The 276,666-nt window shown below is 28.5% G+C and overlaps 6 protein-coding genes and 1 long non-coding RNA gene across 13 annotated transcripts; 4 read left to right on the forward strand and 3 right to left on the reverse strand.

Moving 5' to 3' along the window:
- Positions 1 to 24,456: 24,456 nt before the first annotated feature.
- On the forward strand, positions 24,457 to 68,062 carry LOC129981708 (sodium/hydrogen exchanger 6-like). 5 transcript variants are annotated; one of them, XM_056092661.1, is made up of 19 exons: positions 24,457 to 24,917; positions 29,860 to 30,101; positions 31,226 to 31,303; positions 36,111 to 36,187; positions 36,510 to 36,607; positions 37,978 to 38,083; positions 39,506 to 39,756; positions 42,235 to 42,323; positions 43,561 to 43,674; positions 45,466 to 45,577; positions 46,870 to 47,023; positions 48,278 to 48,329; positions 48,680 to 48,706; positions 51,541 to 51,653; positions 52,488 to 52,596; positions 55,063 to 55,167; positions 55,863 to 55,906; positions 59,075 to 59,115; positions 62,327 to 62,392. In XM_056092661.1, the coding sequence occupies exons 1-18, from the start codon at positions 24,671 to 24,673 to the stop codon at positions 59,076 to 59,078; spliced, it is 2,022 nt and encodes a 673-aa protein (XP_055948636.1). In that variant the 5' UTR covers positions 24,457 to 24,670; the 3' UTR covers positions 59,079 to 59,115; positions 62,327 to 62,392. The 5 variants fall into 5 exon arrangements, with proteins under 5 accessions (XP_055948636.1, XP_055948634.1, XP_055948635.1 ...); XM_056092659.1 differs by lacking the exon at positions 59,075 to 59,115 and having other exon boundaries at positions 62,327 to 68,062; XM_056092660.1 differs by lacking the exon at positions 55,863 to 55,906 and having other exon boundaries at positions 62,327 to 68,062.
- LOC129981710 (uncharacterized) lies at positions 38,767 to 113,724 on the reverse strand. The gene is made up of 3 exons (XR_008785350.1): positions 113,657 to 113,724; positions 52,818 to 52,916; positions 38,767 to 38,811 (listed from the first exon to the last, which is right to left on the reverse strand). It is a non-coding gene; the product is annotated as an uncharacterized LOC129981710 (long non-coding RNA).
- LOC129981709 (protein Wnt-11-like) lies at positions 108,586 to 137,208 on the forward strand. 2 transcript variants are annotated; one of them, XM_056092662.1, is made up of 5 exons: positions 108,586 to 108,715; positions 115,445 to 115,689; positions 128,015 to 128,292; positions 132,996 to 133,279; positions 136,493 to 137,208. In XM_056092662.1, exons 1-5 carry the CDS (start codon positions 108,633 to 108,635, stop codon positions 136,665 to 136,667), a joined length of 1,065 nt encoding a protein of 354 aa, XP_055948637.1. In that variant the 5' UTR covers positions 108,586 to 108,632; the 3' UTR covers positions 136,668 to 137,208. The 2 variants fall into 2 exon arrangements, with proteins under 2 accessions (XP_055948637.1, XP_055948638.1); XM_056092663.1 differs by lacking the exon at positions 108,586 to 108,715 and adding an exon at positions 108,786 to 108,874.
- A 1,489-nt stretch (positions 137,209 to 138,697) lies between these two features.
- On the reverse strand, positions 138,698 to 165,819 carry LOC129981533 (E3 ubiquitin ligase RNF121-like). 2 transcript variants are annotated; one of them, XM_056092401.1, is made up of 9 exons: positions 165,630 to 165,819; positions 162,026 to 162,069; positions 161,222 to 161,257; positions 157,164 to 157,305; positions 154,135 to 154,289; positions 149,833 to 150,061; positions 147,168 to 147,301; positions 143,954 to 144,055; positions 138,698 to 141,105 (listed from the first exon to the last, which is right to left on the reverse strand). In XM_056092401.1, exons 1-9 carry the CDS (start codon positions 165,633 to 165,635, stop codon positions 140,985 to 140,987), a joined length of 969 nt encoding a protein of 322 aa, XP_055948376.1. In that variant the 5' UTR covers positions 165,636 to 165,819; the 3' UTR covers positions 138,698 to 140,984. The 2 variants fall into 2 exon arrangements, with proteins under 2 accessions (XP_055948376.1, XP_055948377.1); XM_056092402.1 differs by lacking the exon at positions 161,222 to 161,257 and having other exon boundaries at positions 165,630 to 165,817.
- A 216-nt stretch (positions 165,820 to 166,035) lies between these two features.
- Positions 166,036 to 200,582, forward strand: LOC129980863 (ufm1-specific protease 2-like). Its single transcript, XM_056091302.1, has 13 exons — positions 166,036 to 166,152; positions 167,699 to 167,899; positions 169,616 to 169,808; positions 174,893 to 175,101; positions 178,080 to 178,173; positions 184,479 to 184,630; positions 185,232 to 185,334; positions 186,390 to 186,533; positions 188,188 to 188,366; positions 190,315 to 190,413; positions 192,786 to 192,888; positions 197,708 to 197,832; positions 200,344 to 200,582. The coding sequence occupies exons 1-13, from the start codon at positions 166,108 to 166,110 to the stop codon at positions 200,428 to 200,430; spliced, it is 1,734 nt and encodes a 577-aa protein (XP_055947277.1). The 5' UTR covers positions 166,036 to 166,107; the 3' UTR covers positions 200,431 to 200,582.
- Positions 200,583 to 200,596: 14 nt separating this feature from the next.
- Positions 200,597 to 242,630, reverse strand: LOC129980864 (ubiquitin-conjugating enzyme E2 A). Its single transcript, XM_056091304.1, has 5 exons — positions 242,398 to 242,630; positions 235,712 to 235,792; positions 205,885 to 206,000; positions 203,758 to 203,846; positions 200,597 to 202,162 (listed from the first exon to the last, which is right to left on the reverse strand). The coding sequence occupies exons 1-5, from the start codon at positions 242,439 to 242,441 to the stop codon at positions 201,998 to 202,000; spliced, it is 495 nt and encodes a 164-aa protein (XP_055947279.1). The 5' UTR covers positions 242,442 to 242,630; the 3' UTR covers positions 200,597 to 201,997.
- A 19,345-nt stretch (positions 242,631 to 261,975) lies between these two features.
- On the forward strand, positions 261,976 to 263,076 carry LOC129980739 (glutamate receptor ionotropic, delta-1-like). The gene has a single exon (XM_056091119.1). It carries the CDS (start codon positions 261,976 to 261,978, stop codon positions 263,074 to 263,076), a length of 1,101 nt encoding a protein of 366 aa, XP_055947094.1.
- Positions 263,077 to 276,666: the final 13,590 nt, after the last annotated feature.

Genomic DNA, 276,666 nt, shown 5'->3' on the forward strand with positions numbered 1-276,666 from the left:
ATTTTAAATAAAGAAAAAAAATTAATCATTATAAATAAAGAAAAAAAATCATTTAATGATCAGAGTGATAACTTAGAGATAAAAAAAATTATTTTAAAAATGCATAATATTTTCATTCAATAAAAATAATAGCACTAAAGACAAAACAATTTTTTCTGAGCTGAAATATAATTTTATAACGAACCAAACTGTATAATAAATCTTCACTAAAACCTTCCTCATACTTCATAGGTAATTTAGTTAGAATCATGGATTGGACACCATTAAAAAAGTTCAAAGCTATTGAATATTTTAAAAAGTCCCTCCCCCCCCTTTTTTTTATGGCTCACAATCCTCCGAATCTTTTCGGGGGAGGAGGGGGGGAGGCAAAATTCTTGTCGACCTTGTACAAGACTGTAAACAGCAGGATTTACTCTCAATTTTTTATTTTTAGCGTTCCGCTTATGAGCTTTTCGTGCTTCATAGTATAATAAAGAAAAACAAAAATGCATTTTTTTAAAAAAGAATTGAAACCGAATTTTAGCGCAGAACTACAATTTCAGTATCAAAATCACATAAAAAAATTTTGAAGCATTTAAAGAAATCTACAACTTTGGAGTCAAGTACAAACACTAAATTTCATCCTTTTAGCTCAAAGCGTTATTAAGTTATCATGTTCACAGATAAATAGACATGATTCCAAAAATATGTTTTTCGGATTTAGGAAGATCTGAAATATGAAGATTCTTCAAAACTCTCGTGTTTGAATTTTTTGATTACATTACTTTCGCTTTGTATACTTCAAATACGAGAAAATAAAAAAAGCACGTTTTTTTTTTTTTTTTTTTTTTTTGTAAAATATATACCTAAATAAAAAAAATGAGAGTAATCTACTTAAGAGTCATTTTTAAAAACGGAATTCCATTTGTTCAGAATTTACTACATTGTAGTTTGAATTCCATGTAACGGAAAAATCATCCATTGCATGGGCAAGTACAAAGCACAATTTAAAGATATCATTTCGTGCTGCCATCTTCTGAAGAAAGGAAGAACTAAAATCAAATCAAATAAACAAAATATTAACTGAAAGGTTATTCAATGTTTCCGAACTAAGAAGTTGTTGCCCTTTCTTATTAATATCGAATTTACTATTTCAAGCTATATTATAGTTTGCTATATAAAGTTAAATCGAAATCCAATCCGGTGTACAATATATTATTAATATTGCAACAAATAATTTTTGAAAAGTTTAATATTTTTTACAAAATTAAAAAAAAAAAATAATAGAATTTTTATTTAAAATTTTAAAATTCGCTTTTCGATCAGTGAAGTCCAATAACTTTTGCCGTTCACAAAATGACACACAAGTCAATTACCCTGGCAATTTTATATGAGTATTTAAATTGTATTGAAAACTTTTGCAATTTCTCATTGCCATTTTTTAAATTTACCTTTAAATTAAAATTTTAGTAGGTCAAATAATGAGAATGATGCCCGTAAAGGTGACCTGCCATTAATTGTCTCGTTACATCAGTTTTTTACAGTATTTGTTAGTAGAAAAATACTGCCTTTAAATCATTAAAAAAATCAGTTTTTAAATAATTAGAAAGGAAACGGTGATATTTGAAATGTGTGTAGAAATTGACAGACCTTAATTTGGCCCTTCTTATGACTAGCTTATAAATTCTATGCAATTCTATTTGTTGCCACAATAAGCGAATTTTAATGTAAAACAACGTTATATTGGCTGATCTTAATAATAATAATAATAATGCGCATTAGGACAAAAAAAGCAGAATCACTTTTTCCGATTTCTAAAAGTTGATTATCTGTTTGGAAAAGATTATTTTTTGCTTTTTTTCAGTTAATATAATTGATTATATATATTATAATACATCTAATAATTGATTATTAAAATAAATGTTTCAATAAACCAGACTCAAAGTAAATATTTATAGCTAAAATATGACAATTTATAGGGTTAGAATTTTCTCAATTATTATTCTATTACATCATCCAAAATATTTATAGAAGCCCAAGAATTTTTACTGCTCGATATTGAAGAAAAATTTATCGAAAATAGGCTGTTGAATTCAAACATATAACAAGAAATACGGATTATTCTTTTTACTATAAAAATCTTCATCCTACTTAGATACAAAGTAAATTCCAAAATATAGACATCATTGATTGCCTCCTTATAAAATTTTTACTGCTCGATATTGAAGAAAAATTTATCGAAAATAGGCTGTTGAATTCAAACATATAACAAGAAATACGGATTATTCTTTTTACTATAAAAATCTTCATCCTACTTAGATACAAAGTAAATTCCAAAATATAGACATCATTGATTGCCTCCTTATAAAATTTTTACTGCTCGATATTGAAGAAAAATTTATCGAAAATAGGCTGTTGAATTCAAACATATAACAAGAAATACGGATTATTCTTTTTACTATAAAAATCTTTATCATACTTAGATACAAAGTAAATTCCAAAATATAGACATCATTGATTGCCTCCTTATAAAATTTTAAACAAACAAAAGAATGGAAATATCAATGTTTTTAAAAGAATGGTTTTACAAGTCCAGCCGATAAAAAGCCACGGTTTCCCGGACGGAACTCATGACCTGACGTACTCGAGAAGGGAGTACTGATTTTCAACTTCCAAATCTTCACCAAATTTTCAATATCTCCTTGAGATCGATTTATATTTAACCAAAACTTAATATATATGTTACGGCCAAAGCCCGAAATACGGCCAGTTTGCGAATTGGCCGGCCAATTTGCGAACTGGCCAAGAGGTTTGGCCAAAGTCCGAAATACTTGCAATTAATGTTGTATTTTCTACTTTGGCTGGCCATTTTGCGAAGTGGCTGGGAATCCTTGGCCAAAGCCCGATGTGATAATCTATACTTATAAATAAAGCTCAATGTATGTTTGTGTGTGTGCGCGCGCGCGCGTGTTTGTGTGTGTGTGTGTTAGCGCTCTACAGTCCAAACCGTTTGACAAACAGTTATCGAATTTGGCATATATATACCTTGGAGGTCGAAAATGTGCACCGTGGAGCGATTTTTTAAAATTTTTAATTAGAATTTTAATTAAAAATTAAGCGTAATTTCGGCGTTTTGTCGCTATAACCAGAAAATATTATAGCTCAAAATCAATTTTTGCATCAATTAAAGCTTTTTTTAATTAAAGCTTAAAATTTAATTTATAAATTATGCTTAGATTAAACTATGCTAAAATTTAATCTGCACGAGCACGTCAAATTAAAAAAAATAGCTTTTATCAACGCGTTGCCATCACATTGATAGAAGTTTAAATTAAAAAATAAATCAACTATTATTGCAAATTTAATAAACAAAATTGTAATTTTCTGCAGGTGTCTATATAAAATGAAAAAAAAAAATGAAATAAGATATTTTCTGAAAAGTAAAAGGAGAAAAAGTTTTCTATTAGCTTTGACAATACCTATATTATTAATTCAATAAAACAATTTAATTTAAGGTAAACATAGTTTAATATGCTTAGGATAATCATTCTAATCAGCTACCATCAGCTAATTTGGGGCATACATTTGCTAACAAAATGGTCTAAATTAGCTAAATAATTATATTTAATATAACTTTAGTCAATAAATGCTCCGATGAATCAGGAATTTTAAATTTTTACTTAGGTCTTCTACCCTTTGAATCATATTTAACAAAATATTCTTGAGACACCAATATTTTTAATAAAAATTGTTGAACTCCAACCAACTAAATCAATCACTAAAACTGACTGATTTATGAAATTTCAATATCACTCTTCTATAAAAACTGGCGATTTTAGACCACTTCACCGACTGTCTCAATGAAGATACGCTAATCCTCTGCAGGGTTTCTAGACAGTGATTGGCCTGTGAGTATAAAAATGTTGATAGTTCTAAAACTTATGCATAAAAACTTCATAAATCGGTCAGATTTCACTGCTGAACGACTCTGATTTCAATTTTCATATTTAAAAAAAAGACATGGTTAGCTTTAATATAAAAAGCTTTTATATTGATTGCAGTTTAACATTTCCACTTAAGTTTAAAGTAGAAATTTTATGGATACTGAAAGAACATTAGGGAAAGTAGTACAATGAAACAGAACTGTTTAAGGCCTACATAAAAGTACGACTGAATCATATAACTACCAAAATATAAAGCTCAAAAATATTTTGCAGAAAAAGCTACTAAGAGAGCAATTTGCATTAATTGAAAATTTTAGCGATCATTAATACAGGTGAACCGGCTGGTCGCCATAGGCGACTAGTGGTAAATAAATATAATGACATTCATGTATAAAATATAAATAAGGACATGTTGTAGGTGAAATTCGACAGATGGCGCCAACAAAGAAATGTCTTTAAATGATATTAATAACAAAACTATTTGTCCTACATATTTGTTTTAATTAGCCCTTATTTTTGTTATTTGCCTTTGCAAAAAATTTCATATTTTTTGAAGCGATATTTCGGGAAACAATGTGATCTGTGATCTTTAACATTAGGTCCATGGAGCAGAAAAAGACTAAGGATCACCCTTAAAGGTAATTGAAAACTGAATACTAAATTTGCCTTTGTATTCATACACGATACGCAACGCCTTTGCTCAAGATATAATTCTTCCATTTTGAAGGGCACAAATCTAATATTCACGCTATCACGTTGTTAAAGTATATACGTTCACTGAATAATTTCTATTATGGCTTTAATATGAGAACAGAATAACACGAGATCATATTTTTATATATTACAAGCTTATTTTTAACTCAGAGGTGTCACTTATATTTGAACTCGTTTCTGAAACAATTGTACTTAAAAAAAACAGTACACAGAAGTACTCATTTTTAAATGCTTCATTTTTAACAGGGTGTAAAACAATGTGCTCTTGATTCCTTTCTTTCTACTTTGGCCGATCGTCCCCAGCCATTTCGCGAATTGGCCGGCCAAAGCCCGAAATCAAGAAAAGATCGGACATTGGCCGGTAAGTTTACAGCAATGTTGGCCAGATCGCGAATTGGCCGGCCAATTCGCGATCTGGCCGATTTCGGGCTTTGGCCGTAACATATATATATATATATATATATATATATATATATATATATATATATATATATATATATATATTATTTTTGGTTTAAGTAGAGTGCAAGTTCGAAGCAGTGAAGATACTTGGTATTTTTAATTTCGTTTTATTCTCTCTCTTCTCTCCCGGGAGAAAAACAAGATTATTTACAAGAAAGCAAAAAGATTATATCAAATGATCACTCGTCTTATATAAGATAGGATTTCTGGCCACGCGCCAATACACGTGGTGGCCTTTGACACCTTTTCAAGGGCAAAAGTATCACTTTTATTTGACCGTAGTTCTGACGGCGCATTAGTTTTGCAGAGGAATTACTTAAACCGAAAGTGGAATTGGATCACGAAATAAGAGAATATTTTTAGAATGAAGTTACTATGGGCTAAATTAAGATAAAGTTTTCGAAATTAATTTGGATCAAATCAAGAGTTTAAAATATCATTACATATATATATATATATATATATATATTGCACATATATATAGAAGTAGGATCTCATGGTTAAATTATAAACGTTGATTACGATAACATGCATTATTTATATATCACAGTAACTTTTTTAAAACAACATTTTATTTTTTTTCTTACTGACTTCTTCAGAGGGGTTTTATGTATAAGAATATTACAACATATGCGATATACTTAAAGCATTTAAATTAAATAGCTGCAATTAAATAGCCCGTACTTATATACCCAATGATATACGTCCCGTTACAAAAATTCTTTTAAATTATAATAAAACTGGTATTACAAAACAAACATAATCACAAATAAGCAAAAAGTTATGTTTTAATGGAAAATACAATAAAAAAAAGTCATAAGAATAGTAGGCCTAATGGCATTTGAAGCTGATTTGTCATTTCGGATATATTTAATCAAACTTTTCTACAATATCATGCAAATCTAAATTTCTTTACCAGCTACCATGAACAACAAACATCATGAGACTTTGAAATATACTGTGACGCATGGCAGCACAAATATAGTCGTTAGAAATTCGAAATAAACTGAAATTTCTTTTGCATGCACTTGTTGACACTTGTAGGGAGCATCCGATTTTTTTTTCTTTTAATTATTCATTTCGTAAAATACGTTAGCAACTTGAGAAATGTACTGTTGCAGTTGTAATCTTGATTTCGATTTCGATGCATCTTGCTTCTTTCCAAAAACACAACGCATATCCTCCTGTTTGATTTTTACTTTCTCTTACACGAGGTATAGAGTTAAGTATTGCAATCATTACAAAATTGGAACTCGAGATTTTTTATGAATTTCCATGTTTAAGACCCTCCTGATTTCGAAAAACACATTTTTAGAAAATGTTCGTGTATCTATCAGTCCATCTGTCTGCAAATACGATAACTCAGTAGCACTTTGAGTTAGTCGGCTGAAATTTGGTATATGGAATTACAACCAAATTTGTAGATTTCTGTTCAGTTTTTTGCGAAATTTATTCACAGAAAGTCTATTCATCTTCTGTTCGAATGTAAGTGAATCCGATAAAATTACAAAACGCAAAGAGTTAGATAAACAAAATTTGGTAACACAGGTTTTACAAATTTTTGCAAAATTTTTTACACAGGTTTTCTAAAATATAGATACTTAGCAAATTTTGAACCAAATTTTCTCGAACGGTTGACCGTCTGTCGATCTGTACTTTCACAAGCATATAAACGCAATAGCTCATAAGCGCAATGACTTACATCAATGAAATTTGGTATTTCATCTTGAGACTGCAGCTGTAATCACGTGTTAAATTTGGTGTTAACGGTCGGCAAAAAAGCCGTCCAAACACATTTTCTAGCAATATATTCAGTGAAAATGATAGATGCAAGCAAAAGATCTAAATTTCGTAAGTATTGTTCGCTAATGTCTTGCAATGTATTCGCGGCCTTAATCCAAGTTCCACAATTTTATACCAAGAAAGCGGGTTAGGATCTTTATTGAAGAGTATGCGAGAAAGTTTTGGGGAAACCATTCCCGCTGGTTTGAATCTTGTGATTTGTTACAGTAGAGTAGATCAAAAGAGGCCTACTGAAACTGTTTTCAAAAATGTTTATTACTGTGGTGTCAAAGCTTTTATTCCTAATAGTGCGTAGAACTCAGTTATCCATGTCTGTATCGTAAATCTTATAATGTTTCTGATGAAATAAATAAAAAAGTTTCCAATATTTTCTCAAAAAAAAAAAATCCCTAATCACATTTTTAAAAAAAATTCTCAATACGAACGGTCTCGGCTTCTTATTGGTGCTATTCCAAATTTTGAATATAATTTAGTTAGGGTGACCGACTCCTTTCAGAATTTTTTTTTTTTTCTTTTTATTGAATTTTTTTAAAAAAATATTCTTAAAATTTATTTTTAGATGCACTGTCAATTATAAACAAAATGTAGAGAAATGTTTTTATAAATATATTTTTTTAGAAGCGGAAGAATGAATGGTAAATTTTATTGAAATTTGACCAAAACGATTAATTTCCCCAAATTGTAATGCTGCAATGGTAGTTTTCTTTGTACGCAAGTTATAGACAACGATGATCTGTAAAACCCAAAATCTAAGAAAACGTTTTAAATTCAAGGGAGTAAATGTATTTAAATATGCATTTTCCCATTAATTTACAGTTGATTTTTGATATAAACGCAATATATATATATATATATATATATATATATATATATATATATATATATATATATATATATATATATATATATATATATATATATATATAGATGAAAAAAATATTTCAGCAACTGCAAACTTTTTGCCTCATTTCATAACCCACATAATCTAAAAATTTTTACTACAACTTTCATACAATTATTTCTATTAGGTTTTGAGTTAACGGTGAGGTCTTTTTATGAAAAACAAAATCTAGCAAAAATTGAAATTAAAGATTTTCTTCAATTGAAAAACATGCTTCCTAACGTCACAGGAGTTTAAAATTTCTTCAACGATAATTTTTACTTTACTTCTTCTTATTTTACAAACGTTTTTTATTTGGTCGGCCTTTTTTCTTTGTTAAGTATTTGCTTTTGACGGATAATGTCTTTTGGAATGATTAATTAGCTCATTTTCAATTAGCTGCAATCCATTTAGCATGTAATTTGCAATTCTCAACTTTAAACTGTTTAAAACTGCTAATACAACTTCATAACCCTAATTAAAAAGCACAGGTATAAATAATCCTATCTGCATTGATTACAATTACATAATATGCTTTTTCAGTTTTCCTAATATATCATTAAAATAATCATTTGCATTTTGCGTTTTTTCTATGTGGACTAACTTTTTGAAAACAAACCTTATCATGTTTATAATATGTTGTGGGAGTTCTGTCATCTTATCCTTAAATGAATTTACTAAAAGACTTTGCTCCTTTGTACTAGCACAAATTATCAACATCTTTGGGCATTGAAATATAACAATGAAAGAAAATAGCACTTTTCATGTCTTAAAAGTTCCCTTTGTTGTTATAAATTATAATTCCACAGTAATTTTTCAATTTACCAATGTTATTAAAGCTATCTAAGGAAAATCGTCGTTTCCTTTTTGCTTTCTAAAACAAAAAAGAAAAAACAATTTGCCAAAGGAAATACATTTAACCTAATTTATTCCATCTTAGAAACTTTATATATATATATATATATATATATATATATATATATATATATATATATATATATATATATATATATATATATATATAACATTGCCATTCTAAAAATAAATGAATAAAAGGAGTCAATTTTTTTTTTCCACCTAATCTTTTTATAAATCTTTCTTAGTTTCTGAAGGAAAGCTCTAACTTTTTATTACATATGCCAGATGCATTTTTTTTTCCTTCACACAATTCATGCCACAAATGTTCTTTGTCGTGCTATATGCAAAAGCATAGACAAATAGAAAAATATTGCAATTATAAAACCAATTTCTGTTTCAGAATGATACTTCCGGTTTGATTTTACTTCAGGCAAAGTCTATTATAACCATTGAAATTTTTTTTAATACACTTAGGAAAAAAATAGTAAGCGTTTTTGAAAGATAAAATTGTGGCTAACAAAAAAAGTCAAAAAATATGTTATCTTTAAAGTAATTAGAAATCGATGCTTTCTACGTAGTCGGATACTTTAATAGCAGATACTGTAGTTTTTTCTATAAATAAAGAAATTCATTAATAAATTATAATTCCGGCATGACTTTTTGTTGTTTATTTCTTTCATATTAATGTCAATCCTAAATTCATAACTGAGACCACTTATCAACTTTTCAATTTTACAAAAAGATATCTCAACATTAGATTTATCAACAGATGGCGCCACAAACATGAGAACGAATTTGGCAATAAATCATGCTATTAAGAGATAGCGCTATTCGTGATTAGTCATCATTGAAAAGATAATCATCATAAACAAATGCGTTCATGACATTTTTATGGCTAGAGATCAGAAAGTCGATAATCATGCAGGAAATAAGTACAATGGTAGTTATAAAATAAAAAAATTTCAAGGATATTGACAAAATATGTTTACGAAAAATTTGGAAGCATACTTCATATTTATTTTATAAATGCATGTATTTTTGTGTTTTTTAATATATAATTTTATTGTTATTTCATTTTTTTAATATAATATAACTCATTTTTTCCCGTAGAGGAAATAAATATATAATTGCATTTCGATTTAAATTATACGTATTTGCTACATGAACTCTAATTGGAATACATAGCATTATAAATTTGAATACTTTATACTTAGTACAATATAATTTAAAAATGGACGATCTTTTATAATATGTGTTTTAAAAAATACTAGAATAAATTCAATTTCTTATGATTGATTTTTTAAAAAAATAATTTTAATAAATTTATTTACCAAATTACTAATTCAATTAGTTAATCAGTTGAATAAGTAAAAACTGAAAAAGGTACAAGAACAGTAAAGGAGTCTTGTACGTAGTAAAGTAAAGGAAACCAAGTACATATTAGAACACTTTTTTTTTCCTGAGCTATTGAAATAAAAATTTGATAAATAATTAGGATTTTGGTTTAAAAAAACAATAACATATCAGATTTCATTTATCAGCGTCATTTTGTTTTTCAGTAACTGCCTTTCCTTGCACACGAAAACACAGATACAGTCAATCCGTTGAAGGATTTGGTTCAAAATTTGATACATATCTATACTTTAAAAGTTAAATCTATGCACCAAATTTTATTTATTTTACTTACGTTTAGTAGTTGTGTTCATTTATACTTGGAGAAAAAGATATACAAACCTTTTGCAAATGAATATTTTTGTCAAAATTTGGTAGAAGTTTACAAATTTAAAGAATATACCAAATTCCATCTATCTAGCCCAAAAGCATTTTGATTTATAATGTTCACACACAGATAAATAATTCCAAAAACGTTTTATTCGTTCTCAGACAGGTCTGAAACCTAAGTATTATTCAAAATTTCAAGGTCGAATTTTTTTGTGACAAATATAGTATTTTTTCTTCCTATAGAAGACAATAAAAATTGTTTGTTAATCGAACGATTCAGCTAAAACGGGGGAGGGGGAAAGGTAGAGCAATCTCACTGATGAGGGACCTTCTTGATAAGTGTCAAAAATGTCGTGTTCTAAAATTGAAAGAAACTACGAAACTTTGATCCTTCTCATTTTTATATCATATATATGTGTGTGTGTGTGTGTGTGTGTGTGTAATGATATTTTAAACTCTAATTTCAATTTAATTGATTTCTAAGGTTTCATCTTAATTTAGCCCATAGTAACTTCATTCTAAAATATTCTCTTATTTCGTGATTCAATTCCACTTTCTCCATTTAATTCAAGAGAAGCTTTGTAAAATTGCTGAATCGGCTAAAAGCCTAACTTTCCCACACTCCGCGTGAAGGGCTAGAAAAATGTTCAATAAGCACATTCTTTTTTTTAAAGATCCCTGTGTTTTCCCTTGCCACGTCGATGATTGTAGTAAAAATCCCTATCGAAATCTTAATATATTAGCACTGTAAAGAAATATTTTCCCTATCAAAATCTCAGGTTATATAAAATCAGGGATAAAATGCTCAAGTGCTTTTCCCTCACTTCTTTTCTATGTTCTGTGTGTGTGTTGCTCGTCGCTCCTGCTTGTATATATTGCGTGCTTCTCCAATATATATATATACAATAAGCTACTTTTTGAGTTTAGCTTCGCAACATATTGAACAGAATTGGAAAGGGGGGGCAGAGCACTTTACATGTTTTCCTTTGACCGATTCTGTCCACAGTTTGATCGAGAATATGTTATTTTTGTGTAAAGACCACGGGCAAAATTTCATTCGCCGAGCTTCTTGTGTTTCAATTTTCTTGTATACGAAGAGAAAATCCTCTAATCGTCAAAAATTTCGACCTTGAGATTCTGACGAAATCTCCATGTTTCAGAATTCGTAAAATCATCTCTATTACATACCAATCTGATTGAGAATGCAATAACTCAAAAGTTATTAAATTAGAAGCAATGAAATTTGATATGTAGCTTTAACATCAATTTGTAGATTTCTAACAAAATTTGAAATGTATCTGTCAAAGAGAAGTTTCTCTGCCTCTCCCTATACATGTGATGTGATAACACAAAAACGCAAGCAGCTATGTAGATAAAATTTGGATTTATTATCATAATGACAAATCTGTATTAAATTTTGGGTCGAATCGAGGGCAAATGGGCCCCCAAAGGGAGACCACGCGATAACTCTTTGGAAATCAACAAGTAGACAAATAGCTATGTGGATGAAATTTGAATTTATTATCATAGTTGCAGATCTGTATAAAATGTTGGGCCTAATCGAGGGAAAATTGGCCTTCAGAAGGAGAACATTTGTTGGGTTCCATAGTCGCTTGCATGTGAATGCGATAATTCAAAAATGCAGTGACCTAGATAAATAAAATTTTGTGTGCGATCTTATGGCCAAAACTGTAGATGTGCGTCAAATATTTTCTCCAATCGGTAGAAAAAAAATCATACAAAATGCATACTCAATTTCCTTCATTGTATTAAGAAGTACAAAACGCACCATACCTCGTGACTACACACAAAAGTCGGGAAGAAGCACTTCTGCTTATGGAACGCCATTGGCCTTCGAACGTTTGCCACTTCTTTTGTAATACAGTCGGGAGATCCAGAAGAGATAAGAACAGAAAAGAAGGTGCTCGATTATCTAAGTATACGCTAAGTACAAGATATCTTTAAGTCAGTCTTAAGTAGAGGGCAGAATTTACCCGATGGTTTGGATTCAAGCTTTTCTAAGATGTGGAGATTCATTAAAATCGCAATATAGATTTAGACGATCATTTTTTTTTTGAATACTTGATATGTAAAAGAAATAAAAAAATGGAAAAGAAAAAAAAAAAATGGAAAAGAAAGAAAAAGAAATGGAAAAGAAAAAAAAATGGAAAAGAAGAAAAAAATACATTTTGTATTGAATATTAATTTGTCAAAATGAAAGAAAATAAATAAGCGAAAAATGTGTAATTAAATTATTGTAGATTGCTAAGTTTGTAAGACTAAAAATAAACAATTAATCGTAAAGGAAAAATTAATAAATAAATAAAAGTTATTTCTGAAATCATGAAAATTAAAGGTTAAATGATTAATCTAATGAAACAGGTAGAATTTGATTGTTTATTTCCGTATGATATTGCAAGATAAAAAGTAATAGTGACTTTCCCTAAGTTATTAAAAAAGGATATTAATTTTCCCTTTCCACTTATTACGTTTTTCCCTTTTTTCATTGACTAAATAAACTTCCTGAAGGAGTCGACATGGTCATGTTTATTGGCTCAAATATATCAGAAAATTTGCAATATGCATGATAACAAAATCCTTCTAAACTCTCTGAAGAGCAGATTGTGAGGCCTAAGGCTATCAAATTTGGCAATTCATAAATCATAAAAGCTAACTAATTTTTTTTCAAAATTTTAATCAGATCTTTAATTAAAAATTAATCAACATATGATTGATTCACCTTGAAGTCAAATTACTTGTATTCAAATAAATAAATAAAAATAACAAATCGCTCCTAAAATTTAATCAACAATTAATTATAAACTTTAAAAAAATACAAAAAATAGAATTATACCGTAATTTTTCACAATATTATAAAAAAGGATTGAATATTGTTTAATCTATATTTCTTAGCCAAATGAAAAAAAAAAATTAATTAAAAGATGTGGAACAGCAAAAATCAAAACAACTAGATTGTTTATAAGAAATCAATGTAGTTGAAAGAGCATTATGTTAGAATTTATTATTCGTGATTTTTGATAACAAACTTGAAATTCTTTATAAATATTACAAAAGCTTAGAGTAGAATTTTTACTAGAACCGGATTATCAAATAGAAAACTCACTGCGGATCTTGAATTCTTTTGCCATTATTTTCAGGATAATAAAATTGTCTGCTTTCATTCAAATCAAATATTACTTGTATTTTTAATATGACATTAGTTTTAGAATTTATTTATTTATTCATTTCATACTTTTAAAATCGTTTGCAGATCATTGTGATCATTTCTTTTAGTTGACGATTGACTCGCAAGATAATAGTTATAGTAAATCTATCTTAGAATATTTAGACTGCGTTGACAAAGATTAGTAATATATTATTTTGCATAAAATTACTTTTGCAATTAAATTTTTTATAAACAAAATATTGAAACCAATTTTTTTTAGACGAGCTGCTATTATATATTTTATTTCTATTCAGCTCAATATTTAGTACACTTAATACAAGCTTACATAAAATGAAAATCAATAAAAATATCTGGCTTTGGAAGTTGGAGGGGGGGGGGGTCGAAACTTGCTTTGTCTATGGACTTCAACAAGTCTTTAATCTGGCCTTGGATTTTTCTATTGCTCGCTGAATTGTAAATGGAATTATTACAAGCATTGCTCGTCAAACAGCTCCACGAAACCTCAAACGACAAAAATAAGAATTTGAAGAGGCGCCAATAAACCGCTCAAAACGAATGCGGGGCAGGCACGTGTGAAGGTACTACATTTCCTCCCGCCGAAGCAATAAACACGTGGGCATGATTCATACTCGACTGAAAACAAGCTCGCCCGAAACATAAACACATTTTGAAAGAAATAGTATATTATTATGGGAAGACGAAATTCATTTTGTACTTACTCAAATTACTACAAATAAAGAATATAAAGCATTCATATTCAAACATTCTGAAAAAAAAAAAAAAATACTTACTGATCTTCTAATCAGCTGCGATGGAATGCAGAATAATAGATGTTATGACTTACCCTTAACACACGGGATTGAGAATTGGCGGGAAAAGTTAAACCAATTTTTAATCTGGTAGATACTACCAATAAACAATTTTTTTTCTGGTAGATTTTATACAGTAGACTCAACGTACAAGGCAGGTCATGTTATGAGATATTCTTTCAATTATGTATTAAATATTCTGATAAATTTAATCGCGTTCTTCAAGTAGAATAATCCAAATTATCACCAGCAGCACTGCATTAATGAATTCACATCAAATACAAGCATCATCATCAATACATTATTTATTTGGATTAGATTTAGGCATATTCATTTTAGCATTAAAAAAAATCTTTATATCGTTGCGTGTATCCAAAAGTTTGCCTTTTACTCTGAAATTCTTACAGAATGGTAATTATTTGCCTTTAATTAGGATCATATTTACTTAAATAAAAAAGTAGTTTGCACTAGTTACAAATACATGTATATACAAAAAAAGAAATAAATACATTACAATTAACTTATTTAACATGAAAAAAAAATATTATTCCTTACGTTAACTATTTTCAACTAAAAAAAAATACTTTTCATTTTGAGGGCAGTATTATGTCTATAACTTATTTCTGCATCTTATATATATATATATATATATATATATATATATATATATATATATAATTATTTGCAGACAGTTAGCTGTGGGTCACTGCAATCCTTGATTCCAAATGCTCATACTTCCGATCATCACTTTTGCTAGGAAAAAAAGTGACATTACAATCACAGTTACAGTTATCAAATAAATCTGTCAATATCATATATAAAAAATTTCAACGTCTCAGTTTTAGCATAGACATGAGTTAAATAGGACATAAAATTTTTATCCTGAGCTCTACTTATCCTCGCTAGACCATTACTCTACTCCGATGCTTTCTTCGTTCCACTTCATTTTATTTTTGAAGTTTATTGTTTTATGTAACAGAATAAAAAAATATATTTAATACTATCGCACCTTGCGTAAGTATAGATAAATTAAACAATGAAAAATATTTTTGTGAAATATGCTCACCTATCACCGGCCTGATTTCAAAATCTCAAAAGTCCAAATTTTTACGAAAACGCTATTTACTAGAATTCTAATGGAATAAAAATCGCAAAAATATTATTTAAAATTTTTGAAAGCCAGCAAATCGAATTTGTGCTTTTAGAGGACATTTTAAAACCTCTTAAATAGTATACCTCTTGTGGGTTATTAGTGATTCTTGAAAAATTTCTATCTTTCGACTTATATGCGTTTGAAATCCAGCCGACAATAAATATTTTTTAAGCTATTAAATTTAGAGGAAAGGTTGTGCGGAAATAAAACTGACATCAATGAAAAACTTCTTTTAACAATTTCCTTTTTTTAACATAACATTTTCCAAAAGTTTTGATGAAAAACGTTAAATATGGATTAATTTTTAATTAAAAATCTGATAAAAGTTTTGAAAAACATTCTTAGCGAGTTTTTACTAACCAAGAAGAAACTACGAACCAAATTTGCTATGTCAAGATACAACGATCTAGCAGCTTAAGGAGTGTTTTGAAATTTTTTTTCATCATGCATGCCGCATCAGGTTTGTTATATGTAGTTTTCAGATTATATACCAACGTATGAACATTATAATGTAAAAATAAATGAAAAAGGATGTAATCTGAATGCGTTTAATTCATTATGTTGGAGGTTACTGTTCTTTACTTTATTTCTTCAATTATCTAATAGAATTTATGATTTGGTGTGTGGGTTCATTTAAAAATGAAACTTTTTCTAAGTACATGTTCAACAATTAAATTACAGAAAATCAGCGATTTTTGCATTATAGTTAATAAAGTATTCAATCGTGTGAATTTCATTCATTTTTGTAGGCAAAAGAAGAAAAATTATAATTTATGAAGAATAAGGAAATGAAGATAGATGAACCAGACATTTATGTTTTTATTAGCACTATAGTGTCATGGGATTTGACTCCATTATGGAGGCTATTAAAATTGCATGACTTTAATATTTGCTTCAATTCGATGCTTCAAAATTTTTCATGAGTGGATCATGAAATCAAATGAAACAAAATGAATTTAATTGAAAATAAATACCACCAATATCTCGATGAGCTAGCTGGTCGCTGATAGCTAGTAATGTTAAAATATAAGATTTTTATATCTCTGCTCCTTTATCATTCTAATTTTGGGGTTATTTTGAGCAGGTTTTTTTTCTGAAAGAACTAATTTTTGATTATGACCTCAAAGATTATCACGTCACATTTTTGATTTGCTTTAAAAAAAATTCTTAATGGAAAAAAAAAATATATCTGCTGTTTTTTTTTAATGAAAACAGTTCATTTTCCAACAGGTATTAAATTTCATATAAGATGTAATATTTATTTGGCACAAACATTCCTTACTTACAGCTCAAATTTCGACGATTTTCGGTAGCGAGAACGTCTTAGTTTCTTAAACCGTTTAACTCCTGCTATCATTTGCAAGAGATTTAGCAAGTTTGCCTTGCATCCCGCTAAACGTCAGTAAACGTTTCATATATTTGGTAGCCGGCAGTAGATGTACAGATATATCTAACAACAATTTTGCACGCTTATATTTTACTTAACTTTTAAATCGTTTTATGTTTGGCTATGTAGATATGTATAGTTTTACTCGTAGTTAAAGGACTAAACATAAATGCAATTATATATTTCTCAATATTCTCTTTTTGACATTAGTTATGGATGGCTGCGTTTTTCTTTCTTTCTTTCTGCCCCCCCCCCCTCGTAAATAATAAAACTTGCCCAAAATCGGTTTTAATGTCAAGCGTCTCAAGATATGTTCAGTTTTATATAGAAAGGTAATAGCTGATTCACCAATAGTTTTGGCTTGAATAATTTTTAGGAATATAATTTTAATTCATAATGATTCGATTAGAATTCAAAATGCGGCATAAAAGTCAGAAATTATGATTTTTTTTTTTTTGTAATGAATTTAATCTTTTTCTTTCCAATTTCCTTAACTGTAAGAATAACCAAAAATAGAACTGCTGGAATTGAAGTAATCGTTGTAATTTCTATTTATTGTAAATAATTGATGTAAAAAAATCGCTATATATTAAACTATGGCAATTACATTTTTTATCGTTATACGTTCTGTTATAAAATCTGAAAAAAAAAGGGAATTTCGTATAAAAAATTATTTTTGAAGACTTATCACAATAAAAGAATTAACATTTATGATAATTGTTCGTTTTCACCTTAATTCCACTTTCTTGTTTCTCGTCAAAAGTATGCTGTTGGTTCCAGCATTAAAAGGATAAGGAGCATTTCTCCTTCAAAAGCATGTTAATTCCATTAAAATGTGATAATAAATCAACAGGACTGGTCTTCCCAACACTTTCTTGCATTCTCTGTAATTAGGGATTACAATACCGGGATACCGAATACCGGTATTTTGAGCCATTTGTACAATTTTGTAATACCGGTATTCACAAGCTTAAATACCGTTTTTTCGGTATTTACTAGAAATTTTTTAAATTGTCTCCACTATATGTTCAGAGATCAGCAACATAGTTTTTGTTTTAATGTCTCCCTAATGGGGGGGGGGGGGTTGCGCGGTGGCCTGGTGGTAAGATCTCGGCTTCGGAACCAGAGGGTTTCAGGTTTGTGACCCGATTCCACCGAAGAACCGTCGTGTAAGGAGCTCTGTTGCACGTTAAATCCGTCATGACCAAACGTCCTCCCTATGGCGTGGCGTGGACAGGGGGTGGCAGCTCAGATATCGTCCTCGTCATCTGACCGCGGTTCAAAATTACGAGGTCCGTCCCAAAATAGCCCTAGTGTTGCTTTAAACGGGACGTTAATATAACTAAACCAAACCAAACGTCTCCCTAATGGGTGAAATTAATTAGACTGTGAATACAAAGTACAATCAAGAGAAGCGATAAAATATGTGAATCATCCAAGGAGGTGGGTCAAAACTATCCTATTACAGCTCCGAGCGATACTGCATATGCGCAGGATTCGTGTCTGTGAAAACAAGGTTGTAGTTGTAAAAAAAGTGCGTAATATTTCGAAATTTTTTAAATTGGTGATTTTGTTATTCACATTGTATTTGCAAATAATACTTCAGATTGATTTTGATTGGTGCAAATCAACAATTATGCTATGCTCATGGAATTCAATTAGGACTAATAGATGTTTTTACCAAAAAAATAAAATAAAATAAAGAACAGAAGAATCCAAATACTGTGGATATAGAAAACTTCGGATTCCGACTTTGAAGAGAGTGAGAGTGATACTGACAATGAAGATAATGTAATTGTTGAAGACGATATTGCTAATGAGGATGAAATATTAACCCATCAAGAATTGCTTCCTATAATTTATAAAGTTCGAAAAATTGTTAAGATATTTAAACGTTCTTCTACCAAAAATGCCATATTACAAAAATATATTCTAACTGAAAATAAAACAGAATATATGTTAATATTAGATTCTAAAACACGTTGGAACAGTTTACTCCAAATAATGGAACGATTTTTGAAACTGAGAAATCCAATTCAAAAAGCAATAATCGATTTAAACCTGCAAATTAATTTTTCAGATAGTTTAGACTTAATATCCGGAACTGTATCAGTTCTACTTCCAATAAAACTGGCTGTTGCGGCATTCTGTAGGAGATATTCTAATTTAATAACAGCTAATGCAACAATAAATTTAATGTTGCAGTCACTGGAAGAAAAACACACATCACTATCTGAAGAATTATATATTATTCTGAAAAATTGCACAAAATGCATACCGAGGAATTGTCTCTTGAACAAAAATTAGAATTACCGATAAATAAAAAAATGTCAAATTACAATACAGAAATACACAATACAACCAAATTACAATACAGAAATCATCTATATCCCAAAACATCGGACGAAAATAGATTTATTTGAAGATGAGGGATTTAGAGGTAAATACTTGGAAAAAGTATATCACGCATCGCTAACAGTACCACCAATTAGCATAAATGCCGAAAGAGCGTTTTCGGCAGCTGGTCATTTTTGCACAAAATTACGTTACAGGCTTAATGACAGTACAATTGATGCATTATGTTTTTTAAGATCACATTTCAAAAATTTGTAATTAGTACCACAGACTGAATAGTGATATTTACACTTTTTTGTGATTTAAATAAATAAGATGTTCCTTTACTTTTTTGTGATTCTTTATATACTGTTATAATTTATAAGTTACAAATTATTTTTTGTGATATTTACACTCTCTAATAAAACTGGCAAATAAAACAAAGGAACACCCGTGTTTTCTTTCTTTCTTTTTCTAAAATTTCTACTACCGGCATTAAAACCGGTATCATGATCTAAAATATACCGAATACCGGTATTTTGGTCCGATATTGTAATCCCTATCTGTAATATAGGTGTTATCTCAAAGAACGCTTTACATGGCATTAAAGTAAAATAGTTACAAAAATTTTAACCTTTGCCAGCATGAATTTAGCAATTTGACTGAATCTATCGTGCCATCCTTGACAAGTTGTTTTGGCTATTAATCCTTGACATGTGGTTAATAATAATAGAAAATAAAATTTATATTTTAGATACCTTTGTTCCAACCGATTGAAACAAAAATTTGACACATAACTACCTTTGATGTCACAAAATCAATATCAAATTTGATGCACTTAAGTCAATGCATTTTCGAGGTATCGCTTTTGCATGTTTCTAAAAGTACAGACCGAAAGACGTCAACTCTTTGTTGGATTTGACTCAAAATTTGATAAGAGTCTATACTTTGGATGCTAAATCTGTGTACCAAATTTTATCGATCTATCTCTGTTCGTTTTGTAGTTATCGTGTTTACTTATTTTTGAGCATGCAGACAGACAAACAGACATCCTCTGAATAGATTTTTCTCGAAATTTGATAAAAATCTACAAATTTAGTGTAAAGACCATATACCAAATTTCATCCATCTAGTTCAAAGGGTTTTTGTGTTATCTATGCAACAGACAGACGGACAGATAGACGTTTTCCAACAATGCGTTTTTCGAATTCAGGGAGGTTTAAAACATGGAAATTCGGGGAAAAATAAAACATGGAAAAATATTACTTTATATATTATACTAGCCACGTTTGGCCACCAACTAGTTCGCAGGAATTAATAGTTACTAAGAATTTTGCTTAAATATTTTGTGTAATTATATCTTATTGGCAGTTGTTTGGCAAAATGTTTTGTTATTTTGTCTTATTTTGTATGTATAAAATGTTTGTTAAAATGCTTTAAACTTAAAATTTTGAGAGACATAGAATTTATATTATTTTAGAGGCCTAAAATCGTTCTGCTCACGGTGCTGTGCATTCCGTTTTTTTTAAAAATGTATTTAATTATATCGCATAAAAGAGCAGCAGCATTTAAAAATGAGTACAGATTAAACATTTTTTTTTTTATTATTGTTTGATTCTGAAGTTAAATCTTAACAAAATTTTATTAAAAGCTTGCATTGTTTTGAAACATACAAAACATTGTTTAGTTACATTAACGTCTCGTTTTAAAGTAACACTAGTGCCTTCTTGGGATGTACTTCGTAATTTTGAACCTCGGTCAGATGACGGGGATGACACCTGAGCTTGCACCCCCCTCTCTACACCACATCAACGAGAGGATGTTTGGCCCGGACGGTTTAACGTGTACCTGAGGCGCTTACATGACGGTTCCTCGATGGAATCGGATCTTGAACCTGAAACCCTCCGGTTCCGAAGCCAAGATCATACCACAAGGTCACCGCGACCTCCCTACAAAACGTCGGAAAATGAGCTTAAACTTCAATAATGGAAAAAAGCCAAGGTGAAATATCAGTAGCAAAGAAGAAAACGATGCGAGTTTCACTTCAACAATGAAAAAGTATTGTTATAAAATAGACTTAAAACATTTTTTTTAATTATTTAAAAATAGAAGAAAAAATTTTGGAGCAAAAATATGGGTATCACTGAAAAAATATATATTTTTTTAATTTTAGTATGACATAAAAATTTTTCTCGTATGTAATATTTAAGGAAGTTATTGAGGGAAAACGTCAAAATTTTTTAAATATTAAAATTCTAATTAATATTTCAAAAAAAATTGCCCCAACATTTACATTTACCACCATCTAAAATACATATGAGCAGATCAAATGGTCAGGTCTTTAGAGTACCAACTTGAACACATTCACTTTTATTAATAGTAAAATCCATCTAAATATATAAAATTTGTTTACATCAATAATATTTTTCTAATAAATTCAAATAAACACGTTTATATCGATTAGTAATTTTGAAATGGTTAAATAAATCACAAAATATTTACATACATTTTATTACATTAATTTTAATATTAAATTTATTATTGTCTTTTGCATTAAATAAACCTATAAAATAACAAAAGTAAAAATACCTTATTTGCAATGAAACCATTAAAAGGAAGCTTGTCAACAGTCAAGAGTAGTGGAAGCTGATTTGCAAAAACTTACTTTGGAAAGACAACGATTAGAAAATCTGTAAGGGGTTATTCAAAGCACATGCGAGTTGTTTGTCCTAAATAAGTTTCATTTTTTGGTATTTTCGTTGGGCCGCCTCAAATTCATGTTTGAGGAATGGCGACCTTATTAGCTTACAATTCTCATAAATTCTTTTACAATATCTTCGCTATATTGGTGATTATTCGTAATATTCGAACAAAATGTTGGAAATATCAGACAATGTCTTGTGCTGATAGAGAAATCAAATTCTGCTAATTTATTTAGACAATCATGGCAGCAATCATAATTACTAAACTTACAAATTATATTTATTAATATACTTAATATCTCAGAGAACCTTATTTACAGATTTCACAAAAAAATTAAGGAAACAGTAAAAGAAAAGAAAATTCACTGCATCATTACCAAAGAATATTAAACAAAATAAACTGAATTTTTATTTCTTAATTTATAAAGGAAAGGAAAAACGTAATTATATAAACAATCAAAACGGTTTGAATTTCATTGGAAAAATGAAAAGCTTTATTGCAAATTATACATAAAGTATCTTTAAAAATTTGTTAAAATTAGGAAACAAAAGTGGTCGGCAGTCAAACTATTATTATTTAAATATATATTTTTTAATTTTTATAGTAACACAAGATTACTTTAGCAGGATAATATTTTCAGAAGTTACTCGGTTAAAAATAAACAAATCATAATTTTTAAATAAATAAATCTCGGTCGTAAAAAAAAGGAATAGTCGATGAAAACGATGCGCATATTCTCAGTATTTAAAGTATTCTTTTGTCGACTTCATCCGCTGGTCTTTCTTATACAATGTTAACACACGGATACACATTTGCTTTTATCGTAGAAAGGTAGAATTTTTAAATGTTAAAGTATTTTAAGATTAAAATTGTGTGACTTAATTATTTAAAAAATATATTAAAATGATTATAAAATCTCGCTGAAAAGTAGGCCTATACTAGTGTATTCGACGGCTGAAATATGAAGTCATCATATTTAAATCCAAAATTCGACAACACAATGTTCAGAAGCTGTTCCTTGAAATACATTCTAAAGAAGTTTTACGGTGATTGTTACGTCGATAATTTTTAATTGTATCGGTATATTTGTTGACTCATTAATCTTATTTTAGAAGACTCAGAAAATCAATTAATTATCTGTAAATTTATTAATTGATTTTCGCGAAATTTATTAATTTGCAGTCAAATTCTTGGTGATTGCTATCTCCACAAGCCATCGTATAGAAACGTCACAATCAACTCTCTCAAGGAAAACGTAGAAAATCGCGGAAACTCCAGACACCAACTCACACATCATCGGTGGATAAAATTCCCAGAAGACACTCATTTAATCAATTATAGGACTCCAGCAACGAATTTTCCTTATCAAGAGGGTGGGGTTGCAGACACTAAACTTTTAGTGACAGAAAATCATGTATCGTCTACCGCTCTAACTAAACAACATGAGGCACAGTAAACGTTTATTTCATTCAAACTGTACGATATTGGAACAGTTAATATCTGTATTGCTTTCATATACATTTTGATCCAAGATTCGATTGTTTATTGTTTTGCAGTGGTTCTTCGAAAAGTTAGGAAACCGGTTGTTACGAATTTCTAAGAAATTGTTTTTAAATTTAATATTAGATTAAGTGATGTTTAGCCGTTCTCATTTTGCTGAGAAAATGTTCATTTAAATTTCTATAAATTATACTAATGGTAATTATTTTCTTCCTCCATTTACACAACATTGGCAGCTGTTTACATTAAATTGATTCATTTGTTTGTTTAATATATTGCTTAAAAGTTTCCGTATTCTATCTGGATGCATTTTGCTATTTTATATCAACCTTAAAATTTTCATATCAATAGTAGAGTATATAATTCACATTATTGGATTTAAATTCCTGTAGCGTCGGTATCACACAGTGGAAGCAGATATCGTCGAAAGTATAGTAAGACTGGAACATGGAACTTTCTTATCCCAAAGCCGAGACTCTGGCATTGAAACAATTCGATCCTAGAAGTTATTTATATATTTTATCCTGTAAATTAAGTTTTTATAGTTATTTAATTAATTTAAAATCGATTTCTCCCATGACTAGAGAGATAACCTGCACTGTAATGTTTCTGTTATCTTTTTATGACAAGCATATATTCCTGTCGATTTATGCAATTTTTAGTTGCTCTATAACTTTACTGATTCAAGAAATAGAAACTTTATTGAATTTCCCAGAAAAATTAAAAATGCATGAAATAATTGAATTGCAATAAATAAAATCTCGGGGAACTCTTGTTGCATAGAGTCTAGAGTTTTGCTGCGTTTCTAGAGTTGCAACTCTATTTTCAAATGCTGAGATAAGAGGCTCTAAAATTTATTTAGACATGAATAATTTTAATTTCAGATAAAAAAATATCATAATCCAAAAGTGAGGAAATTTTATATTTACTTAAATATTAGCATTTACAGATCAAGACCAATGAGATTCGAAATCTCAATGACAGATCCGTAATTTGGAATATCGAATGGCAACAACTATTCGAACACTGTTTACTTGACAAATCTGTTTCGTAATTTTGTTAGCAGACATCCTCAGATTTATCGGGTCGCTATTGTATTCTCCTTCCATTCGAATCAAAAGTTTTAATTTACATGCCAATGCATATTTTTTGGGAACTGCATATATGATTCTTTTAATATTTCCCATGCTCACAGATTTATTACCGTGCATTGGTTGTAGGCGTTAACTGAAGATATGGGATCTCGACGAAAAATTATTTTGGGACCTCTGATTGTTTTTATTGTGACATTAGTGCAGTCGATAAATGCAAATGTTCCTTATGATATTATCCTTGATGAAAATGCAAAGAGAATACATCAGATTGACTGTTTAAATATCTTGGTGTATGTTATTTTACTCATTCTTACCGTGTGCACAATCTGGTTTTTCAAACGTCGGCGAGTGAGGTTTTTGCATGAAACTGGATTAGCAATCTTTTATGGTAAGAATTATTTATTTGTCAATCATATTTAAAATTACTTTATATGTTTCATTCGCCGTATAGCTGTAAAATGTATTGTTTCTCTCTAAAAATTTTTTTCTCTTAATGCAGTAAAATCTTTGGATAATTTGATGCAGAAGAATATAAATTATATTTTATTGTCAAAGTTTTATTTATAATTAAGTGCTCTGTTTAATATATATGCTTTTTGCATTAAGTAATTTCTAATAATGTGAAATTTTTAATTAAATATTTGAGAAAAATATAAGCAAATTATTAAGCGAATTTTATTTGAAATACTTTCTATGTTGTATCTTTGTAGTTGATGAAATAAATGATATAATACTTGAATAAATTGTATTATGCATTTTCGTTCTTTTTGCTGTTTTTTTACAATCAAAATTAAAGGTAGCTGTTAATAATTAAAGGTGACAGTTTTGCTGTTTCATTCTTATACATAAAATTAAAGCTGCTTTCAGTTAAAATGATTCAGTGCAAGTCTATAATGTGTTGCTTTTTCTAAAGATAAACTATCTAATATATTATAAGTATCATATTTGTTTATAAAAAGCATACTTAATTTTCCTTGCATTGCTTGAATGATAAGTAGTTCATTTCTGTATGTTTGCATATTATGGAAACTATTTTACTGACTTTGGATTTTTTTTCTGATATTTTTGTTTAAAAAAGTTTGCATGAATTTTTATTAAAAATATTTTTTTTGTGTGTTTTTGTTAAAATTTCCATTTTATTGGTAATGTAAAAGTTTTCATCAATAGTCATTTAACTTTAAAATTATGGTTTCTTATAATTTCACAAAAGTTTATATCACAAAGAATGTAAATATATGCTTTAAGATAATTAAGTGCATTTTAGATATGATCTTCTTCAATTAAAGTAAAACAATAGTATCAGTTTATATTTGTTGATAACAATTTGTTAATGTAGCACGTTTTATCTAGAGGATTCTAAACTAGTGACCTTCAGATATAAGTCACTATAATATGATCTAAAAATATATACACTTTCTATCAGCAGACTATTCATTTTGTCTTTTGATTAATTCAAATAAAGAGAGAAATGCACGTTTCTCTAAAGCTGTATTAATACAGATGTATTGTCTAATTTTGGACTTAACTATTTCTATATTTAATAATTAAAATTCTTTCTATGTTATGATATTTGTTTATCTATAGGATATATATAAATTGGCCTTTATGATATATAATAAAATACTTTTTTGTTGTGCTGATAAGTTATGTTTTCTTGTATCTATACATATTAGTGTTATGAAAATTTATTTTCAGTAAATGTGAATTGCTTTCTGCTGTTTAATTTTTTTGCATCCAAGTATTTTCATTTAGTGAAATGCTCTTTGAAATCTTATACAATTCATTATTGATCCAAAAATGTGATTTTAAACAGCTTTTTGTTGAAAAAAAAGTTACTACAATTTTATTTTAAGCATGTGGATATTTGAAGGAATCTAAAAGTAATAAATTTCTCTCTCTCGTTTATTAATTTGCTTTGCTTGAAAAATGCAAAATATGTCTGAAAATAACATCTTATGGTAGACTTTTTCTGTTCATCTCATCTGCAAATTTCAATGTTGAAAATTACATTGTTATAAAAGTGATAAAAGCAGAGGTATAGCAAATCTACTCTTGGCCATGAAACCAAGAAAAACCATGCTTTAGAAAGTAACTTGAAAAAAAAAAAAAATAATAGCTATGGTTTCAGTATAATAGTAATTAAGTCGATTCATGCTCATTTGAAATAATGGCATAACAAGTAAGGAGGTGTATAGATCTAGTGGGGGGCCAATTTTAAACCATCAGTACATACATGGGGTCTTTTTGATCCATTCTTTCTCTTCCTCTCCCTTAGAGGGAAGCTAGTAGAAGAAAAAGAAAAAATGGGTGTATTTGCTGAAGGGTTAAAGGATAGGATACCATGGGGACAAAATATTAGTGTATTTTTATCACTTTTTAAATGAAAATATCCCAAGTGAAGTAATGCTATACTGCAGGTGCTATTTTCATTTTTTAAACCACTAATAACAACAGGAAAGTGATAAAAAAAATTGCATTGAATGCCTGTTATCTTTATTACACCATTGTAATCACCAGTTTAATTTTGTATCCATTCCACTTTTTGGAAGAAGGAAAGTTTAAGATAATGCTAATTAGCATCTGTGACATAATTTGATTTTTTTCTGCCTTTCATTTGCCATTGGTATCTTAGCAAATATGAACAATGTTTGGGTTTTAGTATTATTTGTTGCCCACTTATCAGATTTAGCTTGGAAATAGTATAATTATTCAAATTTTCTATCTCCATGACACTCCCTAAGATTAATACTGGCATGTGTATATCTTCCGTACTCTTTCAGTGGTACGTCCACTTAGTCATAACCAATTAAATATTATATGGTTTATGTTAGTTACTTTTGATTTGTGGATTGGGACATAATCTGATTTGATCTTATTAATTGTAGGATAGGGATGTAGAAAATTAATTTTGTAACAAAATTATATTACAGTTGGTATTTTTTTATTGCTTCAGTAAGTAAATATCAGTCTAAGGAAATGTTTTCAGGGTTGCCGAAGCACAGGAAAAATAAAGGGAATTTAAAAATCATCTAGAAGAAAAAATAAATAAATAAATAAAAAAAAGGGAAATTGGAAAATTTTTATTAAAACTACAAAAATACAGGAATTTTTTGTTTTTTCCCTTCTAAAATATGCTGATCTCTAAACATTGTAAGAATATAGCCATAGCACCAAAAATGGAACAGCTGTGTAATTGTGAGAACTTGCACCTTTTCTACTTGTTCCCTTTTTTTCTGTCTAGATTAGTCAAATTTCAATTTTGGCAACAGCTGTTTTCTTTCTGCGAGATTCACGGATTGCAGCTAATGACGATGTATGAAACTGCTTGAAAGAATTAAAATTAATTTTTTTGGTATGAATAGCAACATTCAATCTGTGGAAGCAGTGCAATAGTGTTGAGTCAACCATAGTTGCATTTATTGAATGGTTTGTTTATTATTTAAGAAATTGTGAGTTTTATTCACAGTATATTAGAGAATTTTTTAAAACAATTGAGCTATTCAAAATCCAAATTTAATACAGATTGGACGGATAAAAATTTGAATCCTGACTTTGCTGAATAGGTTAGAGAAGTTCTGCAAAATCTGTTTGCTTTGTACTGCTTGTTATGTAAGAAGATAAGCTTAAATACTATACAAAAACAGGCACATATTAGTCATGCCAAAAGAGGAAAACATACAAAATTGTGTGCTGGTTTAAAAAATTCATAATTGATATTGGACTTTGTATCTGAAAGGAATACAAGGGAAGACGATAAGCCAAGTCTGAAAATGTCAAACTTGATATCCAAAACTAAGCCTACTTTGAACTTTTTAGTTCAGGAACAATTGTCTAAAGCTGAATTTTTATGGGATTTAAAACTTGTTACTCACATTCGCTCTTTAATGTATTCAATGACAGAAATATTTTCACATATGTTCACTAATAGTGAAACAGCCAAAAAATGTACTTTAGGTTGTACAAAATTGCTGTACATTATTTGTTACAGTTTAGCTCTGTTTTTTCAACCAACTCTTAAAAAAATCTTTTAAAACAGTGGTGACTTTCTTATATGAAAATCGAATAATTTTTGTTAAGCAGTTAATGAAAAACATTGTCAAAAAAAAAAAAAAACATAAATGGAGAAACAAAAACATTACACATTTTTGATAGAGTTTGATATCCTAAAAATCTAAAGCTGAGTAAAAATTCTGATATTGGAATAATGAATACAAGTTGCTTGATTACTAAGTGGAACTACTCAAACTGGGGAAAAAAAAAAAAAAAAAATTATTTTTTAGCATAATGTTTTATATTTGTGAAGAATACTATAAAAAATATATGAATCCATGTCCAAAAAATTTTATTGTTTTAAGAATTGCATCTTGTTTAAATCCATATTTATTGAAGAACCTTACTTTTTTCATTCATTAAAAGTATGGAATATTGTTATTCCATTATAACTAGCATATAAGTGCTGTTCATGTATTTTCTCTATATTGCATATTTGTACCTGGAATTTTTTTGGCCAAATTTGACCGGCAACTCTGGTTTTAGTTTGCTTTACCATACAAAAATTGGATACAAAATATGTTAGTGTGAGCGGTGGGTTACAAAGTTTAAATAATAGAATTCTGCTAATTCTTAATTAATCTTACATCTTCATATCTTTATTGCACTGAATTTAAATAGAGTTTTCAGGTTTATATTTATAAGACAAAGGAGTTTAATTTATACTGAGGAGGACCTTTCATTATAAGAAGAGTTTAGAAATTTTTTTAAAGGGATGGAGGATTTATTTAATACATTAAATTGTAATTATGCAGTTAGAAGTAATAAAGAGAACTAGATTAATGAAATAATTAAAAAAATAATTTACAACAATGCCAAAAGAAAAGTTGAAAAATTTAATGGACAGTTTTGATATTAGTTAAATATTTATTCATATGATGAGGATTACAATGCAGTGATTTATCTCTTAGACTTCTCATAGTATTTATGGTAAGGATTTTATTTATAATTTCTGGGATGGATGCACAGTATATGAAATCTGATCAGAACAATTTTCATGTTCTGTTTTGAGATGAGAGAAAAATATTTGCAGAATGTATCTAGTTTTAATATATAACAATGCATCAGAAGGAAAAAAAAAAAAAAATAAGAAATCTATTTTATTACATTGCATTGATATGTTTAGAATAACCATATAATAATTCACTCAAATTAGAATAATGTACCAGTTGATAACATGATAAATTTATAATTATTAAATTATTAGTTTTTAAATTATATATAAATATTTGTTGTTTTAAAACAAAATCTTAATTAAAGTTTCATCTTTTAATTTCCAGGATTAATAGTAGGAGCTATTATTCGCTATGGTGGTGAAGATTATGAAGTTGAGCATATACGTGTTGTTCCTGCCAGGGGTTATGGAAAAAACTTGAGCTTTCCACCTGATAATTTGTACTTTCAGATGCAAGTTTCTAAACAGTCGACAACAGGTACAGGGACAAAGAAGGAAAATAAAACATATGCTTATGCATTTCGAGGAGAAATTACTGATGTCGATAATAGGAAACTTGATCAGAAAGTGAGTAATGCAATCATGCTGTGGTATGTAAGATTTTAGCACTTTGATATTAAATGCATGTCATTGGTTAAATTTAGATTTAGCCATGAGTCATTGGTAATAATAGCTAATATACTAACAAGACATCTTTGCAGTATTTTGGCAAATTGATTTCTAGTTGAAATGAATTTACATCTTTGATTCGTCACTGACATGCAGTTAATACATAAGTGCCAAGATTTCTTTTAAATTTATATTTCATTTTTAAATTATGTATACATACGTTCCTGATGTAAATCTATAATTTTAATCATATCATGATGAAATTTGGTATATATGCTCCCCAAAGACAGGGGGAAACTATTGTCAACTTTTGTAAGTGCAAAAGTTATATTAAATGAAAAAAAAAAAGTTTTCATTCATCTATGTATTAAGTAGTTAATCTCCAGATGAAAAAAATAAACTACTTTAGGAAGTTATAATTCCATTGGTTGTATTAAGAGCTCAAAGTTGAAGCTGATCTTTTTAATAAAGAAACATTAATTTCTGAAACAGAATTTTAAGTAATAGTTTTTAATGCCTAAAGCTATTTTTTTTTCTGGAATTATTAAAATTCGATTATAATTACTATACGTAATATAAAAATTATATAATTCAATTATTTTATTAGAGGTTTCTTTTTATAAATTTGAAAGGTCAAAAGAAATTCTTTTCATTATAAATCTTTTAGAGTGACATGTAAAGAAAATTAATTATGTAATTGTAGAAATATAAACATAGAAGCTTAGACTGTTACTGAATTGTTTTATTTACTTTGTTGCTCACAAATGAAGTAGAACTTTAAAAAGTTCATTTGTCATGTTGCATATTTTTTTTTTCTTGTGAAATGTTCAGCACTTTCTAAGTATCTAAGTCATCTTTTTTTCTTTATTATAAAAAGAAAAAAATTATTATTTAATGCCTTTCAGATTATAGACATTTGATTGTATATCAAAACATTGAAAAGGGGGTTTATTCATTTGAGAAACTCATTGATTTGAGTTGAAAATTATTGTATCAAAATAACTGGCTTCAATTATTTAAATAATCAGTACATATTATTTGTTTATCTTTTTTTTTGTTAAATAATTGAATTTTGTTTTCAGGCAACATTTGATCCAGAAATATTTTTCAACATCATTTTACCACCAATTATTTTTAATGCTGGATACAGCTTAAAACGTGTAAGTAATTTGTGATTTATTTCTATTGAATGTTGTAGCAGTTGCATTACTGTATCTTCTCTTTTGGATAACAGATGGCAGTGCCTGATTAGATAGGCATCCCATAGTGCATTGTGATTGTAAATAATGAGATGAAATGCTATTCTTTGAATATGCCTGCATTAATGTTTTGTCTTTTGTGTTTGTTTGTGTGAAATATGATCATTAAAGAAATGTTCCCAAAAACATACGCCCTGTTACTTTCACTGCACCGATCATAATAATCTTCATTCTACCACAGTGTCCTTTTTAATCAGCATAACTATATTTTTTAATTTCAACTGTAATTATAAAAATATTATAAAACTAATTAAAGACATTTTTCTGTAAAGATGAATTGGAAATACCTGTTGATAAATTTATATTAAGTTTAAATATTTTATCTATGTATTTTTACTAGCTATCAATAACATAGTATCATGTCTTAACTGACAACAATGTGGAATGAAGCAATGCAAATTATTTGTTAATGTATTGTAATAGGATTGACATTTGATTTCCTAAATTGCGTATAAATCATTAAAATTATATAAATTTTTTCTTATTTATAGTTTTAAGTATGCATTGATTGGAATGTAATGCAAATTTAAGATTTATTTGAACAAAATCAATTATTGTGAAGCAAGATTAAATTTCTTAGGAAATATTGCTGAAGGCTCTTATCTTACAAGACAAATCATCAGTAAATTCAAATTGACATTTTATCAATTTGAATGAATAATCATTCCAGTAGTTTGAGTCATAACGTAACCAACAATATTAAAATTTCTTCTTTGAAATGTGTTTAAATAAGCTCATTTATGCCACTAATTATTATTTTTACTAATTTTTTTTATTTATTCTTTTTGTTCTTTGCCAGATAAATTCTTATGGTTATAAGCATTTTTTTTTTTTAAATTTAAAAATAGATGATTTTTTAAAGAGTATTTTTGTAGTTTTACATAGGGTTCTTGGGGAAAAAAAGAGGAATCAAACAAAGGTCTTGAATTAAAAAAGTTAAAGCACTACTTTCAAAATATATTTAAATTTATGGATTAATAGAAATGTTTTCGTTTTCAATTGGAATCATAATTTAAAGATTATAAAGAAATATTCTTTTTTAGTTCAACAGCAAATTATTTAGCCTGCTTCAGATATTTAAAAAGAAACATTATTAGAGTTTGAACATTTCTAGAATCAAATTCATTAAAGAACAAAAATTATATCTAAGGAAAAGTTGCCAGATTTGGAAATACAAAGCAACTAGAATATTAAGTAACACTTCCATTCTTAAATTAGATGATATTCAAACTTGACAGAAGAAAAAGTACAATCTTAAGGGTGAGATTACTCACCAATCATATAAAAAAAATGCAAATAAATACAAAAAGTAAACAATATTAAATATTAGCAGTATGGAATGTTTTTTGAATTGTAGATGTGAAAAATAATAGCCTTTTTATTGCTATCTTATGAAAAAAATTCAGAGAATTTATGCATCCACAATAATAAACTGCAAGATTTTGGAATTTAGTGCATTAAATTTGAGCGACAGAATCATTTAATAATTTTACTGTAGCAGATTTTATAATTTTTATAATCTTAAGCTCATTTTCTTTTATTTTCACACATTTTTTTTAATGTGTAATTATTATTATTTTGCTAAATGAAAAATTAAATTTTATGATAATCTGCCATCCTGCTGTTCTTTTGGGAAGGCACCTGACATATGGAGATGAGAAATTGCATGAAACAATAAGCAAATTTTCATTTTCCTGGTGGTTGTTGGTGGTGATGGTGGCATTTCTTGGTTTACACCCTTGTGGATGAGGGTACTTTACCTTTATTGGAAAGAATCTGAGCATTGACCTTCTTGTCATGGGGGATGCTTTGCATATATCACAGTAGCAATGTTATGCAGTGACTGATCTCATTTTTTGGATTTCCACTTTTTTTTTGATATAATAAATATCTATCATATCATATCTAAGAAAATATGCCTCATGAGAATGCTAAGAATTATATTGTAATTTATATATAGTGCTATTTACTCATTATATAAAAATTGTGTAGCAATAATTTTGTAAGTTATTTCCAATGAGAGATTTGGGAAAACTGATTTTAACTGAGAGATTTGGGAACTTTTCTGTTGATGACTTTAGGTAAATCATCCACACAAAGTGATGAACAGTGTCATATTATAAAATAATTTGATAGATCTCAGTTGTAACAATTATGTAGGTATATACCAGCAATATTTTTAGCTGATCATTCTTCGACTTAAATGTTAGATTTTGAAATATAATTGATATTTTTGCTGAAATAAACAATTTAAAATAAATGATTGATTTAATTGTTAATTTATAAAAAAATAAAAGTTGTGTCAATGATAAAAATATAAATAAATATTTTTTACTCATTCTGGATTATAGGATTATTTTAAATCCAACACATAGTATTCTTAAGAATGATTAAACATCTAAAAAATGAAGCACTTTTACAATTGGCAATAATAATAAATTCAATTTCCTAAGAAGCCCTGTTTTAAATATTTGTGTAAGGCTCATACAGACTTGTTATATCACTATTGATTATGATAAATTGAAGATACTTATTTAATCAAATCTATATGTCAGTAATTGAGAATTAGTTGAAAAATTTGTTACATACAGTTTGTATGCCAACAGTATATTTGAAATGTGTAGCTAAGGACTGTGCTGGCTTATGGATTTTGAATGAATATGAAAAATATCAGTACTGAATTTCATTGGCTTTTGAAATGAATTAGATTTATTTTTAAGGCATCCTTTATTTTAATGTTATACCAAAACGATAGGACTCAACTCCAAGAAGAAAATTAAACTATGGATATACCAAAGCTAACATTTCATCCATTTTTCACTGTTTATAATAAGAATTAGAAAGAGTAAACTGTTAAATATTGTTAAAAAATATCTAAGGGATTATTTCAGTCATTTGTAGTATTTATTTGATAGTGATATGAACAATGTACAATTTGATACTGATGTATGTTGCATTTGAAATAATTTAAAGGTGGTGTTGGAACAAAAGTAAATATGATGGTATTGGAAAACTGCAATAGAAAATAAAAAATCATTGCTCGGTCTTTCTGATTTGGATTAAGGTGTTGTTACAATTAGCACTTCACATCCATTATCATCATTTTCAGGTTTCAATAATGCTTTAGCCATCAATGGGATGTGGCATTTAAAGTATGTTAAAGCAAATTAGAATTTAATGGAAGCATAAAGTTTTGAAATAAGAAGCCCCCCCCCCCATCATTCAACTCGGATATTGTGACCCTCTTAACTATTACTTCTTCAGATTACAGTATTTGGTGGATGGCAATACCTTCCTTAGGAAATAGGATTGCAAATATCAACCATTGCATATTTTACTTTAAATCTAAAAAGATTCCTTATAAGCAAGAATTGAAAAGCTGCATTGAGGATGGGAAAAAGTACTATAGAAAATTTTGAAGATTATTATTAATATTTTCAATCACTTATATTTTCCCCCGTCATGCACAGTTTTCTTGTCAGTTTGAGAGATTAACAACGAAGCATATTCAGGAATTGAGATTTAAAATCATATCCTTTATCTGATTATGCATAAATCTGTCTAAAAAGGAATTGAAATTTTAAAACAACTATTTGCGAATGTACCTTTTCATGTGACTTATCTTCTAAATATCTTCCTTCTCTACTTATACACTGCTTTCAGTGTGTCATCTATTGTTGAAGATTCTTTTAAGATCTTTTTAATAACCAATATGAATTTCCTTCCTTCTATGCTTTCAAATCTTTGAATTTTTGTAGTAGATTTTAAACTTGGGAATTATAACAATTTTTTTAAAAAAAGGCCGATACAATCAATTGTTGATGTAGTTTAAAACGTGTTTCTGATTTACATTTGAAGATCTAGTTACTTCTAATTAGCTGACAAAATTTAGATTTTATTCACTAGTTGAGAAGCAAGGGGCGAATTTTTCTGCAAAGCAGTTTAGTAGTATATGATTTTCTTATGCCAGTATAGCAATTTGTCAAATATATGCAATACTTCACTTAAAAATTTTTCATTTTTGAAGTGTAAAAAAATTACTAAACATAGAATAGCATTCTATCATTTATAAAAAACTGACAAGATGTGGTATTTTCTTAAAAAAATTGTGGATGAAATTTAAGGTTAATGTTGTGCAGTATCATTACAATGAGTTAATGGGCTGATATGTTAAAGTTAAAAATTCAGTATCTTTTTTGGATAGAGCTTTTTTTTTTTTTTTTTTTTTTAATGTTCCATAATTATTTTATATACTAATAAAGTTAATATTTTTTTAAGTTGGTTACTTTTTAAATATTATGCATACAACTTATAAATCTTATGCAATTGTTTTTATAGTTTGACTTATATTGGGAGCTCCATGTTGATCATATTGTTCAAAATAGTTGCTAACATAAGAAATTCAGTGAAGCAGAATTGAAAACATATACAGGCTTATATTTAATGCAGTAGTTAATATTGTGGTTATGCAATTGTTATTTGGAGATCATTTCAAAATTGCTATGAAAAAAGTCTGATTTATATGTTCATTTTTTTAACATTTAAGTATCAAGTATTTTATAGTATACTTTTAGCAGATAATCTTTTTCAAAAATTTTCATTTTGTATCATGTGTATGATTATAGTACAAATTTCATTTCATTTTTATTATTAGCTTTATGAATAAGTCAACAATACTAATTACTGCTTTACTTTTTTTTTTGTTCAGAAATTCTTCTTTAGAAATCTGGGAACCATTTTTACCTATGCTTTTCTTGGTACTACTATATCTTGTTTTATGGTTGGGTAAGGCATTTCTTTCATTTGACTTCTTTTTTCATATTTGTATTTTTAGCTCAAGATATTTTTATTTATTATTAATGACATAGTATAGTGCTGAGGAGAATTTAATTATAATTTTTGAGAACTTACTTGGACAACCTGATGTTCTATATTTTAAATATTATTAAATGCTTATTATGCATAAAATTAAAAAAAAATTAAATTATATATCATCAGAATTTTTTAAATTTTACTTATTTTATTTTTTTGTTATGATTAATGAATTCTTTTGATGAATTGGATGATTTTTATGTTAGTTTGTAAATATATATGGTTTATTTTTCAGGGGAGTGATGTTTGCATTCTGCCAACTTATGCCAAGTTTAGAATTCACTTTTAACGATTGTTTATATTTTGGTGCCATGATTTCGGCTACTGATCCAGGTATATAGACTTTTTGTTTCATTTTCATTTTTTCTCCTTTATCTTAAATGTAAAGTTTTAAATTATATAAAAAATTTTTAGTAATTTTTTGAATGGGTTTGTATAAATATAGCTTACAAGTTTCTATACTGTTAATTTATAAGAAAGGGGAGTCTCTATAAAAAGCATTTGCTATTTTAAATTAGAATGAAAACAATTTACAAGTAATTTTAGTTGTTCAAAATATTTCTCTGAAATAAGATATTAAAGTTTAACTTCCAAAATTGTACAATAAAAAAAAAAACTACCATAAAGCAATCTCACTCATTTTAAGAAACAAATCATATTTAGTTGGCAATAGAGACTGGTAATCAAATTGCTTGTTCATGTAATGTTATTGTTTGGTCAAAATCTTACTGAATTTAAAATTAATAGTAGAAAATTTTCATATTTTAAGCCTTTAAGATTTTTGTGAATACAACTGAGTGCAGCATTTTTTTTTTCTGTCTATGAAAGAGAAATTCAGGCATTCCAGTATTCTAGAGAATGATAGGGTTAGAATCTTAGTATTGTTATCAATCACTCTTGGAGTCCATTTTAAGTCTTTATGATTAAACTTTTATTTTTGACTAATTTTAAATAAAAAACAATTTAAGTATGTAGATTTCTGTACTGTGTTATATATTTATTAATAATAGGTAGCTCTTGCCTGAGTACTGTGTTTTTTTGTGAGCTTTTGAACATGCATATTTGAGTCCAATATGCATGTTAAAATATATTGAGTTAATTATTATGATTATAATAATTAATTTAATAAATAATTGCTAAATCCAAAGTGTAATAAGCAAATTGCTTATTACACTGGAAAATGATATTTATGTATTTATTTTACCGATTTTATTTATTTTACTGATTTTATTCCTGCTGGTGTGGTGTGGAGTGGAGCTCAGGTGTCATCCTCGTCATCTGACCACTGTTCAAAATTACGAGGTCCGTCCTAAAATAGCCCTAGTGTTGCTTTACAATGGGACATAAATCTAACTAAACTTACTGATTTTATTAGAAGGGAAATTCCATTAGATTTTTAACTGGTGGATTCAAATATTATAAGTAAATTAATATAATTTATTACATTGAAATGACATTGGGAATGCTTAATTTTACAGCATCTACACATAAACTGCCATTGATTTTTAATCATGTAAAGCCATTGAATATAAATATTTGATTGCATTAACTGACTGAATGTTTTTAGTTATATGATTTTTTTGTACATTATTGATGTTTAAAGTTTTTGTATGCATTTTAATATATTATTTATAATTATTTAATAAATGTTTATTTCTTAAGTGACAGATTTTTAATCTATTTTCTTTCTTATCCTTCTGTAGTTACTGTATTAGCAATTTTTCATGATCTGCACGTTGATGTCAATCTGTATGCACTGGTGTTTGGCGAAAGTATTTTGAATGATGCTATTGCCATTGTTTTAGCTGGGTAAGTCATATTTCTCTCATAAGAAAATTATTTTGTAAGTAAAAAAATGATGAAATTTTTGTAAATATTTTGCTCTAGTGCAGAGATAAGCTGTATCTTTTTAATTTATTGAAATAATATGCATAATTTTAACACAAAATAGCTTATCAGCTGTGGCTTTATAACCAGAAACCTTTGGCTGTAAATCCACCGAAATTTCAAATCATTAATTTAACTTCTAATATTAAATGTGTAATGGAACTATAAAAGATCTGAAAAAATTGAATTGGAATGCTGTAAATTTAAGATTTTTGCATATTATTTTTCTGTACATGTAAACTGCTTTATGAAAAAAGTTGTTTTGTGTTTTAAAGTTTTGTAGGTAAATGCTTACTTAACAATTCTACACATCCAAAATGATTAGTTGAAAAGTAATTATTTATTATTTTAATTTGTAACCAAACACCTTGTTTGTCCATAATAAAAATCCAGTTTGAATGATATTTTAGATACAAATCCATCGAATACACTAAAAGAAATTCTGTCAAATTTAGCTTCATAACATTTATTTTAGTGGCACTCAGGTAGAAAGATTTCCAAAATCTGTGTTTTGCTGCTTTTAAAATCTAATTGGTGCACTAGGTTCACAGATATTTCTTGATAGATCATCTTTACATTTTTGTTATTTGTGTGTAATATGTTTTCTCCCGCTTGCATTTCCATAGCAGATTTGATCCCAGCATGTACAGCTAATTATAAAGCATAGTTTTAAGTATATATCATCATTTTTTTCCTCTAAAATTTAAGTATACATATAAAAGAAGACAATGGTAAGAATAGTTATGAAATTTTATCAGTTTTCATTAATCAAACCAAATAGTTGGAAAAAAATAACCTTCTTAACTTTTTGTAATTTAAAAAATTTTCTTTTTTAGCCTACAGTTATTGAGGTTTTCCAAAGCTATCTTAAGTTTAAGTTGAGTTTATTCTTCATTATTATTTCAAACTAGATTTTTTTTAATTCAAAGTAATAATCTGTCTACTAAAAAGGACTGATGTGAAGATATGTATTCGTATTGAAGATTTGTATTGAGGGAAATTTTCTTATCATTGCTGTAGTATGTTAACTACTTAACTGTTGTGTATCTAAATTAGCATAAACATATATATATATATATATATATTATATAAGTATAATAAATAATTAATTATATTTATAATAATTAAACGATTATTATATAAATATAATAATTGTCATTGAATAAACTCATCATAATGCAAAATGTACTTTTTCCATGATGAGCATACTCATCAAAAACGATCAGCTGGTTAAAGAATATTCATTACTTTTTTTTAAGTGTTTGTTTTCTTTGAAAGGTCTGTTATGCTATTAATTAAATGCAGAGTAAATTTATTTTGTGATTTTTTTTAAAAAATTTTCAGATCAATTGGAAATTATGCTGAGATGTATGGTAAGGGAGAAGATGGTTTTCAGTCTACAGCTGCATTTAAATCTGTGGGAAATTTTGTTTACATCTTTGTTTGCTCTTTTCTGATTGGATCTGGAACTGGATGCCTGACGGCTGCTTTAACTAAATTTACTCGATTGTGTGATTTTCCTTTGCTGGAATCTAGTCTTTTTGTTTTGATGTCATACAGTACTTTCCTGATGGCAGAAGCTGCTGATTTAACTGGTATTTATTATTCATTTAAAATTTTATTGAAAATGTTTATTTTCCAGAAATATGTTTCCATATCAAAATACACCATTCAAAATTTAGTTAAAAAACTCATGTCACGGACAAAAAAACTGTAATATTTATGAGAAAGAATTTTAATGTATTTATTACTGACCAAATTCTTTCTGTTGTCTCCAAATTACTCTCTCTCATTCAGGAATGATAGAGATAAGATTATAAAATAAAAGATATCTTCAAGTATGTGTTTAAATTATTTTAATGGGATTTAATTAAAAAATTTGTAAATGAATTTGCTTTCCAATATCTAGTTGCAATACAATGGTAAGATACAATTTCAATTTTTCACTTGTCATCTCTCAGTTTAGTGCTGATAATTAGACATTAATTATCTGTTTGGAACATATGCAGTGATAATGGCATCTTGTTGGTCAAAAAGGGAAGTATTGAATGTGTACTATACCCCTCCATACCGTTCATGTATAGCTCCATGCAAGGCTTTTTGTTTTGTTTTGTCATTTAATATTGAAACTATACACTAGAAAATTGATTCATCAATGAACATTTTAAGAAAAGTAGACACATTTATATAGAATGTTGTAAAAGATGGGTTTGAGTTATATACACCTGCTGCAACATCTAGCAAATATGTGGCCAATGACGTGAAAAAACCCATATTAAATTGATCTCTGCCTAATGTATTTTATGGGTGCTAAATGCATTTTCTTTTTTGATTTGCCCTTGCAGTCTGTATATATGAAACACTAACATATGCAGCACAAAAAAGCTCTTATTACTTATTGTATTTGATTGTCATTGAATGTTTTTACATGTGTGCTATTCAATGTTTTGCTATTTAATAGGGTAGCTGCTGTTAGTTATAGAAATGTTTTAATGAGAGCTGGTACTCCATAAAAACAAAGAAAATAAAATATTAAAGAAACAGGTATCAAGCAGAAAGTTATAAAAAAAAAGCAGAAAAATTAAAATAGGCTTAACTGTTGTCAAGACAATAGTTCACTATGATTTAATTATTCCATATTAATCTTTTAAAAAGTCAATAATCTGGGTGAACAAATTGGTCACCAAAGGTGGCTAGGTATTGTAAAAGCATCTTTGTGAAATTCTGATTATTTTAAATCATTTTGCCCTTTTGAATCCTTTAACAAATAATCTGTGATTTCTCTGCATGTAATAGTGCAAATATAGCTTATAAAATTTATGAGAATATATTTTGAAAGAGTTTTGTAGCATAACAAATAAAAGAAGTAATGAAATATAGAGAAAAAAAATGTAAAATGGTCTTCTTTTATATGTTTTTCATTGTTTGATTGAATAGTTTTTGATGTAGGTGATTTGAAGCCATTGTAAATAGGTAATTTAAATTAATATCAACTGAAAGTATGTATACAAAAATTAACTCAAAAATAGGGAATTTAATGATAAGTTTAATTAAATTAGATCAAGCTGATCATGCAGTTTTCTGTCGTATATAGTATTTATACACTGGCTTTTAAGTTGAGAGTTGCTTCACAGGGCATGTTCAATGAAATAATCATTCAAGATGCCTTACTTGGATTTGCCTAATAAATTTGCCATAGTTATTTCTAGAAATAACTATGGCTCAGGTATTAAGTAATCATTAAGAAAGGAATTTTTAAAAGTTGATTAATTTTTAATTAAAAATTTAACATTCCTTTTAATAATTTTGAAGTATATTATTATTACGTATGAAAACTATTTTTATATGCATTAAAATTTAAACAATTTTTTTTCAGTTTTATATCACTGTTATTTAAATACCATATGTTTCTCTTAATTTTGGAAGAATTTTTACAACAGTACTTTTTATTGGCTTAGTTACTGGATTTATATTCAAGCATGTTGTGAGAATATTAAATACATTTTTTTGTGTGCGTCTCATTGCTGCTATATAATAAATGGTAAATTTTAAAAATAAAATGATCGTTGAATCAATCATAAAATGATATATATATTATGATGTTTCAGATAAAAGATTTGAATCTCTCCTTTAAATCTTATGTTAAGTGTCAAATTCTCACACCAGTATGGTGCAGATATTTGAAGAGAGATGAGTTGAGGGAGGGGATTTAAAATCATATGCTTGTGCTCTGACTGTATTGTGGATTATCATTTACATTTACTGTTACTTTGAAAATGTAAATAGATCCTCAGTTCAGTCAGGATCAGCCACAGTACAGACTGTAAAATAATAAAATAAAAACTACTTTTAGAAATAGATTTATTTAAAGGTAGAATGATTAGTTTTATTAAATGATAATATATCTCATTTAAATGTTTGTTTTATGAAAATCTCATGGAAATTATTATAGAATAAAAGTATTCGTTGATATATTATTGATCCAATGCTTTTAATGAATGCTTGAATATAATAAAAATTAACACCGTGGAATGAATTGTTCTAAAAGGAATTTTTTTAAATCTTTTATTTAGGTATTGTTGCTGTTTTATTTTGTGGAATATGTCAAGCTCATTATACTTACAATAATTTAACAGTTGAATCAAGGGCAAGAACAAAACAGGTTAGAATTTCTTATCTGTTAAAATTATGATTGGCTGAAATGAACTGAATAATGTGTTCTTTGATTTTATTGTCAAGTATTTCTTTTTATGCAAACTGTTTTTACTCTAATATACAGTTTATATGTATAATTTTTGCTTGTGTAAAAATAATCAGCTATAATTAGGCTTGTTGAATTTGATCTACTAAAAATAGTATTTCAATTTATTTGCAGATAGTTCTTAAATGATTAATTCTCGAAAATTTTGAACATTTAATAAAGAAATAACAAATAGATTTGCATTTATTCATATTATGCTTATAAATATGTCAGAATTTTAGAAAAGTTACTTTTATTATGTTGAAAAGTGTTGAACTTAAATAATAATAAATGAAAAAAGTATACAGATTAACAAACCTTGTTCACTCAGAGTTTTAAAGTGCTCTATTTTAATTGTGAATTTTAATTAAATGTTATAATATGTTTCTTATTAGACATATAATATCGATATGTATTTTAATAAAGAAAAATTAAATTGTTAGAAATAGCATGCTGTTTTGATACTGCTTCTGTCAAGTGTTTGTTAATATATATTGTGCTATTATAATTGGATATCTCTGACTAGTTAGAAGATATTGATACTAGAAATCTGATTTTTCAAAAAAAATTCTTCAATGAATATACAGGTAGCTATATCTATATAAAATAGTTAATAAACTTTAAACATCTCTCGTATTGGAGAGATTCTTTTAAAAGTCATGTTCGCTTATTGGAATTCCATTCCGTATTATTGATTATTTGAAAATATATTAAAAAATTAAGAAATAATATGATTAAATGTACAGAAAACCATTTCCAACATTTAGTTTTAATTCTTAATATATTTTAAGAATTTCTGTGGAGCATTAAAATGCAGTTGCATGAATGAATATATAAATATATACAAAAAGTAGAGAATTTTCAAATATGCAAATGATTGATTATAGATTTAGATTTTTATAAATATTGCCAGTAGATGGAACAAATGTGTTTCCTGAATAATTAAAGGTTTATTTTAAATCAAAATATAAGTTCCATTAATGTAATGAATCCAAATATTTAATATGCGGTATATTCAGATATCAAGAAATTAATTTATTAGCTAATCCATTTATATATTTCTTTCATATGTCTCAATATGTTTGCTTATTTAAATCTTACCTTTATCAAATAAATAACCTATTGTCATTTAATGTTAATACATACTTTTATCTTATAGATATTTGAATTGCTGAGTTTTGTAGCAGAAAACTTCATATTTTGCTACATTGGAGTTTCTATGTTCACTTATCAGAAGCATTTTTGGCATGTAGGATTTATAGTAACAGCCTTTGTATCCTTTGAGTTTTCTTTGTTTATTACCTAGATATGGTTTTCATCAAATCTTAATTTGATCTTAAACTTTCAATTATGTATTTAAGAGCTTTTAAAAAGTGTAATTTAATTTTTGTACAAATGAGTTTCACAATTTTAAAATACGAGATTAATAAGCTTTTCTTTAGATCAGATGAAGTCCTTCATTACTCTCGTGTTATCCCACTCACATTTTGAATTGAAAATGATTATTTTTCACTGTGTAGAAGAAACATGCTATGAACGCGAGAAAGAGCTATAATAATGGAACAATCACCTTGAGCTCTATCCATTTTCTCAGAGCCAAGTGTGTCAAGTAAAAAGTACAAGAATGAACTAATCTTCTTAACTGATATTATCTAACTAACATAATTAACAGGGCAAATAAATAAATTATTCAAAAATATGTATCACAGACAAAAACTTGCATTTATATAAGGCTTCTAGTTCATAATTAATTATATCTTCAGTTGATATGCTGGAACAAGATTAGTGGCGAGGAATTCTGTTGAATTTAAAATGATTCTTTTTTATCTCCCCAAGTTGGATTATGTTTGTATATGTATTAAGTGTGAGAAAGCATGTGTATCTATTTGGCGTTTTTATATTACACACCCATTTTTTTCAAATTGCTCACTGTAATCTGTTTTGAAAGACCAATATATATTTTTAATCATAATAATGAATACTGAAAAGAATAAGATTTTAAAAATATATATTTATGATATGGCTGATTACCATATATTTAATTAGATAGGTCAGGTTTCTTCATCTTGAATATAGTTTATTACACTCAGAAAATATTTTGTTTCTGTAAGTGTTAAATAATGGATTTGGAAAGTTTTGATATACCTTATATTTTCATTAAAAAAAGTGCTGTGTTTTTAAATGAATTTGAGATTTCACTATAGTAATTTTTAAAACACAATTTATTTTTAACAAAACTGTTCATATCAATTTTGAATTCATTGTAAAGTTTTTAAAACAAAATAATCAATAAAAAATTATCTGAAAAGCTATCTTATTAAAATATTCAAATACTTTTTAAAAAGCCTACTAAAAATAGACATTGTAGTTTAGAACTTAATAATATAGTTTTTGAGTATCTGCAATATTTTAAAAATTTTTAAATATAAAATTCTCCAATTTCTTGTTGTAGTTTTTGCTACAGTATTCTTGCATTCTTCGAATATCATTATTTTTGATTATTTTTAGTTTTTTTTGTAATATTTTCATACTCTAAATTACATTCATATCCTGATAAATAAAATTTTCAAAATAAGCTATAAAAGTGGTTAAAAACTACAAATAGGATTCTAAGTTTTGCCACATTATAAAAGTAAAAAGGAGTAATGAATTTATTTGAAAGTATCTTGGTGTCTTAAAGATTTTTATGGCATGTTCTTTTTCTACCTGCTTACCTCTATTTTTTTTAATTAAAAAAAGGTTATTTCTATTTTATTGAAAAATTGTGATTTTTTTTTTTAACTTTAATTACAGAATTTTTCTTACAAATTTCTAAAATATTTTAACATTTTTAGAAGCAACTGCTTATTACATGAGCAAGACTATGTTATTTTTGCTATGAATAACATCCTAATTCATTTGTCAGTTGGATGACATTTGAGTGTCTTAAATTTTCTTAAAAAAATGTTTTTTGACATATTTTTTGTTTGTTATTTTTATATGTAAATTGTTCTTTTTTAATCACTATTTTAACTGAAAAGCTTTCCATCATATTTTCTCACTTGAACCTTAACTTACGATTCAGATTGCGATTGCTGTGGGTAGAGCTTTAAATATTTATCCACTTTCTTTACTCCTGAATTTGGGGCGCCATAACAAAATTCCTTTGAGTTTTCAACATGTTCTGTTTTTCTCTGGTAAGTAGGTGATAATTTTTGTTCTGTTATTGTCTATTGACTAAGCAATGTTGCTTAATATGGTATGAATATTGATATGATTCTAAATCCTCTTTGCATCCAATTATTTTTTTCTAATTGAGTTAAATTGTAAAAATAATAAACTGAATTCTTTTATATTTAAGTATTTAAAATCTTAAGAATATTATATCCAGAATTATAAAAAAAAATATGCATATAAATATGAATTATTTGTTTCTTAGCTGAATATGAAAAATGTGAAAACCTGGTTCTGACTCTCACAATTTAAAAAAATGCTAACCATTACACAAATCCTTGCATTATTAGTGAAACTATTGGATATTACCCTGCAGTTAATGTATTTTAAGTGTATGGTTGTTCTGAGGTGATTCTGTGTCTGTTGTAGAAATGTTATATAAGTAACCCCCTTCCTTCCCTCTTCGTGTACCATATTTTGGTTATATTTTTTCCCTTCTATAAATCCCTCACAATCTTCCTGTATTTTTTTTAATATAGATGAGCAAATTTTATGACTTGCTGTAAGTTTAATAAAAATAATATATTCTTGAAAAATATATGAATGAATTAAATTATTGAAAATATTGTTCACAACAAATCAAATGTCACTGCCATAAACAAATTACAAATTGCATGCTTTTAAAAAAATGATTTATCCTCAATTTGTAATGATAAATCGAGTTAACAGTATCAATTTATGAAAAAATCTTGCTTATAAATTTTTATGAAGTTCATTTATTGTAACTGGTTGAGGCCTTGATGAACTCATTGTTTCGAACAAACTGCAACATGTTACTGATTTGCCGAACAGTCACATTTTGCATTCTTTTAAGTCCATTGATATGGATTTTTTTAGAAGTCCCCCAGATTAGGGATACATAGAAGATTAGAAGTCTCGGCATGGTTTTATAAATTAGATGTTTTTTCCATGAGAGTTTAAATTTGTAGATGAGAATTAAGTGAATGAATGGATTAGATGAATTTAGCTTTTGCATTTAAAAAATTATTGCTGATATTTTTGAAATTTTTAAAAATTGTTAAATGCTTATTCAATGTAATGCCAAGGTAGGCAATTCTATCATTCCATGAAATACTCATCTTTTCCTAGTATATGCATTCCACCAACATTCTGTATTCTTTAATATAAGTTGCAATAATATTTTACAACAGTACCCTGTTACATTAATACAATTATACTTTGCAATTTATTAGATTTGCATAGAAATTTATAGTGCTTTCAAATTTTCTGAAGATAATTTCTTTTTTTATTTTAGGTCTGCGAGGAGCAATGGCTTTCGCATTAGCCATTCGCAATACATTATCAGATCAGAGACATCTTATGTTGACTACCACATCAGTGATAGCCATTGTGACTGTCATTGTTTGTGGTGGCTTCTCTACACAATTGCTTGCTTGGCTTGGCATACCGTAAGTTTTAACAAAAATATTTATAATATTGCATAACTAAAACCAAACTTTCTTATTTGTGTATTTTCATATATTTTGCCATTTCTCTCTGAGTATGGTATTTTTATCCAATGAATAATTCTTGGTTGCCTTTTGCTTATTTATTTTTGCAATCTGTTATCACTCACATTTATACAAAACTTGGATGAAAATTACATAATATTTAGGATAAGACATAGCATTTCACATTTAACATTACCGCTAACAAAAAGCAAGCTGTGCCTAGTTGTATTAGTTTATTCTAGAACAGACAAGGAAGTGAGAAACAAAATGTTCCTCATTCTTTTCAAACTATACAGTTTAGGGAATACATGCAGTGCCATCTATTTATAATATTGATTAGCCAATTTAGCATATGAATAATCACACAAAAAATAGTAATTACAAACAACAAAATTACATAAACACCTTTATTTGTGAATTTCAATTTTTATTTTGTAATAAAGCTCTTTTTTATATCATTCTTAAAGCTTGTTATTAAAAAAAAAAGTTGAAAAAAATATATAAATGCATATTGATGTAATATAGTTTAATACAAAGTAAAAAAAATATATATTTATTCAGATTCATTTATTGGCCAAAGCTGTTTATTGATTTAAAATATAGATTATTATATGTTACTGACTTAACATTGTTGAAATGCTTGGTTGTTGTAGGAACTATATTTAACATGTTTTGATGTATCATTTTTTGCTTATAAATAAAATTTTAAGAATTTCTATTTTTAATGAAATTAGGGTGTGTGTTATAATTTTCTTAATTCTTATTGGAATTGGAATTAATGCATTGAGAACTGCAAAGAAATCTGTAAGACATATATATGCCTTGGATCATAAGTTTGTGGGCAAACTTGTGCGTTCTAAAATCATCGTAACATTTTTATTTACAAAGCAGTAACAGACAGGACATGCAATGCGAGAAAACTCGTGAGCGGCCCTTAATGTGTTAATATTCTTAACATTGAATTTTGATGAAAATTGTTTTCTGGATTTGATGTTGAATTATTTCTTCTTTTTTACATCTTGCAAAAGAAAAATTTTTATGCTTTGATTAGTTACTAATGAATAAACTGATGAATGATATAGTTATTAATTATATAGTTATTAATGAATAAACCAAAATGTATATATTTCATGATTTGTATAGTTACATTTCACCCATAAAGATTGTTAATCCACTACATTTATGATAATTAATCTTTTTTATCGTATTTAGAGTTGGAGTTGAAGAGGATCATGAAATGCTTCAGTTTGGAAGTCTTAGAACGGTAAATATGTATTCAAAATATTTTTATTAATGCTTTTAAATCGAGAAAATACGGGAAATAATAGCATAAATCATTATTCAAATTTATGTTGGTTGTGTATCATATTTTGCTCTAAAGTAATTTTTGTCCTTGGTTTTGTTATGATGTCTGTTATTGGTAGAATGTTTTGTCACATTTTAATATGTTAGCCCTTCTAAATTGTTTTTATAAATTAGATAGAAATTAAACATTTATTTTTGTTTTTGTATGTATGTTCTTGTTTTTAATGTATAGTCTTTTTTATCCTTATTTGTTTTGAATGTATTATTTCAATGATCAGCCCAATAATTTTTGTTTTTGCATGTTTTTAGAATTATAAGACTATTGAACCAGTCATGGTAAGAGAGTAATTCTTTTTAGTCTTTTTAATTTCTCTTCCTGGTGAATGCTTGCTTCCTTTGCACTTTTAATTTGAAAAACTAAAAAATTTCATATTTTGCATGTTTGCACCTTCAAAAATTTATTTTTTGACTAAACATTTTGGATTAATATGCTGTTTTCTTTTTATCATACAATGATGTGATAGTTTGGAAATTAAATGTATGAAGGCTGCGCTTTTTTTGTCATTGTTAAAAAGCAAAATCAGTAAATAAATGTTTTATTTTTTAAAATGCAATAAATTATCATATATGTTTGTGTTGTTTTCATCTAATCTTTTGAAATTTTTATCCTTATATACACTGCTAGACAATTTCTAATAAACAAGTGGTTTATGCAAAATTGTGTCTCAGACAACTGACCAATAAAAGTAAATTAAAGTTGAGAGGGCATGGTAGACCGGGACACATCTGTATAAAAGACATAGCATACAGGCTCATGACTCATACAAAAATTCATGCTGTTTGATGTTTGACCCAAAGTAGTGCAGGATGCTATAAAAGTTTTTTCTCTAAAATTCTGTTTTTGGTTCTTGCAATAATTAAGAGCAAAATATCAGCAAGACATCATTTTAGTCCTACGATCGTGGACCAGTAGTTGGACGACTGGAAGCGGGTCAAAGTATCACCACTGTAGTTGCTGCAATGGGTGTATTAAAGTGTCATCTTGCGATTAAAGAAAGCCGCTAAAGGTGGAAATGCTTTGCAAAAGCATGCCGGGTGTCGTGGTAGGAACACCACACCTTTAGAGGATCGCTATGTAGCCCTCGTGGCAAAAAGGAACAGAAATTTATCTCCTGGCCAGATAGCTGCAAACCTTGCAACCGCTACCAGTACACATGTATCTCACGGCAATTAAATCAACCCAGTTCATGGTGTCCCGCTTCAATCACGGCATCATTGTGAGAGATTTACGCTGGTATAAGAAACGTGTTGGTTGGGATATCCAAAATGGGTTTAGAGTGATGTTCTTAGACAAATCTAATTTCAATGCGACAAGTGATTCTGGCCACCAATTACTGTGGAGAGAGCGTGGAACATGTTATGCACAACAGTTTGTCAGTGATCGGTACGGCCTAGGCGTGATGGTGTGGGTAGGCATCATGCACAATAGCAGAACACCGCTTCACATCTTTGAGCGAGGAAGCGTTACATCACAACGGTATTACAGAGAGGTTATTCTGAACCATGTTCATCTTTTTAGGGGTGCGTTAGGTCCAGACCTTTTGTTGATGGACGACAAGCGTGGCCACACAGAAGCGTTGAGGTAGCGGACACACTATAAAGTGAAAATATTGTCCGTATGGATAGTCTGCTTATTCTCCCAACCTAAACCCCATTGAACATGCCTGGGATGCTCTTGGCAGACGTGTTTCACAAAGAACCATCCCTCCTCAAACAGTTCGAAAGCTCAAAATCGCCTTGAGAGAGGAGTGGGACAATATCCCCAAGAACACCTCGATAGTTTAGTGGAGAGCAAGGAGAACAGATGCAAAATGTGCATTAGTGTCCATGGTCATAACACATCTTACTAAGATACTCATGTCTGCATCATTCTGACCTGAAGATCAATTTTTGTGGTGCTGTTTGGAAATCATCCAGGAGCATCTTTTTTAAGTTTTTAATTCTTTGATGTGTTGATATCTGCACTATTTTGCACTATAATAAATGCACATCCTCCCTACTAAATATGTACTTAGTTTCATTTCTTCAATCCATTGTCTATACTTAATTATTTCGAAAAACGTAACTATTCCGTCGCAATTGTCAAGCAGTGTAAATTAAGGGGGGGGGGGAATGCTTTGATTTTTTTTTTCTTGAAGAATTTGCTTCTGCCATTATTAAAAAACATATATAAAGTATGATTTACTTTATATATTACTATTTTGTATCAAGAGGATAATTGTAATGGAAAAATTTAATAGTTAATGGATAATTTCCATGGACTATTTCCCATTTTTTAAATTCATTGAATCTCGAAATTCAGGCAGTGTATGATAAAATAATAACATTAATTTGTTAATTATCCTTTATCAAATGCTAATTTTTTCATTATTTAATTTGAATGTTTTGCTCTCAAAAGATTATAAGCATGTTTTCTTTCAAAAATGTGAAGAAAAAAAAATCTGAAGTCTTGAAACATACAAATATAAATTATTTTAATGTCAAAGGTGAATCATAGGTACTTTAAATAATGTTTTGATTTTCATTTATCTGATAGAACTTAACTGTTAATCTGTTTTTAATCTTAGAATATATATATATATATATATTTAATTTCATCATTCTTATTGGAAAATTTTTGAAGTAGTTTTGGAATTTATTTCATTTTCCTTTGATCATGGAAAATATTATGGATTGATTTAAATTCATATGGCATTTAAATATTCATGAATATATGGATAATTTTTCTTCAGTGATATCGAATTAGAATAAAAAAACAAACGAAAAAACATTATATTTATTATGCTTTAATATTTTTCACACATATCTCAAAATTAACTTAAACCTTTTTTTTATTCCTTTCCTGATGTAATTTGAAATGTTGTGCACTTAAATGTTCTTCACATTATTTAAATATCTTCAGAATTTAATTATTATTTAATTAGTTATTAAGTTAATTTTTGATTACATACTCTTTGTGTTGCCCACTGATGAATTTGGAAGGAGGAGGGAAATTGATGTCATTATAAAAAAAATATAAAAATCATTAAAATTTTTTGCTATTTAGTATGCCAATAAAAAGTTGTTTTTAAAAACTGGTATTAATTAGATTTATTTAACACTCTTTCCAGACTTCAGCAGTGACTACACCTACAGATTTGCGAAGTCCACCTGCTGTGCAAGTCTCGAAAACACCATATGAAAAGGCATGGTTGGTCAAAAAGTGGTACAATTTTGATATGCGGTATCCTTTTTTTTTTTTTGCATTTTATCACCTTAATGATTATATATATATATATAATCATTTATCACCATCTATAATGTTGGATGTAGTTAAAAATATTCTCACCCTTTTGGTCTGAATTATTTTTGAGTGCAAAATCCCAACTTCTGTTTTGTTGTCTACCAACGAAGGCAGGTTTTTTTAAATGTCTAAATTGACTGATAACTTGATATGCAAATAAAACTAAGCATGAAAGAATAATAAGCATCTATGAGCTGAGGTCTATAATTTGTATTTTATTTTCTTCCTTCATGGACCAAATTGGAAGTCACTTCTAATATATGCTGGATTTTTCTTCATTGTATATATAAAAATATGTTAAATTGTATCAGTATTATGAGTAATTGAGAAAGGAACATTTTTTCTAGTTTTTTTACAAGTTGTATTTTTAATTAATAACAAAACGAGTTATATCAGTTTCTTAGGATTCTGAGGGTAGAGGGGGCTATCAATATTGACAAAGTATGATTTTTTAGAGGCTTAATTTTCCTCTGTTGTGGATTTTAAATGTCATTTCTGTTTGTTCTGTATATACTGCTATACCTTATTTTATATAAATTATACTTAATATTATTCATTGAAATTGCAAAGTTAGTGTAATTTGAATTGCTGTGCTAAATTTCTTGATATGCGTTATTAAATTGATTCTAGGATTTTATGATATATAACCTGAGAATGATAACTTTGATTATTTTAGAATTTTACTTGTAAAAAATATATCTTTAAATTACAATGGATGCAATATCTTTTAATTACAATGGACGCTGTGGTTGTTTTTCTTAATTCTTTTATTAGCTATATGAAGCCCCTTTTGACACATAGTCGACCCACTTTATTAGAGACACTGCCATCCTGTTGCCATTCTATAGCAAGAATACTTACTAGCACACAGCAGCTCTCTAGCGTAAGTTTTCTTTCTTTTATTAGTTTTTATTGAAATATATTTTTCAGAGTTATTTTGAATTGTTCTTCTTCTCATTAAGTTAGAAAATCAGTTATAGAAGGCTCAAAATCTCGACTTGGGAGCAGAAATGTGAAAAACTAGACTTTTTAGATAATAGATAAAACAGCCATATAAGTATTTTGGTTGCACATTAAATTCATTGGAATCATATCACTACTTACTTATTTGATGCAGAAATTTGAAGGGGGTACTGGCTATTGTTATCCTTTTCAGTTTTGGATCAAAATTGTGAGGTCCATCAGAAGTTAGCTTTCTTGCTGCTGCATGATGATAATATGATAACTAATTAAATTAGTAAAATAAATATAACTAAACTAAATTATAAGCAAAAAAAAAAAAACCCAGAAAATTATGAATGAAATAAAAAGTAAACCATGTATAATATTGATGAAATTTAATTATGGAATGCATTTAAAACAGTAGATGAAATGGAATTAAAATTTAGTTCTTTTTATATGAGTATTTTTTTGAACAGTTAATTTTTATTTACTATATTTAAATAAATCTACCAATTTTTTTGCCTTTGTTTCTATGTTTTTTTATTAATCTCTGCTGATAATAATGATGAGTGTGTTTATATGCGTTGGCACTCTGTGGAGGGAACCGTCTGACTTACAGTTGCCAAATTTGGCACATATATACCTGGAAGGTTGGAATATGCACTTCGGAGTGACTTACAAATTTTTTAAATCTGAATTTAAATAAATAAATAATCTGAATTTCGGCATTTCTCTGCAATAATTTATAAAAATATTTTTGCACGAAAATGAATTTTACTCTGTTTCTATGTTTAATGAATTGTTTTTTAATGATATCAATTTAATAGCTGTGAGAATTTTTGTTTAGTTTGACAATTTTTCAAAAATATTTTTTATTTTAATTTTTAACAATAGATTACATTGTTTTCCTGAAATTCAAACTCTTTTCACTGTTACATTAAATATTTTGACACATGATTTTCTTCCATTATAGAAAGCTAAAGTAGTAACCTGATTTACAGGGTGAATAACAAAGTGAAATTATAGTATTGCTAAATTTAGTTGCCGATATAACCAGACAAAAAAGTATTATGATGTCATGGAATTGTCATGGTTAATATTTTATAAAATATTTTTGGGACCAAAATAAAAAAAAAAAGTTCTTCTCTTATGTGACAAAATTTTCTGAGTTATGAAAATGTAAAAATCACTGTTTTAATAATGAATTTAGACCACTTCATTGACTGCCTCAAGAAAAATACACTTATCAGCATGTGGAGTTTCTCCAAGACTGATTGGCCTAAAATAATGATATTCAGAGTTTTTATTCTGCCAAAATGAGTTGCAGAACATTAAAACATATTTTGATTTAAATTTAAACTACCAAGAATATTTTACTTAATTTGATTCATAAGATCAAGGACTGTATAAAATTTAGATTTTATAATTTTTCAGTGGTACATTTATTGACTGAAACCAAATATTATTTACATAATTTAAATGCTTTTGAAATGAAAACTAATAAATGAATTTTGTGATAAATTAAGGAACGTTTTAGTGAATAATTCTTTAAGTTGTTGTATAAATTATAAAAGATATTCTTTAAGACTTCAATGCTAAACAATTTTCTTTTCTGTTTTTATATTTTTAAAAAACGTTTTTGTATTTAATTACTTCTGTTTCAAATTGAAGTTAAAATTTTAAAAGAGATGACTGAAAGTTAGGGGAATTTATATGTACAATGAACAGAATGATGTAGCGTTTCTGTAGTAAAATTGGTTACATGTCTATCAAAATTTGAATTATAGAAATATTTTGCTGAGGAAAGTATTAAGATTAAATTACATAAAATATTTTAATGAAAATTTTAGCAACCATTAACACCTACAAACCGTTTAGTTGTTGAAGGCAGTTGGTATTTATTATAATATGTTTGATCCATATGACATCTTACCTAATTAGCTCAATATATAAATACATTGTTATTCATTACTGATGGAGTGATCAATAAGATAGTTTTGATATTAGTGTGACATGTACCATCAGCTTGGCCCTCATTGATTCAGCATACATTATAGAGCCATGGTAAAATTATCTTTCTTATTTGGATTGGGAATTGGCACTTTCTATAACTGCACTTGAAGGCAATATTACAACTTTGTAACAATATATAATTCATTATGATTTAAAAGTTTCAATTGCAAATGTAATTGAATATATAGATATAAAAGTGTTTCTTTCTTTGATTATATTCCATTGATTCTTAATTGGATTATGCATTTACAATTTTTATATATATTTATGTATGTATAAATATTTATGTGTGTACATAAAATTTTAATAAAGATTAAAAAAACTTTTAACATAAATGATTGCATCTTTGTAAAAGTATATGATAGATTTCCTAATAAGATTTGAAATGTTTCAGGACGATAACAACAAAGGAGATGATGAAGACTCGGATGCAGATCTGTGTCTAGATGAGACTGTGCCGTATGGAGACCGTTCAAATGGACATCCAGGCATATCAACGGTAACTTAAGAGAAGTTTTACATATTTTTGATACTTGTCTCGGATATTTTGAAAATTTTATCATCTTTGCTTTTTTTATAATTACTAATATTCTTGGCATTATTTTTATATAGGTTTTTGTATCTTAACTATATTTGTTCTTAAATTATTTGTAGCATACAGGAAATTATATCCTGAAGAAATTTTTTAATTAGTTGCATTGTATCTTTTATTTTATTTGCACATTATGGCAGGTAATTCATTATAGATTTTTATTTTCCTGAAAATAATTATATTGTGCTTCATTTTTTTTCATTTTTTGATAAATTATGAAGTTATTACTTATTTTGAATTATAAAGCTTAAATGATATCTTGCACTTGTACACTCTGCCTTATGAGATTTTTAATTATTTGCACTTGGCAGGTTTCTGTTGTTCATTCTTTTGGGTAGTGCATTATTTTGCCCTTTTTTTTTAAAGTTAAAATTTTTTTTTACAAATTTAGTTAAAAATTTTTAAAAAATTTAGATTTTTTTTTTTTTTTTTTTTTGCAAAAAAATATCTAATTTAAATGCATTTTTTCTCTCAAAACTCTAAATTGAGATTTATATTTAGAATTACTTTTCCGAGTGCAAAGAGTTAAATTGATTTCTTGTGCTTTTAAAAACTGAGCATAGTACATGTGCAAGTTTTTCAGTGACATATTTTGTTTGTAGGTTGAACTGGAATTTCCAATAATGTGCTCATCCAAAGAAATTGGGTAAAAAAATCAAATTATAGAGCCCATGTTATTGCACTGTTAGTTTCACGTTAATCATAGCTTTAACATATTTGGCTAGATCTCTAGTAGATGATACTTTGCCTGTGATTGATTCAAATTTAATTTAATTTCTTTATAATTAAACTGAAAACCTAACCCAGCATTTTGTGCATTTGCAGAGTTTAATATATGGCCTTCAAAATGTTTAAATATAGGTTAATTTGAACTCAACAGGCTAACTTTTAAGGCATAAGAGCCAAACTCGTGACCATTAAAAATATTTTTATGATCTAGTTAATGCATCAGTATTTAAAAATAGTGCATATTTTATAGTTTAGTTGTTAGAATCCCTAATTACATATAACCTTTACTCATGAATAACAGCATTTGTTATTGATTGATTGCTAATCATGTTGCATACTGCATTGAGTTTTCTGCCAATAGTAGCGAATATTTGAGGATCTGACAATATATTAATATTTACGATGCTATTAATTTCAGGAATAAAGTTCATCATTTTCTTTGTTCTTTTATGCTGTGATTCGAAATGCTTCTATATTTCTTTAAAAATTGTAATTCTTGTATTTATTAATGGTTTTGTTTTAATTTAGGTGGTAGTTTTAAGAATGGTTTTTTAAATAGTAATTTAAAACCATATTCACTAGTAACAAAAATACTTGGCGGCATTAATGAAGTGATTGGTGTAGCATTTCAGAGATGCCAAGTATTTCTTGCTAATATGCAGTTCCAACAAATGTTGTGATGAGTTCCGTAACAGAATTCATCAAAATCAGAAAATATATAGCCAAGGATTGCATTGATTCTCCTAAGTTTGTTTTACTGTTGAGAGTTGCCATTTTAAACATACTGTGAAAAAACAGTCTGTAAAGCACAGGTACCCAGTTTTTGGTATCATGCTAGGCTACCCTGCCGCACCTAATTAAAGGCATTCAGGTTAAATTTGAATGACCGGACCACCACAACAGCATTGGTGGTTAAGTAGCATTAAGGTTGAGTGCTAAGGGCCATCACCAGTCACAGTACAACCCATTCTTGTGGGAAGCACGTCCCTTCATCAGAAGTAGGTAGTTGACCACCACCACCGACTCAGGTGGTGAGAACCAACCACCTTGCTTTATCATCCTCATATGATCTGCAACCCCCCTCCCATGGAACTCCTAACTTTTGGTACATATACTTTGGGGATGCATGGTAGATCACGTATCAGTCAAGTGTTGAAAGTAATGACATGGTTGAAAACAGAAAACATAAGGATTCAAATCATAAGAGAAAAAGAAAATTGTAAAATTTTATTTCACGAAGTTTGGATTAAAGTACTAGTCTGAAAACCTACTGAATAGCAGTAAGAGGAGAGTTTCTAGAACTTGATGTTAAAATAATAAAATATTTTGCACTTGTCACTCACGCAAATCCTATTGAAAGAACATGCTGATCTTCTGCATATTTTAATAACAAATGTTATACTGAATGCGGCTCAGAACATGTGATTATATCTAACTTTGCTGGAAACTAATTTCTTTTTAATAAAACAACTGCTCCTTTAAAAAAATTTGACGATTGCATCGAAATTGCCTTCCTATCCTTGAATATATGATTATCACTAAATGTTAGCTCTTGTGTCCATTCAAAATTATTTCAATACTGTTTTCATTCTTTAAATTATGGAATTAATACTTTTAAAAAATTGAATAAAATGTAAAATCAAAAATAACTCATGTGTTATTAATTCAAGCCATATGGTTCTTATACCATCTAATCTCTTTATATAAATAATAAAAACTTCTCTTCATGAAGGGTTGATGGAATAATAGAAATTCAGCAATTAAAATGCCAATCAAGGGGTATGAAAGGAAATAAAGATAGAAATTCTTGTTTTAAAGAAACTATTTGATTACTTTAATGATTATTCTTGCTTATATAATTCTGCATAAAATAATGTTTGCAATAATCTATTCTGAAATATGTCCATTATTTATTATTGGGCTTTTATATAATTATATTCAAATTATTAAATTTGAATCACTGGCAAAGTATCTTTTTGCTTTGGTTTTATTTTTTTCCACAAGTTTTTATAATTGCAAAAGTGTGAATATGTAATGATGTGATTCATGTCTGCTTGTAAAAATGCTTATATACTTTTTTTATTTTTTATTTTCATGCTTACACAGGCAAACCGTTGTAAATTTGTCAGTTTAGTAACTAGTAATTTCAATGAATGGTACTTATTTAATTAATATAGCAGATTTTTTAATGATTTTTTTTACCTTATCCAATTTTGGTATAGCACCTCTTTTATATACAGTTTAAAAAATAAATTTACCAATATGAAAAGTTTTTAAAAATATTTTATGATGTAATTTTTAATTTATTACTGCAATTTATGTATAATTTCTGATTTAAATACTTTTAAACTTGCATTCAAAAATATCAATATGCAGCATTCATATCAGTATATAATTATAATTTTTGCTACTAATCAGAGGTTATATCATTGTAAATCAAATATATTTGTTATATTCAGTTTCTTTTATTGCCATCCAATTTATAAGTCAGATTTCCAAAGTTCACATTTCTACTGATGTTGAACATGTGAAGAAATTTTTAAAATTATCAAAAATATGATAATTTTAATAGTTAATTTGTGTTCAAAAATATTATGGCATTGATAAACATATTCACTGAAAGTTTTTGACTGCGAATAGTCTTTTTCAGTTAAATGACCATTTTAGAAAATAAATAATTTATGCATTTATAAAAATAATCATCCAAAAATATCTTAAATGCTATTTAATGACTTATTTTATTGCAATTCTTTTCAAAGCATCAAAAGATGCAAATTATTCATGCCTATTAATTTGCCTTATCAAAATAAATAAGTTTTAGATTCAAATTTTCAAGAATGTTATGATTTTTTCTAATTTGAGATACATTTCAGAATTTTAAAATTAATCTGATTATTTCAGACATATAATAATATTTTTTTTATTCAAATGTTCATTCAAAATTATTTGTTATTCTAGTTACTAATGACAAATTGTAAGGTTTGACTGTATATTCTGCATTTTCTGTTTCGAGTTTTTCATTGTTCTAGAAGCATGGTTAGTTGTTCTTTTCTTTTAAGCTCAATTTGCTTTCTTTTTTTTCCAGTTGAGCATTGTTACAACACAGGCGAATAAAGATCTAAAAATGTTAGTATTTTTTTATTTTAAATTTTTGCTGTCATTTTCTCTTGCTTTAATTTTCCACTTTCTCTCTCTCTCTCTCTCTCATTATTATTTTTTTTTTTTTTCATTTTTGATTTTGTGCATGCTGCTCTTTCACCTTCACTTTTTATTTTTTTTCCTGCTCTCTATCAAGCTGTACTGTTTTTACTGGCTGAAAATTTAAATGTGCTGTTGTCTATTAAATGTGTATTTGTTAATGCAGAAGAAAATATTTGTAAATTATTTAATTTAAGTGTTTTTTTTCTCTATAAAATCGTATTGAAAGATTATATTCTATATTGTAGAATGTAATATATATGTTTTGATTTTCTATCGAGGAATCAGAATTTTTTTATGCTTTATTGTTTGTTTAGTTTTTCTGAGATATATTTAAATTAAATTTGTATTTAATTAAATTAAATAACCCAATTTAGTATAGTTTTTAAACTCTTAATGGGATTGTGGACTTTTCAGTGGCATAACTATAAAGTAATAAGATTAACATAAGCCCATAGTCTTAGAACACCAGCCCTGGTTATGATAAATTACATATTACAACTCAAACATGCTCCTTATATATTTTTTAATGGGGATAAACTTATTTTTCAAAGCTCCCTTCCTTAAACATTTTCTGGGAGGGGCATACTCTCTAGTAAAGACACTGTTGACAAACATAGATGAGCAATGTTAGTATAGTAACTTTGCCACCATTTTAAACTATTTATCTAAAATGAAATTATTTGTATTCTAAATTCTGTGTAAAAATTACGTAGTGGATTGTCTTTGAAATAAAATGATTATATAATCTCAAAAGTGGGAAGTCCATCCAATTAGATAGCAGTGAAAACGAAATGTTCAATAAATAAAAGTCTGAATTATAAATGCATGAAATTTGTAATCTTTTGTATTTTAACTTGTGGCTTTTTAAAAATAATATTTGAATTTTTAAAATATAAGATTTTTACTATTGTATCCAGTTTTCAAGTAGAATACTTTTGAAAATAATGAAATAATGGAACAGTTAAAATTGTCTGATGTTGAAAAAAGAAGTAGTGTTGTGCATTATGTTCGATTGTGCCTTCAAATCTGGTTGATGATCACAGAAATTCGAACTCCTCCTATTATCTTATTACTAAGCCCTTGCTTGTAACACAGTTTCCGTTTATGAAAAATTGCATGAAAAAGTTAAAATGATTGAGAAAATACTTCTGATTACTAAATTTTCCAAAAGATTCAATCATTTTTGGGCCAAAAATGCATAATCTTTTGTTCTTGCTTTTGATCCAGTTGATTGATTGATTGATGAATGCGAAGTTATTTGGAACTTATGTTTCTGATGATTCTGGAAATATCCTTATTTCCGCATGTATGTAATATTAAATTGCAAATTTTTTAAACTAAAATATTCAGCCTCAAGATTTTGATGGATTTTTACATTTTAAAGGTTCAGAAAGAAAATTTTACCATTATGTTGATCTGTGAACAGAATAATCCAAAAATGTCATGGGTTATTCTATCAAATTTTGGATGAAAGTGGCCAGTATAATCTCAGCCTGTTGATATGCATGACAGCATGGTAATTGTAATGTCAAAAATGTGAAAAGCTACTTAAATGACATTTGATATTAGGTCTTAATAGCAAAAGTATAAATACATGTCAAATTTTGGTTGTAGTCAGTTGAACATTGGAAGCATAAAAAGCATAATCAATTTTCTTCACTATGTTATGTTGCTTAAGGTAAAATATACCATATTATTTAAATTTAAAACAAAGTTGAGGGGGAAATTTTTATACTTGTGCTAATAAATTAATGGTGGAGTTAAATAAATCAAATAATTTTTTTTTTCATTATTCTATGCCACCATCAAACATTTATAAAGATTTCCAGATTTTGAAAATCAAAAACCAATGAATAAGATCCAACATAGTATATACTCATGACATAGAATAATATACATTTATATATATAATGTGATATATATTCATGATAGGATTTCGCAAAGTAACTTATCATGAAAGTTCTGTTATGAAAATTAAGAAATTTTTAATGAGAGTAAAAATGTTAAAATTATCTTTTATAACAAAAATTATTTTTTGGAATTGCTAATGATTTACTAAAATAGAACCCTCTAATTCTTTACAAATCATTTAATAAAGATACTGCACTCAAAGTTGTGGACTTTCCTGTATTCGAAGCAGTACAACTCTAGAATCCTATTTATTGTTTTAAAAGCAATATTTTTGGTGCAGTCTAATGTAAAAGGTTACTCTATACCATAAAATAGTATTATTTATCAAAGTAAGATCAAAATAATAACTAAAATGGAGGAAGAACAAATTTAATTGGAACAATATTTTTCGTTAATGTTTCGTAATGTGCAAAATATTCTAAAACAAATTTAGTAAGGAATTTTCTGTTATTTTTCTGAGCTACAAATTTTGGATCAAAATTGTATTGGTATATACGAAGTAACATGCAATTACCATTAATATTTGTTATAATTTAATATTTTGACTGATATTAGCAAATGACTATGCATTTTGTCAGTTGTTATACCAGTTATGATAATGGGCTTTGAGGTACTGAAGAGGGAGAAATCATAAGACATTAAAATCAGAAAAACTACATGGTTAAACGTCACAAGAATATTTATTGCATTTTCATGCTGTATGTGTGAGCTAAATGCTTTTCATTGCATATTTGGGATTAAGTTTCACTTCATAAATAAAAATATTATTAATAAAAAATTATTTGTGCATTTGTTTATTTTAATGCAGCCGTATTTATTAATTTTTATTAAATTTCTAAATATTGTTTTAATTCTAAAAGAGCAAAAATTACATAAAATTTGCTTATTGCATAATGATGTTAATTCTTTACTGCAGGATTCTTAATAACGATGATAAATGTTCTTTTAACTTAAACAGTGACAATCTTTTTAATTGAAACAAGACAAAAAAAATTTAAAAAATTATTATTTTGAATGGTAAATATAAAAACTAAATTAAGTAATTATTTGATCTATTGATTATTCTATTTTATACAAATTTTATTTATAATTTAATGTTTCAAAAATATAAAGATTTCAGTTGATAATTTAACAGATTTTATTTGTAATGGAACACACTTCATTTAAAAATATTTATTCCACAATTTTCCCTCCTCTAAAAAGCTTCCACAACTTAATATTTCAGGGGGCCTCCACAATAGAAGGTGAATTGGGACTTGCCAGTCGTCTTGCAGAAATTCCGAATTCTAGAGTTCGAATTCCTGGACCTTCAGGAGATTTTGTTTGATTCACCAAACACATTGCATTACTTATATATCCAATGAACCCTCTGTGAAGGATGCATGTTCTTTTGTACTATAGCCAAAGGCAACCAATTTTTTTTTCTTTCTGTCAAATGTGGTTGTGCACAAATATCAGCAATCAAAATGCCAGTATGATTTGTACTTAAAGCACAGTCCCTTTTTTTTCCTCGTCTTTTTTTAAAGCCTTCTTCAAATGCCTTTTTTTTTTTTACAAATGTAAAACATTTTTTCGCTCTCGATATGCAAAGTTAATCTTATACTGCGTGTTTTCTCATTTATATGTATATAGATGTGTGGCTTAGACTTTTCATACTCTGTAATATAATCTGATTTTGTATTCTTGTCTCTTGTATATTATGACACTTGAATAATTGGTGTGTATTTGTCTTTTCTGTGCATATTTTTACAAATAGAATTCCATAAGTTTTACAGACAGTATTATGTTATTCTGACTCCCAATTACATTTCTCCCTTTGACCAACTTTAGTTGTACACTTTACTTCCCTTCTCCCCTCAAAAAATTAGACACCCATTTAAAAAAAAAAAAAAAATTGAAGAATCTATTATTTTGTAGCTATTTAAATTGAAATGCTCTGAGGTTTTTGTCTAAAATAGCAAAATAATCAGCCAGATTAAGAATGAATCTTCTTTCAACTGGGCATTACTATTCAATATAGGAAGATTATTCTCGTAATTTACAAAAGGTGTACTGCAAGAAAATATTTAAAGAAATGTTTACAGCTTGCAGTCTGGAACAACTCTGAGAATGTTACCACTTGCAACTTTCTCATCAGTCATCGATCATTTATTGCATTTAAAAATGTGTCTGCACTCATGCAGCTAAAAATAAATTACTTAACTTGATGTTTGGCATATTCATGCTGCCCTCTGTCTTTTGGAAAATAACTAAATGTGACTAACTGAATTTCTATATTTATTCATTTCTAAAAATATGGAAGTAAACAAAACTTCACTGATATTATTTTATTACATAAATTAAGCCTACTAATTAAATGAATCTGATTGTAGAATGAGTTGTATTTCTTTCCAAGCAGCTCCCTCCCCTTTCCATATGCAATATATATATTTTCTGATTAAATTTTGTCTCTACCTTTCTTATTTAACCAAATATTAATGTTTTAGTTTATTTAAATAATTTTTAATGCTACTTAATTGCTGTAAATAAACTTATTCTAAAAATGAAAAAGTGGAATATAAGATGGTCATCTAACTTGCCAGTTTTAATTAGGAACTTTAGCTGTCAAGCACATATATATTAAAAAAATGTATATAACCTATTATCTAAATCTAATTTACCCAAACTTAACTTCGTTTTTTTCTTACTTTGGAGGAAATTAATTAGACAACTAAAGATGGATAAAGGGAGTGATGCTTTTATCAATTTATACTATTTCTATGACAAAAGGAAGCAGTGTTGTTATTTGAAGTTTAATGTTGGATAGAATATTGTTTTTTAACAAAATTAACTTATAAGAAGCATGTTTTGAATTTATCTTAATGTCAATTAAAAGAAATTTTTCTCAATGTTTCCCCTTTCTTTTATCTAGTTAAAATTTGAGATATGACACTTTTTAAAGATTGAATTTTTCAAGTGCCATTATTAATTTGTTCTTGTATATTTTATTGATTTATTTTTTAAAATTCCACACTACCTTTTCTGTGTGAGTGTTTTAAGGCTTAATGTATTAATGATTGGTGCAATGTAAATTTTTACTAAGCCTGAAGCTGTGCATTGAATTCTATGTGTTAATTATTTATTGTTATAATTTATAAATTTCTATAAAATTGGTTCTTTGTTTTCAGTTTTGATTCATTTATTCAACACTGTGATATGTTTATTACTATTTCTTTATTTATGATTAGATTATTCTAGGTATTTCATTTAGTTCGTAATGAAACTAAATTCTAAAAATAACCTAAATTAACAATGGATGTTGCTATTTATTTTTGAATCAAATTGCTTATTATTAAAAGGCATACTATTTTAAAATTGAAATATATATTTTCAAAAGTCCATGTTATATCAAAATTTTACTATGAATTACGTTTCCAAAAATATGTTTTTCTAAATTATTCAAAAAATTTGCAGTCTTTTTATTACAAATTTTAATTGAATGAATGAAAATATTTACTTACTGGGGCTGAAATTTTGATTTGATTTTTACTTTAAATTAGTAAATTCCTTATTTTATCAACAGTCATATTTATATTTTGAAAGTTACTCCTCAATTTTTGTATATTGTCTAAGAAAAGCTTTTATTAAAATTATGCTTATTTATTTTATAAAAAATTTTTAAAAAAAGTTTGAAATGCTGTAAAATAACAATTCACAGTAAATTATTCGTTATTTTACAATTAGTGAAAAATGTTACTTTACTTTATCATTACTATTTCAATATATTTTCAGGAATTAGTTATTATCCTACTTTTATTTTCATAGTTGTGATCATTTTTACTATATCCACATTTCACTGTATAATATTGCATGTATAAATTGAATTGTATTGTATATATAACAGTTATGACTAATTTCCAGAATTTAAATTAGTTTTTCTTAAAATACACATCTGTAACAAATTTATGATTTTATATGTTATGATATACACCAAAAAAATTTATTTCCTTTTTGGAATTTGCAGTCCATATGAAATTAATAATATTATTTCAAATGTTGGCAAATGCCATTTAGAGAATTTTTTCAGTAAGGATTTTCTAAAAATTTCCATTCTGACTGTGATTAAACAGTAAACAAATAATTTCCCGTGTGTTTTAAATGCTGTGTAAAATATATATCAGCAACTGCATTCAAATTAGATTATTGTAAAAATTAAACTCTTATATATAAGGACTAATGTATTTTATCATTTTTATATTTGCGTGAGTTACGATTGTTGTATGAAATGGACTTATAATCAATGTCTGATAAATATATATCCTATAATCTTGCTAATGTTACAGTACGGAGCAGAAATTGATTTACAATATTCAAAGGGGGAAAAAATGTTTATGAAGATTTGTAATTATTTACTAAATATATGTTTTAATTTGCTTATAGATAAAGACATTTTTTTGTATATTTATTAATTAATTTATATATTTTATCTGGAAAGCTAGCATATGAGACTAGTTTATTATGATTTTTAATTTACGAAATGTTTTAAATTTGAATGCTACTGAATGGTTTAAGGAACTAGTATAATAGAAGCTGGCTTTGTATTCCTTGATTACATATCAGTACTCCTATATTATGTATTGTACATTTTATGTGTTAGATCAGTGGTTTCCAACTTTTTTTTTTATTATGTGATTATGATGCTAATTGTATGCTAGTAACTAATATATCTGTTACTTTTTCATATCTGGAAATGTTAGGCTATAAACAGTCTAAAATAAATTCTCAGCTTTTTTGATGATATTAAAATAGAAATCAGAGGATGCAAAATAATTCTTTCAGCATCAATGTGTTATCAGTATTTTTTTAGAACAATAATTACTATTTTCGTCATTTAACAATTGTAAATTTTGAAATTTTTTTTTCTTGTCAAGAATTAATAATCTAATTTTTATAAAGCTAAAGAATTCTTTCTTTTATTTTGGGATGTGTGGGAATTGTATGACATTAAATTTCTAAATATTATATTGTGTATTTATAATGTAAATTGGAAGTCATCAATAACACCTTTATTACCATCAATAACACCTTCATCTGATACACCCATATTTTAAAAAAAATATCTGCTGTAATATAGATTGATTTTGTCTAACTTTCTAAATCAATTTCTTTTTATCTTTGTTTGTTTCCAGCTTAATTCATCAGAATGCACCTTAATAACTTAATTGAAAGTTATACAGTTAAGATTACAAAAACTTTTATAAAGTCAATAAAATTTGTCCAGAATCCAAGTTAACTTATAAATGTGTTTAAGATGTGTAAATAATGTAAAATGATTTCGTAAATTGATGTTTTCGGTGAACACAATTGAACATAAATGCACTAAAAGAAGACTGATAGTTATCCAAGCTGATTTCTATCATATTCAATTGATTCTTTTATTTTTTTTTATTTCGGGGAAAGATGCACTCAAATTGGAACACGTTGTGAATAATGAATAATATAAGAATTTTTTGATAGTTTTGAACTAAACATTGCAAATTAGTTCTAACAATAATTATAAAATTGGGCAAGAAATGTTATGTTCTGCAAAAAGGGAACAGATGCAATAGTTTTTGTGTCACTTAATTGGAAAAGCAATGTAACTATATTTTATTTAATTTTGAAATTTATGTCTTGTAAGATTTTAGTTTATAATCTTATCTCTTACTACTGTTACTCATCAAACTTTTGCTTATTTTTTTAGCATATCCAGGGGTGTTTGTGCTCCGGGGAAACCCCGGAATTCCGGGGATTTTGAACTTCGATACCCGGAAATTCCGGGGATCGTCGTTCAAAAGGAAGTAGGAATAATAATGAATTATTTATTTTGATCTGGGTAATTTTGTTTGCTTTGAAAGCAGAAAACGCAAGGTCAGTGTGTGTGGTGAAAACTTTTCCTTTCTTTCTCCAAAGGCAGTGATAATACGTGAAAAGGGGGAAAAAACTTCTTTTTTGTTCTTTCCCTATTGCGAGTTGACTCATTCCCCCGGTTCTCGGACATTCTCTTCTGGATTCTTTTCGGCAAGTAGGCGCGGCAGAAAAAAAAAGGGAGAGACTTCGTTCGACCAGATGTGCGATCACGTGACCTGGGTTCAAAGGTCTTAATTTTGCAAAATTAATGGTTATTAATTTTGCAAAAAAAGTAATTCATTGAACTTTTATAATTAGGTCATTCAATACTTCATAATTGTAATTTTTCATTTCTCCCCCCCCCCTCTCGAAACTCCAAAATGTCGGTAGTAAGTCCGTAAAAGTTTCAGGGGATTTTTTGGGGTCCCACAAACACCCCTGCATATCACAGGTTGGGAATCACTGTATTAGAATAATTTTTGTTTATTATGTAATATATGTACTATTTAGTCATTGGAAACTATCAAAAATTGGTACACATTTCAGTATTGTTCCAAATTTATAGATTTTTTTTTTTTTTGAAAGTAACATTTCACTGGTTTTATTTCTATTGAGTGATTTCAGAAGCAGCTTTCAGTGAATTGGCACATATTCAAAGATTGGAGTAATGACATGGATCAATCTTGAAAGAAGATTTTAATGAATTATACGTATTAAATATTTTTCAATTGGACAGCTATTAAATTTTGGTGCAGTTAACTTCCAAGTGAATTGACAAGGAGGGCATTGCAGCAGCTGTATTCTTATCATTTGTAGATATTAACCAATAGGAAATATGAAGCAATCAACAGAAAATGATTTTAAAAAGTAATATTGTTTTATATCAAATGATCCATAGCATTATAAGAAAAATAAATGAAATGAAGATCTGATTTTTTATTTCCAATGAACTAAAACGCAACTTGTTTTGAAATGAGTGGGCTTGCACTCTAGTCAATGTGAACCGCAAGGGTGTTGTTACACTCTACACTTGCAGCCACAAACATGTAACTGCTCATGACTAAAAACATAATAAAGGTTTTGTTTCCAGAAAGTTTTGTTTATTTGAAAACAATTACTATCACCTCTGTTTCCAATTAAGAAACACATGCTTCTTTTTCTCTCATTTTACCAGCTGGAGTGGTCTTCCCAAAAAACTTTTTCGTATACTATCTAATAAAAATTTTTTGTCCCATCCCTGCAGAAAATTATGGACCTTGGGTAAGGCAGGCAGCACCTTACATGACATTGTCGTATAATAGGTATGAAATATTGACCTCTGATGTGAATTTAGCATTTTTATTGAATCTATCGTGCGATCGTTGGTGAATTTTATTGGCGATTAATCCCTGGCATGTATCCGAAATATTGGGCGATTAATCCCAATAACATCCGAAAATCGAATTTGCACTTTAGACACTAATCGGAACAAAAATTTGATAGAGAACTACAATTGTAATGACAAAATTGCATACCATATTTGATATAGTTATGTCATTGCGTTTTTGAGCTATCGCGTTTACATGTTTCTGAAAGTACAGACAGACAGACAGGCGGTCAATTTCTTGGATTTTGCACAAAATTTGATAAGTGTATGATATAGATGCTGAATCTACGTACCACATTTTTTTTCACCTAGCTATCTTCGTTTTGTAATTATCGTGTGTTGATTTCGATTCGGACAGCAGGTCTGAATCAATTTCATTCAAAATATGATAGAAATGTATAAATCTAATGTAAAGATTGTATGCCAAATTTCATCTGCCTAGCTGAAACCGTTTTTGAGCTATATTTGTCACAGAAAGACATAATGCACAAATTGTATTTTTCGAACTCGGAAAGGTCTTCAACGTGGACGCCTCAGGGGCCCACCTTCTTTAAGTGGGTAAGGGTGTTCCAATCCTGAGGTTCCCAGGGATCTTTACTCCCTTTATGTTTCCTCTCCCCTACGCCTTCTGCTGTCCGCTTGATTTTTTCCTTCCCTCGACGGCAAGCGAGAGAGCTCTCCATGAGAAGCCGTCGCCACTCTGCTTCTTGCTTCTCATGGACAGCCAAAACCACCACGTGTTGACCGTGCGTGTCGCCCCATTAGATGGGTGGTACATTTCGGCTCCGGTATATCAATCGGCCGGTATCTCAGACACTTGACTGGGCTGCTCAAGGGGATCAAGCGAAGGGGTCACTCCTTGGGCTTTGCGTTGAGGATGGTCACTGTCCCCCGGGGTGATTCCCATCGTATAGGTACCAGTTAGTATTATGGTAAGTGCTGAGGCTAGGAACATCTAGAGCCAGTTACTGCCATCCCTAGTAGGGCTACGTGGTGGGAGATACCGCTGGGCCTGAGTCTATAAATATCATATGAGCCATAAAAACTGTTTTCCCTTCAGTGAGCATCTCAACGATCAAGTCGAATCTAGTAAATCATTTGATACATTTTTTTTTATTTTATTTTGAAACGTATTTCTTCTACAAATGAGACTTACCATACTGTTTCTCCGTTCTTGGTTGAAAAGGCGATATCCTCTAATCTTCGTAACACTAAGTCTATTCGGGAACTACGCTCAGGAGACCTGCTTATTGAGGTTGCATCTCGTAAGCAAGCAGAACAAATTATTAAATTGAATTCTCTAAGTATGTCTCTTTCTGTTACTCCACACTCATCTCTTAACTCCTCAATGGGTTTGATTTCTTGTGGAGAACTTTTCAATGTTCCGGTGGAGCAAATTTGTAAAGTTTTCTAGGCAATTGGCGTTGAACTAGTTGATACTAAGCATTTAATTCTCAGTTTTCATTCTCCTAAAATACCCGAGTCAGTTAAAGCGGGGTACATGAAATCGGCAGTTAGACCATATTTTCCAAATCCCCTGCGATATTTTAAATGCCAGCGTTTTGGGCATTCACAAGCTTCCTGCCGTGGAACTCTCATTTGTGCCCACTGTGTGGAAGCTGGTCATGACAGCTGTGCATGTACTAAACCAGAAAAATACGTAAATTGCAAAGATTCTCATACTTCCTTTTCCCATTCCTGTTCTGCTTGGAAATTTGAAAGGGAAGTGATTGCTGAGAAAGTAATCACTTCACCTTCACCTTCATCTCGTCACCTTCTTATATCGGAATCGCAAGCACTCAGATCTTATCTGCAGTCCTACCATCGGACTCTGCTCGATTTAAAATATCGTACATACCTTCGGAGACCTGCCCTGGATATGACGAATCTTTTATAGCAGCATTCAATCCCAGTACATGTGGAGGGAAAATCCATCAATCCACTGTCCCAGAATCTAATATAAGTTCACCTGATTGTTTTGATTTTAAAACGGTTAATAACAGGAAAAAGCTCAAAAAAGATTATAGGATTAATAAAGATAATCAAAAACTAAATATTGATAAGGTATCGAAACCTTATAAAACCTCGCAGCTTTCAGAGTCTCACAAGATGAATTTAGATAAAAAAAACAGTGCAAAGTTTCTTAAAACTTCATCTAGAAAGCCTTCCCTTTCCGCTTCCGCAGAGGGCAATTCCGGAACGAATGATGTAACAGGTGCTGCTTTGATTACAATCTCTCCAGCCCTTGTTTGTTCTGCTGATACTGAGACTCAAATATTAACTGTCCTCCCTTCGGGAAAATCCAGCGATCCATTAGCTCAGGAATCGGATACTGACGCAGAAATGTATTCTAGTGAATCGGAAGGTGATACCCTGGAATATAATATGTGCGAAAACTTAGAGGATACATCTGAAGATACTTGTCCTCCAACTCCGCGTCTACCAACTACTACACGCAAACGGGAGAAAAGATACTCCCATATTATTATTCCAAAAAAAATATAAATAAATATCCTTTTTCAACTTTAGATTTTAAAATTATCGATTTCGTAGTTATCTGTTTGTTTTAAAATTCACATTTATTGTATGACATTATATACTCGGTTAATTCCTTTTAATCTTTGTCGTAAATTTATTCAAGTATTTCACATGTATAGTACTTGTTTTCAATGATTTTAGATATTTATATTTATGTACTTAAGGAACATTCATTTTAAAATTTTATATATTATTTTATGATGATTTAACATATGTTTGGCGCAGCATAGCCAAATATGGCTTTTGCGCCTGTAAAACCAACTAACCAACCCACCTTTAACGTGGAAATTTGTCAAAATCTCGAATTCGAATTTTTTTGGCGATTGAAACACTCTCTCTCTATGCTTCGTATACGAGAAAGTAAAAATATCTTTTCATTATTATTGAACCTTTCAATTTTTCAGAAGTTTTTCTTAAATTATTTTCTTAATTGTAAGAATCAAAGCATGCATAGTGAGTATTATTTTTCTTCATATTAATATCTAGAAAACTCCCAAAGGCTTCCTAAATTATTTGTCCCTGAAATATTTAAAGACCCTATATACCTTCACATCGTGCATAACGATATCAAAAGAAAGACTTTGCTTCCCATGGCAATGTTTTGAAAAACTAAGCGTCGAAAAATAAACAAAAGTGAATCTGCTGCCATCTATTGATCTGTATATTTTCAAAAGCGAATTTTAAACACGCTTTGACTTCCCATAATTAAAATCATTATTTTTTAATCAATGCTTAAAAGTTTATATTTTTGCCGATACATCCGAGATGTTTTTTAAAAAAAAAAATCATATTTAAGATTTGCTTTTGCTCATTGTAGGAAATAACATTTCTATTTTAAATAAATTCTAAATGTTAAGTCTTGTGACTAAATTCGAAATCGTCTTTTGACAATATTGTATCAGAACCGACTTAAAGTCAATAAAGATTTGCAACTTCATTGAATAAACCAAAGTTTCAAGAATTGCTATTTTGATCGGAAGACCGGAACACGAAAAACAGGCCCACAATAAGCTAAAAAAAAAAAAAAAAAAAAAAAGATTTGTCGTTTTTTTTTCTCTCTTATGAGCCAAATAGATTTACAAAATTCCAATTTTTTTTTTTTTTTTTTTTTTTTTTTCTGATTTAGGAAAATTTTTGCTTTATATATACGAGAAAACTTTACATGCATTTTTTTGTTTGTTTTTTATTATAATCTGTCACAAAAATTTCCTAGAAAAACACAAGCTATATAGACATGAAATTTATATATTTCATTCTCGAATTCACTTCTGGGTCAACTGTGTTATTTTCACCCTTCAAAATTAACTATCTCTTTAAGATATTTAGCTAAGTACCGAAAATCGAACCAAGCTTTGTCATTTTTGCCTCTTCCAAAATAAAATCAAATGTTATCAATTTATCGAGCAAACAACATATTTTTTAAAATGATAACGTTATATTTGTTGAAAGGTTTTCGTAATTTTTATAAATTTTTCCAACACGCTTTTGTACAGCGCTTTATACTGTTGTAATTAAATTCAGATTAATTTTATTGTTTGACGAAATGCCTCACCCGTGAATTTTTGCATTTATTAAAGTTATGACTAAATTTTTATTTCCTTAGATATTAATTTCAATGCAGAATTTTTATTTCGTCACACGCACGCCAATCTAGCGATATTAGAATAATTGCTATGTAATGTTTTGTATAATTTTCATCAACTTTTGAATGATTCTTATCATTGTGAAAGATCATTCAAGATAATGAGATTCGCTCCTATCGAAGGGAGTGGATCCAGTACGGAAAAGATGGGACACAGTTTTATTTCTCTGGTTCGGCACAGAAACACCGAAAAGATGAGAATGTTATTTTGAATCATGAAATAAAAACCATGATATGATGGAAAGCTATAGCAATGATGGGTAGGATAAATAATCTGAAGGGTTGTATGATACATGCTAAGTGCTTCAAAGTATGGATACAAAAATAAGACAGGATTTGAGTGATTGGTCGAGGGATCAAACAATACGGGAGAGGGCGAACGGAAATCAAAGAAAAACGCTATTTTAAAAATATGTTGAAGTTCAAAATATTTTAATGGTTAGTACATGAAAATATTTTTATCCAGATTTATGTTAGTTACAATAACTAGTAAAATAGAAAAAATCTAATTTTATTTGAGTATGTTACATTTATTTTATGTCGGCAATAATTAGATGACACAGAGAAAAAAAAATTAATTTTTCTGAAATGTAATCTAGCATTTTTAATTAAAAAAAGGAATATACTGTCTAGCAAAATTATTAATGAGAATGAAGGAAAAAAAAAAGACCAAGTAAAAATTAGAAAATAAAAAAAAATTAATGATCATCTGCTATCTATGTGTCAATATTTTTTGAGAGGTTTAAAGCAAGATTGGAAATATATCAACTACTCTAGATGCATTTGTCATATATAACTTAAAGATATGAAACTGCATAAATGCTGACTTAAACTACTATTCGATGCCTGGATATGAGTTTGCAAATGGAAAAAATCGTGTCGGATGTTCATGTTTTAGGGGTCGTAAACAAATTAACAAAGAAAGTAATGATTGAATAAATAAATAATAATTTTATTATTTATTTGTTCAAAGGTATTAAAAATTTGTAAAAATAATAACTTAAAGGAAAGATTACATAAAGGAAAGATTACTTTAATGAAATATTACATAAGATTTTTTACAAGTTCATTGACTGTGCTATTTTTAAGTTATATTCTGTAATTCATGATAAAAATATTTTAAAGTATTTATCAGGAGGTATAGATTTTAAAATCTGTATTTAAAACTAAAGATATGAAGCATATTTAATTTTCTTATGATGCATTCCTGCGTCTCGTCATCTGCACTGAAGCTGTAAACAATTGCATTTTAATTTGTGATTGACCCTTCACCAACTTTGTTTTAACATATCTTCGAGAGTTTTCATGATAAAATTCTGAAATTTTGTACATGACCCTATTAGAGGATGGGGCACATTTTACTCAATGGGAATTTTTTTGTACGGGGTCCGTATAAAAATTTTAATTTTGTATTTTTTGAAGTTTAATCCCCTGAAAATTTTAATCGATTTCATAACATTTTGCACTTTTTTTTGCGCAACTTTTTAATTTACAGTATATGTCTAAGATCAATATATAAGGAATAAAAGCCGCGGTCAAGGTTTTGGAGACACCCTGTATATATAATGGTTTAAATGAATTAGAATACTATAATTTATATTTTGAATTAAAAAAATGATCTAATGTATTACATATTTTATATTTTTATTCAAACCCTCGGTCTTATGAGTCATATTTAATAAAAATAATTCTTAAGACACTGACCTTTCAATGAAGGGAGTTATGAAAATCTGAATATTGCTATCTTATAAAAACGAGCGATTTTAAACCACTCCGTTGACCGTCTCAAAGATACGCCAGTCAGCGCCCGGAGTTTTCTCAAGGTTGATTACCATAAAATTATGAAACTGTTGATCGCCCTAAAATAATGACATTCAAAACTGCAGAACTCCGTCAGAATTGCCAAAGAAGTTAGAAACATTATTTTTTATTTAAAAGTTGGAGTGTCAAGAATATTTCGCTGAATATGATTTCTTAAGCTCAAAGGATTGTGAAAATCACATCATAATTTTTAAATACATTTATTGTCTGAAACAAAATAGAATATTATTATTTTCGTCATTTCAATTCTTTTGAAAATAAAACTAAAAACTGAATTTTATGATGATTCAGAGAAATTTTTATTGAGTATTTCTTTGAGACTGTGCATAAATTATAAAAAAAAAAAAAAAAAAAAAAAAAAAAAAAATTCTGTAGTGCACATAAGACATCATTGCTGATTGATTCCATTTTCTATTCTTATATTTTTTTCTTTAAAAACCCTGTTTAGTTTCAGCTAAAGCATTTTTGTATGAGTTGAATTTTAATCACTTCTATTTCGAATTAAAGTTTTAAACTTAAAATGGGAGAGAAAAAATTCAAGAGCTAAGTAGCGCAATAAACACAACGGTATAAAATTTCTAAAACAGTATGAGTTATATGATTATCAAAATTTGGAGCTTTAAGATATTATGCTGACGAAACTATTAAGAACCCAAGTTATGTAAAATATTTAATTGAAATTTTTAGCGAGCATAATCCCAGTGAACCAGCTGATCGCCAAAGCTGGTTAATATGAAAATATAAACATAATCTTTCTCTCTTGGCTTTTAACAGTATAAGAAAAGTAACAGATTAACTATTTAATGAAACAATGAAAAGAAGTTTAAATTTCATTGCAACAAAAAAAAAAAAAAAATGAGTTTTCCCCAAATTTTACGTAACTTTTTAAAAATTTATTAATCTTAAGCAACAAATAGTGAGAAAATAAATTAATATTACTAAAAATATCACTTTTTGAGTTTTAAAGAGTGCAAAAATTATTTTTGAGCAATAACTAATTTTAGAAGTTATTACGGAAAAACTTGTTTAATTTTTTGTTAAATTCTGAATTAAATCTTCATTTATATTCTTAATTCATGAATTTAGTTTTTAATTTAAACTCTGAAATTTTAATTTAAAAAAATAGCTTCGAAGTGTATAAACTCACATTAAAAGAATCGATGAAAAAACTTTTGGTGGCTTTAAAGTAAATGATCTTGTTGAGCGTTTATATGGAAACACGGATATTCTTTATGACTAGTAAAGAATGCAAGTTTTAAAAAAATATTTTAGGATTAAAACTTTAGATGCTTGAAAGCTTGTATGCAGTGATGAATATCTAACTATCCAGACTTAGCAGCTATACTCTGTTTCACCCTAACTTGGCAGTAGTGTATATTCTAGGCATGCCGAATCGCAGTCACTGTCAGGGGAACTGGGTTACTTTAAAGTACAAAGTTACTAGAAATGCAGATCGCTGGCGAAACTTTATCTCGCAAATTTTTCGCCAAATAGTAAATATTTATTTACTTTATTATATTATCACTATCGCAGAATTAATTGTTTCCTTATTTTCATTATTTTTTCAATATTATCGATACATTATTTTAATAAAACATTAATGTTATTTCATTTCGTTTCATCGTTTCTCAAAAGAAAACCCTAAATCTTTCAATATTCGGTAAAGCATAGTTCGGCTAATGTTTTTCGAAAAGATATCTGTATCATCGTTCACATCTTTTAAAACTTTATCTAATGTTGGGATCTCATTTCTACGAAAATATGCATGGATTTTTCGTCAAATACAGGATAATGTAAAATCATCCTATTTTACAAGACCTGAATGTTTACCTACTGAGCCTGATCATTTCTTTCCAGGGGTACTTAAAGAACTGGATGCCTTTATTTCTTTTTTCAAAAGGAAAACTGTTCATTGCGAAACACCTGTAAGGTGCGAAACTTGTCGACGATTTGATTGATAGAATCTTGAGGGTTTTCTGGGAGTCGAGAATAGACGTTTAATATGTTTCTGCATGCTGCACTTTTTGTTGGTTTCACTCGTCTTGAAGGTGTGCACAGCGTAGTCGGTGATAACACTTTCTCTTTTTCAGACATTTTAGAAGTGAATAAAAATAACGAATCGAATAAATATTCAACAATCAAAACTAATAACTACTAATGTGATTAATAGTATCAAAAATATCAGCTGGTAAAAAAGCGAGAATAAAAAAGTACGAAAGATTATAACGGTTGCGAAGTGAATGAAGCTAAGTTGGCGGAGACGTAAAAGAAAAACGCGCCAAATATTTGACCTTGAAGACCGGTTCTAGCCAAAGTGGAATTCATTATGTCAATCTTTTAGCTTTATTCGTTCGCTTTATTTACAAACTACTTAACAGATAAGCACTTCTAACTTGAGAATAATTTTAAATACATACTGATAAAAAAAGGATTTCTGTAATTTATGATATTATTTGATAAATTTCTGCGCATTTTAACTATTTTAAAGTCGGAATTGATGGGAGACTCTTTCTCAAGTCGGAGCGTCACATTTTCTACCTTTTACAATACTGCCAAGTTAGGGTGAAACAGAGTATAGCTGCCTAGGGTCGCAGTGATGGATTTCTCACTACTCAGATTAGTCAGCTGTCTAGAGTCGCTTAAAACTCAGGCAGTTACGTAGGATCGCAATGAAGGAGTTCTGATTATTAAGACTAGGCGGTTGTCAAGAATCGCAGTGATAGAGTTTTGACTATTCAGATTAGGCAGTTGCCTAGGGTTACAATGACGAATTGCTGATTATTCGGAATAGGTAGCTGCCTAATTTCACAATTCAGGCAGCTGTCTAAAGTCGCAGTGACGGATTTCAGACTATACAATTGCCTAAGGTCGCTCAACTCAAATAGTTGTTTAGGGTCGCATTGACGGATTTCTGACTATTCAGACTAGGCAGCTGCTTAAAGCCGCTCAATTCAGACAGCTGCCTAGGGGCACATTGATGTATTTCTGACTATTCAGATTAAGCAAATGCTTAGGGTCGCTCAACTGGGAGAGCTGCTTAAAGTAGCAATGACGGATTTCTGACTATCCAGACTAAGTTGCTGGCTAAGGTCGCAATGACGGATTTAGCAATTAACTAAGGAATCTCAACTCTATCAACTACCTAGAATTAAAGTAACGAAATTCTGATTATTCAGATTAATTAGCTGCCTAGAGTCTCAGTGATGGATTTCTGATTATTCAGACAAGGCAACTGCCTAGGATTGCTGAATCGGAGGATCGAAAGTAGTCATTTTCTTAGAAATAAATTAATTTGTAAAGAAATCCTAGGAATGAAAAATATTAAATAAATATTAACATTTTGATTACATAAATAACAAAAATTAACATTTATTAATATTAATTAAATATTAACATAAATATTTACCAGTTTCTATGAATTTAATTACATTAATATTTATTATAATGTACGTAACATTATTATATGCTAATATTTATTAATGTTATTGCTGTCTAGATGCCACACATGGATAACAAAAATAACTAAAAATATATGCACTTTTTCAAAGTTACTAATATGGAAAAATAAAATAAATAATTAAAATATTGATTAATTAAGGGGACGTTCTCGACAATGAAAAATTGCCAAAATTTCATTTGTAAATAAAGTGGAATTTTTCGCAAGTAAAGTTGTTTATCCGATAAAAAATTTAGGGGACATGGAATGAATGAATCATTTTAAATATAAAACAGTAGCAATATATATATATATATATATATATATATATATTTTAATGGCAAATCGAATATGTGTTGTGATGCAACAATTTTTCAAGTTTATAACCCCAAATCGGTTCTTCCAAAAAAAAGAATTTTGAATCAAACTACTCCAAAATTTGGACAATATAATGAGAATAGGTTTAATAATTACAGTGAACTTATTTTCATTTAAATATGCTAATAATAAAAATTTCAAAAAAGATCATCAATGTCATGTAACTGGAATATCAAAAAAATATATATATTACACTTAGTCACTTAAATTAAACAGCTCATTATAGGAGGGGTTTCATAATGTGCTAAGGGCGACAAAATTCCTAAATCCGCCACAAATTCTGAGTATAAAATATTCTTTATTTTTTAAAATCTTTCTTTCCTTTAAGCCGTAAATGTGTTTTTGCTTTAATTTACAACGAAATTCTATGAAATGGGATATGAAATGTACGTGGTCTTGATCAGCGAGTTCCTCTCTTAAATTAGAAAGAATATAAATTTCTGCTCGTTTCCTTCTCAAACTACATGTTGCACAGAGTGATGGCGTCTAGTAGCAACCCCTTGATGGATTATCTCGAGATGTTCTTATAATTGGTGTTCATGTCCTCCAAAGGGTCATATTTTAATAGTTCCAGAAGGACGGCATGTTATTCCATACATAGACTATGGGAAAAGACATTAAGTCAGTGCTTGTATATGAATCACTGTGACATTAAGACATTTTAAGGAAATCAGGACCTAGAATCTTGATTATGTCAAATGACCTTGTTCCATAATGTCATGGTGAAGTAAAAGGCCTTAAAAGAAGAAAAAGCCACATACAAAATTTTGTTTTTCAGTATCTTAATTTATTGCTTTCTTTAAAATTTTACAGCAATTTGATATAGAATTATTCTTTTACCATTTTTGAATCAAAATATCTGTTGCAGTATTCATTTTTTTGAGGAGGAGGGAAGGGGGAAATATATGGCCATATTCAATAAGAAAAACAATGAGATGGATGAATGCCCAAATGCCATATTCTTATTCACCATGAATTACAGTAAAAATTCGATTATCCCCGGTCTTCAGTGGCAAAAATGTTGTTAAAAAATTCAATAATAAATAAAACCAACGGTAATGGTCTCTTCGATACTTTCTAGCATGATATGCAATACTGTCCTGATTTCCTTAAAATGTCTTAATGACATAGTGATTCATATACAATTACTGACTTAATGTCTTTTCCCATAGTGTATGAATGGAATAACATACCGTCTTTCTGGAACTATTAAAATATTGTTTTCACTTGTGCTCGGAAAACAAGACACACAAACTCCTCTAAATAAATGTGTTATCACCCTATCCTATCTCCCATAAAATTGTGGAACTTGCATAAGGCGCCACGAGTGCTCAGATTTTTATTTTTAGAGTCCCATAGTACGCGTTTTGTATACTTCATTGTCGGCCAATTGAAATTAAAATTTCACGCAGAACTACAATTATGGCAAAAAGATCACATATTAAATTTCATTTATTTAAGTCATTGCATTTATAGGCTTCTGAAAGTACAGACCGAAAAACGGTCAACCCTTCGATAGATTTAATTTAAAATTTAATACAAATCTACATTTAAGATGATAGTAGATAATATTTATATCATACTGTAAACAAATTATAAAATTTCATTTAGTGGTTTCGCTTCTGATTTATCGTGCTTAAATATATGCAAACGTATAGGACAATCTCTTGACGGATTCAATTAAAAATTTGGTGCAGATTTATACTTTAAATGGTAAATATGTGTTCTAAATTTCATTCATCTTGCTTTTTGAATATTGTAAATATTGTTTTCACTTGTATTCGGATAACCAGACAGACAAACTCCTCTAAATAAATTTTTTTTCTGCAGCAGTTTTGACAAAAAAATTACAAATTTGGCGCTAAAACCAAGTGCCAAATTTCATCTGTCTAGCTTAAAGCGTTTTTGAAATATCATTTTCACAGGCATTCAGTCTCAGTTGCAAAAAATGTTTTTTCGAACTCAAACAAGACTGAACTCAATAAAGTCCCGAATTTGTATTCATTGAAGATTAAAATATTTTATCTTTGTTATGTTTCGCATATGAGAAATTAAAAAGAATGATTTAAACAGCAAGATCAGTAAGGTCCATTTTCTACAATTAATGGCGTTTTCTGTATAAGAATATATTAAATAATGCCTCTCATTTTTAAATATTTAGCGCCAATTCTCTGATCTGATCGACATGTTGATGGTATGGCGAAGTGAATGGTCTTGCAGAATGGGACTCTAAAGATTTTATTCTATTCAAGCACTTTTGTTTTTGATAAGCAGTTGTCTTTATAAGCGTTTTGCAACATCAAATATTTTTGTAGCAAGTATTGCTGTGCGCAAACAAATTTTAATTAATATTTTTTCATTTAATTACATTCGCCGTTTTGGAAAGTTGACCAATTTAAAACTCATATCTTATTAAAAATAAATTTATTTTCAAACGATAAAATTAAATAGATTTATTTAATAATAAATTCATGACTGTTGTTAAATGCTTATAGAAATCTTTAAAATATTTGACAAAAGTTTGTAGATTATATCTACTTTAGATTCATTTAAATGAGGCATTCCGGATACATTTTGATCAGAAAAATATTATAAATTAAACTTTTTATTAAATGTTTTGATGATATTTTGAATTAACTTTGGAATTATTGCATTTTGCTGAAAATTGGTGAAGATTTTCTGAACTATACTAAAATATTCCCTAAATATATTTTTAATATTTCAAAAATAGTTTTTGTATATAAGTGCAAATTGATGCCTTGAAATAAATAAATTTTCCGCATTTACAAGAAAGATATCATCTCCTATCCACTTATAAGATTGGATTTTATCACTTTTCTTTCCTGGAAAAATTTTATTTCTTGGTATGTGAATTCATAAGACATCTGCTACACACACATAAGAGAACGAAATGAAACTCATTTTTATAATTTTGGTACTTTCTTACATCTAAGATCAACATTAAGACTTCGAAACCGAGATATATCAATGAATCTGTTTAAAGACAATAAAGATTTGATGAACAGTTCAACTAAAACAATACAGATTTTAAAAAAAAATTAAAATTAAATCTACGATTGCAAATAATCCTGTGAGAACATTATTATTTTTTAAGTCATTATTTGTCTCAATTAATTTAAGTCATTAACCAGTTTAAACCGGTTTGAAACAATCACGAGACTTCTCTATCGGTCTCTATCCCCGTCTCTCTCTCTATATATATATAAAAGATGATAAAGCGATTAAAAGATGATGGTGAAAATTGTCATTTATGCTTTTTTTATTCCCTACATGATTTCGAGCTTCAAAACCCCATAACTAAAACAACATCATGTTCTCATATGATAATAAAAGACGATGATAAAAATTATCATTATAATAAAACCACAAAAATATTTTTTATTCAAAATAGTTAGTAATTCTTGTATAGATTAAGTAAAAATAAAACAAATACATTTTAAGTTGAAGAAAAATTTTATGAACTGAGTTAAAAATTTTTTTTGAACAAATTTTAATAAACATTTCTGTGAGCTTGTTGGAGCCTATTGATTCTTTCACATTTTTTCAAATTATAGTATTCAACCGGGACTATAAGTCTCTACTGCAATAATTACTAAAGCCGATATTAAGTTATGTGATTATTTTCGGGATTCATTTTTTGAAAAACGTTCGAAAATAGTTATATTTTTGAATATTTGCATAAAAAAAGTATTGGAAAAAATATCTAGGATATCAAAATGTATTTTAAAATGGAAAATGTTATTTTTAAAATGAAAAAAAAAAAGGCTTTTGGCTAAAAAAAATATAAAACAAAAAATCTTTTAGTTTAAAGGTTTATCAAATAATTTGTTTAAAATATTGCAGATTACTCAAGAAATATATTATATAGTTCTTGAAATCAAAAATAAATTGTATTTCTATCCATTCGTTAAACATGGGATTCAACTGAAAAATAAGGCAAAATTTTCAATTTTTTCCAACATTGTTAAGCATTAAAACAACTATAAAATATTTCTAAATGAACAGATTACTTATTCGCTAATTTAGGAGCTGAAGAACACGTTGAGAAATTATTATATCAAATTTGAACCACAAATATGAACTCATAAATAGATTTTAATTTATGAGGTTTTTTTTCGTAAGATGATTATATCAAAGATTAGAATTTGAAAAAAATAGCATCTAAAAATGTAAAATAGCATCAAAACATATGTGAATGTGAAAATCACTGCAATTTCTCAAAAAATACACTTGGAAACAAATTATGACGATGGGAGCACCTAAACCTTTCGAACATTAAGAAAATTAAATTTAAAAAAATCATAACGCAAAAAGTCGATTTTTCAACGTAGTCACATGCACAAGTAGCAAATGGGATTAAAAATTCTCTCAGTTCCATTACTTGGGAATGAATATTCATCTAAGCTTTAACTTTGTTGCTTTTACTCTCAACCAAAGCTCAACTGATTCTAAATCTGCAAAATTTTGTTGTGATGAATTTTTACAAAATAAACCAATCATACTTTTTTTAGTGATATTCAACAAAAATCGCATCCATGAAATATTATTGATTGTAACATTTCGAACATTGTAACATTTTTGTAACATGATTGTTAACATTTCTCAATGTAGAAGGTAATCTATGAAAATAAATTTAAAAAATGTAAACAAATTTATGAACATTGCATAATATCTCTTTTCGGTCCTGTGAGGAAATCGAAGGTTTTGAGGCTGCCACCAGGTATCAAATTTTACTCTGGGAATCAGTGATAAGTGAACTATAGATTTTGAGACAACCATTTTTCTTGAAGTGGTAAAAATTGTTTATATTGCAAAATATTTGTTAATGAAGAGATAATCATGATGTTTTTGAATATGACTTTGTAAACCAGATGATTTATTTCCCTTTCAATCATTTTTATGCATTTACTTAATAGTTTTACAACATTACTTCCTCCGTTTTTTTTCTCTTCAAAATTTGAGGTTTTATTCTTAAAAAGTGATTATCTATTTATGATTCAAAGTACTTTCTGTCGCTATCTAACACTTTTCCTCATCTTTCTGACAGTTGTCGGATATCATCTAGAAAAAACGAGGCGTCTTTTGAAGCGAATTACGAATCGATCCCTTTTTGGACTTCTTTATAAAAGCGGAAATGCTGATCAGCCAGGCCACGTACCATTGATTGAAACAAATGGTGGTAGGAAGAAGCAATGCCTGGAGAGTACAGCAACCTCCTATTTTAGCCTTTCCAAGTATGTTTTGATTGTTCTTGAGACCTGTGATAGGACACTGTCATGCTGGAGGATAACTTGTCATGTTTCTCTTGTTAACGTTGCCATTTCGCAGTCAATGGTCAAACGAAACAGTTGCATTTAAGCAGATGTTTCACTTGGTTTAAACAACTCAACTACTGTGATGGTTTCACTCGGTTTAAACAGCTCATAATATATCACTATGTGCTGGTCCCACTAAATGAAAAGAATGGTTAGCACCGAGAACATTTGGTCTAAAGCACTGAAATCACTCATGACATGTTTCTTTCCTTCCCCTAAGAGCAGACTCACTGTAAGTATTTGACAGTTTTCCACGCTTCTCGTTTCGAGTCACACCAACGTCTATCTCTGTTTATCGACATACATCGGCGATGATTCGAACGTGTAATCATTTAACAAAATATTCATCATATCGTACCATTTCATATCGACATATATGGTATGAATAGACATCCCGGAAAATACTGACATTCCCCAATTTCGATCTTTTGCGGTAACAGATGCTCCACATAAAATGTACATCACAGATTTAATGAAATGCAAATTTGTAACAGTGCAACAATACAATTCCATAAAATACGCCACTTTAAGTCTTATATCGCAAGAAATAAACAGCAGCAGCCGCATACAAAATTATTCCCGTTCTTTCAAACGGCAACCAAGGTCGTTGGACGATCGTTGTCGCAATAGCCTGTAGGCTGGAACTAAGGTCAAGTCCTAATGAGTTATACCTTAATAAGACTATACAAACGCACAATTAATACAAGAGGAATTAGATGTCGCTTTCGAAATGGAGGTAACTCGATCTCACAATCTTAATATTCCCATCAAGGAGAACCTAATTCTATACAAGATATAATAAAAATATCTGTGAAACATCTTGTGGTGCAGGTGCAATAGCAAGTAGGGCACAATGTCAATAACAAACGAATGACATAAAGTATTCAATGGATTTGCCGTCCGAAATTATATAAGGTTCGAATGTTGTTGAGCATGCTACTGCAGTGAAAATTTGTCAATTTTTAATACATTGAAGTTTGTTTCTTTTTTTTTTCTACTTAGTATATTAACTTACCTGCGCGTATGAGGAAATAAAAAAAAATGATGATTTTATTACAAGGATCTTTTTATGTGTTGTAATGAAAGAGAAGTGACTTGCCAACAGCATGTAAAACCAATGGGAGTGATTTCCCCAAAACTTTCTTGCAATAAAAATGTTACCCTAGGTAACGTAAGGTCTCGGCTTCGGAATCGGAGGGTTTCAGGTTCGTGACCCGATTCCACCGAAGAACCGTCGTGTAAGGGGGTCAGTTGCACGTTAAATCCGTCATGACCAACCGTCCTCCCGCTGGTATGGTGTGGTGTGGAGAGGGGAGTGCCAGCTCAGGTGTCGTCCTCGTCATCTGACCGCGGTTCAAAATGACGAGGTCCGTCCCAAAATAGCCTTAGCGTTGCTTCAAACAGGACGTTAATATAGCCAAACCAAACCGAGAATGCCGTGCCTAGCATTGATGTACAATAGTTATAGAATATTAACCTGTGGTGGTAGCTTCATAAGCCAGATAACAACCTCCGGAAAGGATGTACACTTTTGTCTATGTGTACACTTAGGGCTATGAACCCTAACGTTGCGAGGTCGAACCTCAAACTCGCACAAATCTTTATCATGATTTTATCACTTTTACTGAATTTATCGCTTGATCCATGATGATTAATCCCTGGCGTGCTGTTAATAGTATCCGAATATCGAATTTGTGTTTTAAATCCGTTTTTCATAACCAATTGGAAAAAAAAAATGATACAAAACTGCTCTTGTAGTTATAAAATCCCTTTCCAAATTTCATATATTTAAATAATCCCGTCTTTGAGTTATCGTGTTTACATGTTTCCAAAAGTACAGACCGACAGAAAATCAACCCCTTGTTGGATTTGACTCAAAATTCGATAGGTGTCTAGATTATAGACGTTCGTTCGGCGTAATGAATTTTATCTATCTAGATCTCTCCGTTTTGTAGTTATATACGTTGAGCCGGATAGACAGACTTCCTCTGGATCGAATTATCCTCGAAAGTTGACAGAAATCTACAAATTAGGTATAAAGATCGTATACTAAATTTCATCCGTCTAGCTCAAAGCGTTTTTGAGTTATCTTTGTCACAGACAGACAAACTGACATTTTCCAAAAATGTGTTTTTCGAACTCAGGGAGATCTAAAACGTGGCGATTCATCAAACTTTCGAGTTAGACGATTTCTATACTCTCTCTATACTACGATACGAGAAAATAAAAAATAATACTTCTATAAATAAATGTTAGAATAACGAGGTTCATAAATTGTGTATATAAAACTGAATGTCTGTTAGCTTGTTTGGAACCTTATTCAATTCCACATCCCTTGAAGGAAAATAAAATTTAGATTTAATTTTTTTTATGAAATTTAGAGCACATATTTATTAGCATCTTGAAGAAATAAAAAGTTGCTACGTTTTTGTTAAGGAAGGTAAAGTGGTAGGTTTAAAATAATTTTACATCTTTCCATCGTAATTTTGGAACATGCCATTTCAAAAAAGACTAGTTTTAGATTATATTAAAATCTAAAATTGAAAAAAAAAAAATTAATTTTTCAGTGAAATTAGTTTTATTTTCATACCTTTATTTTTCTAATTTTAATCTTTTCTCTAACTTGATTTCAACACAAATTGTAACAATTTCTTTTTTTTTAAATTACCCTATTTTAGTATTTAATCATATCTATCATACTTTTGCCAATTATAAACTTGTTTTATTAGATCATTTTATAGTATAAGCACATTTTAATAAGCGAGCATGGTAATTTACCTTTAAATATTATCTTAAAAAATTTTGCAACTTCTTTTACTATTTGGTTTACTTTTATCTCACAGTTCAGAATTTTCAAATTTTAATGCGCTCAGTTGACATATCATATGTTTTTTTAAAGGATTGCTTTTAGCTTGGGTTCCTTGGATAAGGTTTTATTTCCTTGATAAGTTTGTCAGATTTTATTGATTTATTATATACTTTATCGCATCGGCTGCAAAATTGCATTTTTTTTAAACACGTCAACGAATACTTTCAGTTTTACATATTCTAACTACAGATTCTTGGCCTATTTTTAACTTTGCGGTATCTAAAATTCAAGCATATTTCTTTCCTGCTACCATTACTATTACATCAACTGAGATCTAAACCAAAATATTGGATTTTGAATATTTAATTAAAGATTTAAGAAAATTTGAATATCATGGCTCTTAAAATAATATAGTATGGATGGGCATAAAAAATTCTACACGAAGACAAAAATATTTCAATTGTAAATAAATTTAAAACTCGCGGAATCGGTCTCCCGAAACTTTCTCTCGTACTCTATAATAAAAGCGTTATCGTACATAATATCTTGCATCGCATTGGCGTTACGAAATGTTACTCTTTGGAGTAAATTTAGTACTTTTAGTGAATCTATCTAGCAAACATTGGCGAGGTTCAGTAAATCTATCTAGAAAACATTTTTTTTGTTTTTTTTTGTCAATAGATTCCTGACATGCGGTTTATAGTATCCGAAATTCGAATTTATGTTCAGGTGCATTTTTCCCAACCGAAAGAAAACAAAAGAAAATTGACATAGAACTACACTTGTAGTCACAAAATCACGTACTAAATTTGGTACACTTAAGTCATTGCGTTTAGATGTTTCTGAAATTACAGACCGATAGACTTTCAATCCTTTGTTGCATCTGGCTCAAAATTTGAGATATATCAACACTGTAGATAATAAATCTGTGTGCCGAATTTTACCTATCTAGCAATCCTCGTTTTGAAGTTATTGTGTTAACTGTGGCGGCGCTGCTATATGAATCTTTAGTCTAAGAAGTGAACTGAAATGAACTAAACTTTACTTTTTTACTCACTTATAACAACAGCTGGTAATGTTTTAGTAATAAAGATTTTGTTTTTTTTGTAAGCGGTGTTTATTCTTGCTATTACTACTACTATTCAAACTACGAGTTAAGTAATGGATAAAACCACACTGGTGACCCGGACGTGATTATTACGGACGTTGCTATTACTACTACTATTCAAACTACGAGTTAAGTAATGGATAAAACCACACTGGTGACCCGGACGTGATTATTACGGACGTTGCTATTACTACTACTATTCAAACTACGAGTTAAGTAATGGATAAAACCACACTGGTGACCCGGACGTGATTATTACGGACGTTGCTATTACTACTACTATTCAAACTACGAGTTAAGTAATGGATAAAACCACACTGGTGACCCGGACGTGATTATTACGGACGTTGCTATTACTACTACTATTCAAACTACGAGTTAAGTAATGGATAAAACCACACTGGTGACCCGGACGTGATTATTACGGACGTTGCTATTACTACTACTATTCAAACTACGAGTTAAGTAATGGATAAAACCACACTGGTGACCCGGACGTGATTATTACGGACGTTGCTATTACTACTACTATTCAAACTACGAGTTAAGTAATGGATAAAACCACACTGGTGACCCGGACGTGATTATTACGGACGTTGCTATTACTACTACTATTCAAACTACGAGTTAAGTAATGGATAAAACCACACTGGTGACCCGGACGTGATTATTACGGACGTTGCTATTACTACTACTATTCAAACTACGAGTTAAGTAATGGATAAAACCACACTGGTGACCCGGACGTGATTATTACGGACGTTGCTATTACTACTACTATTCAAACTACGAGTTAAGTAATGGATAAAACCACACTGGTGACCCGGACGTGATTATTACGGACGTTGCTATTACTACTACTATTCAAACTACGAGTTAAGTAATGGATAAAACCACACTGGTGACCCGGACGTGATTATTACGGACGTTGCTATTACTACTACTATTCAAACTACGAGTTAAGTAATGGATAAAACCACACTGGTGACCCGGACGTGATTATTACGGACGTTGCTATTACTACTACTATTCAAACTACGAGTTAAGTAATGGATAAAACCACACTGGTGACCCGGACGTGATTATTACGGACGTTGCTATTACTACTACTATTCAAACTACGAGTTAAGTAATGGATAAAACCACACTGGTGACCCGGACGTGATTATTACGGACGTTGCTATTACTACTACTATTCAAACTACGAGTTAAGTAATGGATAAAACCACACTGGTGACCCGGACGTGATTATTACGGACGTTGCTATTACTACTACTATTCAAACTACGAGTTAAGTAATGGATAAAACCACACTGGTGACCCGGACGTGATTATTACGGACGTTGCTATTACTACTACTATTCAAACTACGAGTTAAGTAATGGATAAAACCACACTGGTGACCCGGACGTGATTATTACGGACGTTGCTATTACTACTACTATTCAAACTACGAGTTAAGTAATGGATAAAACCACACTGGTGACCCGGACGTGATTATTACGGACGTTGCTATTACTACTACTATTCAAACTACGAGTTAAGTAATGGATAAAACCACACTGGTGACCCGGACGTGATTATTACGGACGTTGCTATTACTACTACTATTCAAACTACGAGTTAAGTAATGGATAAAACCACACTGGTGACCCGGACGTGATTATTACGGACGTTGCTATTACTACTACTATTCAAACTACGAGTTAAGTAATGGATAAAACCACACTGGTGACCCGGACGTGATTATTACGGACGTTGCTATTACTACTACTATTCAAACTACGAGTTAAGTAATGGATAAAACCACACTGGTGACCCGGACGTGATTATTACGGACGTTGCTATTACTACTACTATTCAAACTACGAGTTAAGTAATGGATAAAACCACACTGGTGACCCGGACGTGATTATTACGGACGTTGCTATTACTACTACTATTCAAACTACGAGTTAAGTAATGGATAAAACCACACTGGTGACCCGGACGTGATTATTACGGACGTTGCTATTACTACTACTATTCAAACTACGAGTTAAGTAATGGATAAAACCACACTGGTGACCCGGACGTGATTATTACGGACGTTGCTATTACTACTACTATTCAAACTACGAGTTAAGTAATGGATAAAACCACACTGGTGACCCGGACGTGATTATTACGGACGTTGCTATTACTACTACTATTCAAACTACGAGTTAAGTAATGGATAAAACCACACTGGTGACCCGGACGTGATTATTACGGACGTTGCTATTACTACTACTATTCAAACTACGAGTTAAGTAATGGATAAAACCACACTGGTGACCCGGACGTGATTATTACGGACGTTGCTATTACTACTACTATTCAAACTACGAGTTAAGTAATGGATAAAACCACACTGGTGACCCGGACGTGATTATTACGGACGTTGCTATTACTACTACTATTCAAACTACGAGTTAAGTAATGGATAAAACCACACTGGTGACCCGGACGTGATTATTACGGACGTTGCTATTACTACTACTATTCAAACTACGAGTTAAGTAATGGATAAAACCACACTGGTGACCCGGACGTGATTATTACGGACGTTGCTATTACTACTACTATTCAAACTACGAGTTAAGTAATGGATAAAACCACACTGGTGACCCGGACGTGATTATTACGGACGTTGCTATTACTACTACTATTCAAACTACGAGTTAAGTAATGGATAAAACCACACTGGTGACCCGGACGTGATTATTACGGACGTTGCTATTACTACTACTATTCAAACTACGAGTTAAGTAATGGATAAAACCACACTGGTGACCCGGACGTGATTATTACGGACGTTGCTATTACTACTACTATTCAAACTACGAGTTAAGTAATGGATAAAACCACACTGGTGACCCGGACGTGATTATTACGGACGTTGCTATTACTACTACTATTCAAACTACGAGTTAAGTAATGGATAAAACCACACTGGTGACCCGGACGTGATTATTACGGACGTTGCTATTACTACTACTATTCAAACTACGAGTTAAGTAATGGATAAAACCACACTGGTGACCCGGACGTGATTATTACGGACGTTGCTATTACTACTACTATTCAAACTACGAGTTAAGTAATGGATAAAACCACACTGGTGACCCGGACGTGATTATTACGGACGTTGCTATTACTACTACTATTCAAACTACGAGTTAAGTAATGGATAAAACCACACTGGTGACCCGGACGTGATTATTACGGACGTTGCTATTACTACTACTATTCAAACTACGAGTTAAGTAATGGATAAAACCACACTGGTGACCCGGACGTGATTATTACGGACGTTGCTATTACTACTACTATTCAAACTACGAGTTAAGTAATGGATAAAACCACACTGGTGACCCGGACGTGATTATTACGGACGTTGCTATTACTACTACTATTCAAACTACGAGTTAAGTAATGGATAAAACCACACTGGTGACCCGGACGTGATTATTACGGACGTTGCTATTACTACTACTATTCAAACTACGAGTTAAGTAATGGATAAAACCACACTGGTGACCCGGACGTGATTATTACGGACGTTGCTATTACTACTACTATTCAAACTACGAGTTAAGTAATGGATAAAACCACACTGGTGACCCGGACGTGATTATTACGGACGTTGCTATTACTACTACTATTCAAACTACGAGTTAAGTAATGGATAAAACCACACTGGTGACCCGGACGTGATTATTACGGACGTTGCTATTACTACTACTATTCAAACTACGAGTTAAGTAATGGATAAAACCACACTGGTGACCCGGACGTGATTATTACGGACGTTGCTATTACTACTACTATTCAAACTACGAGTTAAGTAATGGATAAAAACACATTAACTTATATACAAACAGCCGAACAGACCTCTGAGAGGATGTTGCTCAAAATTTAATGGAAGTCTATAGAATTGTCTTTATAAATGTTCATTACCTAATAAAATTCTAGTAGGATGGTTATAAAGCATTCCGTACTGTTGTTATGATAGCTTACATGCGATAATAAACAAACAGGCTGCAGTGAAGAATCATTGATGCTACTGTATAGGAATACGTGACAACAGATGGAAAGTTGTTTAATAACAAAGATTGTTCTTACAAGAGGAATAAACGCAGGCGAAGCCACGGATGACAGCGGCCAGTCCTTGCTAAAAGCATTTGACTGTCAAAAATAACTCTCAAATGCTTTTACTAACTTATTAGATTCAGAAAATTTAAAATAATACAAAATTTTAAAAGACTTTTCAATAAACTGCAAACTAATAATCACTTTTCTTAAATACACATGAAGAAATCTGTTCTGCATTCGATCTTGATAAAATTTCTGAGTGATAATGGTGGTTCTATCTCCATATCTAACCAAGTCCGTAAGTCAAGGTCTCGTGAATAAAGAGAAGTGTGGTGTCTTCTGTTGACCTTGGAGCACTTTCCATTTTCAGGTACTGAAATCCAACTGGTTGTTGTGCATGTGCCAGACAACTTTGATTTCACCAAATAGGAGCTGATATGAAAGATGGGGGGAAGTAAATATCTGCGCGTCTAACAAGGAACTCCCAATGATCGTTCCTCTTACTAACTTTGTATTAATCCTATTCAGAGAAAAACCGGCAAAAAGTGTTAGTGTCAGTTTCTGAAGCGAACAATACTTACGTTTAATCTGAAACAGTAACCTGACCGAACTTAAGTTTTTAATTCTTTCTCTTCCAGAAAGTCATTACGTCAAATTATGGGTGTCAACAACCCATTTAATGATTCCTGAATACCGTTTCAGGAGGATACGTTGTCTTCTAGGAGAACTTCTATGAGAATTGGTCCATATCATCATTCCATTCGTAGGTAAACAGGGAAAATCCTTCAGCAGCCAGCCTGATAGCAGCGAAAACTTCGTTTCTTAATGCGCATTCCATGGGCGTAATCGTCACCACATATCAATTTTTTAACAGTGGTGGTTAAGAGACCATTAGCTTTTTCCTTCAATTCATGTCATACCATAATCCATTATGTAACTCCAGGGCAATTTTCACATTCTGTACTTATTTGAGTTCGATAAAAAATATTTTCATTTTTTAAAAATAAAAACTGGAAGGTGTGGAGACGGGGGGAGGGGGATAATAACTATTCGTTCATTCATGAATTTTTAAAAAAACAAGAATGCTTATTTTGATCCATACTGTTGAAGGTGCCGAAATGAAGCTATTGATTATTCTTTTATTGATAATCGAAGAAAATAATTATTTTTTCGTTTGATAAATGAATGGAGTAAACGGTTGTGAATCGGATACGACAAGTGAGAGGAGCATTAGTAAAGCTAAACCGAAATTTACTATTGTCCAAATAAAAAATAAAAATTAAAAAAAAATCAATTTTGGGTGGTGATTGACCTATTTACAATTTTCGAGAGTGAGAGAAAACTTCCCAGATTCCGTCTTTAAAGTATAGGGTGTTCATTAATTATTGTCAGGGTTTTCATACTTCATAACTTTCGAATAAAAAATATTACGCAAAAACCGATTACTTATTCGTAAATTACAACTCAAAGAATTTTATTAATGATATTAAAGTGTAAAGCCTGCACAATTTGCACTTTTTAGGCATTCAGCTGAAGGCGATTATGTATTCGTAAATTCGCTTAACAAATTTTGACTCGAATTGAGGATGATGAAAATTACCTTCGGAAATGGTTCTTCAGTGACGAATCCACTTTTCATGTGTCAGAGAAAGTGAATAAACATAACTGTAGAATATGGGGCTCGGAGAACCCGCACGATTATCAAAAGTCAAAATTTGTTCAGCGAATTTACGAATACATAATCGCCTTCAGCTGAATGCCTACAAAGTGCAAATTGTGCAAGCTTTACACTTTAATATCATTAATAAAATTCTTTGAGTTGTAATTTACGAATACGTAATCGGTTTTTGCGTAATATTTTTTATTCGAAAGTTATGAGGTACGGAAACCCCGACAATAATTAATGAACACCCTATATATATCATAAGGAGAGATAGGATTATTTTCAAATAATGTAAATATAAAGGAAGGAGTTGAATAGTATATTAAACATTCAAATTGAAGTGCACATTTTAATTTGTACTATTAAAATGAATTACTGATTTTTAAATTTTAAGTAATTTATATATATACAATATACAATACTTTCTCATCATTTTAAATTCTCTTCAACTCTAGTGTAGTCAGCAGCCGAAAGACATGTTCCCAATTACCCTCATCGTTTCTGAGATTATTGAGGGCATACCACGGTAATTGCGAACGTCCCTATAAGTAAAGTTAGTTTGTTAATAAAATTATTTTAGTAAAAAAGGCATGGGTTTTCAGATTCAATTTATCTTTATTGGAAGGTTTGGATATATATATATATAATATGCATCAACGATGGGAAAGTAAGAAAAAGAGTATATAAATATTTGAATAAATCAAGTGGACCAAGAAAACATTTTACATTTCCCACTTAACATTTAAAATAAAAAAACGAAAGAGTGCTCTCAAAGTTAATTGCTGTGCGATAAAAAAAAATTACGAGTGTTCTTGATATCTGTTACTTATTTGAAAACAAACAGGAAAAGAAAATGTTTCAGTGACCTTGATACGGTGAAAATGATTAAACTGTTGATATGGGTAACCGCTGCTTTTCGTGCGTAATCATCAACAATTTGTGTAACTGTATATTTATTTTGATCAAAGGACATTCATTATTACATATATCGAGATGATTTTGAATACTCGCAAACAGCTTTTTCAGTTATGGCTTATAACATTGAATTCTTAAATGTTTTAAAGTGTATACCATATAAATGTTATAAAATGAAATCTTGCTTAACGTGCATAATTCGTTCCTTATTCCTACTCGTAATGGAAAGTACTCATTAAGTCAAAAAAAAAAAAAATTGCCCTATAGGAATTAATATAATATAGGATACTGAGTTCCTATATAAATTTATATTGATGCAATTTATTACTTATATTGCATATTTTATTTATGCAAGAAAATTAAGCATATTTGTCTTTGGCTATGCTTCAAAACTTGAGAAAAATAAGACACAGCATTATCGTTAAATAAATTTACGATATACCAGTTTTCCTTGCTTTCAGCACCTGCCATATTTCACTGACAGGTTGTTACTCTACTGAGGCTATTACTTCTTTCTCACTTAACAAAATATTCTCCGCAGCTTTTTGCCGTGACATAGAATACAGCTCCATATGCTCTTCTAGTTATGTTTCACCACCTGCTCATAGATGTCACTGCTGTCCACTTCTAGCCATACAACCTTGACCAGAAACACAATTTCTTTGATTGAGACTCCAAAGGCACTTCTTCCAACCGCTCGGAGTCGCGTTCGACAACGATATCCGGGCAAATCATCTCCCTAGCTATAAGGGTTCTCTTCAAACAAGCTTTCAACACAGGCTCATATAAGCCAACTCTGCATGTGATGTCAGGACGCCTCTTGGCCATCCGTTCTGCGAAACATCGCTTGTTAAAACAGCCATTTTATTACATTTTGTTTCGCTGTATAAAGGGAAAGGAAATATTTATCTTCTATTTTCTTTACTTTCGGCCGTTATGGATTTTAAAAGAATTACGTTTCGATGAACAAAGGAATTCAAAATATTAATATAAATAAAAGTCATTGTGGTTATGTATGTAAGTATGTTCTATATTTTATCTTAAAAGACCACGCCGATTTCAATCCAATTTCGCACGCTTTTTCTTTAAGTCCAGAGAAAGAATTGCGACCAAGTTTTCAAGGAGATCAACAAATTAAATATTCAATTGATTGGAAATTAACTTTCTTTTGCAGTAACTTCAGAACAATTAATATTGCAAGAATATTTTAATACCATTTAAAATATCAAAATTTGCTAACTTCATTTCTGCGCAATATTTTTTCGATTGCTATTAATTTTTTTTGAAAACAATTTAAACTAATTAAAATTAATATTTAGTTTAAATTAATCTACCACTATTTTTTAAGTTTTGTTTTATTTTAATACTATCTTTTTTTGAAGAGCTTCCATTTGTTTCGACAGATTGATTCAACAATACCTAAAAGAAGTACAAGTCTATTACTGAAATGAAGCCAGAAATGTATAGACTTTACGAGCAAATGAAACAGATGTACGCCGATAGCAGCCATTTCAGGTTTTACGAACTTAACGAAAAGTTTCTTCCACAAAAAATTCGAAGGAAATTAATACAAAAAAAAAAAAAATAAAAATACATATAATAAAAAATTTATTTTAAAGATTCAAAAAGGAAATTTTTCATAATTTTTTTTGGGGGAAAATTTAACGCATATGATTTTGAAATAAGGAATTTTGTAAGTAGGTACTCTTTGCAGAGCAGCATTAAGACCTTGAACTAAAGCAGTGCCATTTTTCTATTAAATATTTAAACATTTCTCTTTTTCTTCAATACATAGCCTTAACTAGTCGGACTGGTCTCCCAAAAACTTTCTCATACTCTGTAATAAAGATGTTATCCCAGATAATGCCTTGCATTGCATTGGCATACAATAGTTACGAAATATTAACCTGTTTTATGAATTTGGCATTTTTTAAAATCGATCGTGTGATCCTTGCGAGTTTTTCGACGATTTATCCCTTGTATGAGGTCATAGTATGCGAAAATCGAATTTTGTGTTCTAGATGTGTTTTTTCCAGCTAATTGAAGTCAAAATTGTTTCCAACCAATTGAAATCACAAAATTAAATACAAATTTGATCTGTTGAATTCATTGTGTTTTTGAGTTATCGCTTTTACATGTTTTTGAAAGTACAGACCGACAGACAGTCAATCTCCCGTTGGATGTGGCTCAAAATTTGATAATGTCTACAATATAGATGATAAATAAGTGTACTAAATTGTATCCATCTAGCCTTCTTCTTTCTTTGTTATCGTGTTCATTTATATTCCAACAGATGGACAGACAGACTTTTTATGGATGAATTTTGCTCAAAATTTGATAGAAATCTACAAATTTAAACAGTATACCAAATTTCATCCCTCTAGCTAAAAGCAGTTTTCAGTCCTCTTTATCATAGACAGACAGAATTTTTTTTCATAAAGTGGTTTCGAAAAATGTTACACTCAAGGAGAATGTCAAAATGTTACACTCAGATTTACACTCAAGGAGGTCTAAAACGTGAAGATTTATCAAAATTTCTAGTTAGAATTTTCTGATTTTTACAATATTTTCTCTATATTTCGTATACGAGAAATCAAAAAGGGATTTGCGCATTATAAGGTTTTAAACAAATGGAATTTCTAAGTTAAAACATTGTGTATAAAAGGATTTTAATCCTTAGCAACTCTGGATACTTAATAAAATATTATCCCGAGCAGCTCAGTTGGTATTTAATAAATTATTAATATTATCCTAAAATTTTATCAATCTAAGAATTTGTATTCTTTACAAAATAATTTATTTGATAGCTAGGACAATAAAGTTTTTAATTGACATATTTGGGGATATAGGCGATCCTAGTAACCCTAGGCTGCCTACCTAATCTGCCTAGTTAAAATTCCGCCACTGAGAGTTCTCCAAAATTTTCTTGTGTATTTTTACAACAAAAAGATCCTTTAAAAATACAAAAATAATCTTTTTTCCGATGATTTAGCTTTATTGTTATATCATTTTGTAATGTTGTTTTTCGGTCTTAACTTAATCGAAAGCATTTCGAAAAGCAATTTGTTACATTATTATTCACTTAATACAAAGATTTTCTTATAGTTCCAAAGACCCTCATATACCCTCGGGGGGGGGGCACCTCGAAATGAGGATGAGATGCTTCCGGCATGGTGGTTGGATCTCGCCACCCTGGAGGGTACACTAATAGGTGAGGGATCTGGCTCCCCCCATCGATGACGGGACGTACTTCCTTCGGGGAGGGTTGTACCGTGGCCGGTGACGGCCCTTAGGACTCAACCACAGTTCCCGCCAATTGCTGTTGCGGCGGTCCGGTCATTCAGTTTTATGGTTTAAATCCGTGTGCCTTAGGGCGGGTCGGAGAGTTAGAAGGTTGACTTATAGTTCCAAAGAATAAATATATTTATAATTGTTTTAAGTCGAATCTTCCCTAAAAGTTAATCTACATCTTATTATTCAGTAAATATTTTTAACAAGCAAAATTAATAAATAAATAAACAAGTTATTGAAATGTTGCACCGTCTTGAACCGTACCTGAGAGGTGGCATCCGAGTACAATGGCGTGATAATATAGGAGAGATGCAATCGAATATGTGTGTATTGACTCTTGGAAATAAAATTCGACATATATAAATCTCGAATAAAAGAAATATGAATTGTATTTTTTATAATTTTTCTCTCTATTTTCTTTTCTTTTGGATGACATGTCGTTTTCTGAATTTATCAAACCATCCATGATTTCAAAATTCGAAATTCTCATATTTGTAGCTAATTTAGTCTGCCCAACCACAGGCATGTTCTTGTCTCTTATATCTTTACTTATCTCTATACCACTTCATTAAATTTGTCGAATATTAAAGATTTAAATGGTTTTCCTTCTTTTGCAACCGTTTCAAAATTTTATAATTGAATCGTGTTTTTCAAAAATTGTTAAGCACGTGTCAAAATTTCGTATTTTTTGCTGCGTCTTAATTAATTTTTTCTACGTCTTTTTAGTAATCTGAACTCTTTCTCCCTTGGAGATATCCATTCAGTGCTATTTTTACTATAAGAAATCTAAAGCTTATATAAAGAAAAATATCATTCTAAGTTTACAAAGGGATTCATAGAATAAAATCTTAGAATAACATATTACTCATTGTCAAAAAATTCGAGATTTTCACGAAGCTCCATGTTTCAGACCTCCTGAGTCCTAAAAGTACATTTTTTGAATTATGTCTGTCTGTCAGTCAGTCTGTCTTTGAACACAATAACTCAAAAACGCTTTGAACTAGACGGCTGAAATTTGGAATACGAAATATCGACAAAATTTGTAGATTTCCGTCAATTCTTGAGCGAGATTTATAAACAGGAAGTCTGTCTGTCTATCTGGCCGAGTACAAGTGAACTCGATAAATATGAAACTTAGAGAGCCAGGTAGATAAAATTTGGTGCAAAAATTAAGTATTTAAAATATAGATATTTATCAAATTTTGAGCCAAATCTATTAAAGCGGTTGACCGTCTGTCTACTGGTACTTCGCATGCATGTAAAAGATATAACTCACGAACGCGTTGTCTTAAACCACTAAAATTCGGTATGTTATCTTATGACTACAACCATAGTTTTGGATGGAATTTTGGTTTAAGTCAGCCTACGAAAAGACGCCCAAAATACATATTATCGCTATAAATTAAGTAAAAATTCACATCAGAGATCTATTCACCAAAGGCCATGCAAGTTATTAGCCGCTTTACCAAGGTCCACAATTTTATGTAGAGAAAAATGAAAAGGCTTTTATTGGAGAGTATGCTAGAATGTTTTGGGGAGACCATTACCATTAGTTCTTGTACGAGTTTCGGTTCTTTGTGAATCTTTATAGTAGTATAAATAAGTAAAATAGTATTTTCCTCTCTTATTTTAAACATCTTTCTTTAGAACGAAATGCATTGGTCATTTTTTAATTGCATTTGACAGACGAAATTATTTTATTCTAACATTTTTCAACTACATATAAAAATGTTATTCGACCCAAAGAAAGCTACTTTTCTTTAAAACCAAATAGAACGGTTAGCCCAAAATTTTCTCGCATTTTCTCTAATAAAGATGTTATCTATGAGAGCTCCTTGCTTGGAATTGGCGTATAATAGTTACTTAATATTAATCTTTTGCGTGTAATCCTTGGTGAGTTATTTGGCGATTAATCCCTAGTATATGGTTAATAGTATCCGAAAATAGAGTTTATATTTTAGACGCGTTCTTCCCAACCGATTGAAACAAAAATTTGACTAAGAATTACAATTGAAGTCACAAAACCAAATTTGATATATTTAAGTCGATGCGTCTTTGAATATTGTGTTTACAAGTTTCTGAAAGTACAGACCGACAAAAGGTCCATCCCCTGGTGAATTTGGCTCAAAATTTGAAGATGTCTAGACTATAGATGTTAATTCTGTGTATCCAATTTTATCTATTTAGCTCTCATCGGTTTGTAAATATGGTGTTAATTATATTCGAATAGCAGGACAGACAGATTTCCTCCAAAATCTACAAATTTGGTATAAAAATCGTATACCTTATTTCAACTTTCTGGATAAAAGTGTTTTTGAATTATCTTTGTAACAGTCGGATAGACGGATAGACATTTTTCAAAAATGTGTTTTTCAAACTTAATAAGGTCTTAAACATGGAGATTCGTCAAAAACACGAGTACGAATTTTTTGACTATCACTATATTTTCTCTATTATAGATATTTCCCCCTATTATTATATTTCCTTTATATGGAAAAGTAAAAATGATGATTCTTGGAAAAGTTGTAAAATAAAGATTTTTGACAAATGGAAGTTTGATATAGGAGGATTCAAATGTATTTATGCCATTGTAAATATAAAAAAAATGTATAAAACATTACAATATGAAAATATTCTAGGCTTGCCTTGCTTGTCTTATCTTCTGACTTGACTAAATCAACCACTGCATTTTATGCATAGCGATTTTTATATCTCTCAATTTACAGAAAGAATGGCAACATAAAGACATTATTAAATTAAAAAAAAGTATTATTTATTTTATCGTTTGCCATTTTACAATATTAATTCACCCTGGCTTCAAAATCAACTTTCTGTAATCGTAAAATCATATTAAATTAATGTGAGATGTTTTTTTGGCTTTCCAACAGAAATACACAAATAAGTTTCTAGAATTAAATATTTTTGAAATGAAAATTTATATATTCTTTGAATGAAAGGGTATGCTGTGAAATCCTATGCCACAATTAAACAAATGTCTGATTATTTTATCTGCGAATGAATAATTGAAATCTATTATAGCTACCGTTATGTACAAAATGTTTTAAAAGTTATTGTAATTAAACAAAATATTAACTAAAATAAAGCTAATATCTCAGAAAAACTGATTTTTTTGTGAGATAATTAATCAATGAAAAGTTAATTTAAGTAGTGTAAAAATAACTTTCGTGCAATCATGGGCTTCTAAGTTTTTGAGGAGAAAAGTCAATCTTACGATTAACGTTAAATTTATTAAAAATATAAGTGTAAATTTGAAGAAACATCTTTTTAGAGAATATTTACAACCCAAGGAATAACAACTTACCAAATTTAGTAGCTTTAGGTCAAACTTCCTAATCTATAAAACATTTGAGCGATTTATGTATTGTGCGTGAAAACACAAGACAGCATGGCGATCTGAAAACATTATCATATGAAAATATAAATGGTTTCAATGTTAAAGATTTAATTTTCTGATTATATTAGATACAGGCAATGATATCTTGCTTAAGGTTATACTCACGATAACGTGAACACGAATAAATAAGTTTAATATTTTCATTGGATGTAATGGCAACGCATTTGATTATAAATAAGATTATTAAGCAATGAGAATGGTTCCTTCAAAATTTTCTTGCACACTCTCCAATAAAGGACTTATCTCCCCCCTCCCAGCATAAAATCGTGGACATTGGGCAAAGCCGTGAACCCTGCAAATGCTTAGATTTTCATTTTTAAAGCCCACTCATGAGTGATGTATGCTCTGTAATGTAGTAAAGAAAATAGGTACCTGTAGACTACTTGCTTGGCATTAGGGAAAAATAGCTACAAAATGCTATATACAATATCGATGTTAGGTGTAAATCTAGCTTTCTTGCTGATCTTTGGCAATTTTTTCGGCCATTATTCGCCGGTATGAGATTTAATATTCAAGTACCAAAATCCCGGATGTATATTTTTTCCTCAATCGATTGAAACCAAAATTTGACATAAAAACTAATTGTGTTCATAAGATAACATAGCGGATTTCATTTATTAAAATCACATCCTTTTTGCTTTCTTGTATACGAAATATAGAGAAAGTACAGAAATTGTCAAAAAATTCGAACTCCAGATTTTGACAAATTTCCACTTTTTAGACCTCTCTGAGTTCGAAAAACATATTTTTGGAAAATTCCCATCAGTCTGTCTGTAAAACGATAACCCCCCCCCCCAAAAAAAAAAACTTTAAGCTAGACGGATGAAATTTAGTATATAGTATTTACACCACATTTGCGGATTTGTATCAAATATTGAGTACAATCTGGTCAGAGGAAGTCTGTCCGTCCGCTGTTCGAATATAAGTTAACACAATAATTGCAAAACGAAGAGAACTAGATAGTTAAAATGCTGTGCACAGATTTAATATCTGCAGTGCGGTAATCTTTTAAATTTTGAGCCAAATCCATCAAGGCATTGACTATTTATCGGTCCGTACTTTCAGAAACTTATTAACGCGATAATTTATAAAACGTACTGACATAAGCATATCAAATTTGATATGGTATTTGTGGTTGCAAGCGCAGTTTTGTGTCAAATTTTTGCTTAATCGGTTGAGAAAAACGTGTCTGAAACCCAAATTCGATTTTCGGATACTATCAACAAATGCCAACGATTAATCGCCAAACAATTCGCCAAGGATAACAACATAAATCTAGCAAAACTGCTAAATTCACACCAAAGGTTAAGATTTCATAACTATTGCACGCCAATGTCATGTAAGACGTTCTCTTGCATGACACGTTTATTAGAGAGTATGCGAGAAAGTTTTGGGGAGACTAATGCAGCTCGTTTATTTCTTGTATCTACATGTATATGAGAGTACTGATCAACAGACAGACAACTCCTTTATAGATTTTGTTCCAAATTGAATGCAGATCTATATTTTAGATTTTTAAATCTGTGCTCCAAATTTTATTCATCTGGCGCTTTAAGTTTTGTAAATATCGAGTTTATTACACTCCAACAAAGAGGCTTCTAGCATCTTAAAAATGAATCCTTTTCAAAATTTGATTTTAAAAAACCTATAAATTTGTTATCTAATCCATAAACAAAATTCTACTTTTTTTTTAGCTCAAAGAATTTTTCAGTTACTAGGTTCACGGACATGCTCGAGTTCGAATTTTTTTATGATTGTAATTCGTTTTCTTTGTATATTTCGTCTTCACAAAAGTAAAAACATAAATTTTTGTTAAAAGAAAAAAAAAATCAGAGGAAAATAAAACAATTAAAATACGCATACTGAAAATTTAGACGTGTTTGAAAGATGCGCGTTGAAATGTTGTAAACATGATACATTTTGTGATTCATTTACGTGGTTATCATATAATGAAGAAAATCAAGGAAACAACTTGGAAAATTACCTTTTCTCTCTGATGCAGGATTATAATTTTTTCGTTAATAATATAAATCAAAGTATAAATGTCCAGCTGATTTCGTTTTGAGTTACCATATTAAACAAACAAACACCATTTAAAAATATTGTTGCGAAAAATATCCGAAACTCGTCCATAAATTGTACGGTAATACAAAATAAAAAAAAGTTCAATAACGAATAAAGAGACTTTATTCTGTACGAAAACTACACAGTAGCAGAAACAGTTGGAAGCAAACGCAAAAACAAAACTTGCAGAAAGCAACAGAAGCAGCAAACCGCTATTAAACAAAAGCAACAGAAGCAGCAAACCGCTATTAAATAAAAGCAACAGCACGAAGCGCTCAATAGTTACTCTCTCTCTTTCGAATATCTCGTCCTTCCTGTTTCAGACTTTTGTAGTGTCAGGACAAAGAAGCGTTTAGGACAGACGGCGAAACGCGAGTCCTAATGGAGCTTTCGTCAAGATTCTCGATTATTTTTTTCTACATCATTTTTGTTGCCAAAGTATACAAGTCGCCAAGTGATCGCTAAGACTGGGGGTCAATGGCATGGGATCCATTCAGCAGCCATTACTATAACTGTAAAACTATTTTCCTTACCAGAAGACTTATTGAGCAGCGAAGCAATATTGCAAATTCGTAACAGTTTCAACGGGAGTGATTTAAAGAGCAGAGATTCATCGGATTAAATTTTTCGATGGTTCTTTCTCTTTTTATTCGGTATTTCTTTTTTTCTCCTTTATTTATTTTATTCATTTTTGTATTAGAAGTCTGGAAGGAAAAATGATAGGCATTAAAAACCTGAACCTAAAGATTTCCTTTTATCTTCAGGTTTTAAATCTCCTTGAATTCCAAAGAACACATTTACAAAATTCCGTCTGTCTGAAAACGAAAATAGAAAGTTATAACATTCTGGAACAATAAAGCTTCGTATGTATTGTTTAAAGAAAAAATGACAGATTCTTCACAACTTTTGAATTTTACCCATCAACAATAAGAAACGTGATGTCTGACCACATAACAGTGAACACGATAATTAAAAAAGCATAATGGATGGACTAGATGGATGAAATATAGCATATAATTTATAATGGAGTTGAATATTTGTATGTATTTTATTTACATTCATGTGAGTACGATATTTCAAAAACGCAATCGTGTAGAGTGAAGAAATTTAGCAAGAGTCTATATATGATATTTTAGGTCTGTATCAGAAAGTGAGCCTAACCCAACAAAGGGAAAGGAAAATTTCCAAAAAGTATAGACTCGATTCTCGTTAATAAACTACGGAGTCTTTAACGTCCTCCGCAATTTACATGCATATTGTGCAAACATTTGATGGGTGAATACTCTCAGTTGTTATTATTTACATAATTTATTTCTCTTGTTCTGAATGGCATGCACATGATTTGCAGTTCTCATGAACACTGTTATTTTCTTAAACATCCTCTAACTGAAAATACTTTAATTCTAACAACCCTTATTATTTTTTTTGGGGAGGGGAGGTGCATTTAAAACAAAATGTTTCGGTAGAAAACATTTTTCAATATGCAATGCTATAAAGATAGCTTTTTTTAAAGGAACATAATTTTTTTTTTTTTTTTTTTTTTTTTTTTGTATTCCAAAACGATACAATTTTTTTAGAAATACACTTTAAAATAAAAAAAAATAGTTTATTAAAATTGTGTGAACCAATATTTGATGTCTTTAATGCCCCTTCATTAATTTATTTTTTCCTTTTCTTTGCTTTGAATTTTTCCACTTTCAATTTATGAGTATTTTAGTGATCATAATTGCTTTTTCTGTTCTTTCTCTAGATCTTGATAATAGTTGTACTGATTTGGCATTTAAGGCAATTGTTTCTGGTCTAATTTGTGCAACTTTTGGACAAAAAAAAAAGCAACAATAGCAACGAAAAATTTTCTTCCTGTCTTCAAAATTTTAGAGCAAAACTAATAAAACATGTTTCCTCTTTAAGGATATAATAAATTTTGTTACTTATTTTAAAACAGTATAAAGAAATAAACTGTATAAAATATTTAATTTCATGCATGGTTGTGAATACTCATCGTTTAACTGCAAATATATGGAGTTTTCTATTAAAAAATGAAACGAAACTTATTTCCATTATTTCAACTTAAATACTTTATTTTACTGCGCAAATATTTGACAGAATTGAGATTATGATACTGGTCTATTTGAAGCTATGGGCCTAATTCGGTTTCACCAAGTAATTTTGCAAAGGTTCTAATTTGGCAAATAATTATAATCTAAAAAATATTCTATCCTATATATTCTATTTTATTGTATATAAATATTCTAATCCCACAAATATTCTAAATAAATGATTGGCATTATACGTAAGCCAAGCAGAGAAGGAAATTTTAATTTGGCATGGTTGGACAAAAATTATATCCGTGTATGATTCTGTTATGTTTCCTACTTTTCTCAAAATGCATTTTCATACTAGCAAGAATTCTGAAAATGAATGGTACATCCATACAGTTGAACTCTTTCTATAATAAAGGAGAATATGTGTGTGTTGACTTCTACCGAATAGACCATCTGGCCAAGAGCTACTAAATTTAGCACATACATATTTTGGAAAGTAAGGAATGTGCACTTCAGAGAGATTAAAAATTATTTTAATTAAGAATTAAAGATTTTGGTATTTTCCCACGATAACTCCAGGAAATATTATTATGCAAATTTGATTTTTTAACTCTAATTTAAAATATAAAAAAAATGCTTTTTATTAATGCGAATTTAGTGGCCCTACAATTTTTTCCTCAATTTTGCCATATTTTTAAAAAATAGTAATGGTTTAATTTTCAACAGCAGGTTTTATTTTGCAATGAGATTTAAATCGTTTTCATTCTGTTACCAAGTATTAAATTATATGTTTTCGTCCATTGTTGAAAGCTAAGAAAAACAGATTCTGCTAATTATTTACATATTTTACATGAGGAGTACAAAAGTGAAGTTACATAAGTACAAAAGACAATCTGCAGTTTGAAACAGGTCGCTAAGACATTTCAGTATTATAATGGCAATACAATGTCACGAAATCGAAAACAAAAAGATGTAAAACTATTAAAATAATAAGGCTTAAATTTCTGTAAGAATTCTGTGTTAAAAATTACTTTGCAGAAACATCACTTAAAAAATTATGTATAAGAAATTTAATCGAAATTAAAAACAAGCTATATTTTCGGCGAAACAGCGGGTTACCAAAGGCGACTAGTTATAAATATATTGAATAAATTAGATACAAATATCAGATACAAAATATCTGATTTATTTACGCAATATGGCGAATTTTGTATTTATATTCGTCATAAAGTGGAAAGTATCGAATACACATTTTAAACTTTTTCTCTTTGAGTGAAAGACTATTCATGTAAACCTTTAGCACAGTCTTTCATAAAGAAGTTATTTCACTCTACAATTTTGTCGTCGGATTAATCTGAATAGCCGGCCGCCACGAACAATAATATAAGTACTGAGTTACAAAATAGCATTATTAGTCCATGCGTTAATACCTCCCATAAGGGGTAACCTGTCATTGGCGATCATAGCATCACTAATTTTGTATTTTCCAAGGAAGCGAGAAACGGCTTACTTATCATCTTTATATTTAAGATGCTCTTCAGTTTGGGAGAATATTAGCATAAGAAAATGAATTTCGGGAAAAGGAGATATATTTCATTAAAATTACTTTGTTTAGAAATTTTAGTAATCGTATAAAATTACAAAAAAGTGATATTGTATGAAAAAATACTAATATTATATAAAATAAAATGATTATTTAATAATCTAAAAGAGTAAATAAAATATTGTGCTGAAGTAAACATTAAAATTTTATTGGAAACCATTATTTATTCAAGACAGCTTGAAAAAGATTTACAACACACAACAGAATTAAAAGAAATACCAAAATAACCTTTGTTTTTCAGTTTTCATGAAATATAATCAAAAGCATTCAGATGTTCCAAGATTAATTGATTAAATAATAATAAAAATTGACAATTAGAATAAAGTATATTTATTATACTAAAATATTGGTAATGTTCGAATAATGAATATTTCTTTAAATTAATCTTTTTATAAGGATATCCATAAATAAAAGGGAAAATTTATAATCAGTTCGCAAGCTATGGAAATCCAAACTATTGAATACAGTTTATTTTCTACAAATTTTGATTAAAATTACTCTGAAACTGAAGGCATATTTTAGAGGAGGTTTCGCAGTATTGAATTAATCTTTTATTAATTAAAAACTATGTTACCATGTATAGAAAGAATAATTTTATCTTTGTATTTAATTCTACTGCATTAAAATGTTATAGGTATTTTAAATAATTTATTTGCTTCGAAATTACTGCTCTCAATTATGAATTAAATTTTGAATCATTCTTTAAAAATTAGAAATGAAATATGAGAGAAAACACAGCTTTCGATGATTTTCGAAAATTATTTGACAACATTTGTAAATTTCTGAAAAACTGTGAGATTTGAAAATTTTTGTTATAATTGATATCCTTGTTTAAATTGCAAATAAAGTCGCCGATGATAAGAGGATTTTGTGTATTTAATATTTTATAAAAAAAGTATTTTTCGTATTAAAATATAAATATAATATTTAAATATTCAGTAATTTATTATTTCTTTCTAAGAGGATTTTGTGTATTTAATATTTTATAAAAAAGTATTTTTCGCATTAAAATATAAATATAATATTTAAATATTCGGTAATTTATTATCTCTTCCTATTTGTAAATATGTTTACGACACAAAAATGAGGCACAAAAGTATTTTCATTCAATCAACACGTTGTGGTTAAACTATAATTTTAAAGCTAATTAAATTCTTAAAAGTAGCGATTCATGCACCGATTCATTTCTTTAAAAATTAGAATCCTGGGTACCAAGAAAGTTTGCAACAAATGATAATAAAATATGCAAAAAGAAGATTCCCGTAAGAGAAAACACGTGCAGTGGTTAATAAGTCTAGAAAATGCTATTTAAAAAACAAACAAACATGTTTCGGCATTACATGAAAATTTCCGTTAAAACATTGCACTGGCGCGTAATAGAAATGATGTTAGGAAAAATGAATTAAATAAAATATTATTTATATTATATATATTTTTATAAAGAAAAACAAACAATAGACAATGGATACTAATTTAAAAATTCTTTAAATAAAATTTAGGAACCACATGAAAAGTTCCTCTAAAAGATTGCACCGGCGAGCAGCACTAATGATGCTAAGAATCAAAAAGTAAACAAAATATTTTTTTTATGTTATAGATTCTCTTATAAAGAAAAACACGAACAGTAGACAATATATTTCAAGAATGTTGATTAAAAAATTAAACAGAATTTCGGAACCACACGAAAATTTCCGTTAAAAGATTGCACCGGCGCGCATTGGTAATGAAGCTAGGGGGAAAAAAAATAAACAAAATATTATTTACCCTACTGTGTTAGTTCAGCCATTAGCTCCTCCTTTATAAAATCGTTTGTTGTCACCACATCAATTTTCTCTCTTCTAAAAAACCGAACTTTTTTTTTCTTTCTTTTTTTCTTTTCTCGCGTTCGAAAAGAACGGAGTTGTGGAACGATCCGTAGCAGCGCGCGCGCGTCAGTTGGGGGGACTGACGAAATATTACACGCAGCAGGTGTTTAAAGCGGCCTACGGATCAGCGGTCACGTAAGCCAAACGATTTTGCTATATAGCAGAAAGTTCGCGCTCATCTTTGACTTTTTCGAAAAGATCACTTCCGATCGACACCTGAATTCCCTCCCCCACCGGAAGTGACGATAAATCATGATCAGAAATTTGTCGCTCCTGTTTCTCATCGCGTCTACGGCGATTGCGGCCCCCTCGTCCCCGTCCCCCCTCCGCTGGTTGTAAGTATTATATCGCTTTCGTCTAGATTATTTCAGAATCGTAATCTGTATCTTAAGTGTTCCGGAGAGCGGGAATTCCAGTTTCTAGAGAGAAATTCTCTCAATAGTATTTCATCGTGTAAAGTTAAAAAAAAAAGCCGGTTCAGTGTTTTTTATAGGGTAAAGTAATTTTTTTTTCATAAATTTATCTAAAAAATTAAATAAAAAATTTAAATTATAGATAAAATAGGAATAAAATATAGGAATATAGGAATAAAAAATTTAAATTATAGATAAAAAATTATTATTTTAGCAGCAATATTAAAATAAAAAATTTAAAATTTAATTATTTAATTTCTATTTTAGAAAAATCAAAGAAATAATTATATGTAGAAAGAATGATATGAAGAAATAAAATGAAATGAAGAAATAAAAAAGTATTAGTTAATGCTTAGCAGTTTCTAAAAATGTTGATGTTTAGTATACTCACTATAAAAATCATCAAATAATAAATATTTAGAAAAAAGAATTTTTTTTAATATAATTTTAAAAATGAATCGAATGATAATATAACATTACTAGATGTTTGTTGATTTTGTAGTTATTCATCATAATTACTTTGTAATATTTTTATGTATTTATTTATTTTGTACCGACATATAAAAAATTTACTTGTGAAAAAATAATTTTTAAAAAGGCCTTCACATTTATTTTGAAATTTAAGATTATATTTAAACTTTTTTATCTTATTCATTTTTGCTTGATGAAAATTGAATTGTATTTCTTAGCAAATGTTCTTAATTTATTATGTTCTATAATTTATTTTGATTCAAATGAAATAATTTTCCTTTGTCTTTTATTTTCTATATATCTACTATTTATACATGTATAATATATACTTTTAGTGACTATACATTATTTTTAAATTGTGTTTTTATTGCATTCTGATTAATTTCTTCGCAAACTGAAAAAATAAATTATAAATAAAAAAATAATTTAAAAATTTAATAAATTTTTTTTAAGGAAATTGTCTGATTTATATAAATCATTAAAGAAGTCTTAAAGATATACAGGTAAAATAAAGAACGAACTATTTAAATAAAGCAATCGTTATTTGAAAGGATAATTTTTTAAATTATTGGCAGAACTCTTATTTTTTAATTGCAAGCAACTTACTCTCAAAACCTATAGAAGGATTCATTAATTTTTTACTTTAACAGCACTGTTTAAATTTGTCAATTTTTTTTAAAATAAAAGGGTTTTTTTTCCCGCAGCATAAATATTTTTCGATCCTTCTTTTCTATCTTTCTTTCTTTTTTTATAGAAGTTCATTTATACGTGTAAATAATTTTATTTCTTGATATTCCATATAAAATATAAACTTTAAAAATGATTAAAATTAGTGCTTTTAACTTTTATTATAAATTTTTTTGGTCACTGAATGAATAATATAAAATATCGTCTAATTTAATTCATAAAAACCCTTTATCTTATGTTAAATTGTAAGATACCGTACTCAGAATTCTAATTCAGCCTGTTTCAAAACGAAGAATAGCTACTTAGAAATAAATTCTAAGCTGCTATTTCTGATTTTCGAGCTATTTCTAACATAATTTTTACAAAGATTGGCATCGTTTATTTGTACAAAAATAATAAATTTCAACGAAATAATGTTCATTGGCTGGCACATTCTCCGTAAAAATCTCTCATGCAATAAGTTGATGAAAACAAAAACGCTAAAAATAGTCAAGTCAGACTTTTAGTTCTACGGTTGTAAAATGTTGTTTTAAGTTAATTCTTGGGTAGTAGGTGCTTAAAAAATGTTTTCCAAAATGTTTATACAATTTTTAATCTAAGTTTAAGATTTTCCCTCATTAACATAAGAATATATCATTACAAACGAAAGAAACCACTGTAAAATAAAAAATAAAAACTTTTCAGTGATATAAATTCAATTTCCGTGCAATTTTTCTTTAATTTTTGTAAATTTATAAAAAAAAATATTTCAAACATTGAGAAATCATTCAAAGTGGCCATGTCAAACTTTTAACTTGTTTAAAGTTACTTCTTGGGCAATAGGCGCTTAGTAAAAAACATATTTTCCAAAAATTTTACATTCAATTTGTAATCAAAAAATTATCAAAATTTTGATTGACTTCCCCTCATTGACTTCAGAGTATATCATTACACGCACACACACACACACACAAATCACTTTAAAATTTAAAAAACAAACAAACACAACCTCAGTGATATTAATTCTAATTCCGTGTCATTTTTTTTCTGTAGTTTTAATAAATTTATAAATAAAAATTTTTAAGTATAATTTGAAATATTCTTTATTGTACTCGAGTACATTGCAACAATATTAAACTATAATTAAGAGCAAATATTAAAAATAAAATAAAGACAGACGTAACAAATCTAAAATATTATCACGATACGACGTTCCGGATTAAAAATTCGAATCTCCTTTAAATTTTTATTTTATATATTTCTCATGAGTTATCTGTGAGATGCTTAGATTCATACCAGGGAAAAAAAGTATCTTCAAATATTTCAACTTTTCCAACCCAAACCCCGTGTTCATTAAGTAGAGAATCCTTAACTGTGAAAAAAAGAGCTTTTTGTATATCCGTTGCAGAAATACTCTTGAATTTATCGCTGTAGGTGAGGGAGAAACAAATTCTCAACATTTGGTTCTCATAAATAACTTCAGGATAAAATAAAAATAACTCGGCGTCTTTTTTCCCCTCACATTTAGAAACTTTGCGAGTATAAAGGTAAATAAATTTAGTAGAAAGTAGTGAATTCTCAATTAAATATTTATTTCAATTTTCCAACTACATTATTGAACCAAAATTGAATTATATGCTTTATTGTTTAATTTCTGTAAAGTTTAAATTCCTGTAGAGAGCCAGGAATTGCAAATATGCTGAAATAAGTATTGAAAACTTCTTTCAAAATTCACTATTTGAAAAAAAAATGTGAAAAATCTTTCCTCATTAATCTATTGAAATTTTTATTCCATTTTGGTCATGATTTTGAATAATTTTTTTTTACCCAAAGTAACCACAAATATATATTATGTAATAAAGAATTCATTCATTCAACTCATCGTTTTTTGTAATTTTGAAATATACATATGAATTTTTCTAATGCGTGAATTATGCAACAAAGATTAAAAAAGTATTCATAAAAATTGCATGATGAGAGAAGTTATTAATAAATTCTGGTAATTTGCAGTTTTAAATAATTTATAAGTAATTGTCTATAAACCTTCATAACTGTAACTAACATTAGATGACGAAAACGTTGGCTAAATGAAAATCTCTTTTTCCAGGATTTCATATCAAAATATCCTGAAGAAATTTGATTTAAAAGACTTTTGGTATGTTCCTAACCCTTCCTTTGGTTCAATCGTTTTTACAGGTAGCGAACTTCTAACCTCAAACCTAGACTTGCTCGGTACCCAGTACATGTATGTACAGAGCCTTTGTGAGGCATGGCACCTTCTATTTGACATTTATTTTCCTGTGAATTTCGAAATTTTTGATTTCTAGACAAATATACAAATTTAAAGTGGATGCATGGAGTCGTGCTCTAACTGTCCATAAGTTTTAGTTCAGTTTTGAAACCTTATGAATCAAAAGGATTTTACATTTCAGACAAATGGAAGTCGTGGAATTTGGGTTTTATCATCCTAAAGGTCATCCAACAAAATTTTTTAGTAATACAGTAGTTAAAATAAAATAATAACACTTCCATAATGAAGAAATCAAATAGGTATTTGGGTTTGATAACTGATTCATGAGCGTTCCTTTCATATTGCAAAAGATAAACTAAATTGTATCAGAAAAATTGGTATTTGATAATATTATTCATGATATCTGAATTTTGAACAATAAAAATTTATCCATCCATAAAATATTCCAACACTTTCAAAATGAAATAATCTTGAGTAGGAATTAAACTGACTTTATATTTCCAATGAAGAGTCACGGGCATGAAGTTTCCGTTCCATTATTAAATGTAAAAAAGATTTGAACATTTTGTCAAAGACATTAAAATTTAGTATCTTTTAGATTTGATATTATTTTTAAAAATTTATTCGTTATTATTATAGCGATAACTCGCAAATATACACATAAAACATATATTTAATATAATCACAAAGTACAGGGGTGCAAAAGCAGCAACTAAAGCAATGAGAAATATTGATGTGAATTATATTTAAAAATATTTTTAAAAAGTTATTAAAATTAGAAAAAAGAATAATTTTGTCATAATTTTTTTTAAATTTTGACTCATTTTTTAATCTACTAATTTTTTTTTAAATTTTATAGTGGTTTAAAGAATTGTTCGGTATTATATTATGATTTTTGTAGAAAAATTATTTTATTATTTGTCAGTTAAAGATCTAATTAAAATTCTGTAAAATCCTTTCTTAATGAGTATTTACTATCCAGAAAGTAATAGCGCGCCAAATTAAATAAAAGGAAGATTACATTCTATGTGACTACTTCCGAATCACTCAGTTTATACGTAGTAAAGCAGCCCATAATTATAATCACATTAAAACAAATAAAATTCTATTCCAAATTATATTTCTATAGTTCTTTAAAGAAATGGAAACCAACTGCGACAGTTACCTTTAAAAGAACCTTTTTGTGGAATCAAATCAAATTTCAAAACTAGTCTTCCTCTAACGGTGAGATGAAGACATTTCCATGAGGCTCTTGCCGATTTTTAAAATTTTTTAATCATACAAAGAATTTTCAAACTCGAGTGAAATAATTCTTGTTGCTGCTATATAATCTCACTTTCAATAACCCTGACCCAAAACGTTACTCATACAAAACACCAGTCAACAAGCAAGCGAGAGAGAGAGATAGAAAAAAAAAATAACAACAACAGTGAGAAAGAACTAATCGAAAAGAAATCAGAAACTTTTCCACCAACCTCAGAAATTACAAAGTCCTCTGAGGACACCGCTGAATTATCTGCGAAAAATAACGGTTCCTTTATCGCCCTCTCATCATATCCGAAACGCCAATCAGGAGCAGCCTGATTATGTGATTAATCAGGCGTTCACTACCTCGCTGACAGGAGCATACGTGGCCGAAGTCAACGTCCTGCCAGCGCGAATGACGCCGTGTCAACGGGGAGGAGGAGATGCTCCGCACGTCGGGGATGAGGAAGGTGCCGACAGTTGCTCTCCCCGCATCTCTCGGAGCATCGCAGCGCATCTCTGGGGGAATGTGCACAAATTGAGCGGGGTTTGGCGAACTCAAAAGTCAGAATGAAACAAAAGAACACGAAGAAACAAACAAGAGTGGTGTCCAAAAAACTTTCTAGCAAACTCTCAAATAAAGATGTTCTCCCCTTTTTTCCTCGTAAAATCAGGGTCTTTGGGTAAGATTGTGAATGCCTTACGTGACACTGGTGAACAACAGTTATCAAATATGGATCTATGGTGGCTCAGTAAAATTTAGCATTTTCTGAATCCATCGTTTGATCCTTTGCGATTTTTTGGCGATTAATCATTGGCATACAGTTAAAAGTATCCAAAAATCCAAATTTGTGTCTTAGAAGTATTTTTTTTTTTCAAGCGATCGAAACTAAAATTTGCTACAAAGCTACAATTGTAGCTACAAATTCACGTAACAAATTTCATTTAATTAAGTCACTCCATTTACATATTTAAAAAAGTAGAACCCAACAGAAGATCAGTATCTTGATGGATTTGGCTCCAAATTTGATAGGTATTTTCATTTTAGACATTAAATCCTTGTGCGAAATTTTATCCATCAATCTTTCTTTGTTTTACAGTTATCGTTTAATTCCTATTCAAACAATCGGACAAGCATACTTCCTCTGAATGCACTTAGCTAGAAACTTGAAAGAAACCTATAAATTTGTTGTAAACACCGTATACAGAATTTCATCCGTCCAGTTCAAACAATTTTTGAATTATCTTTGCCACAGACATTTCTGTCTGTGGCAAAGATAATTCAAAAATATTCAGAATAAGATAATTCAAAAGATATTCAGATCTATAATGACAAATATGGGTTTTTCAAACTCAGGGAAATCTAACATGTGGGGATTCATCAAAATTTCGAGTTGGAATTTTTTGGCGAGATAAAAATGCAATGATTTAAATGTATCAAATTTGGTACTTGGTGTGACTACAAGTGTAGTTTTGTGTCAAATTTTTGTTTCAATCGATTGGGAAAAAAACACAAGGTATTAGCGCATAAAACACAAGGTAGATTTTCGGATACAATTAACATCAATCCAGGGATTAATCGGTAAAAACATTTGCCAAGAATACCACGATAGATTCAATAAAAACAAATTCACACCAAAGGGTAATATTTGGTGATTATTGAAAGCTAATGTTATGTAATGTAAGGCTATTCCCTGGGACCACACCTTCATAAAAGAGTATGCGAGAAAGCTTTGGGGATATCATTTTCGCTTGTTTTAAATGTCAATGAGTCAAAATATTTTATTTAATATGAGCTGCATAAAAATTTGTTTCATAATACTTTCAGTAGCATATTTATTCACACAAATAATGTAAAAACAATGCTCTATTTCATTTAATTTTACCGACTGGAAATATATGCCTATATCTAACAGTTTAGAAATCAGCAATTCGGTCATGGTTAGAGAAAACCTTTTGAATATTTGATATGATTACATGGCACTGACAAACACTAATGAAGTCTTTTCTTTCACTAGAGGTTTTCACAAGAGCAAGAGCCCTTTTTCCTGGGAAATGCCTTCAACGTGTGTGAAAGCATACAAGCAAAGTTTGCTTGCGCCTGTGCAGAAAGCGGCGTGCAAAAGGAACTTGGCCCTCATGCCCGTGCTGGTCTCCGCCTCCAGGAAAGTATCGGAAGTCTGCCAGGAGACTTTCAAGAGGAATAGGTGGAACTGTTCCTCTATAGATTTAGCCCCCAGATTCGGCCAGGACATCCTCAGAGGTGAGAATTTCTTATCTATATCACCTAATTTAGAGATCATTATAGGATAATTCATTAAATCTTGTTTAAAATAAATTGATAAATATCTCATCTAAATCTAAATGTCAAGATGAAATTACAAATTATTTCGCAAAATAAGTGAAATCCCATGTGTGGATTCTCATACATTAATTGAATATCGCCATTCACATTACAAAAGATCGCATTTAATTGAAATTCATTAGTCAATCCTTTCATATTAACACCGGATGCCAAATCGCGAATGCAACTCTGCTTTTTGGCGCGTTTAATGCATTGCATTATAGTGAAGAAAAGAGAATATGGATTTTGGCGAATATGGTCTTCTGCCTATTGGGGCCAACTATTGTCCCAAAAGTACAACTTTGGTGACAACACTATATGCAAATTTCATTAATTTAAACTTTTGCATAATCGCATACTGACAGACAAATTGGCAGACATCAATTAGTAGAGCTTTTTTTAATGTTAGTTAATGACCGATAAACCAATTTCCAAATTGATAGACCAAAAGCCTTTAATTCTTTGGTCGATTTAGTCCAAAATTTGATTCAGATCTATAATTATGATGATAAATTAACTTGCCAAATTTCATTTAATAAGCTTGTTATGTTTCTGAGATATCGTGCTCACATGGAAACGGACATCCGGACAGAGGGATTTCCCATAAATAGATTTAATTAAAATTTGACAGAAATTTACATTTTTGTTGTAAATGTCATGCATCAAATTTTATCCAGCTTGGTGGTTTGCTTCTTAATTATTATCCTGATAGACAGACAGACGAACAAAATTCCAAAAATGATTCTTTTTCGAACTCATTGAGGGCTGAAATGAGGACATTTGCCATATCTCGAGATATAATTGTTCGACAATAACAATACTTTCTCATTGCACTTCCAATACAAGAAAGTGAATAAACAACCTAAATTCTGTAATGCCCTGAACATGAATTTTATTTGATATTCATCATGATTTAAGGAAAAACAACAATACAATATATTATCCGATTGTGTCACTAAAACTAATGATTTTTCTACCACAAGTGTCGTTTCTTTTAATATCTTTCTTGCTATAAAACGATATCCTCTCTGAGACTTAAAACTCAAGTTCTTTTAGAGAAAATCATGCCAAATTACAGTTACCTTTAGCATTTCGAGAGAAAATTTAAAGCGTATTTTCGATGCCAACTCAGAATTTGGCAAGTGTTTGTTATATTTGGCAAAAGAGTTTGTAAAGAATTCATTTACTCTCTAAAAAAACATTAAGATTTTTTTTTCCATTTAAATTATAAATACGGCGAACTTTTCGGAGGGCCTAAGACTATAAATTATTTTCCTAATGGGTTTAAAATAAGAAAATTTTAAATATATAGCTATCTAAAATAACCAACAAGTTCTTCTTTGATTATTTCCACAATTTCCCAGTCCATTTTTCTCTCATAAAAAGATAATTTATCTAAGAAAAACATATTATCTTTGATGTATATTTTAAATTTTATTTAAGAGAAATATGCTGATATGACTTGTCTTTTGCGGTTAAAAATATTAGGATCTGACTTATATAAAATGAATGATAAAATAAATTTATTTAATACACTATAAGAAACTATTGTTATATTAATTACATCTATTTTAAAATGCCACTATACAAAAATATAAAACAGATACTGTAGAAGGGATTTTATTGTATATGATATAGACGGTCCTAAATTTTGCCATGTTGTTTTAGTTTAAAAATTCTTACTATAACTTCTGATAAACGGTTAAAATACGTTTAAAATATTTATTCTATATGCCTATTTCAGTTTCTATTTCTTTTTATTGTAAATATGTGGTCAATGTGGTTTGTGAAAAGTTCAATTCTGCACTGAAATTCTAATTTTTTTTTCGAAAAAGTATTTCTGCCATTCCCCTTTTTTAAATAACTAAAATGATTTTTTTAAATTAAAATATAGCTATGAAAATTTTTCAATGAATGCATCTGTAAAAAATAAAAATAAAAATGCCTTGAGTTTTATCGAATCAAAATTGGAGTCTTTATTTATTTATTTTTGGAAAGCTTTGCTTTCATTTCATTCATCTAAATTCTTTATCCCCACCATTAATTGGCGAAATTGGTCATGTTTGAAATTAATCAACAATGATTACATAATCTAAAACTTGATGCTAACAGATATCGGAAAACGGAAAGAGAACATTCATTAAAAAAATGAAATTTTATGACTTAAACTCAAATTTGACAGAAACTGAACTGTCAACTGAAATTACATTTCACTAGCAATCATGTGTGACGTGTAAGTGAAAACGTTTCATCTGTCAACCAATTGTCCTTCATTCTCAAATTTTCTTTAATTTATTTACTTTCTGTCATACAAACCGAGTTAAAAACAAGACCCGCGATTGAGCGCGTCGAAATCTTTCCCAACGCATTTCACTTAAAACCATTATCTGTTCTTTGAAAGTAACACTTTGTTTCTTGGTAAAACTTCAAGGATATGAGATCCCCATAAAGCAACTTCTTACTCATCCATTTTAATTGCTAGAAAAAGACAGCAGTACTTCATAAATGTCGTTTAACGCTTAAGATATCAGTGTAGCTGTCGCACATAAATCTGTTTTCCGCCACTTTTTGCCAAAGGGAAAAAGCCTAAACCAACATTGTCGTCACTTTATCTTAACGCAAGAGCGGAAACCCTAACGCCAGCAGAATGAAACCCAAGGAGGTAAGACATTGCATCTCAGTTCTTATGCTCTTTAGAAAAGTTTGAATCCATCCTTCTTGTGTAAAACAGATTTGTAATGTAAATAACTTTTGAAAAGTTTAAATCAGTGGCGTAACTTGATAGAGAAGGGCCTTTAGAAAATTAAATTCATCATTAGAACTTAATTAAAACTGCCGTAAAGTAGAGTTTATACAGCTTTCAAAGGCTTGGTGCAAATAGGCATATAAATAAAAAGGCATATAATCGAAATTTTAATAAACAAATTTGATTTTTGCAAATTTAATGACACTAATGCGAATATAATTATTAAATAAAAGTAATAATTTTAAGGTTTTGTAAGGTAGTAGCCGTATATTACTATAAATATCGAAAAAATCATCAAATTTTAAAATTAAAAATTTATTTTAAAAATATCTTTAAAAACTCATGCCTTTATAGGATACCTTGAGTAATAATCACACATTTCTTGTTTTATACCTTTTATGTGCATGCATGTAGGCTTTTAATTGCCATTGCTTCCTAATTGTTGTACATATTAAATACATCATTATGAATCGAATTAAATTTATTAAAAGTTTCCTCGCCTGTGTTTTGGCTGTTGCATCAGCATTTAGACAAATTACTATAAATAAAACTTCTCTAATTACTAAAATGCTGGAACATTAGATCCTTTTCATCCTTAAAATTGATGTGGAATTAGGCAAATTTACTTGTGTGACAAAATAACGCTCACAGTTATAAGAAAAGAATTTTTAATAAAACTAATATTTAAAAACAGTTCGGAAAGAATTTCCTTAAATTATCGTTTGCGTTTTTCTAGAAACTGTTAAGTTGAGTTGTTTAAATTAAATCACGTACATGACATTGGAAAATAAAACAAGTTTTAGTTTGTTTTTTTAAATTGAGTCCATTACATCTTTAAAGAAAGACGGAATAACTTCTTCGTATCTTTTTTATCATTGCTTAAATTAGTACCTGGTAATTTGCTTTCATCAATTGTGCGTGATTCTGAAATCCTAATCTTAATTTATATACTTGAAGAAAGTCATATCTATTCTCAGGAAATTCGTCTTTTTATATTTCGAAAACACAGTATGACTAAAGCTTTAAGTCATAGTATAAATGAAGCATTTTATAAATGCATGAAGTAATTAAGACAGTTGAAACGACGTATAAATGCAAACGATATATAAATGAGAATCGTATAAATAATGTTTTACTTTATTTTCGAGGCTCTATTTGATTTAATATGTTAGTGGATCTTATAATTTAGATATAATAAAAAAAGTAATTTAGTATATATATATTGGCAGATTTTTACTTTTTGTGAATTATCATATTTTTTTATTTAAAAACTGTTTATTTTAAAAGCTTATTGTAGCAAAAATAGTATATATTTCTTTTTCAAAATACAAATTTCATCCAAAGGTTGTTTTATTCTGAATATTGCTAAATCTCTTTCTTGCCCCGTGGAAAAAAGAAAGCTCGGCACTATACATAGTGAAGGAATGGTTAAAAATAACATTAAAGTAATGCAGATCTCAAAAATGTACAAGATGAATTTATTTTTCAGTCCTAGAAAGTAGAATATTGGTTATGTTTATTAAATAATTTCAACAACTCTAATATTGGCCTTAACGGATCGAAATTTTCTTTCATTTTGCGAATCTTGCCGCTTTAAAATTTCGACACGTTTCAATAAGTTAAATGTGATTAGAATTAAAATAAAAATGTTTGCTGCACAGTCTACGTTTTCACTTTTGGAAATAGTATCAAAGTTGATAGTATTTTTGGGTAAAATAGCATCTGTTTTTCAATTTCATCAAAAAAAAAAAAAAAAAAAAGAATAAAAGAAGATTTGTGTAAAGAGTTCTGGTCTTTATTGCTTAATTGTTGACTGGAAAATTGACGATTTGTAAAATCAGAAAACAATTTGCATCTTTCGAAAAGTGAAATACATAGGAATTCAGTTATTAAGTTCATTTTTTTTTTCTTAATTTTGTGTTGATTGGAGCACATATACGGAAATAACAAAGACATTCGATTGTATGAGCTAACATTAATTAAAAAAACTTTTAGGTTCATTAATTTTTAAAAATATATAAAATTCATAGCATGTGAGATTTTTAACACATTTTATTACGAAATATCTAGTTTTTGAACTATCGCGTCTACTTCTAAAAAGTGCATAGCATATATTCAAAGAAATGAATACTGTCTCCCAATTTGCATTCGTCGAATACAAGTTGGGAGACAATATTGGCTGGTGTCCTCATACCATAATCGTACAATAATGAAGATAGAATGATAGCGAAGAGTTGTGGTTGTTTGTCTTTTTCGTAATTTTTGTCATAAAATACAGTTTAATGGGATGTTAAAATCTCATATTATAATCGAATTCTTCTCTAATTTTCAAAACCTGCATTGCAAACTTAATTCCACTAGAATATAAAAGAAATTAAAATTTTGTATTCGCCGGTAATTCGAATTTTTTTTCTTATACTTCGAATTTTCTTTTATTAATATTATATTACTATACTGTATATAATTTGAAATTATTTTAAGTAATTAGAATTAAAAATTAAAAAATTGTAAAAAAATGCCCTTTTCTGATAATTTTCATTAGTGTTTTAAGAATCTTTTTTAAAAGCGTATTCTTCATACTGTTTTTAATATTTTAAGAGATTTTAAACATATCAGATGCTATTTATACATTTATTACAAAGTTTTATTGCATAATTGCCATATTCAAAATGATATTATTGGTTGAAATTATTTATTTATTAAAACTATTTTTATTACTACGATTATTTATTAAAACGATAATTATAATAATTTTATTTATTAAAATTACTTTATTTGCTTATTAATTATGAATTTATTAAAACTATTAAGTATTAAAAAGTAAATCCTACTTGTTATTTGCATTTAATATATTTTGATTTGTTTTTGCTGTACATATTTTTTTTATATCTAATCTTTTTTATTCAAATCTTTGAATACATAGAACTTTAACCACTATTTTTTATATAAATGGAAATTCAAGGAACCGGATAACAAATTTAAATTAAAAATGTTCAAGTTAACCAAGCTCTACAATAGGTTCCAAAAGAAATTCTGGCGCAGAACGAAGTTTAAGACTTGACCTTGTTTTTGAAACGCTTTGAGAATAACCGCCGGCTTTATAGTAAACGTGTATGAGAAGATGTGTTTCAAAATTATTGAGTCAGAATTCAAAGAGTACTGATTAGATCCAAGTTGATAAAATTTATTTTCGGGAAGCCGCGAAACTTCAAATAAATCATTCTTCGTAAACTATAGAAAGTTCAGAAAACAATAATTTACCATAAACATGAAAGAAGTAGTTTCTGATAAAAACGTAGACAAAAATAGATTAAACAATGTTCTGTTATCCGATTTTTTTTTCTTCCTTTTTTTTATTTTATTCTTTTTTTTGTATTCGTACTAAGATCTTTTTTTTTAAATCTGTTTATATAAATATTCAATTAAAGTATGATTTTTATTTTAGTTAATATTTGAAAATAATCATAAATCCATTTAAGGGCATATTAAAAGGTCACAGAAAATCAATTTATTTTTTGAGAATCTAAACTATTAGTTTATTTTGTAAAATTTCAAAAAATAGATAATATTCAGAAGAGATTCACCAAAGATTTTTTTAATGGTTCTTCAAAAAGAAATTTATGGGATCTTTAAAAAATAATCTCAATCAAATGAATTCGAAATGGAATTGATTAATAAATACTAATTAAAAATTCAAACATTTTGTATAAAATAAATGAGGTAAAACAGTTCTCCTTTATGTATTAAATCAAGAAATTTAAGTAGTTTTTACAAATAACAATTAATTTTCTTTTCTTTTAAAAAATTTTGTCTTAAATTAATTCTTTATTACTGTATATCAAACAATATAAGTTTAAATAAATGAATGAAATATATAATTTCTGTATAATGTAATTAAAATATAGATATGAAGTTATTAAAGAAATTGTTTTCATTAAGAAAACGTTTTTTTATCTTTGGTTTTTGAAAGTCACGAAATGCAGATTAAAATAATAATAATAAATGCTTTGTTGAGTGTCATTTTCGAATATGAAATAAAATTGAACATATACTCTAAATTACATTAAAAATACCACAATTATTTTTGAACAGATCATTAAGTTTTGATAAATAAAGGTTCTAACTGAATTTTTTACATTTGAACATTACATTTTAGATTTAATTTTCTTATTTGAAATAGTTAAATTCTTTTTTTCTTTTCTTTTTTCTTTCTTTCTTTTTTCTTTTTTTTTTTTTTTTGATTTCGACTTGTTACAATTTCTTAATATAGTAGAATTTGGTTAATTCGAATGTTCGTGTTCGTAATTTCTTCTGTAAATTGAAATTTTTCCATGACACCATGTATTTTCTATTAACATAATATTAGAGTAGTAAATAATTCTTCTTTATTTCCTCTTGGGGTTTGAAGTTTGATAATATATTCAATACAAAAAAATGGCAATAAAATATTTCAGCCCATTTCATGTTAATTGTATTGGATTTTTGTATCGCACAGCTTAATTTTACTGTACAAATGATGCTGGTAACTTTATTAAAATTATTTATTTAATAAAACTATTTCTTCCAAATTAACACAAATTTTTTAACACAATTATTTTTATTTTATTTATTAAAATTACTTATTATTTTTTTATTAATTATATATCATTTATTAAAACTATTAAATATTAAAATAAAATTTTTCAGCTATTTTCAGTTCTCTACAGTCTTTAAGCTTCTTTTTTCTATTCCAACTTTTCAATAAATAAATATTGGTTAAAATATTAATATTAATCAAAATTCAATAAATAAAAGTTACTGCTTATATTAAATATTAATATAAATAATAAATAAATGTGAAGTAAATCAAATATTTATTGTGGATTTATTTGCTTAGAATTATCCAAGTTTTGCTATATTAAAAATAAAATTTAATTTTCTTTACTGTAACCAAAGATAAAGTTGTGGTAATATATACTATTGAAATGTTTTGATAAAGACTTCTAGTTTTGGAATTTCAAATTTACTTGAAAATAAATATGTTATTATTCGATTTATTCACAACAACTCTAAAAGAAATGATTCGTTTCCAAGCTTCCTCTGTATTCTATAAGATTAAACAATAAAAATGGGACTTCTTCAAAGTAATATGTCTTTATAATCGAGTTGTAACCTTAAAATGGAATATTAACTTTTATGTAAAACTTTGCGTGTGAATACACAAAAATAGTCTTTAAATATTTATCTTTCTCGCAAATTTAAAACACTTTTAGATGCTTTGCATCAGATTCAAATATCCAGCAGTCCTCCAATTGGTTTGAATTTCAACATTTTGGTCGTAGCCGACAGACAAAAGCAGTTAAATAAACATGATTTAAATACTAATTAAGCTGCTCCCAGTCTGCGTAAAACACTTGCCCGTTTTGCAAATAAAAGGAGTTATTGGAATTGGGGAAATTAAGCAATTGGTTGAAAGTGAATGCACTGTGAATGATGAAGAATACTTTGGGATTGCATCATCAAGTCGTGAATAATTGGCTAGAATAGTATTTTGTATAAAATAAGACAAAACTATGTCCCGTGAGATTTCTTGCCCTTTTGTGTCATTGATATAATAAAATAATTTTAATTTTTGTGAATATATATTTTATGTTGATTCCGAATTAATCTTTTAATTTTATTAAAATATATTGATTTAATGCAGTAATGTTTTCCTCTGGGGGGGGGTGTATTTGTGTAAAATTGATAGGAAGCTAATGGGACATCTTGAATTTTTAAAACTTTAGTGTATCAGTTTATGTAATGAGCATTTTTTGTTGTTGTTAATTCATTGTTTTTGTTGCGAGTATCTGAGCCTTAATATGGCAATTGCTCATTGTTCTTTGCAAATCAAATGAAAGAATAAAAGTTATATTACCCGAAAATACAGGGAAAATATTTAGAAACTCAGGAGAATCTGAAAGTGTTGGTCACCTCAAGCTATTGCTTAAAAAATGACCTTGTTGATTGTATGTTGCCTATCTGTTTGCATGTATTGCATTAACTCAAACATGCAATTATTTATATAAATGAAGTTTGGTAAGTGGTTTTATCACTAAAGATGTTAATCTGCACCAAATTCTGAACCAAATTAGCCAAAGGAAAACTCCTAAATAACGTGCTTCCGTGTTTACTTTCTCGTCTACGTAGCATAGAGAAAGCAGAGAAATCGTCACAAAATTCGAACTGAAGATTTTGACGAATCTCCACTTTTAGAGCTCCCTGAGCTAGAAAAACATGTTTTTGGAAAATTTCTGTTTGTCTGTCTGTCTGTCTGTGATAAAGATAACTCAAAAACGCTTTGAGCTGGATGGATGAAATTTGGTATATGTTGCTTATATCTTCCTCTCTGTTCGGATATAATTTAGCACGATAACTATAAAACAAAGAGAGCTATATAGATAAAATTCGATACATATAATTAACATCTACAGTCTAGACATATATCATATTTTGAGCCAAATCCAATGAGGGATTGACCGTATGTCATCCTGCACTTTTAGAAATATGTAAAAACGATAGCTCAAAGACACAATGAATTATCACTTAAATATATTACTTTTGACATGAGAATTTGTGACTGCAAGTGTAGTTTCATGTCAAACTTTTATTTATTGGGTTGGAAAAAACGTGTTTAAAACAAAAATTCGATATTCGGATATTATTAACTGGATGCCAGGGATTAATCGCCAAATAACTCGCCAAGGATGACACAATAGATTCAATAAAAATGCTAGATTCACGTCAAAGGTTAATATTTCGTATCTATTGTACGCTAATACTATGCAAGCGTTCTTCAGGATAATATCTTTATTAGAGAGTATGCCAGAAAATTCTATTGAAAGCACTCATCCTGTTGTTGTTTTTTTAAAAATCTTGTTGAGTTAAAATTTGATCGCTGCAAATAGTCACCAAATGAACAATAAGAATTAATTTTTTAACAAACACTTAAGAGGAATAATCAAGCGGAAAAAATAATGAAATATACAATGATTTACTATTTTACGAAACACGTTCTGGAATATTCCGAGATGATTTACGAAAAAACAGCATATTAATTTACGTCTTGAAGTGACGTCTTTGACAGCAAGATGCTTTCACTTCTATTGACCGATCGTGATCTGTTCGTTCATAAAACTTCTTAATTCGTGATGTCATAGAGCAAACTACGTAAATTCTCAATGTTTGACCAACAGCAGTGAAGCCTGCGGACAATTTCATTTATGTTTTATATTTGTCAATATAGTTGATAGTTCACGGCTTTCAGCGTCACCGCATGCATAATTTACAAGAATGATGACATTTTTATGATGATACTCGCGAGTAGCATTTAATTTTCTGAAAGCTCTCATACCATTTCAAAGAAGTATTACATCAGTTATAAAAAAAAAATTGAGAAAATATGTGGAGGTTGTTGAATTTAGACCACCTAAACATTGAAAAAATGTACAGGAATAGAGAAATAATTTATTTTTTGTGGTTTATTTACCTTCAAAACAATTCAATTAATATTCCAAGAAATACATTACAAAGTAGGAAAGAAGCATAAAATTTGTGCCATCGGTTTGATTAAGAAATCAGTTAACCAAATTGGACAACTAATTGAATTTAATTATTTCTTTAAGCACAATTAAAGCAAAAACATTTTGTCTTCTAAAATTTAAATCAGCACCCAATATAAGAATCCAAGTATAACATCTTATGCACTATATTCCCCCTTCTTTTTCATCCTCAGATATAACACAAAACCAGGCAGCTTTAGTTTTGTTCTTGCATCTGTTTGATGTCTTGCTTCTTTAATGTCTTTTTATTGTTTTTTTCTTTTCTTTTTTTTTTATTTGTTGTTGATCTACTTTTAATTTATGAGGTTTAGTTTAGTTTAGTTATATTAACGTACCGTTTAAAGCAACACTAGGGCTATTTTGGAACGGACCTCGTAATTTTGAACCTCTGTCAGATGACAAGGACGACACCTGAGCTGGCACCCCCCTCTCCACACCAGTGGGAGGACGTTTGGTCATGACGAATTTAACGTGTAACAGACCCTTTTACACAACGGTTCTTCGGTGGAATCGGGACACGAACCTGAAACCCGCCGATTCTGAAGCCGAGACCTTACCACCAGGCCACCGCGGGCCCAATTTATGAGGACAGTTAGTGATTATAACCGCTTTCTGACCATTTTCCTAGTTCAAGCTAATAATACCTTTGGTTTAAATAGTTGAATCAAGGGAAATTGATTATTTAATTAAGGACTTGATTAACAATAATTAAGATTGTTTAATCTGAGCCACTTTTGAATGCTAATTCAATTTACAGCAAAACTGTTAACCAAAAAGCATTATCTTCTTAAAAGAACAATTTGTTTGTCTAATTGAAAAAATGCTTCGCTCATAAAATGTCGGCTTGATTTTTAAGCCTATGTTCGAATCTTATATTATTTTTGAAATTTCATTCTTAATTATAACAACGATAACGTGCGAATTTTTCGTTGTAACGTTTATACAGGTACAAAAAAAAAAAAAAAAAAAACATTTAATATCGTCACACAAGCATGCATATATAAATGCAGAAACAGAAGCATTCAAAAATATTGTTGTAAAATAAATTTATTTTTATGGATTTATTAAAGTTAAAGAAAAAAAGAAAGGAACTGAAATTGGCTATGTTAAAAACCTAATTTTATTTAATTTTAAATTGGCGTAAAAATGGCTTTTTTTAGCCATAATATGTACCCAAGTTATTGAGGGAAATGTTATAACTTTTTACCCTTTAACATGCGAATTTATTTAACTTCTTAATTAGACGACACATCCTATTTCGGATATTTAGTGTTATTTTGATTCTTATAGTAATCCAAGAAGAATCTGAGTTATTAAAACTTTTCTAAGTGGTTTTTTGCATTTTTAAATACTTAATTCTGTCGCTTAATTGCAGATTGAAAAATTCAGTAATTCGATGCGCGTGTCAGTCACTTTACTGTGTGCAAAAGGGCTAATTAAAATATTATGAAAATCTAGGAAAAAACTCTTTCTTAGAGAGCTTCTACCACCCGAGAATTATTCAGTTAAGAAATTTGATAATTTTACTTCCACCGATGAAGTCTGTGAAGCAATTTATTTGAACGATTTTTGCATTATCTATGCAGCCCGGCGTAATTTATAGCCTATCCAATTAATAAGCACTATAAAATTTATCCAGCTTATAAACATTATACATTATCATGTCAAAAACCATTCTCTTCACAGGTTATCCAGTCAATAAGCACGATTAAATTTATCCAGCTTATAAACATTCTCATGTTAAAAACCATTCTCTTTACAGGCTATCCAATCAATAAGGTCTATCAAATTTATCCAGCTTATAAAAATTCTCATATTAAAACCATTCTCTTTACAGGCTATCCAATCAATAAGCACTATCAAATTTATCCAGCTTATAAAAATTATCCTATTAACACCGCCGACCCTTTTTTTGCAGGTACAAGTGAACAGGCGTTCGTGAGCAGCTTGGCATCAGCGGGTTTGGCGATTGCTGTGGGCCGGGCTTGTGCCGAGGGGCGCATCAAGACGTGCAGCTGCGGTAAAGAATCGAGGGAGCCGCCCCCATCGGATTTCAAATGGGGCGGTTGTGCCGATAACATCGGATACGGCGTGAAGGCGGCGAAAGCCTTCTCTTCGGAACCCTTCGACAGACGGAAATTCCGGGCGAACGTCGACGTCAGATTGCACAGACACAACAGCAGGGTAGGATGGAGAGTGAGTGTTGTAGCATTCTATAAGATTTTATACTTCAAATAATGCTAGATTTTTAGTTGATTATGTTTGAAGAATAAGGCTCAGATGGGCCTTGACCTTCCCCAGAATTCCATTTCCTGCTGTCTTGCTCTTGGCTAAGGTTTCTCAATATGCCTCTTAGCCCTTTCTAAAGCCGTGAGAAGTATGCTTCCCACCAAATTTATCAATCTTTGTATGAATTTATGTAAGTTGGTATAAGTTCTGACAAATTTTTTTAGAAAGACAGAAACTTAGATACTTTAGTTCTTTATTTCACACAAAATGATGTGTCTTGATTTGTTACTTAATTATTAATTAACCAAATTAATTAATTAATCAAATTAAATTTATCTAATAAGCTAAATGAATCACTTTTCTTATTCTAATTTCAAGCCTAAAAATATTTTTACATAATATGACTAGAAAAAAATGGCCCTTTAAAGGGTTAACTTATTAGCTGGCGCAGTCCCCATTTGGGGATTTTAGAATTTTATGTACTTACTCAAGACCAAAAATATATTTGGTACGCTTGTCTGTTTAGCTTCAATCTCTCTCTCTCTCTTTATATATATATATATATATATATATATATATATATATATATATATATATATATATATATATATCACTGTGCAGCAGAAAGTGTGTATTCTGTGTTTCGTTTCTTTAAAACAAGCGAATAAATTTGAAACTCGTCTGTAAGTTGAACGGAATAGAATTGTCATATTTGAAGCACTCTATTTTTAGTTTTTATATTACAATGAAATACCATACATAAATATGTAATTTAGAGGTTATAGTAACAATCTGTTACTCAATCTTTTGTTTTTAATTGAAATTATTTCGTTGATCATTTTATAACGATATCCTTTTTCAAAAATATCAAATATTTCCAAAAACGAAACATAATTTTTATATTATTATATTGCTACACACATTTTTGTTCATATATATAATTTAATCGAGTAAAAATTTCAAAAAAATAAATAAATAAATAAATAAAAATTGCGGTAATGGATTAATAATTTTGAAATCTTTTTCCAGGCAGTCAATCCATTTAAGTTTTAGTTCCCTGTTTCTTTGGTACTAAATGGTTTAGTCAAAAAGACCTTTTTAGTGATTCGATTGTCATCCAATTATATCATGTGTATAATTGTATTGCAATAAATGTAACTATATATGGTACTTTATATAGTGTGTAAATTTCCGAGCTGGTTCTTCAACGATCATCACATTTAACTCCACCAAATATTCTATTTTAGCATTTCTCTTCTCAAATATCACAAAAATCTCTTTCTTTTTCTCCTTCATTACCCATATTTCAGTACTGTTTGTGAGAAAAAGCCTAATCAAAATTTTGTAAATGAGTCATTTCGTTTTTCTTTGATTTTACATATCATTCGATTTTTCTAATAATATTAATTCCATATCCTAACAAATAAAAGTAGCATTAAATAAACTCGCATCAACTTATGATGACAACCAACAATTGTTTATTAAGTTTAACAGTCATTTAAATCGAAAACACCTTCAATGAAATCCTTACAGTTGTTGTGTTTTATAAAATTAGTTTGGAATGAATTTAAATAAATCTTACGATGCATTCAGCTTATTCTGAGATTTGTTGTTAAAATGAGCAGAAAGTAAGTGCGTTCTTTCTAAAACCTTTTTGCACCTGAAAGATATTAAATATTTTAGTGTTTTAACATCAGCTTCTTGATATACTTCTTCAGCTGCTGCCCTGTAGGTTTCTGGGCTTGCAAAGCTTTAACTTTCCACTCGAATTGGAGTAAACAAACTTTTAACTTTTGAAAAAAGTCTTTATAAACAGTGTTTCCAGCCGTTACCAGCATTACTTCCGCATATCCCAGGGGTACGTTTACTACAATCGGGAACCTTTGCTTAAGATTGTTGTGTTTTTGGATTATCATTTTCTTAATTGATTTTTTGAATTACGAAATAATTTCTCAAAATATTTTTTTGGACAAGGATACCTATAGTATTAGCGCAAAATATTGCACGATGTATCCACAATGTTGTCGATATTCTGATTGCTGTATAATACTATAAAAAATGATAACAATGATGGGGTATTTTATGCTATTAAGCTAAAAAGTGATGATTCATCAAATCCCGAGGTCAAATTTTCAACGATTTTGTATAAATTGTATATATTTAGTTTGTATACATTGTATACATACATTTATTTTGTATACATTGTGTACAAAAATATGTAAGAAGGATCTCAGTTTTTTTTTTCTTTCGAAAAGATACATTTCCGCTTTGAACACGCTCTTATGCTCTGATTGTTCCCAAGCGCGATGTTTGGACTGTAATCTGGCCCCCAAATCAGCCGCTTCCTTTTATCAGAAAAGGGCGTCGACAGGCCATCTTTCCACACCGCAGTGTCGAACCTCGCTCTCCTTCCTAATCGTTGCGTCTCTGTCATCAGCACGCCACTTATCGCCTTGCAAAACAACAAAAGATTAATCCCGCCACTAGAGGTGTGGTACACACCATATGTATGTTTGATCTGGCCTGTTGACAACTGCCCAGTGGTATCGGCTGCAATAAGGACATCGGTTCTCTTTTTTTCTTCTTTTCCCTTGATATGTGCGGATGAATCGTTGAGAAATTAAGATTTAATTATCCGCATTTGACAGCTCAGATTATTTTCCCACAGGATCGATTTCGCAATACAAAGGGACGTTCTAGAGAGATTTTGCGTCTCGAAACAAGGCTGACTGACAGCTTTAAGTGTAGCACGATTAAATATTTATATGTTTTATGAATTTCTTTTCTTAAAGTATATGGTGTTTCGAAATATCTTAAATTGGCTCAAAAACCAGCATGCGATCTCGATCTTGCAATATAATTTTAGTATTACTATTATTATTTCCTTAATTTTGTTACAACAATTAGACTGTATGTCTGTTTATGTAAAATAGCATAGATTTTCAATTTCCCATTCACAGTTTGCTTACAAAGTCACTGCAATTTCACATTTGAATCTCAACTACTAGCTCAGTGCTCTCGGCTTTGTTTAATTAATGTTAAAACCCCACCACCAAATTTTAGTCAATAAATGTCAGACGTCGGGCAATTTGGGCGACAGTCACAGCGATGGATAGTACAAGTACGTCTTCCGATGTCTTTCCCACTTTATGCCCATTACACTGTTTAAATAACCAGTTGGTTATAGTTCCAGGGGCTTGAAAGGATGTTATATGTTATATAACATGATATTAGCAGCATTTAGCAGGATAAGATTCGTTGTTGTTATCATTTCTTTTAGCATAACGTTATAATGCCATGCATTAAAAATTTGTTTCGTACCACTAGCTCAATAAAATACATTACTGGACTAGAAAATAAGCAGTTACATACATACTCATTAATTAATAACAATGAAATTATTTATATTTTCTAAAACAAGGCCTTATTAGATTATCAAAAGTTGAATTCTGCTTATTCATTCCACGAAATTCCCTTTAAAATTATGCAAAAAAACAAAAACAAAAAAACATTTGCAGTTGGCTGAATGCAATTTTCTATAATAGAGCCAATAAGCAAAAAGGAATATCAAAAAAATATGAAATAAGTAAATTTAATCATTATCGATTTTATACCCCTCCCCAACCTATTTTGTAATTGCCATTCCAAAGTAGAAACGGACCGTGGTAGCCTGGTGGTAAGGTCTCGAGTTCGGGAGTGAAGGATTTCAGTTTCGAGACCAATTCCACCAAAATCCGCTAAATCCATCAAGGTCAAATGTCCTGTCACTGGTGTGGTGCCGAAGTTTAGAGAAGGGGTTCAGCTCTGGTATAGCCTTCATCATACGATAGCGGTTCAAATTACAAGGTCCATCCCGAAATAGTCCCAGTGTTGCTGTAAAAACGGGGCCTTAATGTAACTAAATCCAAAGTAGAAATTTAGTTCATCATTTTGATGTTCTTCTATGGCATTAAAAAATTCTATAAGAATGTATTCTTAAAGGCGAAATCTATGCAGTGAAGGACCAAAAATGTTTTCTCAAAAGCATTTACACACTGTTTGAATTTAGACTTTATTTTGAATTGATAAAAAAAAAAAAAAAAAAAAAACATACTATCCCAAAATGAGCAATAACATTGTTACGATATCTTCACGATATTACCCAGTATTCAGAATATCGCACAGAATCGTGGAGATATCATAGAATATTTTGCGGAAATACGGAAATGATTAATAGCTAAATAAGACACTGATTTACTTTTGTATTAAAATGATGAATACTACCATAAAAACTTTGTTAATGCTACAACTGTGCGAGCAGTATACTTTTTGCTTTATGCATTTACCATAACATGCTTCTTAAAACAAATTTTAATGCTAGATTTCGTACTTGACACTGTTTGAATGAAAGGCCAATATGGCAATGGCGGCTGATACTCGGAACGGAACCTCTATATTTCTGCAATGTAATCAGTGAAGGAGGCGAAAATTCAGAATTCTCTTGGATTTGCAATGGAATCTCTTATTCAGTGTGAGATAACAAAATAACAAACAATTATAATTTTGGCGACCGAACTTAGGTCCACTAAACGCTCGAACCTAAGATATAACAATAATCCTTTTAAAAATACCTTTATAATTTTTATTATTTCTATGCTGTATACTCAAATACTGTTTTTCTTTATTTGCAGGCCGTGCGTTCGTCTTGGCGCCTCCAGTGCAAGTGCCACGGAGTGTCTGGGTCCTGTGAAGCCAAAACGTGCTGGAAGGCTCTCCCATCCCTCCTGGATGTAGGTGCGAAGCTGAAACTGAAACATCGGGACGCGGAGGAAGCGAAGCCAGTGCCAGTGGGCAGGAAGACAAAGCTTCTGCCCAGCACCGCTCGCTTCAATAAAGATGACCTCGTGTACACGGTCAAGTCTCCCGATTACTGCGTTTTCGATCCGAGCTCGGGATCTGCTGGCACAAAAGGAAGGTGAGTGGTCTCGGTCATCTTATTAACACTTTAATGGCCGTTCACACCACATGTGAGTGGCTATCTCACACACATGTGTGATAACCGGAACAATTGCTAATGATTACACACAAAATATATGATTTTTTTTTTGTTACTTTCTTGCATACAGAGTATAGAGAAAGTATTTTAATCGTCAGAAATCTACATGAACCTCCACGATTTAGACATCCCTATATTAGAAAAACACATTTTTGGGAAATGTCCGTATGTTTGTCTATGATAAAGATAAACGCTTTGAGCCAGATGGATAAAATTTGGTACATGGTATTTACACCAAATTTGTAAATTTCTATCAAATTTGTAGCAAACTTTATTCAGAGGAAGTCTACTTGACTAAATATAACTTAATCCGATAACAACAAAACGAAAAAAGCTAAGTGGATAAAATTCACTGGACAGATTTAATGTCTAATTCAATACAAGGTTGAACATCTGTCAATCTTTACTTTCAGAAGCATCAAATACATAACTCAAAAACGCAGTAACTTAAATATATCAAATTTGGTATATGATTTTGTGACTGCGATGTAATATTGTGTTAAATTTTTTTAAATCGGTTGGGGAAAACGAGGCTAAAACACAAATTTCCCTTTACTAGAGAACATAAATTATTTCATGAATTTATCTAAAGTTTCTTTTAAATTAATTCTTCCAAAATATTGCCAGCCGCAGGCAATGTTTGTCTGAATAGACGTGTGACCCTTAAAGAGTGAAGTTTATTACAATAAATAAATAAATAAATAAAATAAAATAGATAGATAAAAAATGTTAGCACTTTCATAAAATGGCAAAATAAATTATTGAAAACAATAAAAAAAAACATTAATTCATCATAAAAACAGAGGTTTACGGACGTATGTTTAGTAGATGTTTGTCGTACCTACATTTCTTCAGGCTGTTAATATACAGGATGATTCAAACTCATTGAAAAAAAACTGTAAAGAATGGTAGAGACAAAATAAAACCTTTTTTTATGCCTCAATATGCTGATATAAGTAAACATGAAAGGCAAATACGGAAATAGAAAGGAAAGGAAACATAAATTGTTCACTGACAGTATCGTTGGCAAATATTTTTTAAAAATAGCTTTTAAAATAAAATCTTATACATGTATCCAGCAAAAAAACTCTCATTCTTAAAATCACTTTAGTTTAGGTACCTCACAATACTGGTAAGCCCGCATTTCTCTCAAAAAGATAAAAAATTCCCCACCCCCACTCAAAAACTATAATGACAATTAGTGTTCTTAAAGGATTGTTATACAAATCAGATTTCTGCTTAGCTTAATCAAATGTATGCTCGGATATCCTTTGCATGTTCTTAGAAAACATCTATGTCTCCGAAATTCATCTAGGCGAGCGCCTCTAAGAAACAAAGCACTCACCACGGGTAATCAATCAATCACGCTTAACGAAGAGGGGATAAATTTGGCATTGATATCCGGGTGATCATTGAACGGGCATTTGCATATTTATAGAATAAATACATGTTTAGCAGCATCAGGTGTGTCTTAACATATTTTAATGCCCTGGATTAGAGTGATACGACACTTCATCAGAACTAGAACTAGGCATTTGAAAGCTTATGATCCTAGAGAAATATCTATTTAATAAAATAACTGAGGAGCAGAAAAAGCAGGATGACAACCCCACAATTTTCCAAACTGAGCCTTCAAAAACAGAATACTACAATCCAGTTTCTGCCACCTCTATCGCAGGTATAAAAAGATTAATTTTAACGATTACATTATAACTATAAAAATAATCAGCTATGTATGGATATTCTTTGCACTGATATGCATGCTTAAGTAACATTAAACATCAGTGGTTGTTTAGTTAAAAGACTGAAACGTATTTTATTATTAATATATGTAAAATCACAAGTAAGCACGTTTATAATTCAAAATTAAGATAAAATTTGTATGGTATGTTTAGGCGCTTTTCGATCGGTGGTACTCCTAGTTTACAATCCAATGGATAAGGTGATTCCTGAGAGCGTTAATGGTGATTGGCTAGCCCCTATTAACATAAAATGTCCAACAATATTGTTACATCTTCACTATATTATCCGGCATTCAGAATATCGTGGAAATATCATACAATATCATCCGTTTTAGGAGCAGTTTCAAAGATGTCTGGAATTTTTTGCAAATGTGTAGCCGCAACAAATATTTTCGTGAAGAGATTTTCAATAGAACAACAAGCCATCAATATTTTTAAGTTTTGTATTGCAGTTTGCACAACTGTGAGTAATAATTGTGACACAAAAATAATAAAAAAATTGTAAAAGTGTGATTTTGTGAAGAAACATTTATCAAACGATGCTGTCAGAAAAAATACGTTTCTTCAGTCTATTTCTCATGTTTGTAGCGTAATAAATGGCTTGCATCCTTGCAATGCAGTATAAAAAAATATTTGTAATAGTGTATTCTACCCTTTAAGTTGTGTGCATTAATTCATTTTAATTCTAAATATTACATTTTATATTTATATAAACAATTATCTGAACGGAGTGATATTGACGTTGGCAAGAACAATAGTCATGCATAAAAATACTTTTCATGAATTTCAAGAAAAAAATCAAATATCCAGATTGGGATTGAGACTTCTTTTTTCATTTTATAAGTAGTATGTTATAATCTATGCATAAGAGCATTTCTTAACATCAAATAATTTGTTGATTTGAGAGATGTGAAAAGGAGTTCTTGAAATCGAAGTTCTTACCTTTCGGACAGAACAAATAATAAAAGGATTGAGATGACATTGGAATTACTTAGCAAGTGGTTGTATATTAAGAAAGTGATTAGCAATTACAATGAGCAATAATAAATAATGTCAAGTGGTAGTCTAAATTAATAAGCAGAGTAAAAGATTTTAACTAAACGACTTCATTTTTTTTTTTTTTGAAGTTTTGCGAAAAAATATTGCTTAACATTTAAATGTATGTATAATTCTTGTTTACTTCTCAATAATTATTTCAAGAATGACATTTTTCAGCAATACCGTACTAGGAAAAATTTGCTTAAAAAAGTAGAAGAATTATAAAAAAGAGAAAGCGTTTTGATTTATACATGAATGCATTTAGAATACCCATGCAGATGCGCAACTTTTTTTTTTTTTTGAAATATTCTTTTAGAGAATTGCAATATTAAAGAATGATTTTTTTTTCCAGACAGTGTAACAGTACTACCACGGATTCTTTCGGATGTGAAGCAATGTGTTGCTCCCGAGGTTACTTGACAACATGGACTGAAAGAGAAGAGAGATGCGGTTGCAAATTCCAGAGGTGTTGCTACGTGACTTGCAACACCTGCAAGATCAGGACAAATCTAAACTTGTGCTTGTGACTTGAATGGCTTAGCATATGCGTGATTGCAAACGATAAGTCCACTCTATTCTAGGGTGAACCACGAGATAGCGCCAAGCACAGATTCCGAGATGAATCAGAAGTTCAAATGGAATTCGAAAATACTTCTCAAGTCAAGTTGGGAAGGAGTTCCATTTCTGTTCTGAAAATTTGATTTTTGGATGATTGCTCTACCGACTCCAAGATATAAAAGAATGGAACGAAAAAAAAAAAAAAAAAAAGTACATCAAAGAAACGCTGTGATATTTTGTTTCTTTAAACCTCTGCTTTTGAATTTTATTAGCAAAACTGTGTAAGATGAGAATTCTGTTGAATTATTAACATCAACAGTGTTTTCGCTGTGCAGTACAAACCTAAGATTCTGATGAAAGGTGTTCACTTAGTCATTTATTTATTTTTTTATAATTCATTATTTAAAGTCATGTTTCGACGCAATTTTTAAGAATGAGTTTTATGTTTTACTGCATAACATCACTAATGTATTTTATTTATTGATCACATGAATTCTGAACAGTAAGTTATTGTTCCTACGTATTTATTTGTAATGTATTTCTATGCATGTATTTGTAATGTATTTCTATGCATGTTTCTATGCATTTCTGGTATTAAATATCATTCTTTCAAAGCTGAATCTGTGTGTTACGTTTATTTCATAAAGACAGCAATTTAGAAAATTTTGATTCATGCAAGGAAGTAAAAATTTGGAATAGTGTAACAGATTTCTTGGGGGAATGCTGTATAATTCATTTAACTTTTATAGAGTGCCAGAGCTAGAACAGAGGGAAATTTAACATTGCAAATAATTGCATAATATTTTTAAAGTTTGAAATGGTGAAACATTTTTCGTTTTTGACTCGGCTTTCATAGACAACCTGGAAGAAAGTACATATAAATGAAAGGAAGTTAATTAAAAGCTACAGAATATATGCTATGTTTTATAGCTAAATCTAGCAGGATATAAAATGGATATCAAATATAATATGATGCTGAAAATTAAAATAATGAAGTAATAACTTATTGACCAAAAGTTTAATTTTAAGAATTAATTTTAGTTAATTTGTATATCACTGTATTCAAGCCAATCATTGCCATTTTCAGAAATTATTCTAGCATTTACTTGCAATCAGCAATTTTTAGTTACTTTCAAAATGAGAAGTAGGAACTCAACAATGTGCAGTTTCATGCGATGGACGAAAGTTTAATTGTTGTGGCAACGCTAAGCACCCCTGTGCTGTAATCCCAACAATTCCACTTTTTTAAAAACTCATATAATTGAAATATTGATATTCAATGAAATTTTGAGGTTATTTTCCCCCTCATAATAGCAAACTCTCTATATTTGGGATATAAGAGAGTAAAAATATCCAACAAATGATAAAATGATATCAAAATGATGTGTCAGCAAATTAAATATTTTCCTCCAAATAAGAGAAACCTAATTCATTTATTAAGAAAGTAGCTTTACTAAAATTAAAATATTAAAAAATAAATTTAATTCTTTCATGCACTGCATATGCTGTAATGGATGAAAAATTAATGTTCATTTTTAAGAGGAAAATTAGCAATAAAATACAAAATATCTTTAATTTATTATTTATGAAAATTCATGCATGAGAAAATTAACATTATTAATCCATGAGAGTTATGTAATGACACAAGAAATAATTCATCACAATGGCTTTTCTTTATTGAGAAATAAATAATAGAATTTCCAAATGAAAAAATCTCAAATAAATTGGTAAAAATAAATTTAATGGAATTCATCCAAAAAATAAAAAGTAAAACTGTACACAATCTCTATAACTTATAAAGGAAAAAGAAAAATGACAAGACAGTTGAAAAACTTTGGTGCTAAAATGACTATTAGAAAATAATCATTGAAGACACAAAAGAGAAAAGATGAAAATTAATGTTGAAACAGTATATTTTACATTAGAATTGATTATAAGCAACAATTATGAATATAAATTGAATTTTTCATGAAAAATGCAATAATTTTTAAATTTGGAGAGACAGATTTTTTAAAAGCAGTAACATAAGTTAAAAACACTAAGCATAAATTTTCTTACTAATTAAAAAAGTTTACAACAAAAAGAATAAAAATGGAACATTAGTGAAATAGTGATTTACATCTGAATTAATTTATCAATAAAATTAAGAACAGAAAAATTTCATAAATCGGTAGTTTGAACAGGAAAAAAATCCTAGATACTGATGAGAATTCATCAATAAAAAACAAAATAGTTTTTTGAATTTTTTTTTACGTTATAATTTCTAAACTAAAACAATTTTTTTTTCAAAATATCCAATACATTTCATTATATTTAATATTTCAATATAAAGTATTTATAATAAAAATCTTTAATATGATCATATGCTGTTTCACATTAGCTTTCTTTTTTCACTATTTATACACAATTGGATTCCGGAACTATCTGGATGCACTTCAATTTCATTACTTTTGTAAATGCAACATGCTTGATAAAAATATTAAGAGCATAAGTACAATATTATATAGTAATAAATATTTCTTTCCCGTTAGCAGGGCAATAATTACCATGAAACTTGAATGCTGGGGGGTTATTCCGTCAGTGCCAAATTTATAAATATGAGAAATAAAGGTAGCTGGTGAGTTATCACTAACATTTACAGGCATTTGCAAGCAGCCCTCCTGACTCAAAAGTACCAATTAATAAAAACTGAAGTCTTATGCAATAGCAGATAATCAGATATTCAAAAAATGTTGTCCAATCAATGAGAGATATAAAATATATAATTCCCAAATATATAAATTTAATTTATATGCTGAAAAAAAAATCAAATACTTGCATGACTGAAGTAAACATTTTTAAATTTTTAACAGTAACTTTAAATGGGATAAAATAATGATCCAATATTTGACACATAAGCTAGCAACATATGCCAAGAAAATTGAATAAAAATGTAACAAATAAAAGGAATATCTAAAGATAACAGTAAACAATCAAGTGATATTTCTTTTTCTTGATTTGAAATTTCTTATTTACAAGGAAAAACACATTAAGTAACAAGTGGGACAATATCAAGAAATACTCACTTACAAAGATCATCACAATCATAATAGTATTTTATAAGACAATCAGATGGAAACAGGTAAGTTTTGAAACCGATCAGATCTCAAAATAACACTCCTTACAACTTCACTCTAAAATTCTTCTTCATTAGTAGGCACAACTGTTTAGTAAAATTTTATTGCTGGAATGATTGGAGCTCATAAAAATTAGAAATTCATGAAGAAGGTAGTGCATATTCATGCATGTATTAACATTCATCAAAATTCAACCATGATTATATTTTTCATGCAAGAAATTAAATAAGGTTGAGCTGTACCAAATAATCAGCTCTATATACCTTATAAAAAACAGCAAACTTAACTAAATTCCATTTTCAACACATTAAATACTACATATAGCAAAAAAGTTTACGTCTTAACAAAGTGATTGTAATTCACATGACTTGCAATGATAAATTCTCAAAAAATTATTTTTAAATTTTATATTATGTTTGTATTTCACTAATATTCAATTTAAAATAAAATATTTTATTCAGTCTTATATACCCAATTCGTAATTAATAGTCAATAAGTTTATATAGAGATATAAAGCTATAACAGTATTTTCACTCATGAACTATACTTTATTAACAATAAAAACTGGAACATATTTGGTTGTGTACTCACTGTCATGAATGCACAAACTCAATTTATTTGTTATGAAACACATTTAAGAATTCTGAAAAATGAAGACTAACAAGTTGTTATTTAAAAAAAGAATACCAGCAGATATGAGTAATGAATGAATTCAAAATTTTGGAAGATATCAGGATATAATCAAATGTTGAAACAGCATGTTGCATCAATCTATATATATTGCAAGCATAAAAATAGATAGTAAAATAAGAATACAATTAAATTCATACTTTAGTTACTTTATAACAAATTTACAAATGAAATTCAATAAACACTCTGTGAAAAAAACACTAAATAAATATTTTTTTAAATTAAAAAAGAAATTTCAAGGTTTTAATATAATATTTTAATTCAACAAAATTTAACTTTTAAACACCAGTATTTTTTAAAAGAATTCATTATTCTGGCAATATTAAAAAATGGTACAAATTTGAGAAAAAAATACATTCATCTTAAAAACATACATAATGATTGGATGACATGAACTCATGCAAAATCAATGAGTTATGTATACAAAAACAATGGAAGTCTATTTATTGATTCAACATTTAAATAATACTATTTGTACAGTTATTCCAACCCTAGTATATAATTGAAAAATTGAACACCTGAAAAGATGACTGGTTGCCAAGCGACAAGGTATCGAACAAAATCTAAAAAACTACCATAGAACACATGAGGCTTCTCCCAGCTACAAAAATATTAAGGAAAATTGGAGAAACAAATATATCATGCTAATTAAATATTTTAAAAAAACTGAAATATTCTAGAAATTTTAAAAAAAATCTGAAAAAGATTTTTTTTCTCATTCACTTCTTTATATGCTATAGTTTTGAAATCTTGTAAATCTATGTATTTGCGATGACAATACAATGTTTATTTTCAAAACTAAATAGCAATCAACACATTTAATTAAATTTTGATTCCACATGTATAGCACTGTCTAGTTGTGAATTTGGGGAAAAGTAAACAAGCCCAGATTTGAAGACTGAAATTGACCAGATTGAAAGATTACATATCACTTATAATTATGAATTATAAATTTAAAAAAAAAAACCCACAGTGATAATAATTTTTTTAAAAAAAATATTATAACATAAAACAATAATCAAATCTATCAAAAATATTTAAGATGCAGATAGTTACAAAAATGCTGTGGATCTTTTAATTGGGATAGACTTCAAAATTAACTTGGAAAAAAAGCAAAGAAAGAAAAAAAAGCATATACATATTATATATATATATATATATATATATATATATATATATTGGGTTGGCAACTAAGTAGTTGCGGATTTTTTTCAGAAAATCAAAGACAATTTTTTCATGGAACTAAATAACTTTATTCTGTAATGTATTGCCCATTTTGATCAATGACCTTTTGTCATCTTTCAGGCAGCATCATAATCCCACGTTCATAAAACTTCTAGTTTTTATTAGCAAAAAACTGAATCAGGTACGATTTGACATCATCACCATTATTGAAATTTTTACCATTCAAGGAGTTTTGTAAAGATCGAAACAAAAAGTAATCAGATGTTGCAAGGTCAGGACTATATGGTGGATGTGGCAAAACATCCCAACGAAGCTCCAATAATTTTTGCCGAATGACCAAAGATGAGTGTGGCCTTGCATTGTCATGATGGAATACAACATCTTTTCGATTTGTCAATTCGGGCCGCTTTTCTTCAACTGCATTGTTTAATTTCGTTAGTTGTTCAATGTAGACATCAGAATTGATCGTTCGGTTGGGTGGTAAGAGTTCAAAGAAGACAATTCCTTTGTAATCCCACCAAACTGATAACAAAACCTTCTTTTGATGAATATCAGCTTTTGATGTTGTTTGAGTTGGTTCACCTGCCTGCTCCACGATCTTTTCCGCTTGAAATTGTTGTAAACAACCCATTTTTCATCGCCAATTATCAGTCGTTTTAAAAATGGATCATTTTCATTACGTTTCTTTAGCAAATCGCAGCTGTTAATGCGTTGCGCTTCTTTCAGTAATTGAGGAACCCATGTATCGAGTTTTTGAACATAGCCAAGTTGTTTTAAGTGATTTTCAATGCATGTATGTGATACATGAAGCTTCTCTGCAATCTCACGTGTTGTACTGTGATGACCCGAATCGATTATTGCTTTGATTAGGCCGTCATCAACTTCAACTGGACGATTAGAGCGTTTTTCATCTTTGAATGAAAAATCACCAGAACGAAATTTGGCAAACCAATTTTGACACTGCCGTTCTTTTAAGGCTTCGTCACCATAAACAGCACATAACATTTTATGAGCGTGCGATGCGCTTTTCCCTTTGCGGAAATAAAAAAGCAAAATATGACGAAAATGTTCCTTTTGATTTCCCATTTTTCAACGAACGCCAAACGAAAACTACGCAACCGATCAAAAAACTTTTTTTACTGATTGACAGCTGAATTGCCAACTATCAAATAACAAAATGTGTTTTACATTTGTACTACGTATGCAAACCTAAAAATTCAACTGAAGCCATCTATGAGTGAAAACCGCAATTACTTAGTTGCCAACCCAATACATGCACACATGAAAATTGGATAATATCTGGATTTTTTTTCTTCTCCTTTTCATGCTAGCTAGCATAAAAATTTCACTACAAACACTGAAAATTAAAGTAATTAGATTTAGAGAATTCGAATATTGAAGTTTAGGGGATTCCCTACGTAAAGAAGTTTTTTACACTTAAAATAAGAATGAATTTATTTTATAGCTTAAATAGTGGACAAATTATACATTAATATTAAAATGAAAAGAATATTACGATCAATCCCATTTTGATAAATGCAATAGCTTTTACACTTAATCACATTTAATCCTTAAAATAAATCCTTAATACCTTCTATCATGCAATGAATTTCTGAATAGTATAAAACCAGAATATATTATAGCTAATAGATATTAGCTATAATATATAATAATATACGCTAATAGATATTATAGACAAAATGCTATTATGAAGAATATGATTGTAGGAAGAAAACTGTTCATGCAATACAGAAAATTTTTGAAAAATATAGAGCTATTCAAAAAATTAGCTCCAAATCTTTACAAATAGGAACTTGAGAGTGATTTTAATTTCAACAACTCAACATAGATTTTATAAGAATATATAATATTCTGCACTCCGAGTAGCAATTAGGCACATAATGATCTCCGAGATTTAATATTTTGTCATTTAAAATTACTCATAAAATTGATCTCTGAAATTTCATACATATTCTATTGAAAAAAATGAGACAAATAAGACAAATCAACATTTCAAAAAGAAATTTCATATTTGAGAAAATTTTTTGGAATTTCTATCATATGATAGACATAAAATATTAGTTAACATTATGAAAATGGATAAAAATTCTATATCTTATTTAAGTGAGCTGAACTTTAATTAGATTTATAAAGAATCTCACAATTATGATTTGTTGCATTTTTTAAACATTATATATATATATAGTTAAATATAAGTATTAGCATACATAAAAATATGAACATATATTTCCAAAAAAGGATACGGATTCCGGCACATTCTTTTAAGGTCAACTTTTTCTTTACAGTAAGGACAGGTTTGCTTTTTTCCAACAATACACCAGCCTCGTATACAAAATTCATGAAATCTTAGGTGGATTAAGAAAAACATTATAAAAAAATACATAAATTCATAAAATTAACTGAAATATGTATATTAAAGACATTATTAAAAGTCATAAGAAAATAAATTGGCCATTAAAGGTATTGAAAAAATTTATACACTAAATATAATAAACTGAATAAACCAATAATACATTTGTAAAATTAATAATAAGATAAGTTCATGGTTACTGTACACTATACATTTATTTTGAAGATTTATAATTTATGTTAAGATGATATTAAAACAAATATTATAATAAAATTCAGCAAGGCCGAAGGCAAAACATACACACAGTTTAAATTTCTATTAAAATGGTATAAGAATTATAAATCAAATATCCAGGCAAATATAAGATAATCTAAAATAAAACTTTGCTATACTCTCTCACACACACAAAAGATATTAATACAAATAATGGCTTTTTGAAAGAAAATAGTCATAAATCATGATTACATCTCCGTAATAGTAATACAAATAAAGAAAATAAATACTTTTTTATATTTATATCATGAAGCTTATCCAGAGGGAAGCAAATATGCATTTTGTTCATAAATGATAATAAAAATTGATATAATCATTATGGAAAAACATTGCATTTTATCTACAAAAAATTTAATACACATCTGTTGCAAAGACAGATTTCTAACTAGGCAGCTGCTTAGGGTCACTAGGCTGAGAGGGGCTGCAAGCAAGTCAATTAAAATGTTACTTTTTTGTTGCCAAATAAATAAGTTTATTATAAATAGAAATTTTAAGATCGATTATTTTTCAGGATATTAATACTTTATTACCTATATTCTTATGTGTTTCATAAGTTCACTTATTTAATTTATGATATTTATAAAACTGAACATCAGATTCAATAATACTGAGTGCAAACTTGGATGTTAATAGATAAATAAAATAGATAGGGTCTAAACAGATAATTGAAAAGTAAATACATATCCATATTGTTAATAAAATGAGAAATATTATCTAAAATAAATCATTAATAAGTTAAAAGTATGCTGAAATATGAAACTAAATTGACCTTTCTGTTAAAAAAAAGGTCTCACAATGTTCACTTGAATAGGACTGTAAAATATCTATATCTGTCATTGGTTTGTTGTTATTCTACAGGTCGAACTATTTGAATATCATACACAATAGTTTATAAAAGTATATTTTTGAACGTGGTAATGTGTATTTTTAAAAGATTTCAATTAACTAAAAATGTTAAGGTAGCTATTTATTTTATAGATTTTAATTAAGAATTAAGCAGAATTTGGGCATTTATGAAATTCTGAAATTGTGTACATTGTATGTACATAATTTTTACAAAATTATATAATTAAACAAATTGTAAAATTGTACTAAAATATAAAAATTAATTAATTTTTTTTCCAGTTTCCATTGTTGCAACAAAATTCAAAATATTTTCATTGCTTTAACAAATATTTAATCACTTATTTTCATCCATAATTTAATTTTTAGTGATTTTTACTTATGTTGTAAAAAAAAAACAACAACCTGTTTATTGCAAGTATAATTTCTATGAGGAATAAGAAAATGAAATTACAGTACCACTATGCATTTTGGAAATAAATTATCTGTGTAATTACATTTTTAATACACAATAATATCATGAAACTTGGCTCCATTCATAAAGGTTTACATTCACAATAAACTAAACAGGTAAATGGTTGTAAAATAAAATGGCATTAAATTCCATACAACTTAAAAATAACTCACTAAAGAAATTATGGGCATAAAATTTTCCATAAGAAAATTAAATGAAATTAAATATAACCACTATTCTCAGCAAACAAGTTGGTAATCAAAAGATGCTTGTGAAAAATACAATTAGAATTAAATTTCATTTCTTTTAATTTAACAGTATATGAAAATATAAAAAAAAATTAATTCAAAAATAATATTAAATATTACAAATAATTTGAGAATAAAAAAAACTGGCAAAACAAAAAAAGTGCCCAATTTTAATGAAAATGGGTAATTTCTAGTTCAAGCCATTCAGTAAAAGAAAAGCTGGATCTAAATGTTTAACACTATTAAAAGACATTTTCGTCAACAAATGTAAAGTGAACTTTTCTTAAAGAGGATTGTCAACAGAAAACAATATTTGCATGACATTTCTTTTAGGTAAAAAATTTTAATTCCTGAGAAAATTATGAAGTTTAAAAATCTTTAACTAGATAGTTCATGAGAATAGCTTAGAAAATATAAACTAAATTTTGCGAACATGAATTCCATTTACAGTTTGGGTAATAATTATAAAAACTGATTATATAAATTTGAATTAAAGTTAGACTATAAATTAAATTAGTATTTTATAATTTTTTTTGCAATTGTTATTTAAAAATTTAAACATTAACAATCCATTTTTTCATGTATAGATAATTTAATTCTTCTGCAACTGATTACAAGTTAGAATAAAAAAAATAACACAAGTTAAATATTCTGTTTCTAATAATAATAATAATATTATATATATATATATATATATATATATATATATATATATATATATATATATATATATATATATATATATATATATATATTATTTTGACCTTGTTCTAAAATGCAAAGATAAATTTAAAAATATAATTCTACTCAGAAAATTAAGAAATTAAAATTGCTACAGTTCTTACATTTTGCTAATATTTTATTGAGATATACCTATATAAAAGACAAAATTGCTTCCATTTCAACACATTGTCATAATTTAATGCCCTATAATTACTCTAAATCATACATGATAATAGTTTTAACTGCATCAAAATAAATTCAAATTAAAAACACAGCTTACATTAATTTTCTTGTTATTAAATAATGACTGATAATAATTAAAGCTTATTGGAAATTTACAGCTTTAGCTTAAATATTCTACATATAAGTTCCTTTCAGAGCTTCATGAAATAATAATCATCACTTTAAAAATTGTTATACAGTCTGAAATGAAAGGAAATATGCTGAAAGAACACAGTAAGTGAATATTAAAGCTAATTAAAGAGGGATAAATTAACAATTCTTTCCTATTCATATTTGATAAAAAATTTCAACTTAATTATATAAATGTAAATGTGAAAGGATACGTATGACCACAAGATAAATTAAAAGTTTTTTCTACAATGGCATTTGAATTATCTTGGACTAGAATAGGATTACCACAGACACAGCAAATATTGGATTCTAACTGTCTAACAGGAATTCCAGATTCTGTGTAATACTAAAAAAAAAAAAAAAAAAAAAAATCATGATCCACACAAATACAATATAAGATACAGTAAAAAAGTAATCATAAAAAATAAACCTTTCTTAAGAAATATTATATCCCAAGTTCATATTGTACGCTTATGTCGAAAGAAGAAACATGCCAGTTGTAAGAATCATTTAAGTAAAGAAACATGTTACATGTATTGTGATTAATCTCATTAGTTGACATACCATAACTACTTACTTCTATGTTTATTTAGAAATTATATTTACAATCTCACTTTCGGACCAGAAATAATAATATCCTGGAAGTGAAGAATGCAAGTTCAAAAGTATTGTCGAACCACTGAATACTAATAGGAATACGGAATATTGTTACTGTTATACATTTCCAGGAACTGTGAAAAAGAGGTAAGATGACAGTTTCAGTTTGAGATTAAAATAACCGGAGATTACACTCTAATTTAAGTTCCAGTATATAAGAGGTTGGGTGTATTTCTGGAGGATTTTCAAGAGAGGGCTAGCCCATGTTTGTGTTTCACTGGTAGGAAGACCTTAAAAAGCCAGCCTGGTTGCAGTGAGAAATAAATTGCTAAAGCACATATTAGCACACTAGTTTTTTTTCTTTAGTAATACTGATTAAGAATATAAGCAGAGGGCAGAACTTGCAGCCTTTTGACTGTAGTTTTCTGGCCTTGCAATATTTCAATCCATTAGAAAACTGGCACAACTACAAAAAGGAACATTCAGAATAATATCCTTAAGAATTTCTTACTAACTCGCATTAAAATCTTAAGCAATTAATGCTTTAAATATTATACTTTTAAAAGAAAATCTCTTTCCTTTTAACAGAAAGCTTTCATAACTAGTTTTTCAACCACAGAAATTCCAAATTTTTGCTATAGGCTATGAAAATTATTAAATTTCCCCATATTATTAAAAAAAAATACTATACAGGGATAATATATTACTAAATATTTATAATATTTAATTACAATTAAAGGAAGAACTTTAATTTCTTATGAGATATAAATGATGAGAGTAATCACTAAATAAAAGAATGTCAATGTTATAAGATATTGAAGCTAAATCTGAGCCTCAACATAAAATTAAGGGGTTTTTTTATAAATCAAATGATACATTTTATTTAATTAAACCATATATGAAGAAATTATCATGCTCCATAAATGAAAGGGAAATGTTTCGAGATTATTCAAAAGCCTATTTTATTTATTTATTTTGAAATTTTATTTAGCATTACACAATTGCTAAAATATAACATTAATTATATAAAGTGTATAAATGCATGCCCTTTAGGATTAATGCATATAATTATTACAATGAAACATTATATCACTATATAAAAACAATACTAAATAAAGATATTGCAACTCAAGACTCATTTTATAGGATCATTAATAGGCCATTTATATTAGGTTATTAATAAATAGTTAAAGTAATAAGCATGGAGTGTGAATAATACATAAAACAAAAGTGTTAATAACTTTCTTTAGATTTGAATTTGTTATATCTAAGGGTATAATGTGAATAAAGTTTCTATTTTAAACACACTTCTAAACAGAAAGAAATCAAACTTGGTATAATATAAGTATAAAAATTTACTACATAATATTAGTATTCATTAAAAAAATTGGCAAATTAAAATACATATTTAAATTTATATTATACATAAAATTGCAAGAATATATATATTTTTAAAATACCAAAATGTATAATTTTTCATTCAAAGCAATTGCATCGATTATATATAGTTACAACTTCTTAATAAACTACAAAGGAAGAAAAAAAAATTGCTGGGAGACAACAGCAGCTTTTTATCCACTTAGCCACATGAATAATAATGAATGTCTATCATCTGTGATTAATAACAGTAATGCTTTTCCTTCTTCCCCCTTTTTGCAGATGAAAAATATATCCAGATGAGATCTGTTTTAATCAGAATGAATTTGTGTTCCTTTACATATTAGTCTTCCAAATGCTTTTACATTTGAGTCTAGTAAATGATTGATAAGAAAACTTAAATACAAAAAGATGCATAAAGTTTTGTCTGTACATGTAATAATTGTTATTGCAACTATTCTTTGCCACATAGTGTGCAGTTTATTTGATAAAATATATTTTAGATACATATCTACAATTTATTAACTGTTACATGGAAAGAAAGTATTAAAAAAGATTGCAACATATCCAGTGAAATGAAGACATATGAAATAATTCCAGGAGGTTTAGATAATCACATGCAGAACATATATCTGGTTATAAAATGTACATCAATAACTGCATGCATGTTTCACAGAAAATGACACAAAGAACACATAGGCCAAATATTACACACACAAATAAAATTGCAAAATTCTTTCTGTACTGTAATAGAATGCTTTCTTCCTATCTTTGTTTACAGTAAAATTGTATGTCTTTGTTTTGTATTATCCTTATATCAAATGGGATTAAAAAATTTGTGCAATGAAATAAACAAGTAAATTACAATAGAATAGAAACAGTTCCAAAATCAGAAATGCATACCCCAATTTTTGCTGCCATTTTGTCTGTAATGATCTCTGCAACATCTCTCCCTAAGACACCGTAGTAAAGTCCATAAAAAAGACACATTATGCCACAATCCATCCAGGGCTGTGGCAAACTTTGGAACAAAAGGTTAACTCCAAGAAGTGTTAAAAAAACAAATAGATAACCTATAACACCAAGGGCATAACTTATCATATAGATAAGATAAAACCACTTGTAAACTAACCTAAAAGTGAAAAAAGAAACAAAATATATTTGCAAAACATTTTAGTTAAAAACATTATACAACTCCTACTAATAATCAATAAACTTCCCAACAATTATATCATAACTTTTATTCTGTCCCCCACAACTTTTTCTTTTTATATACAAGTACTGTAACAAAAACCGGATGTCTAAAATTGTCCAATCCGAAATTTACATGTCAATATGACCATCATTTCAGGAACGCAAGATTATTACTTTTGAACAGTTTTGCATTACAAAGGGATGATGGGCTGTAACTAATATGAATGCACTTTCAGAGCTTTTTTTGTTAGAATTTGAACTTCAACCTTAAGATCTGATTCTTCCGGTTCTTTTCTTACTGTCAATCATTTAGATCAGTATAATTTATATTTTGAAATGTGTATTTATCATTCATATGGTTAGTTGTTTTATGAAATACCTATGATGGCCATAACTTATCTGAAAATAAAATTCACTAGTAGCTCTTTCATAAGACACTTTTCCCATGTGAGATTTCAGAGATTGACAATTACAAGAAGATGACATGCTTATATTTTATTTTTATGCACATCTCTACTGGTAAGAAACTGTTAATTTAAAAGTTAGTAAATTTTGGAAATATGCATTTCATACCAATAAAGCATGACAAAAGGAAGTTTTCTGCAAATTTTGATTCATAATTCCATTGATATTATACTTTTCATAGTAATAATAAGACAAAATTTTAACTTGACATTTGATATAATTTACTTCAATATACTTGACATAATTCTGATTTTCAAATTTCTTTTCTGTCAAATAAGTTTTTAAAACAATATTTAATAGAAATATTTTTACTCATGCTCAAAGTAAAAAAAAAACATCTTGTTTCATGATGTCTTCTTTGGTTTAAGGAAAATGTTAAGTTTTAATTAACTTTCCAGGAAACACAAGCCCAGATACACTAAAAAAATTATTATATATCTTTTTTTATATCACAGGGTACTATGAAAATATGACTGCTATTCTTACAACTGTTTTTTTGGACTGCTGTTAACTATCGGACAGCACTTGGAATTTAGGGTATTAGAACTTTGCTATTTGTATTTTAGAGCTGCATGTGATTGAGGCAAATTTCTTCTGTATTTTCTTTTCTTTATTGTTCTTTTAAATTAATTGGTTTAAAAAGTGTAACTGCAGTCAACAGCTACATTATTCATTTGACAAAAATAATAAAGAAAAGCTACTAAGAAGGAAATATCTATCAAAACAAACACTCAAATTAAAGAATACATTGAGCAAACAGAATCAACCTCTTTACAAAGCAAGCTAAAATTTAAAGTGCTGAAAAGAAAAGAAGAACTAAATTTTGAAAAGTGAACTATGTGTCATTACATGAAAAAGATGCTAACTTGTTAAAATAACAAACACACAGAACTGCAAAGTTTAGAAACGAGATTTGCCAGAAATTTATATGTTTGGAGCATTCTAAGCATATTTACAAGGACTGCAACAATGTAGTGAAGGAATATGAACTGACTTCTTGCATTTAAATTTTCTTTCATCTTCACATTTCTTCTACATTTTAGAATTACAAATGTAAATATTTCAATTGAAATATTGACAATTATATTTTCACACCATTCAGCTAATTCTTAGATAATTTTATACTGTTTTTGTTAATTAGGATTATATTGTTTCAATTCCTCTTTAAATAAATATTGCTTAAAACAATTGTAATTATAAACCTTTACCGAATTACAACCCAATTTTAATAATTAACCTTAATAATTTGTATTTTATAGCAGTGCATCTAGAAAATATGCACAACTTTTCAAGTTGGCATAGAGTATGTGCCAGCAAGAAGGTTTAAAAAAAATACTAAAGGTAATTCCTTCTATTTCAATTATACATTATATATATATATATATATATATATATATATATATATATATATATATCACAAACCTTTAAATACACATTAATACCAAAAAACAGTATGGAAAAACAATAGAAAAATTCTATATTTTGAGAATGGCATTTTTAATTTCTTTGTTGTTGGGGGAAAAAAAACCAAAAAGCAAAAATAGACCTACAAACACCTTCTTAATAACTTATTTCTTATTTTGATATTATGCATGGATCAACAATAATTGCTAAAAACTTCTGCAAATATACAGTGACTGAATTTTTCAAATTTAAGAAATATAATTATTCCTATCAAATACTTCAGTAATACAAAATTAGCCCATAAATATGTAAAATTCAACTAAATAGCAATCCAAACTTTGAAAAACTACCTTTCTAACAAAGTAAGAACATTAATTTGTATAGTCAGATTTATTCAAAGATCTATAAAAATAAAGTTTAAATCAAATCCTGGTGATTCAACTTTTAGTAAAAAGAAAAGAGTGAAAAGAAGAACAATCATTTAAAATTAAAAACATTTACAGCAGCTCTTGTAATATTAACTATAACTGACAATGATGACACCAGAGACAGCGCCCTTTGATGTCTTGTGATGCTATGACTTAGTTCAGGTCAGGCGATAGCATGTGCTGCATGCTCTGATTCATGCTCTTATATATATATATACTATATATCTTCAATTTATTATGCAAATTGTCTGTGTGTAACGTAATCTGTAAATAAATAACTTATACTAAATCGGGCCTTCTACCAAGCTCTTAAAAGACCCCACAAACTGCTACCCACATACAGAACAAACAAGGGTCTGTTGCTATTAGCGATAGGCGAGGATCAAACTCGCAACCTTTGGGTTGGTAGCTGCATAACATGACCACAAGACAAAAGAAATTTCTCATGTCTCGTAGCTGTTATCTGGCTTATAAAGCGTCACCACAGGTCTATTTATATTTTTTAAAAAAACTCTTTAGAAATTTTTCTTTGTAATGATTTAGAGGTAATGAAATAAAATTTAAAATAATCACACAAACTGTTTAAATGTATGGTAGAAAAAAATTACTTTCCCCTTCTGAAAGCTATCAGCCAGTTATAAAAAATGCAATACTTAAAATAGTAAATTTTGTACAATATATGAATTTTGTATACTATGCATTTTATGTCCTATTAACACATGATTCTTTCCATACACATAAAAATTAAGCTCTTGTATTATCAGAGAAATTTAATAGATTTGCCACTTTATACAAATAATTCTAATAATAAAGTTGTAGCTATTTAAAGTTTGTGTACTTTATTTATATTGTTTACCATTAACCCCTTGCCTGCTGCGGGCGTATATATACGTCTCCCTAAGTCAATGTTTTAACTGCCCCTGGTGTATATATACGTGGCACTGGGGATCGAATGTCGCAAGTTATCCTCGGCAGGTAAGGGGTTAATGAATATAAACTTAAGAATAATCCAGCATATTTCAAATACAAGAAGCAGAAACTTCAATTACAAAAAGTTTATGGCATGAAAAACTTTAGAAGAAATTGAATGAAAATAAAAATTTACAAAATATACAAAGGCAAAAATAAAGATAGAATAATAATAATAATAATTAACTAGCAACAGAAATATTTAAATATTGCCCTAAAGCCAATAATGAGGATTATAATCTTTAAGAAATCCCTTCAGACCCCAAAAAATATAAATACGTTGCTTGATTTTAGAAGGGGTATCATTACAACAGCTGCAATAACTGTAAACTAAAAATTATTATCAGAGAAACTGAACATATTTGAGACTTCATACATATAATTCTAATAATAAGAGCAGAAAATTTTTTATATCCACTGTTTAGATTGCCAATCTAGTTTGGCTACCATTTAAAATACAAATCTTCACATTTGATTAATAAATGAGCATATCATATGCAATTCCATTTTTTAAATCTAGCTGCTGCTGATAAATTATAAGATAATGTTGCTTCAGATAATTACAAATATTGAAACAACTTCTTGTTTCAGAGAGAAAAAAAGCAAAAAGCAATGAGAATTGTGTATTGGAAAGTAAAATAAAGAGCTGTATAATTTTCGTCTGCATAAGTAAAAAATTATTGTATAAAATTTCAGTATGTAAAATAGATTTAAAATAAATTATTTTAAAAAACTGTATTTTTACCTTGGAGTTCTGCCAGACATAGGTGTTTTTAATGCTTGGCTAACTACTAAAGCAGTTAGAATTGTAAAGATAATCCAAAAAATTATGAAACGTGTCCAAGAATGATTGATAGAAATTATGAGAGGAATAATCCACATTGCAAATAAAGATACTCTCTGAAAAAACAAATGCACTTTTTTATCATTGCTTTCAAATAAACATCTAAAATAGTAAGTTATAATGAAATCTTAATAAACTTTCCACATTTGTCACAAATAATTTTTAATGAGCAATGTTATGAAATATTTTTTATTCTATTATTCATTTAAATAAATTAACACAATGAAAGAATCAAATATTTGAAAATATACATAAATTGTTGCTTGCATATATACAATGACTAAAAAAACAACCTTAAATTGCATATTCATGTATATTTTGACGTATGAAAAAAATTCATACAAATAGCTAAAATGTATACATATTAACTTAAAGATTATTCTATTATTGATAATAAAACAATCTTTTTAATGTCTTATTAAGTACCATAATATTATACTTTTATGCCTTTTTTTAATATAATAATGTAAATAACAAACCATACAAAATCAAAATAAACTTCAATAATAAATTTTATTATCATATGAGAACATGATGATGTTTTGCTTTACGGTTTTTGAAGCCTCAAAATGCATCGGCAGAAAATAAAATGAAGGCTGTAAGAAATTAGCACCCGAAGAAGCACAAACAAGAAAATGGGAATCAAGAAATATATCAAATTTTTAATTTTTCAAGCAGGCAAAATAAGTTTTGGAGCTCGCAGGATTTTGTGCTGAGGGTAAGAGAAAAAATCACTTTTTTAAAAGTCAATGATTACACAATACAATAGTCACATGATCATTCCAAACCAGTTTAAACCAGATTTCTTTGGGGGGGGGGGAATTCTGGCCTCAAGAAAAAGTTTTGGAGCTCCAACGATTTTGAGATGAAAAAAAAGCAAAAAAACATAACATTCTAAATAACGACGCATGCATAATCTGAAAGTCGTATGATTGTTTAAAAATGGATTAAACTGGTTTAATTTTCTTTTTTTTTATCTCAAGAAAAAAATTTTTGAACACAACTGATTTTGAGATGGTCAAAATTTTCAAATATTAAAGCAATGTTATTATAATTGGTTTATTTAACTTTGGTTTAATTTTGCATCATTGTAACTTTACTTTCATATCTATCATGTAAAATAATCAGATGAAAAAAAAAAAATACTCTTCTAGCTTTCAACAATGGAAGAAAATCATTTGATTACATATTTCTTAAAAAAACATGAAAATGGATTGAACTCCAGGATAACAATGTAATCTATCATTGAAAATCAAAATGTTTTAAAAACAACAAAATTCAGAAAAAGTAACATGACTATTAAATTGATATCATTAAAAAGACAATATTTTAAATTTTGAAATGATAAAAGAAATAATTTTTGCACAATAGTATTTTCTGCAGTTAACATGGAAAAATACAAAAATTCAGTTTATTTTTTTAATTTAAACTCTAATTAAAATTTCAGAAGAAAAAAAAAAAAACACTGAGGTGCATATATCTATGCTCCAATGTACATGTGTCAAATTTAGCAGCTGTAGGTCAAATGATCCGGCCAACACACAAACACAATTATCCTTATTATTAGCAGAGATAAAGTTTAAGATTAAATAAGAACTGTTAATGATTACATAACAAATTTAGTAGTTAATAATACAGATGTATATCAAGATATACACTAAATATACTTGTATACACTAAATCCTGTTTTTAAAATATTTGTAATGATTTTGCAATAAATACATATTAAATGGGAAATCAATATATTGTATATTATTGTGTAAAAATAGTATAACAAAAAAAAATTGTTTACCTTTTTTAATTAAAAAAAACAAGCAGAAAAAATATTTGGCAAAGAAATAATTCACAAATAAAACAGTGGGTTTAATATAAAGAATATTAAGACAATACCTAATTTCTCATGCATTAAATGAATGCAAGTTAACATTGCTAAGTTTTTAGGAAGTTTGAAGACTAAAGGCATAATATTTATAAATATATTCTTCAGAATTTTATTACACTAAGTTTGATAATATAACAATATGGAATATTTTGTTTTATATAAATTTTGATATATTAAAATGTTGGCATAAAGGATAAGCTAGCATCAAAATGACACAATTTAATGAGAATTTTAGAGTCAATAAAGTAAAAAAAAAAAAATGCCTATAGTTTAAAATTGGTTACAGTGTTTAGACAATTTTAGGATCCTGAATTTGGCAGCTATCACAGAACTGGCAAAGTGTTGATTTAGTGTAAGCTAGCAGATATCATAGAGATCGAGGGAAACGTTCACTAACATATGAAGGAAAATGAATAAAGACTAGATTTGCATCAAAAGAGGTAAAAAGAAATTACTAAAAATACAGATGATTTTGTAAATTGTATTTCACTCAATAAAAATTTTGTAAGAATTCTCAGACTCTGTGTAATGATATTGGATGATTATTTTCTAGTGGAGCGAAACAGCGAACCCTCCCCCAATTATTATAATTGAAAATACTTACATATAGAAAAAGTTTACACATACATAAATATTACATATATAATATTAGAAAAATAAACCAAAATAAGCAATTTTATGTGTTAATTCTTATTCTTTCATATGTATTTGCAATTTTATATCATTGTTCTTTGAAAATTTTGGTTATAATCTAAAATAAAATTATAACAAAACAGCCATTCATTTCAAAGTAAAAAAAAATCATCTAAATCTTTTGTATTCTTATTATCTCCTGTTTTTACAAACAGTAAAATATTATTCTTAGATAAAGATATTTTTTAAAACAAAATGTTTGAGATAGATGCCAATAAAAAAGAAATCACTAAAAATAAGATTAAAAAATTTTACTTCAGGGAATGAATAAATAATAATAATTAAATAGACATTTTGAAAAATTTAAGCCAATTACTCAAACTGCAAGAAAATCAAGTTTAAAAAATAAGCAAACCTGGTATGAAACTGGGTATCTTTTCTTCCACTCAACTAACAATATTTGAGAGACTATAATTGTAACAAGTAAAATGAGAATCATCCAGGCATGCATTGACTCGTGACCTTTATGCTTCTCATGCATCTGCTGGTGCAAATACCTTTAAAAATAATATAATACATTAGTAAAGCAAAGTAACCAATATTTTTTATAATACAATATTGACTTGCATATTCTAGAGATAACAATTTAATAAGCGGTTCTAACTTATGAAAAGTAATATGAGAAATGAATTCATAAAATAAATTTGGATTTATGTATAGTATAATTTAATATATTAAAAGATCAATAGACTTTAAGAGAAAAATTTGACTCTTTACATCAAATGGAATTCTGATTGTTTTACAGATTTAAAAATATCTCCAAAGCAAATAACTTAACAATTCTTTTAAACAGCCAGAACATATTCATAAGAATAATTTTCATGCAAATGAAATTTCAATCCATTGTTTTACAAATGGCAACTGTTCAGGTCAACTGCCAGGGCACTCACAGAAGTGGAAAATTTTAATTATATACATGTCAAACCATTTTTAATGGTGTGTAAAATTTTCCTAATTACGTCAAGATTAGATAAAAATTTAAAATTTAAAAATTTTAAAAGATGTTAAAAAAAGTTTCACTTCGTAGATAAGTAAAGATACTAAAGCAATTATCAATGTATATACTCAAATAAGAAAATACTGGTGATGCACATGCAAATTCACAGCTACTTAAATTATTTTAATTGTATATGTAAGAAATTGATAGATATAAATTCAGAAATATAATAAATGATCAATCCTATTCCAAAGGAAATAATAAGTTTAACAATCCTTAAAAATCAGCTGTAAAAATGAAGATTTATTTGAAAGTACACATAAACTCAGAACATGACTCTTATTGCTAAAACATTTTTGATAAAGGTTTATCCATAAAATATTAAACAGGTAGACTATTAAAATATTATAAGAAATCTTTTACAGAGAACATCCAATTGCATTAATAAAAGCATAAATATCTGTCAATTGTACACCTACAATAGTTAAGCTTTTAAAAATTTGCATTATTTTCTTTAAATCTATTTATGCATTTTATATGTTTCAGTGTATAAGCAGATAAATTTTAGAAATTTTTATAAAGTTAAATTATGGGGATCAGCTTATATTTGGATCCACTAGTCTAGCAAAAAATGTAGAAACGTTTGTACAAGATAGGCAGCAGCGATAAATTTCTAAATATCACCAAATATGCAACTTTTTATTTCTATAATTTATAATTCTTCAGCTTATGAAAAAATTAATCTTAAATGAGTTATTCATTCTGTGAAACTGTTTTATTTTATAAAGTGTTTACTACTGCCGATTTGTTGCATCAAATGGAGGATTTCGAAAGAAATGCCAAGTAATCAAGCAGTTGTTAGAATTTTCTCTGAATACAATCACCTGTAGTTTGAAATTTGTTATATAAGAATTTAACAGTTATTTATCTTCCAACAAAATATAAAATTGGCACAGAGAATATGAGAAGTACATGTAGTATATAAGAGAGCAAATGAATAATAATAATAATAAATGTTAACTCCAGAAAAAATAATCAGAGTTTAATATCCTCATTGGTGTCTGGAAAATTTACTTTATAGTGACTTAACTGAAAAGCTGTTTCATTACTCGGCAATATTTTCCTCTCATGGTAATATGCTGGAAAATCATAAGATTTTTTAAAAAAATTTATATTTTTTTTGGATTTTATGTAAATTTTTGAAGAAAAAATGCATAATTGATTTATATTTGAAAATTTACAGCAAATATGTGCTGTCTTGTATATTATCTATTAAACTGAGATAATTCTGACAAAACCAAAACTATATTTTGGACACAAATGCTCAGTTTTCATTGATATGTCAGATTCATGCTTTATTTTAAAAATACAAACTGTGACTTGAGATGGATGTTGCAATAATAAAAAAACAAGTTAATTGTAACAGTGATGAAAATAATATTTGATCTGCAATTCTCTTCAGTATTAACTTTTACATTTTGCTTTGAAATAGAATAAATATGTACAATCAACAAGTGATTATCTAAAGTAGAACACGACTTTATTTTAAAATAATGAAAAGGGGAAATTTTAATTAAAAAAAAAAAAGAGATATAAGCAAAATTTGAACGTTATAAACATTATATTCTCAGGTATTTGTCGGTTTTAATGGCGACCAAAAAGTGCCAAGAAATTTTTTTGTCAGATTATAAAAATTTATTCAAGTGCATAAATATATACATATAATAAATATGCGCATAAATATAGATAAAATGCCACATGCTATATGGTTTTGACGATTTTTGCTAGTGCTTTTTGGTTGACGTTACAACTGACAAGCACCTATTCACATTCAGTACATGAAATTCATGTAAAATGAATTGGTTAAATTACTATTTTAGAAGTTCTTATAACTACACATAAAATTTCAGACTCTTGGAACAAATATTGCAAAATAAGAAAATATAAATTATCATTAAAAGCTTGCTTTTAATTTAAGAAACGAAACATTGGAAAGCTTTTCTATGAACACAATAAAAGTACAAGTACTGGCATTATTGTCATTGTTACCACGGGTTACCATGGAAACAAATATTTTCAAGAATCTAAAGATGGCTAATATGCCTATGTCTACAAGATTGTAGACAGGATTACAAATGAAGTTAAAAAAAAATATCATGAGCATTTAACCAGAAAAGTGCAGATTCGAGAACCTTCCAGAAATCATATGAATCTTCTGCAAAAAAACATTAATTCATGACTTGAATAAAGAAGAGTGGACATTTACGCAACATGAGAATGGTATATACCATGGAGGAACTTCTGAGGAGAGTTGGAAATTACAAAGAAAGGTAGCATACATAAATTTCTTTAGTTATCAATATTCTCCACAGAGTAGTAAATAAACTACAACTTTCAAGCATGCACAGAGGGCATCCAACTTTAACATCTGTAGATATTCAGCCACAAATTCAATTTGCAACAGTCTCTTCAGTTGACTGCAACTAATACATTTTTACTTAGTTAAAGATTATCAAACTCCATATAGGCAAATACAGATAACCATATCTATATTGGAACATTCCCAGAAATAGTTGGAATGGTATTAAAGATAATTTATTGGTTCACATTTTTTTTTCAAAGTATTTGGACAGAATAGTCATCAAATATCTAAACCAAGGTCATTTGAAGAGCTTCAACAATAATGGATTTTATGAATCCCAATAAGAATACTTTAGTCACAATGGGGATGTCACAGTTATCACATGAGAAATGTGATAGCTGTGACTTATAACACACTTATTTTCCAATCCATGTAAAATTATAATTTTCTATAATCAATATGAAAATGATGTAAAGTGACGGTTTGAATAGCCTAGTTTTTTCTAAACCCACTGGATTTTTGTTTCTTTTATTCCTTTTCTGTTAAATCATTTTCAGATATAATAACCATTGTTCTTGACATTGTCCATTTAAGTTATGACCATTCATTATAATGTAATTAGTATTTCTTCTATCATGTCTTCAAACCATTAATAGTTTTGAAACCCTTTAAGACATGATAAATAGATCTAAACATATAAAAAAAACTCAACAAATTAATCAAATATCTATATGACTGTCTTTAATGTATGCTATTTTATAATTAAGCAAATTTTTGTCTTTAAATTAGACTGTTCTGCTTTCATTTCATAGAGAGCTTTTCACAATTCAATCAAATGTATAAAAATTTGACAGCCAATATTTATAAACTGCTGGAAATTAATAGAAAAAATAAACATACACTAAGAAAAAAAAACATACATTAAAAAAAAACACATGCTACTTTAAATACAAACTGTTGACTTTTCTTATCAAAGGTAATGTTTTCACAAAACATTCTTTATATCTGCGATACCATAAAACTGAGAGTGAAGAAAAAAATTAACTGTTTTTTTCTTTAGTGTATTTCATTTCTCAGAAAATATAAAAATCAGACTTTTGTTTAAAGAAATTACCTCCATTCATCTTCAATAGAAAGTTCAGTTTGTAGACTGTAAGAGAGAAATGGTCTTTAAATAATAAAAACAGGCACTTTCCATTAGCATTTTAATATTACAATATTTTAAATAAATTCCTCACAATATGAAATATAAAGTGTACATAAATTTTTTAAACAAATCTAGATTCACTTTTTTCATGAATAAGTAATTTTCTTCGTAGATAAGTCCTATACAAATATTCTGAACTGCTAGAAATAATTTAATAAATCAAACTTTTTTAAAACCAAATATTAAATGCAAAAGAAGTATGAAAAAATTGCTGAATCTTTGCATAAGATAAATTTTGCTGTATCACAAGATAAACTGTAATGGCATTTCATATAGTGGATAGATTTTTTTTTTTTTTGTGTGTGTGTGTGTGTGTGTGTGTGTATGTGTTTTCTCATTACCTTAATGCAGCTAGCTACACTGTATATCAAATGTATAAAACAGAAAATTGGCATTGCAAAAAACGCAATTCTTTTATAACCTTGGTGTATATGTTTTGAAGATTATCTTAAAAGAAACATGTCTTTTGCGCATTCATGTTTGTTAAGACCATTGTTTATCTGATAATGAAAACTACCATTAGGATTTTTATTTTTTTAAGGGGCTCCAATAATGAAAAAGTATTAAGAAATTTTCAGTATTAGAAACAGCTTAGAAAACAGTCCATAGTTATAATTTTGTCCATAGTTATATTTCAAGGGCTTAAAACATTTTATTGCATTACTGATTTTAAACCTTAAGGATTTTAATCAATGAAAAGAGAAAACTTACCGAGCCTTTTCTTCAGGTGACATGCTATCCAAATTTACAGCAGTCTAAAATAAAATTCAGATTTAATGAAAGGGCATAACAAAACGTTGCGAGATTTAAAATTTTCATTGATATACTAAATAAAGGAATGTATATAATTAAAATCAGCAAATTTAGTTAGCAATTTATACATAAAAGTATTATGCACAGTTCTTTCCCATTGAGAAGTATCGTTGATATGGAGATGAGAAATTTCTATATAAGTAATCAGGTTCTCAATTCCTTAATCAGTATAATCACGGTGGTGGTGTTCTCTGGGCCCACTGCCAAATGTAGATTATATCTCCATTTAAGGAACTGATATATATACTGCTTGTAGCGGGGACTATAATGTAGTTGACCACAGAATTTATTATTTGCAGTGATTTATATACATATTATAATTCTTTTCTTCTACTATAAGAATAGCATGCATGATCGATTGAAGAAGATACACTAATGATCAAGAATTACAAATGGCGTGCGTTAAAATATGTTATAATGATAAGTTGTTATGTAGACCATATGAAGATGAGGTACTTGTGTAATAATTGTATGCAAATGGTCAATCCAGTCTATTATTAATCACAAAAGATGTGTTATCTTGCAATTTTTGAAAATTTATTACTAGCATGCAGATGGTTGCCATAAATCAGGAAATCTCAACGATTTTGGAGAAATTAATTGCTAGCATGCAATTAATACTTAAGTACTGATAATATAGCAAAAGCCATTTGCCATGTGTGGCTACCTTTTCAATCATAAAATAAATGTCTAAGCCAAGAGTTTAGAACAGAAAAGATTTAAACGTCCATGCATTCACAACTCCTGACATTTTTTAAAAAAAATATTAAAAACTAAAATATGCTTCCTGAATCAAGAATTAAATGAAATGGTTATACAGCAAGTCAACCATCTAACTCTCCGACCCGCCGCGAAGGTACATGGATTTAAACTATAAAACTGAATGACCGGACTGCAGCAACAGCAACATTGGCGGGAACTGTCGTTGAGTCCTAAGGGCTGTCAAAGGTCACGGTACAACCCTCCCCAAAGGAAGTACGTCCCGTCATCGATGGGAGGAGTCAGATCCCCCACCTATTAGTGTACCCTCTAGGGTGGCAAGATCCAACCATCATGCCGGAAGCATCTCATCCTCATTTGGAGGTGCCCCCTCCCCCCCGAGGGTTTGGTTATGCAGCAAAATGGAACATAAACTACTTCATAGTGCATCTAACTCTATGTCAGGTATACAGGGTTCAGATATACTTCAACGGCGTCTAGAACACACAATTCATTTAGTAGACATATTAATAAATTGTTTGCACTGAAGATTCTATCAAGAGAAAATAGGCATTGCATTTCATCAACATACTAATTTCTGGCATTATATTACAATGAAGTTAAAATTATTTAAAAAGTGAAATAATATATTAAAAACAAGGATAGAGAATTATTCTAAGCATTCAATTTCTTTCACATAAAAGAAATAAGTAACAATTTAGTTTATATGAATGATAAAAATTATATACATTTCTGTTAACTGGAGAGTACTGCACACCAGATAGAAATATTAGCACTAAGTGGGCAAGCATAACAACTTTACACAGGAAAATAATATTTCTTTCGTAGTTGTTAATTTTGTAGTATAAGTAGATGTCTCTCACACATTTATTTAACTGATCTAACGAAAAAAAATCTTAAAAAATGAAGAAATTTAAAATTTAATAAAAATGACATAAAATTTTTTCTTGCCATTTTTTTTTAAACATGTATTACAAGGTTTAGAAGAAACAAAGCCTAACAAAAATCATATGCAATTCCATTCAGGGAGGTTAAGAATTATCAAGTTGAATCGCTTATCCACACTCTTGCACATTATTTAGTAATAAAAATTCAACAATAAGAAATAAAAGCTTGCTATAAGAAAAGATTTTCCTTCAGATAATCAAAATGATTGATAAAACTAACTTATTATAAGCATCGATTAATAATAAAATTAGTTGAGAATTCAAAAGAGTTAATTTTTTAGAAATAATAGAAATAAATTGCACTTTTCCCATTATCATGGATTAGGTAAATCTGTTAGGTGTCTGTTAAATCTTTGTAAAATTCTGAATGGAAACTAATGATGATAGTTAAACTAACAGAAGGCTTGGCTAATTCAAACCATTCAATAAATTTATCCAGTTTAAGGGGGGGGGGGATGTCCAAAAAATATACAGCCATAAAAAAAAAAGAATGAGTAGGCTACTGGACTGTTTGATTTTGTAAAAATATAAATGATAACAGCATTGTTACTTGCGATTCTAAATAATAGAAGTATAAATCTCATTACATATTTTTAACATAAATATATGATACTCTTCAGTTCTCAAATGGTTCATTTCGAAAGTTTGAGATTATCATATCTTAGAACTATCTATATAAATAATAGAAATTTCTTAGAGATGATTTCTTTAAATAACAAATATCATCAGATGTTGAAAAAATCTCTTGCCACATGGAAATTTTAAACATGACAGTTTACTATATATATATTAATTAGAAGCATATTGAATGAGAATTATTAAATTATGAATAATAATCTGACAACTACACTGTTAGATAAAAAAAAATATATTTGAAATGTCTCATCTAAAAAAATGATTTCCAGTTTCAAAGTAACTTCTGTTATGAAATATTACTGGAAATGTTTTTATTTCTTTTTCAAATTATAAGAGCTTCATAAAAGATTTCCTTTCACTTTTAATTACCACACTATTCATAAAAACAATGAAGGAGAATTAAAAAAAATTATTAAATTTCTGTAACATTACTGTTTTCTCTGATTAACATAGTTATCACTCGATCACCTAAATACACACACATATACTATAGACACATAAGCTTCTAAATCAGATTTCTTAGGAAATACTATAATTTAAATACTGCTGCTTGTGTAACACAGATACAAACACACACTTATACCAATATACACCAAGAGTAAATAGGTATATCCCACATTTATAGCACTAAATAGCAAATATAATGTGGTTTTTAATCCTTTTAAACATATGTTTAAAACATTGGCATTGAATATTAATCCACATTAGCAATAAAAAGAATGGCAGTTTAAAAATTCAACTAAGCACTATACATATTTTTTAAGAGATGTTATTGTAAATTAATTTAATGTTCTAATACAGTCTATAATCCAAAATATCAATAAAATTATTGAGAAAATGAGGCTCTAAAGGAATGAATAGATTCCCAAGCAATATAAATACGTGTTTGTTTATTGACAATTCGATTAAGTCATCAGAACAAATTTAATCGAACCTAACAAACTGAGATTAGAAAATTAGATGAAGACAATTCAATACAATCTAGAAGCGCATATCAGCAAAATCAAAAGGAAAAGACATTCACTGACAAATACTTAGTAGTATTAAACAAAGTAAAAAAATTTCACAAATTCTGATTGCACGCAAAGTAATCATGCATAAAAGAAGTTATTAAGAAAAACGTAAATAAATTATTCAGTAAAATGTAAATTTTTGAAAAATACAGACATTAAAATACAATAAGACATCACAAAATTTACCGTCATTTCTGTTTTAGCTGGGGAAACTATGGACTACAATAAATCTGATAGAAATCAATTATCAAAAATTACTACGCGGAAATTTCACTTCACCGTACTTTATTTGCGAGCAGTGCAAAAGCATGTTCATTTGCCATAATTCGGAGATATTCAGAAATTGGCAGTCGGGAACTTGCTCTTCTTCTTCCCGAATGCTACGTCACCTTGAAAACGAAACCGAAAATATATGACTTGATGGCAGTTCAAATTCTTGATATCAATTTTATATTCATGATGAGATATTTTTTAAATAATAAATGATTAAAATTTACATTTATTACTTTACATAAAACATAATACTATCAAAGAGCGTTAATTGTCAAATTTGTTCCATGTCATTGAAACAGATATTAATTTTTTGGCAATGATTTTAGTTGCATGTGGCAATATCGATTTTGTTTAAAAAGCTGTTTACGTCGTGATCAATTTCTGCTCGCACATGGAGTGCCAGAGGAAAATACTTTTATCATATAAAATAAAAAAGGTAAGGGGAAAATATTTCGAAAGTAGCAAAGCGCTTTTATATTAATTATTCATTACATTAATCTAAGCAGAAGATTTCGATAGATTTATACTATTTGGATACTTTCGGTGTTGATGATCATACCGAAACTATGATTATAGAAGCTATTTGCTCTTAGTTCTTTATTACTTTGTGTTTAATGACTTAATACTTCAAATTAAATAATGTAAAGTGATCGAATAATGATACTAATAATTTGGTATTATTTTTTTTATTTAAGTTATTTTTTTTTAGACTGACAAATTGAAATCAAATTTTTTTCTTTTCAAATCTTTAAAATGACATATTGTCATATAAAGTATTGTTTCAAAATTTTATTCTATATTTTTCATTTTTCAACTGAAGGAAACGGATTGCATATAATACCAAAACAAAAAAACAACAACCCAACAGATTATTCATTTACGGATGCTGAAATTTATTTTAAATGTAGTAATGAAAATTTAAAAGTCATTTCACTTCAACAGACATTTTTTTTTTTTATATCCAAAGTTTCTTGATTTTAAAAAACTGAATCCAATAAATATTTGCAATTAAGAATTTTATGTTAAGATTATAGAAGTAATTTAATTTCAATATTGCTTAATTAAATAAGACGACTTTGTATGCTTTTAATGTCTTTTTAAATATGCATATTTATATGATATGTACATAGTATGAATGAGTTTAATGTATTCATTTGGTTTTCTTTTATTAAGTTTAATAAGTTAATGTTACTGTTTTTTTAAAATTTCCATATTAAGGTCTAACATTTGAAATTATTCTTTGTAATTCAGAAATGAATTTATTATAATTATTCAAATACAGCAGCTTATTTTCATTTTTTTTCGTTTCTTAAGGCAAATAATTTCTTATTTAGAACTATTCTTATAATTGTTAGAAATCAGTTTTTACCAATAACACAGTTAAAAATTTAGATTGGGTGAAAATGAAGTAAAATTTAATTTTTGTTTATTTTTATAATTGGCAATATTTTCTGGTAATTTTTAATTACAGGACTATGAGGAGAGAGTTCCTTTGATTATATATTGATTTTCTTGAATATTATACTATATTTGTTTTATGATATATTTTTAATATAAATATGAATTTTTTTTGACTTAATGTAGTTATAAAATTTTTAGGACCTATGCTTTGATATTAAAAAAAAATATTTATTACAATTGTTTTGTATAAATGTTAATTTGTTACTATCTTTATAAGTTGAATAATTTTATCTTGAGAAAAGTAACTTTCTCAACTGTAATACACTCTTTATATTTAAAAGAAAAGATACATTTTTCATGAAGATTTAATATAATTTTGGAAATTCTATGACTGTGTTTCATTTAGAAAGTTTTAATCTAACAATATATGAACGGGGAATTATATTTTGCATTTTTGTGTATAAAGACTTTTAAAGGATGTAGTTGGGGCTATTCATTAGTATTCAATTTTATTGTTGTGTACAGAAACACATTCCATGTATATTGAACTTGCATGATTGATGTACTTTTCATGTTATCAGAACCTTCCATTTGCAAATGAATCTCTTGGATATGTTGTGGGCTGGGAAACAGAAGAAGAGACTTTTTGCATGGGTATTACTGCATCCATCGAGCATGTATTGCTTGGTCTGGAGGTAATAGGCTTTTTTTGTCAAGTGCAAGAAAGATTAGGTCAAAATGAACTTCTGGCCATTTGTGAGCAGAAATATGGTTCTCTTAAAGTGAGTAAATATTTATGAAAATTTGAAGCTTTATGTCACATACTGCTTGATTCCTGTTTTGAATTAAAATGCTCATTTATTAGTTAAACTTTAAATATTGTGATCCTTTTTATAATTATGTAGATGCCTACACTGTATAGAAATGCACTTCTCCCTTTACAAAAACTAATTTTCAATAATTAAATAGTCTTCTGTCCAATTTTAATTGTTTAATTCTTGCTCCAAATTTAAAATCTGAATTTTTAAAAAAATCGGAGAATTTATTATTTTTTTAAAATATGAAAAAAAAAAATTTTTTTGAAGTACATCCTAAATGGCATCGTATTACATTTTAAATTTAATAATAAACATTCTAATCATATGTTGCACCTTTGAATTGATCCTATTCATAAAATATTGAAGAATGAAGTTAACTGATTATTTCCATATTAGCTTTTACAGTGCAGGTCAAGCCATAATGAACATTTCTATAACTTTTAATTGCATCATTTTTTTCTATAATTTTCTTTGTTTGCACAAATAGCATGGAAAAAAGATCTCATATTTGTTATTAAACTTGTGGATTGGATTGGTTCATATACTTGAGAAATAAGAATACAAATAAAAATATGATAACCTAATTTACCCATTTTAATTAAGAATTAAAATTACTGTATATATTTTTCTAAAATGCGATGCAGGTTTCCCTAAATTTAACTTTATACCTTTTCTTAATTTGGCGGAAAATACCAAAAGGAGTAAATAAAAATAAACAGATTGAGTAATTATCATTTTTTTTTATTATGCAGAAAGTAAGTTTTTAAATAACATTGAATAATTTTAGTTTTTTTTAACAAAATATTTTTAAATAGTTGTTTAAGCTAAATTTTTTTTTTTTTTAAATTATATATTTCTATTTTTTTTTTTTTTTTACACATTTATATCAAACTATTTTCTTCTGCTTTACAAAAATGTACTTTAAATATTTGTTTTTGTGAAATTTTTAAACATTGCATGAAAAAATATTTTAATTAAAAATAATTATACATTTTCAATCAACTGCATGGCATATTAATTCTACTCAAATACTAATATTAAATATGACTTATTTTCATTTTTAAATACTTTGTGGAAGGTGGTTTTTACCTTACTGTGGATGGTTGTCAAGGGGTTATCACCAAATAGTAAACAAAACATTGCTCTTATGATTTGATTAAATAATGTATCTAATTATAAAATATGAGGAAAGATGGAATATTTTAAAAAAATTTCCAGTAGTTGTAAAACAACTATTTACGAAACTTGTCTTTTTGTAACAGATCTTGATAAAAATGAAAAGATAAATAAAAAAACTTTTTTTAAATGAGCTTATCTGCTAAGCTTTTATAAAAATTCATTTACTACCCTTTTTTTGCTTGAAATATTTTCATTTATGACTAAATTTTTCAGACTGCATTTGATCAATCATATATACTTAATATAAATTAGATTTTTTTGTGTATTTGGAAATTGTTTTTTTTTTTAAATTTATATTTGAGATCTATAAATTTTTTAAAGCAACAAATAGCTTTATTTGTATAAGCATATTGAGTGTTCAGCTGTTAAATTTTTATTTGTGCTCTATTATAATTGTATATTTTCACTATTCATTTAGTATAAATATTATAGTTCTAAGATAGAATGAATTTTCTAACATTTTTAGATAAGAATGTTCTTAAATTAGTCTGTTGTTTACAGCTGGATCTTGAGAATCCAGTGGTGCTTTTTCTATGGAAGGAAGATGGAGATGTAAACATTATTGCCAAATCTTATTCTTCTTACTATGGTACTCTTACTGATCTTGATTTATCAGATATTGATACTAATCCTACTGTGTTAGTAAGAGCTCGAGGGCATGTTCCTTTGATATTAGAAATAGCCTCAGACCCAGGTAAACTGAAAATTTCTGTTGCATTTCTATATAATTATTTAGAAGTGTTAAACTAGCTTGCAATTTCTTTCAGTTTTTAAAAGTTTTTAGTAAAAATCATTTTATATTTCATCCCTATAAACATAAAAATGCTCAAAAACATTGTTACAATATCCTCACGATATTGGCCAGTATTTAGAATATCGTAAAATATCTGGCGCTAATAGGGCTAAGCAGTTTTATTTAGTTATATTCCTTATAAGACGAATATCTGTAGCAATGATTCTCATTGCCTCATTTTTTTTTTTAAATCTAAGCAGTTTTTCTGCACATTTTCTTACCAAAGATATTTTTTATTTAAATGTTATACATATAATTAAAGCACCATTTGTACAGGACTAATATAAAATGATGATGGGGGATACTGATAAATAAGGAACCAATATAAAATAATGTGTAAATGAAGTATGTATACTTGAAATTTTTCTATACAACTTTGATTATTTCAAATTGAATTCCATTTTTCCATTTCCAAGTTCGTTTAAAAGTAATTTTAAAATTATTTATCTTTTTGTGCATGTAGTTTCTGTTAAGTCAAATTTCAGTTATTGTTCTCTGTTTCCTCATTTTTATTTTTCAATCATAGACAATTGTTTTCAGTATAGAAACTGGAGCGGAGCATCAATGTTTTTGACAATTTTACTTATGTTAGACCTGGGATTTCTTTATATTTTCTGATATTTTAGGTTTTTGAAACAACTAGAAATAAAAATACAGAAAAAACACATGTATTTGAAAATATTGGAATTCAATAGTAACATGCTTATCTGACAAACCAGTCTGTTGAAGTAACTCTGAATTGATAATATTCGTCCTCCAATTATAGAATGTTCCCAGATGTTTTACTCTTTCTGTATCATTTATTTAGAAAGGGAAGCTATTTTATCCCTGTTTTCTAGAAAAGATTTCTTTTTTAATGCAATAATAAAAAAATAATTGTAAATTTTTTGGCATGGGGAAAAACCGTATATAAACAAAAGTTTGCAATCTTTGCATTGCATAAACAAAGTGCTTTATTATTGCAAATGAATTGGGATTTTGATAAATCAACAAATAAATATAAATGAGAAATATATAAACTTAGCTATAATATATATATATATAATATATAATATAATTACTTAAAATTAGAATTCTATATGAAAAATAGATAAATTATCAATTTAAGCAATTCAGAAACTTCATGACTTCATCAAAGAGAAAATTCATAAATAAATTTTCTAATTTGTTTGTTTGTGTGTGTGTGTGTTTATTTGTTTGTTTAAAATGTTCTGCCCATATTATGCCTAAAGTAAGAGATGAAGAGATTAATATGAAAATGAATGTGGTGATGTGCCAATAAGAGGGATATGGTGTAGGGAAAATGAAAGTGTTTGCTAAATTTGTAGCTGGGCCATTTAGCACAAAAGGGATAAAATTACTGAGTGATAAAATTATTTCTTTCTCTTTAGTTCTTGCAGTGAGAAAATTAATTCAAATTACAAAAATTTTGCCTCATCATAATGAAGAATGTTGTTCTAAATTTTTTTTTTTTTTTTGATATTTGCAATCTGTTGGAAGTTAAAAAGGGATTTTTCAACCCCTAGGATCAATCAGTGTAACATTAGAGATAAGTATGTGAAAAAAGAGAAATTTTTGTATCTTTGGACAAATTAAATGTCATTTTGCCTAACTGTTTATAGGCATTTTTTTTTCTGTTTATTTATTTAGTTATCGTTGAAAAACTTTCTTATAAAATCAAGATTAACAAAATTAACAATTTAGTTTATGATGTTTGATTTATATTTTTTCAAATTGCAAATTCCTTTTATAATGTGCCATATTTTGTAATAATTTATTTTTTTGTTTTCATACAGAATTTATAAACTTTATGTATATTTGTACAGTCATGTGAAATTATAGAAGTTTATCCCATTCATATGAAAGTGAATGTAAGGCTAAGAATACTTTCTGTATTACAAATTATTATTCTGTGTAGAAGTAACTTTTTTCATTGTTGTATATTTAAATGGAAATGCAAGAATCCGTATATTTCTTACAGATTTTAGTGAATTAAATCTTGTGGCTCTGTGTTTACTTTAGAAATGTCTGTTAAGATTTTTGTAGGTGTAAATGTAAATGTAAGGCTTAGATGAATCATTATATACCCTATAGATTAAAAGGAATTCAATTTCATATTTCTGTATTTACTTTGGAAACACCTGTAGTGAATTATTCTATAGGATTAAGAGTAGTTACTTCAGAATGTCTGTCCAGTTAATCCTACAGTTGATTAAATACAATTATAACTCATGCTCTGCAATAAAGTGGATGAAGATGAAAATAAAATGCAAGATATGCGAACCTAGATATCACACAGTCAGTATAAAACATATATGCATTTCAAATTGATAAGGCAACTGAAGTGTTGAAAGATACTTAATATTATGTAGTAGATGCTAAATTTATATTAAAACTTTTTAGACATTTTGAATAAAATTATTAAGTTATATACCAATTATATCAGATTATTTTTATGTAAATATTAAAATCCATCTTAATAAATTTTTCTCAGTTTTGTAATAGTATATATTTAATAATATTTATAATATATAATATTCATAGAATTTTAAATTAATCTAATTCAAAAATTTGTTTGCATTCTTATTCCTGTTTTTCTTCTCCCACTTTTAACACTCTGAGTACCATTCATTAAGTAATTCATAGTTCATGAACTTGTCGAAGATGTTGGCTACATATTGTCCTACCTACACACATGTTGTTAATTTCAGTCAACTTCCTTGTTCACAATTCCCACAAAAAAGTACTTTTAAAATCAAATTATTATAGATATTTGAGCTTTTTAATTTTAATAGTTATATACTTGCCCTGCTTATTATACACATGAAACTTCTTATTAGAATCAAATCCTATAATATCATTAAGCTATCTAGGCAATCCATCATTTAATTGCACCTGATCTTTACCAGCTTCATTGTCTGTAACTTCATTTTCTTAGTCTCCATGTAAACTGGTCAAATGGTAAATAGAATCTTTCTTTCTTAACTTTTAAGAATGAAAGATAATAAATCATTTGAATATTTAGAGAAATAGTGATAGTGGTTTGAAATACCTTGTAAGAATGAAATATGTTCTTAAAAATTCTGTAAAAAAAAAAAAAATACCGTAGAGCCATGCATAATGAGTATAATTGATTCCTGAATCTTACTTATAATAGGAAACACTTGTGAAGTAAAGCAATTTTTCCCATAGGAATTCATGGACAATAGGGCAGTGTGTACCATTTAAAAAAAAATACTAATGATTACAATTTGTAATGTATGCTTTTTTTTTATCAGAAAAAATATCAAAAAACATTTGTCTTTAACTATTTTTAAAGATTGGACATAGCACTATCATTAAATAATAATTAATGATAATGCTATGGACATATCATAGCATTATCATTAAATTAATTTTTACTGTGCGTAGCTATTGCCTTATTGGTGTGATGCTTTTCAACATAGGATACAATAATTTCTCATGCTTTTAGCATCTCCCTTATTTCATTGGAAAGTTGTTTTTCTTTGAATCTATTATCTCCTCCTGTTCTGATTAAATTTCCTCTGCAGCTTTTTGCTGTGACAAAATGAAGCTCCAAAAGCTGCTAAGTAGTTTTGGCTATTTTCTTCCACCATGTCATTGTTATCCACCTTTAACCCTACAATCTTGACTGAGAAATAATCTCATTTGATTAAAAAGTTTCACAGGCGCTTACTCAAAGTCTCATTCTATAGTGTTATCCAGCCAAAACTTCTACCATCTAGAGTTCTCTTCAAACAAGTACTCAACATCTAGCTGATAAAAACTAATCTAGCATATGTTATCAAGGTGTCCCCATGGGTATTTATTATGAGATTTTGCCTATATTTTAAAAATATTTCAAAATTGGGAGAAAAATCATGCAACAGATAAATTGTTATAGTTAAAAATATAATTTTTTTAAATTTGAAAACTGTGTTCAACTCATTTTAATGCAGTAACATTTTTGAAAATTATCATATAAAAATAGAAAAAATGTTATTTTATTCTTAATTAAAATTCCAATTTCAATTTTGAAACAGTGGCCTGAGATGCAAAATTGTTCCGAGTTATCTTTCTCCAAAATTTAAATTTGATAATTCAAAATTAAATTATCTGGCCAGTAGAACATCATTATACATTCATTCTCTTTTATTATTAGAAAAGATATGTATAGTAAAAATGTGCAAGGTTTGCTATTTGTGATGCAATACATGCTTGTATAAAAGTGAAATTCTTATTTTATATAATATTTTTATTGTTATATCAAGAAGTTGCATTACAAATTGGTATATTTTTATTTTGTTTGTATATTATGACAGTTTTTTTTAAAGGAAATGCTACTATTTATATTTTTGTATGAAGTTCTAAGACAATATTGGTAAACTATTAAAGATTTGTAAATGTTTATGATTCAAAATTGATTTTTGAATTATGAAATATAATGAAAGGAAAAATAACAGATGGAAGTATTTTTTTTCCTTGAATATTTTTTTATGAGGAGATTTTCGATGATTCCAGGAAAAAAAAATGAATTTAAGTCTTCCATTTTCTATCCAAGTGAAAAAATTAATTTTTGTTGACAATATTATCAAATATTTTTTAACAATTCTTTGCTACGCTGAAAGTTTGTGGAGGTTAGGATCTAATCATAAGGAAAGAAAATTGTTAAGAAATTAAATGCATGCTTTGGAGCAAAGGTGATGGTAAAAAAACATGAAATTAAAATGTATTTCTTAAACACTTTTAAGTTGATTCATATTTTCGTACTAATGATTATTATCTGCTGATTTTGGATTGAAAATTACCACCTACATTATGTTACATACTGTGATGTACATTACATTATGGCATCTTAATGTGGTTTTTGTCTATTTTTTTATGTTTTTATTGCTTTTGAACTCTTTTGTATGGCGAAAAATATTTTGTGAAAATTGCATTTGCAAGAGCCATGTTTTTGAAATCAGTATAATTTAATTTTTCAGATACTTTGAAAGAAAATGTGGAGCTTGCACTAGAGAAACTAAGAACTGTTTTTCAAAGTCAGATGGTTGCTTTCATTTTGCATGGTTGTAATTATATTGTGCACTCTTCACAAGATGGATCAACCATGAAGATGAAGGAATTGATAAAATTAGTTAATGAGAATGAATCAAGTGAAAATTTGAAAATTAAGAAGAATTTGAAGAAAAAGGTATATAACTTTTTATTCTATGTATATAAATATAAAATAATGTAATAACATTGCATTAATTAATTTTGTAATAATTTAATACACAGTAAGTTATTTTTAAGATAGGCAATTTTTGAATTCTTATTCTGGATTAATTTATAAGTTGATGTGTTTATTTTTTTCTGTAATGTATCTGGTTCTTGAAATCACATTTTTAATAATATCTTCACCTTTTCTGGAAAGTTAAAATTTCTCATATGTGTAGCATTTGTCTTATTGTATTCTATAAAACCTTTTTTTTGTATGTACTGTTCATAGAAAAAATGTCATTTTAAGATACCTAAAAAATAATTCTGCAATGATGTTACTTTTAGATTGGTTTGTTAATTATTATTTTGCATGCATGTAAAATAATGATTTTTTTCCCTAAATTCTCATTAAATGCTACTATAATGTGCTGATAATATATTCAGATGATTTATTTATTTCCTACCTATAGCCTTTCTAATTGTTTAAGGTCTGTTGCTAATTAATAGTGTATTATCTTTATTGTGTATCAGTAATGAAGATAATGTACTGACTAATAATTATACATATAAATATTAACTGTAAAACACTAATCTGACTACTTTTTGCTGAACAAGTCACACAGTTTATTTTTTCCCTCTGTTAATTGAAGTACAAGAATTCATTTAATTTATCAATTTAAACAAAAAATTTTAAGTTTTTCTTTTGTTGTTCATAAATGAGTTTGATATTTTGGCAAAAGGAAACTTTTTGATAACTAACTACTGTTTTGCTTCATTACTTCAATAAATAAAATTGAACCAAATGTGAAACTATTATAATATGCAGTTTGTCTGTAATCAAGTTTTAGTGACTTTTCCATTTTACTGCTTCAGGCACTTTTTTTTTTTTTTTTTTAATCAGTTGTGCTGTGCAGCTGCCCAAATGTTCTAGATTTAACTTAAAAACTTAATTCTATTTTTATTTTAGCAAAATAAAAAAAATTAGTATCTACCTATAATGTCTGGATAATGAAATTATTTTAATTATATGCAGTGATCTCATTATAATCTGGCACTTCATTAATTTGTCCCTCTAGAGTCCTGCATTTTCAATGAGCATTTGGAAAATTTGAAAATGAAAATGAGTCATTTTATCTTGAAGTCAATGACCTTGGTGTGGTATTAACTATAGGCTACTCAGATTTTGTGATATTTATTAAATAAAATATAATTTATAATATTTTGTTCAATGAACATAGGTATTAAGATACAATTTTTGAATGAATATGAACTAATTTAACAATCCTTTAGTTAAGTATTTAATGTATTACTGTGGGATTGTAACTGAATTTTAGGAAGCGGATAAAAATGATTGAAAAATAACAATAATGTATGGAAATAAAAGTCTGAATTTTATTTGTTTTCAAGCATTTTAATCTTATATCTATAATTAATATACATTAAAAATAATATAACTTTTTTCCAAGTTTGTTACATTGCATTAGATCTATATAAATATATAAATCATATTTGGTGTTATTTTTTAATTGATTTATTTTTATGCCCATCCACTTGAAATATTAATAGTATCATGCATAATTATATGCATGATGCTATTGGAACATGCAGAATATAGATATCAGTTTATATTTTGTGAAATGATCATATTCATTAATTTGATAATTCACTCTAGAAACTTGCAAGACTTAGAATAACAATATGAATATTTTCATTTTAGAAATTTCAAAGTATTGTATATCTTTAATTAAAAATTATCTAATTTTTATTAATCAGTTTATTGATTTCAAATAGGAACGTTTCTTTTAATTTATACTTGTATGACAAGAATTTTTAAAAAGATTAACTCAAATAAATGGGCAATTAAAAATGATTTTTTAAAATTTTGAATTAATATGGGTTATAATTTTAGCTATTTAATCAATTCTTTTTTGCATCGTATTTTTCCAGTTTCTTTTAACCAAGTTATTTTTTTATTAAACTTTATTTAAAATTTTATTTACTTTAAAAAATATTCTTTATTGTTTATTACCTTTTTTCCATTAGTTTCATCAAAGGCTCGAGAGAGAAATTTTATTATTGTTACAAAATGAATAATTTATTGCTTTCTAATCTTACAGTTAAATAGAAATTTTATCAAAGCATTTTCTAAATTTCACTTCATTTATTTATTTATTTTGTATGCTTTTGTAAAAATTCTAAAAAACAGCTTTTGCCAAAGTTTGAAATTAGTATTTAAATTATAATAGATTCAAAATTTCTAATCTTTCTAATTGATATGACAGATGATTAGTAATTAAAACAATTCTTTTTCTTAAACATTTTTTAAACTTTATTTATTTATTATTATTATTTTTATTTTTTGTAATTTTAAATCATTTTGTATTGAGTAGTGTGTATAGTGAATTATGTATGTACTATTACTTTTTTATTTGTGTAATGACAATTATCAAATCTTATCTGATAAATTTTATATTTGAAACATTTGTATTTGCTATTCCTTAAATTTTTGAGATTTTTCTTGAATTTCTTTCAAACTGTGACTTCTTCCATTATCAGAAAAATACAGTAACTTTTTCAGTACTGTCAATTATAATTTATAAAAGAGTAATTTTTATTAATTTTAAAAACAAGCAATATTTCTTCACAATGTACCTTTTATGCATTTAAAATTTTCCCTCTATTTGCCATTAAAATTGTTCTATTTACATACTACCATTATCATTTGATTGTATTAATTTCTAAATTACAGGGAAGTGGAGTATTATTTTCTGTATTGTATTTTATTAATTCTCTAATCATTAAATATAATTTGTTTTTTTATGGATGTTTTTCTTGTTAGAGAATGTACTGTTATATTTATAGAGTTATTAAATTTTTAATAATTGTTATATATAATTTGGAAGTATCGATTATATTAAATAACAATGTTCCAGCTATAGTTTTAGTAATATAGAGTTAAATATTTTGTAGTGTCCTTTGGATTTTGATATTTTACTGCAAACAAGTGGTAATGCTGCTCTTGAAAACAATTTCAATCATTCAATAGTTATCCACTGCCAGAGGCGTAAGTTCACAAAATTTATTGATCATCACATTTGTTTAAACATAGATTTGAATATATGCTGTTTTTTAATAGGAAATTAATTCCAAAATATCTATTTTAAAACGTAGATATTTTTCACAAAAAAAAAAAAAAAAAAAAAGAGCACTTTATTTTCTCCAAATTAATCATTGCATTTTAAATATATTTGTATCTAATGAGGTTAGTTTAATTTTGCTTAACAAACTACATATTTAGTCACAATTTACTGTATTCAAATTACTAATATCCAAAAGTTGATTACTTATTCCATTTTAAAATAAAGTTTTCACTAGATTTTACTTATTTGAATAACTATATTTTTGTTTACTATTTTTTTTCAAAAAATTTTGTAGAAAAGTTATAAGTCAAAATTAAAAATAAGATACAAATTTGGAGAAGTAGAAGGAAGAAATATGAGTAGTGAGTGCATATAAATTTGAATAGTAATGACTGTTTAAAGAAATCATATCTCTCTCAAAAGTATTCAAACAGAGCTTGTTACTCATGAATTTATTATATGTTGAAATTAAATATTTCTGTTGCCATGAAAAGGTCATCTCTATATTTGTATGTACTTTTTATTTAAGCAAAAGGTCACCTTCAGTATCATTAAACAAAATGAAAATATTTCAGAATGGGTTATGTGTGATTATATATTTTCTGTAGAAGTCTCATGTGCTATTAGGGATGAAATCTACACCTTTTTGTATTCAACCAAAAAAATTAATTTTCAATTTTTGCCCGAAATGCTATTTATTTTTAAATTAATTTTCAAGATATTAGTACAAATTACTGAGTTTATAATATTCTAATTACTTGTGTTCTTTTCTAGTTACATATATTTGATTGTATATGACTTTTAAAATCTATTTGCAAAGGCTTTGTTCATCATCTTATTTCCTCCATGATCTTAGAATTGAAGTTTTTGTATTTAGATACTTGTATATTAAAGAAAATTTTTAATTTGAAAATTTAGCTGAAATTTTAAAAAGTAACAAAAGATTTAACAACAATATAAATAAACAGAGCTGGCCTGAAGAGTATACAAATACTATGCTATGTCACAGACTGATTTTGCTAAAGGAAAATGCTTTTCTTTTCTTTTTTTTTAAAACTTAGTATACATATATTTGAATATTTGTTGAAGTATATATATATAATATAATATATATACATACATACATACATACATCTTAATATATATAAATTACGTGTCACGTTGTTTGTCCGCAATGGACTCCTAAACTACTTAACCAATTTTAATCAAATTTGCACACCGTGTGCAGTTTGATCTAACTTAAAAGATAGGATAACCCTTTTTTTGAATTTTTAATTAGAATTTTAATTATTAATTAAAAACTAACTTTCCCGCCAAAAAAATCTTTTCATTTTTTCCCATCGCCAAATGAGTACGGCTTCAGTTTTTTTCCCCAACAGTCATGAGGCTAGGCTTAAGATTTTTCGGCTGATTATTTGAAACGATTCTGTTTATTTTCTTAATGTTTGATGCATTTAAAATTAAACATTGTTAATGAATCGATCTTTCAGATTCATTCTGAAGTACTTTTGAATTAAAATAAAACCGAATGAAGGAAATTAAAAATTTCTAATCTGCATAGTGTTACCCCAACTGGCGTAGAAAAACTCGCGCATTTGCGTTACGTTTCGAATCCGAATGTTCGAATTATTTATGATCTTATCCGAAAACGTTTCTCAGGAATAAGATATCATTTTCCACAATTATTTTTTAATGCATACAATAAATTTGATACTTTGCAAAGGATAAAGTATCACGATCTTATGTTTGAATTTTGTATTGTGCAGGGTGGCAATTCTCAGAAATAAGATATTTTATTTGAAAATGATTAATTACAAACGTTTTAACGGATCACTGATTAATATAACATACTAAAATTCTGCTTTTTTTAATTATAAAGAAGTTTGGAAAAATACTTGGAGGTGCACACAGATAATTATTCCTTTTCGTTTTGAATGAATTCCGATTCTTTATCTGACTGTTTACTAAGAAAAATGTTGCATGGTAATAACATTTGTTACCTTCATTGAATTTTCAATTAAATGATTTTATTTCTTTTGTTAAGGATATCGTAAAAAAGGTAAGTGAACGAGCCAATAATAAGTTTCTCTAATCGGATAATAAAAAAATATTAACTCATTTGTATGCTAAATGAAATTTAATCTTTTTTTATATAAATTATTGAAGATAAGATAATAAAAAATGGATACAAGAATCGTTTCAGTTTTTCATTTCTTTACTAATAAACTGCATGTACGTATCAAGTTATGTCAGCTATCATCAACTCAGCTATCATTCACTTCAGCTACAATGCTTATCATTATTTAATAAATGTTTCTGAAACTGATTTCATTCTGTAAATGAATTTTGAATTATTGCAACAGACAAATGTATCAATGACGGAATAAATCTCATGGCAACTTCATGTGTGGAATATAGAACTTTTTTTTTAAAAAAAAATCTTTCCTTGAAGCTGAGGAAGCCAGAATCTGTATCACTGAAGTTAGAGGATTTATTATACATCATAAAGGGTTTATACTAAGAAGGAAGGTATTAAGAAGGAACAAATTATTTGTTCATTATTTGACAGTCACAATTATCTGTTAGCTCCAAGCGATTCTAACAGATGGCGATATCTGTTGACTGGATTGAGTAAGTATTCTAACAAATGGCGCTGTGTTAAAAGTACCAATGTTTCACATAAGCTACAATTTAATGGCATAAACACCATGTGTTGCTGAGGCTAAAGTATAAGTTAAATTTATTTCGTAGTAAACGCAATACAATGAAATTCAATTGTTCTTACTTTTTCAATTTTTGGTATTAGCATAGCCGACCACATGTTATTTAGACTGAAGTATAAATTGAATTCATATTATAGTAAAAGTAATACAGTGGAATTCTTCTTGCTTTTTAATTATTAGTGCTTCATTGTTCAACAATCTTTAATTAAAATGCATGTTTAAAACAATCATTCTTATGGCGAAGTGTTGAAACACTTCGATTGGCCATAAACATGCGCGTGCAATTGCAAAATGATCCATCAGCACAAATATTTTCTGAACAATTACTAGATATTGGGAACGGTAAAATAGAACTGCAACCAAATACGCAATGCATTAAACTGCCAGACAATTTCTGCACTTTTCTTCAGGGAAAAAATTAATTGATTCAGAGTATTTTTCCGGATATACAGAGTAATTACTTGAATCATAACTGGCTCAGTGATCGGGCTATTTTGGCAGCCAAAAATGTTGATGTTGACGAAATTAACTTCCAAATACAACAGTTGTTACCAGGCGATCTGATGTCTTTTAAATCAATAGATACTGTTGTTGATGAAAATGATAGTGTAAATTTTCCAATTGAATTTTTAAATTCACTAGATATACCTGGAATGCCACCACATAATCTTCGATTAAAGATTGGTTCACCTATTATTCTCCTGCGTAATTGGAATCCACCACGATTATGCAACGGTACGCAGTTGATCATCAAAAAGATCACCGGAAATATACTTGAACCTACCATTTTAAAGGAGAAGTCGTCCTGTTGCCACGTATTCCGATGATACCATCAGAATCTACGATACCCTTCAAAAGGTTATTGTTTCCAATTCGTTTAGCTTTTGCCATGTCTATAAATAAGTCTCAAGGCCAAACAATGTCCATTTGTGATTTAGATTTGGAAAATTCATGTTTTTCTCATGGGCAACTATATGTTGCATGTTCACATGTAGGAAAACCGTCAAATCTATTTGTGTTAGCTAAAGACAGGTTAACCAAAAATATTGTGCACCGATTAGTGCTAAATTAAATTGAAATTAAAAGTATTTATAATTCAAAATAATAAACATTATTGTCAAAGATTTAAAACTATCTGCCCTACCTACCTCATTTATAAGTTTGAGTGTTACATGTTTTTTACTAACAACTTTGTAATGTACTCATTTGTCACAAACTTGAATACAAAAAACAAAGAAATTTAATTTTTTTTTTTTTTTGTATTGATTTTTGCTCAATATCAACAGTCGTAGAAAATCAATCATGGAGGTCCCCATGTTTTTTTACAAATGGCATCTGTGTAAAAAAGGATCGTGGTCCCCATGACCGTGTTCTCCTACTGTTTCCCTTGAATAGTTTGCTACTATGTAATATAACAAAAATCTTAGCCACAGCAACGAGTAGCCGGGTCTGCTAGTTAGAATATAAGAATTAATTCTTATCCACCATTCAAAGCAAGGTTGTAAGATTTTAGTCTCATTACATTCACAGCTGGCTTATTTTGATTGCATAGTTCTTATCTTTATTGGATGTACCATTATATACCTCATACCTTGTCAGAAAAGAATTGAATTTTTTCCTTATGAACATCAGACACTTTATGTGGTTTTTATAGTCTAAGACAGTTATTGCAAAGACTGAAATGCAGCTTTGAACGGCGTAATGGAAGCAAAATTTTTTTGGAAGCAAAACTTTACCTTCCAAAACTTCAGTAACATAAATATAACTGAAATTCGGTAATATATACATTTTTGAAAAATAATTTATTTGAATTTTATCTAAATTGTATTTTTGTTCTAAAAATTGTATTGGCGAAAAAAATTTCTCAAAATTTAAAGCAGCAATAATTTTATTAGTTTTTTATATCTAATATTAATTAAAAACAACATAAGAATATAAAGCAAAAATCACTTGTTGTAATCTTGTTTTAGAAATTTACATCACAAATGATATTTGAGGTTTATAAAGCAGTTATTTTTGTTGTTTGATTATGTATATAATAAATTGGTCACTTCATAAAAATAACTATATTATATTATGATCATGTTTTCCTTAAATCCTTTGTAATCCAATCTTCTGCTGTGTAATAAATATCAAATGTAGTATATTATTAAATTGTGGCATGGCCCTTTAAGTAACCTATCTTTTTTTTAGAAAATATATATTTTACCTTAAAAAGAAAGTAAATCCCAAAAATGTCTTAAATATTATGTGAATATTGATCTTTACTGTTCAGAAAACAAGAATAAAAAAACATTAACTTAAAGAATTCCAGTCTGTTTGCCCTTTTGAGATGGTGAGAATAAAGACAAGCTGAAAATTTTATTTTTGATTATAGTTTTGAATGTTGTGCATTCTCTTTTATTAAAATTTATATTCATGCAAGCTATTTAGTTACAGTTTTCTTACTTAAACTTTTCAGAATGAATGTTTATTATTGTCAAAAACTTAGTATCTATTAAGCATTTTTTTTGGCCATATTGTTTTAATGTAAAAATTGAAATCTTCTTAAAAAAATTTTAACTTAATATTCTATGTTTTTAACAAAAGGAGGGAGAGAATTAAGTACCTTATACTTTTCTTACAGCAGTTATCTACTATATTTTTTGTATTTTGTGAAGCCTTTTTTAAATTTCATTAAATTTTTCTTGAGAAAATTCTTTAGCTGTTTGCATGCATGTTTCATAATATAATTTTATTTTCGTTGTATAAAAGAGAAATTATTGTAATTGTTAGGAAATTGTATCTTCAGATTTTTTTATGCTGAGAGCAGTTCCTTGAATGTCCTACCCCCCCCCCCTCACCATGTATTGAATTATTCCTGCTAGTCAGCCCATTTTTAATGTTTAATGATTGTATTCATTTCCATGTAGTACATTACATTTTGTCCTATTGAAATTATTAAATGCATCTATTGCTATACAAGCTATTATGGTTGTAATTAAAAATATTTTTCAAAATTTGTGAAAATTTATTGAAAAAAGAATTTGGTAGTCGAACTGACTTACAATTGAATTGATTTATCATATTTTAAGATAATGACAGAATTTTTTTTCTGTATTAAAATTTACAAAGTCTGCAAAAAATTTTAAAAGATGAAACAAACTGAGGAGGTTCAATTGTGGATTCATTAGAAATATATATATATTTTTTTCCATTTGAAAATGTTTTGTTGCAATATAACTGTAGTCATTAATTTTAAGTATAGATAAAATTGAAGAAGAAACACAATTAAGGCAAGAGAGAGAGAGAGATAGAGAGAGAGAAAACTTAAATTACAAGTTATAAAAATGTATATTTGTTTATATTCAGTCAGGTGGATATTTTTATTAGAAAATCCAATTTTTAATTATAGTTTTACAAGCAGAATTATAATGAACTTTAATATTATATTTCCTTTAAAAAAAATTTTTTTTTCATTTCATTTGAAGACAAAAATTGATGTATTGAATTTTATTTCATTTCAGGTGAATTTCGTTGTATTTCTTTAAGTGTTCCACTTGATGTGATTGTTGTTGGTTTTGAATCAACATGTACTGATACTATTTATAATCTTTTACAAAGTGCAGTTGATCGTCAGTTATCTCAAATTAGTCAGTGTTTGCTTACACATGTAAAGGTAAGAGCTAATAAATATAAATTTGTTTTAAAATGTATTTAAGTTTTTAAAGCATTCAACAGTAATTTGTATTTTACAAATTTTAAGACGGAATAATAAAATTTATACAGAAAACTAATTTAAAATACATTTTCTTAGTAAGATTAAAATATCTAACAGTAACCATAAAAGCATTCGAGTTTTGAATTTCTGCCTGTGTCAAATGCCATTAAGCTTCATAATCTCTTTACTTAATGTCAAGCTTATGGCAGAATGATTTTATTCTAATTACTTTATTCAGTGAATTGAAATCATTTGAATGATAAGGCTCTGTTGTAATTGAAAATAATTTAGATAATGTATTACTTTAAAAAAATTACAATTATGATATAAAATGCATAAATAGAAACTGGCATTTAAAGCTATATCTTTCTTTTTTTTTTGTATCCATTTAAAAATACTAAGTAATTAATGATATACTTTTATTTCTTCATTTCATATACTGAATTGGAGGCATTGTATCTAATTTAATTTGAAAACTATTTATATTTTAATATTTTATTTATCAGAATAGATACTTGTTTGCAATTTTTTTAAAAATAACATAATATTTTATATACAGTCTTTAGAAACTTTGTTGCCTGTGCCTCATCACTTTTATCCTGATATGTGGGAATTTCCAGTAACCTTAATTTATCCATCGAATAAAACAGATAAAGAGCTTGGTAAGTTAAGATTCTTCAGACAAATGAACTAAAGAAAAAATTTTCATTTATTACTCATTTATAAATGTTAAGAAAACTCCATTAAAATTACAGAGCAATATATTAACACTCCGTATAACAGCTTAATATAAAATTCTAATAAATACAATTCAATTTCATTGAAATATTTGAATAATTTTAAATATTTGAGATTGTGATTTAGAATTATTTGACTGGACATAATAGTACTCTTGCTGTAATGCCAGCCTTTCACATTTTTTATTATGAATAGCATTCATGATTTACATTAAAAAAAAATTGTTATAATCTGATGAAAAAGTTAAATGATATATAATGATGAAAAAGAAATTTTAATTATAATAGTTATATTTCCAATTAGCTGCATTAAAAAAATTTGTTTCATTAAAAGTGCGTATTTATTCATATATTATGTGTCCTTTTACTCTTCATTTTATAAATTATCAACCTTTATGCATTTTAAAGGTTTTTTAAATATTCTTAAACAGAAAATTCACATAGAACTTTTATGAATAATTCTAGTTTCAACAGACTTTACTATTATTAATTTGATATTCATTTATCAGCATACATGTGTTAATTGCATGTCAGTGATTAATCACAGAAAAAAAAGCACTAAATATGTCATGTTAGTTAAATTTAATTATGTTTGCTCGTGATATGCAGTTAAGCTTAAAACTTGATAATAACTTTTCATGCTAAAAGTTTTCCAATGGAATGTTGTTAATACACAAGTATCTATTTATTTGTTGTATGATTAATTATTGCTGATCAAAATTTGCATTGCAATATTGCATTCTTTAAAAAAATTAATAGACTCTTTTAAAAATAATATGTAATATAGTTTTAAAAATATATAAAACTATTGAAATGGAAATTTAATAATAATGCTTTCAGAAACTTCTAATATTACATTTGTTTCATTCAGCTATAAATATACTTTGTAGTTTGCTATGATTTGTGTGGAATTTATTTTAATAATTATTCAACCAAACTTATAATTCCGATACTTTACTTCTGGTTTGTATTGTTTGTAGAAAACTACCGAAAAGAACTGCACAAGAAACTACTATTACCTCTTGATCGCCCTTTTCTGAGAAAGTTGAATGCGTGTGATTTTTCAATAGTTTCACCTTCTGGCCACTTGATCAATCCTCATGAAGGTCTGAATTCCTCTGGAGGTAAACTATTCTTTTTATTTTTAAAACTTTGGTGTTATATTTGCTTTCAATTGTGATTGACTTATTCTATTCTAACTAGTACACTGTATTGGTGAATTCTGTTGATATTCTGTTAGAAAATTCTGTTTTTATCACAAAATTCTAACAGTGATGAGCTGTGTCATTTAGCTCAGTTAAGTTTAGTTCCCCCCCCCCTTTTTTTTTAAAAAAAAAAGGGTATTTTTTCTTTTTTTAAAGCTTTTGGGTGTTAATTGAGAATTGTTTTTATAAATTTAAATTCTGCTCAGAGAATTAAGATATCATCTGAACAGGCACTACACATTTTAAATTTAACACCAGCAGAAGACATTTGACCTTGGTTAATTTAATGTTTATGAATACGCAATAAGTCCAGTAGATTCTTATCTCTACGGCAAAGTGAAGCTAATCAGCCAGATCTTATTTTGTTAAATTATTAAGCTTAAGGTATATGATTACTATTCTGACAATGTGCTTAGACTTAAAAAAAAAAAAAACGTTTAACAATATTTAATTGCTTTCTTTTTGAAATTTATTGACATGAAATATATCTTATGAAATTTTATGAGATGTTAGAAAATCAAAATTTGAGTATTATTAAAAGGCTTAGATTAAAACTGAAATCCAAACTATAAATGCTTGAGAATTCTAATATAATATTTTTGTAGTAAAAAAGACAATTTTTAATACATTTAAATTACTTTTTTTTCCCATGATAGTTAATTGACTACTAGCTTTTTTCTTTTCTTTTATGTACAGACTGCTTTCTTCCATCATGTGAGAATATTTGCTAGACACAGAGTAATAAAATATCAGTGCAGTTGCATTATTAGTTTTCAATAATTCATTCATCATATTGTTTTTTACAAATGATAATAGAAAAGTATTTTTTAAAATAGTTCTAATTTTATATAAAAAAATGTTTGTGCATTATTTGTTAACATAAAGTACAGCTAATGCATCATATGTATCTAATTAGTATGCAAATTAAAGTATGAATTATTTTTATTCTGTTACTTTGTAGAATATCATCTATTGGTCATAAATTTTGCATTCAGTGGTGTAATGATTGAGGAGTTTAAGGGGGTATACATGCACTGAGTGCATGTCTTAGAGGGTGCAATGGAGGCAAAAGTTTTGTATGCTTATGCCAGTTTTTAAAGTTAAATACAATAAAGTGCAAAAAAAAAAAAAAAAAAAAAAAAAAAACTATGCCCTATGGGCATTATATATAGGGTGATAGGACAATGGTGATAGCTGGGGGTGAAAAAAAATTATATCAATCCTCATGTGCCATGTACCTTTGTGATGCCACTGTTCCCACTATGAGATGTAATGGAAATAAAGAGTGGGTATGCTATGATTGTAACTGACATTTTGAAAGAAAACACAATTTTCTTTGGAATAAAATGTGTATTTTTTTTTTAATTTCTTCCTATTTTTTTGCAGTATGAGTTGATTTGAAGTCGTTTGGTTTATGATACCAGTTTCAGAGAATGTGTATTGAAATTATGTACTTCAAAAAAAAAAAAAAAATCAGAAAAAATCTTTATAAATTTGATTGATTAGTATTCACATATATTTCTTATTATGTAATTACTTCTTTGTTTTAATTATGATAATTCTTTCTTTTCAGTGGTTGGTGGTAAATGTGCCATTGTTTATGGGAAATATAATTACCATCATTACATGCAAGATCATGTTAATGATAATGGTTGGGGATGTGCCTATCGGTCCTTGCAGACAATCATTTCATGGTTTAAATACCAAGGGTATACCGACCGAAGTGTGCCAACTCATACGGAAATTCAAGAAGTAATTCAGATAAAATATTTTAATTTTTAAAAATTATTCAGTATTATTTTTTAGACCATCAATTATGAAATCTGAAGACGACTTTATTTTTTAAAATGTTTAAAATTTAATTTTTTAAAATTCTTTTTATTAATTATTTAGAAACTTATTCATTTCATTCTTCTTTATATCCATAAGATTAATACATTTACTGATGTTATGCATTTTTTAATATTTGTTTTATTCAAAATAATGTTTATTGAAATCTTCTTTAAAAAGTGGCGAGGTCTTCACCAACTTCATAAAATTAAAACAAGAAATTGCATTTGATGCATTTATTAACAATAATAATAGCCATGTTAAAGTTTCTGTTTGTTAAAATCTATCGAAAGAAACTTTGAGTATTATAGTTACCATATGAAAAATGACTAAAGGGTGTTTAAAGGGTGGTCAAGTTAGCAATGTATATAAGTTTAACCTTATATCAATTGTAAGATAAATTTACTTATATCCACTTAATATAACTGGGCATTAATAATAAATTGATATTAATAATATGTGTATTATAATTCAGATTTAAAGAATTTACTTGTTTATCAATTAAGTTAATTAATCAATCATTATTTAAAAGTACTGTTAAGTAAGAAGTGACAGTTGTGACAGTTTGAAAAGTAACAGTCCTCAACACTCGGAACACATATATCAATAAAACAATAATGCAATTTTGTCACCTTTTATGAAGCATGTCACTTTGGTTTCAGGCCTGAAGATGTTATTAAGTATTATAGTTACCATGTGAAAAATGATGAGGAGAGTATTTAAAGGGTGGTCAAGTTAGCAATGTAGATAGGTTGAATCTTATATCAATTGTAAAATAAATTTACTTATATCCACTTAATATAAATGAGCATTAATGATAAGTTGATACTAATAATATGGGTATTATAATTCAGATTTAAAGAATTTACTAGATAAACAATTAAATTAATTAAACTATCATTATTTAGAAGCACTGTTAAGTTAGAAGTGACAATCCTCAACACTCGGGACACATTTATTAATAAAACAATAATGTGATTTTGTTACCTTTTATGAAGCATGTCACTTTTATTTCAGGTCTAGAAAATGTTATTATTTAGAGAAAGAATCTACTTGTCGTGGATAATTTTATCCCAATTCTAATGATAAGTGCCATTTTGCTGAAATGGTTTCTGGGTTTAGAAAAAGGAACAAACCAAAGACAATCAATACCAGAAAATTTTAAAAAGTTCCAAAAGATATTTTCGATAAAATGTGACAGTCATGATATTAAATATACTGTAATACCTTAGATTAATGGATATTAGTGGTGAACTTGATAAAAGATGACATCTTCTGACAATTGACCAAGTGAAAAATCATTATTAATTGAAAGATGATTTTAGAACTGTATGTTATGTTAAGCCGGAAAAAATGGTAAAATATAGAAATTACTCCCAGTCAGTTCACTTTGCAATATTTTGGCCTTTTATTTATTAATAACACTCATGATTGAGAAAGTGGAATGGCATGGAAGTTATCATCATACATTTATAAAAATAGAACAGTGTTATACAAATTTAGTTCTTCCTGTATCAAATGACAATCTGTGAAGAAATCAGCATTTTTCATGCAAGTAATAAATTTTTTAACTATATGTTGATAGTACTTTCCTAGATGAAAGGTATATTTTAAAATTTACTGTTTAAGATATATTTTAAAATTTGTTTTTATAAATATTTAATGTTCTCATTGACTGCATCAGATCAGTTGGTTTTTGCAATATTAGTGTCAAATTTAAAGTTTCTGTAGGTTGATATTCAGATTTGCAAAATTCCTTTCTTTCTTTCTTTTCATAAATTATTCATTACTCAGAATTATATAAAAGTTAAAATTCAAGTTTATGATGAACTTATTTGTTAAATAAATGTTTAATTCAAATATTTTATAGGCTTTGGTAGAAATTGGGGATAAACCACAAACATTTGTTGGCTCCAAGAAGTGGATTGGTTCTCAAGAAGTGAGCTTCTGCTTAGATCACATAATTCAGGTACAGCTTTTTTTTAAAAAATTCCTTTAATTGGTTTGATCATAGTCAAAATAAAACATTTTGCTACTTGATTTTTTTTGTTAGTTTTATTTTTGCTTTTGTTTGCTTTATTGTTAATATTTACTGTGATTTTAGGCGATATTGTTTACTTATTACTTTTCAATACAATAAGTATGAAAAGATGAAAATGTGTAATTGTCAAAAAATTTGATCTCGTATTTTTCATGAATCTATACTTCAAGAACTCCCTAAGTTTGAAAATAGACTTTTTGGAAATTTAGGTTTGTCTGCTACAGGATTTCTCAAAATTGTAACAAATTGATAAAATTTGGTCTATGATCTTTACATCAAAGTTATAGATTTTTATGTAATTTGGAAGTCTATTTGTCTTTCCTTACATCTTTAATATAATTAAATGCAAAAACTTAGAAGGCTGAAATTTAGAATATGTTTTATATCAAGAATTATAGATATGTATTAAATTTTTGTTTTCATTCTCTGCTGTTTGTATGTATGTGTACAGTACTGCAAATATAGCTGCATTGGTATGTAGTCTTGCCATTAAAATTGTAGAATGACCCAGTTTTGGTTTAAAACCAAAATTAATTCAGTTAGAAGAACAGGTAGATGTCTAAAATGTGTATTCATTTTTTTTCTCACAAAGCTCAATTGTATCATATTGTGAAAAACGCCCCTTATTGCAATAGTATGTGAAAAAGTCGAAGATGGGTACTCTTGAACATAAAAAAGAATTTTAAACCTATATGTTTATAAGTTTTTATAAGTTTGATTGAAATGGTGCAGCTAGAATCGTAATCAATTTGAAATGCTCCTCTGTTATTTCTGTTCAATGTTATACCATTACTTTTACATAATAACTACACATTGTCTTGAAAGATCATGAAAAACTATTGTTTTTGAAATTATTGCATATTTTGTAAAATTTTATATATAAATTAATAAAATGAAGTTATTATCACTTCAATTATAAAATAATAATGAAAAAGATAGTTAAACTATACAATTCTGCAGATTTCGGATCTATTACATATAATTCTATAGAATTGTGCAATTCTATTGGAACCATGCAATTTTTTTAGAATTATATATTCTATAATGGTGCTGAAATATGGAATTATCTGGACTATCTAAAAATGTGAATTTTCATTTGGCATTCTTGCAGTAGCTAAATAATTAATCAATTCCTAGTTGATGGAAGTCTTGTTTTTATATTTACAAATATATTTGTAATATTCCTGTAGAAATTTGAGTGCTTGAACATTCAACTCATATTCTAGTAACATCAAAGCAAATGACTTTAAGTATGATCGATAAATTAATGAAGGCCTCTTTAGATATTTTAAACTTATTAAAATTTAAATTCATTTTTTTATGAATATTGAATAAAATTGTTTTTTGGTGAAAAAATAATTTTGGAGAATCTTATCAATTTCAGTCTTAATGATTTAAAAAGTACAATTTCTTTTTAAGATTATCACAAAATGAATTTGAGATGGGAGATGAGTTTAAAAAAATCTTATTGACTTAGTAGTTACTTCTTCTCAACTAGGTTGTATTGGTAAATAGTTGGTTTGATAGGATGTTAGTTGTGCTTAATTTTATTCAGTTTTCATAACTTGATATCAGGATTTCAATTATTTCAACAAATTATATTTAAGCTTCAAATTATTATACACACTAAAACCATGTTATTTTAATAATTTGTTATTGTGTAAATTAACCTTTATGAATGAGTTTAAGTATTATAATATCAATATTCCCTTAAAAATGTAAATGGCCAAGAAATTCATTTTTTTAATTGGACATTTTGCCTTTTGTGGTATTGTAATATCTTTAATTCTCTTCCTCATTGAAATATGCATAATAAGCAGAAAGTTTTCTTCGGTTTTAACAATGAAATAATTTTATTTTATAAAACAATGAAAACAGTTTTAATTTTATTACAACAATGACAAATACTCTTGCAAACATTGCATAAAAATATTTTTAATGAATTATCTGATTTCAGAAAAAAAAAAAATTGGTATGGCACTTAAATTGATATAATTAATCAGACTAATTTTTGAACTTTAAAAGGGTATAAACATTAGTTTTCCCTCCCCCTTAAAAATTGTTTTTGACAAAATTCTTTATTATTTTTTATTAATTAAAAACTTAAAGAAATGCTCCTTGGTGCACATTTCCCTCCATCAACTTCAAAATATATTTATGTCCAGTTTGGTAGCTGAAGGCCAAATGGTGTGCTTTGTAGTACTTGAATGGACAGGCAAATTTACTTTTTTATTTGTAGAAAAGGTTAGTTGATTACTTATTACTTATTGTAATATTTGCTTTTTTCAATGAATATCCAGGTTCAATCAAAAATCATGTTCGTTAGCTCAGGAGCAGAAATGGCAAATAAAGGTCGTGAATTATACTATCACTTTAGAGATCAAGGAACACCTGTTATGATTGGTAAGATTTAATTTTCTCTTAACTAGTGAATAATAAATTCCATTTGTTATTGCAGTTTTTCTGTAAAAGATGTCTTTTGTTCAATAATATTTCTCATTTGCTATAGAATCACATTTTTATGGCAGAATAAGAAGAAATTTGGATGAAGAGGGAATAAAATTTGCATATATTAGATAAATTTCATTTTAATATCACTAACTATAAATGAAATATGTCATGCATTTTTTAGAAAATAATTGTATTTCTTAAATAAAATGCAGTGGCTACTCCTAATACGTTTCTTATTAATACAAATAAAAAACTCTGAGAATATTTTTTATAATGTAGAATTTTAATATTCAGTAAGAATAATTTTTCACAAAAATAAAGACTTCAAGCATTCATTTTTTGCATATTTCTGAATTTGGAGTAAAATACCTTAGGTATTGCAGTTTAAATTTATTATTTAATTTCTGTTTAAATTTATTATATAATTTCAAATGATTCAAAATTTAGTCCTATAGTTATTATAGAACCTAAGTGATTTATTTCAAATATTTATCAAATATTCTGCAAAATGTTTTAAGGTACAGTAATTTAATCTGAGAAGAATTAATAGAATTTCTTGTTTGAAAATCTTTTACTTATATTCAGTGAGTTTTATAATGTGATTTGCAAAAGTATGAAATGATCTCTAGAAATATGTATGGGCATATAAAAAACAGGCAACATACAAAGTGATTATAAAGTAATCATCAAGCATCTATTTACTATATTTTAAAAAGTAATATTGTCTTGAAAATACTGAGTACCCATTAAAATGGAAACATTTTAAATTTTATTCAAATAGTTAAAATACTTATGGCTACCTTACAATATGCAACACTTATTTCTATGGGTTTATAATTTTATCTATGGACATCGGTTGATGTCATTGTCAACATTCGTTAAAGTATTAGTAATACAATTCTAACAGCATATATGCAGTGTTTTAATGCAATCTCAAAAGAAGTAGACTCAAACTGCAAAATCTGAAAACTTTATGGGCCAGTTTGTCTGTTCTACATTGTCCAGTCTAGTGTTTCTTAATGCAATTAGTCTCTTTTTCATTTTATTGCATTATTGAGAATGTGTTCAAACTGCATCTGGTATCACATGTAAAAAAAATGGAAATAAAAATAATTTCCTTCTTATTTGCAGTTTATTTTAAAAAGTGTAGTAAGTGTTTTAAAGTTACATAATTTTAAACCTGATAATTATTTAGTTATTATTATTTGTTTGACAAATTTAAATAAAAATAAATCCTTTATATTTTCCCTCGTAGTTTTTAAATCCAGGGGTACCTGCTATTTTTAGACAATAGGCATGCTGTAACATATAAAAGTTTAAGGCTCTATAAAAATCATATATTTTGTTACAAAGCTTTACTATTTTGTAAGTTGCAATATGATAGAAATCTGTTTTAAATGGAATGCAATATGAACTGTTTAGCCTTACAATAACTACTTGCTTCTACATCTTGCACATGTGCTGCTGGTATTTGCTTGCTTTGCCCATTTAATGTATAAACATCGATTCCATGGCTCATTATTTAGCACTTCTTGATTTAATTAAATTAGTTTATTACAAAATCAAAAAGTAAGATTACAAACCAAACTGTATTTTTCATGATTGTAATGATCTGGACAATACCGTTACATTCATTTGTCATGCATATGACCTCAGATTTGCTTATCTTTTGTATGCATGGATCATATACCTAATTATCATCCTGCCATAAAGAAAATATGTGAATGCTAATAATTATGTAACTAATAATGGGTAACAATATTTCTTAAAATCAATTCATTTGAGCTTATAGTGCAAGGGAATGCTATTAGCTGTCAGGGGGGTCACAAATATGATATGGTTTATTTGAGAAAAATGTGTCTTTTTTGTGCATGTCCCGAAAGTATGTGTTCAATTTTTTTTTTTTTTTCGATTGTTACCTTCACTAAACCAACCTTTTAAAGAAGTAATGTATCAAAATGAGAGAACAGATAGCTATGTGAGTAGACTATTGCTTTGTAACTAAGACAAAAGTCATTAAGATCATTAGCCTGCTGAATATTTTAATGAACATTATTGATATGTGAACAGTTTATCCAAATAATGTTTGATAACTTGAAAAAATATATTAGTCTTTTAAAATAACATAGATAACATTTTTAAAAAAAGCATAAAAAATTAAATATGTGACATTTTTTTTCAATTTTGTATATTGTGTTATTTTTCTAATTAAAATGAATGAATGAATGATATAAAGGATGATATGTGGTTTTTTTTTTTTTTAATTCTGTTCTGATTTCCTTGTACAGTAGACTCCCGATTAACCGCGGGCGGGTTATCCGCGCCTGTCGCACTGTTTTTTTTTTTTTTTTTTTGCTTCCAAGCAAAGAGAAAATGCTTCCAAAGCAAGAAGCAAACACAAATGACTGATTTCTTCAAAAAGTTGTTGTTTTATAGTTATGCTTTTGTAATTACATAATACATTACAGTATTAAAACAGTACATATGTATTAATTTTTCTGTGTATCCTTGACGCCTCTCGTAAGTACAAAGCACTTTTCTGTTTTCATTAACAAAATGCATTTTAGGTTAGTTTTGAGTGATATACTAAAATATTAAGCGTTAGTTAAACATTTCCTGCTGTTTATTTTACGTTTTATTGCATATAAAACGATTTTTCAAAGTTGGAATGACTGTTTTCTCTTTTGCTATAACCGTTTTTAGCTTTTTTCGGATTATCCGCGATTTTTGTTATCCGCGGCGGCCGCGCCACCCAATTCCGCGGATAATCGGGAGTGTACTGTACTTCTACAAAATTGAAGTATTTTTTAGATATTTCAGTTGGATGTGGATCACTTTGGCTTGGACTACAAGCAACATCAACTATGTAAATCATTTGCGATTTGCTATCGCTGTGTCTGTAATTTGCTTGATGGCAGAATTTATTTTTAATTACCAAATTCTTGTCATCTTCTGAAATAAGTTAGAAAGATCTCAACATATATAGCTCCCCCCCCCCTTAAATGTTCAGTATTTGATTTGAGTTTGTTTTTGAAGAAACATATTTCTTAGGATGATACGAGAAATGCAATTACTGAATTAAAGTATTAACAGAAATTCTATATATTTGAAATAATTTTTCTTATTATTCATTTGTATATTTCATTATTTTTTCCATAACTCTATTTTTTAATTATCTATTTGCAATCATTAAATGTATAGGAGAAAATATTTACAATCATGCATAAGAAAGTATTAAACAGGGTAGGGAGAAATCTCTATTTTATGGGCATTTATTCTTCTAGTGGATAAATGCATTTATATTTTTATCATGTCTACTAGTTATTAATAACACTGGGAAAAGATTGAAGTTTTTTTTTTTATTCTTTTTGCATTTTGTTTCATGGTGGTGGTGTTTATTGCCGCAAAAGTCATATATGGTCATGTTGCGCCTGCCCATTCTTTCATACATGCTTTCCCTTTTTTATTTTCTCATATAAAAGTTTACTAAGAGAATTGTCTCAAAAACTCAACCTCAAGATTTGAATGAAACTGCATGTTTCACAACTCTTTGAATCTGTAAAAAAAAATTTATGAAGTTGTGTCTAAGAATATGATTACTCAAACACTATGTGAGCCGGATGAATGAAATTTAGTATATGGTCTTTACACTCATATTGTTAATTTTGGTCAAAATTTAAACTAAGTCTTTTTACTATAAGTTTGTTCATCTCTCTGAATGCAAGTAAACACAGTAACTACAAAACTAAATGGATAAGTTTTGGTGCACAGATTTAACATCTAAAATGCAGATCTGTATCAAATTTTAAACCAAATTCGTTAAAAATTAGACAAATTAAATTTCTAGACTTTGATTCAGATTTATACAGCAGTAGTTCTTTTAGATTGCAGAATTGTCTTGAGACCTGCACTTTTATGCTTTTTTTTTTCTGATAATCCTTAAAGATTTTTATTTAAGTTCACATGTAGTATGGTGTGGTCTGGTAACAGGATTGATAAGTTCGATAAAGGATTTCACAGGATAGTTTTTCTATTTAATTAGAAATAAATTTCTGAATAGATAAATAATTTCTTGACTTGAACAGTAAAAATGTATAATAATTAGCAAAGATATCATTTTCAGTTTTTACTTTCTCTTTCAGAAATAACACGAAAATGCTTTGTGCTGGATGGGCGAAATTTGGTATATAAGTTTTCTATCAAATTACCTATTTAACATGTAATATATAGATAGACGATTTCGTTTCCAAATATAATAGGTATTTCTGTACTTTCAGAAGCATAGAAACACGATAACTTAAAAAAAGCAGCAACTGAAATTTGATGTACGATTTTGTGCATGCAGATGTAATTCTGTGTCAAATTTTCATTTCAGTCGGTTGGAAACAGTGCCTCTAAAGCACAAATTTGACTTTCGGGTAATGTTAAAGGTGTACTAGAAATTAATCGCAAAAAAAAAAAAAAAAAACCCACCAAGGATTACACGATAGATTTAACAAAATGCTAAATTCCTGCCAAAGGTAAATATTTCCTAACTATTGTATGCCGATGCCATGCACGGCTTTCTCTGGGATAACATCTTGTGAGAAAGTTTTTGGGGGACCATTCCCACTAGTTATATCATGTGGTTTTTCTTGCAAAGAAAGCTTGCTAAAGGATAAATTAATGTTTATTTTTGTATACAGTATTAATTTCATTTAAGTATATTTTCACGATAAGCAACAAAGTTCAATAATAATGGATAAATTCATAATTCTGATTTAATTTTTAGGTGGTGGAGTTCTAGCACATACAATAATAGGAGTAGATTTTAATGAAGATACTGGAGATCTTAAGTTCCTTATTTTGGATCCACATTACACTGGTAGTGAAGATCTGCATACTGTTTTAAATAAGGCAAGTTTCTCTTTTTATTCTGGATGAAAATCAGTGGCAAGATATAAATAATAAATCTATGAAAAGCAAATACATTTAAGTAGACTGATATGGAGATAATGATGGATTATGCAAGTTCCTAATAATGCATCTATTTTTGGAAACTTAGAATTTAATGCTTTAAAAGTAATTTTCAAAAATATATTTGAGAAAACAAAGTTGTAAAAGTTGCAGATGCTGATGGAAATACTCTTAAGTAAAAAAAAATTTAAAATGACATTTATATTTTATTGAATATTTATTATGGCTTAATTTCTTTATAGTATTGTTTTCTACGGCAGATATTTTTTAGTTTTGTTCCGACATCCATATTTTTCACAAAATTAATTTTTGCTTAATTGCAGACTGGTTAAAATTACTCACAAATGTGTTTTTCTCTCCCCAAATTCGTTACGAGATAGTTTTGATTCAATATGAAAAGCAATAAATAAAATAATTAATTGATAATTCTAAAAACATTAAAACATTTTATGATTTGGAGCACATAACTATTTAAAATTTCAGAACTCTAGAACATTATGAAGTGATTTAAAAATTTCATTTTAATGCAAATATAAAATTTGGCAAGCTTAATAAAAGCACATAATGAAACAAAGTAGAAATTTTGTTTATAGGATGCTTAGAAACTTATTAGAAGTGAACATTTTAATTTCATTTAGTTTTTTTTTCACTTCAAAACCCAGTTTTTTAATTAAACTGTTGAAAATTATTGATATACTTTTTTTAGTCTTTCAGAAATTATTAAGATAGCAAAATGATTCATTTAACTTCAGAGTCATGGAAATTTTATTTTTTTTTCCACAGCAGTTCATGTTGTAAAATATTGACAAAAGAAATTTAATCAACTAATTACTTATAAATTGAACCATTCTGATTGAAATTAATATCTGAACTTGGTACTTAAAGATAATTTTTTTTGTATGTCAGGGAATTTGTAGATGGTGTAAATTTTTTGGAAATTGAAAATTTGCATTCTGATGTAACTGAAGCATTTCCATTTCATAAAGACAAATTAATTTACATGGTTCTCGGAACCAATATATTTTTGATTATGTATCCCATATAAATGACAAATTATTGATTTGATGTATTCTATTCAGTATGGCAACTGTAATTTATATTTTCCTAACATAGAAGATATTAGAGTACTTCATTACCCATTTTAACTTTAAAAAAAATAATTATTAGATTTTCATGTACCACAGATAGATAAATGCTATGGACTCGGGGTCATATGGAAAAACTATGTAATGGTGGATATTGATAGATTGAACGTTAAAGATAAAGAGTTGTTATAATTTGGATAGGAAAAGCCAGTTATTACATTTCAGTATGAAAAAATTCACCGTCATTTTGCAATTCAGATTGCAAATGATGAATTCTGCTAAACAGTCTGAAGATTTCCATTAAATCTTATATAGATCTTAGTTAAATGTATTATAGTATTATTGTACTTGCATATATATATGTTAATTATACTTAATGAGGTCCCTCACACGCATTGTTAATCTGAAGATCGTTGCTTTCTCCAATTCTGTCCAGCAGAACTTTGACACATGTATGTACTGTGTTACTATCACAGTTTTATGGTAGTAAAAGTTTGGTTGCTATAGGTTCCATGTAACAAATAATTTACTTGCCCATAATTCTTAGATTTGTCTGTTTATTAAATTAGCCATATTTAAGCCCAGAGAATATATGATTAGCCCCAGAGAATGCATGATTTTATTGTTCTCTCTTTATCATTATTTTTGAAAGTGTTCATTTATTTTGTATACAACAATTCACTTACTTAACAAATCCTTTCAATGTATCTGTAATAATAAATTAATAGTACAAAAATCATTTTATAAATTCTACATATTTAATATGCAAGATTATATTTCCTAATTATTTGGTAGGGGACAGTCATATGAAATTCTGTATTCTTGTTTTCTGCTTAAAATTTAACACTTGTGTGTGAATGGATGGATAGCAATGAATCTAAATTCAAGTACTTTTCCAAGAATAGACTTAATTAAATATAAATTAACTGTATGCTTTTTAAAAAATTAAAATTATACTATTAATCACAATGGTAATGTAACCAAAATCTTGAGCAATATGACTAGAACTTTAGAATTTAACAACTGCTGTTAGACTGTAATGTTCTATTTAATTTGATTCAAGATTTTATTAACAATTAAAGGAATGCGAGAAAAAATCCACCTTTATCAACCTTCTTTTTCCTATTTCAGTATAAGACATTGCATAATGTATCTGGGAAGTCAAGTTACAAATTTTTGATATACCTCCTATTCAGATCTAATAATTATGTTGCACTCATAAATTTCTATACACTGTTAATCATGTTCCCGTTATGAAACTTTAATGAAAAAGGACCTGTATCTAAGGGATGTAAAATTTAAAATATTGTGCAGATTCATGTATTTTCATACTTATTTAAATATATATATTTTTAAAAAAATACAGGGCTGGTGTGGATGGAAAGGCATTCAATTTTGGGATCAGACTGCTTTCTACAATCTCTGCCTGCCACAGCGACCACTTGGAATATAAAGTATAGACATGAATTTTTAAAGAAATGTAAATATTGCCAGATCCAGAAGTTGTCTAAAATACTTACATTTATTGCTAGAATGTTTATTTAAAGGATGTACAGTTTATTTTGCACTGGAAGTTGTTCAACAATAAAGTATTTTTTATACATATTTTAGTCTTGGTGTTATTTTGCAGAAAGAGATTTTATTAATTCAATTACATAAAAACAAAAGAATTAAAAATCAAAATGTGAACCACACAAATAGTAGTGCTTTAAATCAAACTGCACAAAACAATCTCCAGGTGTACTCACGATATTGAACATGACTTGCCCAACTAACCTAAAATGATTACAAAATGCTAAAGAGAATAAACAACCAGTCAGGAACCAACTGTATTGTCTGGAATTTGAACATCTTTAGAAAAAAGTGTCCACATTTCGAGCTTGAATGAATTAAGATTTGATAACAAGCAAACAGCTTTATTTACTTTTTCCCACATTCACCTCTAAATTTACAATTGGATACCCATGATTTTCTGTACAAGCATTTATCTGCATTAGCTTCTATACAGCAAATGATACTGTCATTTAACAAATTCTGTTGCCTTGAGTGTATTAATACTGGAAAATGTTTTCATACTGTACACACTTCATGAAAAAGAATATATATGATGAGAATTTGTCTACATGTTACCAATATACATTTAGAAATTTGAGAACAATTAATACATGCTTGAAGAGAAAAATAAATTTAGATCCAATTTTGTTGTGGGAAATTGATACTAATTTAAATCCAGGCTAAGGTGTCATAAAAGAGTGCCATTTTCAAAAACTGATCATGCATTGTTGCTGGAGTACACGAAAAGAGTATTTCAAGAGTAAAAGTCTTTGTTGAAAGCACAGGTATATAGGTACTCGATTGCACGGTGTTACTCTACAATATGCACAACAGTTAACAGCCATTTCTGACTGCATTTCCAGCGTATTTGTCCACGAAACTCAGAACTCTAATTTCTATAACACTAGGTCTAACTTTAAAAAAGTTAGAAACAAAAGATGCTAGTCTAGAACGAGTAAACCTGGAGCAGTACTTTTTTTAAAAAGACAAATTAATTTACTACAAATTTTTTTTCCTATAATGTAAAAGTATGAATGACAAAAGGAACCAAAAATGTTCAAGAAATAAAATATACAATGATTGGTGTGTACAGGATTCCTTTCTCTTTAAATAAAAAAAATTTAGATAACAATTTCCACTAATATTGAACAATACAACACAATATACAAATTGATGAGTATCCTAAAATGTTTGGGAGAAATATAGGGTACTTTAACATACCTTATTATATATAAAAAGTATAAGCTGGGTTTTTAGGTAATTTTTTTTTTCACATTGCAAACAAAATACATATACATAACACAATTCACGACCTTGCAGTCACCTGCAACGTGGTCACGTACGGCATAAAAGTTTTGACGTGTTCATTGCAAAGCACACAAGGCCACACCCATACAAACGAGCACTAAGTGCGGACACCACTGGAAATCTTTCCTCCACTGGCGAAGGGCTAAAAAGGGTTATTTCTAAGAATCTTTCTTTGGTTCCTTTTCTTCGTCATCATTAAAATTTAACCAGCTCTGTTCCACAATGGTTGCAACCCTCTTTTCATATTCTCGGCGATTTTCTTGATAAAGCTGAGCAGCTAGACTATTTGCAGGGCTATTAGGATTTGGCTCATCCAATAGAGACTGTGAAAAGAAAGAATTGCATTAGTCCATCATGATGATAATTATCATAATTCACAATGATACACAAGGTGAAATATATTTTATGCATTGCAATATAAATTCAAATACTTTCACACTACATAACACAACTGCAATTTTTCTCTCAAAAATATTTTCCTTAAGCATTACATGTGCATTAAGATTTTTCAACAAATACTGAAGATAAACTGAATATCTTTTGCTTTGAATAAGGACAAATTTTATATATTTACTAAATATTTAGTTTTATTATTTCAATATCTGAGTTGACTTTCTTCTAATTGAATGGAAGAATTTTTTTGTTCTATCATTTTATTACATATTTTAAAATAATTCTACTTTACTTCTGCCCCTGAATAGCTTAATATAATAACTGTGAAAGCACTCTGTAACCTCTGGTAACTCAATTTCAAAAAATGATAGCATCTTTTGATTAAAAAAATCACAGATTAATCCTATGAGCCCTGACCACCCAATATCGTCCCATTCGACAGAGGTCTGACTCGGGCGCTTTGGGGCAGTTAAATGAGTTTAAGGGGTGAAAGGCATTTCTTGATGAGCAATGTTGGCCCCTCTCAAATGGGGCGATATCGAGTAGTCAGGGCTTATAGGCTTAAAATCAATCATTATTTTAGGGTATTAAGTTTTTTTAATCTTTTCTTTTTCAATTTAACAAAATCCATGATACCCAAATTATTTATACACATTACTTTTTTCTAATTATATTTTTATTTTAAGACAAAAAGTTACTCAAACTCTTCAGAAACTGTATCCCCCCCCCTCTCTCTCCTAATTTACTAATGAATCTATAGAATCAAAGTGAAACCTCTAAATTTATGACAGTGAAATATTTCCTGTTATAATTTTACATAAACTACAGGAATTGGCTTTCAGGAACACACTACAAGAATATTACTCCTCAGAAATATTCTTGCAGTTCATGTTTCAGTTCTTCCATAAATTTTTCTCAAAATTCATTTGTAATTTTTTTAATTTAATTCCTCCTCTTGTCAATATTTCTACTTCCAATTTCAATAAGATTTGTTAATTGACAGGTTATTAGTAATTCTTCAATTAACTTTTTAAAAAATTAAGTTTTGTAAGTACAGAGTGTGAATATAACCTTTTTCTCAAGCAGATTTCACAACACTCAATTTTATCACATTTTTCTAAATTTTTAAAATTTCATTATTGATTTATCAAGCTTTACAAGAAATCAAAATCCAGGTATCAGTGTAGTTGGAAAATTTTAAAAAGCTACTATCAGGGCGAACATAATTTAAAGTGATTTTTTTTTGCTACACTAAATAAAATATAAGCACAAGCTTTTCAATATACATTTTTGATAAAATCAGAGATAAATCACATTTTTTAGTTACCACAATAATTTGCAGGCTACAAGGAAATGATTACATAAAATTTACAGAAGTGGAAATATTTAACAGCAGCAAATAAAAAGAATGTAAATTTCAATAGGGAGATAGTGTTATAAATGAAAAATGAAGCAGCAGAAAATGTATTTAATACAGGATTTAGCCAAGGTATTTTATAATTATTAAAAATTAATATTGAGTTACCTGTATAGATGTCAAAATAGCAGATACATCATATGTAGGACTCCACCGGTTTTGAAGAATGTCCAAACAAATACTACCATCTGCATATACTAAAAAAACAATGCAAATATGACATTAGAATAACAGTATATAATATTACTTAAGAGCATTTAGATTGTAGACACATATATCATATTTATGTAGACTTTAAACAATTCACAAAATAAAAAAGTCCAAATGATTTGAAATTTCAAGAAAGTATATGAATTTGCTAAATGAATTAGTCTTTTAAATTAATTCAAGTACATTTGATTGACAGACGCATTCATCATCTGCCATATAGAGAGTAAAAGAAAGCACAAGCAATTAGACCAATGATAAAACAAACTTTTATCCAAACTAATTAATGCAAAGATAAGTTTTAACACTAAAACTACAAGCATTTCACCAGTACATTGGAACTGTCATTAGAAAATGGTCATTTGACCATTCGTTGTAGGAATAGTATTAATTATTCTAGCCATGAAAAAGAATTTTGTTTTCAGCATAAATGTTTGGAAAAGCAACAAAGTAATGCAATATATAAAAAAATTACATATATTAGAATACAATATTTTGACTAAAATGTTTTAAAACAACTTTAACATCCTACATATAGTATGAAACCAGCAATAGAATATGTCAAATATTTAATTAATAATTCAATCTTATTCTAATTTAAAATGTATTTACTCATTCAACCAAAGAAAGTAAGCATTCCAGTAGAATATAAAGAAGAACTATATTTATAAAACTTATCAAATAGATTTTCTCTGTGGAAATGCTTGGAAATAAAATGAAACAATTATAGGACTATATATTTAGTCTAATTTTTTTATAGACATAATTACTCACATTTAGAAATGTGAATTTTGAAAACTGATTATCCATACATATTTATATGTCTTGGGATTGGAAAGAAACAGTATGCAAACAAATATATATAAAAAAGAAAATCATAAATCTGTGCTTTGAATTCAAAATTAATTTTATAACTAATAATTTAATTGATAACTATTTTTTTAAAACAAGAGCTGGAGTGGAAAAAACCTACCACAGATGTTTGGTTTGTTAAATAATGACTTTATAAGCCATATATATTGTAACTTAATTGCCCATTTAGAAAAAGGATTTGCATTTTTACAAATTTTACAATAAGAAAAAATCCACTTATTTTTACAATAATTTCAAAAAAAAAAAAAAAAAACATAAATCAGAATTTTTTTTAAACATTAAATGAGATAACATATAGAACACAAATGATTGGACAATTATTTATAGTCCTACAAGATATACAGGAAAAATATTACCAAGTGGAGATAATCTGTTTTCAAAATGAGTATAGATCTATGATGACCTTGCGATAATGAAGAGTTGGTGGAAAATCACCACCTTAACTTTCAAAGAACATGAAAAATTTTATTATATCCATGATTAAAAAAAGGCTATTATAAAACCTTACTAGATTTGTATATATCAAGCAAGTTAAAAGAGTGAAAAGGTTAGTTGTTCAGGTGGTTCATTCGTAGAAACCACTCATTCGTTATTTCAATTGTAAAAGTCTTTGTAATTGACCTTGCCTTCCTGATCCTTGTATTTTCAATGACACTTCATTGTCATAATTTGAGCCTGAGATTCAGCCTATCTATCTAATCAGATTACTTTTTTAAAACCATCTCGTAACAGTAAAAAGAAAGTTTAATCTAACTAGAAAATAAGTGTGAATTGCAGACAAATCCTGTGATAGCCAGTATGTTAATAATAATAATTCCTGGGTATGCAGAATTCCTTTCTGGAATTGGGATAATCTACAAGGAGCTACTTTGTTCTCCCCCACTCATTGATGAAAACTGCTCCTCTAAGATGATGCCAGGCCAAAAATATTCAGCTTTAATCACAAGTCTTTCCAAGATCAAAATCAATTACCACAGAAGCTTCTGAAAAATTATGTTCACACTTAGTGAATAAAACAGTAGCAGGATGCCTGTCATAAATGTCATTTCTTAAGCACTCTTAAGAAAATTCAGGATTCAAACTAAACTTCTATTTCTTAAATATTTTTTTACATAAAAAATATTAAAAGAATAAGAAGTTGCACAATTTACTCACCATTTGGATGAAACATTTTAGATACAAATCGCACTGTAGGAGGTTTATTAGGGTACTCTTCAGTAAATTCTAGCGTTAGCTTAAAGGTACCATCTTCAAACGGAGTATCATGAGGTCTATAAAAAAAAAAGCATTGAATTTAATATACCTTTATATATTTTTTAAACACATAAACATAAATAACTGATTTTATATAACAACTGCCCATGAAACTTAAATGCTTAACTAATAAATATCCATTCTGATATTGAAGAAGAATTCAAATTTGACAATAACGCTACACAAGAAGAGGATAATAAAAACTAACATTTACCAGCCATGAGCACATTACCATTACACATTTGCATATAATGATTACTAAAGGAAGCTTATCTGCATTTTTAATTTGGTGAATTTTCTTTTTTAATCCTATGAATCTTGCTTGTAAAAACCATCTGAATATTAATTAATAAAAGAGACTGTTATAAAAATAAAGTGCTTCACGAGAGTTACTCTCATTTGCTTTAGATACAGGTAATTGATAAGTTTTCAGATAACATCTCTCCCAAGAAAAATATGTATATTTTTAGTGAAATGAAAGTAAATAAACATAGTTTATATAAAATATATTATCAAATTTGTAATAACTGTGTTAAACTTTTGCAAACAATGTGTCTTGATTATATTGTAAGATAACCAATAGAATTAATAAATTTACACTACAGAACTCAATAGTAATTAATAAGAGCATAACATTTCTTTTTGGAAATAGTAAAATTCCATGTTTTTTTTTTTTTTAATTTTATGGAGAGGATTGGAAACACTAATATTTTTGTTGCAACAATTAAAAGAAAAATTTGTAATTTTAATAGTTGCCAGAAGGTCATACAAAAGGGATGCTCCAAATTAAAATAATGTATGCTTTTTGTCGTTTATTTTTAGAATTTTTAGACACAGATTAATAAAGTTACACATATACATAAACAATATAATTTTTTTTAAAAAAAATTGCCAAATTTATGGTACAAGCGCATAATTGAGTATTGACTTGTGAATACACAAAGACTAAAATAGATGTTAAAATATTCAACACTTCACATACGAAAAATTAATCAAATTAATATGCATCTAACAATTAAGTATTTTTTTAACAGGGGGGGGGGAGGAGGAGGAAACCTAAATGACGTCTAGAAATAGTGCTGGATAGTAAACATTTGAACGCAAAGGGATAAAAAAAAAAAAAAAAAAAAAAAAATGGGGGGGGGGGGAATATAATCATCAATTTTCTAGGGAATTCAATTTTAATTCTTCTTTCTTATCCCAGAACCTAAAAACAACTTGTTAGAGGATCTGCATGTTAAACTATTCGGCCCATAAATTCTCATTTTCAGTATAATTTCCTAAAAAGAAAATTGCACCATATTGTAACTTTTGTTTTAGAATTTTTTCATACTTATAAGTCATACACATAACCATGCAAATGCATCATAACTGAATCAGCAAATTTAAAGAAGGGTTTTAATCCAAATACTTTTTTTTAGTTGGTTACAAAAGGATCTGAGATTTCTTTTTGATTTAGAAATTTTTTTAATGAGATTAACTAAAAGGCTTTTTTTCCCCACTAATGATGATACCAATCTTACCGGGAAGAGGAGGAGGGTCGATTTCCACTAAATTGTTGTTTTTGTAAGGTGATGGATTGATCTCTGTATGATAATTTTTATATTGTATCAATCTATGTACATATTTGATTTTATTGAAACCAATTCAGTAGCTCAAGTGATAATCAACAAAAGCGAAAATTCTTTTAATTTCAAATATTATTGGGAAGAACACCAAACATAAAACAAAACAGAAAATATTAAAAATTATTATTTAGTATGATTTAACTCTTTCATTCAAATCATACTAAATGGTATACTCTCAACAAAGACGCTTAAAAAAATGCCAAATTCGACCACAAATGAAAAACTAAAGTGAGGAAATTTAATATGACATCTTTAAATAAAATTAATCGAACTGCATTTCAACCGACTGGCATTTTAGAGACGGCGTTAGATGACCGAAGCTATAATTTGCGCAACTTCCGGCATTTCTTCATTTTTATTGTGCGTTATTATACAAAAATTCCAACCTATGTGGGATATAAGCTTTCTTAGAAAAAAGATTTTTTTAAAAAAAGACGGCACAGGGCCAAGTTGATGTTGGATCTGGCAGCCTAAACACAGAAGTAAATCGCATGCACCTCTCTGAAGTCTGAAAACTATTACGCAAGCTGGTAGCAACAAACAGCGCCATGACTCAAGGACAGGTGCGTAACAAGTTCCTTCCCCTCTTCTTACCGATACTTCCGAGTGGAGTCGCGTCTGTTCCGATGCCCACGAATGAATCGCAAGCAGCCGTAAGCAAATCAAACCAACTTCAAGAGTCGCAATCGTCAAGAAAGTTATTAACTTTAATACGAAACGAGTCAAATCAGTGAAACACACATTTTTCACATTACATCTGCCTGTCAATGACAAAGATAACTTCAAAATGCTTTGATAGAGAGACAGAGTAAAATAGATAGATCTTCAAACCAAATTCGTAGATTTCTATCAAATTTAGTGCAAAATCCGTTCGGAGGGTCTGTCTGTCCGGTTGTTAGAATATAATTTAACAACTACAAAACTATAAGAGCTAGATGAATAAGATTTGGTAGAGATGTAGCATCTATAGTGCAGATATCTAACAAAGTTTGAGCCAAATTCAACAAGACCGTCTGTCGGTCTGTGCTTTCAGAAACACCTAAACGCGATAACTCAAAAACGCAGTGACTTATGACGAGATACATATATCAAAGTTGGTATACGATTTTGCGAGTGTACTTGTAGTTTCGTGTCAAATTTTGGTTCCAAACGGTTGGGAATTGATTCTAAAATACACCTTTATTACGAGAGTGCGCGAAAAAGTACTCGGCAGACCAGTCCCGAAGTAGTAAAAAATTAAAAAATAGACGAAAATAATAATCAGACGACAAAATGTTGGTATTCTAATAATGTTGGAAGTTATCGCGGGAAAAAGCCAAAATTTTGTTTCATTTTCCATTCAATTTTAAATAAAATTTCAAAAAAATTGTCCCGAGATGCACACATCTCATATAAGAATACGCCAATCTTAAATTCAGTAATCTGTTTTTCCCATATTGAAAATTGAATCTCCGCTAGAAACTCAACCATTCAAATCATTGCATTACTGATGGGAAAAAATATAAATGTTTAGTTACCGATACAAATTTTTAGTTGCTGAATGCTTACCATTTTCTCTCCTGTTTTTACGGAGAAAATATTAAAGAAATGAATAACCTTGGGTTATGATTCCTACCTAACGAAATGTACTTTTCAATTCCTACTATTAGTTCACACTCTCCCTATATTATTATATATCTTGTTCAAATTTTCAATCGTTAATAAAATACTTTTTATTCATCCACTCAAGTTCAAATTCATTTTTTTAAACTTGTAGTGGATGACACTTGATGTTAATACAGCTTTTTTCAAATATTAATTAAATTTGTCCAGTGATTTCTATTTGGTTGCCAAAGTCGTCAAATCCGTCGCCAAGCTTTAAGATTACTGAGGCGACACCCGATTATAAAGAAAATAAGTAGGAATTGACTTAAAATTTTATGTTATATATTATTTGTTTTAAGAATCTTCTCAAATAAATTTGAAAAAAAAAATTAATTCAGATTTTACAACTTTTTTTCTCGGCAATATTTAAAAAAAAAAAAAAATCGATGCAATCTGCTAACAGTAAATCACTTAAGTTCAATAAAAATTTCTTACAATTCAATTGCAATTAAAAGAAAAAATGTAAATTATTTTTAAAGATGTTGCTGCTATGTATAAAACCTCTTTACAAAAAGGACATTACAAGTTGAGTAAAAATTTTTCTCTTCTCTTAAAATTGAAAAAATGAAACGGAAACATGTTTTATAAATGTAAGTATTAAAATGATTAAATTTGAATAAGTCCTACCCCTCAAAATATAATTGAATAAAAATATTTCAACATCACAGCGCCGAAATGAAAACGAATAGCAAATTTTCCGGATTACGAAAAACTGGTTCACATTTCAGAAGGAAGAAAAAGTAATCCAGTTTCATTATGTGATTTATGTAATAGTAGATAGACTTCAATCCACAGTAACACGAAGTGCAGGATTAAAGAACGCAACCCGAGTGGGAAAACACTTCACTGATGTCACGCACCTTGACAACGAAGGTCGCATGCGTTGCGCAAGTCGGAGAAGGGCGTCAACACACAACGCTCAAAAGTACTCAAAATAAACCAAGGAAGAGGACGTCAAGGGTTGAAATCAAAGCGTTTCAGAATACCGAGGCAGCTCTGCAGCTCGTCCTATAACACGAATGTGTATGGCTACAAAAACATTGTTCTAGGTCATCCAGTTTAATATGCAGATTTAGGTTTGAGTAATAACAGAGGCAGCCTGAATGAAGCTTTTGAAACTGCACAAGGTAGAGGAATTTTTATTAAAAAAATAAAATTATTTGGAACAGCACCAAATTTAAAAAAGGAAAAAGATTCTGAGACCTATTCACACGACGAAGCAAGAACCAAGAAGAAATTGTTCTAAGAACAGCCGAACCTTTTATAAAATGAACTGTTCGGTTTACGTATATTATTTAAACCACTTCAGAATAAATATGTGACGAAAACAGTTATAGTTAAAATAAGTCTATCAAAATGCTGCAATGATATTCATAATAAAGTTCACATTCTGAACAAGTCAAATAAATCACTCTTGAAAAGATTTTTCTTTACATTTTATTCATAAATTCCATGGAAGTAAAATACGATAAAAACTTCATAACAATCAATTTAATAATTACATTTGTAATAATAAAAACTCAGATTCCATATTTTTAATACTGCGTTTCGGATTGAATAAAAATATAGAATTTTAAATCATTTTATTTTTCTTTTAATTGACAACCGCAATGTTTAATAAAATTTTGTATCGTTTATCAAAAAGCATTCATAAATTTACTAGAGGAGGGGGTTAAAAAAATCGAAAAATCAATTGGAATAGTTCATTTTTCGACACACCATGAAATTTAAAGCTTGTTTTAGAACAATTGATATTATTTTTAACAAGAAGTAGAACCTAACTTTTAAGAGATAAATATAAAAATATATTGCTTTATTGTTAATGTATTACCAAGCTAAAATAAGATACATAAAATATTTTCATTCTAAATAACACTCAATATATTAGGTAGTTATTAATAAAAATAATTCAATTTTCATCTTTCAATTATATATATGTCTCAAAATAACAAATTATTTGGACATTTTTGGACTCAAAATATCTATTATCCTTAGTCCAGCGCCCTCCCAAGGAAAAAAAAACATATTTGCCCATTTCGGAAATTCTTAAAAGCTATTACTGTAGAAGTATCAGAAGGAAAAGAATTCAAGACGTCTTTTCCCTTCAAGATGCGAAAATAAATCGGTCATCCATCCAGCTTTTCTTTTTTACGACAGAAGATAAAGCGACATCAGTTGATGTATAGGAAGTTAAGTCATGGCTGCAGCCTTACAAATGCCATACTTGGCTTTCAGAAAATCAGCGTTTTCAAACTAGATACATACGAAAGAGTTTAGTGAGATTTGGGGTTCATTTATCTAAAGACAGTTCACTTAGAAATAAAATAATTTTCACCAGGTTTCATTCTTACGAAAATTTATTATATCTAGGATTTATATTATAAAGATATCATTATTAAAATAAGCTACGGTTATAAAATCAATGCAAAGGATTTGAAAAATATGAAAGAAAAAAGCAATGTTTTACAGCTAAATCACAATTTAAAAAATGTTACACTAGTTTAGGAAAAATAATTTCATTAAATTTTCATTCCGAACATATCAAAATTTTAGATTTTTCAGAAATTAAAAAAAAAAAAATTACAAATGCAAAAACAATGCACCTCAACCCGTACACGTGCTCTACAATAACACTGTACAAGAATGCTCCTTCTAATATAAATTGAAAGTCTTATATAAAACATCACTGAGTAATTTAAAACGAAAGATTTCAATAAAGTTTGTTATTTTATAAAAAGCGATTTTATTTTTCTGCTCTAGATTAGAGATCAGAATTGGAAGGCGAATTTATTCTATAAAAAAAATCGAGCCATTTGATGATTACCAGTTAATGAAAGACATATCTGCAGTTAACTGTTTTTGCAAATCGGACTTTTAATCTCTCCAAACTGTTTCTTCTTTCTATACAAGACTTGCTGTGTTGCGGATATCGCAATCGTTTGTGTGAACTCGATTAGAGTTTTTTTTTTGGGGGGGGGGGGCGGTATTCAGTAAATTTAACACCAAAACTCTGAAATTTAAGTTAGCAATTTTTTTTATTACGCTTCTCGCAAAATCGTGCAATGAATTAAAGTTGTCAAATAAGCAAAACGACCAAAAGTGTTTTCAGAATTATAACTAGCTATTAATTGAGCATAATTCGAAATTTCTCATTTTATTTTGAATTTATTTGCAACAATATGAGAGAGAAAAAAGCCTGAAAAAATATTTTTAAAAAGTGCGCAGCAAAATATTTTAAACAGTAAGAATGCGATTGTATTTATTATCAAGGCAAATGCACTTTTATCAGTATTTTAAGTTCAAAGAAAACTTCAACATTTGAATTTTTTTTCCCCTAAGTCAAAGTCCATGAATACAACGAACATCCATTCGATCGTGATCCAGAATAATTTCCATGCTATCACTGACTAGAAATTTATCGTAAAATGCTGTTACAAAAAATATTTAGAAGAAATTACGCACACACACATAAAATATGGTTAAGGTAAAAACTTATCTAAGTAAAATGGTAGGGGAAAAAAAAAAAAAAAAAAAAAAAAAATCAGGAAGCGTTTTACTAGAATTGTGTACAGAAAAGCAACTTCAATTTTATAGACAACAGAAAAATCAGCACGTGTCGTTTTGCGTGCACTATTTTTGACAGCAAAATAAAAATCGGATAATGAAGTGAAAAAGCAGAGAGAAAAAAATTTGGTTTATTATAAGACAACACTTTTGATGAACACACTTGGATCATACAATTACTATGCTCACACCACTGATTATTTTTAAAACATTCCCTCAGTTTCAATTTGATCGGAAATTTAGTATAACAAACTATCCAGTCAAAATTTTTCACTAGAAGTTTTTCTGGAGAAGGAGGGGGGGGGGGGGAAATGAAAACTGCAATCGCAAATTTCAAGTTACCATGCGAGAACATTTTTTTTTTCAATCACCTGGTATCAATCCGATAGAAAAACAACATCATGTTCTCATACGACTTGTATTTCGCAATCACCAACCAACATTTGGAAAAGCGATGGTTTTTGACCGTCTCAAAATCAATCGAGTTCTAATTTTTTTTTTTTTTTTAAATTTTAAACAATCACACGACTATTAGATTACGTATGCGTCGATATTTAGAAAGAAATGGTTTCCTCCCCCAACCAAACTTTTTTTTTTTGTCAGTAAGGGAATATATATATATATAACTCTCGATGCCTCTTCTCGCTGTTTAGCGTTCATTCCAATTTTCTTCTATGTGCTTCTTATGACCTTGTCCTTTATTGGTCAAACAGGAGAATCGATACATGGTGGATATTCGCGCCAAAATGCAACCTTTTGTTGGCAATAAGTCGCCAAATGCTACAACTTTTTATTTATCATTTTCTAATAACCCTAAGAGCGAAAAATGGATGCCTCAAACCAAAACATGTTTTTACGTAATACTGTCTAATGTCTATTATCATTCTCCCAAATGAATCATGCCTCTGTTAAAAAAGTATCACATTAATGAACCGATTCGGCAAACATACTCCCCAAGGTAAAAATTTCCATGATAAAGCTTCCAATGCATTTATTAATAACTGTGTTTCAGAACATCAGATTAAATTTATTTTAAATACAAGTAGTAAGAGTAAGCTTCCAAAAACAAGAGACATTAAAAGTTAAAGTCATATTTAAGAATTTCTAATGTGAAAGCTCATAAAATAACACTTAAAATTAAAACGATAAAATAAGCGCAGCTGCTAGTTAAAAATATGCAGAAGATTTCATTTAATATTTTTAAGAAATAAGTGATGATGAATTCTTTTTATTTTAATCCTGTAATACGAATAAAAAAAATGAGATTTTTCGAAGCACATTTATATATACTAAGATTAGCATGAATGATGATGCGAATATAATGGCTGTTACATCAAATTTTCCAAAATGCATTATTGATGCAAAACACTTGAATAGATTAGCTACATCCGCTCTCTATTTTATGTGATTTTTAATTGTTATATGTTTCACAAAATATAACATGTCGCTAGTGGTACCAGTGTTATATCAAAATTTCGAATGTTCCGTCTTCAACCATTTTCTTTTCCGTAGATTGGTGATTTCATTCTAAAAATAAATTGATTTAATATGATTTTAAAAGAAAAGAATCCCCAAACTTTGTTGTTCTTTTCGAGCAAAATCTAGTTCATATAGTTAGTAACATTTTTGGACAAGTCTGCTCGGTTTTTAAGAAACTTAAAATAAGTATACAACGACTAAACAAAATGACCAATAAGCATTTCATGTACTTCTTTATGTTGTTATTGCCAAGTTCATAACCAAAGATATCCTGAGTGATTTAAACTCGTTAATTCCACGCTAAGAGAACGAGCGAATTTCGAGTTCTTTTAAGAGCTAAAAATACAAGCTTAATTTTACTAAGAATAAATAATTTTGAAAACCGTTGTTTTCTCTCTTTCTTGCTCAAAATGAGAACAAGTTTACAAGTGATTGTGGAAAAATAACAATCCGATCTGATCTGGTTGAATTCAAGAGATTATTCTCTTAAGATAGCGTTAAAGAAAATCGCCTCTATTTTGTTTCACACACAGGAAAAATTAAGCAGATAATATTTTGGAAAAAATGACCAAGAAAACAAAATTTAATATTTGGACTAAACCAGACTTAGATGTTCACTAACACTTTCAAGAAGATGTTTGAATTAGCGTTCAATGACGTAGAGATATCACAGACCGAATTTCTAGAGATGCATAATTTTAACAAATGTCAATACTTAGAAAATATTCATCATTCCATCATTAATATATAACCATTCTTATTCGTTATCACCATCATTAATATATAACCATTCTTATTCGTTATCACCATCATTAATATATAACCATTCTTATTCATTATCCCCATCATTAATATATAACCATTCTTATTCATTATCACCATTATTATTATAATGATGGAAAGAACGTTGTGGATTATAAAACATATAAAAATAAATTTATTTTTACATAAAATATAAGCCTACTGTTCTTGCACATTGTGGTATTAAAAGTATTTCAAACAAAAAAGGGAGAGCCAACACAAATTTTCAAAATATGTCATGACTTCTTAGCACCATTTTTGCAGTCGTCCTACATGTTGTTGCTTTAATTATTTTTGATATCGCATTTTGCAAAATCTTCGCAGAGTTCTAACCTTTCGCGGCATTTCTTTTAATTCGTGTTGTATCTTGCTGGCAAACTCACACGTGGACAAATCCCAATTTCTTTACCATAGTGTTCTGTTAACATGTTCAGTGCTGCGAGAATCATCAGTGGTCGGCACTGGACTTCGCTACAGCGCCGTGTGAAGGGGGGGGGGGTCATCGGAGACCTCCCCCCTCTTCCCGAATTTAATAAAAATTTTATACGCCTTAATATATATGTTGTAAATAATTCATTATACAAAACCTCATAGTCTAATCATATTCAGGAAAACTCGCATGGCATTCGGCATGTTAACATGATAATGTTGGTCAGTTGGATACTATCTGCAAATTGTAATACTTATGATATAAAATTACTCAATGCGCAAACTACTGGACTCGGAACTATTGAATTCAACACACAGTTCCTCTTGGTAGTGACAATTCACAAACAATGTTGTTCTTCAAAACTGTTATTTGATTTTTTAATTAAAAATTCATCTGCAATTTTAATAACTTCGGAATATATTATCACACAAAAGCCATTTTTACATCATTTGAAAAATTTAAAACCTTCAAGTTAAACTTATTTCCGTAAAATGTCTCATATTTTTTAAAATAAAATTGTATCTTACAATTATACCTTTTATCGTTTAATATATTGCATTTAGACACATGCACATTGCGGCGATAATATATACACTTTTGAGTGCAAGCTATCATTGTTATAATTCATATATACATTTATAAATGCTAAAGTATGCGACACAGAAATCGCTCTTATTACAAACCGTCGAAAGGCAACAGTCAAACGTCAACAAATAAATTCACTTACAGGACGTTTCAAGTTGCTTCATTGAACGTTTTTACAACTGTACTCAATTCCGACGCTTCGCTAATTAATGCAGCTGCAAAATATCATTAGAGATGCTCTGGATAGGGTTCATCGAAAATTATTCCACCAGAAAGACAAAAAAAAAAAAAAAAAAAAAAAAGGCGCTAAAGTTTAATTGAGTGCGAAAATTCGCTTAACCATTCACAGATGGTAATTGCCATGATTAACTAATGGAAATCAATGGCCATATTTTCCAAAACTATTATCTAACAAAAATACTTTGTGCAATATCTTCAAAAAAAAATTAATGACACCAATTTCATCAAAGTATGATTTTATTTTTAATACATTTTTTTAAATGTAATACCGAACGTGTAATAGCATTTAATGGTATGATGAAATTCAAACTCATCCAACAAAATATTCAATAATGTGATTCTTCATGTTAAAAATACGATTTTTGAAATAATGCTTTCTTTAGACATTAATTCTGAACTAGGATTTCCACTTTTGTTTTAATTCCGTATTAGTATATGCACTTTTTAAATTGGTCGTGTTATAACTTGTTTAATTTATTCAGTTAAATTCATATTTTTCGGTCTTAACAATTAACAAGGCGAAAATTTTTTAAAAATATGAATTTCACATTAACACCTTAAAAAGTTATTATGAACGAACATGCTAGTCGCCAAAGACAGCTAGTTTTTTTTTTTTTTTAAGATAATATAAATCCAGACGATTGAAACATAAAACAATATCATAATGCAATGTTTCAGAGAAAAATGCGAATTTCGTATAAAAAAGTTATTTTAAACAACATTCGATAGTTTACATCTACAAAAGTCTATATTTAAAGAAAACAGCAAACGAAAATGCCGGCAGAATAAAAAGATCAAACAACATTTATTATAGTCACGGCACGCGAAAAAATATCACGTTTCACAAATCGATCTTATCTCTACACATCTATCATAAAACAGAATTTTATAGCACACTTCGAAAATAATGATCTCACAATCCACTCACAATACCGAATTGAATTAGTTCTAGATGCCTGTGAGCCAATATTCGGCTTCTAACACACTCAAGACATTCGCCAGCTGCTATTAGATAAATGCTGATCGATGTTACACGAAACATCTGTTTGTATAAATTCACGTGCGAATACTAGTATCGGGTCACCAGTGTGCTCAAATAAATTCAGCACACTTTTGTTGTGTTCCGTCTAGGAGGCTAGTAAAACCACTGAGGCACACAGCTGGAAGCACTGGCGCAACCAAGGCATGCGAGGGAGGGGCAATAGATGTCGCAGTTGCATTTTAAAGGGATGTAAAATTATCCAACTCAGTAAGACTTTTGGTAATGGACGTTCGTCAGATCGTGGAATGCAACTTACTTCACTACTTTCTAGTATGTTGACAAAAAGTATTGCAATTTTCAAGGAATTCGACATCGACGTTTTATGCATTTTCACGGTTTAGACTTTTCTGAGTTCGAAAAACACCTTTTCGGAAAATGTCTGTCTGTAACAAAGGTCACCAACTCCGAAATGCTTTTAGATAGACGAATGAAAGTTGGTATATGGTTTCTTTCCAAGTTTGTAGATTTTTATCAAATTTTACACAAAATCCATTCAGATCAAGTCTGTCTGTCCCAGCATAAATAAACTCAACTGCAAAACAAAGGAGCTAGATGGATAAAATTCAGTACACAGAGCAAACTTCCATAGTACAGACATCTAAGAAATCTTGAGACATATTCAACTTGAGGCTGATCATACGTCGGTCTGTATTTCCAGAAACACGTAAATGCGCGAATTTAAAAATGCAGTGACTTAAATATATCAAATTTGGTATGTACAACTGTAGATTTGCATCAAATTTTTGTTCCAATCGTTTGGGAAAAACTTCTAAAGCACAAACTCGGTTTTCAGATACTATGAACCGCATGCCAGAGATCAACCGCCAAATAATTCAAGGATTACACAATAAAAATAAAAGTAAATCACGCTAATAAGAATTCGATAATAGAAGATTTTTTTAACTGTGAGTTGCGTTTTCTATTAGAGACACAAAAACTCACCCCCATTATATCTGTGAGCAATTTTTCACCAAGCTATTACATTTTCGGCACTTCGTATTGCAAATATAGCACACAAACTCAAACGTAAAGTTCATTCAAAGTGTAACTCATTTAAATGCTACCATAGGCGGAAGCAGTTGACCACAGGGTTATTTTGTGACCGTCTCCAACTCTTCAGTAAGTCCTTGGACCAAAATTATATTTTTAATTCCAAAGAAAATTATTTTTAAAACGTTTAATAAAGCAAAACTGTATATGGCTGAATCATATATGAATAATTTCGAATCTGGCTTATCTGCGTTTTTGGAATTCACAATGTGGAGAAATCAAGGGGGAAAAATATCCTATCTAAAAACTTTACAATTTGCTTCAATTCGACAACCATTTTATATAATATCTACATAGCTTATTGACAAATACATAGAGGATAAAATTAACACTGTTCATATTTCGTAATTCATCACCGGCGTCGGAACTTCTACAACTGACGGATTCAAGAGAGCAAAGTGAAATAGTTCAATTTCGTATGCCTATCCTTAAAGAATACATAAAACGCTGCTTAAATTCTGTTCCGCTAGCACCAATGCACGAGGAAGATAAGGTTGAGGAATGTAAAGGAATCATAACACCTTAGTCTATGAAGAGGGGAAAACAGTATTTTAAGAACAAGAGGTATGTTTGTTATTACTGAAGAGAGAGGTATGGTAATGTATAGAGAGGTATGAAGAGAGAGGTAGAGGTATGTTTGTTATTACTGAAAAACAATCGCTGAACCAAGAACTACTAAATTTAGACAAAAACATTCTGGTTGGTCAGTAGAGTATTATATTATCGTTAGACGGAGGCATGTACAATTTTGGAAAATTAGAATAAAATGGAAAGTTAAAGATATAAATTTAAAAGACAATATTTAAAATATTATATAAGCAATATAAAAAACATTAAAATAGATAATTTACGATTATTACTAATGGCTTAGGGTAAGGTACCACTTCAAGGTAATTTTTACTACAGGGTCCAATATAAAATAAAAACACCCACCTCATGCATTTTAACAAATACCACAACATTGCTCTTTAAATTTAAAAACAATTAAAAAATTTTAAGAAATAAATCTAGCAAAAAAAAAAGCAGTTTTTATCCCTCTGATGCAGAAAGCTACAAAAAGATGGCACACGTGTTGTATAATGCATTAAGGGTAACTTCAGATACCGATAGAAGCCTTGTCGATTAGATAGTTTAAAAATATGGAAACTTGCTGCCAGAGATCTGAATGTTAATCAGATATCGAAGATGATATTTTAACTGTCAATACCAGCTCACCATAGGTTCATAAAACCATTAAGATCATAAAATTTTAAACAATACATTTAGCCTACATCAGATCCGAAGTTACACATGGCTCACAGAGTCGATTACAGTAAGATCCATGTCACGATTCCTTGGCCCGAAGTCGAGAATCTGGAATTGGATAGCCATTTCGTCGGAGCCATTTATTATGGATGACTCTTATTTTACAACACGATTAAATGTTAAAAGTACGACACTTGAGTTGAATATTTGTGTGGCGAAGAATTGAAGACAATTTACCATCAGATTAGGAAAAGATTTCGTGGGATCAGACTCGAACCCGAGATCAGTCAAATCACAAAATAGCCAGACTACGTTTTATAATCATCAATATAACTAAACGTTCAATAAACGTGATGATTATACGGCGTTTTGTCACTAAACTATTGAGGATATTATCAATAGTAATTATTTCGAAACATTTTCCTGCTATAGTTTAGAGCAATTGAAATTTTTAAATACCCGGAAATTAAATAAGCATTGATAATTCTTCAGCCTACAAGTATTTACTAATGACTAAACGATCTGTAATGTTTACACGTTCTACCAACCAACGGAAAAAAGTGAAGGCATTTAGCATGACTAAAGCTCTAAAAAATTCATTCAAGCTAGCGTTTCTAACAGTGCATCTTTGGAGCGAGCGAGAAGTCCGACAAATCAAAACAATCGCACAATGGCAAAGTAGGTCGCAGAAAAGGACCTTGAGTTTTTGAAGGTCTCCCTAAAAGCGAGTACAGGGGGAGAGGAAAGAAAAGGTTCTACGTTGCTATGCCAATCTTCTTGGAGACAAAGAGCTATACCTATGCATTAGGGGCAATTTGTGACAATATAAACAATAGAACAAGTCCCTAAAAAAGCCAATTTATTAATTAAACGATTTAGTAAAGAATGTTATGCTTCTTTTTATCGAATCTACCATGAACATCCCCTTTAAGTTAAATTATTTGGAACAATATTTCAGTTTACGACACAACGTGGATTCTATATAAGCAATCATAATTAATTCATCTCTTAAAGTATCCCCCGACTAGGTTAAGATGCTTTTTGCCAGAAAAATTTGATTTTTTTTTTTTTTTTTTTTTTTTTTTTTTTATATAATCTGAAAATAAAGACCGAATTTCGTAGATTCTAAAACAGACTTTAATATATGTAAAATAGAACTATAGATACAGTAGTTTCAATAATATGTAACAAAAATGAAATCGTAAACAGTGGTATTTTTAACTGAAAATGAGGTTTTTATTTTACTTTTACATAAAATTCTCCAAAATAATATTTGATATGTTTATATTAACTATGTACCTACACAGGGTTATGTGCCTAGTTTTCGCATTTCTGTTAAAAAAAAAAAAAAAAAAAGCATGAAAATTACATTTATTTCCAGCGCATTTGGATGAACTAATTTACAAGTACAATACCTAAACGCATTTTCTGAATTAATATTTGAATGTGATTGAGTCACGGAAAACTAGTCTCAAAATCAATTCAATAAAATTTCATAAAATTGATATGTATGGATCCAAAACTTTGAGGGTATGATAGACGCGGATTTTAAGGTAGCTTCATTTAGACAAGTTCCAAACATCGACAAATTTTGACAAAAAAATCATTAACGGCAACTTCAAATGCTCATAAAATTTTCATTTATTAAAATATTTTTTTATTTGTGGTCTGTTACATTTTATACAGTTTAAACTATATATAAGTGAAATAAAAATGAAATATTTCTATTTTTTTTTTTTTTTTTAACTTGCATTGCTTTTCCGAACATCATAAATTTTGCTAAATTTTCATTAAATAAGCAGTTTTTTTTTTCTTCTAAAAACTAAAGATAATGAGCGTATTTTTTTTCTTCCAATAGTGACCTTTCAAGTCTGTTTTAGCTATTTGGTACAATAAAAAATTATATTATATATTATATATATATATATATATTCATCTCCGAACCTAGTCGGATACTTTAAAGCATAAAATTTAACCTCTTTCAGTATAAAGTAATTTTGTTCAACAATTACTTATTAATATAAATTTTTTTATATATTTTCCGTCCCAAAATCAGTGCGCAAAATATTAAGAAAATCAGCGATCACTTCTTCATTTGAGGAACAATTGTTCTAATGTATAATTTTTTTTAACCCATTCACCGCCAGAGAAATTTACAGACGTTTAATTTTACAGCAGTTTCTTACGAGATATCTCGTAACTGCCAGTGAATGGGTTACGTTACAAACTAAATTTAACAAACTTTAAAAATGCTAGCACTATTAGATTAATGGGTACAAAATAGTCTAAATGCACTCTAATTTTATACATAAAAATCCTTAGACACGGCACATAAACGAAAAATAGAAAGTTAAAAAAAATTGCAGAGCAGAAAATGGGAGGTAGCATCTACAACGTTAGAGAAGGAGGAAATAATTATTTTGTTTGGCAAAAATTAAAAGCAACTCCAGCAATTTATTTCGATTACAATGGTTTTAGTATAAGATAGGATCTATGTATTATTCAGGCACAAGATCCTTTTGTAGGATAAACTGCGCCGAAGCTTAAGGCTCAGAACATAATTATGGTTTTAACATAAGAGTAAAAGAGATTTCTGTTCTTTCTTATTTAAACAATTTGCTTTCACTTTTTGACAAGAAAATGCTTATAAAGCTGGATATTATAAGTAAATTGCGATAGAGATTATAAAATAAACATGACGCAAAATCGCGCACAACGCTCAACAAGACAGGCACGTGGGACCAAAAGCTACCATATTTTTAGGGTAATTACTTCTTGGCCATAGAAGGTACTCACAATGAAGTTTCTTTTTAAAATTTTAATTAAAATTTAACTGACATTTTAACGTTTTTTCTCTATAAATTTGATGCATATTATAGAATAAAAAATCATTTTTACTAAATTTTTTAAATTTAAGATTAGTTTTTCAGATGGTATCAATTATTAATACTTTTTTTCCTCTGATTGAAATAATTTTTTAAAAAAATATTATAAGTATTTTACAGAATACTTTTTATTATTTCAATTACTGCTTTTATATACAAACATGCTACAATGCTATTAAATAAATTTTGAGTGCAAGTTATTGTTGTTATAATTAAAATTTTTTAAACATAATGCCAGACGTATCGAGAATAAACCTTTTCATGCAAAGATATTTCGGAATAACAGTTCAAATATCATAAATTTTACCACTGCACTATACATTCAGTTAAAAAATAAAATGCTTCTGTAGAATTTTGCAATCCCGTTTTTACTATAAACAGAATATTGGTCATTTCATTTCCGTGAACGATAATTAACCAGTATCGCCATTTCTTTGAATATTATTTCTGACCTGGTACCGCTTTACCATCAGAATCAATAGTAAATAGTCAATTATTTTTGCTTAACCAGCTAACCCTGGTTTAACTTCTTTAAAATTAAATTTTAAAAATTATACTATGGACTGATGGCATGGCGAAGTGACACCCGGATATAATGATTTCGCCCCCCCCCCCTCCTCAGTCATGACCAGTGATTTGGCAGATTTAAATAGCGCTTTGAATATTGCCTTATTTTCTCACTATCTTATCCCTACTGGTGCCAAAATTGTATAAACACATTAATGTCTTGTCTCAATTACAGCTGGAGAAACCATGTCCATTTTTTCACCCCTAGGTCACTACGCCCTCGCAATGATGCAACTATGTCTCGTCAGGCTGGGAAAGGATTGAAATTCGAAAAATCGGTCATTTTTATTACAAAATGATAACATACGAGGCACAAAAAGCGCTCTAACTATATACTGTCAAATGGCAGCAGTTAAGTGTGATAAAATCACTATACGAATGTTTCAGATTGCTTCATTAAACTAACAGCTGCACTAAAAACTGTAAAATATAATTAGAACAGGACGGGGCTCCTCAAAAACTAGAAAGCAAATGTAGAAGAAATAAACCTCAAACAAAGTCTAATATAATACGAAAATAGACTTAACTATTGTCATATGCTACAATTTTCCTATGGAAATTCATGTATAATATCTTTCAAAACCACTTCATAAAAATTATTTTTGTATTACTTTAAATCTTAAGAAAATAACCTTTTTAATGACAACAATTTCATTGCGTTTTCCTTACTCATATATTTTTAAATGTAATACGTAATTTGCAAAGATTAGTTTTTAATATTAAGAAATTCAAACTAATCCATCAAAACATTCAAAGGAGTGCTTTGTTAAAATTCACAAAACGTTTTCTTGGACATTAATTCCGGAATAAGAATTTCACTTGCACTTTTATTATGTAATACATACTCTTTTTACTAAATTCATGTTTTTCGGCCTTTTCAAATAACTAGGTGAAATTTTTTAAAAAATGTATAATCCACATTTATATTTAACAGCCAATTAAATCAACAATTGGGTAAACAAGCTAGTCGCCAAAGACAGCTATTTTAAATTCGAAGGAAATATTCATCTCAATAAAAGCTAAGAAAAATATTAAATTTGATATTAATTTGATGGAAAAGGGGTAGCTGTTTTTTGTTTGTTCATTCGCTACTTCGGAGATATATTTGTTTACTGTTATTTATTTTTTTAACACTTTCAAAATCATCTGTTGCTCTTGGATGTTTTCGTGCTGCCCTATTTAAATTTGCGTCAACAATCATTGCGGAGAAAATACTTTCCTGTTTCCTAAATAATCTACTCTTTTGGACCACTCGTCAATCGAAATGCTTTGGATATTCTAGACCTGGTTTTTGAAGAGCGCAAAACATTCATTGTTTACCCGTCAAACAACAACATTAAATTTAAAATTACTTATAACTATCAAACTTTAAATCATATTCATCCTTTGAATATCTTTTTTAAAAAGTAAAAATTCTTGTATAAAAATTGTTTCGTAAAATCTATATAACGCTAACGTACGTGGCACAGAAATTGAGCTTATAACCAATTATCGAATGGCAACAGTCAAATAGAAACAAAACAACATACGGATTTCAGACTGCTTCATTCATTGAACATTTTTACAGCTGTACAAAATCAAACGCTTCGCTTGGCTAATTAATGGAGCTGCAAAATGTCATTATGCGTTCTGGAGATAGTTTGCAGCTATCACCAAAGAGGGCCTTCAATCAGAGGAAAGAAGTTTTGAAAGAAATCAAGAAAGAGACTCCAAAATAAATTTAACTGAGCGCAAAAATTGGTTTAACCGTTGCCATATAAGTAATTTTTATGATCTGTCTACAGATGTTTATATCTCAAAACAATTATCGTACATCTTAAGAGTCAAAAAATTACTATTGCAATGACATCAGTAACATTTCCGTACAGTTTGTTTCCCTTCATTTTCATAGTATTTTTAAAAGCTATGATGGAATTCTAATTCATCCATACAATATTCAATCGGAGTGTTTTAACTAAACATTAACTCCGCAATAGTATCTATCGTCGTTTCTGCTTTTATTCCGTAACATACATTTTTTTAATTTGCCATAAACTGATTTAAATGAATTCATGTTTTATAATCGCATTAAATAACAAGGATAAATAGTTTTAAAAAATACATTCCATGTTAATCATTTAATAACATAAAAAAAAATCAACAATCTGGGCAAACAAAATGATCGCAAAAGGCGGCTGATTTCGATGAAAATTTTTAATGGGCAGAAATCCGACAAAGTCATCGATTACAAACCGCTTCGATAATCCACGGTAACAAATAGAGTTCGGTTGAAGTATAGGTGTAAAAATGGAACGCGCTCCAGAATAATAAATTTAGGATTACAGCAAACCTATAAACCGAGGAATGAAAACGTACAAGTACCATCGCAGTAAGAATGAGGATTTTCTTTATTCGAGTGCCAGACAAGTAACAAATGCAATAAAAGTTTCTTGACTTCGTAAATCGGGGAAACAGTTTTAACCAACAGAATAAAGCTTCATTTTTAATACCACTAAAAAAAATCATCTAACAGGAATTTTAAAATTTGTATTGCAGAATGTTCATCTTTATACTTATTAATGATTTTTACTAACAACTATCCAAACATACACTCCGATATAAAAAGAAGTCTGACGATCGATGTTAAAGCTAGTGGGTTTCAATTAATAATAGAAAAACTGACAAATATTTTCTGAAACAAATCCAAAAAAATTTTTAAAAATCCTACAAATTGTTTCATACTATTTAATGAATAAACAAACGATCACTATTTTTCTTATCCTAAAATGATAAAATACACTGCAAAAGCCAATTCTATAAAACTTAAATTTTTATATTTGATTTTCGAAAATAATGATAGCTACTCCAAATGAATTTTTACTTGACATAGTTTTAATAATAGAATTTACTTTTAAAATTTTTATTAAATTGTACAAATAAGAATCCACACAGTTCTGTAGATATTCCGTCCTTCCAAGGGGGGGGGGAGGATTCCAAGTCTTTTTATGTTAATAAATAAAAATCAGTAATTTTGTATCTTCTTTTCTTATTAGAGGCTGCATACAGCTCAAAAAGAAAAGGAAATACAGAATTATTTTCTCTTAAAAAATAATCAAAGAAAAAAAATCGACAATAAACAAAACTATTAAAATAATTCAAATCATTAATTAAAATAATCGAAATCATTAAAAAAAATCTGTTAGGAAAAACGTTGCATTTAGAGCGCACTAATGCTGCAACATCTAAAAAACAAACAATTACATACAACTTATTCTTAGAAGAAAACAGCTTAAGATTACAGTGTATAAAAACTATAAATAAATAAATAGAAATAATGAAAATATGAATCCGTCCCAAAGACTTTATCAAGGATCACATTCGGGCAGGGATTCAAACCAAGGTTTTTTTTTCTCTCACCCACTGTGAGAGATCTGATAGCTGTCCAAAAAATTAAACTCTCGAGACCGAAAAAAAATAAAAAAAAATACTCATAACGAAAAAACTGAAAAAGCAATTAAAAAAAATCCAAATTGAAAATCTAGGAACAGCTAAACAAAAAAAAAAAAAAAGTTATATATCAGAATTTAAAATACCCAATAAGGAAATTAGATAAACATTCTTAACTAAGAGAATTCATTAGATAGTTTAACAATAAATATCAAGCAAAAAACCTCAAAATAATTACAAAAGCAGGGAGGAAAATAAGACTACTATCAAAGGTTTTTTTTTCCTCCATCCCCTTCTCTCTTTTACTACTAAGTTATTTCATTATTTTCTTCTCAAATTCATATCTAAGGTAGCTGTTCAATTAATTTGAATTATTTTAATTTTTTTACAACGGGACCATTATTTATATTAAAGAGATAAACTGATTGTCAATGGCTTTTATTTTTTTTTTCTCGCATCCATCCACTTCCCCATTCCTTATCGGACTAATTTTCAATAGTCACTCAGTATTTAATCATCCAGTTTTTAAGTTTGAAACTGACCATTAGAGATGTAAAGATGCAATATTTTGACCTTATTGATTTAAACTTATTGCCGTTACCAATCCACGCATCCCATATTAAATCGTTTTGCTAAGCTATGTATGTACACAAAGCCAATTACAAATTTCCAAACAATCACAAACACAATAGAAAAAGGAAAAAGATCTTTTGCAATGGACTCATCATGGAAAAATTTTAAAACCTGACGTCAGAATCGGAAGTATGACGCACATACGCATACAAGATTCCTAAGCGTAAGGGCTTCACTCGGAAACTAATAATAAATGCAAGGTGACTTAAACCTATTCAAAAGAAAATTCGAGACATTCATGGTCACAATATAAGAGCATCGTAGTATAAGTGTATAATATTATTAAGAGGACAGGGACACTCTTTACAATAAAAATTGTCAAAATGTCAATTGTAAATAGGGGGAATTTTTTTCACAAGTAAAATTTAATATCTGATAGAAAATTTATATAGTATTATAAACAGAGCATATAGAAAGAAATTATTTTAATTATAAAACATTAGAAAAATATTTGTTCTTGAAGCAATCCGATAGTTTTCAAATTCATAATCCCAAATCAGTACGCTCAAAAATCTGGGTAAAATTACAGCAAAATTAGTATAATATATATTACATAATAGAATGCAGGTTTAATAATTACAATGGAGTTATTTTCCTTTAAATACTCTAATAATAAAAATTTCAAAAAATATTTTAAAATATCATGCAACTTGAAAATCTATAAATTTTATGAAATCTATGATATTTAACATGATAAATATCCTCTAAATAGTAATATTATTGCGCAGAAAAAATAAAAATGTTCAAAAGATGGATGAAGTGTGTTAACAATGCTGTATAAAATTTCGTATGATTATAAAGAACAGAATGTAAAGGAAAAAAAGTGTTATTACTATAGAAGTTTCCGTTAGATTCAGCGTTAAAGAAAAATGTACAAACTTCCGACTTTTCAAACATCTACAACTTATACATTTCTGTAATCCGCGAAATGGCCCTTATTTTGTGAGACTAAAATTGAAAAATCGATTTTTTGATGATACAAATGTTTTCAGTTCCCTTAAATGCCAAGATACTTGAAAAAATAAGTATATAATTTACAAATGAAGTATGATTTTTTTTTTTGTACCATTGCTTTTCCCCTCATTTACAACATGCAAGTTACTTTACCACCATTTAGAAATAAGATAAAATTTTTTACACTTTTAGGGTTAAACATTAGAGAGTGAATTGCTATGCAAAATTATCAATGTTATGAGGATTTTAACTTGCAGTTTAAATTTTTAAATCACCCCTTCTAAATAATATTACGGAAACTTTAGTAACCGTCCTCTTAACCGTAAGGCTTAAGAAGTCACGATTGAATTAGCATCTTGAAATCAATTACTGAATTCATGGTGTTTTCTATTGTCGAAGATTGCAAATCGTCGCTTGGTAAACTAGGTCACATATTTCCAATTTTCAAAATGTCATAAGAGGAAGAAAAAAACTAAGTTTTTCTCAATTAATAACGAATTTTTTTCCCATGCCAGAAATAAGTGATCGCATATTCAAACCAGATTGCAATAAAAAGAAATACTCGATATTTTTCGCAACCAATATGTTCTTTCAGATGTAGTTATTTTTTTTTTCGGTGATTATATATCGAAAAATCGACAATCTATGGAAAGGAATAGGCAAAAATTCATTCATTTTACAAAATAAGCCTAACATTATCCTCGATAATTCATAAAAAATTAACATACGCTCTCAAATAGGTAAATAAACTACTAATAGGTGACATTTAACTTTTTCTTATCCCAAAATCACATTTTAAAATTAAACATAATAAATCGAACCTCTCCGCAGGAATGTTGCAAGTCAAATATCTTAAAAAAGAATTTGTGACGAACGTTCTTAGAAGACGTTTAACATTGACAAACAGGTTACGAAATATTTTCCCACAGATGAGAGATATTTTTAACTGCAATACGCGTCTACCACCCAGGGATATTACAAGCCGTTGAAGCTGGAGTTAGTTGCATTGACCTCAATGAGTAACGGTAATTTCAAAAGTCGGAAATGTAGAAACGGAATTATCCTCCGATGTTCGCAAACTTAAATAGTTTGAAAGCAGAACAACAAAAATTAGCGATCAAATAGGTTGCAATAAATATCTGTCAAACAGTTAAACTTGGTTCCATAAGAATGGATGTAAGCTCTTAAAAAATCTATTGCATCATATTTTCTTTACTTTCAAAATATATAATAATTTTAATTACATTTACAAAAATATTCTGCACTTTATTTATATTCTTAAAACGTCTGTTTGAACTGCTCATACTCCAATCGTTATAAAAATGCTTTGAACAAATAGTAATATGATAATTTTTATTATTTTATTTCAAAAATTAACATAAAAAGATTCATGATAAACGGTCCATGATTTTTCATCACAAATTTTAATGATAAACAGAATACTTTAGTACAAAATTAAAATTAGATTGTTTTTTTAATTACTTGGGTAGTTGTTCTTTAACCCTTACGTTCATTTTGTATAGTATACCATACATAACAACTTTATAAAAATATACTACCATTATAAAATAATTTTTAACTTTTTAATTCATTTAAATTAGTTTAATTTAAATGTATATTTATAAAATATACATTTGTTCTTACACATTTTTATATATACATACCTATATACATTTTTTCCCCCTTCAAAAAAAGCAATCTTGCCACAATAAGGGTTAATTATCTCAATAATTCCACTTTTTGCAGATGTATTCCTAAGTAACCTTGGGACGAAGAGGGGGGTGCCCATGAATGTGCATGAAATTTAATCTTCTGATTACTAATACTATAGACAATACTTATAAGGTCAAATTTTTGATTTATCATTTGCAGAGAGGGGATAAAAGTCAATGGTGCAAATTTTTTAAAAAAATTGAAATTTATTATAATTTATTTAAGTCCATTTCTATTATTCCAGTTATGTTTCAATTGGAAATTTCTTTAAAAATAAATATCACCAAAAAAAAAATAGCTTTAAATCATGTATTTTATTTGCAGGCATGGCATATAAATAGCAATTTTACAGTAGTACTACAAATGAAACTACTACTTTTAGTGAATTCAAAATACCACCACCCCCCATTTCCCCATTTACTAAACAAATTTAAGTTTCAATAATATTGGGAAATAATGGCAAAGCATAATATTTCTTATTCAATAAGCTAGGTTTTACAACATTGATTGCCCCTTTATCAAATTTTTTCTTACATAGTTTTTAATTTTACATTTAAAATTCAAAATTAAACTTTTACATTAATCCACAATTAAAATCTCATATACTAACAAGTATTTTGTACTTTTTAAAAACTCAAAAAATCTACTATCGTGAAGATAAAAGCGATGCAAAAATTATGATGCAATTGTTCAAGCTACTTTTTAATTAAAAATGTTAAACAATATACAAAGAAAAAATTTTAAAAAAATTAACTCAAAAAAGATTTTAAAAAATTAAATGAAAAAAATTAATCTAGATCAAAAAAGAAAATATTACAAATAATTTTTTAAAGTTTCTTTTTTTTTTAAATCATTAAAAGTTTCAATGGCTTTTGCTGTCTATTCTTTAAATAAGGCAATTTAAATAAAATTTTAAAATTTATGTTGGTTATTTCTATTGTACATTAGTTATAAGGGATACAAAAAATAAAGAGATCAATAATATCTTGTATTTCATACTAGAGAAATTCAAAATACACTTTAATTTTTTTTTTTTTTTTAATTTATGCTTAAGGAATAGAGCAAATTTAAATTTAGATAAACAAGTTTTTCAAGTACATATTTTTTTTAATGAGCTAGAAAAAAGGTGCATTTATCTAAATTCTGTTTTTGGAAATGTAAAACTAATTTTAAATATTTTTTTTTTCTATAAATATCCTGATAATATGCTTAATTTTTTTTTTTTTTTTGTCCTCCTCTGTTAAATAAATATAATTCTAAGAAAGAAAAATTTAAGTACTTTTTTTTAAATGACTTTCAGTATTCCTTAATCTGAAAATCCCACCTCAAATTTGAAAGAAAGCTTAGAATACTTTATTATATTCATGTTTTTGTTTCTTTTTTAAATCAGAAATAAAATTTAGATTTAACAGAATGGATAATTATATATTTTTATAGATTTGGAATTTTTTTTTTTAATAGAACCTTTTTAGGATAAACTTTGTGAAATAAGGCTTAACTAAAATCATTTTACAAAAGCAAACAAACAAAAAAAGTATAAAGAAACACAGAAGATATTATTCAACAAAAACAAAACTGAAGTTGAAAATAGACCAATTCATACAAAGTGAATGCAAACAGAAAGGCATCTGTTCAAACAAAACAAACAAATACACAAAGGTCAACACACATTTTCTTCAATCCAGTAGTTTAAAAATATGTTGCAACTAGTGCATATTATATATATTTATATATAAAATCACATGTATGAATTCAGCAGATAGTTTAAGCAAAATTCTTTCAAGTTCAAAGGAAGAGAAAAAACCCAGTAAAATCAGCCATTTTAATCAAACATATAGTTTAAATTAATAGGATAAAATACAGTCAGATTAATTATCTTATCTCTCAATTTTCAACATCCTCTTTTATTCTCATTATTCATTCTCAAGCAAAGAAAAAAAAATCATTTATTAGTAAACATTCCAAAAAAAAAAAATATTTTTCAGAACAAAATCATGTAAAAGACAAAAATTTAATGTTGGCAAGCATCTTATCAAAATAAAATAAGGAATTAAACCAGGTATGCTTAAAAAGATTAATACAAAATCATGCCGTATCATTTTAAAAAATAAAATTTTTATATCTTCCCCACAGTATTTAGATGATTTAAACAAATGTACTAACCCACTAACTCACAAACTTTTTGATTCTACATGCCTTTGCTGAATTCAAATTTCCCCTAGATCTCTATGTAATACTTCAAGTAAATGCTTTTTGTAAAGCAGTCAATTAAAATCAAATAAACCATCTTAAGAGTTAATTCATAAATTAAGGCATTGATACTTGGATTTCCTTTTCCACAACATTCCAATTTTATGACAGCAATTGCTAAAAACTCAGTTTTGCAAACATAATCAGCAGCAAAGGAGTGAAGAAATTCTTAATTTTAGCTCTTTATATAAATCAAAAGATGCCAATGCATACACTACGGGAATCACTGCACTAATCTAACTTGACTGGAACATAACAAAAAAGGGAGCAATAAAATTTGACTCATTAGAACAAATTCATACTCACAAAATAGAGTACGCTGTATTAATTCATATTTGAAACTAATATGCTTTCTACACTAGCTACTTTAAAAAAGATTCTTTCACTGCTTGAAAGAATTTTATTATCTCTAGTTATCCAATTTTAGTTCTTACATACAATCATAAGATTTTTGCTTCCCCCTCCCTTTAATTTTATTAACTCTTGAAGTTAGTCTATTTTATATAATTTTCTACTCATAGTGGAATTATTTTTTTATTAGGATTGAGTAAATTACTTTAAAAATATTGATACTTCATGCAAATATAATTTTATAGTATAATGTAAAACGTTAATGACAAATATTACACCAAATCATACAAAAATAACATTTAGTTACAGGTTTAAAAGATATACAGAGAACTCTAATAACAATTCAAATGAGTCTATTGCATAATAGACATTCAATCCCTATCAAGGATATATTTTCCCCCACTCATACCCCCCCCCCCCTCCCACAAAAAAAACAAACTTTCCAATTTAATCTAAAAAATCATTGAGGAACTGGTAATTGTTCAATTTTAATCACCAACAAGATTTTATAATCATAACATACAATCTTAAAATTTCCAATTTTGATGCAACTGTTATGAATATAAATGCCTATCAAATTCATAAGGACAAATCAAAGACAAAATTATCTCTATTAAAGTTTGATACTTCAAAATAGATCTATCTTTTCATTCATAACATTACAAACGGAGCTGACAGATAAAATCTTTAAAGTCTGAATAATAACAAAACGTGGAAGTTTATGGAATTTCCTTTTAAGAAAGAAACAAGTTAAGCAACAACAGCTTCTAATCAAAATGCTTCATTTAACTTTTACTCTTATTTCTTGGATATTAAAATCCCTTCTGAAAGAAGAGGAAAAAAAAAAAAAAAAAAAAAAAAAAAAACTACACAAAAATATCAAACAACCATTACTCTGTCACGATTTGGTTTCAAATCAGACATGCTAATCATTACAAAAGAATTTTGCAAATTCAAATATTTTTACTTCAAATAGTTTTCTCTTTCCTTTGATTTGTTTACATATATAACATTTAATCAGAACAGTGACATAATGTATTCATTTAAAATAATTAGGAAAACTAAAAAAATTAAACTTTCGGTCTCAATCACTTTGCTGTTTTCACCAATTTTTAGTTTATATGAAGCATCATGACTTCCAGATATGCCATCAATGGTCATCAATTGACCATTCACCCCATGTTTTGAGAGAAATCTCAAAAGCTCTACTCCACTGAGCATTCTTTTAAAAGAAAAACCACAACTGACCCTTCCAGTACAAATCATTGTACCAATTTCCTCTTTATTTCATTTGAAGGTTCATGACATTTAAATATGTCATCAATGGTCATTTGTCCTTCTCCACTATCCATTTTTGAGAAATGTTTCTAAATTCAACAAAACTCCCAATTTCAACAATTGGATTGATTCTATAGCCTTGTGTATATAGCTACACAAACAATTTTATCTATATTTACTGAATAAGTAGTACTTGTAATATAAATAGTACTTTTTATAGTAATTTAAAATAATACTTTTTATCTGGTTTAACTCGAGTTTGGCACAGCTTGGCCAGTATTGGCCCTTGTGCCATAAAAAAACAATCAAATCAAATTGTATCTGGTTCATCCAAGTTAGTTGATATAATGCTATTAATATGGTAAATCAGGAGCATTTTGTTGAAAGCAACTGGTTTAAATTTACTTCTTTTGATTACTTTCCAATCAAAATTAAAAATTGTAAAAAATTATCTTCATTACTGAATTGCTTTTACTCAGTGCACTGCATCTTATTCCTAAAGTGTAAAATAAACTGAGTAAACTAAATACCTTGCTCCAATACAAGACATTTAATCAAAAGAATGATACAAAATTACATTTACTTATAAATTCTGAAGTTGTTAAGTCTAAACTGCAGTTTTTCAAAAGTATTTTTAAATTGGATAAAAATTAGTTATGATAATTTTTTTTAATTACAGTTTATCATTTTTTTACAGCTTTAAAAAATTAATCCATACTGTATTCTTCAATTTTTTTACATAAATTATTTCTAATTATCAATCAGTATCAAATTGATCATGTTTCACAGTATATTCAGACTTTGGAAACTAATAAATTTTAACCTGCATGCCAGAGAACAATTATTGAAAACCTAAATTAATCTATTTATTTACCATTTGACAGCAAATAAAAAACAAAAATCTTGTATATGCTTAGGAGATACACCATACATAATTAAAGTACAATCAAGAAGACTTATCCTTTTAAAGTATTAATAAATAGAACTAATGATATTAAGAGTTGTCTTTAAACCATAAAGGAGAAGTTAAATCCTAACTTTATGAAATGAAAATGGTATTAAAACTTAAAGTTTATATGCTTAAAGAATATCTTAAAACAGTAAAAAAAAATTAACAAGGAATTTCAATAACAAAATGATATATTCAATCAAGTTCTTCTCTACCAATAATGGCACTAAAAACATCTTATCAAATAGTCTCTACTTATAATAAAGATGAAGATGCATGTGTATTGGGCCTGTACAGATCAGACTTGACCTAGAACATCCAAATTTGGTCCAAATATACTTCAGAAGGTAGGAATGTGTATTCCAAAATGTTTTTTTTTTTTTTCAAAAATTCTGATTAGAATTTTTTAAGAATTAAAAAACAATTAACTAGATGTAGATTTATTTTTTTGCACTAATTTCTGAAAATTTTCCTGCAAAATAATAATAATAATTTTTACACCAACTTTAAAAAAAAAAAAAAAAATTGCTGTAAAATTCTCTAGTCTGGATTTAACTAACTTTTAAACACATTTTTAAATATATTTCACAACAATATCTCATTGTTATGAATGAAACCAAAATTGCTTTTGTTTCATTAAACATTTGAACACATGATTTTTTTCCATTCCTGAAAGCTAAAGAAGAATCTTGTTTAATATCTATGTAGTTTACGGAACAAATAAAAACATGAAGCTTCAATGTTGCTAAATTTAAAGATGGATAGACATAACAGCACTATGATGTTGTAGAACTGGTTTCCATGAGAATAGTTTGTATGTACAATGAACCGAACATATCCAAGACATTCTATTAATATAATACAGTTTTAATGACAATTTGATGAAGTGATGGGCATGAAGTTTTATCTAAACAATTTAACTGATACTAAATATAATCATATAAAGTGAACCAGCCAGTGGACAATGGTAACTAGTTATATAAAATAAACTAAAGCTTTAGAAAAAATTCTTACCCAAATATAACAGCATTCCATATCATAATATTATTATCAGTTGGAGCACCACTTACACCAGCTGGAGGATCTTCTTGAAGCCTAGAAGAAGTAAAAAGCCAAACTATAATATACAATCCATAAAATAACTTTGAATAAGAATTAAATGCACATTTCAATAAATCTAATACAACAAAAATAATTCTCATTTGCAAACATTTGATTAAGTTAAAATTTTTTTGCCCTTTAAACTTTTATTGAATTTTATTATATGTAATACAGTGAAATAGGAAGTTTTAGTAAAGTATGTTTTTAAAGGGTATCTCAGTTTTTGCATAATAATTGCCTTTCCCTTCCCAAATTATCACAGATGTCAAGATAGCCTATTGATTATATTGACCCAATAATATGCAATTATTCTTTAAGTTTATCAATGGCATGCGATTAATACATAAGTACCAAAGCTTTTATAACCCAATTGCAGAAAATAAGCTGTATTCCAGATGCCAATATGTATAGAAATGAGTCAGATTCGTGTATAATATAATTAAGTTAATAAAAATTAATTTAGTCATATCAATCAACTTTGATGAAATATATATTATAACAAAAGTGCAGTTGCATTAATATGTTAAAAATATACAATAATGATAGAGTATTCTGAAAAGCTATTATACTTCAAATCAATACAATTATCAAGTTGACAACAAAAATTGTGAATCTTATAAAAGCTTATTGTGCAATATCTGTCAAAACGTAGAGGAAAAGTGTAAATGACCACAGATTATGTATGAAGGTATTAAGAGAATTCATACGAAAAATATTTCAAAATCAAGAGGGATTTGACTATAGAGGTTTATTGTGAAAAAAAAAAAAAAAAAAAACATACACGAAAGTAATTGAGGAAGGGAAAGTAAAGTAGGAGACTACCCTTGATGACATATCTAGAAATCATGAAATTTCATTTCAAACCAAAATTATTGAAATCAGTTCAATGGTTTTGTTAGCTGATACTTGTCACAAAATTTTACCACAGAGAATACATTATGAAGTTTAGTTTGTTCTATTTCTCTCAAAAATAGTGGAGGAAAAAGATAAGCTTTCATGACCTATCTAGGAACCATGAGTTTTCCCATAAAATCAAATATTGGTTCAATGTTTTTAATTGGCAAATTCTATTGTAAGATTTCCATGTAAGAATGCATTGAAAAATTTTATTTATTTCAAATTTGGAGGGCAATGCGCTATTAATGACATATATAGAAGCAATGAGCACTTATATGAAACAAAAACTAACAAAATTGCACTAGGGGTTGGAGTCTAGTTCATCGTTTTTACTAATTATATGTTAAGTATATAATATATGTATTAATACATTAATAATAATATAAGAGAGAAATAAGAAAATTTTACCCTAGTTTTAATATAAGCTGTCACAACAAATTTTAATTTATCTACTATGATAATGATCTATATTTAATATACTAAAATTTTTATTTTATTTTTAAGAACGGACTAGAAACAAAACATACAAACCAACCCAGATTTCACAAAAGTTATATATTATATATTGATTTTATAAACAATTTCTAATCTATTCATAAGGTAGGTGCTAGTGTAGGACAAAATAACCCCCAGCCATAAGGCTGATAGATAAATCTACAGAATAATACCGATCAAAAATGTTTTTAAAACAATAACTTAAATCAAAATATTGTACAGTAAAATCAAATATAATTTGTAAATAACTAATAAAGAAATACTAACTATAAACACTAATAAAGAAATGACAAACAAGGACTTTTTTTCAATTACACAGAGGATTTTGAAAACTAATAGATTTTCATAAAAAAAAGAGAGAAAGAAATTGAGAAAAGAGGTTATTTAATAAAATACTAATAAAAATAAGTTAAGGTTATTGTTATATTTTTGGCTTCTAATTATTCAAAATTTCTCTAATATACCAATTAAATTTTGCATTCATTTACACAACAACAACAAATTTAAATGATCAAAAAAAAATGTTTTTTAACATGATCAGCTATTTAAACTAGGGCAAACTTAAAAAGAATGGCAAAATACTATATTCAACATTTTACAAGTCACTTTAGAAACAAGATGAAAAAATCCTATAAATATCAATTTATTAAAGGGATTTATAAAACAAAATATGTATGTATCTTGCAAGATTATAAATAATTATTATTCTTTTAATATTTAAGAAATACAATGTTTTTCATTTTCTACTTCAAAACCAGTATTTATATATTTCTAAAAATAGCTTTTTGTTTCCAAATCAAAATTTGCAAGCCTTGTTACATGATATTTTGTCTCTTTATTTAGACAAAATTCATTATATATAAATATATACATACATACAAATTAGATCACATAAACAAATTTAAAAACTAAATGTTTTTATACCTTATCGGCATATTCTTGCTTGAATACGACACTAATAATTATTACATTATATTATTATTCTATTATATAATGTATTATTCTATTAAAACATAAAAATCTAATATTTTTCAAGAAGTATAATAATTACATACATATATTATATAAATTGGAAGAATGAAGTATGCAGTAAAAATATCTTTGCAAAAAAAAATTTATTTAGAATTCAACAAAATTATATTATATTATATATATATATATATATATATATATATATATATATATATATATATAGGTGAACTACCTTTCCCTAAGGATATATCAAAATTTGATAGATTAGTAAATTTAAAGATTACACCTGAATTGCATCTTTCAAGCTAATTGCATTTTTAAATTATGGTATTCCAAGAAACTCCTGATTAAGTGACAATGTTATAAATGTATGTTTTCAAACTTTTGTTTTGCATTAAAGGTTTGAAAATTTTTTTTAACTAATAATATTTTTCTTTCCCAATATATATATATATATATATATATATATATATATATAGCATATACAAGAAAATAATCAATAGAAAACAGAATAGAAAAACAGGCAAGCAGATAACTCCATAAATTTTAACTTGTGTCTCATTGCTTGAAATATAATGCCATCAGATACATTTTCTAATAAAAATAGTGATAGTAAATTCAATAAAGGAAAAGAATATTTAGATGCCAGATGACGCTTTGAACAAAAGATGTTATATTAACTAGAAAAATTTACTTGTAAACATATCATAATGAATTCAGCAGAATAAAGAAAAGATAAAAGATAGCCTAAACATTCTTTTCATTCCAATAACAAATGCATATTTATGTATTTTGGCAGATCAAAAAATAATATGATGGTTGAACAGAGAATAGTCATAGGTTAATTAGCATTTTTAATTATCAGTATTAATTAGTAATATTAGTATAAGTTACTAATTTTTTCCCCCAAAATAAAATATTATGCTTTGAGAAATCAAACTTTCTACCTGCTTTAGGTCTTAAGTATTCTTAGCATCAGTTTATGAAAAAGATACAAGATAGATAATGATTATATATTTCAATTGTTTTGGTATTTCATATACGTTTTTTTTTTTTTAATTATTCAATATGTTTGATAAAATTATCAATTGTTATGTAAAATACTCTTCATAATACATGAAAAAGAAAAACTTTAATACAAACCGACTAGTATACGTGATATGTTTCAGTACATATCAATAAGAAACTGCTTATTTTTATGTGTTCATTAAAAATAGCCACCAATGGCCAATTGTTATATTACAGTGATAGATACACAATTCTAACATATTTACTACGTGGATTCCACAGTTATTAACTGAATGAATTGGACACAATAAAAGCAATAATATTTTACTAAATATCAAAATTGAGAAAAAAATTTATAACAAGAATTATATTAATAAATTCAAACTACATAATAGATTACTGCATACAACTTGAACAATTATTACTGAAGATGTTATATAACCAATAACTATCAGCTACTGATAATTTATTGAATAGTAATAAGATATAGTTTACAGTAACATGAAAAGCAATATTTCTCAACCTGTATAATGCTTAATGTAGAAATGCCATTGTTGAAATAGTCTATTTAATAAATAATGTTAAATATAAAGAGAGGTTAAATGTCAAAAATGTAAGAAATTTAAAAAGGCACACTTATTTATTAATAAAATAGTTATTCAGCCACTTTTGAGTTTAGATTGAGAAATCAAGGCGAAATTTTAAAATATATATATATATATATATTTGCTGAAAAATACAAAACACTCAAACTGAAAGATATACCAGCAATCAGTAACAGGAAATGGATTTTTCTAGAATTGAAGAAACAATTTTCAAAGTAATACACTGAGGTAAAGTATCTAAGTTCCAACATAAAGATAACAAATGATTACTTGTAAGACGGGGGAGCGAGTGAGAGAAAGAAGAATATTAGCAAACAAATATGAACATTTTATAATCCAAATATTCATTATTGGGTATTTTTCTTCCATTTATTCCAGTAAAAGTGACACGATATGAAGAAAAGAAGGATTTTTATTTATTCCTTTTATAATTTAAACAGCAGATTTGCATTTCCTTATCATACATTTCTCTGCTTAACCCATTAAATGATTTTAATATAAATCTGTAAATTTTATTGTTACATTTTTTTTTTCTTTCCCCATCTACACAAAAAGTTGCAGAGTAGATCATTTAGATCACAGGGAAAATGTATACATGCAAATTTTAATAATTATAGACTAACCAATTTAATATGTGTACATTATAGAAAAAAGTGACCCAGCTGTTCGTATCTTATTATTTCTGTGATCACCAATTTTGAATTTAAAATCCCAAAACTATTCAAAATGTTCAGTTTTGCATAGTTGTTTTGAAATTAATGTAAAAATACAAAATGTAACATAAGAAGGCAAGAAATATAAGACAATTTAAAACTAATTTGAAATTTAACTAAAAATTCTAAACTACATTAATAAACGTAAATTTTTTTATATTTCAGTAAAATTTAATATTAAATAAAGAAAAAAGTTTCATAAAGGAAATAATGAAATTCTATTACTTGGACAAAAAGACTGGATCATAATGAAATAACAGGAGAGTTTTCTTTCCTAGCTTGTTAATATAGAACAAAATATATATAAAAACTGCTTTATAAACAATTTTGATATGCTTACAAGTGTTTTTACTTACACCATCAGTTGTCGTTGTTTTGATAAATTAAGAGTTTGCTGTGAAATATCAGTATATATGTCTGAAACATATTTTATAAATATGAATGTACTGAGAATATTTTTACAGCTGAAATAAATTTAAAGCAAAAAAAAAAAAAAAGAAAAAAAAGAAAAAAAAGATACACTAATATTAAATTGCTGAATAAATTAAGAAATCTCTCAAAGCTTAAAAATGAATTGAGATTTTTAGTTATTATTAAGAGTAACTATTGAAAGAAAAACAAATCAATAACGAATGTTTGGAAAAGCTTAATATGATAAAATTACAAAATCTTATATAAAACTGTTTTATTCTGAAAAGCAGAAATCATTTCATTCAGAATGATCCAAAGTTCTAACTGAAAGCATTTAAAAAACATCAAAGAAACATTTTTAAATGAATTTGTAAAATAGCTTTCAATAGAAGAAAAGTACATTATATATATTATTTGGGAATATTGCAAAATGAAATATCAAAAAACTGAAACAGATCATTAGATTGAGCAGTTTCTTAATGCAAGTTCAAATGACAACTTATTAAGTAAAATTTTGTTTTGCTTAATATTGCAGCATACCCTCCATATTCTCATAATTTAACCCAATTTCAGACACATGAAAAGAAACAGATGATGTAAAACAGCACTATGCAATAAACATACAAAGATTTCTCTATTCCATTTTCAGAAACAAATCATTTTAAATATTCAGTTGATAAATTAAGCATAATGAAAATTAGAATGACTTTTAAATCATATGAAATCTTTATGAAGTGTGAATGTACTTCTACAACTTTTATCTATACAATTATCAATATGTTCTTGTTATGGTAATTAATAAATTACATTAACTCTTCTTTACATAAAATAAATTTTTATTTAAATTCTTAGTGGAATTTTTTTTTATATGCTGTTCTCTTAAAAAAATTTATTGTCTTTAAAAAAATAGTTTCAAGCTATTTTTCAAAATGATATATACTTGAGTCTACCATTGTACGCATCAATAACATGGGAACTAAGCAAAGCAAACCAATTTACTTAATGCAAAATTACAATTATGCACCTAATAGTAGCATTAATATTTTTTTTAAAACTGCAAATGTAGGCACAAATATTATTAACGTCTTATTATGTAACTCTACTACGAACATATTTATTAATTACAAGTACTACCAAACCATGATTAATGGCATGAGTCAATTTGATGAAGCACCTACACAGCATAAAATGATGGTAATATTTACCCTTAAAAATAATTAGACAATACGAAACAGTTTTAGTTTGAAGCTGTATCAAACATTTGATTGCAAATTAATTGCATTATCAATCTAGGACATCGCATCTAAATGTAAATAATGTGAAGGAAGAACAAAGTAGCTACAGAAAAGTTAGCCATCCAATGAAGTATTTAAAAAGAAAATCATATAAAAAATACCATTATTACATCATATTTCATCTTAAGAGATAATAATTTCAAATTTATAAAGTCAATTTGGGTTTAAAGGGAAAAAGAGCATGTTTAAGGTTTAACACTTACCTTTTAAAATCACGCATTAGTCGTCTCCGAGCAGGAGTAGACATTATTTTAATCTTTCAAAATATACTCACAGAATTTAATTTAGGAAGTGATCACTATGCAACTGGAGTTAAAAACCAAAAATCTATTATAAAAAATTGAATACAATACAAATACAGTTTGTTAATAACCCTGTCACCTTTCTAGTTTCAACTCGATAGTTCGACTTGATGTGACGTCATAATCCGGGAATCGAAATACGTCAACATAAAATGAATGACTCAAATAAATCTAAAAAAAAATGTTAAAAAAATTTAAACATACGTTAAAAAAAAAGATTCACTACAAAGTTTATGTTTGTTGGAGGTTATCCCTGTTTTATTTTAGCAATAATCTTCAAGAGCATAAAAAAATTTAATAATTTATAGTTAAACTTATGTAAGTTTTCGTAAAGGAAAATTGAAACTAACTAAAGACGCTTTTCTTCAAATCTTGAAATCAATCTTGAATTTTTAACTCATCGTGCATTAATCTTTCACTTAGAAAAATAAAATTTAGAGTTAAAATGGTGTGAAAATTACTTAATTTTTTTTTTTTTTTTACTGATAATAGTAGTGTTTCAGAGGCTAAAAAATTCTCTCACACACCTTTTATTATAAAACGTATTACAAATGTGCGTTTTTTGGATATATTTTCTCACAATTTTAAGCTTTATTTAGTTAAGATAAAAAATTCTTCAACCAAAAAATATTTATGTGTATTTTTCAATATTTTAATTTAAAAAAATTATGGGCTTTCCCTGCTATAAAAGTTAAAAGCCCTGAGTAACTTTGAAATAATTAACAAACGCTTTCAAATGTTCAAAATTTTATAGAAATATTTGAATTAAAATTCCAAGGTACATTTATTAACATTTTAATAAAATAATAGCGATTTCAAAATAATCTTTATTCTAATAAGCTGCGATGTTCTCGAGTCCTTTCTTTTAAAAGTAAACTAGTAGTTCACAATACATTTTCAATGAAATTTCAGGTAAAATTATCTAATTTTTTAATGTATAGAAAGATTTACGTTTATCCTTATTTATGTTATTTTTCTATTTTTTAAATTTTTTGAGCTGAATTCGCAAAAATAATAAGAAAGAAAAGTGCTGTAAAACATTACGCCTGCGAAAAGCAACAACAAAAGATTTATATTACTTTGCTGGCAGGATGTAAATATCAGGATAACTTCCTTATTTCCTTAACATTTGTTTTATTACGAAGAATTAACCAAATTCTTCCTGATATGATGCAAAAACGGATATGATTCAATATTAGCTTACGATCTGACACCCAATAACACAGTGAGATTAAAGTTTTTGGCTATTGGTTCATCTTTATCTTTTGGATTCTATTACAAATAATAAGCACATGTTATTTAATTTGTCAGGCTATGAATTGCAAATAAAATTTGCTTAGGTATTACTTAATTCCAACCCCCACAATTTTTTTCAAAGTATAAATACAAAGATAAATTTATTTAATTTTTCACACGATTTTTATATCTATTAACAATTATTTTAGTTTCCAGTATTCAAGGGAAACTCAGTTAATTCGCGAAAAGTTCAAAAAGAACAATTTTTCACCTATGCTCATGAGCAATAACACATTTTATGGAGAGAGAAATGTATTGTTCCGCATACAGCACTCGCTCAAGCTACTAATAGATTCCTCTATATTTTACAAATGATGTTAAATTTAACTTCATAAGTACACAACTGTGACAATTTGTTAAATTGTTTCCATTTTTAACAATACTGTTTCTTTCTTATAATTAAACTGAATGTGTAAAAGCCTATTACAGTTTATAATATTGCATTAAATTTTTTGTTGTATGAGAGGTATTCTTTGAATAATTCTGGAAAATTTTACATAAATTAAGAAACCTATTCTGTGGTATACGCAAAGCTTTAGTGTTCTTCACTCTATCTTTAGATTTCTAAATAGTCGCCAGGAATACTTATATTTGATTTTAAATAAACTTCATGCCCATTATGCCACCAAATTGTCAGATATTAAAGACTTGTTATTTTAATAGTCTTATTTAAATTCTGTTTATTGTACCATGAACTTTTCTAATGGAAGCAGTCTCTTAAAATCATAGTGCAATTAAAAAAGTAAATATCTTGCTCGTCTATCTTCTAAATTTCACGATAAAATTTCATGATTTACGACAAGATTACTATTTGTCTTATAAATTAAGAAATATTGAACAGAATACTTCTTTTTTAGCTTTCAACATTAGAAAAAAAATTAAAATAACAAAATATTTGATAGAACGATGAATAGGTTTTGAATTTTCCATCAACAACATAATCTATTTCTGGATATTAATCAAAATAAATAAATAAATAAAAGAAAAGAAAAGAAAAAATTGAAATCAGCTATCGTAAATTTCAAGTTATCATGCGAGAACATTATTCTTTTAAGACACGTGATATCAATCCGACAGAAAAACTTCCTTTTTTCCCGTGTCTCATTTTTCGCAATCACCAACATTTAGAAAAGCGTTGGTTTTTTTAACCATCTGAGAATCAATCGAATTTTAACATTTTTTTTTTCTCTTGAAAAACCCGTTTAAACTGGTTTGAAAAAATTACGTGACTATTTTATTACGCATGCGTCGATATTTAGAAAAGCTATCATTTTTTTAAACTCAAAATCATTCAAGCTCCAAGTGTCAGCTTTTCTCTTTCTTTTTTTGCGAATATCCAATTCAAACTGGTTTGGAATGATAACGTGACTATTTTATTGCGCAATCGTCAACTTTTAGAAACGCGATGGCTTTTTTCATTTCAAAATCATTATATATATATATATATATATATATATATATATATATATATATATATATATATATATATATATATATATATATATATATATATATATATATATATATATATATATATTCCTTTTGATACCTCCCCTCGCTTTTTCACGTTGATTTTTGTTTTCTTCTTTGTGCTTCTTCAGGCGATAACTTCTTACTGCCCTGCTCTTTATTGACCAGACAGGAAAATCGGGTACATGGTGGACATTCGTGCCAAGTTGTAACTTTTAGGTAGTGATAAGTCGCCAAATGTGACGTTATCGTTCTTTAATAAACCTAAAAGCGAAAAATTATTCCTCAAAAGAGATAAATCGCTAATTTCTTGCTTGTGCATTTTGTGGCTTGAAACACCTCAAACTAAAAAACACCATATTCTCACATGATAATAAAATAATAATAATAGTTTTTAAAAATGTCAAAATTGCTGAAAAATTCTCATGGCTATTCAATTGGTAACATCAAAACATTTTTGTGTAATATTATTTTTGAAAGTTTTCGCCTAGAATATTAAAATTCAATTTAAGCTGTAATTAATTAAAATTCTAATAATAATCGAAAAGAAATAACTCCAAATTGAGTATTCTCAGACTCCCAAGTATGTATGTGTCAAGTTTCGTAGCTGTAGGCCAAATGGTCTGGCCTGTAGAGAGCTAATACACATATACATATACAGATACTAATATACGCCTACATTCCTTTTTATTATTAGTAGATATGAACGGGTTTTGTTTCAGAAGGAAAGCTGATGTATTAGTTGAAGATTAGTTAATACTTCAATTCTGTTTCAAATAAAAATTAAAATTTTAGATCTGGGTTTTAAAAATTTGAGTAAAGCTTTTAAAAGAATACGATATGTAAAAACTGAAGGGAAAAAGATACTTTATATACATAGCCATTAAGTTACATAAAATATTTCCTTCAAATGTTCACTAACTTTCAATCTCAACGAATCAGCTGATAATCAAAAGCTGTTAGTATTAAATAAATTTTTAAAAAAGAATCCAAATGAAAGATTTTTTTGGGGAGGGGAAAAAATGTGAAAATATTCTGTTTTATTTTTTTAAACAGATATTAGAAAAATGAAAAGATTACAGCTCAATGGAGGGTGTGTGACACTAGTATACGTAACATGTAACTTCTCATATACTGTAGACGTAAGTATGCTGATTTTGCATTTTTTTTTTTTTGTAGATAATTTAGAAAAATCTCATTATTAGCAAAACAAATAGCAATATTTTTGTTTTCATCTATACAAGTTTTAATAAAGAAATGATCCATTCTTATTCAGTTATTTTTTTGTTAGCATTTTCGATTATTGTTCTTATATTCCTTACTTTCGCTTATGTTCAATGGGGTTGAATAATGAAAAGGAGTAATGGTTGAATTATAAAGTTTAAGAACATGTAGGAACTTTTTGTACTTATTTTTAAAAATTTATTCTTACATTATATTAGAATTTATTTTTACTAATAAATAATTATAGTTCATTTTTTACTTGCATCCAGATTTCAGTCTCGAGAAAAAATTTGCGGTAACAAAAATATTTAAAGAATCTAATTCGTTCTCGAATATTACTAGTAATGCGAAACATCGTTTAAGTGCAACAAATTTTTTGTTTTGTTTCCATAGGATTTATATAAAAGAGAATAAGGCGTTCCATTGCTAATGATGATGATGATAATGGTGATGTTGTCGTTGATATAATTTATTATATATAATATATATTTCATATAAGAAAGTTATTTTTATCTATGTTTCAAAATATGCAGAAAGTAACAAAGCATTATCGTTAAATAAATTTGTAAAACGCAAAGTACTGTCTTTTTTAGAGTGATTTTCCTCAACATACGATGCCGCAGTTTTCCTACGCTTTTAGCATCTGCTTTATTTTAGTGAAAGCTTGTTGCCCTACTTCGGCAATTTTTTCATCCTCTCTTGACGAGATCTACAAATTCTTATTGTGATACGGAATGCAATCTTTGGCTGTGCTGGAATTTGCATTGACGTGCTATTGAAATATTTCTCCCTCATATCATAATGCAAAGCCTTGACGTTTACCAAAGTACCTCTCATTTTTTTCCCTTCATTTTTGTTTAAATTAAATATATATTTAATAGTTTCGCTTTTATTACTTTCTCGTATACGTAATCGTAAAAAAATTCAAATTCGAAATTTTGACGAATCTCTACGTTTTAGATCTCCCTGTGTTCGAAAAACCAGCATTTGGAAAATGTCCATCTGTCTGTCTGCCTGTGACAAAGATAAATCGAAAACGCTTTGAGCTAGACGGTTGAAACATGATATATGGTCTTTGTAACATATTTTCAGATTTCTATCAAATTTTGAATAAAATCTGTTCAGAAGAAGTCCGTCCGTCCGTCTTTTCAATTATAAGTTAGCACGGCAACTACAAAACAAAGAGAGCGAAATATATAAAAATAGGCACGCAAATTTAGCACTTATAGTGTAGACATCTGTCAAAATTTGAGATAAAACCGTGCTTGACATGATAGATAGTCAATGGGGCGACTGTCTGTCTCTCTGTACATACAGAAATATGTTAACGGGATAATGATACAACTGCACTTGTATTTTACAACTACAAGTGTAGTTTTGTGTCTAATCTTTGTTTTAGTCGGTTGAGAAAAAAAGGGTCTAAAGCACAAATTCAATTTTCGACTACTATTATCTGTATGCTAGAGATTAATCGTCAAAAAACTCGCCAAGGATCCCATGATAGATTCAGTTAAAAATGCCACATTCATGCCAAAAAACATTTCGTAAATACTGTACACCAATGTCATGCAAGGCGTTCTCAAACATGGCAAGTTTATTAGAGAGTATGAGAGAGAGATTTATGCTGAGCATGACCACTGGTTAAAAAACAACAACAAACAGCATTAAATCAACAAATCAACAGACAACGTTCATAATAGAAATCCATTGTTGCGAGAGGGGCTCGTTAAGTGATCCTTGGAAGAACAAAATAATAAAATTTCAAATAACAAAATATACAACACAATTTCATTGTAAGCATGCCTTAAGTAGAAATCTATTGAATATGAAAAAATAAGCCGAATCTTCCTAACATATGTCGTGTGACGTAATTTATAAATGAATTTCAGACTAGAAATATTATTCTATTTAAATGTAATTTCCTTTCCCAAATTAAGAAATCTATTCTTATGATCAAATTTCGTCGATTCATTATCAGAATAACGTTCTTTCCAACGCGTTTCAAATATCCGCGTCATCGAAAACGTCACTGATTATCATGATAAACTGAGAGTACTTTCACAAATGACGGATTCGTATGTAATGATTTCTTCTCCTTGCATTATGAATTTCTTTATTTGCTAACAACGTCATCAAAACACACGGTTTCACAGATCTTTATTCAAAAATATAACCAATTTTTATCATAAATGATTTTATTACGTTCGCTTAACGTTGACCGATAACAATTAAGTCTCATTGTTATTGAAGCCGTGGTGTTAGATAGTAATTTTTTTACATGCAGGTATATACATATATGCATGATAAAAATGGATTACTTCTTACAATGAAATGATTGCTCTAAGATTAATGAAAATTGAAATGAAAAAATTTAAAATCGTATTAGAAAGATATTTAATAAATTGTTAATATCAGATATTGAATGTTTAAAAGCAGATTTTTTAATCATTGTTACTTTTTTAGTCTTTAAATTTTTAATTTGTTATCAAAAATGTTATGGAATCATGAAATATATTTTTTTCACAAATTCACCTTTCGTATTCGTTACTCATGTGGAACGTGTTTATAATTAACCTCTGAAAAATCAAAATAGAATATTGTAATAGAGAACTCATACATGTTCCAGCAAATAGAGAAGAGAATGAATAATCTATTGCAAAATTTTATCTTTCAGAAGATGAAATAGATGAATGTAGACAAAAATGCATAAAGAAATACGAAAGGATAGAAAACCTGATATAATTATCGATATGAACAGGGAAATTTTCAGAAAAGTACGATCACTGATTTGCGAATTTATGTTTTGAGTGCTCAACAAGTTGATCTTTATCAACAAATAGAAATTTAAATGGTTATTAAGCAAATAGGAAACTCATTCTTAATATTATTTCAAACTTGATACCAATTTATGAATAAAACAGGTTGTAGTAATGTTTTTCCTTGTTTTCTGCAAAAAATACAATACGTGCCTTATAAGTGTTTTAAAAAAATGTGCATAACACTAACGATGACAAGAGAAATATAAAATAATTTCAGAAAGAAATATTTATAAGTTAAACTACTATATTTATTTTATTCATTATTCACTCACATAAAATAACCAAAACCGATAGAGGAAAGTAATATTTATTAAATAATATACCAGGAAACTGCAATTATAATTTAGGATAATACTAAGTGTTTTATTATTCAGTAATAATACATAAGGACTTGAATATTCCAAAACAGTTACAATAAAAAAAAAAATAAAAAAAAAACTTTTTATAACTGCTTAAAGAAGTAGGTTATATATTGTAAAATTTATAAATAGTATGAATTATGTAATTCATATGGATTCTAAATTATGGTTTTAGAGTTTTTGAAAAACTTTTTCATATATAAAGTGTTGCGGGAATAATGCAATGGTCAAAAAATTTGATCTCAAGAGTTTGACGGATCTCTATGTTTCAGATCTGTATCAACACGGTAATTCAAAAACACTTCGAGTTAGACGGATGAAATTTAGTATACGGACCATACACGAAATTTGTAGATTTCTATCAAATTGTGCACAAAATCTATTCAGAGGAAGTCAGTCTGTCTGACTGTTAGATAACAAGATATCTCTATAATTCCAAAATGTGAAGAGCTAGGTACATAAAATTTGGTTCACAGGTTTACTATTTAAAATATAAATTCTTATCAAGTTTTGAACTACATCTCTCAAAGATTTCATCTTCAGTTGGTCTATGTGGAATGACTTAAATCAATGAAATTATGTATATTATCTTGTGATTACAATTGTAGTTTCGCGTCAAATTCTAGTTTCATTCAATCCGGAAAAGAAAAAAAAAGTCATTTATAAACACATATTTGCACGATAGAATGCTTAAAAATATTATATCGGCATCAAAGACCTATATTTCACAGCTACTTGCTAATGCCATAGAAGACACTTACGGCCTTACATAAGATACATAATTTTATGCAGGAAGAGGGAGATGAGACCTTAATTGGAGAGCTTGCGAGAAAATTTTGAAGAGATCATTTCTGCTGCATAACATTGCGCTTTTTAGAAACCGAATCTATGGCAATATATTATATTTTAAGTGGAAATTAAAAATTTCTAGATGAACAGCACATGGAACTTTTGTGAAGAAAAAATTTTTTTTATTAATCATATTATATTACGAAAAATATTTCTAATGTCAGGTATGATAAAGTTGTTAAGCTCATATAAAATTTTTGAAAATTGTGGAAAGAGTACGTCACACCCATCAAAGATTGACTTAAAATACACAATTTGGGAATCACTGTTCTAAAGTATATTTTTACGATGTAATTTTGTTTCCCAGTACAGTTATTTCCATCAAAAGAAGGACCGTCTTACGGTCAGCTCTATTGGGTGTTGATCGGATGTTGGATGAATGACTTCCGAGCTTGGCGACCATTTGCGGCTTTGGCGGTAAAATGGATGATACCAGAATCTTCTGGAATTTTGGCGATAGGGTCATTAAGAGGCGAGTTATGCTTGATTGTTCGAGAACTTTCTCTGTCCTGCTCCGGAAGCTATAAAAGGTCAGTTGTCTAAGCCGAGAAGCTTCCGGCATGGAGGTTAGTTCTCGCCATCCGGCTGGGTACAGAAAGAGTGTGGGATCGACTTTCCCCTATCCACTGGAAAGATTGTACCGTTGCCGGTGATGGCAAGACTCTGCCTTGATTTCTGCTAGTACTGTCTAGCGGGTTTGGTCATGTGGATTTTATCATAGCCTCAGAGTGGTCGGAGTAGTCAATGTAAGATTATCAGAAGAAGGTTTTATCTGATTTTTTATGAGATATCTTTGTAATTTGTTATTTCATTCTCATATTTAATATTAGTGTAGGCTTGAGTTACTGAAAACTGCTTTTAATAGTATCGAACTGTGGTTTGTAAACTATTCTCATTTACGGCATTCTCCATTTTATATTAAATTTCTTCGCGATCCTTGGAAACAGTAGTTTATAAAATTTTTAACATAGTTAAGTGAATTTCTTTATGTGATTAGTGTTACGTAAGCATGTTGCCCCGCCTCTCACTTGTAACGCCCTCTAGCGGTATATGTAAAAAACCATCAGTCTTTGTAACATCATCGACGTAGCAGCAACGCCGAAAGGCAAGGCTCAATCCAACTCCCGAAAGCGGAGAAACAATAAAATCTTTAAAATACAAAAAAGATCCGTCATCATTATCAAACCTCTCCAATTAGTTAGACCGAAAAAGAAATTCACTTTTTTTTATCTATTGAGTTCTGAATAAAACATATAATTTTATGAAAAAATGGTTTTATGTATATGGATATAAATATTTTTAATAAAAACATTTTTAAAACTTTACATCATAAGTACTCAATGTGAGTAATCGTTTCTACGTTCAGATGTGTATTGGAAATAGTAATCCGTCATTCATTCTCTAATTCTAACTAAGACCCATATTTTGTTATAATAGCAAATTATTTTGAAAATCTGGCTTCATATAGATAGGCCGATGAAAACAAAATGAAAATTTTAATTGCCTCTTTTTCAAATCGGTGTATTTTTTTCTTATAGATAATCACATTTTTTTTGGCTAGTCAGAGACTTAATATATAATATTTCATTGCTTTAAATAGCAATAGCTATTCTTTTCCATTTAAAGGGATTACGAATTTAAAAATATCTAACGACAATGGATCACGAATACAGCTTAATTCCTTATCTAGAAGTTTTTAGAATATTTTCAAATGTTTCCTCCAAATTTTATCATATGACAAGGAAATGTTGTTTTTAAATAACAAAAGATTTGTATTACTTTTTTTTATGGGAAATTCTGGAAAGCACGGGGACATTTTGTTTTGTTGATTTTTTGCCAAAATGGACGTTTATTTTTAAATTCTTCAGTTTTACTGCTTTATATTAAAATGTTTGTACTTTATAAACGTAAATTCATCCTTAATTCAAATCATTAGTTTAGATTTTATTATGGAGAAAGTATAGTAATCGTCAAAAAACTTGAGCACGAGATTTTGACGAATCCCCACGTTTTAAATCGCCCTGAGTTCGCAAAATACATTTTTGGAAAATATATATCTGTCTGTCTATGACAAAGATAATTAAAAATTGTTTTGAGCTAGGTGGATGAAATTTGGTATACAGTTTTTATACCAAATTTGCAGATTTATATCAAATTTTGAGTAAAATCTGTTCAGAGGAAGTTCATTTGTCTAGTTGTTGGAATATTAGTCAACATAATATCTACAAAATGAAGAGAGCTAGGTAGATAAGATTTGGTACACATATTTAAAATCTCTAGTGTAAACACTTGTCAAAATTTGGGACAAAACCATGAGGGTTTTAATATATGTCGGTCTGTGCTTTCAGAAACAAGTAAACGCGGTAATTCAAATACTCAATGACTTAAATATATCATATTGCATATGTGATTTTGAGACTATAAGTGTAGTTCTATGTCAAATTTTTGTTTCAATAGATTGAGAAAAACGTGTCTAAAGTACGAATTCGATTTTCGGCTATTGATAACTGCATACCGGAGATTAATCACTTAGGAACACACGATAGATTCAGAAAAAAGGCTAAATTCACTCCGAAAGTCAATATTTCGTATCTATAGTACGCCAATATCATACAAAGTGTTCTCTGGGGTAACATCTTTATTAGAGAGTATGCGAGAAAGTTTTGAGGAGACTATTTCCGCTTTTTTTTTAATATCAATAACGTAACTGAATTTTTCAAGAAAATCTTCATCTTCCTAACTTGACATTATGTGCGTTTTTTCTATAAAAAAAGGGTAAATTTTCATTTCGTACTTCGAAAATGCGTTATATTCGATATGTAGTAATTATCTTTCGTACACAGAACCCATTCCATTATAGAGGATTGAAAAGAAACGAATATTTAGGCTGATGGTTTAATTTAGTTAATTACAATAACATCCTGTACTTTGCGCAGCTCTTCATCAATGATTCTGTCAACAAGAGTTTGTCTATGCATCATTCAGTGATGGAATAATATATGAGAAATAATTTTGTTTATTTATCCATTTATTCCCCCGGGGGGGGCACCTCGAAATGAGGATGAGATGCTTCCGGCATGGTGGTTGGATCTCGCCACCCTGGAGGATACACTAATAGGTGGGGGATCTGACTCCTCCCATCGATGACGGGACGTACTTCCTTCGGGGAGGGTTGTACCGTGGCCAGTGACGGCCCTTAGGACTCAACCACAGTTCCCGCCAATGTTGCTGTTGCGGCGGTCCGGTCATTCAGTTTTATGGTTTAAATCCGTGTGCCTTCGGGCGGGTCGGATTGTTAGATGGTTGACTTATTTATCCATTCAGTTCTTTATTATTACTCGTTAAGTTGCAGCATCCTTATTTCAAACTTGGTATGTCAGCATAGGTAAAATATTTCTTAATAATTTCAAATATTTTCTCCACCATTCATATTCTTTTCCAATTTTTTTGACATAAAGCTTTTGCTGATATGTCTTTTTCATAAACTTATCTCCCATAAATAATTAATTGAGACGCTGTAATAATGGCAAAAATTTCCTTAAATTGTAGAACAAATTCTGAAGAGTATTACAATCGATTTAATAAAACTGATTCTATATTACGTAATATGCAATAATTTGGCGATAAACAGCGATAAACGTAAGGTTTCTAAATCATTATCGTATTTTCCTTCATGCATTATTGGTTCTATTTTAATCGATGAAGGAAAAATGAGTGATTCCCCAATTGTGTGTTGTTTCAAATTTCTCCTTACTAAATATGGATCTTTTAAGGATGCCTGTCAAATCAATTGAGGAATTGTTGTGCAATTTAAAACAAAATAGAGTTTGATTGTACATGTTTTTATATGCTAAAAGTATATAAAATCAATCTTATTTTGATTTTACGTACTTTCATCAGCTCTTTTATAATAAAAAATATTTCAGACTAATTTGTAAATTCATTGGGTTTGGTTTCAGAATGAATTTTTTTGCTAAATTTAACAGGTTTCACACTTTTTTTTATTAACCCTTCAATGGGGACGTCTGTGAGACCGCTATCGATGTATTTTCGGTCACCCCTATTCTATTTTTTAGCTCAATTGAATGGATTGGCCCTGTAGCTTCCTGTTTTGTGATCTTCAATACACGTGCACTTCTTCAACCGATTTCAGCCGATGCCTTTTAAAACAATTCAGTTATTTCTTTAAGCGCGGTCTCTAAGACCGCATCTCCCTGTTAGTGTCCCAGTGATAAACTAGGCTTAGCAGATGGCGCTAAAACTTGGGCCCCGAAATATCATCCAATTTACTGATCCTATTATGAAGCAGTGTTCCAGACACTTTTAAATGAAGCAGAAAGTGATTTTAGTGATAAGGATAATTGTACAGAAGAGGTTTTCGATGAAAGTTAGCATTCAACTGATTTTGATATGTATGTTCAAACATAATTAATTTTTCTAGTGAAAATGTATTTTGATAAATTTATAAAATATATTTATATACCAAGATATATATATATATATATATATATATATATATATATATATATATATATATATATATATATATATATATATATATATATATATATATAATTTGTAGGTTGATTTTTATACTAGTTCTTAACCTGTATATTTAAAATGCCCAAGAAAACCGTGCTAAGAAAGTCACACATGCTGATAAAAAAGGGTCAATTTTACTCATTGTCATTTTTTTTATTTTTCATATAATTGTTGAATTTTACATTATATTGTCTTCTATATACCTTCATATACTGTAGAAATAAATATGATTTAAAAAGTAAAAAGTAATATGATTTTTCAAGAATATTATTTATTGTAACATGTAATTTCAGAAGAAAACGTTTCTTCCAACGCATTTACTTTTTTCAATGATAATATATTTTGAAAATTTCTAAAACATATCTACATATCAAGAAAAATATCTGCAAAATATATTGGCAGTTTTTCATGCTAATACATTCATTAGAACATTTAATTTGAGTGTAAATGAAATGCGGTCTCGTAGAACGCACCTCCCCAGTTAAGTCCTAAAATTTCACCTCCCTAGTTAAGGGTTAATTTATCTCTGCAGATAACGGATGCATATTATCATTAATCACACAATATAGAAATAATTATATTTAATAAACTCTTCTGGATCTTTTTCCCATTTTTCATTAGATAATATATTTCATCCGATATGTTTTGAAATAGAAAAAGCACCATTGAATTCATTCACAGTTTTTTAAGCTCATTGAATGTCGGTAAATCATTCTCATTTGCATTGCTTTTCTTTTGATTTCTCTGGACGTTGGATTACTATTTTTAATATTTCTCCCATTATGTGGATATTAAAACTAAAACAAATCTATAAATATGCAATATTTCTTTGCGCATGTTCAATCTCGTACGACTGCCACTGGTACAGAATGACTCATCATGCTTATTTGCAGTTTATTCAAATGATCATTGTCCTTCGAGCAAGCTATTGACTATACATAAAGAATATATTTTGAACACTTGATTGCAAACTTTGCTTAGAAGGAACAAAAATGATGTATATACAGAATTACAGAATGCATTTGAATATATTCTCATAGAGATTCATGAATGAAATAAAATTTGAATATAATTGAGAAATTTGAATATAAAAGAACTGCATGGTTCTTGCTGTGATCGCAGAAAATGACTAAATAACGTAAAGGAAGGGGTACAACTAGTTTAAAAATGCTGTAGCTAAGATGGCCATTATTAAACGCCAGACCCTTTCAAACTACATATTGTTACAAACCTGTAATTTTTGTTTCCCAGCACTAATAGTGTCATCGTAAGAACGACCGTTTTACGATCAGTCCTGTGGGTGCTGATCCGCGTCAGTAATCTTAGAGCTTGGCGACCATTTGGCGACTTGTCGGCGAATTTGGCAATTTTGCCCACAAAATAGAGAATACTGGAAACTTCGAGAACTTTATCGATCCATTCAATAGGAACTGAGATACGCACTTATTGGTCCGAGAACGTTCTAGGCCCGCTTCCTGAGAGCTATAAAAGGCCGGCAGTCTCAAGCTACAGTCAACCAGATCGAAATCGGAGTTGGAATCGCAACAAGTAACGAGTGGTCGAGAGGATAGCGAAGCAACGGCAGTATAGTTTGGCGAAGTGCGAGCGTTGTGTGGAGCTCAAGCGAACTGAGATGTGTGCTGCGTCCTTGTGTTTATTGCTGAAGTAGCATCGAGTCCTCTGAGGAGTACCCAGTCATGTAGTAGTTTGTCATCAGCTGGATACAGCTAAAGCGACTAGACAGTGGAGAATTTCAGCCGTTTGGAGAGACCTACGTGGGCGTAGAGTGAATCTAAGATGATTCCCTCTCCTGCTGAATTCCGTCTGGCTGCTTCGTGTGCTGTGGCTGTTATTATTACCGTTTACGATTTGTAAACTACTGTTTGCTCTAGTGTGCTGTCCTGTGTTCTTCTCGGCCGTATATATTTGTCATCTGTGTATTCGTTGTCTCTGTGTCAGTGTCTTCGTGTTAAATATACGCCGTCTTTGTTTTCTATTAAAGAACTGTTTCTTTCTGCATCGATCATCAAATCTTAAATTACCCCAACGGAAGTAGTAAGCCCGTAACAATATTAATCCCAATACGAAACAAGTAAAGGGCATCTCATTTCACAATTATCCTTTCCCATTATGTCAGTTCACCTCTACGTTGGTATTAGCCTAGCATATCGAATAAAATGAATAGTTGTTGCTAGTTAGGTAATTTGTTGTAATTTCAGTCTGGTGTAGTACAATTCCAATGTATTCACATATTCACTGTACAAACTTATTCTCAAATGTGATGGGACTTAGGGTTTTGACAAGTCGCCTGAGATTTATACTCGTCATAGTTCGACCAGAATCATAATTGTCCAGAATTACTCATTATGATAAATCACGCTTTTTTTCAGCTTATTAAGACGATTATTGTCCTCCGAGCAAGCCATTGAACTGTCCTGTATTTAAAGAATATATTTTGTACAAACCTAGCAAAAAAGTTTGCTTAGAATGAACAAAAACGATGTATAAAAAGAATAACAGAATGCACTTGAATGAACTTAAGACGTAACAAAACCGAACAACTAAAGCATTTTCAAAAGGAGCTGTATAATTCTCGCTGTGATCTCTGAAAATGACTAAATAACAGAAGGAAGAGGGGACAGTTTGCTTGAAAATGCTGCAGCAAAAATGGCCAATATTACACGTCAGACCTTTTGAAGTTGCATATGAATCATACCACGGAGCAAATAAAGGACATCTCATTTGGCAATAGTCCTTTCACATTATGTCAGTTTACCTGCCATTTGGTGTTAGCTAAGCATATCGAATAAAATGAATAGTTGTCGCTAGTTAGGTAATTTGTTGTAATGTCGGTGTAATACAATTCCAATATATTGTTAAACTGACAAACTTATAATTATATGTAATACGATTTTGGGTTTTGACAAGTCATCGGCGATTTATAAGTTTCTAAATGTTATTATTATTTTGCCTTTTATACTTTCTCGTATACGTAGTATAGAGAAAGTATAGTAATAATCAAAGAATTCGAACTCGAAATTTTCACGAATCTCCTTGTTTTACACCTTCCAGAGTTCGAAAAACACATTTTTGGAAAATGTCCGTCTGTCTGCCGGTTTGTGGCAAAGATAACTCAAAAACGCTTTGAGATAGATGGTGAAATTTGGTATACGGTCTTTACACCAAATTTACAGATTTCTATCAAATTTTGTGGAAAATTCGTCTGTCCGGCTGTTCGTTTAAAAGTTAAAGCGATAATTACAACACGAAGAGATCTAGACAGATAAAATTCAGTAGAAAAAATCTAAAGTGAGGACACCTGTCAAATTTTGAGCCAAAACCAACCAGGGGTTGACTGTCTGACTGTCTTTACTTTCAGAAACATATCAACGCGATAGTTCAAAAACGCAATGACTTAAATATATCAAATTTGGTATGGTATTACAGATTTGGCGCAATTTTGTGACAGATTTTGCTTTCAATTGGTTGAGAAAAATGTGTCTAAATCACAAATTCGATTTTCGGATAATATGAACAGCATGCCAAGGATTGCTCGCTAAATAACTCGCCATGAATCACATGATACATTCAGTAAAACTGCTAAATTCAAAATCAAAAGTTAATATTTCGTAATTATTGTACGCCATTGACATGAAAGGTATTGTTTGGCATTTATTAGAGAGTCTGAAAGGAAGTTTTAGAGAGACAACTCCCCTGGTTTTGAAAATGCTCAAACATTTCAGAAGTTGTAATAAAACGAGAAAAGCATTGATGTGTAAATCAAACACATTAGTAGAAGAATGGAAGGCTGGAGAATAAATTATCCGAAATTAATTATTTTATAGTTTCGAAAGAGGTAATAAACGATAATCATCGAGTTTTCTATATGCACCTGTTAAAATCCTATCATAAGAGAGCAGAATAAAATTGATTTGATTATGAATAGCCCGGATGTCTAAGGTATGAATCAAAATTTATCATAAGTGGGTCGTCATTGTTTGATTTTGACGAAATTAAAGAAACCAGTTCCATAAAAGATAAATTAAATGAACAGCAAATTGCAAAATTACATAACATGCTATTTAAACTTTTAATATCTATTTTTAATAAATCAGAAAAAAAAGCACTATTTAATTAAGCATGGTATTCAGTAACATTAAATACTCCAACACAATGTAGGTTTCGTAGATTTACACCAAAATAAACCAAAATATTAAAAATAAAAACTCATAAAATGTTTAAACAAAATACAATTTAGTAGATTCAGATTATATATCTCCCATAATTTTAATTGAAATAGTAAAAAGAGATTCTAGACCTTTCATTGATCACAGAAAATTAAATAATTTCATGAAAACGCAATTATTCCCTGTAATAAATGTATGAAAAAATATGTGTAGTGAGTTAGTGAGTTACCTGTAGGTTGAGAGGGAAAAGTGAAAGTCCAATAAGATGAAAGCTTAACAATAAAGACTTCATTTTAAAAACTTGCAGTATTAATAATACATTTTTAAAAAAATAATAGGGAAATAAACTGAAAATGTTTACGCTCGACAAATTTATCTTTAAAAAAAAAATGAGTGGAAAATTTTGTTCCATAAAATAGATATTTCTGCACGCTCTACACAGATTCATAATAATAAAATCTCAAAACATTTCAAATTATAATAACACAATTTCAAAATTCGAGTGCTTTCAACCTTTTAAAAATATTACTCGTCCTTTTTAAAAGATCTGTTTTGAAAATCAACAGAAAATGTTTCTTTATGCTTTTCTTTTATATTTCTTACAAAAAAAAAAAAAAATAACTTTTATCGTTCAAGAGCAAATTACAATAAAATAATTTTTCTCTGTTTTACTTATTATTTATCAGAATTTTCTAAATTTTATTGTATATTTTAGGGTAAAATGTTATAGAATTTAAAAAATATTTATTCTTCCAAGTTTCTTGAGTAACTGCATTGCCACTGTTTTTCTATTAATAGTAAGAACTAGAAGTTTCCTTTAAAAAATATAATAATGAATTTTCTTAAACATAGGTAATTAAATATCAGAATGAAAGTAACTTGATAGTAATGTTTCGTTTCTACGAGTGTCTTACTCGAAAGCCGATTCCGCTAAGCATTCAATCGCACGTGTTTGCCTGGCATATGTTGAAGTCGCTCGTATTAAACTTCTTATACGATAGTGTTGGCTTAGATATTGTCCTTGTCCAGTCACGGTAAAAATTATGAGTTCTGCCTCACAATAACTTTTTATATTATATAAAATATTGATATAAACTAAACGATTTTGAGGTATTAAAATTCAAAATTTCTACCGAGAATAGAATTTTATAGAGGAAATTCTATATAGAAATTTAAAGAACTGGCATATTTATTTAAAAAAAATAACGCGTAGATGCCAGTAATTTTGTATTACTTTAAAATTAAAAAAATATTTCAATGATAAGTATTTAACTGTCGACCGATCTTTTTTTTTCCTAATTTAAACAAATTTTTAAACATATTTTTATGCATAATTTACAACAACACTTTTTATTTTTTCCAATGAAATTCTCACCATTTTCATTGTGTATCTAATTACATATTTCCTTTCCTTGATTGAAAACCAAGAAAGAAGAATTCTATTTTTTTTATAATAAAAAAATGCTAAAATCATAACTTAATACTAAAATTCTTTAGTAATGATATATTGGATTTTATTTTATTTTTTCTATTTCATTAATTTTTTGTGGAATCGGCAAATAAGGCTCTCTGAGGTATTAAGTATATCAATAAATATATTTTGAAAATTCAGTAATTATATCATAGTTGTCTTAACAAATTAGAGAAATATAGCTTCTCTATTAACGCAAGATATTGTCTGATATTTCCACGATTTTTTTCGAATATTTCGGATATTTGCCTTGCAATATCGTGAAGATATTGTAAAAAGATTGATGAATATTTCATGCTAATAGAGTCACCATTAGAACCATAAGCACAAATTGTTCACTTTTTTTGCAATCAAATTTAAAATGTTATTATCTTAATTTAAACAGGTTTTAAAAAGCTAATGGAACAACTTATTGTAATTGAAAAACGTTTAGTAGAATTCCTGTTTCGTACAATATTTTGTAGCGCTTACAGCACATCTCTGTTCCAATCAATAATATTTAAACGCATGATTCGACTAAATGTTCAGTCGTGTGCAAGAAAAATGACAACAATTCGGTTTTTTAGCGGCATGTTTTATAATTACGAAACAAGGTGATTACAATTCAGTTACAGTGAAGAATATGACGGTGAGAAATATCATTACAAATTTTATCGGAATATTGAACTTTCATATCAATAATAATTCAGTGGAATGCTAGAGCATCAAATTCATCATGTCGTGCCTTCTTCCATTAAGTAGATCGAAGACACTTGTTACAGGCATTTTTTTAAACTAACACTCTTAAATATTTATAGCGCCACTAGTAGTTAAAAAGTTGTATGGAAGTTCGAAATGAAGTAAGTGTTAAGTTACAACAAAAAGATAAAAAAACCGACAATGTATTTTTATAAATACATTAGTATGACTCAAAATCAGAAAAATGCTTCTTCGTGTTCGAGAATTCAAGCAGTTCCTATATGATTCAGAATGATAACAACTGCTGATTTCTTTCAAATTTTTCTGGTTTTATTCCGAGTCAGAACAATTTTTCTTTTCATATAAAAGTTGCTACAGTTCTAGACTGATTTAGAATCAAATCAAAGCTTCTCTAATCCAAATAATTCTGGTGTTATTTCAAAACAAAGAAACGCTTGGAAAAAATGATTTGTCCAGCAGTAACAAAAGTTGCCACAATTATTACAAGAGATTTGAAAATTAAAAAGAATGAAGATGGCAGCATAATTCTTTCTGGAATTATTGGCAGATATCTAAATGTCATCATGCAAGCTATGGATGTGCCATATGAAGTAGTTCTTCCTGAGGACCAAGAATGGGGCCGTTTGTCGTCAAACGGTAGCTGGACTGGTATGATAGGTATGATAGAGAAAGGCGAGGCTGATTTGGGAATTCATTTTATGACTGTAACGGAACAAAGGTCTCAAGTCGTTGATTTTAGTCCTGTTTACAAGACAGAAGATGTAACATTCGCTATTAAGAAACCCGGCAGAATTCCGACTTCTTCGGCTTTTATACATCCATTTCAATTCAGCATCTGGATCGTGATTCTTGTTTTGATAGTTTTAATGCCTCTGGCTTTCCGGATTTTAATACGAACAAAGTATACTTATTCCAGAATTTTGTTTGTGTTTTTAGGAGTGCTTCTAAAACAATCTATTACGATGAATCTTTATTCTTTCAGCAGCAGGATATTTTTCTCTTCGTGGCTCATCTTCACAGTAGTTGCTTCTTACAGCTACTCAGCAGTACTTCTGTCTCTTCTAACAGTCCCTCCAGAAATGCCCGTGGTTCAGAATTTCAAAGAACTCTCTCAAGCAGTGGCAATAAGTAATTACAAATGCTTCGTTCCCAAAGGCTCAATAGTGGTCGACGCACTCATCAATAATGAAAAGGAATATTTGAACTTTTTGGCTGAAGCTGTCCTTCGCCATGACTGGTATTTAGGAAGTTATGATTTAACAGTAAGTCCACAGATTGATTCACATTCAGCAATCCTGACCATCAGGTCTTTGCTGGAAACAATTGCTGGCCCAGAAGAATGGAAGGAACATTTTCTGTCTGAAGATTCTCTCGTTACTTTCCAGTTTGCTATACCAATGAGCAAAAGATTTTGCCATAAAATGAGACTGAATAAATTAATATCTCGATTGAATAACGCTGGCATATACATGCAGATTGTCAAAGAGGAGGCTTTCAAATCGCGATTGGCTGTCCAAGAAAGGAAGATTCAAAATGCTAGCCTGGAGAAAAGACCGTTATCATTCAGAGACCTTTTTGGAATGTTCATATTGCTTTTGGTTGGCTTAAAACTTGGCTTTTTAGCTCTTTTATGTGAAATAACATGGGCTCGGATAAGAAGATAATGATACATTTTTTATTCAGTGCTTTTTTAAATAAAATAATTAATTAAAAACAGAACAATTGTTTTATGATGGTATTCTGGATGTCCCAAATGTAAGTATGTATTTTTGTAAAATCGGACATTTAAGTGGATTTCTTATAGTAATAATAAGTGGATTCCTTATGGCTATTCTACATATTGTAATAATTCCCATGATATGTTTGGAGAATTTTGTGAAGATTTTCATTGATTATGATACAAGATTATTCGAGTAATTTATTTCGTATATGAACTTGTAAGAAATATTAAAATCTATGTCGTGTCTGTGAAAAGGAGTGGAAAAAGTGGGTTCTGAATTTTTTATTTTCTCTCCTTAACGCCTAACTGAATGAAAGGAATAAAATATAAATAATGAATGAGGGTTTGTACATACTCAACACATTTTAAACGTGAAATAGGTGTGAGTTTTTTTGTTACAATTCCACAAAAATAGATACTTTTGGATCATTCAGTGTTTTTCATATTTTCGATTTGTGAATTTTGGAGCATATGAAGATTATTTCAAAAGCTGATAAGCTTATCAAGATATTTATACCAGATTTTCACTTGACTGAGATTAAAGCTGCACTTTTGACTTTAATTCTTATTAAAACACTTGTGGAAATAAATGTTGAAACCTGGTTTTTGTTCATTTGTTATAATACTTTTTCTCAATACAATTTAAAATATTAACATAATCAGTTGGAAAATGTTATGCACAAGCAAATATAAATGTTATCAAAATCAAATATAAAAATTTTTATCAGAAAAGAAATGCGCTTCAAACTAAAGACTATTCGTTTTTAAGTTTTAATAGTTTTTACGTTTGGTTCAGTTAAACATTTTAAAGTTTAATCATGAATTTTTAATGTTTTTTTAAATTAAATATTTTTAAGCTTTAAAGTAAAATTTATCCTTAGATTATTAAACTGAATTTTCATTAACGATATTAAATAGTAATTACAATATAAGGGAGAGTTTTAAATTTTTATTTTCAGATTTCAGGAATTTATTTCATTCAGCTTCACAGAAGATATTTTTTTGAAATTTAAATGGGGCCGCGGTGGCCTGGTGGTAAGGTCTCGGCTTCGTAACCGGAGGGTTTCAGGTTCGTGACCCGATTTCACCGAAGAACCGCCGTGTAAGGGGGTCTGTTGCACGTTAAATCCGTCATGACCAAACGTCCTCCCGCTGGTGTGGTGTGGTGTGGTGTGGTGGGGAGAGGGGGATGCCAGCTCAGGTGTCGTCCTCGTCATCTGACCGCGGTTCAAAATTACGAGGTCCATCCCAAAATAGCCTTAGTGTTGCTTCAAACGGGACGTTAACAGAACCAAACCAAACCAATTGAAATTTAAATATATCTGACTGACTGAAGAAACATTTTTGAGTAGCGTCGAATCTGTCCTTTTTTTTTAAAGTGAATTTTTCCATTTTCATTTCTTAAATAATTTATTAAGTTTATATAAAGTGTCTATTTAATGTTATTTAATTAAAGTAATAGAATTTCCAAATAAATGTGTTTGCCATTTTTCTACAAATCACTAAGATCTTTTGTGGTTTATTCTAATGTACTAAGCGATGAAATGAAGATTTAGAGATTAAATTTTTAATAATTCTATTTAAAATACACACAGATTTAAGAAGAATTAAGTAGTATTATATATAAATTTATTTATTTATTACAGTTCGTTAAATAATGAATAATTTTTTATGCTTTTGAATACTTTTAGTGGCAATTGAATCTAAATTGTTTTAAAATATTTTTACCTTCTTGTATGAGTAGTATAGAGAATGTATAGGAATCGATAAAAAAAATCCGAATTCGAGGTTTTGACGAATCACCACATTTTAGACCTCACTGAGTTCGAAAACCCCCACTTCTGAAAAATGTTTGTCTGTCTGTTTGTGACAAAGATAACTCAAAAACGCCTAGTTCTGCATGGATGAAATTTGGTATTTGATCGTTGTACGAAATCTGTAGATTTCTATCAAACTTTGAGCAAAGAGGAAGTCTGCCTGTCTGGCTGTTCGAATATAATTTAACACGATAACTACAAAACGAAGAGAGTCAGGAAAATAAAATTCGATACACATAATTAACATCTAGTCGAAACTTTTTTTGTCTAGAAATCTTTCAAATTTTGAATTAAATCGAACGAGGAGTTGACAGTTTATAGGTCCGTACTTTCAGAAATATGTAAATACGATAAATCAAAGTACGCAATAACTTAAACATATAAAATTCGAATGTGATTTTGTGACAATAAGAGTAGTTTTGAGTAAAATTTATGTTTCAATCGTTTGAGATAAACACATTTAAAGCGCAAATTAGATTTTCGGATACTATTACCCCCCTCCCCCCCCCCAAAAAAAAACAACCCTCCCCAAGAATCACATGAAAGACAGCAAAAATGTTAAATTTAAGCCAAAGGTTAATATTTCGTAACTATCATACACCTATACCATGTAAGGCCTTCTCTAGGATAACACTTTTATTAAAGAGGTATGAGAGAAAGTTTTGGGGCGACTGCATTCGCTGTTTTTTTTAAGCCGTTGCCTGGCCATTTTCTTTTGGGAAGCACGAAAATTATACATTATAACATAAGAAAGAATATACATAAAGAAAGAAAATTATGCACTGTATAAGAAATGTAAGAAAGTTATTGATTATAATAATAAATCATGTCGATGGATCGTTTGTTTTCGAAAGATTTGAGTTACTATTGAAAGTAGCAAGTTGCTTTCGGTTTCCAATTCGTAACATGAGGCGAGAATTCAAAAATAGAAAATGCAATAACTCGATCTCTAAGCGGTTACTTTCAAAGCCTATAATAGTCGATTATCTCTATGGGTTGAATATAATAATTTTATAACCAAAAGTTCATTTTGAGGGAAGGTTCCTTGTTATGCAAGTAAACAGATGTTCCATCATTAAATTTCCGTCCACACGAAAAAAAGATATTTTTTATATGATTATGATCAAAAATGACGTTATTTCTGAGAATTTTTATTGTAAAAAATAGTTACACATAGAAGATAGGAATTGCTCTAAAGGCAGACGAATGGATTTAGAGATATCAAATTTAGCACAAATATATTTTGGAGGATGGCGACATGTATTTAAGTGGATATATCTTATTTAAATGTTAAATAGAAATTTAATTAAATAAAAAGGAAATAAGATTTTGAAGTTTCTCTGGAGGAACTCCTGAAAATATGATTGCACAAAATTGATTTTTGTACGATCTTAAATTTATCTTTTCAATGTTGCTAAATAAGTTACCACGCATTTTTTTCTTTAATAAATTAAAACTATTTTTTGTATATTTTGAAACATTTGTTTTCTAATGACGTGAAATATATATGGTTTGTACAAACAAGCCATATGTGAAGACAAGACATATAAGTAAAATTGCGATGCTTCAAACTGAAGGTCTGAATTACTGCAATTTTCCTCATTATCTGTAGACTAAGTTTTCTAACAAAGTAGGCTTTCTTTTTTATCACTAGATATGCTCTGTGATTGTTTGAGAAATTCAATTTTGCAGAGCATTTCTCTTTTCTCAAATAATTTTGAAAAAATATCACTGGCAGTAAAGATTTGGGGGAAAAAAAACCCTCTTAAATTACTTTTTCTAAAAATGAAAAATATTAAAATTTTGAAAATTTCATTAATAAAGGCAATTTTTTAATTTTAAAATCATTTTTAAGATTTTGAATGATTTCAGTATTTTATTGATATCTTATGTCTGAGACAGAGAGCATTTATTTTAATCATATCATTCTCAGCAAATAAAAATATTCTGCATTAGCAAATTCAATTTATATAATAAGCTCTGCGTATAATATTAAAAAAAAAATTGTTGTAAAGGCGTGCAACAAAATTAATACGATTTATGAAGCAATGCATATGCTAAAAAACACACACAAAGAATATTCCGAGATTCTGGCTGAAATAATGAACAATAAGGATATTTTGCTTATAACACTAGCCGCCTTTGGCGATCATCTGTCTTATCTAGAATTTTAATCAATTGTTAACACAATCATTGGAATAGTGTTTAATTAAATTTCTTATTCAAAACTTAATATCCATAATTTCTTGAAGAAAATATTTTTAAGCATCAAATTGTAACAGAAATTGAAATCGTATTAATTTAATAAACTAACACATTTTCCATTTTGTGTACATGCACCATTCTAATAGAGTCAAGTCCCATGATAACAGAGTGGTATCTTGACGTAACTCTCTCAATAATCTATATTTTAACTTTCGCCATAGCATAATTTCACTTAACTATTCATCATGTAAACTGCATAAATATTAAACAGATTCTTGCTTCTTTAGCTTTTGACAATCGAAGAAAATCATGTGATTAAATATTTGGCAGATCAATGAAAATAGTTTGAATTTCAGTTCAACAATGAAATTTATTGTTAAAAATTACATAAAAGATATTTAAAAAAAATGCGAAAATACTAAGAAAATTTGTGCAATTATTCAAATGATATTGTTAAACAGATTACTGCTTACATTTTAAGATGGTGGAAAAAACAGTATTCTGTAAAAATAGTTATCGCAGAGGAACATTAAAATTTTGCCTAATTTTTAATTAATTAAAATTTTAAAAAGAATCGCACTGAGGTGCATCACATTTGCATATATCAAAGTATATGTGCGCTTACTTATCTTACTATCATTCAGGGTTTAGTATCAACACGTCAACATTTATCTTTATTATTAGTAAAGATACAGATAATAAGATAATATTCTAACTTTCTAAAGAACATATTTTATAAATATGAGAAAAATTTCAGTTTCTCAATGATAAATAAATATGAGTAAAAGAAACGCTTCTCTTTAGTTTAAAATTTTTAATATTTAATCTTAAATTGATTCTATTAGTGCAAAAGAATATTAATTTCAACTCCACATTTACCAACTTATTTTCGTTTCCAGAAAGTAGCTGCTTTTATGAAAAACAACAGAAGTAAATTGGCAGCTGAAAAGAAAAAAAAAAGAATTTATCATAAAAACTGTAAATTTAAGCTATGTGACGATTAATATTGCGACAAAAATAATTCCGCACACACAAAATTTCGTAAACTCATAAGGTTCGTTGTAGTAGTGTTACACAGTCAACAGGCCCCATTAACAAATAATGACGTTTATTAATACGAAGACACGAATACACAGCCGAGATGTATTCAAGCAATAAACAGCAGCAAATAGCAGAACGCAAGTAGCACAACAATGAAAAGCAGTTTGAAAAGCTCAGGGAGAAACACGTACAACTAATAATTTGAGCTAAACTCAAATGACTGACTCCAGCTCGGTCCCACGGTCTTTCAATAGTTCCCAAGACAGGGAAAAGAAGGTTCTCGCAAGATCACTTAAAATCGCATCCTAATGGGCCTATCACAAAAATCCTTGAAGATTCTAAAATCATCCATTTTGTTGCCAAATTCGTCGCCAAGATCGGAGTCACTGATCCAGCATCCGTACAGCAACCGACAAAACTATCTGTCAAAATGTTTTCTTTGCAATAGAATTATCTGCGCTGGGAAGCAACATTACAACAATATTTTGCAAGTGTAATATAAGTCCATAAAACAAAATGTTAAAAAAATCAATACATAATTATTTTCTGCCATTATTTTTAACTGGAGATAAAATTTAGAGGTAATTGACTTAATAATCTACGTAATGGAAAATAGCATGAAATGATTAGTCAGCTTATTCAATATGTTTTAAATTTCGGTGTTAACCATAATAGTAAGGTATCATTTCTCTAGCTAACTTGAATTGCTGTAACCAGAATTCACTTATTTCCACTTCATTAGCCCAGAAACATCTTAAAGCGTCAATACATTCATGAATATGTGGTGACGCTTTATAAGCCAGATAACAGCTACGAGACATGAGACATTTCTTTTGTCTAGTGGTCTTGTTACTCGGCTACGAACCCAAAGGTTGCGAGTTCGATCCTCGCCTATCGCCAATATCAACATTGGTGACCCAATGACCTGATACGCAAAAAAACCTTCATACAACTGTTATAGCGCCCTCTACCAGAAATAAATAAAATCAAAGCTGATAAATAATCAGCCAATAAAAAAATTTAAAAAAAAATGAAGCTGATAAACAATCGGCCAATAAATAAAAAAATGAAGCTGATAAATAATCGGCCAATAAGAGGAAAAAAATGCAGCTGATAAATAATCAGCCAATAAATAAATAAAGCTGATAAATAATCAGCCAAAAAAAAATATGGATAAGACGCTACAGCCAATATATCACCACTAATAACAGCAAAAACAGGACAAAAAATCGTTCGTCTCACCTCCGACGCACTGAAGGGGGAGTAATGTGGTGACGCTTTATAAGCCAGATAACAGCTACGAGACATGAGAAATTTCTTTTGTCTAGTGGTCTTGTTACTCGGCTACGAACCCAAAGGTTGCGAGTTCGATCCTCGCTTATTGCCAACAGCAACAAATATTTAAAAATTGCAGATGGACTCCATGTGTATTCATTTAAAAAATAACTCGAATTTTGTTTAAAAATCGGTTATAACAGCAATTTTATTAATTTAAATCTTTTAATTAATGATTCGAAGATATTTTCGTTGTTTCAAATAACACAATTTGATATTATTAGGAAATAAATGAATTATTTAAGGTCATGTCGACATTTTTTGAAATTCTAAGGCTTGGAATTTTATTTTAATTGTATTTTATATAGAATAATATTCTGTAACTGTCTTCTACAAAAAAGTTTGAAACATAAAAAAAATGTGTCCAACATTTTTTAAAAAAAATTAAGCTTTTAAAAAAATTCTAAGGTTTTTTTAAATATGCAGATTTTTTCACAATTTTTTTCAGGTAGCTACTAATATACTTCATAAAACTAACTATGGATTTCTATCTGTTAATGATATAAGTTTTATTGTTACTATTTTTGTTGTGAAAGAGGCAAAAATTATGTAAAATATATTAATTTTGACTTTGAAAAACAACAACAACAATACTACAGGTTTTGGAGCTAATACCATAGCAAGTTTCATAAAACATGTATTTTAAAACATTCACAAAAGATATCACATAAGATATCACGTGCTTCAAATTTAAAAAAAGCCTTAGGCTTCCGAAGAATAGAATTATAAGAAAAAACACAACATGGAGAAAAATGAATTCAGAGTTTTCATTCATCAATAGCATGGTACAAAATCCACTCAATTTGCCTGTAAATTTTACAAAATGTTAATTAAATTATTCTAAATGTTCAAAATAAAAAAAAAATTGCAAACATTTATTGAAATACAATATTATTCCAGTACAATGAATATATAAAGAAAAACTTACGAATGCCCAATATTCCATAAATCTTAATTACAACAGCTTAAAAAATTAAATACATTTCTTAGAGTGATTAAATGCATATTACTGCTACAAATATAAATTAACAGCATATATAAAAATCAAAGCACTTTTATTTTCATTATTTTAAAAGCTCTAGTGTGTCGAAAAATGTAAACGAACAAAACCAAAAAAAAAAAAAAAACTCTAACTTAATCTTTTTTTTTTCTGAAGAAAATTGTATATAGACAAAAAAAAATGACATGCTTCCTTTCAGTTTAACTATAATTTTAGCAAGAGGTAGAAACAAAAATAAATCATGAATTAATAAATCATTTTTTTATTGGCTTTGTTCCAACAGAAGATCTGAAAAGTGGGCATGGCAACATTGTTAACTCTCTTGTGATGGATCAAAATTTCTTCAATAACTTAATAAAAAATATAGATAAAGCTCTAAAATTTTGCAGACTTATTTAGAAAGATTCAATATATCATATAAACCAATGAAAAAAAAAATCGACATTTTTGAGATTTTCTATGGTTTTTTTTTGTTTGTAGCTTTAATACTTAAATAATCACTTTTTTCCTACTTTTTCGAGCCTCTACCTCTATTACCTCTAGAGAAAGTATAGTAATCGTCAAAAAATTCGAACTCGAGATTTTGATGAATCCTCACATTTTAGAATTCCTTGAGTTCGAAAAACACATTTTTGGAAAATACCCGTCTGTCTGACAAAGGCAACTCAAAAACACTTTGAACTGGACGGTTGGAATTTGGTATACGACCTTTACATCAAATTTGCAGATTTCTACAAAGTTTTGTGCAAAATCTGTTCGGAAGAAGTTAGTCTGTCCGAGTGTACCAACATAAGTTAATATGACTTGACACGCAGATTTAACATCTACAGCATAGACACCTGTTAAATTTTGAGCCAAATCCAACCATTGCTTGACCCTCTGTTAGTCTGTACATTCATAAACAAGGAAACGCGGTAGTTCGAAAACTCAATGTTTTAAATATATCGAATTTGATATGGGATATTGTGACTACAAATGCAGTTTGTTCCAATTGCGAAAAACCTGTTTAAAGAACAAATTCGATTTTCGGATGCTATTAACAGCATGCCAGGGATTAATCGCCAAAAATGTCGCCAAGGATGATACGATAGATTCAGTAAAAATCCTAAATTCACATATTTTACAGCTATTGCACGCCAATGTCATACAAGGCGCTCTCGGGCATGATGAGTTTATGAGAGAGTATGCGAGAGTTTTGGGAAAACCAGTTCCGCTGTCTGCTCAACAGGGCACAAGTTCCAAATTTAAAGATTCTTCACTGTCAAGACAATCATTTTGTCATTTTTCCTACAATGATATTCATCTTCAAGCTATAATAATTTCCCCTGAATTTTATATGCATGCATCCATATACAAAATTTCATAATATCCCAATAAATATTAGATATTTTTTCTGCTAGTGAGGACAGATTCCTTTAAAACTATCCTCTGCCCCGATGACCATGGTCATCAGGGCAAAAATGGTAGAAAGCTTTCAGCGAGTATTTTTAGATGTAAATATAGCGTTACCATCAAATGAGCTGTTTCTCACCAACACTAAAATATATGACGTTCGCGTAATAAAAATGCCTTCTTAAAAATGAATGTCTTTTAATTTCTAATTTACAAATGTATTCATTCTGTGAAAAATTATATAGTTTTCGATTGACTTTATTTTTAACTTTCCCGCTGCGTATCCCGCGATTTCCACGGGCAACGTAGAAGTAGCATAATTTGCGCAGCCCGCGATTTTCTCGGGGACGCATTTTTCCGTCTATTTAGCTGTGCAACCCGCTCTTTTCCTGTTCATGGTTTCATTTTGGCTTTTCTGCTTTCATTCAGATTTTGGTTAACAGATGGCGTTAGTTGTACAGGTTCTGTGAAATATACAGCATGTTTTGCAGCACTTAGATAGCTCTTTTCAAAGCTCAAAGGTGTCTGGCAGGAAACATTTTGTTGTTTTTGAAACTATTTTGATAAAAGAATTAAGTAGCGAGATGGTCAATGGAAGGGGTATCATCTATGATAAAAATGCTTGCAAAGTAATTAAATTGTCAAAAAAATGAAAAATATTCAAAAATATTTATATAAATTTTTTAAAGAATTCTATGAATATTAATATACCTACAAGAGAAAAAAATCCTATCAAGTTACAATTTATATTTATGGATAATAATAGAATAAAATTGCTATCTTTAAAACAAATTTCGTTTTATTGCTTTATTCTTTGGAGCTTTGATTCGAATCAATTTATCACAACATCGCCATCCAATCTATCATTATGACTTTTAAAGAAAAGAGCAGCAATATTTAATTCATCACTTAATTTGCGATTAAATTATTTGATTGCGATTAAAAACTTACTTCGGTGAATTAAATTATCTTTCACATGTTTATAAAGATAAAGGCCATGCTAGAGTAATACGATCAACTTTGAAAGATGAAGGATGAAAATTTTGCATTTTAAACGCTATCTTTGATATGTCTATAAAATGTAAGCCTTTTTATTATGTGAGAAACATGATGTTGTTTTGGTTTGGGGATTTTGAAGCTTCAAAAGGCACTGGCACAATTTACCCGTGCCCGGGTAAATCGTGCTAGGTTTACTAGAAAATGATAAAAGACTAACAAAAGTTACAATTTGGCACGAATGTCCGCCATGTACCCGATTCTTCTGTTTGGTCAATAAAGGGCAGGGTCGTGAACAGATATCGTTTTATATATATATATATATTAGCTGGCAGAAAAAAAAAGTTCTGGAGTCAAACAATTTTGAGATGGGGGAAAAAAATCCTCTAAAAAATTGAAGCATGTGTAATCTGATAGTCACGTGATTGTTTTTCACGAAAAAAATTTCTGGATTCGAGAAAAAAATTAAAAAATTTTAGATCTCGATTGATTTTGAGATGGTCAAAAATCATCGCTTTTCTAAATGTTGGTGATTACGAAGTATCAGCCATGTCAGAACATGATGTTTCTGTAGGATTGATATTTAAAAAATAATGTTCTGACATGATAACTTGAAATTTGCGATAGATTTCAATTTATTTATTTATTTTACTGAAATTAGAAGCATTATTAAGTTGAATTGTAAACATTCTTATTCTTTCGAAAATATTTCAGAATCAGATTCAACAACTATTTTACCGAATCAGTCGAACAATAATTTTTTTCTACTAGAAACTACAAGAAAGATTTTGAAATGGTTCAATGCAGAAGACCCAGAATTTTTTTTCAAAACAAGGTAAATATTCTAATTATTCAAACGTTATTTTGACGTTATATTTATATATATATTTTATCTTCATGCATTCTACGTATAGGGAAACATAAAAATTTTCTGATAGTATCACTATGCAAAGTATTTCCACAGAGGACGAAAAATTTTACGCCACTTTTTCTAATATAGAGAAGTTAAAAAAGAAATAATGGATTAACATGCAATTTTTTAACATTTTGCGTTGTAACTACTGAAGTAGAGGTTTAAAAAATAAACATTATTTTTTTAAAAAAAGAAACATGATGAAGTACTCTGCTAACAGTCAGGATACAGTTTTCTTGAAAAAAAAAGAAGAAAACAATAAAAAAATTAAATCGAAAGTGATAATATTAAAAAAGCAAATGTTGTGTTTTTAAAAGACAACTTTTATTGATATATATTTGATTGCAAAATTAAACACCACTTTGAGATAAAGACTTTAAATATTAGACATAATGTGAAGGTTACAATTAAACGCGGAGACGATTGCTTTGCACAATGCTTTTGTATTTCCAGTAAATATATATAAAAAAAGATATGAGTCGAATGCATGTCTGCAAATCTGAATTATATTTCAATGATACCTTTAAAGTATTATTAATTTAAATTATTTTAGCGTATTACTTCATTTAATGTTTTTCTAATTTAAAATTCAGTTTTGAAACCTACTCTCAAGAAGTTTATCTTATTAATGTATTTAAAAAGTAGAATAAAATTTCAAATAATATTAGAAACGGGATATTTAGAGTTAACATGTTTCATGTTAACAATGATTTTCCTCTCTTCTTTTTCAGGATAATGTCAGCCCTTATGCTTGAAATAACTTCATAATTGTACTTGATAAAAACAAAGAATTAAAAATATATTAATGATATAATCACGATTATAGCTCATTAAAAACTCATTTACATTTCATAATGATTACTTTACTTAACCAGCCCCCGGGGGTGCCACCTCGAAATGAGGAAGAGATGCTTCCAGATGGTGGTTGGATCTCACCACCCTGAATGTTACTCGAAAAGTTGGGGGTCTGACTCATCCTATCGATGACGGGACGTATTTCCTTAGGGAAGGGTTATACCGTAACCGGTGATGACCTTAAGGACTCAACCAGTTCCCTCGACTGTTGCTGCTGTGGTGGTCCGGTTACGTAATAATTTTATTCGTGTGCTGTGCCTTCGTGCGAGTCGGAGGGTCAGTGATATGACTTACTTTGTTTAACCAGCGTGAATAGTCACTCCAAAACGCCTTACATGGCATTGGCGTACAATCGTTATGAAATATTAACTTTTGGCATGAACTTAGCATTTTTTCTGAATTTATTGCGCCATCCTTGGCGAGTTATTTGGTTACTAACCCTTGGGATGTATTGGCTATTTCGTATGTTGTTTCTTATTCCACTTGGACTGAATTCTAATTCCAGCAAAGTATGAGATCGGTCAAAGAAGGATGCAATAGTTTCTGAGAGCAAGGACGCCTGAGCACCCGAGATCAGAAATCAGATTTTAGCTCATATGCGGATGACATAGGGTAGAGAACAACCATGCCCGAACCAGGACTCAAACCTGTGAGTCCCAGATCACGGGGAAAACGCGCTACCTTTAGGCCAGGACGCTGGAGTTTGTTATGTACCCTTGGCATGTTAATAATATCTAAATATCGAATTTGTATTTTAGATGCATTTTTCCCAACCGATTGAAATGAAAAGTTGATACAAAACTACACTTGTAATCACAAAATCACACGCCAAATTTAAATTGCAGAATCAAAATCACATAACATATTTAAGTCAATACACCTTTGAGTTATAGAGTTTATATGTTTCTAAAAATACAGACCACCAGACTGTCAATCCTTTGTTGGATTTAGTCCAAAATTTGATAGCTGTCTACTCATTAGATCTTAATTCTGCACACCGAGTTTTATCTGTCCAGCTCTCTTCATTTTGCAGTTATGGTTTTAAATTATATTCGAATGTTGGGAGAGACAGATTTCCCCTGGGCGGATTTTGCTGAAAATTTGAAAGAAACGTAAAAATTTGTTATAGAGACCGTGAACCAAATTTCAGTCGTCTAGCTCAAAGCGTTTTGGACAGATGAACATTTTCCAAAAATGTGTTTTTCGAACTTCACGGAGTAAAAACGTGAAGATTCGTCACAATCTCGAGTTCGATTTTTTTTTACGATTACTATATTTTTCTATTCTACATATACGAGAAATTAAAATTATTTGTTATTTGCGCTAATTTTAATATGTTACTTCTCTTCTCAATCAATTATAAGATACCGCAAAACTTAAATTACTGCGTTTTGAAAAATTTTCAAATATCCATATCAATGTTACCGCACAACGTACAACAGGCTGTTTGAATGAAAACGGGCCGTACTGATCGATCCTTTCTTCGCCCTTTAACGTTGGAGTATTATAACGATGTTTCGAGGGAAATCGGCTGTCAAAAATATGAAGGTGCAACAGCAGATTTTTGCGCTCCTACACTAGGAATGATGCATCCTCCTATTAGAACAAAATGTCAACATTGTTACAATGTTTTCACAATATTGGCCTGTATTCAGGATATCAAACAACATCATGGAGATATCGTTCAATATCTTCTGAGATAGAGGATTTATAACTATATTCGCCTTGCCATTGCTCACGGGGAGAAGAAAAAAAAAGCAAAATTGGGGCTCATCACTATTCTAATGATCTAGAAGGCATAATGCCATAGCTAGGCCATTCCGCTCCTTCCACCATAAGGCATACGTATTAAATTTGAATCACTGGGCTGCTGCAACAGCATTTGCGGGAGCTAAAGTTATTCTAAGGGCCGTCACCGGCCTCGGTGCAACCCTCCCTTCCCGTATGAAGCACGTCTCATCAACGTAAGAGGTAGCTACC

The sequence above is a fragment of the Argiope bruennichi genome, chromosome 8 (genome assembly GCF_947563725.1).
Source record: "Argiope bruennichi chromosome 8, qqArgBrue1.1, whole genome shotgun sequence".
NCBI lineage: Eukaryota > Metazoa > Arthropoda > Arachnida > Araneae > Araneidae > Argiope > Argiope bruennichi.

Excerpts from the sequence above, each read along its gene's own strand:
- LOC129980863 (XM_056091302.1), top strand. The coding sequence starts at position 166,108 with ATGGAGTGCCAGAGGAAAATACTTTTATCATATAAAATAAAAAAG. Across the intron at positions 185,335-186,389 it reads TAAAACAGATAAAGAGCTTG|AAAACTACCGAAAAGAACTG; the intron begins GTAAGTTAAGAT and ends TATTGTTTGTAG. Across the intron at positions 188,367-190,314 it reads CTCATACGGAAATTCAAGAA|GCTTTGGTAGAAATTGGGGA; the intron begins GTAATTCAGATA and ends AATATTTTATAG.
- LOC129981709 (XM_056092662.1), top strand. The coding sequence starts at position 108,633 with ATGATCAGAAATTTGTCGCTCCTGTTTCTCATCGCGTCTACGGCGATT. Across the intron at positions 128,293-132,995 it reads ACAGCAGGGTAGGATGGAGA|GCCGTGCGTTCGTCTTGGCG; the intron begins GTGAGTGTTGTA and ends CTTTATTTGCAG. Across the intron at positions 133,280-136,492 it reads TCTGCTGGCACAAAAGGAAG|ACAGTGTAACAGTACTACCA; the intron begins GTGAGTGGTCTC and ends TTTTTTTTCCAG.
- LOC129981708 (XM_056092656.1), top strand. The coding sequence starts at position 24,671 with ATGGGATCTCGACGAAAAATTATTTTGGGACCTCTGATTGTTTTTATT. Across the intron at positions 24,918-29,859 it reads TGGATTAGCAATCTTTTATG|GATTAATAGTAGGAGCTATT; the intron begins GTAAGAATTATT and ends TTTAATTTCCAG. Across the intron at positions 51,654-52,487 it reads TGGTACAATTTTGATATGCG|CTATATGAAGCCCCTTTTGA; the intron begins GTATCCTTTTTT and ends TTCTTTTATTAG.
- LOC129980739 (XM_056091119.1), top strand. The coding sequence starts at position 261,976 with ATGCAAGCTATGGATGTGCCATATGAAGTAGTTCTTCCTGAGGACCAA.
- LOC129980864 (XM_056091304.1), bottom strand. The coding sequence starts at position 242,441 with ATGTCTACTCCTGCTCGGAGACGACTAATGCGTGATTTTAAAAG. Across the intron at positions 206,001-235,711 it reads TGGAATGCTGTTATATTTGG|ACCTCATGATACTCCGTTTG; the intron begins GTAAGAATTTTT and ends TTTTTTTTATAG. Across the intron at positions 203,847-205,884 it reads TAAAATGTTTCATCCAAATG|TATATGCAGATGGTAGTATT; the intron begins GTGAGTAAATTG and ends TTGTTTTTTTAG.
- LOC129981533 (XM_056092401.1), bottom strand. Across the intron at positions 161,258-162,025 it reads TCACCTGAAGAAAAGGCTCG|TCTACAAACTGAACTTTCTA; the intron begins GTAAGTTTTCTC and ends TCTCTCTTACAG. Across the intron at positions 144,056-147,167 it reads AATTTATCTTGTGGTCATAC|ATTTCATGAATTTTGTATAC; the intron begins GTATCCTTTCAC and ends AATCCACCTAAG.